General features: G+C 48.9%; 13 protein-coding genes, 6 long non-coding RNA genes and 1 pseudogene across 64 annotated transcripts; 10 read left to right on the top strand and 10 right to left on the bottom strand.

Moving 5' to 3' along the window:
* Window positions 1–2,587: 2,587 nt before the first annotated feature.
* On the bottom strand, window positions 2,588–5,966 carry LOC100156469 (chymase). The gene is given in 6 exon segments (XM_084966986.1): window positions 2,588–2,858; window positions 3,224–3,387; window positions 3,390–3,477; window positions 3,668–3,800; window positions 4,769–4,918; window positions 5,755–5,966. Coding segments are annotated over 6 exon segments (726 nt in total). The 5' UTR covers window positions 5,817–5,966; the 3' UTR covers window positions 2,588–2,729.
* A 374-nt stretch (window positions 5,967–6,340) lies between these two features.
* On the bottom strand, window positions 6,341–39,322 carry LOC146401694 (uncharacterized). Its single transcript, XR_002345898.2, has 3 exons — window positions 39,271–39,322; window positions 13,878–13,933; window positions 6,341–6,478 (listed from the first exon to the last, which is right to left on the bottom strand). It is a non-coding gene; the product is annotated as an uncharacterized LOC146401694 (long non-coding RNA).
* LOC146401695 (small nucleolar RNA SNORA11) lies at window positions 31,025–31,139 on the top strand (annotated as a pseudogene).
* A 23,580-nt stretch (window positions 39,323–62,902) lies between the features above and the next one.
* Window positions 62,903–66,384, bottom strand: LOC146401696 (uncharacterized). The gene is made up of 2 exons (XR_014809248.1): window positions 65,589–66,384; window positions 62,903–64,719 (listed from the first exon to the last, which is right to left on the bottom strand). It is a non-coding gene; the product is annotated as an uncharacterized LOC146401696 (long non-coding RNA).
* A 3,613-nt stretch (window positions 66,385–69,997) lies between these two features.
* On the top strand, window positions 69,998–73,051 carry SDR39U1 (short chain dehydrogenase/reductase family 39U member 1). 7 transcript variants are annotated; one of them, XM_084969072.1, is made up of 6 exons: window positions 69,998–70,148; window positions 70,375–70,481; window positions 70,571–70,717; window positions 71,025–71,146; window positions 71,868–72,011; window positions 72,289–73,051. In XM_084969072.1, the coding sequence occupies exons 3-6, from the start codon at window positions 70,713–70,715 to the stop codon at window positions 72,699–72,701; spliced, it is 684 nt and encodes a 227-aa protein (XP_084825198.1). In that variant the 5' UTR covers window positions 69,998–70,148; window positions 70,375–70,481; window positions 70,571–70,712; the 3' UTR covers window positions 72,702–73,051. The 7 variants fall into 7 exon arrangements, with proteins under 7 accessions (XP_084825198.1, XP_003128589.1, XP_084825200.1 ...); XM_003128541.4 differs by having other exon boundaries at window positions 70,571–70,653; XM_084969074.1 differs by having other exon boundaries at window positions 70,571–70,653; window positions 71,868–72,001.
* Window positions 73,042–91,211, bottom strand: KHNYN (KH and NYN domain containing). Of its 7 annotated transcripts, none has more exons than XR_001297950.3 (8): window positions 90,889–91,211; window positions 82,902–83,122; window positions 81,043–82,142; window positions 80,750–80,880; window positions 80,567–80,663; window positions 76,796–76,977; window positions 76,561–76,662; window positions 73,042–76,027 (listed from the first exon to the last, which is right to left on the bottom strand). XR_001297950.3 is itself a non-coding variant. In XM_021099195.2 (8 exons), exons 1-8 carry the CDS (start codon window positions 90,998–91,000, stop codon window positions 75,775–75,777), a joined length of 2,124 nt encoding a protein of 707 aa, XP_020954854.1. In that variant the 5' UTR covers window positions 91,001–91,211; the 3' UTR covers window positions 73,042–75,774. The 7 variants fall into 7 exon arrangements, 4 of the variants coding, with proteins under 4 accessions (XP_020954854.1, XP_084825196.1, XP_001927174.3 ...); XR_014810767.1 differs by lacking the exon at window positions 90,889–91,211 and adding an exon at window positions 83,774–83,949; XR_014810768.1 differs by lacking the exon at window positions 90,889–91,211 and adding an exon at window positions 83,523–83,578.
* On the top strand, window positions 84,765–87,277 carry CBLN3 (cerebellin 3 precursor). The gene is given in 3 exon segments (NM_001112680.1): window positions 84,765–85,169; window positions 85,466–85,585; window positions 85,940–87,277. Coding segments are annotated over 3 exon segments (618 nt in total). The 5' UTR covers window positions 84,765–84,869; the 3' UTR covers window positions 86,138–87,277.
* Window positions 91,212–94,602: 3,391 nt separating the features above from the next.
* NYNRIN (NYN domain and retroviral integrase containing) lies at window positions 94,603–117,412 on the bottom strand. 7 transcript variants are annotated; one of them, XM_084969068.1, is made up of 9 exons: window positions 117,333–117,412; window positions 116,998–117,212; window positions 108,060–108,715; window positions 106,358–107,944; window positions 105,352–105,482; window positions 105,129–105,225; window positions 103,466–103,567; window positions 103,151–103,252; window positions 94,603–94,797 (listed from the first exon to the last, which is right to left on the bottom strand). In XM_084969068.1, exons 2-9 carry the CDS (start codon window positions 117,193–117,195, stop codon window positions 94,671–94,673), a joined length of 3,000 nt encoding a protein of 999 aa, XP_084825194.1. In that variant the 5' UTR covers window positions 117,196–117,212; window positions 117,333–117,412; the 3' UTR covers window positions 94,603–94,670. The 7 variants fall into 7 exon arrangements, with proteins under 7 accessions (XP_084825194.1, XP_084825190.1, XP_084825195.1 ...); XM_084969064.1 differs by lacking the exon at window positions 94,603–94,797 and adding an exon at window positions 96,752–101,445 and having other exon boundaries at window positions 117,372–117,412; XM_084969069.1 differs by lacking the exon at window positions 94,603–94,797 and adding an exon at window positions 96,752–101,414.
* LOC146401697 (uncharacterized) lies at window positions 116,828–119,030 on the top strand. 2 transcript variants are annotated; one of them, XR_014810769.1, is made up of 2 exons: window positions 116,828–116,903; window positions 118,605–119,030. It is a non-coding gene; the product is annotated as an uncharacterized LOC146401697 (long non-coding RNA). The 2 variants fall into 2 exon arrangements; XR_014810770.1 differs by lacking the exon at window positions 116,828–116,903 and adding an exon at window positions 117,751–117,983.
* LOC146401698 (uncharacterized) lies at window positions 118,579–125,189 on the bottom strand. The gene is made up of 4 exons (XR_014810771.1): window positions 125,125–125,189; window positions 124,210–124,793; window positions 118,862–118,952; window positions 118,579–118,704 (listed from the first exon to the last, which is right to left on the bottom strand). It is a non-coding gene; the product is annotated as an uncharacterized LOC146401698 (long non-coding RNA).
* A 12,632-nt stretch (window positions 125,190–137,821) lies between these two features.
* NFATC4 (nuclear factor of activated T cells 4) lies at window positions 137,822–148,393 on the bottom strand. 4 transcript variants are annotated; one of them, XM_013978172.3, is made up of 11 exons: window positions 148,140–148,393; window positions 145,947–147,042; window positions 142,962–143,124; window positions 142,189–142,388; window positions 141,708–141,880; window positions 141,092–141,232; window positions 140,137–140,192; window positions 139,738–139,864; window positions 138,962–139,546; window positions 138,702–138,775; window positions 137,822–138,236 (listed from the first exon to the last, which is right to left on the bottom strand). In XM_013978172.3, exons 1-11 carry the CDS (start codon window positions 148,237–148,239, stop codon window positions 138,234–138,236), a joined length of 2,718 nt encoding a protein of 905 aa, XP_013833626.1. In that variant the 5' UTR covers window positions 148,240–148,393; the 3' UTR covers window positions 137,822–138,233. The 4 variants fall into 4 exon arrangements, 3 of the variants coding, with proteins under 3 accessions (XP_013833626.1, XP_013833627.1, XP_013833628.1); XR_014810772.1 differs by having other exon boundaries at window positions 138,702–139,546; XM_013978173.3 differs by lacking the exon at window positions 138,702–138,775.
* A 792-nt stretch (window positions 148,394–149,185) lies between these two features.
* LOC110261591 (uncharacterized) lies at window positions 149,186–151,382 on the top strand. Its single transcript, XR_002345915.2, has 2 exons — window positions 149,186–149,415; window positions 149,950–151,382. It is a non-coding gene; the product is annotated as an uncharacterized LOC110261591 (long non-coding RNA).
* Window positions 151,383–170,058: 18,676 nt separating this feature from the next.
* RIPK3 (receptor interacting serine/threonine kinase 3) lies at window positions 170,059–174,119 on the top strand. Of its 9 annotated transcripts, none has more exons than XR_014810778.1 (10): window positions 170,059–170,221; window positions 170,505–170,645; window positions 170,800–171,109; window positions 171,566–171,711; window positions 171,835–171,881; window positions 172,098–172,294; window positions 172,377–172,462; window positions 172,690–173,052; window positions 173,186–173,246; window positions 173,780–174,119. XR_014810778.1 is itself a non-coding variant. In XM_084969090.1 (10 exons), exons 4-10 carry the CDS (start codon window positions 171,692–171,694, stop codon window positions 173,917–173,919), a joined length of 885 nt encoding a protein of 294 aa, XP_084825216.1. In that variant the 5' UTR covers window positions 170,059–170,221; window positions 170,505–170,645; window positions 170,800–171,277; window positions 171,566–171,691; the 3' UTR covers window positions 173,920–174,119. The 9 variants fall into 9 exon arrangements, 7 of the variants coding, with proteins under 7 accessions (XP_084825216.1, XP_001927459.3, XP_084825217.1 ...); XM_084969090.1 differs by having other exon boundaries at window positions 170,800–171,277; window positions 172,098–172,265; XM_001927424.5 differs by having other exon boundaries at window positions 172,098–172,265.
* Window positions 174,120–175,109: 990 nt separating this feature from the next.
* On the top strand, window positions 175,110–191,316 carry ADCY4 (adenylate cyclase 4). 14 transcript variants are annotated; one of them, XM_001927556.8, is made up of 27 exons: window positions 175,110–175,190; window positions 175,490–175,693; window positions 177,232–177,429; window positions 177,549–177,710; window positions 178,335–178,484; window positions 178,859–179,007; window positions 179,085–179,196; window positions 180,200–180,327; window positions 180,477–180,635; window positions 181,186–181,318; window positions 181,514–181,687; window positions 184,347–184,390; window positions 184,514–184,600; window positions 184,753–184,822; window positions 185,134–185,231; window positions 185,979–186,063; window positions 186,170–186,307; window positions 186,917–187,027; window positions 187,287–187,471; window positions 187,672–187,756; window positions 188,205–188,363; window positions 189,590–189,736; window positions 189,998–190,105; window positions 190,217–190,331; window positions 190,652–190,776; window positions 190,852–191,031; window positions 191,132–191,316. In XM_001927556.8, exons 2-26 carry the CDS (start codon window positions 175,535–175,537, stop codon window positions 191,002–191,004), a joined length of 3,234 nt encoding a protein of 1,077 aa, XP_001927591.5. In that variant the 5' UTR covers window positions 175,110–175,190; window positions 175,490–175,534; the 3' UTR covers window positions 191,005–191,031; window positions 191,132–191,316. The 14 variants fall into 14 exon arrangements, 10 of the variants coding, with proteins under 10 accessions (XP_001927591.5, XP_084825209.1, XP_084825207.1 ...); XM_084969083.1 differs by having other exon boundaries at window positions 180,477–180,618; XM_084969081.1 differs by having other exon boundaries at window positions 178,902–179,007.
* Window positions 191,317–191,591: 275 nt separating this feature from the next.
* Window positions 191,592–197,612, bottom strand: LTB4R (leukotriene B4 receptor). 2 transcript variants are annotated; one of them, XM_013978181.3, is made up of 2 exons: window positions 195,060–197,612; window positions 191,592–194,241 (listed from the first exon to the last, which is right to left on the bottom strand). In XM_013978181.3, exon 2 carries the CDS (start codon window positions 194,230–194,232, stop codon window positions 193,177–193,179), a length of 1,056 nt encoding a protein of 351 aa, XP_013833635.1. In that variant the 5' UTR covers window positions 194,233–194,241; window positions 195,060–197,612; the 3' UTR covers window positions 191,592–193,176. The 2 variants fall into 2 exon arrangements, with proteins under 2 accessions (XP_013833635.1, XP_005666307.2); XM_005666250.4 differs by having other exon boundaries at window positions 195,056–197,172.
* Window positions 197,613–197,738: 126 nt separating this feature from the next.
* Window positions 197,739–201,507, bottom strand: LTB4R2 (leukotriene B4 receptor 2). Its single transcript, XM_001927733.7, has 4 exons — window positions 201,367–201,507; window positions 200,782–201,029; window positions 199,688–199,797; window positions 197,739–199,340 (listed from the first exon to the last, which is right to left on the bottom strand). Exon 4 carries the CDS (start codon window positions 199,319–199,321, stop codon window positions 198,245–198,247), a length of 1,077 nt encoding a protein of 358 aa, XP_001927768.3. The 5' UTR covers window positions 199,322–199,340; window positions 199,688–199,797; window positions 200,782–201,029; window positions 201,367–201,507; the 3' UTR covers window positions 197,739–198,244.
* Window positions 201,508–201,809: 302 nt separating this feature from the next.
* On the top strand, window positions 201,810–204,332 carry CIDEB (cell death inducing DFFA like effector b). Its single transcript, NM_001112688.1, is given in 5 exon segments — window positions 201,810–201,908; window positions 202,420–202,564; window positions 203,417–203,566; window positions 203,799–203,989; window positions 204,130–204,332. Coding segments are annotated over 5 exon segments (660 nt in total). The 5' UTR covers window positions 201,810–201,867; the 3' UTR covers window positions 204,263–204,332.
* A 284-nt stretch (window positions 204,333–204,616) lies between these two features.
* Window positions 204,617–210,957, bottom strand: NOP9 (NOP9 nucleolar protein). The gene is made up of 10 exons (XM_001927718.5): window positions 210,614–210,957; window positions 209,943–210,398; window positions 208,532–208,642; window positions 208,147–208,288; window positions 207,014–207,206; window positions 206,403–206,543; window positions 205,880–206,005; window positions 205,499–205,735; window positions 205,229–205,334; window positions 204,617–204,897 (listed from the first exon to the last, which is right to left on the bottom strand). Exons 1-10 carry the CDS (start codon window positions 210,855–210,857, stop codon window positions 204,740–204,742), a joined length of 1,914 nt encoding a protein of 637 aa, XP_001927753.1. The 5' UTR covers window positions 210,858–210,957; the 3' UTR covers window positions 204,617–204,739.
* Window positions 210,958–211,031: 74 nt separating this feature from the next.
* On the top strand, window positions 211,032–221,023 carry DHRS1 (dehydrogenase/reductase 1). Of its 2 annotated transcripts, XM_003128543.5 has the most exons (9): window positions 211,032–211,249; window positions 211,639–211,812; window positions 214,629–214,772; window positions 214,926–215,005; window positions 218,857–218,989; window positions 219,302–219,448; window positions 220,007–220,076; window positions 220,415–220,495; window positions 220,636–221,023. In XM_003128543.5, the coding sequence occupies exons 2-9, from the start codon at window positions 211,663–211,665 to the stop codon at window positions 220,770–220,772; spliced, it is 942 nt and encodes a 313-aa protein (XP_003128591.1). In that variant the 5' UTR covers window positions 211,032–211,249; window positions 211,639–211,662; the 3' UTR covers window positions 220,773–221,023. The 2 variants fall into 2 exon arrangements, with proteins under 2 accessions (XP_003128591.1, XP_084825219.1); XM_084969093.1 differs by lacking the exon at window positions 211,639–211,812.
* Window positions 221,024–221,646: 623 nt separating this feature from the next.
* LOC106504464 (uncharacterized) lies at window positions 221,647–222,805 on the top strand. Its single transcript, XR_001297954.3, has 2 exons — window positions 221,647–222,590; window positions 222,681–222,805. It is a non-coding gene; the product is annotated as an uncharacterized LOC106504464 (long non-coding RNA).
* Window positions 222,806–238,481: the final 15,676 nt, after the last annotated feature.

The raw sequence follows: 238,481 nt of genomic DNA on the forward strand, positions 1-238,481 counted from the left end.
CATTTGGATAAAAGTCGACACTGTCCGTTTCACCTGGATTCAGACGATGCCACCTGCCTTGTGCCCACTGTCCAACCTCAATGCGACCCTTGGTAGGTGCTCCATGGGCTCTTGTGTAGACTGATGCAAAGGCTGTGCTCTTCAGTCCTCCTGGAGAGAGGAGCCCTTTTTAATGCAAAAGGCCCCGGGTGGCCAGCCAGGAGGCTTAGCCTAGAGGCCAGCAGTGACGGAAGGGACAAGCTGAAAGGGCCTCAGGCGACTGAGTGACCAGGTGGTCAGTGGAGCCTGAGCACATGGGGGACCCTGGGCCAGATGGGAGGGGTTGAGCTGCCCCTGCCCAGGTGAGAGATGGGACCAAGGGATCCAGAGAGACAGCCATCCATGGGCCCCCCCCGGTGCCAGCACAGGCCTGGTTCCTCGGATTCCCCTGCTGCCAGGACAAGAGCGGGGCTGGCATCTCGGTGGGGAGTCCCTGTGGGAACCACATGGGGTGGGGGGAGTCCTGGGTGGGGGGATCTGAGGCGGTGGTCAGCTCAGAGTCCTGTGGTCTGGAGGGGGCTGGGGTTGGTGGCCTCTGAGCCGCGCAGCAGTGCGCAGAGATGGAGGAGGAAGGGCAGCCAGGACCCTGGAGGCAGAGCTGAGCTCTGAGTGTGGAGGAGGGCGGGGAAGGACCCTCAGCCTGGGTGAGATATGGGGCTTCTCATCTCAGGAGACCCCCCTGCCCTGTGCCAGCTTCCCAGCTGTGCAAGAGAAAAAGTCGGCTCAGGAAGGCCCTGCCCTGCCCAGCTGCCAGGGGGTGGGACTCTGTCCTGAGCTGCCACCCAGCCTGTGCCTGCTTGGTGTCCAGGTCCCATGTGTGATCCCATCACCGTCATATAGCACGGGGCAAGGAGGGGAGAAGCTCCCCTGAGCCCAGGACCAGAGAGGCACCTGTTTTCTCCCGATGGTGCTCCGCTTCAGGCGTGGGTAACAGGGACGTGGGGAATGGCTCTGCAGGGGGTTTAGGGGACAAGATGGAGGGAGGAGGAAGCAGAAAACAGCAGAAAGGTGTCGTTGGCTGTCCAGGCACAGAGAGGGTGCCTGCCAGTGAGGGTCAATGAATAACAAGAAAGCAACGCTTCGTGCTCAGCTAAGAGACATTTATTCAGCAGCCGGCACCCCAAGCCCCAAGTGACTCTGGATCAGCTCCAGGCAGGACAGCTGGCTCCTGCAGTTAGAGGCTTTTCATGATTTTCTTTATCCAGGGCAGGAAACTTGAGACTTTGGTGCAGGCTCGTGGAGGTGTTCCATCCTTTCTTCCATAGGAGACAATGCCCTGGGCCACATTGTTACACACGAGGGGCCCTGGAGTCCCCCTGAGGACAGAGAAGGGGAAGGACTGAGCCAGCCCCGCTCTTGGTCCTGCCCCACCCTCCCTGCCATCCCCCCCCCCAATGTTGGCCACCCTGCATGGAGTCAGAGGGCAAGGCAGGCCCCCATGGGCCCCTCAGCTACCAAGCCCTGCGCAGATGTTGTCACAGCTTAATTTCATGAAGGTGGCAGCTCCCTCTCCTCCCACATGTCCCAGATCCTCTCCCTGTGAGGGTTCTGTGGGACTGATGGCTTCAGGCTGCTGTGTAGGGACACAGAAGCAGGGGGGTGGGGCTGACGCTCAGCATGAGAATGAGCCCATTAACCAAGACAGATTTCCTGCCACAGCAGCAAGTAACCAGACAGAAGTACCAGGGTGGGCTCCTTCCTGTTCATCAAGAGCTGTTCTATCCCTGGACTCTGGATTTGGAGATAGTGTCTTGCTGCCCTCAGCAGGACTGACCCTCTCTAGTCTGTGCCTCCCCACAAATGCTGGGCATTGTTGATGTCACACAGACTACTGTGGTTTGGGGGCAGCCGTTTGTGGCTGTTGTTCGTGCAAAACGTGTGATGCTCTTTCCTCTAATCAGTCCCCTGTATCTGTTGTGCAGAAGTGAGTGAGGGATGATCTCTACATCTCAGATCAAAGCCCCACAGATGGTAGATCTTCTCTTATCGAGGTCGTCTGGGAGGGGGGCCCAGTGCAATGCCAACTGCCTCTCTAAGGCGGGCGTCTACACCCCTGCTTCCCAACCCAGGGTCATTCCTGCCCAACAACTTCACGCCACATGCTCCCACTCCCCCGAGGGACACTAGCAATGCCTGGGGACGGTTGTGGTTCATCGCTGGTGGTGAGAGGGGGCTGTGGCCCTGGCATCTAGTGGGGGAGGTCAGGGATGCTGTGAACATCCTTCCGTTCACAGTGTTCTCCGTGATTCTGGTCAGTCAGAATTGATGTCCCATGGACGATGAAGGCAGGCAAGGGTCTGGTGTAATTTCTTGTCCAAGTTGGAAATACGGGTCCTGGCTCACCGAGGAACCCCTTTCTCTTCTTTCTTTCCCTATTTTTCTTCATTATGTCCTCTGCATGTCTGTCTCTCTCTTGACACACACACACACCACACAGGCACCCCCGTCAAGGCTTATGGAGTGCCCGATGCTGCGAGGAGAGAGCAGTGGAGAGAGGAGACACACACTCGGTCTGGAAGCCCAGTCTTTCCTGAGAATTACTGGGATTTCTGTGATCTGGAGGAGCCTTCTTGAAGCTTAGGGACCTGGCGGGACGTCAGCAGGACCCGGAGGCAGATCCAGAGTGAGTGGCAGGAGAACCGACTCAAGTCCAGTGGTAGGTCTCCACTCAGGTTGGCCCAGGCTCCAGGCTAATTCTCCTTCAGGACCTTCGCAGTCCAGGGCCCGTCATGGGAGATCCGGGTGAAGACAGCAGGGGGCTTTGCATCCGACGGTCCATAGGAGACACCCCAGAGCACAGAAGAGGCCCCCGAGTCTCCCTGTGGGGCACAGAGGGAGAGGGAGAGAAGTGAGCCAGGGACACCACACACTCCTTCCCACGGCCCCAACTCTGAGCTGATCAGACCCAGCATCCGATCTGGGAGCCCTCATTCCTCATGGGGTCCTGTGTCTCTGTCTGATGCTGCTCCTGCCTCTCCTTCCTGTCATCCCAGGAGCCCCATGCCGCAGCCTGGGTGGGGTGGTCAGAGACTGCATCGGGCCGCAGGAGGCCAGTCTGCAGAGGCACAGACAGTTCCAGCTCCTCAGTCCTCACTGGCTGACACGCTTCTGACTCCGTCTCCTTCCAGGAGACCTCTGAACCCTGAACAGGGATTTGTGGAGGAGACCCTCGTCTGAGGATCACCGTCAATGCAGGTTTGGTCTTCTGGGGATTGCCCACGCACAGCTGGAGACTGTAGTCAAAAGCAGTGAAGTGCCTACAAGCCTGGGGCTCCACAAGTCTCAGCTTCCCCTCCTGCAGAGTGCGGGAGGCCGATTCCTCCCCAGTTGTTCTTTCCCAGCCAGCCCCCGACACAGTCTCCCAGGTGGGACGATGCTGAATTGGGGTGGAAGGGGGAGCATCCCCATGGCCAGGGTCAGGGTGGCTTTCTCCTTCAACTGGGAAGGAAACGAGAGCTGTCAGTGCTACAAGTGGGCTTTGGGGCAGTTGGAAGTACTCAGGGAGGGACAGGGCAAGTGCTTCTCACTAGAGCCACGTCCAGAGGGGTGAGCTGTGGGGGAGGCAGGTTGGGGAAACGTCAGAGCAGTGGGACCTGAAGGCGAAGCCCTGGAGAAGGAGAATGTGTACCCTCAGTACCATACTGTCATGGTCAACAGTGGCATCATGTTTTGGGTGAGGGAACTGTTTTATGACCTCAAGCTTCGGCCATGTGTCTTCTTTCTTTTTTATGGTATGGGCTCCAAGGGTGACTGTCACAGACCTTTGTGAGGGAGAAGGAGGACAGGGAGACACAGTGACCGTTTGGGTTTTTCCTGAGACACACCCATTCTGAGAAAAAGGGATGGAGTCTCTCCCAGGGTCAGTGGTCTCTACCTGCCCCTCCCCACGTTTTGTGGGCGATTGTTTTGGAGGGGCTGAGGTTTTACTCAGGAAAGAGCTTTGAGGGAACAGAGAGAATTTCCAGGGCTCCTGGGACTCGCTGGAGACTGAGCAGGCCATGGAGGACCCAGGGGACAGGGTTGGTACTTCCTAATCAAGGCACCCTGATGAGAGAAAGCCCTGTGGAGGAGTTCCCGTCGTGGCTCCGTGGCTTATGAACCCGACTAGTATCCATGAGGACTAGGGTTTGATCCCTGGCCTCGCTCAGTGGGTTAAGGATCCGGCGTTGCCGTGAGCTGTGGTGTAGGTCACAGGTGCAGCTCAGATCCCACTTGCTGGTGTAGGCTGGCAGCTGTGACTCCGATTCCATCCCTAGCCTGGGAACTTCCATATGCCACTGGTGTGGCCCTAAAAAGAACAAAAAACCGCACAAAGCTCTCTGGAGCCAGAGGTGCCAGAGGAAAGGGGGGAGTGGTGAAGTCTCAAGTAGACCCTGTTCCCGGCCTCTCATGGAGAGGATGGGTTCAGGTCCCTGAGACTTAAAGCTTAATGTCCTTGAAAAGGGTCTAGAGGAAGTGGCCCAGAGAACTGGGGAGGACTCTGAAGAGTGAGGCCACATCCCACGTGTTGCGGTCAGGGAGAGGGGGCTACTTCTAGAAGAGGGGCTCCTTTCCTTTGTAGGGGAGCTGAGTTCACAGTGAGTGAGGGTCAGGCTGTGTTCAGCTGAGTTCTTTTTCCTTGAGGCTTGCCTCTCCTTAAAGAGACCCAGGCCCAGGAGCCTCCCTCAGGCCCTGCTGGGGTGTCCCTGGTGGCTCCCATTTGGAGAGAAACAGGCCCCTGTTGTCTCACCTTCCTGCACAGTGAGCAGCTGTCCGCACAAAGCCCCTTCTTATCAGGAAACCACCACGAGCCGGCAGCTTATCCTGGGGAGTGACAGTTTCCAGGTGGGCCATGCAGGGGCGAGAATGTGGCTTGCTCTTTGGGCCCCCGATGATTCCCCTGGAACAGAGAACCCCAGGGCGTGAACACCGAATGCATAAGCTGGGTTAAAACTGGGGGAGGCTTTTTTTGACTCCACCCTCAGCCTGTGTTCTACCCATCTTCCCTCTCAGGTGGCTCTGGATTCTGCTTTCCCCACCTGCAGCCCCCACAGAAGTTCTCATTCCTTCTCCCAGACAAGGCAGCCAGCTTGGCCTCAGACGCCATGCTGTCACTTTTCACCATGAATTTCCCCCAGTCCATGCTGGGCTTGCTCAGCCCTCCTCTGTCACATGCAGGACAAGCTCTCCAGGTTCCTGTCTCGACCATCTCCATATCCGTGAGCACTCACACATCAGCCAGATTACAAGGACTATAAGCGGAGTGTCACACGTGATTTAAGGAGCAGACACCCTCTTCCTCCCACCTGCTCTGGGCTTTCCCCCATCAATGTGGGGTGCCTCGTTCCTGGGAACTACCATAGGCTGCAGAGAATGGGGGCGGGGGGGCAAAGTCCAAGTGGAAACTGCACTCGGGGCTCTTGGGGAGAGATCCTCAGGTTCTGTTTATGAGTCAGCTGTCCTCAGACTAAGCTTTTTCTTTTCTTTTCTTTTTTGGCCACCCCGCAGCATATGGAGTTCCCTGGCCAAGGATCAGATCTGAGCCTCAGGTTCAACCTACAGCAGCTGCGGCAATGCCAGATCCGTAACCACTGTGCTGGGCCAGGGCTTCAACCAGTGTCCCAGCACTGCCAAGATGCCACCGAACCCACAGCGCCATAGTGGGAACTCAGTCTTCAGACTAAACTTTGTTTTAGGGGCTGATCCTGCATCTTGCAGTGGGAAGGATCCCGAGACTCACCAGCTTTAGCTCTGGAGCATAGAAGGAAGAGCAGCAGAGGGAGAGGAAGACGACACATCTTCTCAGAGAGGCTGCCCAGGGCAGGGGCTGCTTCTCTTTTCCAGGCTTGGGTTTATAACTCCCAACAAGCGAGGGCAGGGCAGGGCTGGTAACCACAGGAACTACGTGGTCACATTTTCTTCCCTCGTGCTGGGCTGGCCATCTTCCTGATCAGAAAATTCCCCCCCAAAGATGCCCTCTGATTGACTTGGGGTGAAGCTGAGTTCTGAATGCCCAAGCCTTGGCTTCAGGGATGAGCTCTCAGCCACGGTGCCTCATCTGTGCTGGGCGATGGAGGATCTGTCTCTCCCAGGTAGAGCAGCTAATTACGGTCCCATGAGGGACATGGGTCGGGGAGAGCCTTTACACTGAGCATTCAGAAGCATATGTGCTTTTATGGCCACAGCCCACAGTAGGAAACACATGTTGCAGAAAGACCCAATGCATATACCTACGGATGTGTGAGTACACGAGCACCCACTTACACACGGGCAAAGGAATCAAAAGTTTCAGGAGACAGTACTTATCCTTGTCATGTGCAGTGCTCTCTGTTAGTTTCCACTCCATTCCATTCCATTTGATTCCACTCCATCATGAGACGGAAGCCACACTCCACTTAAAGGGTGATTGCTGTAACTTGGCGAACATTCTCCTGGATCCCCCTCTTCCCCTGAAGATTCACTGGCCAAAGAGAGTGATCCAAGGAGGGTAGATGGGGAAAGGGATCAAACCCTATACTTGGACTTCACATACATTATCAAAAGAGCAAGTGGCATTGGAATTACCAGTGTTGCGAGCCTGTGCATATCATTTATTGTCACAGTGTTAGATTCAGTATTACTTTCACAACAATCCTGCGAAATAGGTAACTGGTATCTCAGTTTTATGAATCTGGCTATTCAGGCTCACAGCTCAGAATTACACTTTCCTCATTTCTAATCAAGGGCCCTTTCTGCTCTACCACCAGAGACAAGCAGAGAACAGGAATGTAGATGTAGAAGGATGGTTTGCTCTTGGGCTGTTAGGGTTTCCTACTCTCACATTAGGAATCAAGTTTGTTTGACTGAAACAGAATATACAGAGATATCATATCTTTTTTCTCACCACACTCATGGGTATTAATTACTGTCATCTTACAAATTTAGAATTGAGACTCAGACACATTAATGTAATTCAGAGCACACAACTCATAACTATCATAACTGACCTTTCAAGTACATCTGTTTCTTTCTAGACTGAGATTTCTAAAAAAAAAAAAAAAAAGCAAAACCAATGTCTAACTTTGTGGTGGCTTGCACCATGTTTTGAATTGCCTGGCTGGCAAGGTCTCTCATATAAAGTTAAGGCATTATTTGGGACTCTGAAAATTGGTGTGAGAATATACTTGGGCAGATTCTGACGAAGCTGGAACCTTGAACTCCTAACTTCTTCCAGCCCTCCTATGCAGTAACAGCAGTCCATCTTCTCCAGTCTGAGATTAGTCTTTCCTTATAGTGGGATCCCCTAAGGTAGTCACTTTGGAGGTTGTTGATAGCTTGCTTAAGAGACTAATAAATTTGTCAGTAGTGATCATGTTTAAAACCTTGAAATGCTGCCAGTCTATCAGCAATCAGTATCAGTCAGCCAACAACAGACAGTTCTGCACATCTTAGAACCAAATCTGTCAATGGTGATCTTCTCATATATGGTGGACTGTTGGAGGAAGCCTGCATTGTTCTTTTCATGTGCTCCCACAAAGATTGTTTCATTATGGTTCCTGCCAGAAATGGAGTCAGGCAGTTGCTTTGAGCAAGCATGGCAAGAATCAGAGGGCCTAGACTCAGAGTATCTTTTAGGCTCTCCCTTCTGCTGAGTTAATGGAGGGGATGTTATGCGGAACTCTTCATTCAGCCCTTCAGGATGTGAAATCAATGCTTTCTCAGGTGATGATTCTTCCTTTTAGTTGCTCCTGATTCCTGCATTTCCTTACCTCTTAACACAAACAACCAGGAATAGCTTTCTCTTTCTCCTACATACCACATGTGATTGATATAATTGTGGACATCTGGCTGGTCTGTTGATGCCTCCATGGAGAGGGATCTAAGCACCAAGATCTCTCTGAAGGGCTAATGTTTCAGTTCTTGTAAGAGGAATGTTAAAGGGAGAGGAGAGGATTGGATCTCCTAGGACAAATATCTAAAAAGCAAAGATCGCATTGTCAAGGCCTGGCAAAGGGCTATCCTTTTCTTACAGAACCCTTATTCAGACCATGCATTTGGGAGGTAGGTGGATTAAGAGCATAGTTAAGAGCTCAGAATCAAGCTGCATTGGAATCCCAGTAGGATCCCTTACCCGCTTTGTGTTTGGGGCAAATTTCTTCACCTCTCTTAGATCCCCTCTCCCATTCATCTGTCAAATGGGCACAAGAATGGCGAGGCTTAAATAAGAGATGGGGGTGTGAGGTATCAGGTATAGTAAGTATTCAAAGTTACCCATTATTAGTACAGGCATTTTATTAGCCCCCAAGATCATGTACCTCTTCCAACAGTTTGTGAACCAGAATTGTCTTCCCTTAAGTTGTATCAAAACTCTAAAAAGCCAAAAGAAATAAAAAGCCCTTTCTAGCACTTGGAACAGCCTCCAGCCTGTCCCAATCCTCTGACATTATCTGAGGGATTCTGGGACCCTTCACTCTGTTCCCAGAGCAGTGGTAGTTCTGTGCCCTGGGGTTTCCTAGCCCTGTGAGAATGCCATCCTGCCATTTTCATTATGCTCTGGGAGCTGAGGGCCGCAAAGGTCAGTCCCATCTTCATTTTGTATTCCAGGATGTCACGAGCCATCATTTCGGTATATTCTTCCAGTTGTTTAATAATTCCCCATCCTGATTTCAAAGCCTTTTCTATCCAGTCAGAATGAATCCCTTGTTAATCACAAGACACATGATTGTAACTATCTCCTCCAGTTCTGTACCTTTTCTCATATGAGTGCTTTCAGTGACAATGCTTGTTGTCTATCTGGGTATCAAAATTACCTATTCCTCTCAGTCTCCAGGTTTCTGGATAAACTGCCACTCACTCACTTTATCAGTCAAGAGTAGTTTGATGGGTACTTACTAGGTGCCAGACCCTGGTGATAGAAGATCATAGACTGCCAGCTCATAATCACTTTACCAATAGCAAAGTGCTGAAATGGAGAGAGAGATGTGGGTGGTAAGAGAAGCTGTCAAGTCTGTCCTGGGAAGGCAGCGACAGCTTCATTTGAACTGAGATCTCAAGGGCAGGTTATATTCCATCACTGGACAAACTGAGACAGGGCTTTATGAGCATAAGCAGCTATACATCCAAAAAGGGCAGAAGAAAGGATGGTGCTTGGGGAACGCCAAGTCATTCAGCATTACCAAAGCATAAATTCAAGAGACATCTGTTTTCTGTTTCAACAGCCTTTTCTCTTGCCTTCATTATTTCAATCATTCTACTTTGGTTTAATTAGTATACTATTTCTAACATGGTGGATATAGGTAATAAAATTGTATTGACTTTTCAGCTTTTTTTGATAACAAATGAAATATAAAAATGTAAATTTTCCTCTTGGTATGTTAGCTGTTTGGTTTTGAGGTGGTATACTTTTACTACTACTAATTTCAATTTTTTTTTCTAAATTTTTGTTGATTTTCTTTTTGACCCAAAGATTATTTACTGTTTATTTTCAACACATCGGTTATTTTCAGTTATCCTTTTTTATTATTATTTCTAACTGAATTCCACCGTGGTCAGAGCAATAAATACTCTATGAATTTGATACTTTTGAATTTTACAACTTGTCCTTCACTTAGCATATATTTAATGCTGATGAATGTTCCATATACACTTGAAAAGATCATAGATTTTACATTGTTTGGGTGCAATGTTTTATACATGTCAGTCAGGTCAAGGTTGCTGGTTATATTGTACAAGTATTCTATATTCTTAGTGTATTAGTCTCAAAAGCAGAGTCTGAAACAGAGTTTGTGTGCAGATAGTTTATTTTGGAAAGTAATTCCGAAGAACAGGAATTGGGAGCTGGGAGAAATGAAAAGGGAAAGAAAGAATAAATGACAATGCAATGGAATATTATTCAACTATCCACTTCTATGAGCACAGGCTGCTCAGTTTCACTGGAAACCCTCTAGTAATCTGTTTAAGATATATCTTAGAACTGTGCACTTAAAATAGAAATAAAAACACAAATAAACAAATGGCACCTAATCAAACTTACAAGTTTTGCACAGCAAAGGAAACCATAAAAAAAAAAAAACCTATGGAATGGGAGAAAATAGTTGCAAAGGATGCAACCAACAAGGGTTTAACCTCCAAAATATACAAACAACTCATACAACTCAACAATAAACAAACAAACAATCCAGTAAAAAAAAAAATGGACAGAAGACTTAAATAAACATTTCTCCAAAGACACATGGATGGCCAGTAGGCACATGAAAAAATGCTCAACATTGGAGTTCCTGTTGTTGCACAGCAGAAATGAATCCAACTAGCATCCATGAAGATGCAGGTTCAATCCCTGGCCTTGCTCAGTGGGTCAGGGAATCCAGCATTGCTGTGGCTGTGATGTAGGCCAGAAGCTGCAGCTCTGATTCAACCCCTAGCCTGGGAACTTCAATATGCTGCCGGTGCAGCCCTAAAAAGCAAAAAAAAAAAAAAAAAAAAAAAAAAAGAAAGGAAAGAAAAGAAGAGAAAAAGAAAAAAATGCTCAACATCATTAATTATTACAGAAATGCAAATCAAAACTATAATGAGGAACAACCGCACACTGGTCAGAATGGCCATCATTAATTATTACAGAAATGCAAATCAAAACTATAATGAGGAACAACCACACACTGGTCAGAATGGCCATCATTAATAAGTCTACAAATAACAAATGCTGGAGAGGGTGTGGAGAAAAGGGAATCATCCTACACTATTGATGGGAATGTTAATTGGTACAACCACCATGAAGAACAGTATGGAGGTTCCTCAGAAAACTAAATATAGAAATACCATTTAATCCAGCAATCCCATGCCTTGGTATATATATCCAGACAAAACTGTAATTCAAAAAGATACATGCACCTGCAGGTTCAGAACAGTACTTCACAATAGTCAGACATGGAAACAACCTAAACGTCCATCAACAGATGAATGGATTAAGAAGATGTGGTACATATACACAATGGAATACTAATCATCCATAAAAAATAATAAAATAATGCCATTTGCAGCAACATGAATGCAACTAGAAATTCTCATACTAAGTGAAGTAAGTCAGAAAGAGAAAGACAAATACCATGTGATGTCACTTATATGTGGAATCTAAAGTATGGCACAAATTAACTGACCTACAAAACAGAAACAGACTCACAGACATAGAGAACAGAACTGTGGTTGCAGGGGGGGGGGTCGGGGATGGACTGGGAGTTTGGGGTTAATATATGCAAACTATCATATTTAGAATTGATAAGCAATGAAGTCCTACTGTATAGCACAGGGAACTATATCCTGTCTCTTGAGATAAACCATGATGGAAGATAAAATAAGAAAGGGTGTGGGTGTATGTGGGTGTGTCGGGGGGTGGTGTGTGTGAGAGAGAGAGACTGGGTCACTTTGCTGTACAGCAGAAATTGACACAACATTGTAAACCAACTATAATAAAAAAAATTTTTGAAAAAGAATTGTGCACTTGAGATACAGGAGAATAATTATCGACTGGCTCCTGTCTTTATTGGTTGAGGGCTGCCCTGAGTGGCATTAATTCACTTGGCATGTAACAAAATGATTGAGCAAATTCTTGTAAGGGTTCCATGTATAGGTAGCAGTGAAACTCCAGGGAAGAAACAAAGACATGCATGATGCAGTTGTGACAAGGAGTTGTCAAGTTACACCTGTGTAGAGCTGACTGATATGGCAATAACTGCAATAAAAATATGGGCCAAGAGATGGAAGACAGGGTACAAGAGGTGTCCAATAAAGGTACAGATATTTTTGTCTGCCTGTTCTATCAGGCACCCCTAAAAACAGAGATGTATTTAATTGTCCCACCGTGACTGCGGATGTTTCTATTTGTTCAGCTTTGTCAATTTTTTGTTTTATACATTTTGAAGTCACATTATTATGACTTGAGACAAACCATATGTGTATATATGGTTTAGGATTATTAAAACTTCCCAATGAATTGATCTTTTAGCATTATATAATGTCTTTTTTAATCTCTAGTAATACTATTATCTTTAAAGTTTGCTTTGTTTTTTATTAGTACAGTTAGAGCAGCTTTTCTTTTCTATTTTAGTGTTTGCAAGCCACATCTACTTTCAACTTGAAAGAGCTGGAAAGGAAATTTTCAATATTTCTATGTTGTTATATTTAATAAGAGGCTTTCCTTGTAAGCAGTGTATAGTTTTAAAAATCCGTTCTGATAATTCTGTCTTTTAATTACACTAATTTTGGGTACATTTTAGGTAGTAATTGACATGGTTTTTTTTATGGCCGCACCCACAGCATATAGAAGTTCCCAGGCTAGAGATTAAATCGGAGCTGCTGCAGTCTACCCACAACACCAGATCCGAGCCGCATCTGTGACCTATGCCACAGCTTTGTGGCAATGCCAGATCCTTAACCTACTGAGTGAAGCCAAGGATCAAACCTGCATCCTCACAGAGATAATGTCAGAACCTTAACCTGCTGAGCCACAACAGAAACTCCAACTTTAGGTTTATCACCCTACTACACGTTTTCCATTGTTTCACCTGTTTCATGTTATTTTTCTTTCCATTCTTGCCATCTTTTAGATTAATGAAGTATTTTTTAAAAATCCATTAGCTCATCTTTCAGCCGGTTAGTTATACATTATTTTTCTAATCTTCTAATTGTTACTCTAGAGAATAAATAATAAAAGTACCGCTATATTAAATGTAATATAAGTTTTACCCCTTCTGGAAAATTCAAGGACTTTAGAAAATTTAACTCCAGGCCAAAGTGTGTCTGTCTGGGCCAGGAAGGAAGGAGGGCACAGGGTACCGCTGTCCAGTTTTCCCAGCACCACTTACTTGACAGAGACAAGACTATGGCATAGAACGACTGGGGCTCACCTCCTCTCACAAAAAAAGCCAAAATTACAACTAACTTTTGAATAGCCAAAACACACTGGAAGCTACCAAAAAAAGATATCCTTTACCCAAAGACAAAGTTGTCACATCAAGAAGGTAGGAGGGGTGCTTTCATGATATAAGCAATCCCATAACCATTGGGTGGGTGACCCACAGACTGGAAAATAACTATATGGCAGAGGCTCTCCCACATGAGTGAGAGTTTGGGGCTCCACATCAGGTTCCCACGCCTGGGGGTCTGGCACTGGGAGGAGGAGCCCCTGAAGCATTTGGCGTTGAAAGCCAGTGAGGCTTGAGCACAGGAGCTCCACAGGACTGGAGGGAACAGATTCCACCATTGGAGGGCACACAAAGGGTTTCTCGTGCACTGGGTTCCAGGGCAAAGCGGGGACTCCATAAGAATCTGGATCAGGCCTACCTGTGGGTCTTAGAGGGTCTCCAGGGAGAGCAGGGGGTGGCTGTGGCTCACTGAGGGGACAGGACAATGGACACAGAGGTCCCAGGAATAATCATCAATGTGAGCTCCCCTGGAGGTTGCCGTTTTGGAAAAATCTGGCCCCACCCATTAGGGTTGAGAAGCCCCAGGCAAAGCAACAAACAGGGTGGGAACAAAGCTCCACATATCAGCAAACAGACTGCCTAAGGTCCTCCCAGGTACACAGCTGCCTCAAATCACACCCAGAAACAAAGCCCCACCCACCAGAGGGACAAGACTCAGCTCCACCTACCAGTGGGCAGGCACCAGTCCCTTCCATCAGGAAGCCCACCACAAGCCCCTGTGTTAACTTCACTCACAAGGAGACAGACATTAGAAGAAGAGAGGCTACAACCCTTACAGCCTGCAAAAAATGAGACCACACAAAAAGCTATACAAAATGAAAAGTCAGAGAAAGATGAGCAAGATGAAGGAAAAAGACAAAACTCAAGAAGAATAGCTAAGTGAAGTGGAGATAAGAAACCTACCTGAAAAAGACTTCAGAGTAATGCTCGTAAGGATGATCCAAGATCTTGGCAACAAACTAGAAGCAAATATCAACAAATTAGAAAAAACCTTTAAAAAAGGCAGAGAAGATTTTTTTTGATACCATATATTTTAATATATAGAAATATTTAACTGGGTGGCATACAACTGTCTCCTCAATATTCTGTAAACCAAATCAGACAATTAAAAAAAATTAACTTTTTTTTAATCAATTCATATTGAGGCAGGAAAGATAGGGCTGGGCCCAAGAACAGCCTCCTTATCTATAGGCAGTACATAAAAAGGTAAGGCCACCTCCTTGTTTTATACTTAATGAGATTACAAAGCATGCAGGAACAGTTTCAGGAACATAAGTTAGATTTTACTAAACTTTTTGACAACTGAATAGTATGAACAGGAAATTGGCACTTCGTTCTGCCCTTTAAAAGGCAGAGAAGATGAAGAACACAATAACCAAAATTAAAAATTCACCAGAAGGAACCAATAGCATAATACAGAAGGCAGAACAACAAAAAAAGCGAGGTGGAAGAAGGACTGGTGGAAATCACTGACATGGAACAGAATAAAGAAAAAAGAATGAAAAGAATTGAGGACAGTCTAAGAGAATTCTGGAACAACTTTAAACACAAGGACATTTGCATTATAGAGCAATCAACAATCTTCTTGTGATCTGGACTAGATTGTAGGAGGTTGGGAAGTGATAAGCAGGAATCATAATATCATTCCTGAAGTCTTTAGGAAATTAATATGGCTGGTGGGGAGTGTGAACTACATTTTACCAAGCTCAGGAGATAGGAAGAAACTGAAACAATAGGATGGAGGGTATAGAACAAGGGAATAGAGATACAGTAATGCTTTAGAAACCAGACCCCAATGCTCCAAAAGAGTATCCAGAATTGCTAGGGGAAAGAGATAATGACACAGAAATAGACAAGGGTCCTGCCCTTCAGGAACCCTGTGCATATCAGGTCTTAGGAAAAAGAAGGTTTTGTGAAGACTCAAGTAGAGTTGGGTGTTGGGGTAAATCAATTAACTACTATCCTCCTTTTCTTCTTTTTATTTCTGGGCCTCCACCAGATAAATTCAAATACTCTTTAAGCATTTTCTCCCTAGCAGGTGAGGGTGGGTAGTAAGGTCTGGATTTTTTTTTTTAAATCTTTTTAGGTCTGTATCTAAACACCTTGGCCTGGCAGTTGGGAGAGCAGGGTTCCAATTGTGACTCTGGGGCAAACTCTCAGAATGGCCCCATGTGGCCACTTGCCTTTCTTTGCCTCAGTTTCTTCACATTTCAGAGGAAGCTGTTCTAAAGTGGGTTTCAATTTTTTTCCTTTTTTAAGACCAGGTATAATTTTGTTCAAGGGAAACTTTGTAACTACCCCTACCTAAAACGGATAATGTGTTTTTCTAATTGAAGACAGGGACTAGAGACCTGAGAATACTTCATTTATTGCCCTTGTCTCAACTGTTTCCTGCAACCTTATTATAACCGCCTGTTAGTTCCATCAGGGTATTTTTTCTCAGTCTTGTCAGATTTTCTATGTAGATGGTCACATCATTTGCAAATAAAGACAGTTTTTTATTCCTTCCTGATCCATACACACTTTATTTCCCTTTCTTGTCTTATTACATCAGCTAAAACATCAGGTGAAAAGGAGTGGTGAGAGAACATCCTTGCCTTATGCTTGATTTCAATGGGAAAACTTTGTTTCTCACCATCACATATGATATTAGCTCTAGGTTTTTTGTAGATATTCTTTATCAAGGTGAGGCTGTTTCCTTCTATTTCTAGTTTTCTGAGAGTTTTTGTTATAAGTGTTAGATTTGTCAAATGCATTTTCTACATCACTGCTAGGATTATGTAATTATGCTTTTAACCTGATGATGTGATGGATTATTTTAATTGATTTTTTCACGTTGAACCAGCCTTGCTTGCACACTAGAGCTAAATCCACTTAATTGGCATATATAATTTTTAAAGATACACTTTTGGATTCAAATTGATGCTCTGCTGAGTATTTCTGCATCTATGTTCATAGGGGGTAATGTTTGGTGGGTTTTTTTGTTTTTTTGTTTTTTTGGTATTAGGGTAATGCTGGCCTCATAGAATGAGTTAAGAAGTAGTCCCTCTGCTTCTATCCTCTAAAAGATATTTCAGAGAATTGGCATAATTTCTGCCTTAAATGTTTGACAGAACTTATTAGTGAACCTATCTGGTGACGGTGCTTTTCTGTTTTGGAAGGTTATTAATTATTGGTAACTTCCTTAACAGATACAGGCCTATTTAGATTTTCTATTTTGTCTTGCTTGAGTTTTGACAAATTCTGTCTTTCAAGAAATTTATCCAGTATTCTTTAATTATCCTGATTGACTGGATGCCCATGTGTTCATTTCTGATATTAGTAATTTATATCCTTTTTTTCTTGATTAGCTAGAGACTGATTGATGTCATCCATCTTTTCAAAGAACCAGGCTTCGGTTTCATTGATTTTTCTCTACTGATTTTGTTTTCAGTTTCATTGATTTCTGCTCTAATTCTCATTATTTCTTCTCTTCCGCCTTCTTTGGTTTACATTTACTCTTTTTCTAGTTTCATAAGGTGAAAACTTACGATTATTGATTTTAATATTTCTTTTCCAATATATGCATCACTGGCTCTAAATTTCCCTCTAAGCATTGCTTTAATTACATCCCATGGTTTTTATACGTTGAATCTTCATTTCATTCAAAATACTGTAAAAAATTTTGACCCATGCAGCATTTAGAAGTGTGTTGTTTAATCTCCACATATTTTGGACTTCTCCACTTATCTTTCTGTTACTGATTTCTAGTTTATTTGTGGTCTGCGAGCAGACATTGTATAATTTCTATTCTTTTAGATTTGTTGAGGGGATAAAGTAGTCTATCGATGTCTATTATATACAGTTGATTCATGGTGTTACTGAGTTCAGCTATGTACTTATTGATCCTACCTATTGGATGTCTCCATTTTGGAAAGAGCTGTGCTGAAATCTCCAGCTATGATAGTGGAGTCTCTTTGCAATTCTATTAATTTTTTCATCACATAGTTTGATGCTCCTGTGGTTAGGCACATACACATTAAACTTATTACATCTTCATGGAGAAATGGCCCCTTTATCATTATGTAATGCCCTTCTTTATTCCTGATAACTTTCCTTGCTTTGAAGTCTTTCTTAAATTAACATAACTACGTCTGCTTTCTTTTGTTAGTATTTAACACAGTATGTGTTTTCCCATTCACTACCTTTTAATCTACATATTTGTTTGTTTGTTGCTTGTTTTGTCTTTTTCAGGGCTGCACCTGCAGCATATGGAGGTTCCCAAGCAAGGAGTCGAATTGGAGCGGTAGCCGCTGGCCTAAGCCATGGCCACAACAACGCCAGATCCAAGCCATGTCTGCAACCTACACCACAGCTCATGGCAACACCAGATCCTTAACCCAATAAGGAGGGCCAGGGATGGAACCTGCATCCTCATGGATACTAGTCAGATTCATTTCTGCTGAGCAATGATGGGAAGTCTTGTTTTTATATTAAAAGTAGGTTTCTCAGAGAAAACATAAGTTGAGTCTTATTTTTTTAATAGACTGCAATCTCTGTGTTTTATTTGGTGCATTTAGACCACTAACATTTGAAATGAGTATTTATAGTGGGATTACTATCTACCATATTGTTACTGTTTTCTATTTGTTGCTCTTGTTCTTTGTTTCTATTCTGTCTTTAACTTTTCTGCTTTTTGTAGTTTTAATTGAGCATTTTATATGATTCCATTTTCTCTCCTTTCTTAGCATATCAACTACACTTCTTTTTTAACTTTTTTTAGTGGTTGTTCAAGAGTTTGCAGTATATTTACAACTAATCCAAGTCCCCTTTCAAATATAACTATATCACTTCATGGACTGTGTGAATACGTTATGAAAACAGAACGATCCTAATTTCTCCCTTTCATTCCTTGTATCATTGCTGTGATTACTTCACTTTTTTTTTTTCCTTTTTACAGCCACAACTTTGGCATACAGAAGTTACTGGGCTAAGGGTTGAATTGCAGCTGCAGCTGAAGACTATGCCACAACCACACCACCACCAGATCCAAGCCACATCTGCAACATATGCTGCAGCTCACAGCAACATTAGATTCTTAACCCATTCAGTGAGACCAGGGGTGGAACCCATATCCTCATGGAGACCACGCTGGGCCCTTAACTTGAGCCACAATGGGAACTCCCTATTTTATATAATCTTGTATTATATAATGTATATAATACTCAGCTGTCTATGCTTATGTACATATAATATACATATCATGTATATATATGTATATACACAATACATCTATAAATATTGTGTATATACATATATATACATGGGATCCCACTACAGATACCAAAGATATTAAAAGGATAATCAAGGAATACTATGAGCAATTCTACATCCACAAATTTGATAACCTAGATGAAATGAACCAATTATTCAAAAGATACAATTTGCCAGAAATGTGTGTAACTGAATGCATTATATCCATTTTGCCATAATTTGCCAAAAGCGTGTGTGTGTGTAACAGAATGCCCATTTTATTGGGCAAACTGCTTTCTGTTAGTACAATTAAGAATAAGAAAGATAGAAAGGTTTTTGTTTTATTTTTACTATTCCTTCTTCAATGTCTTTTCTTTATTCATGTAGATCTGCATTTCTGATTTACTTTCCTTCTTTCTAAAGAACTTTAACATTCTTCGCAAGGCTGGCCTAGTGGCAACAAGTTCCCTCAATTGTGTTTGTTTTAGAAAGTATTTCTCCTTCACTTTTTTTTTTTTTTTTTTTTTACAATTACATTTTTTCCCCCACCCTTTCTTCTGTTGCAACATGAGTATCTAGACAAAGTTCTCAATGCTATTCAGCAGGATCTCCTTGTAAATCTATTCTAAGTTGTGTCTGATAAGCCCAAGCTCCCGATCCCTCCCACTCCCTCCCTCTCCCATCGGGCAGCCACAAGTCTCTTCTCCAAGTCCATGATTTTCTTTTCTGAGGAGATGTTCATTTGTGCTGGATATTAGATTCCAGTTATAAGTGATATCATATGGTATTTGTCTTTGTCTTTCTGGCTCATTTCACTCAGGATGAGATTCTCTAGTTCCATCCATGTTGCTGCAAATGGCATGATGTCATCATTCTTTTTTATGGCTGAGTAGTATTCCATTGTGTATATATACCACCTCTTCCGAATCCAATCATCTGTCGATGGACATTTGGATTGTTTCCATGTCCTGGCTATTGTGAATAGGGCTGCAATGAACATGCGGGTGCATGTGTCTCTTTTAAGTAGAGTTTTGTCCGGATAGATGCCCAAGAGTGGGATTGCGGGGTCATATGGAAGTTCTATGTATAGATTTCTAAGGTATCTCCAAACTGTTCTCCATAGTGGCTGTACCAGTTTACATTCCCACCAACAGTGCAGGAGGGTTCCCTTTTCTCCACAGCCCCTCCAGCACTTGTTATTTGTGGATTTATTAATGATGGCCATTCTGACTGGTGTGAGGGGATATCTCATGGTAGTTTTGATTTGCATTTCTCTTATAACCAGCGATGTTGAGCATTTTTTCATGTGTTTGTTGGCCATCTGTATATCTTCTTGGAGAAATGTCTTTTCAGGTCTTTTGCCCATTTTTCCATTGATTGATTGGCTTTTTTGCTGTTGGGTTGTATAAGTTGTTTATATATTCTAGACATTAAGCCCTTGTCCGTTGCATCATTTGAAACTGTTTTCTCCCATTCTGTAAGTTGTCTTTTTGTTTTCTTTTGGGTTTCCTTTGCTGTGCAAAAGCTTTTCAGTTTGATTAGGTCCCATGGGTTTATTTTTGCTCTGATTTCTATTGCTTTGGGAGACTGACCTGAGAAAATATTCATGATGTTGATGTCAAGAGAGTGTTTTGCCTATGTTTTCTTCTAGGAGTTTGATGGTGTCCTGTCGTATATTTAAGTCTTTCAGCCATTTGGAGTTTATTTTTGTGCATGGTGTGAGGGTGTGTTCTAGTTTCATTGCTTTGCATGCAGCTGTCCATCTCCTTCACTTTTGAAAGATAATTTCACAGGGTACAGAATTCTAGGATGGTGGCTTTTTTTCTTAATGCTTTAAACATTTCCCTTCATTTTCTCCTTGCTTGCATGGCTTCTGAGGAGAAGTTGGATTTCATTCTCGTCCTTGTTCCTCTATAGGTAAGGCTTTTTTTTTCCCCCTCGGGTTTCTTAAAAATTTTTTCTTTTTCTTTGATTTTCTATAGTCTGAAAAGAATATACTTAGGTGTGGTTGGTGAAGGGCGAGGGTGTGATTTATCCTGCTTGGTGTTCTCTGAACTTCCTGGACCTATGACTTCATGTCTGGCATTAATTTGGATAAATTCTCAGTAATTATTGTTTCAAATATTTTCTTTCTTCAGCCACACCCCCAGCATATGGAAGTTCTCAGGCCAGGGATCAAATCCAAGCCACAGGTGAAGCAATGCCAGATCCTTAACCCACTGTGCCTGGCTGAGGATTGAACCTTCACAGCTGAAGAAACAATGCCAGATCTTTAACCCACTGTGGCACAACAGGAACTCCTCAAACGTTGCTTCTATTCCTTTCTTTCTACTTTTTCTAGTATTTCCGCTTCTCATGTTACACCTATGTAGTTGTGCACCTTTGTTTGTAGCTGTCCCACAGTCCGTGGATATTCTGGTTTTTTTTCAGTCTTGGTTCTCTTTGCTTTTCAGTTTGGGAGGTTTCTACTGAGATATCCCTAAGCACTGAACTTCTTTCCTCTACTGTGTCCAGTCAACTAATGCGCTCATCAAAGGCACTCTTCATTTCTATTGTTTTGATTGGCAGCACATCTTTTTGACTCTTTCTTAGTAGTTCCATTACTCTTCTTAGTAGTTCCATTACTCTTCTTACATTGCCCATTAGTCTTGCACACTACTTTACACATTAAAGCCCACAGCATATTAATTATAATTGTTTTAGATTTGTGGTCTGAAATTTCAATATCTTTGCCATGTCTAGTTTTTTGATGCTCACTCTGTCTCATAATTATGGCCTTTTGCTTTTTAGCATACCTTGCAATTTTTTTTCTTCTTGATAGCTGGACCTAATACACTAGGTAAAAGGAACTGGAACAGGTTTTCAGTAATGTGGTGGTGATGAGGTGTGGGTGGGGGGGGGGGCATTCTCTATGGCCCTGTGATTAGGTCTCAATCTTTGAGTGAGCCTATGCCTCCGTATTGTGAACTTCACATGTGCTTCTCAGGTCCCCCCCTCAACCCCGTCCCCTGGGTGGGACAAGATAGCTAGAGGTGGCTGGAGTTAGGAATTTTTCCCCCTGTTGGTTAGACTCTGATAATACCCCAGCAGGTTAGGTTCTGGTTAACTAGGTTTTTCCTGAGGGCAGGCCTTGTAAAGAACAGTGTTCTATTTCAAAATGGTTCCTTTTCACTTCTTCTGCCAGAGCAGGAGGGGGATGTTCCTATGATATTTACTGTGAAAACCTGTTTGAACTCCTGGCAGAAAATCTCCCAAACACAAGTCAGTGTTTGAGACCACTCCCCATCTCCTGCCTCTGCAAGTACCAGCAATGGCCACCCTTGCCATGTTCAGATACCATGCCAGGGTCCAGCTGGCTCTGTTCCCTACAACTGTGCATTCAGCCACCACAGCCCTGACCCAATGTGGAGCTGCACTGTGAAATACATGGGACTTGCATATACCTTAAGTATGGATTAAAGGAGGTAAGCATATAATTATCTTGAGATGCTGAAAAATAATTTGATAAAATGTAATATTAAGATTTCTAAAAATGTTTGTAAGCCAGGATTATAAGAAAATTTCCTTAATACAATAAACATATAACAAGTATTATCTTAATAAAACATTTCATCTGCTAATAAAAAAAAAGGAATACATGGGACTTGAACAGATACTTCACTCTAGCTGAGATATGGGCTGGGGCAGTTGCAGGAAATGGACCAGAGTCCTGGTAGTTTCGATATGCTTCCTCTGCCTTGTTTTGGGAGTAGGCAAGATCTTTATGAGTGGAGTCTAAGGTTTCTTACAGCCCTGCTGTCACTCCCACTGGCTTTCAAGTCAGATAAGGGACTTATCCTCCTGGTGTCAGATCTCAGGGTTGGGGCATGCCCAGCATGTGGTTTGTACTGCTCACTCACCAGGGAGCATCCCTCTCCTCTCCTGTGTCCTCTCTAGGGGTGCAAGCTCAATCAATTTTCTTCCCTTCCGACCTGATTCTCTGTGGATCTTTCTCACAGCCTTGGCAGAATAAGAGTCTTCCTGTCGGTCTCCCATTTATTTTCAGTGAGAATTTCTCTACATGCAGATGCATTTTTGACGTACTCATGGGGGGAGGTGACCTCTGTATCCTCCTACTCTGCCATCTTGATCTCCATTCATAAATAAGTATCCTTAATTGTACTATATTGTGTAGCTGACATCTTCCTATAAACAAAGCTCCAGATTCAGAAGGCTTCACTGGCAAATTCTACTAAACATTTAAGGATCGAATAATACCACTTCTACCAAACCTTCTTAGAAAACAGAAGAGGAGGACACATTTCCCAACATATTCTTTGAGGCTGGTATCACCCTCAAAGAATATCGAAGAATATCAAAACAAGACAAACACATTACAATCAAAGGAAACCATGGACAAATATCCCCCATGAATACTGTATTATCTATTGCTGCATATCAAATTACCCTAAAACTTAGTAATTTAAAACATAATTTCTGTGAGTTGGGACCCCAAGTGTTACTTAGCTAAGTCTTACTGGTCCACTTTCACCTATGAGGTTAGGTTGCTGAATGGGGCTGCAATCTCATCTGAAGATTCAACTGGAACTAAAGAAGATTCTAAGCTCACTCATGTGGTTGCTGACTGGCTTTGGTTTTACACAGCTAGGGGCCTCAGTTCCTCATAATCTATGGAACTGAGAGCCTCAGTCTATCACCACACTGTGTGGGCAGCCCACAGGGTTATGCACAACATGCCATTTTGCTTCTCCCAGTGCAAAGGAGCAAGGAAGAAGACAAAAAGTCCTCACTAAAGAAGCCACGTTCTTTAGCAACCTAATCTTGAAAGTGGCATCCTATCATTTCTAGGATATTCTATTAATTAACAATGAGTCAGTCAGTCTGAGCCATACTCAAAGAGAACAGATTACACAACTGCATAAGCATCAAGAGGCACGGATCATGGAGGGCCATCTTAGAGACTGCCCATTGCAATAACAGGTGCAAAAATTCTTAACGAAATTTTAGTAAATCAAATATAACACCCATAAAAAGGAACAATGCATCATAATCAAGTGAAGTTTATCTTGAGGTTGTAAAGTTAAACATTCAAAACTCAGTATAATTCACCATGCTAACAGACTAAAAATGAAAAACCGTAAGATCATTGTAATCAATGCAGGAAAGTCTTTTTGTTTATTTTTGACTTCTAAAGCTAGTTTCTTTTTTACTGAAGTATAGTTGATTCATAATATTATATTAGTTTCAGGTGTTCAGCATAGCAATTCTATTTTGGTAGATTATACTCCATTATAAGTTATTATAAAATAATGGATATAAGCCCCTGTACAAACGATATGCCCTTGTTGCTTATCTATTTTATACACAGTAGTTTGTATCTCTTAATTCCATACCCCTAATTTGTCCCTCCCCACGTCCCTCTTCTTTTTGGTAACCACAAGTTTGTTTTCTATGTCTGTGAGCCTGTTTCTGTTTTACATTTACATTCACTTGTATTATCTTTTAGTTTCCACATAAGTGATGTCATACAATATCTGTCTTTCTCTGATGTATTTCACTAGGCATAATATTCTCTAGGTACATCCACATTGCTGCAGAGGTTTCTTTTTTTAATAACTGGGTAATACTGCATATATTTAATGTACCCATATATATATCATGTATTTATCCGTTCACCTGTTGATAGGCACTTGGGTTGCTTCCACAGCTATTGTAAATACTGTTCCTAGAAACACTGGGGCACATTTATCTTTTCAAATTAGTGTTTTTGTTTTTTATGGATATATAGCCAGGAGTGGAACTGCTTAATCACACTGCAGTTTCATTTTTAGTTTGAGAAACTTTCATACTGTTTCCTATAGTGGCTACACCAAATTTATGTTCCCACCAACAGTGTACGAGGACTCCCTTTTATCCATGTCCTTTGCAACATTTGTTATTTGCAGACTTTTTGATAATAAGTCATTCTGACAGGTGTGAGGTCATGCTGCAGTTCTGATTTTCATTTATTCAATAATTAGTTATGTTGAGCATATTTTAATGTGCCATTAGCCATCTGCAGGTCTTTGTTGGAAAAATTCTATTCAGGCCTTCTGCCCATTTTTTGATTGGATTGCTTGGTTTTTTAATATTGATTTGTATGAACTGTTTATATATTTTGGATATTATCCCCTTGTCAGTCACATCCTTTGCAAATATTTTCTCCCACCCTGTAGTTTGTCTTTTTGTTTGTTGATGGTTTCCTTTGCTGTGCAAAAGGTTTTAAGTTCAATTATTTTTGCTTTAATTTATTTTGCCTTACTGCTAACAACCTTAAAGGACAAATCAACAATAACACAATAATAGTGGGGGACTTTAACACCCCACTTACAGCAATGGACAGATCATCCAGACAGAAAAATCAATAAGGAAACACAAGCCCTGAATAAAGCATTAAACCAGATGGACTTAAAAGATATTTATAGGACATTCCATCCAAAAGCAACAGAATACACTTTCTTTTCAAGTGCACATGAAACATTCTCTAAGATTTATCACATCCTGGGCTACAAATCCAACCTCAGTAACTTTAAGAAAATTGAAATCATATCAAGCATCTTTTCCGACCACAACACTATACGACTGGAAATCAACAACAAGAAAAAAACTGCAAAAAACACAAACACGTGGAGACTAAACAACATGCTACTAAACAACCAATGAATCACTGAAGAAATCAAAGAGGAAATTAAAAAATACCTAGTAGCAAATGACAACAAAGATACAACACTCCAAAACCTATGGGATGCAGCAAAAGCCATTGTAAGAGGAAAGTTTATAGCAATACAAGCCTACCTCAGGAAACAAGAAAAAGCTCAAATGAATGAACTAACTTTATAGTTAAAGCAGCTCGAGAGGGAAGAACAGATAAGACCTAAAGTTAGTAGAAGGAAAGAAATCATAAAGATCAGAGCAGAAATCAATGAAATAGAAACAAAGAAAACCATGGAAAAGATCGATGAAACAAAAAGCTGGTTCTTTGAAAAGATCAAGAAAATTGATAAACCCTTAGCCAGACTTATCAAGAAAAAAAGAGAGAGGACTCAAATCAATAAAATTAGAAATGAAAAAGGAGAATTAACAATGGACATCACAGAAATACAAAGTATCATAAGAGACTACTATATGCAACTATATCCAATAAAATGGAAAACCTAGAAGAAATAGCAAATGCTTAGAAAAGTACAATCTTCCAAGACTAAACCAAGATGAAACAGAAAAGATGAATGGACCCATCACAAGAACTGAAATTGAAACTGTGATGAAAAAACTTCCAACAAACAAAAGTCCAGGACCAGATGGCTTCACAGGCAAATTATATCAAACATTTAGTGAAGAGCTAACACCTCTCCTTCTGAAACTATTTCGAAAAACTGCAGAGGAAGGGATACTCCCAAACTCATTCTATGAGGCCATCATCACCCTGATACCAAAACCAGACAAAGATACCACAAAAAAAGAAAATTACAGGCCAATTTCACTGATGAACATCGATGCAAAAATCCTCAACAAAACACTAGAAAACCATATCCAAAAATATATTAAAAGGATTGTACATCATGATCAAGTGGGATTTATCCCAGGGATGCAAGGGTTCTTCAATATCTGCAAATCCATCAGTGTGATACACCACATTAACAAACTGAAGAATAAAAACCCTATGATCCTCTCAATAGATGTGGAAAAAGCCTTTGACAAAATCCAACACCCATTTCCGATAAAAACCCTTCAGAAAGTGGGCATAATGGGAACCTACCTCAACATGATAAAGGCCATATATGACAAACCCACAGCGAACATCATTCTCAATGGTGAAAAGCTGAAAGAGTTCCCACTGAGATCAGGAACAAGACAAGGTTGTCTGCTCTCACCACTACTCTTCAACATAGTTCTGGAAGTCCTAGCCACAGCAATCAGAGAAGTAAAAGAAATAAAAGGAACCCAAATTGGAAAAGAAGAAGTAAAACTATCACTATTTGCAGATGACATGATACTATACCTAGAGAATCCTAAAGATTCTACCAGAAAACTGTTAGAATTCATCCATGAATTTGGCAGTCACAGGATACAAAATTAATACACAGAAATCGACGGCATTTCTATACACTAACAATGAAAGAGCAGAAAGAGAAATTAGGGAAGCAATCCCATTTACCACTGCATCCAAAAGAATAAAATACCTAGGAGTAAACCTACCTAAAGAGACAAAAGACTTCTACTCTGAAAACTATAAGACACTGATGAAAGAAATCAAAGATGACACAAATAGATGGAAAGACATACCATGCTCTTGGATTGGAAGAGTCAATAATTATCAAAATGACTATACTACCTAAGGCAATCTACAGATTCAATGCAATCCCTATCAAATTACCAAGGACATTTTTCACAGAACTGGAACAAAGTATTTTAAAGTTTTTTTGGAAGCACAAAAGACCCAGATTAGCCAAAGACATCCTGAAAAAGAAAAATGGAGCTGGAGGAATCAGGCTCCCAGACTTCAGACTATACTACAGAGCAACAATCATCAAAACCATACAGTACTGGCACAAAGACACAAATATAGATCAGTGGAACAAGATATAAAGCCCAGAATTAAATCCATGCACCTACAGCCAACTAATCTGTGACAAAGGAAGCAAGAATATACCATGGAGAAAGGACAGCTTGTTCAATAAGTGGTGCTGGGAAAACTGGACAACCACATGGAAAAGAAGGAAATTAGAACACTCCCTAACACCATACACAAAAATAAACTCCAAATGGATTAAAGACCTAGATATAAGACCAGACACTATCAAACTCCTAGAGGAAAATATAGGCCAAACACTCTCTGACATAAACGACAGCAACATGTTCTCAGATCCACCTCTCAGAGTAATGACAGTAAAAACAAAAATAAACAAGTGGGACCTAATCAAACTTAAAAGTTTCTGCACAGCAAAGGAAACCCTAAACAACACAAAAAGACAACCCACAGAGTGATTGCAAATGAATCAACTGACAAGGGATTAATCTCCAAAATTTATAAACACCTTCTGCAGCTCAATACCAAAAAAATAAACAACCCCATCAAAAAATGGGCAGAAGATCTAAACTGACAGTTCTCCAAAGAAGACATACAGATGGCCGAGAAACACATGAAAAGATGTTCAATATCACTATTAGAGAAATGCAAATCAAAACCACTAGAAGGTACCACCTTACACCAGCCAGAATGGCCATCATCCAAAAGTCTACAAATAAGAAGTGCTGGAGAGGCTGTAGAGAAAAAGGAACCCTAGTACACTGTTGGTGGGATTGTAAATTGGTGCGACCACTGTGGAGAGCAGTATGGAGATGCCTCAGAAAACTAAACATAGAACTACTATTTGATCCAGCAATCCCACTCCTGGGCATCTATCCAGAGAAAACCATGACTCGCAAAGACACATGTAATCCGATGTTCATTGCAGCACTCTTTTCAATAGCCAAGACATGAAAACAACCTAAATGTCCATCGACAGAGGAGTGGATCAAGAAGACGTGGTGTATATACACAATGGAATATTACTCAGCCATTAAAAGGAATGAAATACCAGCATTTTTAGCAACATGGATGGACCTAGAAATTATCATGCTAAGTGAAGTCAGCCATACAATGAGAAATCAACATCAAATGCTTTCACTGACATGTGGAATCTGAAAAAAGGACAGACTGAACTTTGCAGAACAGATGCTGACTCACAGACTTTGAAAAACTTATGGTCTCCAGAAGACACAGTTTGGGGGGTAGGGGGATGTGCTTGGGTTGTGGGATGGAAATCCTATGAAATCAGATTGTTATGATCATTATACAACTACAGATGTGATAAATTCATTGAGTAATAAAAAAAAAGACAAAAAAATTTCTTTTGCCTTAAGAGACAGGTCCAGAAAAAGAATTGCTACAATTTATGTCACAGGGACTTCTGCCTATGTTCTCTTCTAGGAGTTTTATGGTTTCAGGTCTTACCTTTAGGTCTTTAACCACTTTGAATTTATTTCTGTAATGGTGTGAGGAAGTGTTCCAATCTTATTGCTTTACATGTACCTGTTCAATTTTCCTAGCATCATTTGCTGAAGAGACTTTCTTTTCTTCATTGCATATTCTTTTTTCTGTTTTTTTTTTCTTTTTTCTTTTTTCTTTTTTTTGCTTTCTAGGGCCACACCCACGGCATGTGGAGGTTCCCAGGCTAGGGGTCTAATTGTAGCTACAGCTGCTAGCCTACACCATAGCCACAGCAATGCGGGATCTGAGCTTCGCCTGTGACCTACACGAGAGCTCATGGCAACACCAGATCCTTAACCTACTGAGTGAGGTCAGGAATCAAACCCAAGTCCTCATGGATACTAGTTGGGCCCATGAACCACTGAGCCATGAGAGGAACTCCCACATATTCTGAACTTCTTTGTCACAGATCAATGGACTGTGGGTGCTGTGAGTTTATTTATGAGCTCTCTATTCCTTTCCATTGATCTATGTGTCTGTTTTTGTGCCAGTACCATATTGTTTTGATTACTGTAGTTTTGTAATAGAGCCTGAAGTATGGGAGGTTATACCTCTGGCTTTGTTCTTTTTTCTCAAGATTGTTTTGGCAATTAAGGGTCCTCCAGGATTCTGTATGGATTTTAGGATTATTTGTTCTAGTTCTCTGAAAATTTTCCTGGGTATTTTGATAGGGACTGCATTAAATCCATAGATTGCTTTGGGTAGTATGGCCGTTTTAACAATATGAATTCTTCCAATCCAAGAGCACTAAATATCTTTCCATTTCTTTGTGGCATCTTCAATTTCTCCATCAATATTTTACATTTTTCAGAGTATATATCCTTCACTTCCCTGATTAAATTTATTCTTAGATAGTTTATTCAACTAAGGCTTCAGGAGAACGCCCATATATTTCAGTTCTGCAACACTATGACCAATCAGCCCAAGTCAAAGACCTCTATTTGTCAACCTCTCTTGAGTTCAACCTCAACTCTGATACCCATTACAGTAACCAAAACCCATCTTAACAGTGGTGGCCAGGCTTCTCCCACCCTGGGATCCTATCATCACCTTGGACCTTAGGGATCTCAGTTTAATAGCAGTTCCCAGCATCATTACAGGCCTGCAGCAAATATCCACTACACTGCTCTTCAAGGATGCCAACGCTGCCCCCCAATGTATTTTTCTTTTTTTTTAATCTTTTTTTTTGAAATTTATTATCAAATCATGTTTTTGTTTTTTGTTTTGTCTTTTTGCCATTTCTTGAACTGCTCCTACGGCATATGGAGGTTCCCGGGCTAGGGGTCAAATCGGAGCTGTAGCTGCCAGCCTACGCCAGAGCCACAGCAACGCAGGATCCGAGCTGCGTCTGCGACCTACACCACAGCTCACAGCAACGCCGGAACCTTGACCCACTGAGCAAGGGCAGGGATCGAACCCGCAACCTCATGGTTCCTAGTCGGATTTGTTAACCACTGCGCCACAACGGGAACTCCCCCCAATGTATTTTTCAAAGTTAGTGGAAGTAGTGTTCTCGCACTCTCCTAAGACATACTTATGCCTCACTTAACAAATCAACCCTACTTTTGATTTCCCTAAGCTTCGGATACCTTCCTGTACAAGTATAACAAAGGAGTTCTGGTATCTCAACTTCACTTAGTATAGGCCATTTTTATGTCTATACCTAACAAACTAGGCAAACAGTTGACACCATTTTGATATGCTTGATCTAATATACTGACATTACAATCTCAACTTAATGCATCCTATCAACAAAGAAAGCCTACCCCATATAAGTATATAAGTACTCACTTCTTATATCATACATGGACACCCTTAAGATCCATTCCCGTTCCTGTCTCTGTTGATGTAAATTAGCAATAATCTTGCAGTAGTTTTGGTATATACTGCAATTACTCATAAGTCACAATCACCTCTGAGATCTACAGGGACTTGGGTCTAGTTATAGATCTAGAAGCAATATAAGGCAGTGCGAGGAGGTCAACAGTTCCCTGCAAAGTAACTACCTCAGGGAATCCCATTACAAGGAAAGACTAATCTCCCACTGGAGAAGATTAGTCTTCTGTTACTGCGAAGGAGGACTGGAGGAAGTTAGGAGTTCAAGGTTCCAGCTTCGTCAGACTCTGCCCAAATACATTCCAATTCCAATTTTCAGAATCTCAACTAATACCTTAACTTATTTAAGGGACTCTGCCAGGTTGGAAATTCAGTATGTGCTATAAGTCACCCACAGGATTTACATGTTGACTTGGTTGTTAGAAATCTCAGACATGAGTTTATTAAGTTTCTTTTATGGCGGTCACAGAAGATTTGGCAAATGTAAGCTTGCAAGGTAAAGCTCATCATTGTCTCTTCCTAAGTTCTTTAGTGCACTCAGAAGCAATTGATTAACCTTATTATACTCCTTATTTCCACTAATATATTCTACGGCAGCAAGTACTTGGTCATCTAAAGTCTTACCACTGAGTACAGGTTATCTACTGGGAATAAATTAAGTAACGGATTTGCTGCTGTATGCCATAAATGATCATTTATAACTAATATCTATAATCACTTACAACAGGGCAAGTGTTACCTTTAAGTGTATCAAATTACAGAACAGACAACCCGGGCCAAGTTTCAAACCCTAAGTTTAGGTTCCCCTGGATCCCCTTCAGAGAAAATATCTCTTTTATTTAGAGTTCAGTCATGGAAGCAGAAGCACTATGAGTGATGTACAATAAGTGATTTATTCTAAAAATTGTATCTTAGGGTGTGCTCAGAACAGGAGACCCCTGTTTACAACACACACAACAGAACTTTGGGTTCACTGTGACAAGGGGCACAAAACTCATGGCCTTCTTAGGAATAAATATCCAGCATGTGTCCCTCTGCATCTCCACATGGCTACTGGGAAGGGCCAGGGGGATGGGGCTTTTAAAAGAAAAGCTGCAGCATTTTGTGAGGTAGTTTGCCACCTAGATCCTGTCCAGTCTATGCATGGGTGGGCCAAGAGTGGTCTTACAGACATAAAGGCTTTGAACCTCTCTTTTCAAGGAAAAAAAAGAAAAAGAAAAATAGGTTCCCCCTATATGCCATTCTGGAAAAGGCAAAATTATGGAAACAGTAAAAAGATCAATGGTTGCTAGGAGTCTAGAGAGAGGGGAAATGAATATTCACAGAATTTAGAAGTTTTTTAGAGTGATGAATATACCTTGTATGACATTAAAATTGTTATGTTCAACCTTGGTTTAAAAAAAAGGGGAAAAAGGGGGAGCACTCTGGTGAATGATGCTGATAATGGCCTTGCATGTGTGGGGAGGGGATATATGGGGAATTTCTGTACCTTCCTGGCAATTTTGTTGTAAACCTAAAACTGCTTCCAAAAAAAAAAAAAAAGAATTAGGAGTTCCCGTCGTGGCGCAGTGGTTAACGAATCCGACTAGGAACCATGAGGTTGAGGGTTCGGTCCCTGCCCTTACTCAGTGGGTTAACGATCTGGCGTTGCTGTGAGCTGTGGTGTAGGTTGCAGACGCGGCTCGGATCCCGCATTGCTGTGGCTCTGGCGTAGGCCGGTGGCTACAGCTCCGATTCAACCCCTAGCCTGGGAACCTCCATATGCCGCGGGCGCGGCCCAAGAAACAGCAACAACAACAACAACAAAAAAAAGACAAAAGACAAAAAAAAAAAAAAAAAAAAAAAGAATTAACACTCAGGGGTAGACATTTTTGGGGAAAAAAATGTATCTTATAAAATTATGGTAACCAGTGAAATCCTCTCTAGATCCTTCTTGATAATGTTTTCTTTTGGTTTATTTTTACAGTCCAGGAAAGCCAGATGTTATATGGAAGATTATGTGATTGCAGTCAAACAGATACGGGTTTGACACCTACTTCTAATATTTACTGGCTTTGAAGTCTTGTCAAGTAACTCAAATTCTCTGAGCTTCAGTTTCCCCTTCCATAAAATGAAAACACTATTTCTCAGGGTTGATGTTGGGGTGAACGCATCCATGTGCAATACCACATTTTCTTGATTCCAAGATGCATAATATTTCACCTTTTAACCTCTTTACAACAAGAACAAATCTTGTAATCAATGGCATGTTATTGTCTAATTAAGAACAGTTTGGGGGAGTTCCCGTTATGGCGCAGTAGTTAACAAATCTGACTAGGAACCATGAGGTTGCGGGTTCGATCCCTGGCCTTGCTCAGTGGGTTAAGGATCCAGCGTTGCCGCAAGCTGTAGTGTAGGTTGCAGACACGGCTCGGATCTGGCATTGCTGTGGCTCTGGCATAGGCCGGTAGCTACGGCTCTGACTAGACCCCTAGCCTGGGAATCTCCATATGCTGCGAGAGCGGCCCTAAAAGAGGCAAAAAGACAAAATAAATAAGTAAGAACAGTTTTGGAGTTCCCATCATGGCTCAGTGATTAACGAATCTGACTGGGAACCATGAGGTTGCAGGCTCAATCCCTGGCCTCGCTGAGTTAGTTAAGGATCCATCATTGCCATGAGCTGTGGTAGGTCGCAGACACGACTTGGATCCTGCACTGCTGTGGCTCTGGCGTAGTTGCTGCTACAGCTCCGATTAGACCCCCAGCCTGGGAACCTCCACATGCAGCAAGTATGGCCCTAAAAGGACAAAAGACAAAAGACAAAAAAAAAAAAAAAAAAAACCAACAACAACAACAACAGTTTTTCCCCTTTCTCAGTGGCACATAAAATAATGAAAGTCCAGAGTAACATCTCAAATGATAACAGGTGCAGGAATCATTTTATTATCACACCAAGTGTGACCCTCCGTGCGTAAGTGGAAAACCCCAAGACTCCCTAAAGAACGTAAGTGTTTTCCTCTATACATTGCATTCCTTTCCCCATTCATTGGATTAGCCCTTCATCTCATATTCCTTATTATTCAGATTAGTGGAATTGAAAATGGGAGTTTCAGAATCTGACATATTAAATGTTAGATCTTGCTGCTATGTGACATTCTGAGCTTCAGTTGAGTGCTCTCTAATTATGTATAATAATACTTACGCAATAGGACTGTTACAAAGATTAAATGAGATGATGCATTTAAAGTCCTATCAGTGCCAACTATATTGAGGGTAGTCAATAAATTCTCCCTTATTCCTTCCTTCTCTCACTGCTACCATCTATTCTCCTACTAATTATTCAGACTAAAGGAAAGGTTGATCTTCTATAGATCAGGGGATACAGAACTATGGCCCTCAGGTCAAATCAGCTTACCATCTGTTTTTGTAAGTAAAATTTTATTGAAACACAGTCACACTTATTTGTTTACATATTGTCTATGGCTGTTTTTTGCTATAACAGCAGAGGGGAATAGTTGCTAGAAAGACAGGATGGCTCAAAGATGAAAGTACCGTCTGGCTATATACAGAAAAAGTCTGCTCATCCCTATTCTAGATCTCTACAGCATCTAAAAATTCTACCTCCCCTCCCTCTGCATTACTATTCTGGCTCTAGGGAGCTGTATTAGATGAAAAAGGTGAATGCCTCATTCAAGGAGTCAGGATTCTTAGGCTCTAACTAAAGCTTCAATACTAGCAGAGCAGAATGGAAAGTTGTGAGAACTGCTGATGAGGAAGATAACCAGGCCAGAGTGAAGGGCAAAAATGTGACTATGTCATTTCTGTGGTTTGCAGCCCTCCCCCTTCCTTTTAAGTCTAGAGTTATAAAAGCAGGGCAAGGGAGGGGGTGACAGAAGCAGCTAACAACGGGCAGCATCACTGGGAAAATGCAAGCCCTACACCTTCTATTGGTCGTTCTCTTGCCTCCTTAAGCTAGAGCTGGTGAATCTAGGGTGGAACTCTCTGTCCTCTGGGTCATCAGCTCCTATTCTTAACTTACTGAGCTGAATCAAAAAGGACCCTAAATTGTAATTGCAATGTATACATGTAAGGATAACCTGACCCCCTTGCTGTACAGTGGGAAAATAAAAAAAAAAAAAAGGACCCTAAATTAACACTGCAAGACCCCACTGCAAGTGTTCCAGAGGGAAACCTCTGTCTGGGAGTCACACTCTTTCCCTGCAGTTGATAAAAGTGTCCCAGGGATGGGAAGTCTTGGAAGAATCAGAAAACTGGCTTTGGAAGTTCCTCTTGACCTTGCCACAAAATATTCCCAATTCTGATTCATGGTCCTTCTCTGAGCTTGCTCTAGTGTGGAAGAGGTCAGGGGACATGAAGAGATGTTTCATGGCAACACAGAATCAAGACTAGTCACTGTGTTCTAAAAAGTAAGATGAGGATTGACAGGGTGGATCAGGGAAAGTAAAGCCAACAAAATAACACATGGAGGGGTCTGAGCTACTTTCGAGGTGAAGGTGAGGCTGGAGGGGGTGGTCATTCATCGTTCGCCTCACTTTTCTGATGTAATGCTCTGTCTGAAGGCTCAGTGAAACTGTGTTTGAGCACCTGGGATTCTCTGTTTCAGAGATTATCAGTGGCATTAAGACGAAGCCACACTCCCACCCCTACATGACCCATCTGGAAATCATAACTGACAAGGGGTATGTTGCCAACTGTGGTGGGTTTCTCATAAGTCAAGAATTTGTGCTGACAGCTGCTCACTGCAAAGGAAGGTAAGAAAACTTTGGACTAGTTCTCTTCTCATCTGAGGAGCTATAGGAGCGAGAGTTATACATGACAAAGGAGGGATTCTTCTGCCTGCTCATCTCAGGGTAATGAGTGCTATACATTGGGAGGAATCAGGCCAGTTTCATTTATCATCCCTACCTCTACAGGCTGGGACAGAATTCAGGGCAGCCCAGGCTAAGGCAAGCCAAGCCTGCCCCCTTGTCCTGGTGCTGGCAGAGCCCTATCAGTCTGTGTAGCTGCCCAGAACTGGCCCTTCCTGAAATGGCTATGATCCCTGGGGTTGGGGGCCGGGTGGGGGGAAGGCTTTTGTCCTGAGCAAGATCTGAGTTCCTCAGGTAGCCCTGCACCTTTTCCTGTTTCTCTCCTCCCTCTCAACAGGAACTTTAGTATCACTCAGAGTGAAACAGAAACAAACAGAAAGAATCCACATGGCAGAAGCTGGACGTCAAAGAACAAATCATCCACCCAGAATACAGCTTTTCCACCAGCCTCAATGACATCATGTTACTGAAGTTGCCTTATCTTCCTCATCCTCTACATGCCAACCTAATTCCTTCAGGCCCCCTTCACTCCATTTATTGGGGAGCAGCTCCAGGCTCGGTCCAGGGACCCTCTACCACACCACTTGCTCCACTCTCCCTGGGACTGGCAATCCATCTGCTCTCCCTCCCTCACAGCTACAATATGAGAGCCAAGCTGACCCATGCCATGGGCACAGTCCCCCTGTCTTCGCCCATCCACTTTTATTCTCCCTGGGAGGATGTGCCGTGTGGCTGGCTGCGGGGGGACAACAGTGACAGAGTCAGTGCCGTATACTCTTGAGGGAGGTGAAGCTGAGACTCATGGATGACAAGTCCTGCAACCACTTTCTTTTCTATAGTCGTAACCTCCACATCTGTGTGGACAATCCCAGGAAGAGAAGCTCAGTGTACCTATACTTCCTCCTCACAACTCAGTCCCTGGAAGACAGCATCCTCCTGGAAGGGGCTGGGGTTCAGGAAGTCCCCAAGTACAGTGAGCATGTCTGCGGTCAGGGGTTTCTAGGACCATGGAATGGGACTCCTCCTTTTGGGTGCCGTCCTTGCACAGCCACATCCTGCCTTGAACCTTCCCATCAAGCCTTCCCTAGAGGGCTCCAGGAGAAAAGTAAAGAAAATGGAGGGAACAGGATCTAGACTTGTGGTTCCATGCCAGAGAGAGAAAGACGACAATAAACCTCCGGCTTAGGAATCTATGAGGAGCCAGGATCCCTGGCCAGACTCTGGGGTCTCTTAAGGATAGCTAGGGTGCTAACAAAACCAGGATGAGGTCACAGTAGAGAAAGAAGGATGGTCCCTGCTCAGGATCTGCCTTCTCTAACCCACAGGGCAATTCTGGGGGCCCCCTTCTATGTGCGGGGGTGGCCCAAGGTATTGTGTCTTATGGACATACAGATGCAAAGCCTCCTGGTATCGTCACTCGAATCTTCCCTTACGTGCTCTAGATTCATAAAGTCCTAAACGGCAAGTAGCTGCCGCAGCCTGGCCAGCCTGAGGGAGAATCCCAAAGCCAGAGCCCTCCCTGGGTAGCCCCTGGATTCCACAGGAGCCTGACCCTGCCAGAGCCTAGGAAGGCTCTCAGAGGCACACAAAGCCCTGCTGGTTGTATCCCAGCAAACTTCAATAAAGATGCAACCTCCAGTGTGGGTGTGAGACTCTTCTCTCTCCCCCAGAGCTGGTCTGCTCTGCAGGGAGGGGTCCAGATGCTCCTTTCTAGCTTGAACGAAGACTAGCACTGGGCCCCTTTCTTGCCAGATTAATAAACTTGTCTACCAATTCCCTGTCCATTATGTGGTATTATGAATTATTAGAGAAAATATTTTCACCTGCACAACAGGATTTAACATCGAGAGTAATACTAGCACTGACTTGTTTCTTTCTTTCTCTACTGCCCTCTCTTCCTCCATCTCCTGCCCCTCCTCCTGCTCCTCCCATTCCTCCTCTTCATACAAACCTTGTGCCTCATCCACCACAATTCAGGGCATAGATCTGCCAAGCAACCTCCCCATGACTATGTCTGGAGATGGTCCCAGGCCTGGGCTGTTGATACCTTTCATCCTTACACTCATCTCTGCCCCATCACCACCATTCCCCTCAATAACTTATCTGCAGGTCAAGGGGCATCTGCCAAGCAAGAAAGAGGAAAATTTCCCAAGCGTAAGAGGTCAGGATGGGGAACAGGGGGGAGGGACGAGGCCTGGAAGTCCTCAGGATGGTTTATCAACTGCAGCAGTCACAATGAAGCAGAGCCATTCAAGTGCAGAAGAGAGTATCCCAATCATGTCAGAGTGAGTCTGGCCCCCAAACTTCAAAGCCAACCAGTTCAACTGTCAACTTTCTCCAAAAATGGCATGGTGTCTCTAGGTCTTCCAAAATAGAAGTCTGAGTTAGGTCAAGTTCTCCAAAATTTCCTCCTCCAAGTGATCTGCAAGGCCTGAATTCCATGCCCACCAGCACCTGATGAGTGCACTCACAGCCATACACACCTAAATGCAAAGGAAATGGGGCATAAACTCCAGCTAACTCTCAGGAGCCTGCCATTAAAGGGCCCTCATACAGGTTTACCACAGTCCCTACAAGGCCTAAGAAGATAGGCCTGACCCCATGCAAGAAAGAGCTACTACTGCTGCCCCCAGACCAGAGACCCATAGCTCCATCTTCCCCAGTTTCCGTCAGCCTACAGATATGGGTTCCAGCTCTGCCACTGATCAATGTAGATACAGAAATCATGATAAACACATCTGATTATAAACTCTAATTCTATTTTTTTTTGGGGGGGGGCCACATCCACGGCATATGGAGGTTCCCAGGCTAGGCGTCAAATCAGAGCTGTAGCCACTGGCCTACGCCACAGCCACAGCAACGCCAGATCCTTAAACCACTAAGCAAGGCCAGGGATCAAACCCACGTCCTCATGGATACTAGTCAAGTTCATTAACCACTGAGCCACAACAGGAATTCCTAAAAACTCTAATTTTATGTGAAAAATAAACATATGTACAAAATTAAAAAAAAAAAAACTTGGATCTCAAAAATAAAAGAACTTACGCTGGAATGATAATAAAATGATCTTTTTTTATTTTGCCTTTTCATTTTATATTTGTATAATTAAATAAGAGTTTTAAAATGCAAAATATAAGAAGCAGAGGTTCTATGTATAATGTCTGCTTGGGAGACCAATGTGTACACTGAGCTCAGGCCCCATCCACTCTTGACCCCAGACCCTGAGGAGAGCACCTCCACAAGGCAGCCCTTCTTTCCAGGGAGCTGGACAACTAGAGACACAGAGAAAGCAGTCGGCCTACCCTGCCAGCCTGGCCCCTAAGAAGTGGTGGGGAGTTCCTGTCGTGGCTCAGTGGTTAACAAATCTGACTAGGAACCATGAGGTTGCAGGTTCAATCCCTGGCCTCACTCAGTGGGTTAAGGATCCAGTGTTGCCGTGAGCTGTGGTGTAGGTCACAGATGCGGCTGGGATCCCGTGTTGCTTTGGCTCTGGTGAGGCCGGCAGCTATAGCTCCGATTAGACCCCTAGCCTGGGAACCTCCATATGATGTGGGAGCATCCCCAGAAAAAGCAAAAAGACAAAAAAAAAAAAAAGAAGAAGAAGAAGAAGAAGAAGTGGTGGAGCCAGTGGAGACTGGGGAGCTGGGCTGGGCCCACAGGATGAATTGGACCCCAAGTGGTTAACAGGCACTGACTCCAGCTTGGCCACTACTGCAAATCAAACAAGTACAACATGGACCCCTAATGTGGAAAGAGCATTTGGTGGCCCAGCCTCCCAGAGAGGATAAGCACATCAGCATCACCATTTATTCTGCAATGCAGAGGATAGAGCTCATGGAAGGGCCCACCTGACCAACACTGAGAACAGTAAGAGAGTCTCAATATCACAGGGTCAGAAGGAGCAACAGTCTAGGTAAGACAGCTTTGCCCAAACTCAGGGAAGAGGGCCTCTGGACAGCTGATGGTGGCACACAGGAAAGTGCTAAAGAGCCAGTTCCTCCTGGGGTCAGAGTTGTCAGGGCCCAGGTCATAAAGTCCAACAGGAAAACATCAGCTCATCCCCACCCCAATGTTCACCCCTTCCTTGGGAACCTGGGGATTGTGTCTCCTATACCCACAGTTCCTCTGACAACTTTTACATTCACAAGGTCATGCCCAGTGTGGTGGCTAGGCATGTGGGTACATTGAAAGAGCAGTCACAGTTACACTGTGCCCTTCCAAAAATACAGAGATTGAGGTCCCAAGCCCTAGTTGTACAGAATATGAACTTATATGTAAACAGAGTCATTGTGAATGCAATTAATTAAGATGCAGTCTATTGTGAATGCAATTAATTAAGATGCAGTCTTACCGGAGTAGGATGGGCCCTTAATCCAGTATGGCTGGTGTCCTTCAAAGAAGAGGCGAGAGAAACACACGGGGAGAAGGCCACGTGAAGACAAAGGCAGAGACTAACTGAGGCATCTGTAAGCCTCAGAATACCAAGGACTCGCTGCTATCAACAAAACATAGGGAACAGGCGTGGGACGGATTCTTCCTCATAGCCCTCAGAAGAAACCAACACCTTGATCTCAGACTAGCCTCCAGAACTGTAAAAGGATAAATTTCTGTTGTTTTACATCATCTAGTTTATGGTACTTTGTTATAGTGACTTTTGGAATCTTATATAGGAGTCAAGGCAGGCTTCAAGGAATTTTAAGATTTTTTCCAAAAACTGCCATTTATTTTAATAAATGTTTTATATTAAGAGTAGGCTTTAAATTCATAAAAAGCTTTGCCAGTCAAACATATCAAGTAAAGAATCTGGGATGAGTGGGGTAAAGAGTCATTAAAACTGCATTTATAGGGTGTAACTCTAGCTTGCTTCAGAATAACAGGTCTGGAACTTTACACTTGCCTTGTCCTCACAATCCACTGCTCCCTGCCCCTGAGCCCACCCCATGGGCTGCTCCATCGTCAAGACCTTTCTCTGCAAGAAACCACCTCCCTGCTGGAAAGCTGACTCAGAGTTAGGCAGGAAAGACACCTGCATGTGACCTGAAAATCACAAAGCTGACAAATTACTTGTATCCAGAATATTTCAGTAATACATTAAGTACTGAAAAAAACTCAATTAAAATATGAGCAAAATACATAAACAGACACTTCACCAAAAAAGAATTTACAGGTGGAAAATAAGCACATGAAAATATGTCAACTTTATCGGTCATTAGGAAAATGGAAATTAAAAACACAGTGAAATACCACTATACCTCTATTAGAATGGCTAAAACTAAAAGTACTGAAAATACCAAGGGCTTGCATGTTTGTAAACCAACTAGAACTCTCATACCTTGCTGGGAGAAATGCAAAACAGTACAACTAACTTTAGAAAATAGTTTGGCAGTTTCTTACAAAATTAAACATACATTTATTACATGACCTAGAAACCTATCCCTAGATGTTTACCGTATATAAAGGAAAACTTCAGTTCACACTAAACCTGTACACAAATGTTAATAGCAGCTCTATTCATGATTACAAAAATCTGCAAACAACTCAAACGTCTTTCAACAGGTGAAGGGATAAACAACCTGTGACACATGCATACAATGGAATATTATTCAGCACTAAAAAGAAGCAAACTTCTATTCATGCAACAACTTGGATGTACATTAAAGGCGTTATGCTAAGTTTAAGAAGCCAGCCTCAGTAAGACACACATTGTATGATTCCATTTACATGGCATTGCCAAAAAGACAAAACTATAGTGATGGACAGCAGATCCTGCCTGTGCTATCTGGACTATTCATTTGAATATTCAAGGCATGCAGCAATCAAGAGTGCAAAGAATTTGAATGTTACAATTAAATAAGCCTGTGTTTGAATCTAGACTCTTCAGTTTGTGCCTTTAAGAGCCCAATTTCCTCATCCATAAAATGACAGTGAACTACTGTGAGAAATTTTTTAAATTATTATCATTTTTAGGAGTTCCTGTCATGGCTCAGCAGAAACGAATCTGACTAGCATCCATGAGGATATAGGTTCGATCCCTGGCCTTACTCAGTGGGTTAAGGATCCAGCGTTGCTGTGAGCTGTGGTGTAAGTCGCAGATGCAGCTCAGATCTGGCATTGCGGTGGCTGTGGTGTAGGCTGGCGGCTTCAGCTCTGATTCGACCCCTAGCCTGGGAACCTCCATATGCTGCAAGTGTGGCCCTAAAAAGCAATAAAAGAAAAAAAAAGAAATATCACCATTTTTAAATTATGACTTCTTTTGGTGTACAGTGCTATGAGCTTTAACACATATTCATGTAACCTCCATACTGATATACTCAACAGTCTCATCACCTCCCCCAAACTCCCTTATGCTATTCTTTTATAGTCATATCTCCCCACCCTCAACCCTTGTGTAAAAGAACTTCAGGTTTGAGGATGGAGAAAGGAAGTAATGGAAGGAAGGAGAGGGAGCATAAAAGAGAAAGGAAGCAGGAGAGAGAAGTTCAGAAAGAAGCTTTTCTTAGCAGAAGTTCATGTAACACACAATGAGATACAAGGTTATGTATACATCTCTCCCTGACCACCTGACACATGCTACCTATTCTGGAGCTGCAGTTCCACCCTCCACACCTCTGCCAGATGCCAACCCATTCTCTTTGAACAACTTGGCTTTGGCCCCCAGGAAAAGAAAGGCTTGTCAGGAGTGGGAATGCTGGATCCTGGACATATATTCAGACAAAACATTCACTGAAAAAGATACATGTACCCCTACGTTCACTGCAGCAATATTCACAATAGCCGAGATATGAAAACAACTTAAGTGTCCTTCGACGGATAAATGGATTAAGAAGATGTGGTATATACACAATGGAATACTACTCAGCCATAAAAAAAGAACAAAATAATGCCATTTGCAGCAACATGGATGGAACTACAGACTCTTATACTAAGTGAAGTTAGAAAGAGAAAGACAAATACCATGATATCACTTATATCTGGAATCTACTATGTAGCTCAGATGAAACTACCTACGGAAAAGAAACGAACTCATGGACTTGGAGAACAGACTTACGGTTGCCAAGGGGGAGAAGGAGGGAGTAGGACAGACTGGGAGTTTGAGGTTGGTAGATGCAAAATATTGCATTTGGAGTGAATAGGCAATGAGATCCTGCTGTATAGCACAAGGAATTATATCTAATCACTTGTGATGGAACATGATGGAAAATAATGTGAGAAAAAAATATATATATATATGACTGGGCCACTTTGCTGTATAGCAGAAATTGACAGAACACTGTAAACCAACTATAATAGAAAAAATAATTTTTTTAAATGAAAGGCTTGTCACTATCCAGACTCCTGATTTCCTCCCTATACCCTTCTCCAAATGTGGTTAGACAAAAGTTCTATTTTAAAAAAATCCCTAAACATACAAACAACTTATACAACTCAACAGCAAAAAAGCCAACAACGCAATGGAAAAATGGGCCAAAGACCTGAATAGACATTTCTCTGAAGCAGATATACAGATGGCCAATAAGCAGATGAAAAAATGCTCAACATCCCTGATTAATAATTAGAGAAATGCAAATCAAAACTACTATGAGGTACCACCTCACACCAGTCAGAATGGCCATCATTAATAAGTCCACAAATAACAAATGCTGGAGGAGGTGTGGAGAAAAGGGAACCCTCCTGAACTATTGGTGGGAATGTAAACTGGTACAACCACTATGGAGAACAGTATGGAGGTATCTTAGAAAACTATACATAGAACTACCATATGACCCAGCAATCCCACTCCTGGGCATCTATCCGGACAAAACTTTCCTTGAAAAAGACACATGCACTCGCATGTTCACTGCAGCACTGTTCACAATAGCCAAGACATGGAAACAATCCAAATGTCCACTGACAGATGACTGGATTAGGAAGATGTGGTATATATACACAATGGAATACTACTCAGCCATAAAAAAGAACGACATAATGTCATTTGCAGCAACATGGATGGAACTAGAGACTCTCATACTGAGTGAAATAAGTCAGAAAGACAAAGACAAATACCATACGATATCACTTGTATCTAGAATCTAATATACAGCAGAAATGAACCTTTCGGGAGTTCCTGTTGTGGCGCAGTGGTTAACGAATCCGACTAGGAACCATGAGGTTGCGGGTTCGATCCCTGCCCTTGCTCAGTGGGTTAACGATCCGGCGTTGCCGTGAGCTGTGGTGTAGGTTGCAGACGTGGCTCGGATCCCGCGTTGCTGTGGCTCTGGCGTAGGCCAGTGGCTACAGCTCCGATTCGACCCCTAGCCTGGGAACCTCCATATGCCGCGGGAGCAGCCCAAGAAATAGCAACAACAACAACAACAAAGACAAAAAGACCAAAAAAAAAAAAAAAGAAAGAAATGAACCTTTCCACAGAAAAGAAAATCATGGACATGGAGAACAGACTTGTGGTTGCCAAGAGGGAGGGGGAGGGAGTGGGATCGACTGGGAATGTGGGGTTAAAAGATGCAAGCTATAGCCTTTGGAATGGATAAGCAATGAGATCCTGATGTAAAGCACTGGGAACTATATCTGGTCACTTATCATGGAGCATGATAATGTAAAAAAAAAAGAATTATACATGTATGTGTGACTGGGTCACCTTGCTGTACAGTACAAAATTGACAGAAGACTGTAATGGAAAAAATAAAAATTATACAGGAAAAAATAAATAAAAATCCCTAAATGACACCCAGAGAGTTGGCCTGACCCTCTGATTATTGCAAATGAACACTACCTGACTGATTAGTCTTACCTAAGTTGCCCCAACAGCCCTACCAAAATCGTATCTGCAGTTGAGCAGCATTTGCCATTCTAGAAACAAAAGAAGTTCTTTGCAACCAAAGATGTAGGATGTGGAGAAAAGATTAGACAAAGAAGTCATCCTCATAAGGCCTTAATCCAAGTAGGAGTACAGCAATCCCAGCAGAAGAAAAATAACAGGCCATTCTAGGACCATCAAGAGGACAAGTCTCTCCCAATCCAGGGAAATCCCATGTTCCCTGAGCTTGGCCCATAAGATGCAGGACTATAGACTGTAAGCAGTAGGACTGAGCCTGAAACAACCACTGGCAACAACCACAGATTTTAAAAAGCCATGTGGATCCCTGGAATGGAAATAAGAGTTGACGCCTCACCAGTATCCCCTATAGTCCATACAAGAAAGCTAAGACCATCATAGCTACAGTGTGTATAATTCTGAGGTGCAGAAGACGACAGCCCATGGAGTGGGTCTGCTTGACTGATGGTAAGAACATTAAGGGTAGTGGTAGCATCACACAGTCTATAGGAGGAGCCCGACACTTTCCTTTCCACTAACTGTGAATCTTAAACAAGACTCCATCCAGCTTCTACTTGAATTATCTTCATCAATGGGGAAATCACCTTTCCTGACCACACATTCATGTTGTAACAATTTATTATTAGTAAAGTCTCCCTTCAACAGAGTCAACATCTGCTTCCTAATATGCTACAGAATAGGACCTAGAGACTACCTAGCCAGAAACAACACCCCAACTCCACCATGAGACTATTTGCCAAAGGTCTCACTGCCGGTTGGCTTGACCCAGGCATTGTAGGCAGCACCAGACAGCTGAGTCATAACTAATTCTTCCCCTCAAAGCCAGACTTAAGAATCTGATTGCAGTGGCCTGGGTTGCTGCAGAGGTGCGAGTTTGATCCTAGCCGGGCACAGTGGGTTAAAGGATTCAGCATTGCCACAGCTGCGGCGTAGTACACATATGAGGCTCAGATTTGATCTCTGGCCCAGGAACTTCCATGTGGGCCTAGCCTGGGAACTTCCATGTGCTGCATAAGAGGCCCTTAAAAGAAAAAAAAATTTTTTAAGTGGTAGATAGCGCAGGGCCCGGATTTGAAATGAGGAAAGTGTAATTCTGAGCTGTGAGCCTGAATAGCCAGATTCATAAAACTGAGATACCAGTTACCTATTTCGCAGGATTGTTGTGAAAATAATATTAAACCTAACAGTGTAGCCATAAATGATATATGCACACGCTCTCAACACGGTAATTCCAATGCCATTTGCTCTTTTGATAATGTATGTGAAGTCCAAGTATAGGGTTTGATCCCTTTCCCCATCTACCCTCCTTGGATCACTCTCTTTGGCCAGTGAATCTTCAGGGGAAGAGGGGGATCCAGGAGAATGTTCGCCAAGTTACAGCAATCACCCTTTAAGTGGAGTGTGGCTTCCGTCTCATGATGGAGTGGAATCAAATGGAATGGAATGGAGTGGAAACTAATAGAGAGCACTGCACATGACAAGGATAAATACTGTCTCCTGAAACTTTTGATTCCTTTGCCCGTGTGTAAGTGGGTGCTCGTGTACTCACACATCCGTAGGTATATGCATTGGGTCTTTCTGCAACATGTGTTTCCTACTGTGGGCTGTGGCCATAAAAGCACATATGCTTCTGAATGCTCAGTGTAAAGGCTCTCCCCGACCCATGTCCCTCATGGGACCATAATTAGCTGCTCTACCTGGGAGAGACAGATCCTCCATCGCCCAGCACAGATGAGGCACCGTGGCTGAGAGCTCATCCCTGAAGCCAAGGCTTGGGCATTCAGAACTCAGCTTCACCCCAAGTCAATCAGAGGGCATCTTTGGGGGGGAATTTTCTGATCAGGAAGATGGCCAGCCCAGCACGAGGGAAGAAAATGTGACCACGTAGTTCCTGTGGTTACCAGCCCTGCCCTGCCCTCGCTTGTTGGGAGTTATAAACCCAAGCCTGGAAAAGAGAAGCAGCCCCTGCCCTGGGCAGCCTCTCTGAGAAGATGTGTCGTCTTCCTCTCCCTCTGCTGCTCTTCCTTCTATGCTCCAGAGCTAAAGCTGGTGAGTCTCGGGATCCTTCCCACTGCAAGATGCAGGATCAGCCCCTAAAACAAAGTTTAGTCTGAAGACTGAGTTCCCACTATGGCGCTGTGGGTTCGGTGGCATCTTGGCAGTGCTGGGACACTGGTTGAAGCCCTGGCCCAGCACAGTGGTTACGGATCTGGCATTGCCGCAGCTGCTGTAGGTTGAACCTGAGGCTCAGATCTGATCCTTGGCCGGGGAACTCCATATGCTGCGGGGTGGCCAAAAAAGAAAAGAAAAGAAAAAGCTTAGTCTGAGGACAGCTGACTCATAAACAGAACCTGAGGATCTCTCCCCAAGAGCCCCGAGTGCAGTTTCCACTTGGACTTTGCCCCCCCGCCCCCATTCTCTGCAGCCTATGGTAGTTCCCAGGAACGAGGCACCCCACATTGATGGGGGAAAGCCCAGAGCAGGTGGGAGGAAGAGGGTGTCTGCTCCTTAAATCACGTGTGACACTCCGCTTATAGTCCTTGTAATCTGGCTGATGTGTGAGTGCTCACGGATATGGAGATGGTCGAGACAGGAACCTGGAGAGCTTGTCCTGCATGTGACAGAGGAGGGCTGAGCAAGCCCAGCATGGACTGGGGGAAATTCATGGTGAAAAGTGACAGCATGGCGTCTGAGGCCAAGCTGGCTGCCTTGTCTGGGAGAAGGAATGAGAACTTCTGTGGGGGCTGCAGGTGGGGAAAGCAGAATCCAGAGCCACCTGAGAGGGAAGATGGGTAGAACACAGGCTGAGGGTGGAGTCAAAAAAAGCCTCCCCCAGTTTTAACCCAGCTTATGCATTCGGTGTTCACGCCCTGGGGTTCTCTGTTCCAGGGGAATCATCGGGGGCCCAAAGAGCAAGCCACATTCTCGCCCCTGCATGGCCCACCTGGAAACTGTCACTCCCCAGGATAAGCTGCCGGCTCGTGGTGGTTTCCTGATAAGAAGGGGCTTCGTGCGGACAGCTGCTCACTGTGCAGGAAGGTGAGACAACAGGGGCCTGTTTCTCTCCAAATGGGAGCCACCAGGGACACCCCAGCAGGGCCTGAGGGAGGCTCCTGGGCCTGGGTCTCTTTAAGGAGAGGCAAGCCTCAAGGAAAAAGAACTCAGCTGAACACAGCCTGACCCTCACTCACTGTGAACTCAGCTCCCCTACAAAGGAAAGGAGCCCCTCTTCTAGAAGTAGCCCCCTCTCCCTGACCGCAACACGTGGGATGTGGCCTCACTCTTCAGAGTCCTCCCCAGTTCTCTGGGCCACTTCCTCTAGACCCTTTTCAAGGACATTAAGCTTTAAGTCTCAGGGACCTGAACCCATCCTCTCCATGAGAGGCCGGGAACAGGGTCTACTTGAGACTTCACCACTCCCCCCTTTCCTCTGGCACCTCTGGCTCCAGAGAGCTTTGTGCGGTTTTTTGTTCTTTTTAGGGCCACACCAGTGGCATATGGAAGTTCCCAGGCTAGGGATGGAATCGGAGTCACAGCTGCCAGCCTACACCAGCAAGTGGGATCTGAGCTGCACCTGTGACCTACACCACAGCTCACGGCAACGCCGGATCCTTAACCCACTGAGCGAGGCCAGGGATCAAACCCTAGTCCTCATGGATACTAGTCGGGTTCATAAGCCACGGAGCCACGACGGGAACTCCTCCACAGGGCTTTCTCTCATCAGGGTGCCTTGATTAGGAAGTACCAACCCTGTCCCCTGGGTCCTCCATGGCCTGCTCAGTCTCCAGCGAGTCCCAGGAGCCCTGGAAATTCTCTCTGTTCCCTCAAAGCTCTTTCCTGAGTAAAACCTCAGCCCCTCCAAAACAATCGCCCACAAAACGTGGGGAGGGGCAGGTAGAGACCACTGACCCTGGGAGAGACTCCATCCCTTTTTCTCAGAATGGGTGTGTCTCAGGAAAAACCCAAACGGTCACTGTTTCTCTCCTGTCCTCCTTCTCCCTCACAAAGGTCTGTGACAGTCACCCTTGGAGCCCATACCATAAAAAAGAAAGAAGACACATGGCCGAAGCTTGAGGTCGTAAAACAGTTCCCTCACCCAAAACATGATACCACTGTTGACCATGACAGTATGGTACTGAGGGTACACATTCTCCTTCTCCAGGGCTTCGCCTTCAGGTCCCACTGCCCTGACGTTTCCCAACCTGCCTCCCCCGCAGCTCACCCCTCTGGACGTGGCTCTAGTGAGAAGCACTTGCCCTGTCCCTCCCTGAGTACTTCCAACTGCCCCAAAGCCCACTTGTAGCACTGACAGCTCTCGTTTCCTTCCCAGTTGAAGGAGAAAGCCACCCTGACCCTGGCCATGGGGATGCTCCCCCTTCCACCCCAATTCAGCATCGTCCCACCTGGGAGACTGTGTCGGGGGCTGGCTGGGAAAGAACAACTGGGGAGGAATCGGCCTCCCGCACTCTGCAGGAGGGGAAGCTGAGACTTGTGGAGCCCCAGGCTTGTAGGCACTTCACTGCTTTTGACTACAGTCTCCAGCTGTGCGTGGGCAATCCCCAGAAGGCCAAACCTGCATTGACGGTGATCCTCAGACGAGGGTCTCCTCCACAAATCCCTGTTCAGGGTTCAGAGATCTCCTGGAAGGAGACGGAGTCAGAAGCGTGTCAGCCAGTGACAGAGTTTGAGTTCACAGGACTGAGGAGCTGGAACTGTCTGTGCCTCTGCAGACTGGCCTCCTGCGGCCCGATGCAGTCTCTGACCACCCCACCCAGGCTGCGGCATGGGGCTCCTGGGATGACAGGAAGGAGAGGCAGGAGCAGCATCAGACAGAGACACAGGACCCCATGAGGAATGAGGGCTCCCAGATCGGATGCTGGGTCTGATCAGCTCAGAGTTGGGGCCGTGGGAAGGAGTGTGTGGTGTCCCTGGCTCACTTCTCTCCCTCTCCCTCTGTGCCCCACAGGGAGACTCGGGGGCCTCTTCTGTGCTCTGGGGTGTCTCCTATGGACCGTCGGATGCAAAGCCCCCTGCTGTCTTCACCCGGATCTCCCATGACGGGCCCTGGACTGCGAAGGTCCTGAAGGAGAATTAGCCTGGAGCCTGGGCCAGCCTGAGTGGAGACCTACCACTGGACTTGAGTCGGTTCTCCTGCCACTCACTCTGGATCTGCCTCCGGGTCCTGCTGACGTCCCGCCAGGTCCCTAAGCTTCAAGAAGGCTCCTCCAGATCACAGAAATCCCAGTAATTCTCAGGAAAGACTGGGCTTCCAGACCGAGTGTGTGTCTCCTCTCTCCACTGCTCTCTCCTCGCAGCATCGGGCACTCCATAAGCCTTGACGGGGGTGCCTGTGTGGTGTGTGTGTGTGTCAAGAGAGAGACAGACATGCAGAGGACATAATGAAGAAAAATAGGGAAAGAAAGAAGAGAAAGGGGTTCCTCGGTGAGCCAGGACCCGTATTTCCAACTTGGACAAGAAATTACACCAGACCCTTGCCTGCCTTCATCGTCCATGGGACATCAATTCTGACTGACCAGAATCACGGAGAACACTGTGAACGGAAGGATGTTCACAGCATCCCTGACCTCCCCCACTAGATGCCAGGGCCACAGCCCCCTCTCACCACCAGCGATGAACCACAACCGTCCCCAGGCATTGCTAGTGTCCCTCGGGGGAGTGGGAGCATGTGGCGTGAAGTTGTTGGGCAGGAATGACCCTGGGTTGGGAAGCAGGGGTGTAGACGCCCGCCTTAGAGAGGCAGTTGGCGTTGCACTGGGCCCCCCTCCCAGACGACCTCGATAAGAGAAGATCTACCATCTGTGGGGCTTCGATCTGAGATGTAGAGATCATCCCTCACTCACTTCTGCACAACAGATACAGGGGGCCGATTAGAGGAAAGAGCATCACACGTTTTGCCTGAACAACAGCCACAAACGGCTGCCCCCAAACCAGCAGGAAGTTGAAGGCCTAGAGCCTGCTCGGGGACCCAACTCTTGCTGGTTGAGCGACTGGTTGGAGGAGAGAAAAAGGGCAGCACAGGGACAGACACAACAGGAGCCTGCAGCCAATACACTCCTCACTTCTGAGGTCACAGTGATTCCCTTCAATTAAATGAACGGTTTCTAAAAATCCATCTCTAATGAATAATCAGAAAAATACATAAAAGTTTATGAATAAAGATTCTTTGGAGAGTGGCTTAAACACAGAAATTTATTTCTCACAATTCCTCTTTTTTAATTTTTTTTTTTTTTTTGGCCACCCCAGAATAAAGATTTTTAATCTCAGCATTTTTAATAGCAGAAAAACTGGAATCCCAGCCATGGAACAAAGTTTAAATAGTAAATTCATGTCACTGAACATTTTGAATTCATTAAAAATTTCAAAACACTGAATCATACAGGAGTATTCAATGTAATGGAATGCTTTTCAAAAGCAATATAAAAAAAATCTCCCTACAGTAGAATCTCAATTTTATAATTACGTGTTTCATGTATGCATAGAAAAATACTGGAAGAAATTACATTGAAATAATTATAGTGGCTATGATAGAGGTAAGGATCAATAGCTATATATCTTTATTTCACTTATTTCTGACTCCAAAGCCCAGATAATTTAAATGCTGCTGACTCAGCACCATGTATCTATCTACCAGTGGAAAAGCACATATACCCATTCATTCACCACTGGTCAAGTTCTGTTCAGTGGGGAGTAAACATCCTTGTACTTCCAGATTGTGTCACTCAGGCCATCCAGGAGGCTGCGAAGAAATATAAGGCTTTGTGGGATTCCTTGGATCACTGCACATGCATGGTGGTCTCTCCTTGTTAATTAGCACCTTGCATGGAAGTTCTCTGGTCTTCAGCAAAGGTAGTGGTAGCCAGGGACTTATACTCATGGGAATGGCATGAGCTGGGAAGTAACAGTGACTAAGCTGACCGGAGGTACTGATAAAACGGTCCTGACTAAGCCTTCCCCTTATGTCGCCCAAATCCACTTACACCTCCTGACAGTATCTGGATCTTGCCTGAGAACAAGATGCCCATCCTTCTTTCTTGAAAAGGAAGGTACAAGTTCAAACCTTCAATTTAATAGCCGATCACAGCTGTTAAAGACTTAAACAGCTGAAAAGACTGAAAGACAGTTGGCAAACCAAGTTTCAGTGTCCTCTATCCAGCTGGCCCCAAGGTCTTAATTTATATTTCTCGTCTCACTCCTCCACCACCCATTCTAGATTTCCCTCCCCTTTGGTCAGCCCTTGAGTTGGTCTGGGTTGTGTATCTGGTGCGGTGACCACCCCTGGGAAGACTGAGTCTCTAGTTGCCTTATACTTGTCAGGTCACAGAGCACAAAAGCATGAGGGATGCCCCCAGTAAATGCCCAGGGTTCAAGCCATACTCTTCTCTTTCTGCATCGTACAGCAGCAACCCTAGCTTCTCAAGGAAATCAAGGTCAACTACTCCAGCCTGTATAGTAATTCTTTTCCTTGCCTGATGGTCCACTGATACGAGGAGCCCAAAATGGCTGGGTGATAGTCACAACTTCCAGTTCATGGAGCCCCGACCACCTCCTTCAGTGAAAGCATTTTCTTCCTAGAAATTTGGACCCATTTAACTTTACTTGCCCCATCTAACCCCAGTGAAAGATGCTTCATGTGTGTGCCATCTCTCTTTCTCCTTTTCTAACTCTTCATCCACCTTCTCCTCTCCTTCCACCTCTTCCATCATTCCCGCACCTACCCACACCAGGCCAGGTCACAGATAAACCAATATCAATTCATCAGAAGTGTCCCTAAAGGCGATCCCATGGCTTCTGGAGGTCTCTATCCCCAATACCCACTTATCTATACCAAAACCATGTTTGTGACTAAAAATCAGAGAATTAGGACAAAGTGGGAAGCATCACAGGCCTGCAGCACTCCAGACTGTCAGGTCTAATTAAGTTATCCACAGTAAATGAAACTTATCAGGCCAATGAATGAGAGGTCAGTCCAGGGCAAGATCTCTCAACCCAGAAAAGGGACCCATAGGCCTCAGCCAAACCTTGCCCCAAAACCACCTCTGAGTGCACCTGAAATCTAGCTGTCACTAACATCAGAGTGACCCCAAATATCTAGAGAATTCTAGTCAGAATTTCTTAAATTAAGCCAAGCCTCCCAACAAATACCTTTCTTAAAATTCTTTGCCTCATACTTTATACTCATCACCACCTGCCACTGGAAACAGGATCAGGAAACTAATGCAAATATCCTCCAGTCTCAAAAAGCCTAAGGTGACTACAGGCCACAGTTCTGAGATCATCAGACTTCATTCTAATTTATAGGAGACAAGAAAGACAGGCCTTCCTGCTTGGCTTTTAGTTTGTAAGTAACTCTCCTGCCTCCACAGCCACCCACACCAGGACTCCCCACAGCAAGGACCAACAATAACCCCTCCTACCTCCTGCCTCAGAGCTCCTGAGTCCAGCTCCAAATCTCTTTATTCTCTTTAAAATTACTTTTATATTTTTATAAATTACAAAAAAATGAAAAAATACAAAGAAGCAAAAGTGCTTTCTGAAGCATCTACTTAAATGCTCAGCAAATGATCTTATCCCTGTTATTTCCATACACAGCCCAGTCCCTAGGTAACAGGGAAACCACAGGACATGGTACCATGATGCCCAGGAAAGAAGACGGGGGAGGAAGGACAGCCTCAGGAGTGTTCAGAAGCTGTGCTGAAAGGAAGAACCTATGGGAGAACTTTAAGGATGCCCTAAGGCCAGTGTCTAAGTCTGCCCCAGGCTGTAAGCCTAGAGGAAATAAGCTCTTCCCGGACACAAGGTGTGGAAAGAGCTGCTGATGTCACACAATCTCTTCAACCAACCCACCCGGAAAAGATAAGATCAACCACCAGTGCAGATTTGAGTCAGAGATGCAAAGAATATCCTCCCCCTGGCTGTCGAGTGCTGGGGTCTGATAAGAGGAGAGATGTCACAACATCTGCAGGAGAATTAGCCCAGATATAAGATGATTTCCCCATGCCATGGGAAAGAATAGCCCAGGACCTGCTCTGCACAAACACTAGATCACAGTCCAAAGCAGCCAGATGCCCTGGGTTCTACCAAAAAGTCAAGGACAGAAGTGAGGAGGCTTCACCTCCTATGTCCTCAACACTCAAGAGTGCTTTCCTTTCCTCCTGCTTTTTCCTTCTGCTGTCTGGCCTTTGCATTCACAGAACCCAAATCAAGGTGAAAAACTATGATTCTGACACCAAACTACCCCATGAGTCTCAACAAGGGCACTCAGTCACTCACTCACAGACATATGTGCTACTGACCTATCTCCCAATAAGTACTGATACTATAATATTAAATTATAGTATATTATTATGATTACTATCATCATATTGAGCATCATCAACATTGTTAGTCATCATTATTGTGGTTGTTACTGTTGCTATTATTACTGACTCTTGTTGTTGTTATAAAATATGGACTAAAGTTTCTCTATCCATGACAAAAAAAAAAGTCAGCCTTGAGCCAACAAAGAGTAGGCTTGACGCCAGGCAGAGCTGGGCAGGCAGCCCTCAAGATCCCCAGGTGCATCAGAGTCCCAGGGGAAGCACCAGCACACTCTCCCCCAGACTTCACACCACACCAGTGCTTAGGCCCAATTCTGTGTGACCTTAACAATGCCCAGCACGTGTTGGGTGAGAAAAAAGAAGTCAGTTTTTGTTGAGGTCAGTGGGGCACTAGCGGGCACTATCCCCTGCCCTAGCTGAGAGGAGACCAGATCTCTGATTCAGGTAGAGCCTCTTCTCCAAAGATGCTCAAGCCTTCACATCCAGCCAGCCTTCCTCTGGACTAAAAGCCCCACTGGATGCCCAGTTACTAGGCAGATTTGGCTTCCTTCAGCCTGCCCTGGACTTGGGGCTAGGACTCCCTCAGCTGGCCACCTAGAGCTTGGCACCTTTTGAGCAAAAAGATTCCTCTCTGTGATGGCCCAGCCATCAATCAATAAACAAATCCTACTGTGCACCCAGAATGTCCCAAGCACAAGGAGACAAGAGTGAATAAGACAGGCTCAGTGTCTATCAGAGCTCACAGTCTATGACACTTTGGCCTAATGATAATATCCAGGACGGGCATTCCTGTTGTGGCTCAGCAGGTTATGAACCCGACTAGTATCCATGAGGATGCAGGTTCAATCCCTGGCCTCCCTCAGTGGCTTAAGGATCAGCGTTGCCTGGAGCTGTGGTGTAGGTCGCAGATACGGCTCAGATCTGGTGTTGCTCTGGCTGTGGCGTAGGCCAGCAACTGCAGCTCAAATCTGACCCCTAGCCTGGGAACCTCCACATGCTGTGGATGCAGCCCTAAAGAGACAAAAAAAAAAAAAAAAAAAAATCCAGGAAGAACACAACTTGTCAAAAATCTGTTTGAAAAAAAATGTAATAATTTCATTAAAAAAAAATACAGAGTGACAGGATTAAGATGGGGGAGTAGGACTGGAGCTCACCTTCTCTCATGAAAACACCAAAATTACAACCAACTGCGGAACAGCCATCAACAAAATAGACTGGAAACTACCAAAATAGCCTACACCAAAAAAACAAAGAAGCCACATCGAAACAGTAGGAAGGGCACTTACATGATATAAGCAATCACATACCCACCAGTTGAGCAATCCACAAACTGGAAAATACCTATCGCAGAGGCTCTCCCACAGGAATGAGAGTTTTGAACCCCACATCAGATTCCCATGCCTGGGGGTCTGGCATTAGGAGGAGGAGCCCCTGGAGCATTTTCACTGAAGACCAGCAGGGCTTGTGTGCAGGAGCTCTACAGGACTGAGGAATCAGAGACTCCACTCTTAGAGGGTACACATAGGTTTTCATGTGCACTGGTTCCCAGGACAAAGCAGAGATTCCATAAGAATCTGGGTCAGACTTGCCTGCGAATCTTGGTGGATCTCACGAGAATACAGAGGGCAGCTGTGGCTCCTTGTGGGGGAAGGACATTGGAGGCAGAGGTCTCAGGAATAATCATCAGCACAAACTCCTTTGGAGGTGGCCATTTTGGAAAAATAGGACCCCTAATATAGGATCACCCCAATATACAAGTCAACTGCTAATAGCCTTAGAAGGATAAATTGACAATAACACAATAATAGCTGGGGACTTTAACATCCCACTTACAGCGATGGACAGATCATCCAGACAGAAAATCAATAAGGAAACACAGGCCTTAAATGATGCATTATACCAGATGGACTTAATAGATATTTATAGAATAATCCATCTAAAAGTAGCAGAATAGGAGTTCCTATAGTGGCACAGTGGTTAATCAATCCGACTAGGAACCATGAGATTGCAGGTTCGATTCCTGGCCTCACTCAGTGGGTTAAGGATCCAGTGTGGCTGTGGCTGTGGCGTAGTCTGGTGGCTACAGCTCTAATTCAACCCCTAGCCTGGGAACCTCCATATGCCACAGTGTGGCCCTAAGAAGCAAAAAAAAATAAAATAAAATAAAAATAGCAGAATACACAATCTTCTCAAGTGCACACAGAACATTCTCTAGCATAAAGAACATTCTGGGCCACAAATCAAGCCTCAGTAAATTTTTTTAAATTGAAATCACCTCAAGCATCTTTTCTGACCACGATGCTATAAGACTAGAAATCAACACGAAAAAAACTACAAAACACACCAACACATGGAGGCTAAACAACATGCTACTAAACAACCAATGGATCACTGAAGAAATCAAGGAGAAAATTTAAAAATACCTAGAAGCAAATGACAACAAAGATATAACAGTCCAATACCTACAAAATGCAGCAAAAGTAGTTCTAAGAAGTTTACAGCAATACAAGTCCACCTCAGGAAACAAGAAAAAGCTCAAATAAATAAACTAACTTTGCACCTAAAGCAACTAGAGTAAGAAAAACAAACAAAACCCAAAGTTAGCAGAAGGAAAGATATCATAAAGATCAGAGCAGAAATAAATGAAATAGAAATGAAGAAACTCATAGAAAAGATCAATGAAACTAAAAGCTGGTTCTTTGAAAAGATCAACAAAATGGATAAATCCTTAGCTAGACTCATCAAAAAAAAAAAAAAAGAGAGAGAGAGAGAGAGAGAAGACTCAAATCAATAAAATTAGAAGTGAGGAGTTCCCGTCGTGGCGCAGTGGTTAACGAATCCGACTAGGAACCATGAGGTTGCGGGTTCGGTCCCTGCCCTTGCTCAGTGGGTTAACGATCCGGCATTGCCGTGAGCTGTGGTGTAGGTTGCAGACACGGCTCAGATCCCGCGTTGCTGTGGCTCTGGCGTAAGCCGGTGGCTACAGCTCCGATTCAACCCCTAGCCTGGGAACCTCCATATGCCGCGGGAGCAGCCCAAGAAATAGCAAAAAGACAAAATAAAATAAAATAAAATAAAATAAAATAAAATTAGAAATGAAAAAGAAGTTACAAAGGACATCACAGAAATACAAAGGATCACAAGAGACTATTATAAGCAATAATATGCCAAGGAAATGGAGAACTTCAAAGAAATGGACAAATTTTTAGAAAGGACTAAAGCAAGAAGAAATAGAAAATATAAATGGACCAATCACAAGTACTGAAATTGAAACTGTGCCTAAAAATCTTTCAAGAAGCAAAGGTTCAGGATCAAGAGTTCCCTTTGCGGCACAGCAGAAACAAATATGACTAGTATTCACGAGGATGCAGGTTTGATCCCTGGCCTCACTCGGTGGGTCAGGGATCCTGCACTGCTGTGAGCCGTGGTGTAGGTCACAAACATGGTTCAAATTCTGCATTGCTGTGGCTGTGGTATAGGCTGGCAGCTGTATTTACAATTCAACCCCTAGCCTGGGAAATTTCATATGCCTCAGGTGGGGGCCTAAAAAGGAAAAAAGGAAAAAAAAAAAAAAAAAGTTCAGGATCAGATGGCATCACAGGCAAATTCTACCAAAAATTTAGAGAAGAGTTAACACCTATACTTCTGAAACAATTCCAAAAAAATTCAGAAAAAGGAACACTCCCAAACTCATTCTATGAGGCCACTATCACCTTGATACCAAAAACTGACAAATATACTGCAAAAAAAAAAAAAACTACAATCCAATATCAGTGATGAACACAGATGCAAAAATCCTCAACAAAATACTAACAAACCGAATCCAGCAATATAGTAAAAGGATCATACACCATGATCAAATGGGATTTATCCCAGGGATGCAAGGATTTTTCAATATCCACGAATCAATCAGTGTGATACACCACATTAACAAACTGAAGGATAAAAACCATATGATCCTCTCAACAGATGCAGAAAAAAGCTTTTTGACAAAACCCAACACCTATTTCTGATTTAAAAAAAAAAAAAAACACCAAAAATTGGGCAAAGAGGGAACCTACCTCAACACAATAAAGGCCATATATGACAAACCCACAGCTAACATCATTCTCAATGATGAAAAGCTAAAAGAATCCCAGCTAAGATCAGGAACAAGACAAGGATGTCCACTCTCACCACTTCTATTCAACATAGTTCTGGAAGCCCCAGCCATAGCAATTAGAGAAGAAAAAGAAATAAAAGGAATCCAAATTGGAAAGGAAGAAGTAAAACTATCACTGTTTGCAGATATTTCTGGGACAAGAGACTATTCCCAGAAAATCCTAAAGTTACTACCATAAAACTGTTAGAGCTCATCAATGAATCTGGTAGAGTTGCTGCATACGAAATTAATATACAGAAATCAACTAAATTTCTATATACTAACAATGAAAGATCAGAAAGAAAAATTAGGGAAACAATCCCATTTACTATCACATCAAAAAGAATAAAACACCTAGGAATAAACCTACTTAGACAAAAGACCTGTACTCTAAAAACTATAAGACACTGATGAAAGAAATTGAAGATGACACAAACAGATGGAAAGATATACCATCCTCTTTGACTGGAAGAATCAATACTATCAAAATGACTATTATTATCAAAGGCAATCTCAGATCCAATGCAATCTCTATCAAATTACCAATGACATTTTCACAGAACTAAAACAAAATATTTTAAAATTTGTTTGGAAACACAAAAGATCCCAAACAGCCAAAGCAATCCCAAGAAAGAAAAATGGAGCAGGAGGAATCAGGCTCCCTGAGTTCACACTATACTAAAAACCTACAGTCATCAAAACAGAATGGTACTGGCACAAAAACAGAAATACAGATCAGTGGAACAGGATAGAAAGCCCAGAACTAAACACATGCACCTAAGGTCAACTAATCTATGACAAAGGATGCAAGAAAATACAATGAAGAAAAGACAGTCCTGGGAATTCCCATTGTGGTGCAACAGAAATGAATCTGACTAGTATCCATGAGGATGCGGGTTCAATCCCTGGCCTCGTTCAGTGGGTCAGGGATCCAGCGTTACTGTGAGCTGTGGTGTAGGTCGCAGACATGGCTCAGATCCCAAGTTGCTGTGGCTGTGGCATAGGCTGGCAGTTGCAGCTCCAATTCGACCCCTAGCCTGGGGACTTCCATACGGCAATAAGTGCAGCCCTAAAAAGCAAAAAAAAAAAAAAAAAAAAAAAAGACAGTCCCTTCAACAAGTGGTGCTGGGAAAACTGGACAGCTACATATAAAAGAATCAAATTAGAACACTTCTAACACCATACACAAAAATAAACTCAGAATGGATTAAAAACCTATACGTAAGATACTATAAAACTCTTGGAGAACAACATAAGCTGAACACTCTCTGACATAACCAAAGCAATATCTTCTCAGAGTCACCTCCTAGAGTAATGACATAAAAACAAAAATAAACAAATGAGACCTAATTAAACTTAAAAGTTTTTGCACACCAAAGGAAACCCTAAGCAAAACAAAAAGACAATCCACAGAATGGATTTGCAAATAAAATGACTGACAAGAGATTAATCTCCAAAACATATAAACACCTCCTGCAGCTTAATACCAAAAAAACAAACAATCCCATCAAAAAATGGGCAGAAGATCTAAACAGACAATTCTCCAAAGAAGATACACAGATGGCCAAAAAAACATATGAAAAGATGTTCAGGAGTTCCCGTCGTGGCGCAGCGGTTAACGAATCCGACTAGGAACCATGAGGTTGCGGGTTCGATCCCTGCCCTTGCTCAGTGGGTTAATGATCCAGTGTTGCCGTGAGCTGTGGTGTAAGTTGCAGACGTGGCTCAGATCCCGTGTTGCTGTGGCTCTGGCGTAGGCCAGTGGCTACAGCTCCAATTCGACCCCTAGCCTGGGAACCTCCATATGCCGCGGGAGCGGCCCAAGAAATGGCAAAAAGACGAAAAAAAGAAAAAGAAAAGATGTTCAACATCACTAATTATTAGAGAAATGCATATCAAAACTACTATGAGGTACCACCTATACCAGCCAGAATAGCCATCATCAAAAAGTCTCCAAACAATAAATGCTGGAAAGGGTGTGGAGGAAAGGAAACCCTCTTACACTGCTGTTGGGAATGCAAACTGGTGCAACCACTGTGGAAAACTGTGGATTGCTGGATCAAAAGGTAATTCTATTTTTAGTTTTCTGAGGAATCTCCATATTGTTCTCCACAGTGGTTGCACCAATTTACAATCCCACCAACTGTGTAATAGGGTTCCTTTTCCTCCATACCCTCTCTAGCACCACCTTACACCGGCCAGAATGGCCATCACCAAAAAGTCTACAAACAATAAGGAGACTTTTAATATGCTGTCTCTTTCAGTGCTACCATTCTTCAACTGATGTGATTCATGGAAAGCAGCAGTTTGGTTTCACCCAAATGAGCATTATAGGAAGGGAAGATCCAAAGGTTGGTTTGGCAAGTGAGCTCCAATAAACATTTCCAACAGTGAAAAAAAAACACAAAATATGAAGATGTGTCATTTATATAAAATAATGCAAAAATCACAAATGGTATTTCATCTAATCTCAAAACCACAGTATGATTAGAGCTGGAACACTAAGACTTATCTCTGAAAGGTTGTATGGTTTAGTGGTTAAGCATGCTTGCTCTGGAACTGACTGCCTGGGTTTAAACCCCAGCTCTACCTCTTGGTAGCTGTACGACGACCATAAGCAAAATACTTATTGTCTCCCTGCCTCAGTCTCCTCATGTCTGAAATACAAATATTTATAGTTCCCATCTCATACAATTGTTATTAGCATTAAATGAACTAATGTGCTTCTTAAAACACATAAGAGCTCAATATAAATTAGCTATCACTACTGTAATCTACTCCAAAATCCCACTGTAGGAGTTCCCATTGTAGCTCAGCAGGTTACGAACCCAACTAGTATCCATGAGGATGCTGATCTGATTCCTGGCCTCACTCAGTGGGTTAAGGATCTTGCGTTGCCGGAGCTGCAGTGTAGGTGGGAGACGTGGCTAGGATCTGGCATTGCTGTGGCTGTGGTGTAGGCCAGCAGCTGCAGCTCTGATTCAGCCACTACCCTGGGAACTTCCATATGCCTCAGGTGGGGCCCTAAAAAGAAAAAAAAAAAAATCCTATTGTATAAGGAGGACTCAAAAAGGCAAAAGGATATAAAGTTTCATACATACATAATCATACAAAGTTTCTGACCCTTAACCAAGCTTCTATTCTTGGTGTCACTGATCTTTGGAACTAGAAAATTCACTCAAAGGAACTTAATTAATTTACACTCAGGTTAGAAAGTTCTTGAACTAAAATCTGCTTCTTCGTAATTTCTACCCAGAGATCCTAGATCTTCATGCTGTGTTCATGCAGACTAATACTTCAAACATAAGGCCACCCTCCAAATGGTTGACCATAGCTGTCATAAACTCCCTGGTTTCTTCTCTTTTTCTGCCTAACAGCTTTCCTCCCTCCAACTACACTACTTCTCTCTAGACATACCCCTCCGTGTCAACATCTCCCCAAAACAAATGTTTACCCCACACATCCAGCTATTGTGAGACACCACATGCATGAAGAGTAGGGAAAAGACCCCAGTCTACCTCGACTCCTCACAATAAAGACAAGGACAAGATGAAGTTTGAATGAAGGCCCTGAAGCAGGGGAGCCAAACGTACAAATTAGAACTGGGTCACTCCCCTGACCTGAGATCCATATGTTCAAGTGTAAGAGCCATGGTAGCTGATGAGAGTGCCTGTAGATGTCTGAGATTCGCTTCAAAGTAATGGAGGAGCAGTTCCCACTGTGGCAGAGCGGGTGAAGATGTGGCATTGTCTTTGAGGCGCAGGTTCGATCCCTGGCCTGGAAACTTTCATATGCTGCAGGTGCAGCCAAAAATTTAAAAAAAAATTAAATAATGGGACAGGGAAGGTGAATGAAAGGTGTAAATGAAACAAAATTGGTTAAGTACTGATAATGGCTGAAGCTGAGTAATGAAGACATTGGATGCACAGTACAATCCCCCCTACTTTGTACATTTTGAGAAATTTCATTTAAAAAAATTCTTTAAATGTTTCTGACACAACACCTAATACAAGAAGATGATCCCTTTCTTTATCCTTAAAATAGGATTCTTCCCTTAAATAAGAAAGGGAAAGGCTCAAGCTCTTGAAACCCCTCCTCTCTCCCATATGGAGCCATTGTCTTGCCTCTAGTGGAATGTAATGTTGAGGCCAAGAAAAAAATGTATATGCACCATACCTATAATAATGTGATAATGGTACACTTATTTGTGAGCCTGTAAGTGATTTGGTACTTTTTAATTAATTTTAAAGTTAGTACATTGATTTTTCTTTTTTTTTTTTTTTTTTTTTGTCTTTTTGCCTTTTCTAGGGCCACTCCCGTGTCATATGGAGGTTCCCAGGCTATAGGGGTCTAACTGGAGCTGTAGCTCCAGCAACGCCAGAGCTGCAACGCCAGAGCAGCAACGTCAGAGCAGCAACGCCAGAGCAGCAACGCCAGAGCTCCAGCAACGCCAGAGCTCCAGCAACGCAGGATCCGAGCCATGTCTTCAACCTACACCATAGCTCAGGGCAACACCAGATCCTTAACCCACTGAGCGAGGCCAGGGATCAAACCCACAACCTCACGGTTCCTAGTCGGATTCATTAACTGCTGCTCCACGACGGGAACTCCAGTACATTGATTTTTCAATAGATATGTAAAACATGAAGGAACAGAAGACTTTCCGAAACATCTCCACAGAGGTTCAGTATATAAACTGAGAGAGCTCACATATACCAGAAAAACCTTCCCAGAAGGCTGTGGAGCCAGAATATATAGGACCCAGATCGCAAGACAGAAAGCAGAGCAGAGACCCATGACCTTCCTGACCCACTGTTGAAGGAACCACTTGTGGGAGCAGCCATAAAGGGACCCTAAAGCTGGACACTGTAAATCCTGCCACCCAGGGCCCAATGCCCCGATTCGGTCCATGGCAGTGACCCCATCAAGCAAGTTCCATGTGGGCCCAGAGTCAGGAAAAACAAGAGCACCCAGCAATAGAGACCTGATTCCAAGATGCTGGGGGTGGCTGCCTGCTGTTGCTCCAGCCTGGCTGGTTCTAAGAGTCAAAAGCAGGGAGTTGCCTGAGGTTCATCCCTCAGCACAAGAGGCATCATCCAGTCCATGGAAAGGGACAGAGGCGAACAGGCACCGACCAAGTTGAGCCTCCTATGCCAAGGGAAAGACGCTAACACCACTCAAGTGAAAACACACTGTCTGAGCACTGACTATGTGCCAAAATCCAGCAGCACATGTGTAGTGAAAGGGGAGGGATATATGTCAGTATGGGGGTTTTAAGGCAGGTTTGTTTTTCCTGGGAAGACCCTGAACTTCTCACGTGAATGAATGCCCCATCTCAATCCACCAGAACAGACAGAGATGGAGAAGAAGCTAAAAGATTTCTGGCCAGGTTAGGTGATCTGCAGCATTATTTACTGAGCCTATGTTTTTGGTTAAATGATCAAAGGTTTCTGTCCTTAACCTTTCAGTGGTTTCAACTTTTTTAGAAGGACCTGTTGTTTGAGGGGTTTGTTTTTGTTATATGGCTTTAGGGCTATGCAACACCATGACTCCCCCAGAAGTGTAGGTGGCTGCATTACTTGGGGTTCATTTCCTCATCAATAAATGTATCATTAGGCAGGAGTAGGCAGCAAGACAAGATCTTTGCTAGTTTTTTTTTTCATGACAGTTTTCCTGACGAAAATCTCTGATTTTTCATCTTGCACGAGTTTATCTTTGCTGGGGCTGCTGGCTCTGTAAGATGCACCACAGCCAACAGTACGTTTCTGTCACCAACCCCACCTCTAGGCTGTGGAGCAATCACATCAACCTGTTCTCAAAGGGTGTGTCTGTCAGGTCCCAGCAGTGGCAGATGGCATGATCACACAGGATAATTTAGGAAAAGTTCAAGGGTGGGTCTGTTTGCAAAGAGGCAGGGTTCCAGGAAACCAATAGGGGTGATGACACACCCCAGGGCTGGCAAGAGTGAGAAGCCACCACTGCTCCTTAAGCACGAGGGAACCTGGGGGAGGAGTAGTTCCTGGACCCCTGAAGGTTGAGGCTCTATCTCCACTAGCTCTAGCTGCGACTGCAAGACAGGAAGAAGGACTCACAGCCAACCGGTGGTCTGGCACAAAGCAGCTGAGTGAGAAATTCCACCATCTCACTCTCCCCTTGCCCCCCCACCCCCCACCCCGACTCCTGCCAGTGCCCCCAACTGGCCAATCCAAATGAAAGCCAGAGAAGAAAAAGAGGTTTTGAAGCAGCCCAAAAGGTGGGTCCCAAGAGCAGGGTGGAGAATAGGGCCTTCTTCCTGGGTGCCCCCAATCCATGAGAGAACTTTCCACGGGAGTCTTTGGCCTGTTCTGTCTCTCATGTTTTTGGTTGACAGTCCTAAAGCCACACCCCTTCCAGGAATCCCATCACAAATAACTACTTGCACTCCAATCTTTGTATCAGGGTCTGTGTCTGGGAAAATCCAATCTAAGATACCCCCGAAATCAGGATTTATTATATCTACTATAATTAATACATGATATTGATGCATGATCAATTAGCTCCAAGTCCAAAAAAAGACACATTCATCAATGGACACTTGGTTTATGGCAAAGGAGGAAGTGTAGAGCAGTGGGAAAGGACACTCATTTCAGTGCACACTGCTGAGTCAAGTGATTATCCATGGGGAAAAAGAATTTGACCTCTATCTCACAAACACACAAAAAACAATTTCAAGTGATCCACTCATTAAAGGTAAAACAATAAAACCTCCAGGAGTTCCCTCTGTTGCGCAGTGGGTTAAGAATCCAACTGCGCAAGAATCTCAGGTTGCTGCGGAGACAGAGGTTCGATCCCTGGCCTGGCTGGCACAGTGGGTTAAAGGATCCAGCGTTGCAGCTAGGGCTTGGATTCAATCCCTGGCCCGGGAACTTCCATATGATGCAGGTTCGGCCATTTAAAAAAGAAAAAAAAAAAAAAATAGACAATCCAACAGAAACACTGACAAGAGACCTGAACAGGAAATTCACAAAATAAGATATCCAATAGCCAATCAGCATATGAAAGGCACCCAGCCTCATTAGTAATTAAGAAACCACAAATTAAAACCACAATGCAATACCGTTACACAAACCAAAATGACTTGAAATAATTGATAATACCAATTATGGGCAAGGAGAGCCACAGGAATTCTCCTAGTGCTAGAGGGAGCGTAAACTGAGTCAACCAATTTGACAACGTCATTTGAGACACTGAAAACGTACATGTCCTCTGACCTCTCAATTCCACTCTTAGGAAGGTACCCAAAAGATATATCTCCACCCTAAAGCATGAGCAAGAATGCTCATCACAACACAATATCTGGAAGCAACCCAAAAGTCCATCAATGGTAAGAGTAAGAAATATAACTGTGGTGTAGTAATGTCACATGGGATACCATCCCACAATAAAAATCAACCACCATATAATAACATGGATGAGGAGTTCCTGTCGTGGCACAGTGGTTAACGAATCCGACTAGGAACCATGAGGTTGCAGGTTCGATCCCTGCCCTTGCTCAGTGGGTTAACGATCCGGCATTGCCGTGAGCTGTGGTGTAGGTTGCAGACGTGGCTCAGATCCCGCGTTGCTGTGGCTCTGGCATAGGCCGGCGGCTACAGCTCCAATTCGACCCCTAGCCTGGGAACCTCCATATGCCGCGGGAGCGGCCCAAAGAAATAGCAAAAAAGACAAATAATAATAATAATAATAATAATAATAATAATAATATGGATGAATCCCACAAACATAATGTTGAGGGGAGGAATAGAGGGTCAGTCTATTTGCATAAAGTTCAGAAACTGACAAAACTAACCTCTGGTGTTAAAAGCCAAGATAGCCATTACCTTTGGTGAGGATGGAGGAGGCAGGAACTAGGACAAGGTGTGTAACTGGGAAACGGGGGGGGGGGGGGGGGGGGAAACGGGGGGCTTTTGGGGGCTGGTGATGTTCTGATCCCTACTGGGGTAGCGGTTGTTACATGGATGTGTTCACTCTGTGAGAACTCACTGAGTCATAACTGTGTTAGACTGCAGTTAAAGGCTTGAGGAGGTTTTGTTAACCTAGAGTCCCTCTATGTTTTTTGGTTACCTTATTTCAGTTAACATCTAACATCCAACTCTTGCCATTCAGTAACTTTTCTCTTTTTCCATATGCAGCACCTTTTTTTTTTTTTGCTTTTTAGGGCCACACCCACAGCATATGCAAGTTCCCAGGTCCAGTCAGAGCTACAGCTGCTGGCCTACACCACAGCCACAGCAACGCCAGATCTCTAACCCACTGAGCAAGGCCAGAGATGGAACCCGCAACCTCATGGTTCCTAGTCGGATTCGCTTCCCCTGAGCCACGACGATGGGAACTCCGATTTTACCATATTTTTAAAAAGGCCTATTTTCTACCTGTAGCAGCCTCTTTGACTATGCTGGTTAATTACAACGGAAGATTTTTTTTTTAAGTGCCTGAAAACATTAATTTAGAAATTTATTTCCTTTTTGTTTTGTTTTGCTTTTATCTCATAATTTTTAATTTTTCCATTACAGTTGATTTTAGAAATGTATTTAATTTGTAGGTTCCTGTGCCTTGTTGCCTTCTGATATTCTACCCTTCAATTTTTCATTACCTAATCTTAGTATTTTATCTTAGTTATCTCCGTTCTCTCACAACTTATCTGGCTGTAAACACTACCACTAAACGAACTACAGTTAATACCTGGCATGATTTACATTACAGTCTATTGCCAAAACCGAATCCTACGTAAAAATATCACCTCTAATTTCCATCCTAAAAAGGCATTTTCCGCCTTTTGTCTTCTCAAGCAGTGTAGTTAGCAACAAATTAACAGCTTCTCTAACCTCACTTATCACTCTCCGGACTGGTCAGGCTCCGGACTTGACCCACCGTCGCCGTGGTCCTCGGTGGCGAGGCATCTCTGGCGCGGAGATTTGCCTGAGAAGGCACCTGGGGCGGGAGGCGTGAACGCTGCACCGTCTTTAAATTTAGAAGGGGGAAGCCGGCCGGGGCGCGGGCTTGCGTTGCCTAGCGGGTGGGCACACGCGAAGCGGGGCAGGGAGGCCAGAGGGTTGAAGACAACCTACGCAGAGCAAGCACAGGGGCTGAGGGCGAGGGCAAGGCGAGGCCCGAGGTGCCCCGCGAGCTCACGGCACGCACGCACGTTCGCACGCAGAGGCGGGCCCACTGGGACTTGCGCGCGCTCGGGCTGCGCGGGCGGGGCGGGGGGGGCGGTGCGGGGAGCGCTCGGAGCCCCTGCGGGGCACTGCGTAGGCGCTGTGCGGGCCGCGGGGGCGGGGCTGCCAGGCAGAAGGGGGTGGGGCGTTGCGCTTCTCAGGGGAGAGGGTGGGTCCAGGACGCCAAGAGTTAAGAACTGTCACACCGAAGATTATTTATTTAGGGCCCATGGGGGCCAGCGTTTCTGTTAATAGTAATTGGTAAGAATGAGTTCCCACTTTCCCTTGCTTATGAGTTGCCAGGCACTTAGAGACCTTGAATGATAATGAAAGTGCTATTTATTCTTATTATAAACATGTTTATAAGTGACTAATGTGTGCTAGGCACTGTGACATATGGTAAGCAATAAATGCAAATTTAGGCAGCTGCAAGAAAAAAAAATTAATGACCCAGCGATGAACTAAGAGGACCGTGTCTCTCACCTTGCTTGGCTTTTCCTGCTTTTGTCTGTTTGCTACACTGTTGGTCAGGGGGGAAACAAACCCAGGAAAAGCCTCCAGAGGACCATTTTACAACCCAGAGCCAGAGCAGTGGCGCCAGTCTGCACCCTGCAGCCCTTCCTTTGAGTTTGGTAGCAAATGGAATTTCTGAGCTGGTGAGGCCTCTGGTGGTGCAACAAGAGCTGCTCATGCTAAACATTTCCCTTCAGCCTGACCAAAGATTGGTCAATAAATCTCTTCCCCCTCATCCCCCACCCCCAAACACACACACACACTCCAGTACTCCAGCACACAGGAGGGCAATCCTCAGCTCCTTTCTCACTCATTGCTCTGGAAAGAAAAGGCAGACAGAGCTCAGGGGCACTTGGCCTTCATTGCAGGTCCAGACTAAGAGCAGAAGGACAGGGGGCTGATGCCAGAGGTGAGAAAGTAACAACTCTTGAGGAAGGCCCCATGAGGAACAGATGCCTGGATAGTGGTCTGGCTAGAGAGGGTGGCATCTGGAAGTCTTGGTGGAGGGGAGGGAAGAGGAGGTGTAGCCCTAGTGGGTCTCCATGTTAGGATTTTGGTTGATTGGTTGGTTTCTTGCTTCTACCATATTTTAATGAGAAACTATATGTAAATGCTGTGAAAAGCATTTAGCAAGTTATATCCCTGAGCCTGAGAGAAGTTGCAAAAATATGCCCAAACAAAATGAATCAGAGGGCATTCACAGTTAGAGCTGGCATGGGGAAAGGTGCAGAGTCGCCTGTGGCAAGCAAACCACCTATCCCTCCTTGCCCCAGCCTACAATGAAGGGAGGATCCTTCCCTGAGTCCTGGATTCCCGTCCTGCCCATGGTGATGGCCTGACCACCCCAAGGGACTCCTTTTGCTGTTTCAGGAAGCAGCAATGGGAGAAACAGTCCCGTTTCAAAGTCCTTGTGATTGCTGCAGACTAAGGAGGGGGTCCTTGTCCCTGAAAGGCACCAGTTGCAGTTGCCCCTACACCCATATGTACCGACAGAAATTTCTCATGTCTTGTTGTCTGGCTTGGATTTGAATGTCTTAACTGCCAAAGGGTCAGACAGACTATGATATCTACAGTTTAACTTAACTAGATCAGAAGTCAAAGGAGAAGCTGAGGAGGAAGAAGTTGACCCACTCATCCCCAGAACCCAGAAGAAAAACTTTAGGCATTTGAGGGGAAGCAAGTTCACTTGGGCAGAACCCACTCTTCAGCCTCCAGGAAAAGAGTAGTTGCTGGAATCGCAACACTGTCCCTCTGTCTATCCTCTCTTATAAAGGGCACAAAGCTCTGGAAGGGATGCCTACCTCACCTTCATAAGGATATCGATGGACCTCTGCCCTCCTGCCTCTGTGATCTAAAGGCATCTGATTTAGCAGACTCTCCTCCCCCTCTTCCCACAACTCCCCATCCCCACCCCCACCCTAACCCAGGCATCACCTCCTGTCAGCCAAACCTCTGGGTTACAAAGCCTGACAAACAACCCACAGGTAGCTTAGTCCCAAGGCACACTTTGTTTTTGGTCCCTAGGGATTTCTTGATTTTTCTAGCTAACTCAACAATGCATTTAAATGAAGATGTGTTCAATTTTATCAGCATATCCAAGAACTTTGTAATAGAGGTGTTTAGGATATATATGCCACGTAGTGTTCCTCACATACATCTTGAAAAGGTCATTCAGCTTGCAGTGTGTGGAACAGTATGGAGAGAAGAAACACACAGAAGCAGAGACCTATAAAGACTATTATAGAAATGTAGACAAAAGAGGACAATACCTTGAAGCAGATTGGTGGTGGCACACATAGAAATAGATGGATCTGAGAAATACTTAGTAAGTAAAATCGATAGGGTTTCAGATATCCAAGAAGAGATATATAGTGGGAAGTTTTTATAAGATTCAGGAGCTCTGAGGCTCTCCCATAGTTGCAAAGAAGATTTGGGAAAAAACTGGAAACTGAATTCACAGATGTAGATGCTTGGGAGAAAGTGCAGAATGGCAAGAGAAGATCCTAGGACCCCGATTTGAGGAATATCAACACTTTAAGACCTTAGAGGAGGTGGAACAAGCAACGGAGACTGAATAAAGCTAGGCAAAAGACCCAAGAGAGAGTGTGACTTTCACTGAGGCGGAGAAATGGACATTTCCAAAGGGAGGGAGGAGTCAGCAAGTGTCCGATGATACAGAAGTTAAGAAAAATGACTGAAAGGTAGGCATAAGTTTTGGTGATGCATGAGAAATTGGTAGTCTTGGAGAGAGGGGCAATAAATGATAAAGGAGAAGCTAGATGGATATGAAGTGGGAAGTAGAAAATGGACACCAGTCTTAAGTTTGGCTATGAAGGTGAAGAGTAAAATAGGACATTAGCAGAGAAAGAAGAGAGCTGGAGAAGAGTTAAATCAAGGGGAACTTAAGAACGTTTAAACGCCGGTAGGAATGAGGGAGCTCCCACTGTGGCTCAGCAGGTTAAGAACCTGACTAGTGTCCATGAGGTTGAAGATTCCATCCGTGGCTTTGCTCAGTGGGTTAAGGATCCCGCCTTGCAGCAAGCTGTGGTGTAGGTCTCAGATGCCGCTCAGATCTGCCCCATGCTGTGGCTGTGGCCTAAGGTGCCATTCGACCCCTAGCTTGGGAACTTCCACAGATACTTTAGGTGCTGCCTGAAAAAGAAAAAAATGCCTATGGGAAGGAGCCAGAATGGAGAAGAAAGGTAAAATAATAGGCCAGGTAGAAAGAAATCCATTGTACTGCTGGATGGATTCTCCCGGACTACTGATTCACCTGACTGAATGGACAACCAGAATTCGGCAGCTGGAGCAGCTTCGGGTTTTAAGTCGGTTTTTTTTTCCTACACTAAAACCTCCCCTCCTCAGCCTCCTCCCCATCTTTCCCCGCCCCCTCCATCTATTTCCCTTTCCCCGCCTCCCTTGCTGTGGTCCCTGCCACCCGTTGCAATGAAATGTACAGCCTTCTCCACGAACCCTTCCGGGTCGCCACGCCCAGTCTCAATTCTGCCCGTCCCACTATTGGAGCGCGCTTCCCGAAGAACGCATGCGCAAAAAAGGCTGTCGCGGAGTCCTCGGGGAGGCCAGAGGCTAACTCTTGCGCAGGCGCGTTAGGTCCCGGTCGCTATGCGGGTTCTAGTGGGTAAGGGAGGGCGGGAAGGGGAAGGGGGAGTGGGAGGAGGCAGGTTTGTAAGAGGAAGATGTAGCCAGAGGGTGAGTCTGAGAGAGAGCTCTGTCTCGCATACAGGCAGCCTGACCTTGGCTTCTAAGCCCTAGAAGTCCAATCTCCCTAAGTCCTGTGACCCTTATTACTTCTGCATCATGGGGCGGGGAGGGCGACAAGTAGGGGTTAATCCTGGAGTCAGATGGGAGGGTAGCAGAGGAGGGAGTCACATGCGGGGGGCCTGGGGAGGCTAATCGCTTCGCATTTTCTGATCAGGTGGCGGGTCAGGCTTCATTGGGACTGCCCTAACCCAAATGCTGAAGGCCAAAGGCCACAAAGTGACGTTGGTCTCCCGAAAGCCAGGGCTAGATCGGATCACGTGGGTATGTCCAGCCTCTGGAAGCATGAGGGGAAGGCCTGGTTTGGTGGAGCGAGTCGAGGCCTCGCCGGCAATGTGTGCTTTCTCTAACAGGATGAGCTGGCTTCCTCGGGGCTGCCCCCCTGCGATGCCGCTGTCAACCTGGCAGGAGAAAACATCCTCAACCCCCTCCGAAGGTCAGCCGGGCCCTGAAGCTGACATCCTTGAGAACTGAGAGAGAAGAGGGCCAACTCTGATGAGGTCCTGTGAGCCGTGGAGAAGGGGACTGCCAGACTGAGAACTCCCCCCAGTTCCAGGACTGCGCATTTCCCCACTCCTACCCCTCCACACCCACCTGCCCTTCTTCCCACTCAGCCCGTCCAACTTAGTCCTCACTTGTAACTCAGGATGCCCAAAATAGACGTGCCTTTTCCCTTCATAGGAGAGATTGACCATTTCTCTAAGGGGCAATGCAGGGCTTTGCTAGAAATGGATATGGATGGGAAAGAGAGGGAAGGGTGTGCGCATGTATTAAGAGGCGTTTTATTTCCCCTGTTTTCTCTTGCAGGTGGAATGAAGCTTTCCAAAAAGAGGTTATCAGCAGCCGCTTGGAGACCACGCACATGATGGCTACAGCCATTGCCAAGGCCCCACAACCTCCCCAGGCCTGGGTCTTAGTCACAGGCGTAGGTATGCCCCAAGTTACCAACCCTTTAGACCAGCCAGGGAAAGAGGGGTGCACAGTGAGGAGTGGCTCAGGCCTGAGTGCTGGTCTTTTCCAAGCACAGGAACTACCTGCCCTTGATCCATGCATATTTCTTCTAGCATTTGTGTACTTTCATGAGAAATGGAGACCCTCAAAGAAAGAGGGGGGAGTGGCACTGTTCCCAGTGCCAGGAAAAATCCCACCTACCTCCAAGTCCCTTGTTTCTCACAGCACAGTTCTTTAGAAACAGAATTCTTGATTCTTGTATTTCAACTTTGGGACCAAATAATATATACCAGCCACTAGTCTAAGTATTTTTCACATATTTAATTTATAAAAATTATTATTATGCAGATTAGTATGTAAGATGCCAAAGTTCTGCCCAGAGAGGTTTTGTAATTTGCCCAAAATCAGAGTTAACACATGATGGAGCTCAGATTAAAACTCAGGCAGCCTGGCACCCAGGTCTTTGTTCTTAGCTTCTACACTCTGGCAGCCTCAGCTTAGTCCTAGAAGGAAAGACAAGAGCTCCACAGCAGGTACAGGTCAGCTCATGGAGAAGCTCAAGGGAAAAACATCCATGGCTCTGTCTTCCCATGGGGAGAAGCCAAGGGCCAAAGAGGGTGAAGCCAAGGGGAGCTTGACTGCAAAAGGCCAGGTGGGCCCAAGGACGCCTAGGGCAAACAAGTGCTGTTCCACCGGCAGCTTACTACCAGCCCAGCCTGACTGCGGAGTACGATGAGGACAGCCCAGGAGGGGATTTTGACTTTTTCTCCAACCTCGTCACCAAATGGGAAGCTGCAGCCAGGCTTCCTGGAGATTCAACACGCCAAGTGGTGGTGCGTTCCGGTGAGAACCAGAGGCCTGGGTGTCAAACAGGATTGGAATGTCTTCTCTGGGCTGGGAGGTGGGGGGATGTGGGGATAAGGGAGCTGAGCTTACAGAAGGGGCCCCCACTTCTGGCTAACCTACAGATGGGAGGATGGGACATCCCAAAGAGAACCACACCCCTCACCTGCTACACAGCGAGGTCAACTTGGGGAAGGAGTGAGGAAGGGGAAGTGGAGAGGAAGAATGGGGCTGCCTGGAGGCTGAGGGCCCTCTCTGTCCTTCTTGCCTGCTCTAGGGGTTGTGCTGGGCCGAGGGGGTGGCGCCATCGGTCACATGCTGCTGCCCTTCCGCCTGGGCCTGGGGGGCCCCATTGGCTCAGGCCACCAGTTCTTCCCCTGGATTCACATTGGGGACTTAGCTGGAATCCTGGTCCATGCCCTTGAAGCAAGCCACGTGCAGGGGGTCCTGAACGGAGTGGCTCCAGCCTCTGCCACTACGAATGCTGAGTTTGCCCGGGCCTTGGGTGCAGCCCTGGGCCGCCCAGCCTTCATCCCTTTCCCCAGCACTGTGGTACGAGCTATCTTTGGGCAGGAACGAGCCATCATGCTGCTGGAGGGCCAGAAGGTAGTCCCGCGGCGGACGCTGGCTGCTGGCTACCAGTATTCCTTCCCAGAGCTGGGGGTCGCCTTGAAGGAAATCATAGCCTGAGTGGGGAGGCTCCAGGCAGGGCTCCAGGCCTGCACTCAGCAGAAGCTACCTGGTCAGAGATGGCACAAGCTCAGGTTCTCCTCTACTTGAGACCTGAAACCATCTGCTGCTTAGGGAATCCTCCTTCTTTCTCGTTGTCTTGTTGCCACACCTTATTTAACTGAGAGGCTGCCCACCTTTTCAAGGTTGCACTCTCATCAGGTAAGGACTGTAACCTCTTAAACTCCTTGTAAATTCCAACTTTGGTTTTGCTGTTTGTCCTGTTCCTGCCCCATTTCTCCTTCTTGCTGTATAGAGAATGTTCTGCAGTTTAGGCAATAAAGACACATTATCTCACTACTTTCACCTCACCTCTTTGGCCTAGATTCTCCTGAAATTTATTTCAAGGAATGTCATCCTAAATGACCCTTTCCTTTACATGGGGTTTTGAAAGTTATAATGGATAAACATCTCCCTTCTTGATCCCTCCATTGCCAAAAGAGCTGGCAACAGATTTTTTTTTCATTTTTTAAAGTTATTGAAGTATAGTTGTTTTACAATGTTGTGATCATTTCTGCTGTACAACAAAGTGATTTGTTTATACATATACACACATCCATTCTCTTCGAGATTTTTCTCCCACCCAACAAATTTGAGGCATGAGGTTATGACAAAGGTAGAAATGAAGAGACAAGAGGAATTGTGATCCATTTCCGGTGGGCTGTGGTCACCTAGCATACTTGTTCACACAATGCCCTTAGGGTGCCAGCAGAGGAAAAGATGAGGCCCAAGTCTAAGACAGCCTTCATTCAGTCTGTCACTGGACAGCAGTGAGTTGATAAAGCAGTCACATGCTGGTCCCAGTTCATCAAGCTGCAGCAAGACGAAGCTGTCCAGAGCTTAGGACTATCAGAAGCGAAGGATTGCCTCCTACCTGATCGGGGCCACTTTGGTCAACCATGGTCCCTAGCACAAAAGGGCAGAAAATACCCCGAGCCCATACACCCCCACCAGCACTGAAAGTGAGAGGTACAAGGGACCTATCCAAAACTACAAACTCCACCCTATCAGGGAAAAAAAGGCTTCCTCAAGAACCCTTTCCCTTTTTTCGACCCCGATGTCTGCCACAGTTTAACCAGAAGTAGTTCCCCTAGCCCCCAATTCAGGCCATATTAACCAATCTCTTTTCTTCTGAGGGGACTATGGGTTGTCTTTGAATCATTGTCACCACCTCGACTGGCCTCACTCCAACACACCTGCTCCCAGCCAGGTGAGTGTCGTGTAGCAGTGTTCATGACCAACGGGGAAGACACTGGGACCCAGGGAGCTCTATCACTCAGCTCCACGTGCTAGCTGCTGATAACAAGGATCTGGGGTGATGTCAACTCCCTGTGCTGCTCAGGGAGCAGGAGTCAGAGCCTTAAAAAGGACCATGTCCAGGGATTTGCTGCAGGGCCCAGACTGCACAGAACCTAGGGGCACCTGTCCTACATCTTTATGTGGTCTTGGACTCTTGAGGAAGTTGACTGGCTCAGTACTGTTCCTGAGGGAATGACCGGCCTCAAAGCTAAAAGTCACCAAAAAGCATATCGGGCTGCACCAGAGGAAGGACTGACTAATACTGTCCTCGGATGGATGGGCTGCCTTGGAGGTAGTAGACTCCCTGGCATAGGAGGACTTCAAGCACATACAGGACAATGACTTATAGGAATCAAGGTGGAGAGGGAAAGTCCTGATGTGACAGCAGTTGGTCTGGTAGCCAGTCAAGTACCTTCTGACTGATACTTCAGTTTTCGTTTTTCAGATTGGTTCCTCTAGATACAACCTCTGCAAACCCTCCCATCCACATCCACATCCACACACACACACACACACACACACACACACACACACACACACACACACACGTAGAAGCGGGTGATCGCTTTAGGCAACATTTGTGTACTGTAGAAAAAACAAGGGTCAGGTCTCATGAACACTGTCCTCTCAGAGCATGACTTAATCAGTTTGGTGACTGTTCAATGCTGGAGCTCATGCATTAACCTGGGACTGGGGACTTTCTGACACATTCGTTGAACTGTAAACAAGCACTTGAATGCAACAAGAGAGCTGCCATTGATAGGAACGAACCCTGAGAGTATTCCAGAAATGCAAACAGTCAACCCTAACTAATTGTTTTGTAAATGTGGATTTAGAGGGGTTGCTCAAAAGGAGTGCAGCCATTATAGGGCACATTTTACTGAGGATGCAGTGTTAAAATCTAGGGCACAGGCCCTGGAGACAGAGGACCCTCAGCGCTCTGAAAGTGAGGTTTTGGTTAGGAAGCCTGTGTAACCCACAGACTGACACCTGAGACTTGGTCCAAGTACCTTTCCTCCAAGGAGTTTTCCTCCACATTCTCTTCTCTCCTTCAAACAGGCATTTTTACCCCCGACTTATAGGCAGAAGTAAAGACCAAGATCAGTCAAAGTCACAGACAGGCACAGCTGAGACCAGAAGCCAAAGTCTCCCCCTGCCTTCTCCACCAGCTCCCCCCTGACCCACAGTAACCCAGAACACCAGCCTTTCGAGGGCCCAGCATTCCCTTCGATGTACCCAGGAGCCCAGCCAGGCCTGGGAGGCGTCCTGTCCTCTGGCCATCAGAGCATCAGCCAGGAGGAGGAAAGGCTTAGCTTCCTTGCCACCTGTTCTACATTCCTCTCCGACCCATCCTAGCCTCCATCTCCAGCTCGGCATGGAGGAGGGCCCAGCAGTCCTAATCTCTGGGACATACCCTTTCCAGCAGCCCCCACTCCCTACAGAAACCCTGCATAATGCATGGTTGAGAAGTTAAGGCTGAGCAGAACCTCCTAAGAGCTGGTTGAGGTCCTCACTCAAGATGATATCAGGTCACTTTATGGACCTGTCCCCCAAAGCGCCCCCAGCAAGAGCATTCCCCCAACATGAATGTTCTTCCTCAGTGTTTCCCTGACCCAAAACACTAACTCAGGGTGGGTCTGGGTTAGGCTCTGAGCAGCAGAGGGAGCCTCACAGAATGAGCTGAGCTGGGCGGGGCTGGAGCTGATGGGGTGGCAGTCACTCAGACAGGTAAGGCTCAAAAATTGAGACTGAGCAGGGCCTCGGAGAGCTGGTTGATGTCCCGGCAGTATGGCTCTCGCTGCAGGATGAAGTCCACCTTGTGATCCTGGCCCCAAAATACCTCCAGCAGTTGGCGCCGGAGCCGCTCTGTCTCCCGTGTCTTCCGAAGGCCACCACTGCCTTTTTCTTCTTCTTTTTTCCCCTGCTGCTGATTGCCATGTTCTGCAAAGCCCCTGGCAGAATGCTGAGCCTTAGAAGATCCCTGTGCCCTGGGAAAAAGCAGACAGAACAGGAAGAGTTGATGAGCATCCTGGAGGGAAGTTATGAGCCAGTGGACCTCCCAGCCCTCCACTCCCAGTTAACTACCCTGCCTAGTACTGGCTCCAGCGAGCAACCCTAGAGTTCCAGAAACTGACCACTGAGTGGCACTATCAACCCACTTCTGAAGGGAAGGTGAGCCTGCCACTATCTAGTTCCAGTCTAATACAGTAATCACTTTCTGTCCAGCAGAGGGCGTGCTCAATGCAACTGCCTCTAAGTAAAAGCAACCATCTTCCAAATAACTCCATCCAACACACTGATGAGGGAAAACAGGAAGCAGGGGCTTCCCTCTCAGCCAGGACGTCTGCGTCAGGATTCCTTGGGAAGCAGTTAAAGGGCAAGTCCAAGGCAACCTGCACTATTACAGGAGAAAACTGGCCAAAAGACCGAGGTCATTCTTCCCTCAATTCTCCAGGCCTACAAGGCCCCTGCAGAGCAAGGACCAAGCCTGGGGGCTGCCTGGGAGAGTTTTGGGCATTACCTGACCGGCTTTTTCAGGAACTCATCCAGTGTGGGGCCATTTCGCCCCAGTGGGTCATCAGGCACCATGAAGAGGTTTCCCACGAAGGTGAAGGGCAGCAGACTAGATGGGCACAAAGAAGTGTGGTCACAGAGGGGCTCTTGCCCACCTCCCAGACAGCTAAGACCAACACCACCAGAAGCTGCCGGCTACCATCCTTCACAAAGCAATGGCAGCCCCTTCCCAGAGTCCTCACCCGCTGGCAGAGCAGAGCTGGTTTTAGAGAAAGGTCTGAGTCCGTGCCCTATTCTCAGGGGAGGGCTCCCTCACCGCTCTCTGATGATTGCCATCCACTTCTCTGACTCCTCTGCCAGGTCCCGGAACTGGTCATTGGAGACAATGATCCCATCTGTCTCTTCGGCCAGCTTCACCATGAACCTGTCTCAAAAACCACAGCAGCCATATTGGAATTCTCCAAGGTCCCAACCGCAAAGAGCACTATTGACTCCCATGACCCACTTCTGGTGACGGAGATCCAGCCCCCTCACCTTGACCCCTCACCAGCCACCAGGTGACTGACTGGATACAGGCAACATGAGTTAGAAAGGAAACAAAGATGAATCCATCATGGTCGGCCAATAGCATCCACTCCAGTCACCACAATCCTCCACCCAACACTTCGTGGCTTGTTAGTACCATACAGAAAGACCTGTCTTCTTCTATGCTACCCCACCAATTAGTCACAAACCCATCATGCTCCTCCTCCAAAAAGCCTTCACCTCTGCCCCCTTCCTTACCAGCCCACTACTACCACCTTAGCTATTCGGACTTTGCAACTGAGGTGATACTGCATAGCCTCCTGATAAGAGAGTTCCCTGCCCCCAGCCACTTACCACCCTCTAGTCTCTCCTGTCCTCCCCCAAGAGAACATGCTCTTCCTCTACACAAAAGTCTTCTTCCACACGTGCCCTTTATCTACCGAATACTTCCACAAGCCCAGGCCTGGCAACCAAGGCCTTCTAGATCCCAGCTCCAAGCAACCCTTATGGCCTTCTCTCCCCAAACTCTCAGCTTCTGCCAAAATCAGTAATCAGATTACACTCTGTTCTCCAAACATGCTCTGTGCTGTCTGACTTCCATGTTTCTCAAACTACTCCCTCCATCTGGAAGGTGCTTCCCAAACCTCACTGATGAACAGAATCACCAGGAGAACTTCAAAAAAAAAAAAAAAAAAAAATAGATGCCTGGGCCCCACTTTAGCAATTCTGATTCCACAGAACTGGGGTAGAATTCATGAGGGGAGTCCTTAAAAACAGGTTTAGAAACCAAAAGATCCAACACATCCCACGTTCTTCTCAATGAACAAAAAAACTCTCAAATCCTCCCCTCCCCACAAAACCCCAGCCAGAAGGGGGACCCCTTCCCTCCTAATTCCATACTGTTTGATTTATAGTTGCTTTGGGCTCTTTAAAGTCAAGAATCAGGTCTTCCCTGATTCCCTGCATTCCTGCCTCCCTCAGCAGACCACGCACCTAGTACTGAGCGGGCAGTTGGTATCTGAAAGACGATCTGGTACAAAGGGGACTAGTAACCAGGCTTACATGTAACAGATGTCTGGTTCTGAGTTTCTGTCTGGCAAACAAATCAAGGACATGACATGTAAATGTATATGGTATCATATAATGTACAAAAGGTTTGTTTGTTTTTTTTAATGTAGAATCTTACTATTTATTTATGTATTTGCTTTTTAGGGCCATACCATGGCATATGGAGGTTCCCAGGCTAGGGGTCCAGTCAAAGCTACAGCTGCCGGCCACAGCCACAGCCACAGCAATGCCAGATCCAAGCCACGTCTGTGACCTACACCATAGCTAATGGTAATGCTGGATCCTTAACCCACTGAGCAAGGCCAGGGATCAAACCGGCAACCTCATGGTTCCTAGTTGGATTTGTTTCCGCTGCGCCATAGCGGGAACTACAAAAGGTATTTTCAAATTAAGCATATTTTACTACCACCATCTACATCACATGTTGTTCCCCAGGATTTGGTAGGCCCGTGCTACATGTCACTGTGTTATTTACTGTAACCAGTTAAAATTCCAGATTCATATTGTGCCGTCTGCCTACCAGGACCTATACAACTGTACAGACACGTAACTTCAAAATTTATTACCACTGACTCAACCTTCAGGTTTAATTCTGTGTCAGAGCTATCGTGTAAAAAGGGTTCCACATCTGGGATAACCTGTGGAATCTAGATATAAAACAGAATAGCATCAGGTGAATGTGAACTGTCTTTTTGTAGAGTTACAATTTACCTGTTGGGGAATAAAAGTTAAGTATTTGAAAAGACAAAATATGTAATCACTAGTGTTCACAAACTAGTTTTGTTTGTGGTTTTTTTTTGTTTTTTTTTTTTTTGGTTTGGTTGGTTTTTTGGCCACATCCATGACATGCAGGTCTCAGGCCAGGGATCGAACCCATGCTACAGCAGTGGCCCAAGCCACAGCAATGATAGTGCTGGATCCTTAACCACTAGGCCACCAGGGAACTCCCAGAAACTAGTTTTTAATTTAAAACTGAAAGTCCTGGAGAGTAAAGAACTTCTCATTGTAAAATTTTTGTTTGTTTGTTTGTTTGTTTAGGGCCACACTCAAGGCATATGGAGGTTCTCAGGCTAGGGGTTGAATCGGAGCTACAGCTGCTGGTCTATGCCACCGCCACACCAGATCTGAGCCGGATCCTTAACCCACTGAATGAGGCCAGAGATCGAACCCGCAACCTCATGGTTCCTAGTCAGACTCACTTCCGCTGCGCCACAACAGGAACTCCATCATTGTAAATTTCTTAAAGTGGTTAATTAGCTTTTAAAATCTGCCCATCTCCCCACACCACAGTGTATACTAGGGAAGGAATGTGCCCTGTGTTTTTCATTTAAATCATCTAGCAGCTTAAGTTCTCATTTTCCCTGGCCACTTCGTAGCTTTTTCCAAGAGTTAACCACTCTGACCCTCGGTCTCCATTTCTGTATGATAGAGGTAAGACTCCGCCACACTTGATCAGGTCCATGAAAATCTAAGGAATATCACCATCTTCCTGCCTAGCAACTTGAGTGAGGCAAGCCCATACCTTAGCTTCTTTGGACATTCATGAGGAGAATGAACGAATGGAAGAGGACCCTGAGACAAAGAGGTTAATCCACTGAGAGACTGGTCCACAGTCAGTCAGTGACTGCAACTTAGGACTCAAATTCAGATCTTCAAATTCTAAGTCCAGTGATCTTTCACTGTATCTTTTATTATACCATGTTTTGTACAGTCTTATTACAAAAGATTGTGGATGGATTGTGTTTCTTCATTTGTCATTATTTTGATCATTTACTCTGGGTTTCCCAGAAAGTGGGGAATTTCTCTATGTGTTCAGACATCTAGATTATAAGAGGCATTTTTCAGCTATCCATGTCATCAGTTTTCCCATCTTTCCATTAAACCAGTATTTTCCTTTTTTTTTCTTTTTTTTCTTTCTTTTTTTTTTTTTTTTTTTTTTTTGTCTTTTCTAGGTTCCCAGGCTAGGGGTCTAATTGGAACTGTAGCCGCTGGCCTATGCCAGAGCCATAGCAATGCCAGATCTGAGCCACGTCTGTGACCTACACCACAGCTCACAGCAACGCCGGATCCTTAACCCACTGAGCAAGGCCGGGGATCAAACCCACAACCTCATGGTTCCTAGTCAGATTCGTTAACCACTGAGCCATGACGGGAATTCCTAAACCAGTATTTTCTAAATGGTAAGGCCCTATATAAATACGAGGCACTGTTTAGTTTGATGAGTAAAAAATGAAGGGTGCATGGGCAAATACAGTTGTCCACTGGCCAGCTCATCCTGCCTACAGTCACAGAGGCTGGCCCTTTTCCCACGACTCAGGTCTATGGACAGTGTGAAGGGTCAGGAGCCTCTGTTGTCTCTCATTCAGTCTCCCATTGGGCTCCTTGGATCTGGAGCCTGTGGCCAAGAGAGAAGCGAGTACCTGTCGTCATAGGAGGAGATCCTCTTGCCATCCAAGACCCGGGAGGGAGTGAGGGAGAGCAGGCTGAGGGAATACAGCTTGTGCAGGAAATGACCCTCTAAAGAAAGAGAGGCGCATAATGGGGTTATCTTCAAGGTGGAAGCGGGACCCATCCCCGGACACAAAAGACCAGGCCCAACTCACCTCTGACCTTGGAGTCCTTACTGAAGCGCCACTGAGGCACAAAGACGGTGATGTCTCGGTGGCCTCGGTCCCAGAAGTACTGCACAGCAATGGCAATGCCCCGGCTGGAGAAGTAGTGCTGGAGGCCATGCCTGCAGTGGGAAGAGGTCAGCACTCTGGGGCCCCAGAGTGGGGGCACGGCAATCTGGCTGGATTGCACCCCCTGCTCAGCGCATATCCCCAAGGTGAACAAAACTGCTCGTTTCACCATCCCATCCCCTTCCCCAGGACTCTCAGCCCCACCAGGTACTCACACCATGGCCACGTTGCTGCCGTCGATGACAATATGGCGGAGGTCTGGTTGGCCCGGCACGTTGGCAAGGCACAGGGTGAAGGGGTCCTGGAGGGCCTCCTGGAAACGCTGCGTGCCGGTCACCAAGTTGCCCCCCCGGGTGCCTCGTTTCCATGGAGACCCCCGACCTCGAGCCACAACCTGCTGCTTGTCTGCCCTGTCCCCTCGGTCTCCACAGTGCCACGGGGGTTCAGGCGCAGGTGGGGGGCTGGGCACTCTGGGCGGTGAGGCTTTCCCATTATGGAGCCGCTGGAGGAGGGAGGCTCCCCTGGGCTGAGCTGCCTTCTGACAGGGGCCCTGGGCACCAGGAGGCTCACCCTGGACCCAGAACCTTCCCTTTTCCTGAGGTACCCCCTCCTTCCCCAGGGCCTTCCCCTTCAGGGGCGCTGCCTGCCCTGCCTCTCCTCCTCCTATCTGTGACCCAAAGGCCCCTTGTCTCTCCCAGGTCTCTTCCCTGGGAAGCTCCTTCCACCCCAAGTCCGTCTCCCTGGGAGCACCCTGCTTTTCTCTCTCCTTCTCCAGAGCATGTCTCTCGTCCCTTGACTCTCGCCACCCTGTTGGGCCTGTGTCCAGGGACTCCCTGCCTTCACTCAGGGGAGTCCTGACTTCCTGGTGCAATCCTGGGCTGCCCTGCTCCCAGGATGGGAATGCTTGGGGCCCCTGCCCCCTGGAGGCCTCCTGCACCAGGCTCAGCAGTTCCTCCTGGATGGCCAGGGGCAGCTGCAGCAGGGCCTCTGTGTAGGCATCCACCCGGGACTGCAGCAGGGCAGAGAAGTCTCTCAGAACTCCAGCACACTGAGAAGCTCCAGGGGACGGCCCTGGCAGAAACTCCCAGCTCAACCGCTCCACCAGCTCCTCCACTCGGCTCTGGACCATGACGAAGGCCTCAGTCAGGCCACTGACCATCAGAGAACCGGGTGCCCCAGGCACCAGATGGGCTGATGTGCTCCAGGCCAGGCAATCAAGGAAGAAGCCCTGGGCTCCTAGGAAGATGCAGTGCAGTTTGGGTGGGTAGTGGATTTCATTCTGCAGCTCCGGGTTGCAGAGACCCTTCAAGTACTCCTGGGGGAAGGAGAGAAAGAAGGAGACTGCTGGAATCCTAAGTGGCTCAATGGCCCATTGCTCTCCCCTGAGCTCCAGTTGACAGCCTAGGGCTGAAATTCCATTTAGAACTTGATTCAACTTAAGATACTGTTATAATTAATTGGTAAAAAAAAAAAAAAAAAAAAAAAAAGGCTGTCTCTTCCAAACATTTATGTGTGTGTATATGTGTGTTGTACATTTCCATCATAATGACCATCATTGCTAACTTTTACTGAACTGATGCTTTACATGCTTCATCTCATTCACAATAAATCCAGTGAGGTGGTTACTATTATTATTCACATTTTATAGATAAAGAAACTGAAACTAGGACCACAAGGATGGTATTTGGTGTTGGCGCCTTACAGGAAGCCCGGACTAATTCCAACAGAAGAAATGTGGCCTCCACCCCACAGTGAATTCCTTGGTGGGGCCTGCTGGCCCAACCAGATTATCTCTAACTTTCGAAGAGAACAAACTGATGCGAACTGAATTACTTATCCCCGAGCCCTAGCAGAACCTTTGTAGTAAGAGCAGAAATGAAACCAAAACTCCAGACAAATAGAGTCCGGAAGTCCCTCAGAGCTCAGGGCCAGTGAGACAAACAAGGAGTGGAGATCCTTCCCAGCCCCTCCTCTCTTCTGCCCTCACTGGGGGGCAAGGGGGAGAGGGAGTCCTGGTTCCCCCCTCCCCCCGGGGGGAGGCCTGGGGGGGGGAGGGTCAGGGAGAGGTGTTCACCTTGGCTCTGCTGGCGTTCTCCTTGGGGCCCTCCAGCTGCAGCCAGATGTGAGGGTTCTCGGGACAGTCCTTGGGGAGGACGCTCATCCCCACCCTGAAGATGCGTTCCACATGGGGCTGTTGCTCCCGCACCTTGTCCTCGGCCTCCGCAGACACGGCAAAGCGGTCAGGGGACGAGGAGCCAGCCCCCCAGGTAGGCATGGCTGCTTGGCCGCCCAGCCCTGTAAAGAGGGAAAGCAGCTCAGAGCCAGGATGTCCCTTCAACCCAAATCTTTGTTTCCTGGCCTACACCAGCTATCAACAGGTCCTCAGCCAGTTACCAAACTGGTAAACAACCCAGGCGGCAGCCAGCATTTCAGTCCACCTGGAGGGTAGGAAGGGGATGTCAGATTATCTGGACGCAAGGGCCTTCCTCCCGAAGACGAAGTCATGGATAAACAAGGCTGTCTCTCTGGGAGGGGTGTGTGGCCTCTGGAAAATGATAACCACAGCCGGGAGCAGGGTGGGGGGAATCCCGCTGGATCTGGAGGGCAGGAGTGGGACGGGTGACGAAAGAGCCCCTCTCCTCGGGGTCTCTGCGATCTCCCGGTCCAAGACGGCCTCTTAAAGACGAATCCTCACCAGGGCTTAAACTGGGCTGTCCTCTGGGGTCCCTTGTCAGCCATTTCCAAGGTTCTGGCCACTCCCACCCTTCGCCCTCCCTCCGCCGCCTGGTCCGCTGCACCCATCGGTCTCGCCACACTCCCCACGCGGGGCCCAGGGGCCGGGTTGGGCCCCGCCCCCGCAGCCGCTGGCGGCTGCCGCCCCCCGACTGCGCTCTGCACTGCGGCCTCTGGCTCCCGCGGTCCGGGCGCGGGGGAGAGCGCGCCTACCCGCCTCGCCGCCCTCTGCGGCCTCAGTCCCGCCGGCGCCGCTCGGTGCCCGCTGGCCCCAGCTTCGCCTGCGCCCCCGGCCCAGGGAAGAAGAGCTGGGGGCCCAAATCTGGGCGGGCCTTTCCGATTCCTCACCCAACGGGGACCTCTCTTCCCCACATCACGAACAGTTTTTTGAGTCACTTCCTGGCCCGGGGCGGAGCCAGCTCGGCCCCTCCCAGGGGCTAGGCCAGCCCTGAGCCCCAGCGCGCACCCGCTGGGACCAGCCGCAGGCTGCTCCTCGCCCCCGGGCCTGGCCCCGCCCCCGGCCTACCCGCCCCGCCCCGTCCCGTCCCGGGCCCGCCCACCCTCCCGCTCCAACTCCTAGACTCCCTGGGGGGTCAAGGTCTCCCGTTCCTCTGGGTTTTCAGCCGCTCCGCGCAGTTGTTTCTCAGGAATGAGGAACCACTCTTGGAGAGATGGAAGTGAAGGGGGCCTCGTCCCTTCGGATGAAGATATAGAAGACCAAGGAAAGGAAGAGACTGGCCCAGGGTCACGGAATAGTGCCCCTGTTCGCCTGCGCACTTTCCACCAAAACAGTTGTGGGGAAAACACTAGGATACTCCCTTTTCCAACAGTGGAAAAAATGCTGCTAAGCGGGCTGTTGATTTGTGAAGGATTTTAAAGAGGGGAGGAGTGAGCAGGAGGAAGGGGCTGTAGAATTGGTCTCACACATATGCACAAACACACACTCAGAATCTCACACAGTCACCCGTGTTCTTTGTCGCCCCAGTTCCAGCCTTCAGTGCTCTTGAGGGGGCTGCCCTGGGGATCTGGCTGAAGCCCTCCCATCTGGCTGCCTCATTTCTCCTCTCCCTCCCAGAGCCCAACTGCTGTCATTTTGTGCCCTGCCAAGGAGGAGGGACCTGCAGTGACAGCAGGAGAGGCAGGACAGAGTTGTGGGGCACGAGAGGGATGGAGATGCCAAGACCAGGTGACCATGAGTCCCAGAGAGAAGACTGAGAAGCAGGGTGAGGGGTGCTGAGAGTCTGTGGCAGAGGAGGGCAAAACCAAGGAGCAGAAAGAGGAGGCTTGGGGGTCACAGAGCCACTCAGCCATGCTGGGAGCAAAGCAACACTGGCCACCAGGTCCTCCACTCAGCCCTGGGCTGCCCTTGGCCCTGACTCTTCTGGTTCTCAGGGCCGGGTGGGCCCAAGAGGGGACAGAGCCAGTCCTCCTGGAAGGCGAGTGCCTGGTGGTCTGTGAGCCGGGCCGAGCTGCTGCAGGGGGTCCCGGGGGAGCAGCCCTGGGAGAAGCACCCCCTGGAAGAGTGGCATTTGCTGCAGTCCGAAGCCACCACCATGAGCCAGCAGGGGAAATCAGCAACGGCACGGGTGGAGCCATCTACTTCGACCAGGTAATCCCCCTCCCCTGCAAAGACCTGGAAGCACTGTCCAAGCCCGCTCTGCTGCTAAGGAAACAGCCCCTGCTGTGGCTGGTTGCCCCCAAGCCTGCTGCCCTTCTCCCTTCCCTTCACTCCCCCCATACCCTCCTTGACCTTTCTCACCATTTCTTTTGAACCCAGGCATTCCTCCTGTCCTGTCTGCTTGTCACCCCTTCCTTTCCTTACTCGCTGCCCCTTTCCCCAACCCCGTGGTTTCCCTGAGCCCCAGGCATCCCTGAGCCCTACTCAGCAGGGTCTGCTTCCCACAGGTCCTGGTGAACGAGGGCGGTGGCTTTGACCGAGCCTCAGGCTCCTTCGTGGCCCCTGTCCGAGGTGTCTACAGCTTCCGGTTCCATGTGGTGAAGGTGTACAACCGCCAAACTGTCCAGGTGACCTGAATACTAGGCCCTGTCCTATCTCCAACTCCTGGGGCGGAGGGCGGGGGGGTCAGGGTAAGAGGAGGGGAAATAAGTGGAGCCCAGCTGACCCCCAGGCAGACCTCCATTGACCTGTGTCCTGGGAGGCCAAGAGCAAGGGGGGAACGGACCTACCTAACAGAGCGTGTGATAGAGGTCCAGAGTCCAACATGGGCCACCCCGCAGCCCTCCCAGGTGGGTGCACTGTCCAGGTTCCCAGGTATTAGCGTGTCCCTCTGGGGCTGGAGAGAAGGGAGAAAGCCCTCAAGAGAGTGGGGTCCTGGGGCGAGGGGCAGGGACAGGTGCTAACTGGGCTTCCCTCTGCAGGTAAGCCTGATGCTGAACACATGGCCTGTCGTCTCGGCCTTTGCCAATGACCCAGACGTGACCCGGGAGGCAGCCACCAGTTCTGTGCTACTGCCCCTGGATCCTGGGGACCGGGTGTCTCTGCGCCTGCGTCGAGGGAACCTACTCGGTGGCTGGAAATATTCGAGCTTCTCTGGCTTCCTCATTTTCCCACTCTGAGGGCTGAAGCTTTTCAAAGACAGAAATCTAGCCCCTGACCTCTGCCCTCTACCCTTTCCTGCCCCAGAAGCAGTCTCTTTAGGGCAGGAGAAAGACTCCCTCTGGCTGCCTTTATTCCACTGCCTTGCATGGGACCCTGTGCCAAACATCCAAGGTGAGGAGTAGAGCTGCAGTGTCTTGGGACCTGTCCCTCTTACCCCACCCCCACAGTTGCCTCCCAGCCTCCCACTGCCTTGATTTCTGCCTGCAGCCCTAGAATCAGAGCAAGATTTTCCAGGGAGGGAGGCGTAGACTACTTTGCAGTCTCTGCTTCCTGTCCTCCACCCCCAACCCAGCTTCCCGCTCAGTGCTATTTGGGAACAGGTGGTACAGGTGAGCCTGACAGGCCCCTACAGGGGACCAGATGGACCAGCTTCAGCATATCCGGCAGGCTCCTTCCTGTGAGGAGTGCCAGCATCACAAATCATACTCAGAAGCTGAGCCAGCACTGCGAGGACTAGGGCCAGAGGCTTAGCCACCAGCAGATGCATGGTAAGGGCCACAGAGCAGCCCAGAGCCTGTAGCTGGTAAGGCAGGAAGGGGGCGTGCCCTCAGCCTGAACATGGTACACATTTTTTTGTGTACATTGGAGCCACCAGCAGATAGTGAACCCCAGGCATTTATCTGTGCCAGATCCCAGGTGGACTCTGCCCCTCACCTCCCCATCCAAGACATGGATATATGTTTGCTTTGGCAGAGAGCAGGTAAACAGAGCTTCCTTTGGCAGCTGGAGGTGGAGGCAGGTCACATGTGGGCAAGTATAGATCTCCAGGCCATGGAACACATCAATGCCTGTGGCCGCCTCCTAGAACTGCTCCATCTATGTAGTCGGAACTTTCATCACTCCATGCTCTCCCCATCACCTCCTTCCTCCCAGCTCTCTCAGTGACCTTCACTGTAGCTGTTCTACACTGACCTGCAACGTCTCCTCTTTCTCTTAATTTGTGCCGTCTTAGTCTCCTTCCTAAACTTCCTATTACCTTGGATGCCATGATTCATCCCTTCAGCCACTCTCCTGCCAGTATTAAAAAACTTGTGTCACCTCTCTGTCCCATTGGCCCAGCATGGATGAATCTATCAATAAAGTAATTAGAGAATGATGGTCAATGAGACCCTATAGGATCACTAGAGAGAGAAGATGCCATCACAATTGGGTTCAGGGGTTACAAGAGACCAGCAGGTATATGTTGTAGAGAAAATAAATGTAAATTCATATGTTAGAGTCAAATTTAAAAAAAAGGATTTGGTAGTACTTGAGTTAAAGAGGAAATACCAATGTGAGTTTGTGGTTTCCAAAAGAAATAACTTTTTCAAATTTTGTCACTAAAGTAGTGTAGGAACAACATCAGGAAAAATCTAATATGCATTCTTAGCACCTGGATCTTTGCCTCAACTATTATTCACCTTTAAAAGGACTCACGGTCCCTTGGAGAATAGCTCATCATAAATAACTCTAGGCTTGGAACATACTATTGAAGACAAAAATCAAAGATATTTTTTGAATGTAAGGGGTAGAGCTGAGAAGGCATTTCTTGGGCCACTCCTGCGGCATATGGAGGTTCCCAGGCTAGGGGTCGAATCGGAGCTGTAGCCGTTTGCCTACACCAGAGCCACAGCAACACAGGAACCGAGCCACATCTGCAACCTACACCAACGCCGGATCCTTAACCCACTGAGCAAGGCCACGGATCGAACCTGCAACCTCATGGTTCCTAGTCGGATTCGTTAACCACTGAGCCACGATGGGAACTCCAAAGAAACCATTTTAATAGACTTCCACAAACTGACATTTTATGACAATTGGATAATCAAAAGAAAAATGATATAGTTAATTGGAACAAGGTGATTTTTTTTGGCTGCACCCATGGCATGCAGAAGTTCCTGGGCCAGGGATCAAACCCTTGCCACAGCAATGACCCGAGCCATAGCAGTGACAAAGCTGGATCCTTAACCCACTGAGCTGCCAGGGAATTCCACAAGGTGAATTTTTAAAAGCCATGTCTCTGTTGTGATTTTCAAAAGGAAAAAGTAACTATACAATGTGCAAAAAGGTAGTTAATACACTGAGTGAAGAAGTATGACTATTATAGGATATTTTTTAATTAGTTTTGATAAGTAGAAGAGTATAAATATAGTAGATAATTTATCTATTCATAAAGTGCATTTATTTGTCTTTATCTGCATAAGTAGGAAGGGGTGGATCCAGAGAGCTGTGAGTAATTCCAGAAAAAGTTGGAACTGCACCAAAAATGAAAGAGACTGATTGGCACCATCAGGTCAAATAATACAACTAGGAAGAAAGTCCAACAACTTGTTACATGATGATAAATTAGTCAAACTTCCAGAAGCTAACTGCTCACTCCTTAAACTTGATCCTTCACTTCTTGGAAAAGGGAAACTTTATACTACTACCCTACTAATTACAAAGAGATTACAGTAACAGAAAAACCCAAAATAATAATGGCTTAAACAAGGTGGTAGGTTATTTCCCTCTCACACAGAAGAATCTGCAAACAAAGAGTCCAGGGAAGGATGGCAGTTTGATGATCATCAGCCTGGCTTTCTTTATTGCCACCTCCTGACCCAAGATAGCCCCAGCCATTGCATCAACCTTATAGCCCCAAGGAAGGAGGAGGGACTGGCACACCCATTTCCTTTTAAAGAAGCTTTCTGAAAGGTACACCCAACAGTTCTATTTGCATCTCAATGGCCCGAATTTAGTCCTAGCTGGCCACACCAGACAGTGGAGACAGGCTAGGGAATAAAGTCTTTATTCCAGGCAGCCACGCTCAGCTAAAAGTCAGAAGAAGAAAAGATTGGATATTGGGAAAAACAACAAGATTGAGGATGTTTGTAAAAATGCAAATGAGGTAGATAAATTTGAAAATAATGTCAGTAAAGTTATTGTATTAGCTTTCTATTGTTGCATAACAATTACCACAAAGTTACTGCCTTAACACAACTTTGACCTATTTAATATCTGTTTCTATAGGTCAGAAGTCCAGCAGAGCATGATTTGATTCTCTGCTTAGGGTTTCATTAGGTCAAAAGCAAGATGTAGGTAGTAGCCCTGCCTTCTTTACTGAAGTGGAAGAATGCCATTACATCAACCTTATAGCCCCCAGGAAGGAGGAGGGAAGGGCACACCCATTTCCCTCTTGGGTCAGGAGGTGGCAATCATGAATAAAGAATTCACTCAGCATTCATTTCCTTATGGTTGTAGGACTGAGTTTCCTGGCCTCCAGCCTTTGGGTCAATAGTGTCAGGCCAAGTCCTTCTAACAGTTTGAACCTCTCCAACCTAGCTTTCAGCCACATCTCTGACTTTTAAAATTCTCAAATTTAAGGTAATTAGATTGGGCCCACATGGATAAATCAGGATAATCTCTCTGTTTTGAGACCCATAACTTTAATTGCATATGAAAATGTCTCTTTACCATTAAACACAACATATTCGGTGGCTCCAGGGAGTGGGCATAGACATCTCTGGAACATCTGCATATCATAGTCCTTAGACCTAAAAATGACAGGAGATCCTGTTGTGGCTCACTAGGTTAAGAACCTGACTAGTATCCACGAGGATGTGGGTTCAATCCCTGGCCTCACTCAGTGGGTTAAAGTATTTGGCATTGCCACAAGCTGCCTTATAGTTCGCAGACAGGGCTCAGATCTGGCATTGCTGTGGCTGTGGTGCAGGGCAGCAGCTGCAGCTCCGATTGGTCCCCTGGCCTGGAAACTTCCATATGCCAAAGATTCAGCCAAAAAAAAAAAAAAAAACCCACAAAACTTAAAGACATCATTTTAAAAAAGAGGCATCCAGTTACATTACACTAATTCATGGAAATGAATGGAAAAGGTACTGGAAAATGAAAATTCCGGTGATATATAAGATAAGCACTGGCTCAGATATTCAACATCTTAAAAGGTAAAGCAGGTCCCAACCAAGAACTCATTGAGTAATAATTCAAAACCTCATCTACACTGAGATACTATTCATCTTTTGTCTATCCAGACTCAAAAATTGGTCTGAACTGAGATAGTGTCCTTCTCCTGGGTCTATAAACCCAATTTTATAGTAAGTGTAGGTGTCATATACTTTATAATCCTTGAAAGGCATGTGCTTTACCAAAAGATTTGATGCCTTTAGAGAAGCTGACATACTACCCTGATGACTCTATTGAAATGTGTAGGAGAATTTAAGTTTTCAGTCAATGTTTAAATGATCTGATTTGTAAAATGTGTAGATTTTGGCTCATTGGTTATATAAATGTTTAGACAATTTTTGCTTAAGCAGGTTTATGAAGCAAATGAGTTAAACAATAAATAAAGCACAGATGGTGGCTAGTGTTCCTCTCCAGGCACTAAAATCTCCTAGGACTTTGAGGAGCCTAAGAATAGAATCCAACTGTCGACCTTTCCTACACCCACGCCCTGGCAGCTGCTTTCTACAGAGAGAAGTCCGGCTGAAGCATTTGCTGCAGCTCTCAATCCATGGTCTCCAGCCACCCCTGGTCCTCAATCCTCCAGTCAATTCTTCTTTGCCAGCTTCTTTCCTCATTCTCCCTGGAATCCAACTGAAGCCTTCTGGTCTCTCAAACCTTTTACCCTCCAACTCTGCCCCCACTGCCAGCAGCAGGTACCTCACTTTCTGCTTCACCAAGAAAGCAGAAGCCCCAGGAGGACCCCTTCCCAATGGCACATCCAGAAACTCACCATCCTCCTCATCTCTCCTTCTTCGCATCTGGCTCAGTAGAAGCTGTGCCCTTTCTTCTGTCAAGGCAGCTATCTTCATCCACCAGCTGTGGATTTCATTTCCTGCAAACATATCCTTTTCCTTTCCTCTTCACCCTCCTGAATGTTCAGTGTCTCCCTCCCTCTCACTGCTTCTGTTTAGCAGTTAAATAGACTCAAGTCTCTTAGGTCTAGACGAGAAAAGGATGGTATGGCAATAGCGGTGGGTATATAGTTATCCTCAGCTTTATATGCCCCCGCAGCTAGTAGACATCACCTCTCCTCTCCTTTAGAGCCAAGTATCTATGCTTACCAGTTGCTCACCCCTTAAGTCAACGGTAGCCTCTGCTGCTCCACCTAAACTGCCCTCAACTGGTCACTCATGACTTCTGTGTCAGTCACCAATGTCACTATCATCCAGTCCTCTGTTACTCAGGCTCTCCCTAACATTTGACTCTGTTGTCCACTCCCTCCTTCTAGAAGCAACTCCCTGCCCCACCTGACTGCATGCTCTGGGTGCTCCCTCCATGTCTCTGCTCAGACCACATTCTTTTTTACGCTCCTGTACTGCTAAACATCTCCCAAATGTCAGTTTTCCTCAAGGTTCTGCCTTAGGATTCCTTTCGTCCTGACACAACCTCGAAAGTACGAATCTCCATCTGTGCTCTGACAATGACCACATTTTTGTCTCTATACAGGACCTCCCTCCTAAATCTCAGACTCCTACACTACCTATCCCACCTTAAAGTCAACCTGCTAAAATTAGTCTGTCCTCCCTAAATCCTGTCTTTCTCCCTTTCTCTGTGTTTAAAAAAGGAACATCCCTGTTGCCCAAGCAGAACCCCAGCCATCATCCTCGATTCCTCTCTGTCCAATCACTCACATCCACCAGGTCCATCCATTGTTTCCCATCCATCCTCTCTCAAATTACCCACATCTCAGAGTTCTTTGAATGCTTCCTAACCCGCACATTGACCTCCAGTTTTGCTTCTCTGAGTCCATTCTCCACACTGAGGTTGCCATAGTGACCTATTTGAATGAACTTCACTGCTAAACCCCTTAAGGGGATCCTGGGGGAGGGGGAGGGTCTAACATCAAATCTATCACTCTGAATGTACTTTTTTTGGGCCTTTGCAATCCAGCTGCTGCAATCTCCCCTGATTCATTTTTCACTACCTACAAGAGTGTGGAAACTTATGAAACAGCACCATTTATTAGCTGAGGGAAAATGGCACCCCTCATGTGTTGGGGGACTGTAGCTGGTGCATTAAATTAAGGATATGCAGAGTATGACTTGCTGAATGAGAAGGTACAAGCCACCACATGGGATCAGTGGGTAGCTCCCTCAGCATCTGAGCTCTCCATTTGAGGAAGTGAAAAACCCATGGTTGTTTTGATTGAAGGTGCAGTACACTCACACAAAGGAAGTGATGTCGTAAGACTTATTACTCACAGATCTCAGAAACCAGGAGGGAGGAGGGGAGGCAATGAACCAGGGGAAGGGCAGTCCTCCATCTCAGTTCATATGTACACAGGATAGCAAGAACTTATTACATGCAAGGTGGTTGGGTTGGAGGTCACTAACTTTATATGAACTCAACTCTAACTGATCTTTCTTTTTCCTTTTTTCTTTTTTCTTTTTCTTTTTTTTTTTTTTTTTTTTTTTTGCTGCACCCCATGACATGTGGAATTTCCTGGGCCAGGGATCAAACTTACGCCACAGCAGTGACCCAAGTCATAGCAATGACAACACCAGATCCTTTAACCACTAGGCCACCAGGGAGCCCTCTAAGCGGTCATTTTAAAAGGTGCCCCAGGTAAAGCAAAGCAGGAATTTGGGACAGGAGTCCTAAACTTGGATCCTTATCTAAATGTCCAGACCCTGGGTTCAAGTAGGGTTGTCGTACTGTAAAATACTTAAGTGGCAACTCAAAATAGCTGTCTTCTCATTATAGCTCAGAAATCGAGGGCATGGCATTCAAGTCAAACTCTATCAGGGCCAAGAGAATCATTCTTGGACCCAACTGAATGGGTCCTATCTCCCCTTAAAGTCAACCTGCTAAAATTAGTCTGTCCTCCCTAAATCAGGTTCTGTTTTAGTTTGTAAATCATCTTAGTCTGGACCAAATTGAAAGAGAAATCTTGATATACATTATATTAATGTATATTCATACATTAATAAAAGTTGAAAAGTCCATAGATTAGTGGGAGGAAAGTAACTCTAGCAACAAAATGACTACACTTGCATGAAAGGCAGTGAACGTGGTGGTGAAGAGGTGGACACTGGAGCCTCTGGCTTAACAGCCACCCATGACCTTCAGAGAGTTACACAACCTCTCTGTGCCTAATTTTCTTCCCCTATCAATGCATTATGTTTCTTTTTAGGGCCACACCTGCAGCATAGGGAGGTTCCCAGGTTAGGGGTTCAATTGGAGCTACAGCTGATGGCCTATGTCAGAGCCACAGCAACTCAGGATCTGAGCCTCATCACTCACAGCACTGCCGGATCCTTAACCCACTGAGCGAGGCCAGGGATGGAACCCACAACCTCATGGTTACTAATTGTATTCATTTCTGCTGAGCCACAATGGGAACTCCTCCCCTATAAATGCAAAGAAATACTGTATCTACCCCCACAGGGTTGGAAAGCACAGAGCAAGTACTCAATATAGGTAAGTTACTGTTACCATACAAATTAGGAAACAAAACTGGTGCCTGTCCAAAGGACTCTAGGACAATCTTTAAAAAGTAGGTAGGATTTTTGTTTTGTTTTATTGTGGCCACTTACCTGTTACAATGCTTCTCTCTTTCAGGCATATTCACTTTTACCTAGAAACAAAAGACATCATAAATGGCCAGTAAGAAAACATGGTATAGCAAAGCTTGGGGGGTCCCCATCTCAATAGACAGTTTGTGGGCTTTTATTGGGGGGGACAGTAAAGGAGAAAAGGTTAGCTTTGTTGCTTTGCCAGGCAAAGGGGGCCACAACAGGCTAATTCCCTAAAGACTGTGTCCCTACTTTGTGGGCTTTCTAACATGAGAATGAGATACAGTGTGGGACTTTCTTTTATTTTGCTTATTTCTGGGACTGCCTGCCTACTGGGGACTTTGTTCTTTTCCTTTTCTTTTTTTTTTTTAATTAAAGTATAGTTGATTTACAATGTTGTGCCAATTTCAACTATACAGCAAAGTGACTCAGATGGGTAGATAGATAGAGACAGAGATATACAGAAATATAGATATATATAATATAGACATAGATATAGACATAGACATAGATATAGATATAGATATAGATATAGATATAGATATATTCCCTACTGGGGACTTTCTCTGTTAGAGACTTGGGAAAGTTCAGCCACCAATGTCCCAGATGAGAAGGGAGATTCATGATGGAGGGAAGCTGTGACTAATAGTCTACGGTGCCCACAGTGCTCAACTGTGGACATGTCTTCTTTATTCACTCCTCTAAAAACAGGAGGAATAATCTCAAATCAGACCTTGTAAATTGTTCAACCCTGCAAAAGAAAAATCTCGCTAAGAGGGCTCAGAAGCCATATGGGTAAAGCCTGATTATTGCTTAAAATTCCCTTGAATAGAAAGTAGAGATTTTGCTAAGTACCTTCCTAATCAATCTTCCACTTAGGAATTCTGAACCTTTCACTCATGCACTGCAGTAGCATATGCATTACTTTGGGGGGGCTGGTGGTGACGGAAGATAAACCTCTCTGAGCTGAGGCTTTGAGCCCCTGTGCTGTGGGCTCCTATGCCAGGTTCTTTCCCTTACCACCCTGCACTGTATTTGCTTGTGGAGTTGCCTCACTTACCTGACCGTGGGCAGAGACCACGCCACTCTCATCACCTGCCGTCTGTTCCACACCTGAACAGGGCCTGGCACACAGAAAGTGCTCTATAAATACTGTGTGACCATGTCTACATGAGCGCCAGGTGTCTGCTTCTTGCTGCTTTTGTCACTTGTTCAAGCTTCTGCTCAGCGCTGGCAGGAGGACGGATCTTTCTTGCCACCCTATCCTCCTGCCAGCACTGAGCAGAAGTTTCAGCAAGTGAGAAAAGCAGCAAGAAGCAGTCGTTGGAAGTCTGGAAGCTTGGCCAAGTTTAGGAAGGTCTTGGAGTCTGAGGGGCAGTAACAGCAAGGCTTCCAAGGTCAGGAAGAAACGTTGGATGGCCTGTGATTTGTCTTGGTCCATTGAGGTTGCTATAACCAAAACACTGTAGACTAAGTGGCTTAAACAACAGAAACTTATATCTCATAGTTCTAGAGGCTGGACATTCAAGATCACGGTGCCAGCAAATCAAGTGTCTGGTGAGAGCCGACTTCCTGCCTGCAGATGGCCGTCTTTTCCTTGTATCTTCAAGTGCTTGAGAGCAAGCGAGCTATCGTTTCTTTGTCTTCTTTTCTTTCTTCTTCTTTTTAGGGCCACCAATGCAGCATATGGAAGTTCTCAGGCTAGGGGTTGAATTGGAGCTGCAGCCATGGTCCACAGCACAGTCACAGCAGTACCACATCCAAGCTGCATCCCAAACCTATGCCACAGCTTGTGGCCATGCCAGATTCTTTAACCCACTGAGTGAGGCCAGGGATCGAACCTGCTTCCTCGTGGATACTAGTCCAGTTTTTGACCTACTGAGCCACAACAGGAACTCCTCTTTGCCTTCCTACAAGGACACTAATCTCATCATAGGGGCTGCACCCTCGCAAATTTATCTAAACTTAATTACCTCCAAAAAGCGCCACCTCCTGATACTATCCCACTAGGGGCTAGGGTTTCCACATGTGAACTTGAGGGACGCAAACATGCAGTCCACCTCATTGATGGAGACTTACTCCATACCCAGCACCATGGTAGCCTCTTTGCGCAGATTATTTCATAAGATCCTTGCACTATCCGTAATTTAGGAATTGTTATCCCGCACTTCATAGATGAGGAGACCGAGGCCTCAAGAAAAGTCCACATAGGTAGCAGCCACAGAGTCAGTATTCAAAGCTAGTTCTTTGGTGTTTCCATTACAGCTAACCGGTTCAGCATAGATGTCATTGTTTTACACAAGCTTAATTCATCTTCACCCCCTCCCCCGCCACTCACTTCTAAAACAAAAATAGGAAGGAGCACTAGCATGAAGAAAGCCCATAGCCTGGGCTCTCCTCCCAGCTCTGCCATGAACCGGCCAGCTGGTTCAAGCTATATAAACTGGCTCAAGTGATAGAACTTGAGCTATATCACTATGTGAGCTATATCACTGGTCTTCTCATATGTAAAATAACAGCTTGAGGAGTTTCCATTGTGGCTCAGTGGTAACAAACCCAACTAGTGTCCATGAGGATGTGGGTTCGACCCCTGGTCTTGCTCAGTGGGTGAAGGATCTGGCATTGCCATGAGCTGTGGTCTAAGTCACAGACACAGCTTGGATCCCAAGTTGCTGAGGCTGTGGCGTAGGCCGGCAGCTGCAGCTCCGATTTGACCCTTAGCCTAAGAATTTCCACATGCCGCGGGTGCGGCCCTAAAAAGACAAAAAATCAGACCAGATAAGAAAAATAAATAACAGCTTGGGTCAGATGAGCACTAGAAAAGTAACTATCCAACAGCTACTTGTCAGGAGTTTTCTGGTGGCTTAAGGATCTGGTGCTGTCCCTGCTATGGTTTGAGTCTGATCCCTCGCCTGGGAACTTCCACACATGGTGGATGCAGCCAAAAAAATAAAACTTACTTGTCAAATCTGCAAGTCTGCCTGGGAAACATGAAGCAGCCATGCCCCATGTCTGCCTCCCACCCTCCTCATTCCCATAATTGAGTGTAAAGCTAAAAAAAGACCCCTGGACATTAGCTCCATTTTGATCCGTTTATTGACAAATCAAATGAAGAAAAAAAAAAAAGGTCACATAAAAGGGTATAAGATGATAAATGTGGTCCACAGAGGGAACGGGTACAGCACCGGGGAGGGAGAATGAGGGTGGGCAGATCATCAGAGGGAGGAGGAGGAAGGAGGGGAGCAGGGAGAGGAGGAGGAGGGGACGAGGTATCTGCTAATAATCCCACAGCTCGCCCTTCAACTTCTCAGCTGTCACCCAATCATTCTCTCCTGGGCAGAATTAACAGCTGGATGGGGTTGCAGGGCAACGTCTAAGTAGTTTGTCTACAAGATTTGGGAGCTGGGGAGTTGGAAGGAAGATGGGTATAGGATTAAGGGAGCTTCTCTTGCTTGAACCGAACCCTGTCTATGGTGATCTGAGAATCAGGAAGCTTAATCCTGGCCCCAGCTCAGCCACCAACTATCTGTGTGACTTTGGGCAAGTCACGTCCCCTCTCTGGGCCTCTCTCCATAAGACACGCAAATGGGACTCAATGGCAGGTTCTACCGTGGCTCTAGCAACTTCAAGTGTTTTGGCAACCTGAGCTAGGCCAGGAGACTGGCTCAGCTTTGGAGAAATAAAACTACTTAGAGGCCCAGCCAGAGCGACACAGTGCTGACCTCCAGCTGGAGCCCGCTCTGTGGGCAGCAGCAGCTGGGAGGTGGGTGTAGGCACACACACCTGTGAGAAATGCACACTTGCAGAGGGTGATTTTGGCAGAGGATTTTCTCTACACAGAAGGCAGGGCCAGAGAACTGGGGTGGGGTGGGGGCAGGGATCCAAACAAAGCAGTCATACACTATGTAGGGTCTGGGGGTGCAGGGTACACGGCAGGGGGAGGAGAGGGCTGGGGGGGGGATGGGGAGGTAGAGCCACGCTAGCACCTCGCCATGTGCCAGACCGCTCATTTCAGTCACCCTCCCCCGATACAGAGGCCCAGGCCCCTTGGTCTAGTTGAAGCAGCTCTTCAGATAGAGATGCCACACTTGGCACTGAGATCCTTGATTCCTGTGGGATTGACATCATCGAAGCTGGGATGTGAGTGTGTCTCCACCGGCCGCAGTCAAATGAGGTAGGCTGACTCTGTCTCCTCCTTGCCTTTCCCGTGCTACTGCAGGATGTGCCTACCTGGCTGGCCACACTCCCGCCCCACTTCTGAGCCTTGGCGCCCAGGATCACCGGCCCTCCCTTGACAGCTGGGCAGGCCTAACCTGGCCTGAGAGAGCGGACCGTGAGACTGGGAACAGGCTGCTTCTCCACAGCCTGCATGGATTTGTGTCAGCTGTGACAGCTTCAAGGGCAAAGGGTCCCCAAATGAACAGACTTGGGGGTGGGGGAGCCAACATCTGAGGTTTCTGTTTGAGAGAGGAATATGGTTTTTGATTCTGAGCTCCAGAGCCACAGTGTTTCATGGTTAAGACATCAGGCTCTGGTGTATGCACGTGGGTGGGTGTGTTTGTGTGTGTACACTTTCACTTGGGGAGAGACACTAAACCTGACCTACCTCAGAGAGGGACCTCTCTACCTCCAACCCCAGGTAAAACTGCCAGAGGCCCACATCTCACAGCCTTTAGCAGATTCTCCCAATCCCCTATACTGAGGATGTCTCCATAGAGATATTGGTCCCTAGTTCAAGGCAATTCAGCAAAGCATGATGAAGTAATTTCTCTACAAAAGGCACAACGAAAGGGCCTCCCTCCCTACCCCAGAACACTGCTGGGGGCAGGGGGAGGCCTAGCAGCAGAAGCCCAGGACCCCGGAGTGGGGGCTCCCCCACTACTCCAGCTCACTGCTCCAAGACCTTGAAGGACAGGGGGGTGCCGCTCTTGGCAAAGGTCTTCATCAGACTGCTAGGATAGATGCACCCGAGCTTCTCCGGGGTAGGGAAGCCCCAGACCCTGTAGAGGGACAGGCTCAGCCGGTCCCCAATATAGAAGGGACCGACCCATTTGGCACTGCTGCCATTCCTGGGGAGGGACAGCAAGAGGACCTGGTCACCCACGTTCCACTCCTTCTCCTGGCTCTCCCTCTTGAAACGCCTATTCTCAGCCTTTTCGCTTGCCTTCTCAGCCACCCGCCAGTGGAGCTCCAGCAGCTCCCCCATCAGCTGTAGCAAGAAGACATCCATCTTGAGCCCCTCAATGTTTGCGCTGCTCATCTCCCACCACAGGGGCTCGGTCAGCCTCTCCTCGCCCCCGGTCAGGATCTGGAACGGCGTGGCCAGGCCAGAGGAGGCCCTGAAGGCCAGGTGCAACAGGGGCAGGGACGCTGCCCACTTCTTGCCGTGCAGGAAGATGAATTCCTTGAGGGCCCTCTTGAATTCCCAGTAGGCCCCGGAGCTTGTCAGGCAGGGGAACTGCAAGTCCCTACTCGGGGATGCCACCTGGGCCCCCAGAGCTAGCCCACAGCTCACCAGGACATGGCGGGCAAAGTGGGGGCCCTGGGCAGCCTCCAGCCTCACAGGAACGCCCCACCTGGCGAACACGTGCTGAAGCAGCACCTGGGCCACAGCCATGTGCGTGTAGGGCTTCAGCGGGAAGGCCTCCACCCACCTGGTGTTGGGGTCGGCCACGATCAACACGTGCTTGTGGCCCTCCTCGCTGACGGTGACCGGGCCCACCACCTCGATCTGCAGGTTTGACCAGGGGGCCGTGGACCTGAGGGGCCACAGGGACTCAATGACCTTCAACTCACTGCCTGTGAGATTCCGGGGGATGCAGTACAGGCAGCTCCTGCAGTATTCTCTCACGTGCTCCTGCATCCCCGGCCACCACCCCAGCAGCCGCAGCTTCTTGAAGGTCTCCTCCGGCCTCTGGTGGCCCCCCATGGGGAGGTCGTGTACCGCGAAAATCAGATCCCTCCGGAGCTGCCTCGGGACCACCCAGACCCTGGGCTTCTTGTCTCCCTTGAACATAAGCAGCCCGCTTTCCCTGTCGAGGCTGAGGGAGTTAAAGGCAGAACTGAACGGTGAGGAGTTAGGTAATTTCTGCCCGGCCTGCAGCTTGGCAATGATGTCGGCCAGGGTGCTGTCGCTCCGCTGTAACGCCAGCAAGTCGGGCTTCTTGCCTGCGGTGCGGCGAGTCACCACAGGGACCGGCACATCGTTTGGCAAATGCCACCACTGGCCGCTCCCCTGGGCACCCTGCTTGGCCAGAGTGTCCACCGTCACAGCAAACAGGGAACCCCGGTAGGAGGTTCGGTAGATAAACGGAAGGGATGAGAGGCCGGAGACCAGGGCTATGATGTAGGAGAGCAGGCCTGGATGAGGCAGCGGAGCCCCATCGGAGGAGAGGAAGCCCCGTGCCCTCCACAGCGGCAGGAGCTCCCAGAGGAGGCTGAAGATCCAGTTGCAGTGCGTGAGGAAAACCACAGGCAGGTGGGACCGGCCAAAGCGCTCCAGGCCACAGGCCACGGCCGCCAGGTGGGCGTAGGTGGGTGTGTAAGGGGAGCAAGAGAAGGAAAGGGAGACCGGGGGGCTGGTGGGAGACAGGACATAGAGACCAAAGCCAGCACACCACTCGTCCTCTCGGTAAAAGCAGTAGCCCGACATGTGGATGCAGACAAAAGTGGACAGGTCGGAAAAAGGAGGCAGAACCTGGAAAAAACGAGGCATGGAGGCCGCGGGAGTCAGCAGCCGGTTTTCCCCCAGCAGACCCTGGAGAAGGGCCAGTTCCAGTGCCCTCTTGCCCTTGTCCTGCACCAGGAGGGACCACCGGATCAACCACGCCTTGGCGAGCCGGCGGCCGTCCCACGCCTCAGGGTCCGCAGTGGTCCGGGAGGCGTAGGAAAGGCCCAGGACCACTGGGGTGTCTCCAATGCAGCGGGAAAAATACTTGAGGGCCCAGGCCACGGCGTAGGGGCTGTCTCCCCCCGACTGGGGGCCCGCGCTCTCCTCGTCTGGGAGGAGGGGTTTCGAGGTATAGGCTACAGGGTGCTTTCTTCCTGAGTGCTCTTGGTACACTACGGCCATCAGGGCCACTTGGCTCACTGTCACCTCCAGGCGGAAGGGCAGCTGGGAGTTGGGGGCCGACAGGCAGAGGGCAGACACCAGGGCTCGCTTCAGGGCCAGGAAAGCCTTCTCGTGCTCCAGGGCCCACTGCCAGTCCGGCTTCTGCTTGAGGAGGCTGTGCAGGGGGCCCACGAGGGCTTCATAGTCGGGGATGACGTCCCGGTGGGAGTCCATGAACCCCACAAAGAAGGAGAGTGCGGTGAAGTTGCTAGGGATGGTCAGCTGGGCCAGGTGGGCCAGAACCTGCTGGCAGGGGGCCTTCCCGTCCCAAGGGATGTCCAGGGAGGGAGAAGCCACCACTGGCAGGAGATCAATGTCAAGGGCCTCGTCCATAGGGTCGTGGAGGCTGAGGCACCGGAGTATTTCCTCTGAGAGGGAAGGACACTCAGCCCTGAACACAGACACCAGCAAAGAGTCCTGATCGTCATCTTCCTCCTTTTCCTCCTCCTCCTCCTCCTCCTCCTCGGCCAGCTTCTGCGTCTCTTGCTCCTCTCTCTGCTCCTCGTCCTGCCTCTCCTCCTTCTCCTCCCTGACTTCTTTCACACTCTGCAGACTCTCTGGGGGCCAAGGGTCAGCCTCATCCACTGGCTCAGAGAGGCTGGCCGAGCTGGGAGGAAGGGTCTTCCACACCTTCAGGAAGTTGCCAATGTCAGTGTCCAACCTACACCAGAACAGCGGGGCAGAGGGGCCTGATGGAAGAGGTAGGGGACAGCCCACTCCTAGAGGTCATCGTCCAAGGGGGAACCCCATCTGTGGAAGCCCCACAGAGCCTGACCCCATTGCTAAGTGTCCCTGAGGCTGGGCTGGGGGCCAGCCTCCAACATGGTGCAGACTCAGATAGGACCTGTCCATAGACACTCTATCCCAGCATGCGCCCAGCCGCAATGTCAGAAGCCTCATCCAATCAAAACCTCACTGACCAAGTGACATTTCCAACCAGTTTGAAGCCAATTGTTTGATAAGAGTTCGATGACTGGTACGTGCAACCAGACTCCAGGATGAGCAAGCCAGGGGGAGGTCAAGAGAAGGAAGGAGGCCTGACAAGGGACTTGGGAGGGCCCAGCACACAAACCTCAGCCACAGCACTTTTCTTCAAATCAGTACCCTGCCCAGAAGATCCTGACCCACAGCCCCCTGCTGGGCCTAGGGACCTGGGAGGTGGGTGGCAAGGTGGCTCGGAAGGGGCAGAGGCTGGAAGATCTGAGTTACTGCAAACGAGTTCTGCCAACAGCAGCACAGTGGCCTTGGGAAAGTACTTGGGTCTCAGATTCCTCATCTATAAAATGAGGATAGTGGCCACGTATGTCTAACTCAAGTTGGGAGGACCAGGAGTTCCCATTATGGCTCAGCAGTAACGAACCTGACTGGTATCCATGAGGACATGGGTTTTGTTTTTTTGGTTTTTGGTTTTTGGTTTTTTTTTTTTTTGCTTTTTAGGGCCACATTCACGGCATATGGAGGTTCCCAGGCTAGGCGGCCAATCAGAGTTACAGCTGCCAGCCTACACCACAGCCACAGCAACATCAGATCCAAGCTGCATCTGTGACCTATACCACAGCTCACGGCAACACCACATCCTTAACCCGCTGAGCGAGGCCAGGGATGGAATCCTCATCCTCACGGATACGAGTCAGGTTCCGTTTCCGCTGTGCCACGATGGGAACTCTGAGGACTCGAGTTTGATCCCTGGCCTCACTCAGTGGGTTATGGATCCAGCATTGCCTTGAGCTGTGGTGTAGGTTGCAGACTCAGCTCAGATCCCGCGTGGCCGTGGCTATGGTATAGTCTGGCAGCTGTAGCTCCGATTCGACCCCTAGCCTGGGAACTTCCATATGCCATGGATGCAGTCCTAAAAAGACATTAAAAAAAAAAAAAAAGTTGTGAAGACCAAAGGGAATAATACATGTGGAAAAAATTCTACTTGGTATATAAGCCAGACAGAGCTCCCTTCGCACACAACGAAACAAGAACAAGGCTGTTCACTGCAGCACTGGTACCAACAGCATAGCATGGAAACTGTCAAATGACCCTACACAAGAGACCCCATAAGCCTGCTGGGTACACGTGTAATAGAATACCACACAGACATTAAAGCCAGCCACATGAACTCACATGGCATAAATCTGGGGAAAACAATAAAATGCTGGGTACATGCACCAGTTGTAGAAGGGTACATACAGTATTAAAACAAGATTGTGAAACTGCAAAACCATACTGTAAGTGGTTTATGGATGTACAGATGTGGGTGGAAGTACAAAGACCTGAATAAGTCAAGTCACCCTGCTCATCACTAAGCACTAGGCACATGTTAGCTAGCACCAAGGGGAAGATTCTGGTCAGTCCCAAGAGGGGCTGGAAGGCATTACCTGTTTGGCTTCTTCAGAAACTCATCCAGGGTGGGGCCATCACGGCCCAGGGGGTCGTCAGGCACCATGAAGAGATTCCCCGCAAAGGTGAAGGGCAGCAGGCTGGACCCGGGATGGAGGAGGAGAGGTCACAGAGGAGCCCATGACCCATCCATGCCCAGTTGCCCCCTGGTGTCTCCACCGTGGCTGAGAGTCAAATCTCCTCCAGGCAGGTGCTGATAAGTACCACTCCAGGGGCCCCCCCAAACCCCCCTACAAGGGGTGGCCTGACACCTGTGGAGAAGGAACAGCCCAACTGCTTGGGAGCCACCTCACCGATCTTTGACCATCAGTTTCTTAGAATTATTCATCAGGACATGAAGCTGCTCATTGGTGACAATGATGCCATCTGTCTCTTCTGCCAGCTTTACCATGAACCTGCAGGGAGAGAGAGAGTCACCAACAACCCAGTACTTGGCCCCTCACCTCCCCAGTGCTCTGAGAAAATGAATTTGCAGCTTCCCGTTGAGGTGCGTTGGACAAAAACGCTGCCCTCGGGAGTCAGGGAGCCAGGGCACGAGAGCCCATCCTCGTCTATGCAGCCATCTGGGATGATCACGCGCCCCTGGGAGGGTGAACTGGGATGCACGTTCCCCAACTGTATATGCAGACACAGACCCCTATTTCACACCTAGGCATTCACACACCCATGCTCAGACACACACACAGAAACCCATGTACTCGTCCACACCCACCCATGCATTTTTACTATTTCAGTTTCCACATGTTTAAAACAAACATAAAATATCTACCCTATATTGCTGTGAGGATTAAACTGGATGGGCAATACACTTAAGTGCCTGGCTCACTGCCTGCCACCCAGCATACACATAACACTCCAGTATCTTCACCAAGGCACAACATTCATGTACATGCCAAGACACACATACATACACATGTATGTCTGTATACACATATAAAAACACATACCTGAATAAACAAATCCACTTTTCCAAGGATCACGTCTCCTCGAAAGAGGGCTGTGATCAGGAAAGAAAGCAAAGGCCACCTACTTCTCGGCCTTCCCTGCACGGTGCCATTCCCAGGGCCCCAAGCATGCAGTTCCACAAGTGGCCAGCAGAGGAGCCTTCTGCAGAAAAGCCATCTTCCCTCTAACCCAGACCTGAATTTAGAGGCTAAGTCCTGACCCAGGGGGTGGGCTCTTGAAGGAGGGAAACCTGAGCTGCCTTGCACAGCCCTCTCCAGGCCTGAAGGCTGAGTGGGCACCAAATCTTGGAGAAAGTGGGAGGGTCAGAATTTCTCCCTTCCTGGCATGGGGGGGGCCCAAATGAAGCATCGAATTAGCCCAGGCACGGTGACCTCAGCAGGGCCTTGCCTGCCCAGCATCACAGGCTCCCCTGTGCACACTGGTCCTGCAGCCGCACTGGGGAGTGGGTGCTGAGGATTAACAAGTAGCAAGGCATCTGGGCTTTAGCTAGGAGACAGGTCCAATCTGATTCCCTTTTCAGAGCCCAGCCAGGGCCCCAACCACACACATACCTCCTCCCAGGGCCAGGGCTGGGGATGAGGGGGAGGAAAATACTTCAACAGTTGCTTGAGACTTGAGCTTCAACCCAGACTAGCCCCCAAATCTGCTGCCTGGGGAAGCAGCTCACTTGAAGCACCAGGAGTCACCTGTACTGGTCCCATCCAGAGAAAACAGCTGGTCTCAACCCAGAGTTCATGGAGGAAGAAAGCTGTTAACTCAGAGAAATGGGGCTGCAGAGTCCCAAATTCAAGAACATCCCTTGGACTTGGACAGAGCTGACCTTGGAGCCCTCTCCTCTCCGTGTCCTTCCCTCTGTCTACAGAGGGCCAGTGCCCCATGCCACCCTCTCTGACATTGACCCCCCGGACCTGCTTGCCTCCATCTTCCCTGACATGGCAGCCCAGCCCGAGCCCCAGAGCCCCACAAGAGAACACCTGCAGGCTGGCGCACCTATAATCGTAGGTGGTGATCTTCTTGCCGTTCTCGAGCTGGGAAGGTGTGATTGAAAGCATCTTGAGGGAGTGGAGCTTTGTCAGAAAGTGGCTCTCTGGAGGTGAAAGGCAGGGGAGAGCGAGGGTCAGAGGAAGGACTGAGGGTCAAGGTGGGGACAGAAAGGCAGGGTAAAGTAAGGCACGGTGACACTGGAGGAGCTGGGTGACAGTGGATAGCTCACCTCTCACCCTCCGGTTCTTCTTCAGCTGCCAGGTGGGAACAAACACAGTGACTTCTCGGTGTCCCCGGTTCCAGAAATACTGCACAGCCATGGCAATGCCCCGGCAGGAGAAGAAGTGCTGGAGGCCATGCCTAGGGGTGGAGGTGAGGGCAGGAAGTAGTGAGAGAGGAACTTTCTGCCCTAGAAATGGCCCTGCCTCTCCGCCTCCGCCTCAGAGCCAGCCCAGGGTAGCACAGCCAGCGATGCCAGGGCACCAGCATCAGCACCACAGGCACCACTAATGCCTTTCCCTCTATCATCAAGCACTGAGCACATACGGGGTGCATCACCTACTTATGTGTGTGTGTGCATGCGTGCAGGGACCTCCAGGGCCAAATGAAGAAGGCAACCTGTTCATGCAAAGAGCACAATTTAGGGCTGGAAGCAAACAGTCACAGACCACCAGCTGTGTGCTGGAAGTGCACTTGGCACAGTCATCTTGCCAGCCTTTCTGCTAACACATATACAGCAGTAAGTGCTAGGCAGAGATCCCCAGCAGCTGGTGTGGTTGGGAAAAGCTTCATAAAGGAGATCTATGCTGAGCCTGAAGGTTCAGACTAAACATTTAAAAAACTGGTCTGGGATTCCCAGACCCCATGCTATGTGAGGCAGACTGAAACAGGGAAACCACAGTCCTGGGCAGTGGGCAGATCTGAACTCAAAGGCCAGCTGGGTCCCTTACTGGCTCTGAGATCTTGGGCAATATTCATCACTTTTCTGAGCCTGTTTCTGCCTCTATCAAGGAGCAAGAACAGAAACCTACCTTTGAAAGCTGCTGTGATGATTTCATGAACACCACCCAGCATGCAGAGCCACTTCCCTCCCATCCCACCCCCACTTGAGCCACATGTCACCCACACACAGAGGTCAAGAAAGGACACCCACACTCTATCCCCCAGGGATGTCCTGTCCCAGCTCCCCAGCATCCCCAGCATCCCCAGCCAACCCCAGGCCCGTGACTACTCACACCATGGCTACGCTGCTACCGTCAATGACCACTCGTCGCAACCCCTGGTTCCCGGGTTCTCCTGAAAGGTTCAGCTCGAAGGGTGTGTTCAGGGCCTCGTGGTACCTCTGGAAGCTAGTCACTGTGCTGTTTGCCTGGGGGTGGCGAGGTGGCTGCCTCGGGGCTCCCTCCCAAGCTCCCAGGAACCCCTCTACCTGAGGTTGGCCCTTACTACTGGGAGCTAAGGTGCCACTGGATGGGGGCCCCTGCCTTCCGGGTTCCCCCTGGCTCTTCAGAAAGGAAGCCCTGCCCTTTGAAGAAGGCTGGCCCTCACTTAGGAGTTTGGCTACATCCAGGGTTGGCCCTGGATCTGTGGGTGCCTTCTGAGCTGTAGGCGTTTTCGGAGCTCTGGAAGTCTTAGGAGCTGCAGGTGCTTTGGGAGTTGCAGGGGCTTTGGGGGCTGTGGGGGTTTTGGGAGCTGTAGACCCTGGTTTAGCTACAGGTCCAGTCTGGGCTCTTGGTGTTTGGGGACCTGCAGGTGATGTTTTTGCCGCAGGCCTTTTCTGAACTGTGGAAGTTTTTGGCGCTGCAGGTACCATTTGAGCTGCTGGTGCCAGTCTACCCACAACTGCCTTTTGAGCTGTGGGCAGCACTTGAGCTGCTGGCTTCATGGGAGCCAAAGGCACTTTAGGGGCTGCAGGTTCTTCATGGACCACCGGCATCATCTGGGTTGCAGGCACTTTGGGGGGTGCAGGCAGCGCCGGATTGGCAGGTGGGGTCTGAGCTGTGGGCATTGCTGCAGCCATGGGCACTTTGCAAGTTTCAGGCACTGTTTTAGGGTCAGGTCCTACTGGAGCTGCCAGCCCCCCTTGAGCCTTTGGCCTCCCCTGAGCAGTGGGCACCCCTTGCCCTGTGGGCATCACTGGAAAGGGCCCCTCTTCTGGCCTCTTATTATCCCACTGCATACTTCCTTGATCACCTGGTTCACTTCTAGCTTGGAGCTGGGGTGCAGAGGTCAAAGGTGGCCCTATCTGTGGAAGTGCTGGGTTAGCCTTGTCCTTCACCCCTGAGCCTCCTGAGACCACCAATAAACTCATGACGTTGTTAGGAGTCTCTGGTCTTGGACAGTTCTGCAGGGCTGTCTCTCCCCCGGGGCCCCCATCCGGTCTACAGTCTGGACCTTCCACACTGGGCAAGGGAACCAGCTCCTTCTGTTTCCATTCCAGATTTAAGGGCAAAGGGTTCTGCCCTGGCAGCTTGAACTGAATGGGGCCCAGCGGCCTCTGCCAGAAGGGGAAACTGAAGCAGGCCTGGGACAGGAGCCACGCCAGGTGGAGAGAATGCAGTTCATTGATCCTCCAGAAGGTTGCAGCAATAGCCCCCGGCCACAGGGGCCCAAAGGCTGGCCCCGGAGTCCAGGCTTTCCAGGGAGAGCACACACCCAGGGCTGACACCGGAGGCTGGAGGGGGAGCTTGTCTTCCCCCCTCCGGACCTGCCTTTGCTGCGACAAGGCTTGTGTGTGGTCCACAGGGTCCTGGCTGCTGCTGGCTTGTACTGGTCCGGCCTCATGAGCACTGTCCATACCACCTTGGTTGTTGGAACTGGCCCTGGAGGAAATCCACATTTGTTGGAAAGGTGGGACATCCAGTTAGGTCCCAAACTATTTCCTTGGGGTTGCAGAAGTAGGGGCAGAGAAGCCAAACCGATTTCTCTCGAACTTACCGTACCAGCTGGTTTCCTGCCTCCGGCTGGGTGTTCCGGCCTGGGAGGCCCGAGGTTAGGGCCCCCATGGCTCCCAGGCTGGTTAATTTCTTTGAATTTTCTGGACTCCCCATCTCCAGAAAGGGCCCAGTACCATCTCCAACAGACACCATGGCTGGGCCTTCCTTCTGCTGGGGGGTCGGGCAGATCAGGAGCTGCTCAGGGTCAGAGCGGGAATCCGAGGCGCCGATGCGGCCGAGCCACTGGATGATGTCCTCCTTGCCAGCAGCATCCCGCACCAGGCTCAGCAGCAGTTCCTGGACCGCTGGGGGCAGCTTCAGCAGGTCCCCCGCATACTGGTCACCACGGATCCAGACCAGGGCCCCAAAGGCCCGGGTCACCTCGGCCTCCCAGATGCCACGGGGAGTGAGCAGAGGGGCAGGGCCCCAGCGCAGCCGCCCCACCAGCTCCTCCAGCCAGTTCTGGGTCATGATGAAAGACTCGGTCAGCCCGCCCACCATCAGGGAGCCCGGGGGGCCAGGCACCAGGTAGGCCAGGGTGCTCCAGCACAGGCAGTCCAGGAAGAGGCCCTGGGCCCCGAGGAAGGCGCAGTGCAGGGCTGCCGGGTAGCGAACCTCCTTCCACAGCTCCGGGCTGCACAGGCCCTTCAGATACTCCTGGAGTCAGGGGGGAGAGCACAAAGGAAGTCAGCTGTCATGGGTCTGCGTGGGCGCTCGCTCCCCTCGCTGAACAGATGCCTTCCCCCTGCCCACCACAAGCCAAAGGCCTCTCCATGGCCCATCATGCTCTCCCTGGTCCTGCCTCCTCACACACTCATCTCTTTCCAAGGAGCTTTGACAGAAAGCAGTGAGCCCCCAGAGGAAGGAGAGCACCGGGGCTTGGAGTCAAGGGCCCTGGTTCTAGTTCCCACTTGACCGCAATAAGTTATGGTCATTGTGGGAAACTTATGGTCTTCCTAGGGCCTCAGTCTCCGCACCTACAAAATGATGGGTGAGATGAGATATTCCTTAGGTCCAGTCCGAGCCTGGCTTTCTAGAATTGTGAAATAACTAGAGGGAGGAAGACTGCACATCCCTGAGTTCCCTCCGTGTGCCAGGAGCTTATGTGACCTGGGGCCAATTTTTTACCCTCCCTGTGCCTACAGTTCCTTATCTGTAAAATGGGGACAATAGTTCCCACCTCAGTTGGCTATTAGGAAGCTTCAGTGAGTAAATACAGAGAAAAGTGCTTAGCTTGTGCCTGCCACAGCCTATTCCCATTTTGCAGGCTCAGAAGGTTATAGAGCTGACTCAAGGACACACAGCTAGAGGGTGACTGGGCCAAGACCACAACCCATGTCTATCTGACTTCAAAACCAGAGCTCTTTCTACCTCTTTGGACTGACTACACAGTGACTACAGGGTAATTCTGTGGGATTCTGGTTAATCCCCCTCCAGAAGGCACAACTTTTGCCTATAATCACAGTGCCCATAACCAGGGGACAGAGAAGGAGAAAAGTCACCGGGCCAGTGTCCAGGGGATCCCCACAGAGACGCACAATGGCTGAACCAGGAGGAAGGCCTCTGGCTGACTGAGTAAACCAGTGTCTCCAGGGCTCACACACTCAGTCTTTAGCAGTTGCTGGGATGGAAGAGGTTGGGTTTCTCCACTATATGGCTGAGTTCCCCCAGCATGACCCCAGGATCTCTAAGGAACCATGAGCACTCCCTCTTAATCAGCCACCCCTGATGACTGCATTTGCCTTCAAGTCCCTCCACATCCCTGTGTCAATGGCAGTATCCCTCCTCCTGCTTTCCCCTGACGGCTCCATCATGGAACAAACACACCACTTGGGATATCCAGCAGCCAACCCAAAGACCCTCGGCTCAGTACTCAGACCACGCTCCCTGCTCAGGCCTGAGCTTACCTCTTGCACTGGACCAGGCTTGGACCTCCATCACCTTCCCCAAAGGGCCTGAAATAAACCTCGGTGCTGAGGGCCACATCTAGTCCCTTTTCAATCAGTCCAAAATCAGCTCAAAACCTGACGGACCTCCCAGAGTTCCTGTCGTGGCTCAGTGGTTAACGAATCCGACTAGGAACCATGAGGTTGTGGGTTCGATCCCTGGCCTTGCTCAGTGGGTTAAGGATCCGGCGTTGCCGTGAACTGTGGTGTAGGTCGCAGACATGGCTCGGATCTGGCATTGCTGTGGCTGTGGTGTAGGCTGGCAGCTACAGCCCCAATTCAACCCCTAGCCTGGGAACCTCCATATGCCACGGGAGCGGCCCAAGAAATGGCAAAAAGACAAAAAAGACAAAAAAAAACAAAACAAAACCTGATGGATATCCCATCCAGAACCTCGGCTGGTACCTGGCAAGGGAGAATCTGACAAGGTGGAATAACCCTCATAGACCTGAACAAACTCCCCACATTCTAACTGCATGAAAACAACATGTAAAAATGAAGAGACGTGCTGGAGAAGATTGGGGGTGGTTTTTTCTCTTTGTGCAAAGAGCTTAAAAAATTTATTATTGCCATGAGCTGTGGTGTAGGTTGCAGACGTGGCTCAAATGGTGTTGCTGTGGCTGCGGTGTAGGCCAGCAGCTATAGCTCCCATTCGACCCCTAGCCTGGGAACCTCCAGATGTCTTTTTTGCTCCTAAAAAGCAAAATATATATATATGTATATTTGTCTCCATTAACTAGTCAATATTTTTAAACTACAGGATATATTGGAACTGAGATAATTTTCAAAATAATAAATCTGAACTGATAGATATCCCCACAGAATATTCACTATGTGCCAGGCTCTTTACCTACATTATCTCATTGATTCCTCTCTCAGCCCTATACAGAAATTACTATCATGCCCATTTTAGGTGGGTAAGGAAGGGTACAGGCCCAAAGTCACACAGAGAGTAGGCTGGGACACTCAGGCAGTCTGACTCCAAAAACTGGGGTCTTAACCATGATGCTGTCTACAGCTCAGATCGAAAAAGGAAACAACAGGCATCTACATCCTGAAAATACCTAGAGTAATTTTCCTGCTCCAAGACCACCCAGATTTTTTTTTTCTCCAAGGGGAGAAAAGGTAAAGAGGCAAGAACAAAAATAAGCACAGAAAAAGTGATGTATTTGTAAAAATATATCGCCCAGTGTCCCACACATTGTTTGTCAACTTGTAAGGGAAATAAAAACAATACCACCAAAGAGTTTACTACTGTGCTATATACTTGATCGAGGTGCTCGATCAAGCCATCTGTAGATATGCAGATCTGCAACCCCAAGAGTTTACCTCCTATGAAACCTTTCTCAAGAAGCCACTGAAGGCATTTCTGGCAGTGACTCCTTTTGGATCTCTAGTACCTGCCAGATGGGCCTGCCACTATTCCCCTGGACCAGGGAATACTGCCTCTCCTTCCTCATCCCTCTAGCCTTGGCGGTGAGAGTTGCTTTCAGCTGCTCAGGGCTGCCTCATCCCCTGGCAGATTTACCAGCTCACTCATGTGACCAGTTCCCTGCATTAAATTCCCTTGTTGTGAAAAAAAAAAAAAAAAAAGAAGCCACTGAAGGAGTTCCTGTCGTGGCTCAGTGGTTAACGGAAAACCTGACTTAGGATTCTCCTTTCTCATAAGTAAGTTACCATTGACTGTCTGCTTCCCAGTACCACCCCCAAATTACACTGCAAAATACTTAAAAACTCAAAAAATGGCCACACCAAGAAACTCTGGAATTGGGAGTGAAGGATAACATTTTTTAAAAGGTAGACTAAAATAAAGTTGTTAGGAAGCAGTTAGATCTGGGAACCCACACACCTCTCTGCATAAAGGCTGGGCAGGTACCTCGCCACCCACGGGAGTTTATTCTGCAGAGAGAAAGACAAGGTCCTAAAATCAGCATACTTGAGGGTGTAGGTACCATACAAAATCATGGTGGAAGAAAGGAAGGTCAAGAGCGATGCCTACAGTGAACCTGAAGACAAAGAAACTTCTTCTCCCTATTCAGAGATTCTGCAATAGTAACCAGCAATAATAAAGAAACCCCATATGAAGGGGTCTCACTGGGACACCTCAGAATGGGAGAAACTACAAACTTCCAGAGAGAAAACACTTCACAGCAAAGGACCAAGGGAAGTTCCCACTGTGGCGCAGCAGGTTAAGGATCCAGTGTTGCCGCAGCAGTGAACCAGGTAGCAGCTGTGGCTCAAATTTGATCCCTAGCCCAGCAACTCATACGCCGAAAATACAGCTGAAAAAAGAAAAAAAAAAAAAAAAAAGACCAAGGACCAGAAGAGCTTCAGTGGCCCCAAAGCAAGAAGTCCATGGATTAAAGCCTTCACATTTCTCAAGGAAAATGGTTTTCCATCTATTTTTCAACACCAGCCAAACTGACAATCCAGCGACCTTCAGCTATGCAATGTAGATATGCAGATCTGCAACCCCAAGAGTTTACCTCCTATGAAACCTTTCCCAAGAAGCCACTGGAGGAGTTCCCGTCGTGGCTCAGTGGTTAACGAATCCAACTAGGAATGATGAGGTTGCGGGTTCCATCCCTGGCCTTGCTCAGTGGGTCAAGGATCCGGCATTGCCGTGAGCTGTAGTGTAGGTCGCAGACACAGCTCAGATCCCGTGTTGCTGTGGCTGTGGTATAGGCCGGCGGTTACGGCTCCAATTTGACCCCTAGCCTAGGAACCTCCAAGTGCCACAGGAGTGGCCCAAGAAATGATTAAAAAAAAAAAGCCACTGGAGAGCATTTTCCAGCAAATCAAGAAAGGAAACCAAGAAAAGGTGACCCAACATAAAAAAGCAGAGACAGTCTCCAGGATGACTATGGAGAGAAATCTCAGAATGTATTCATCCATTCAATAAATCATCTGTGAGCATTCACTATGTGTCACAGGCATCATTCTAGGAGGCTTAGAGGATGACTAGGTTAGATTGGAGAGTGGGACTCAAGAAACAAGCATGTTGATCCTTCCTAGTTATCAGCATGCTCTAGCTTGATGGCGCTACTGATGGACATGCTCCAGCAACTCAAGAGAGAGACACGGTGTTCAGGAAATGAGGCATTTAACATAGAAAAAAGGCAAAAAGATGCCAAAAGGGACAGCAATGGGAGTCTCAGGATGGTAGCGGTGCAGGCCTGACCAGACAGAAGGAACGATGTACCCAAGAAAAAAATTGGAACTGACAGACCACCCTGAACCCACAGAATGACCTCATAGAAAACTGCAGTGAGAAGCTACTGAATGTTGTTAAGAATTAGCAAAGGGGGAATTCCCGTCATGGCGCAGTGGTTAACAAATCCAAGTAGGAACCATGAGGTTTCGGGTTCCATCCCTGGCCTTGCTCAGTGGGTTAAGGATCCAGCGTTGCCTGGAGCTGTGGTATAGGTTGCAGACGCAGATCGGATCCCACGTTGCTATGGCCGTGGTGTAGGCCAGCAGCTGCAGCTCCAATTAGACCCCTAGCCTGGGAACCTCCATATGCCGCAGGAGCAGCTCTAGAAAAGGCAAAAAAAAAAAAAAAAAAAAAAAAATTAGCAAAGGGTACAAAGGAAAACAGGCAAATTGGAAAGAGTTGAGGAGTTCTTGATCTCAGGGCAATCAAAAATTAAGAAAGAAAACCTAATTATAGTATGCTTCAATGCTTAGATGTGAATAATATTTGCATGGGTATCATGTTGCAAATACCATATTATATTGTAAATTTAATGGAAAAAATGAAATATAAGCATAATGGAAAGAAAAAAAGGTATGTCAATATAAAGGACCTAAATCCTTACCTGTAATAATAGGAAGTAAAAAGATACCTAACATTGATATTGTCTATGATTACAAAAGATACAGTATCTACACATGTTTTTAGGAACATGGAGATGTGTCAATGCCAGAGCAGATCTCTTCTACAAGGAAGAGCACCGAAGAGAGAGTTGGAAGGAACAAGGCAGGGAATCACTGTGTTCTGCCATGAACTATTGGCCTTTTAAATTACGCACTACTTTGATAAAGAGAAATTAAGTTTAAAACAAAGAACAACTCAGTGCCCACAACACAACTGGGTGTACTGATAAGTGCTTAGCGATCAGCCAGTCATAGGAGAATAGCCTTGATTTGTAGCATTTGCCAATTTCTGTGGTGTAAATATTCCCACCACGGCTGATTTCAAACTACCAATGGGACTCTACTGGCTCACAAACTTTCTGAAGTTTCAACAATAGGTCAGCAGGAGCTCCCTTCCTTTCGGTAGGTTCCAGCCCAGCCCTGGCCACCACCAGCTTCTGTGGCACGGTCAGTGTGAGGCAGGGACAGCCCAGCCCTAATCAACAAATCACACCGTGTCCCACAGTTCCCTGAGCCCAATCTCTGGCTCCCTATCACCTCCTCCCATCATCTCCAAAAAGGGGAGAGGCAAACATGTCACCTGTCCTCTTGATGTCCTTCCTCACACCATGCCAAGGAGGACAGAAGGGCTGAGCTGGGCTTGTCCCTGGGTGACTCTGGTCATTAGTAAAACCCTCCTGTGCACTTGCAGATTTCCCCTCAGAGAGGCCAGGCCTCCCCAGTGTTTGTTTTTGCTGCCTAAGAACATGATTTCCAGCAATGTCTTCATTATTTTTAAAATCCCATCACAAGAAAACTCCCTAAAGGCACTCTTAGTTCTACAGAGATTTTCCTGGAAAACTAGTGAACAGAATGTAGAAACACATCCGGGCTCTTCTCCAAAGAAGCCTGTATCCTTCCTGACCCCTCCGCCCCTCACAAACAAGACACCCCCATCCACCACCCATTCCCCATCCTGCAATTTCCAGCCTCACTGAGCCCTCTCTGCCTGCTGGCCTTTGTATAGTAGGTCATTATCAAGGTGCATGATTCTGTGTCCCTATAGCTGGGGTTGGGATCAACCACAGCACCTCCATATGGAAACCACAAGACACCCTTGAACATGGGAAATTTTCCTGTATCAGATCGCTGGACTTTAGAAAGCATTTAATCCAAGCCTCTCTTTACAAACAAGGAGATGGAGACTCAGAGAAGAAAAGGGACTCATTCAAAGTTATACAGCTGGTTACCAACAGTAAGAACTGACCACTCTAACTCCCTGACAAATATTTGCAAAAGTCCAAAAACATGCATTATTTCAATTGACTCTGACAAGTCCTCCATGAAGTGGGTATTATTATATAGGTTCATAGGCTCAAGAGAAGGTAACTGATTTGACCCAGGTCGGCCAGTTAAGAAGCAGCAAACCCCAATCTCAAATTCTCTCCACCACACCCCCTCTGATCCAGCAGTGACTCAGTGACAGCAAATTGAGCCCACATCTCCTAACTCCTGGAACAAACCTTATCCTCCTCCCTTCCCTGCCCTCCTGCTCCAAACCTCCTGCTCATCCTGTGCAATAAGGGAGAGAGTTACCTAGAACCCCCTCATGTTTCCATCTTAAACAGTGCCCTTCCCCAGGGGCGAACAAAAGGGAAAGAAGTGACAGGATGAGAGGAAGAGAGAAAGCCACTGGCAACATTAGTAAGGCCGGGGGTGTGAGGGAGAAGCAGCAGCCCCAGGAACCCTTAGGCAGCAGTGGGAGCAGGAGTAGACAAGTCTCGGGAAGCCCATGGAGGATTTAAGCAGGGGGCAGGGGAGCAAGACACCTCAGAAAGCACCAGTCCCATAAAAAGGAGAGTGAGTGTATTTCAAATTAACAAAAAAGGTTAAGAAGCCAAAACAACCACAAGGCTCCTGTGGTTAACCCATTCTACCCCAGCCACTGAAAAGTCTTCACCTCAGGGGCGTCTACACATCTGCTCTCCAGACAGGCACCCCTCCCCCCATACCTCTGTCAGAACTGGAAAAACTGCTGACAAAGCAGCTCAATGGAGGGGCTGAGGGAGGAACTTTCCAGCCTGCCTGCCCACTGGCCAGCGTTTTCTGGGCCTCCCCCACCCATAGCCTTGACCAATTAGGATACTGGTATAGAATCCAGCTGGGGAAGGGGTGTGTGTTGGGGCGAGAGGGGGTGCACAGAGGAGCGGGGTGGTCTGGAGCTGAGGGCGGCTGCAGCATTCCTACCAGGAAATGATAAGATAAGGGAATCTGGGGGAAGAGGGAGACATTGACCATGACTAGGGGTCAGAGGGAACCTGGGAGGCCCAAGTGGAGAGAAGCTTGTGAGAGAAGCCAGGGAAAATGCAAGAGGCACACTGTGACCTGGCCTGTCCAGCGTCCAGCCCCACACAGCAGGCCCTTTCATCTGAAAGCCCACAGCCCTCCTCCCAGATTCCCACCCATCCCCAAGGGCTGCTGCCTTCCAGAGCTGCTGCCCCTCCGCCTCCCAGTCCCTGCAAGAGTCTGCCTAGGGCATTAAGAGTGTGGCATGCAGAGCCCAGAGCTGGGTTCTGGTCCCAGGCCCTGCCAGCACCTACCTGACCCTCAGTGCTCAGGGAGGCCCCTTACCCAGTCCAGACTCCAATACCTCATCTTCAAAAGGCCAACGTTGCTCTAGAAGCATCTCTATGGGCCCCTCCAGTCCCATCACTCAGAGACTCCAAGGGGTACCCCAGGATTTAAGGAGACTTAAAATGAGGCAGAAAGACAGGGACCTTCCAGAATCTTAGTAAAGAACAAAGAGGTGAATTGCAAAGACAACAGAAACAGAAACCTTAAGCTGCTCCCCAGATGAAGGAGCAGGCTGTGGATTCCAGGCCCTGGCCAGGGAAGGCTCATGGGAGGGGACACACGACACGGAGCCTCTCTCAGTGCACTTGAGGGGCAGGAGTGACACGCAAGAGAGGGGTGGGGCAGAAAAGAGGCTGCAGATCTGGAAAGGCGGATGACCCAGTACCTGCCCGCCATACTGGCGAATCCAGGTCGGGGGACCTCTGGGGACCCCTGACTCTCCAGGCACCGAGGAGGAGGAGAGGGGGTCTGGCTGGAGGGGATTAGTGGGGAGAAGCTGTTTACCTTGGCTTTGCCCATGTTCTCCCTGGGCCCTTCGAGCTGCAGCCAGAAGTAGGGGGTGTCCGGGCGGCTCTGGAAAGCGTTCAGCTTGACCCTGAAGATGCGCTGCACTTGCAGCCTCTGCCGCTGCACCCGGGGCTTCGACTTGGTCTGCACCATGAACCATTCCTGCGCCGGAGGGTCGCCCCCGGACAGGAGCATGACTGCCCCGCCCGCCCCTGGATGGAGGGAGCCGACAGTGTCACCGGGGTCCCCCGGCCGCGGCGCCTAAACCACGCCCCCTCCCCCCGGCGGCGCGCCCCCGCCTGGGCCTGGGTCCACCCGGCTTGCGGACCCACCCTCCGCGGCTCGGGCGCCCTTCCCCCTGAGCTCCGTGCCTTTCGGCGGCGGCGGCGGCGGCTCCCGAGACAATCTCTTCCTGCCAGGGGTTGCAGCTGGGGGTGGGACCGGTCGGGCTCCCGCCGCCCTTCCCTCCGCCCCCAGCCTTCCCCCTCCACCACAGCGCCGGCCCCTCCAGGATGAACTTTAGCTGTGTCTGCTGGGTCGCTTAAAGGGGCGCGGAAGGCGGAGGGAGGCAGCGGGGTGGAGAGAAGGGGGGCCGCGGCGGCGGGGTTGGGGGCGCTGGGGGAGGGGGCGGGGAGAGGGGCAGAGAGAGTCCTGGAAACCTCTGCCTTCCACCCAAGTTTTGGGCCCGGAGCCAGAATCTGGGGGTCAAAGTTAATTTCCTTCCACATTCCCCTTCCCCCAGGGGAAGGAAGAGGAAGAGGAAGGAGAGGCACTCGGATGGAGGAGAAGGGGCCTGGCGTCGGGGACCCGGCCTTTCTCTCCGTTCCTTCTGCCCACCCTGCCACCTCTTAGGCCTCCCTGGAAAACGGGGACCTGCGCCCCCTCCTTCCCTTGGAGGAAAGGGTTAAGGGAGAGCAGGGTGGGGAGCCTGGGAGACTGGGGCCTGAGGAAACTCCGAGCTGGAGACCCGCCAGAAGAAGAGGGTAACAGCACCGCCTCCCCACTCCCCACCCCCCAAGTCTGGGGACTGCCTGGAGCTGGCAGGCCGCCCAGACCCTCCAGAAGCCCCCAGGGCTGGAGGGGTGGGGAGAGCGCCCGAGTTTTCAGGAGGTCTCAGAGTTGCTGCATTGTTTACAAAAGCCCTTTTTAGCAAGTTTGGACTAGGCCAGAAGGGCAGGCTGGGAGTAAGGGTAGGTTGGTGACAACCTCTGAGGGGTCCCTCAATCCTTGACCCACAGCCAGCCAGCTGCTGGGCAGCAGTGGTCAGGGGCCAGCCCTGGACTGGGGGGCTGCCTCCAACACCCTGTCCTGGAGGCATCCCCAGCACCAAGAACACCTAAGGCAGCCCTGTGGCCTAAACTGAACCTGACCCCAGGGAGGGCAGAGTCTGCATCCTGGGCCTCTGTGACCTTTATCTCCAAACCCAAACCCAGAGTCTGACAGGCCCAAGTGTACCTGTGGGGACAAAGGACAGCAGACTTTCCACTGCCCTGGAACATCTGAGCTGCAGGGGCTGTGGCATGGGGCGGGGGGTGCCCTAGTCTGGTCTGGACTTCCCACTCCTGAGCATGCCACCCACCTCCACTCCTGCTGCTTCTCCCTAGATTGGAATCCAGAAAAAGAAGAGATCTCCGTCACTTCTGGCTCCAAGACCTTCTGCTCAGCCCCGACTGCTGTCCTTGGTCCCCTCCATGGTCCGTAGCACTTCGAAGCAGGAGACCTTCAGGATGAGCTTCCGCCTCTCTCTCCACCCTTCCCACCACCCTTTATCAGAAGCACGTGCCTTATTTGCTTCCATTTCTCCTCTGAAGCAAGTAAGAGCCTCGTTCCCATGCTCCCCACTCCTTCCCTGAATACTTACTTCTTGTTGCTCTCTCCCAACTGACTGTGGACTCCACACACAGTGGCATCTTGAAGGAAAGCTCTCAGGTTGAATCCTGTGTTCAAAGAGGCTGTGCGGAGGGTGGGAAGAGGTCAAACTTTGGCATCAGGTACTTGATAAATAGGTAAACAAAGGTAATGTATTTCCACTCTTGTGCCTCCATTTTCTTAGCACATAAACATGGAGATGATTCACAGGCTGTGAATCAGATCACACAGGTACCATACCTGGCACATCACTTAGCACAGAACAAACACCCAATTCATTTTCCCTTCCTTGAGCTTGTCTCTTCCCCACCTCACCTCTGGCCAGTACATCACCATACTCTCCCAGAGACCTCCCTGCCTTGCCATCCTTTTACCTGTCACAGCACCAGCCCAACTCCTAGATCAGGCTCTCCTCACCCTTCGTTGCTAACCCATTCCCCCACTGCTGGCTCTCCCACCAGATTTAGCAGATTTAGATAGCCTGGTTCTAGTCCTACCTTTGTCAGTGATGAGCTGTATGCTCTTAGACAGGTAACTAAGCCCCTTGACCTCTCCAGGCTTCCTCATCTAAATTCATCCACTAGGCCAAATTCATTTACTCATTCAACCAACTCAACACATATTTACTGTCTGTCTACTATGAGCCAGGCCCTGGGAGTATAGCATTGACAGAAGACAATATCTCCATGCCCTCATGGAATGGGCCAAATCAGAAAACAGCTCTGATTTTGAGGAATAAGAAGCACTCTGCTGGAAATAAAACATCATGTGGTGATGGAGGGTTCCCTGAGGCGGTGTCTCTGGCCAGAGGATATTTCAACCCGAGGGAAAGCAAAAACATGGGCACTGAGATGGCAATACACTAGACTCTTTGCATTTTTTCTCCTAAGCTCAGACACATTTAGTGATGTCTTGCCTAGAATATTGGGTTAGGACTTGTTGGATTGTGTTGGTGGCCCTCCTCTCAAGGGCCCGAATCTACCTTCTCAACCTTGCACAGAAGGATCCACACTCAATTCTAAATGGAATTAGATCTGTCTAGGCATGTCTGGCAACAGAGTAGCGCACTCTGCCGGGAGCCTGTTTGCTTAAGGAATGAGAGGCCTCCTAGGAGAAAGTTTGTCTTGGTTAAAGGAGGGTCTTGTCCTGTGAGCCTGACAGAATAATAGATTATTATTCCTCCAAGGCTCCAGTGGGAGAGGCAGTTTTGTCTCTCAAATACCTGCCTAGCCCAGATCCACACCTAGCCCACTTCCTGGGGATGTGGAGTGGGGAGCCCTGGGACCCAGGCAGCCTGCTTTGGACTTTTGTGTGGGACGGACCCCGAGGGGAGATAGGTTTCTCCCTGACTTTGCCAGAGTCCCCAGACAGGTTGCATTTCTGGAGGGCTAGCGTCCCAGCAGAAATGGTTTCCCAAAGGCATATAGAATGGTCAGGACTTAAGGTGGTTCCAGATGAGCAGGTGGAGATAGGAAACTGGAATTGGGGGAGGGGGGCTCCCCATGTTGGTCAGGATCTAGGTAGGAAACACATAATCCTCTCTAAAAAGGTGGCTGGGGAGTTCCCATCATGGCTCAGTGGTAATGACTAGTATCCATGAGGACACATGTTCGATCCATGGCCTCGCTCAGTGATTAAGGATTCAGTGTTACTGTGAGCTGTGGTGTAGGTTGCAGATGGGCCTCAGATCTGGCATTGCTGTGGCTGTGGTGTAGGCTGGCAGCTGTAGCTCTGATTGGACCCCTAGCCTGGGAAATTCCATATGCTGCAGGTTCAGTCCTAAAAAGAAAAAAATAAAATAAAATAAAAATGTGGCTGAAGGAAGTTTAAAGAATAGATCTGTTATGTGGGCAGGCTTAAGGAAAAGCAATAAAAAGATTGGTGGAGTACTCTAGGACTAGGAGAGGGGAAGCTGTTAACATCTGTAAGCCTGAAAGGGCAAAGGAGGGGAAGTGGTTATTGGAGCTGACCAACAAGCCAGAGCAGGAGCTGGAGAGGCCACAAGACACGAGCTGTGGCTTCAGGGAAAGATGCACAGCCACTGACAAGCTGGGTCAGCCAGAGGGAGCTGCCTTCCAACTTCCTACCAGTGCCTAGCATTAGCCAAACCCCATCAGAAGCCAAAGGGCAGTGGGGTCACGGCCAACCACCGGAGGTCAGCCTCCAGGACACCAGGCAGGGTGAAGAGCCAAGAGGGAGATCAGAGGAGACACAGAATAGTCAGAATACCCCTTCACCCCTTAGCACCCACAGGCTGACGAGGCCCAGGGAGATGGGAATTATACTCATCTCTCTGAGGCTTCCCCTCACAAACACTCTCAGGAAAGGGGGTGAATATCCTTGCGCTCCTACTCAGAACACAGGACTTGCAAAGACCTGTGTTCAGTCCCCAGCTCTGTCACAGTATCAGTTTCCCAGGCACTGCCGTTACCAGTTACCAGAGCCAGGTGGCTGAAACAGCAGAAATGGATTCTCTCAAAATTCTGGAAACTAGAAGTCCGAAATCAAAACTACAAAGCTGCTCTAAGCAACTGGTGCATGAATGGGGAACTAACGGAACAGACTAAAAATCTAGAAAGGTGAGTTCCCACTATGGCTCAGCGGAAATGAACCCTACTAGTATCTATGAGGATACAGGTTCAATCCCTAGCCTCGCTCAGTAGGTTAAGGATCTGGCATTCCCGTGAACTGTGGTGTAGGTGGCAGACGTGGCTCGGATCTAGTGTTGCTGTGGCTGTGGTGTAGGCCAGCAGCTACAGCTCCGATTGGACCCCTAGCCTGGGAATTTCTATGTGCCATTGGTGCGACCCTAAAAAAAAAAAAAAATTTAGAAAGGAAAAGCAACTACATGCTAGTATTTAGTATATAACAAAGATGGCATCTCAGTAAGTGGAGAAAATACGATGTATTTTTCAACGAATAATCTAGGGACAATGAGAAAGCCTTCTGAGATAAAATATCCACACTTCAACCCATACACTAAACAAATCCCTGAAGAGTCAAATATTTAAATATTAAAAATGACATCACAAAATAGCAAAAAAAAATGACATCACAGAACTACTACAACAAGCCATGGGAAAAATTTTTTTATCATTATATTTGGAAGAGGCAGGACTTTCTAAGAATGTTATCATAGCAGAAGTCATTAAAAACTTGTTTCATACATGTAGTTCCATAAATATAGATTTTTTTCCCATGGGAAAATAAAAACCATAAGCAGATTCAACAGACAAATGGAAAGCTGGGGAAAATATATTTGCCAATTATATCATAGACAAAGAGCTAATTTCCTTAATATTTTTTGGCCACGGCCATAGCATGCAGAAGTTCCCGGGCCAAAGATCAAACCCATGCCACAGCAGTAACTAGAGCCACAGCAGTGACAACACCTGATCCTTAACCCCCTGAGCCACCAGTCAGTGACATCATAGCAGAAATCATTAAAAACCTGTTTAATACATGTATTAGTATTATACAGAGCTAATATTTAAAGAGCTATTACAAATCAATAAGAAAAAGACTCAGTAGAAAAATGGACAATGTCTATAAACAGTCAAGAGAGGGAATAGAAACAGTTCTGGAACATATAAAAAGATGTCCTCATCACTCTTAATAAGAGAAATGCAAATTAAAACAATAGCAAGACAGTATTTTTCACCTACAGAGTGGCAAGGATCAGCAGTATTAGCTACCTTCATACCCTGCCGGCATGTCCTCACAACCTCCAAAGACAGTCGGTGGCAATATCCATTCATATTTTAACTGGATATCCTCTGTGAGCAGCAATCACTCTCTAAGATCCTGTTTTACAAATATGTGCACACATGGGCTTAAAAAACACTTATGAGCATAGATATTCTTTGCAGCATTGTTTGTCATGGCAAACTGGAAATAATCTAAATGCAAACACACACATGCAATACTATCATTTGAAAAAAAGTAGGGGGTAGAATTAGCCTCCTCTGTTTGTCCTAATATGGAACAATGTCCAAGACATCGAAAGGCAAACTTGACAAAGCCAAGTATAAGGGAAGGAGGGCTGGGGACACGTCGGCTGCTGGCTGCCCCAGTCCACCAGCCGGCACCCCCACCCACAGGCTCATTTTCTATGTCACTAAGGAAGCTGAGGCTTCTAAGCTCTTCCTTCACACAGGCCCCTGCCAAGGCCCTGGGAGGGGCCCTGGCCATGTGCTCACACGGTCCTGTGTTTTTGTAAAGTCTCCAAAATGTATTTTAACCCCAACTGGTAAGACCACTGGATCCTTCCTTTCACACTTCCTCTTGTGTCAGGTGGCATCAGTGCAGCCAAGGCCATTTGGGGGACCTGGCTAAGGATTGGAGACACTTTAATTGCAGGCAGATGGGATGGATTTATGTGACTTTCAGGAGCGTCCCCACAGAGTCGAGTTATTGCTTGCTATCCCTGTGTTGAAACCGCTTCTAGAAACATTTCTACTGTCCACTCTGTTGTCTCATCTGAGATGGTCACACTAGGCGTAGGTCACACAAACCACACATCAAGTGGCTAGTAAGAATGTTAAAATACCATGTTATCTTACGAGTTCCCGTCGTGGCTCAGTGGTTAACGAATCCAACTAGGAACCATGAGGTTGCGGGTTCTATCCCTGGCCTTGCTGAGTGGGTTAAAGATCCAGTGTTGTCGTGAGCTGTGGTGTAGGTTGCAGATGCGGCTCGGATCCCACATTGCTGTGGCTCTGGCATAGGCCGGTGGCTACAGCTGTGATTAGACCCCTAGCCTGGGAACTCCATATGCCGTGAGAGCGGCCCAATAAATGGCAAAAAAGACCAAAAAAAAAAGCAAAAACCAAAAAAAACATGTTATTTTAGAGTGTGGTATTTGTTTTTTTATTAGTATGTAATTTTGTTTGATCTTTCTGTTTTGTACCAAAAATTAAAAGCAAAATGTTGAATCCCTTGTTAACTTCTATCTTTAGGGGGAAAAAAGTCTACTGTCAGGAGTGTCCCTCCTATTAACTTAGACCTCAGGAGGCCCAGGAGCCTGATACCATCTGTTAGGACGCCCCACCCCCAAAGGAAACTTTTATTAGTAGGAAACACATGTCCTCTATTTGATAATGGCCCTTTGTCTCCTCTCCTGAGTCCTCAAAGCCAAGTTTCTCATACCTAAAGTTTGTTTCCTGTCTCTCCTCAATTATATTACAAATTAACAGGCTATCTTCCTGGGTTGCCCTGTTGGCAAACCTTCAGGTAACACAGCCTTTCAGTTGGAGCTGACTTAGATTCCTAGAAACAGGATTGCTTCACTAAAGGCTGTGTATGCTTAGATTGTTCTCCAGAATTATGGTACATGCTTACCATGGGAAATTGTGTGGCCGGTAAAACTAATGAGGTAAATGATCAATTCCTCAAAGAGTCAGGGGCAGGGCACAGACTGCAAAACAAGACATTGAATATGATTTTAAAATGAAGGGACAGAGTTCCTGTCTTTGACTCAGTGGTTAAATGAATCCGACTATGAACCATGAAGTTATGGGTTTGATCCTTGGCTCCACTCAGTGGGTTAAGCATCCAGCGTTGCCCTGAGCTGTGGTGTAGGTCGCAAACATGGCTCGGATCTGGCGTTGCTGTAGCTGTGGTGTAGGCTGGCAGTTGCAGCTCCGATTCAACCCCTAGCCTGGGAACCTCCAGATGCCTCGGGAGTGACCCTAGAAAACAATAAATAAATAAATAAATAAAAATTGGAGTTCCCGTTGTGGCGCAGTGGTTAACGAATCCGACTAGGAACCATGAGGTTGCGGGTTCAATCCCTGCCCTTGCTCAGTGGGTTAAGGATCCGGCGTTGCCATGAGCTGTGGTGTAGGTTGCAGACGCGGCTCGGATCCCGCGTTGCTGTGGCTCTGGCGTAGGCCAGTGGCTACAGCTCCGATTCGACCCCTAACCTGGGAACCTCCATATGCCGCGGGAGCGGCCCAAAGAAATAGCAAAAAGACAAAAAAAAATTAAAAAATAAAAAAAAATAAAAATTGAAGATGCTGGGTCACTTTGCCATAGAGCAGAAATTGACAGAATAGGAAGTTCCCGTCCTGGCTCAGTGGTTAACAGATCCAACTAGGAACCATGAGGTTGCGGGTTCAGTCCCTGCCCTTGCTCAGTGGGTTAACGATCTGGCGTTGCCGCAAGCTGTGGTGTAGGTCGCAGAAGCGGCTCGGATCCTGCGTTGCTGTGGCTCTGGCGTAGGCCGGCAGCTATAGCTATGATTAGACCCCTAGCCTGGGAACCTCCATATGCCACGGAAGCGGCCCAAGAAACGGCAAAAAAAAAAAAAAAAAAAAAAAGACCCAAAAAAAAAATTGACAGAATATTGCAAATCAACCACACTTTAATAAAAAAGAAATTAAAATGAGGATAGGTGAGAATGGGTAGGGAATATAGGAGGAAACTTCCACTTTACATTTTTAAAGTAGTTTAAAATACTTTTAATAAGTAGGTACTGCCTTTATAATTTTTAAATATTAACAAGAGAAAGGTATACCTGTTGTACAAATATATCACCACCTGAGGAGAAGATTCTTCCTTCTTCTCTTAAGAATGTTCTGACACCTCTCTCTCAAACTCATTTGTGAAACAGAAACCATCTCTGGGATTTTAGGATTACTGTTTATCAAGGTTTGAGCTAGCAAAGAGGGTCTCTGTCCCTGACAACATTCCAGATACAGTGAGTTCTGCCTGCCTCAGTCCTGGCATATTTCCAGCCCTTCAGAGAATGAGCATCAGTGGGGCTCAAGAGGATCCTGGTTTCCCATGGGCACACAGGGGCTCCCACATTTATACCATATTTACCGCCATGAGCCACTGGTGCACTTTGGGTAATTGTTGCCAAAAGTCAAGAGCAACAATGTTTCAGAGCTCTTTTGGGCTAGGCTTTGAGACTGGGTGAAGGAACTTTTAGGGTTAGTAGCTATGAAGAGCCTGGAGGTCTGGTGGGGCAACAGTGAGCACAATATGTGCTGGGGTGAATGCAGAGACTTGCTGGGAAGCCAAAAATAGTGGGGGGCAAAGCTAGCCAAGTGGGGCTCCAGAGGTCAGAGGCCATCACAAGTCAAGCAAAGCAAGGTAGGCTGTGGGGAGCTTTGGGGCGAGTCTCTAACAAGGCTATGACTAATTAAAGCCACTCTGAGGCTATGTCCACCTCCTGCTCCTCTTCCATCTGATCAGTCATCAAGTTTTGTAGGTTGATTTCTCTTTTCTTCAACCAGTAAGTACTGAGTGCCTACCACGTGCCAAACTCGGTTCTAGGTACTGGAGGTACATCAGTGATCATAGCCCCCGCCCTTATGGAGCCTATTTCTAGAACTGAACAAAAAATAGCAGAAGTATTTCACTGTAATTTTATTAAGTGCAATGAAAGGAAAGGAGTGCTATAAGTCCTGAAGTTAAAAAAAATAGCTTTAGGAGTTCCCGTCGTGGCACAGTGGTTAACGAATCCGACTAGGAACCATGAGGTTGCGGGTTCGGTCCCTGCCCTTGCTCAGTGGGTTAACGATCCGGCATTGCCGTGAGCTGTGGTGTAGGTTGCAGACGCAGCTCGGATCCCGCGTTGCTGTGGCTCTGGCGTAGGCCGGTGGCTACAGCTCCGATTCAACCCCTAGCCTGGGAACCTCCATATGCCGCAGGAGCGGCCCAAGAAATAGCAACAACAACCACAACAAAAGACAAAAAGACCAAAAAAAAAAAAAAAATAGCTTTAAACATGATGGAAGATAATGTGAGAAGAAGCGTGTGTATATATGTTTAACTGTGTATATATGTCACTTTGCTGTACAGCAGAAATTGATAGAACGTCGTGAATCAGCTATAATAAAAAGAAATTTTTAATAGATTTATTTGCCTATGTTTCCTAGATTGACCTCAGGGACTACCTCCTCCTCTTATTTTATATACAGAGCCTTTATTTTTAGAGCAGTTTTAGGTTCCTAGCAAAGTCACGTGGAAAGTACAGAGTTCCCTATGTCTGGTCACTTGTGATGGAGCGTGATAATGTGAGAAAGAGTGTATACATGTGTATGTGGCTGGGTCACCTCGCTGTGCAGTAGAAAACTGATGGAACACTATACGTCAGCTAGAATGGAAAAAATAAAAAATCATTATTTAAAAAAAAAAAGCAAATACAGAGTTACCTGCACCTCCTCCCTCCACACAAGCATCATTGTCTCCCTCACTACCAACATCTCACATCAGCGTGGCACTTTTGTAATAACAGATGCATCAACATTAACACAACATTGCCAACCAAAGTCCACAGTTTATATTAGGGCCCTATTTTTTAAATGTATATTGCAATGTAATAACACTAAGATTGGTAGCTGCAGGCAGTAAAGAGTGTACGTGTTTCCTAAGAAGGAAGTGGCATGCTTAGATGAGTGTTTTACACAAATGATTCATTCCCTGCTTCTCCGTATCTGTCCTATGACTGAGTCCTTATCTTCTGAGATTTATTTGGTTTCGATGCCACAGACACCACTTGCCCAGGCTACTGAAATGACCTTTAAATGGTACCCGCTACCGTTCCTCAACCCTCAACCCTGATTTGACTCTGAATCCAGATGCCCAGATAATTGAAGAACACCACTTTCTCTGTGGCATGAGTTTGCTCAGACATTTTCAGCAACTCCCTACCAATGGTTTCCCTATATTGGTATCCATGGAACCCTTTTGGCTACGGCAGTGGAATATAGTGAGTAAAGGCACAGGCTCTAGGGTGGCCTAGTGGCTAAGGATTTGGTGCTGTGGTTCAGGTTCAAAAAAAAAAAGCATAGGCCCTGATATCTGTAGCCCAGAGATGACATCCTAGTTCTAAAAACCCCAACTTCCTCATCTTTAAAGAGGCAATGATAATACTACCAAGTCAAGGAGATGGGAGATTGGGGGACATTCAATGAGATTAAACACATAAAATGCTTACTAGCATGTATAATAAACACTTGATAATCACTTACCTCTTAGTGTTGTTGTTGTTTCTACCCCTCATTGGAAATCTTAAAAGACTAAAATATGAGATGTAAAAATCAGTGGAGGAGTTCCCGTTGTGGCTCAATGGAAGCAAATTTTACTAGTATCCATGAGGATACAGGTTTGATCCCTGGCCTCAACTCACTGGGTTAAGGATCTGGGGTTGCCGTGAGTTGTGGTTCATGTCACAGATGTGGCTTGGATCCCAAGTTGCTGTGGCTGTGATGTAGGATGGCAGCTACAGCTCCAATTTGACCTCTAGCCTGGGAACCTCCATATGCTGCAGGTGCAGCCCTAAATATACAAAAAAAAAAAAAAAAATCAGTGGATATGATTTGAACACAGTTGTTCTACCAGCTTATAGGACTAACCTCTCATCCCAGCCTGATGCCCCCCCCAATGAACTCACTGTTCATCTTTACAGCATTCAGAACACATTGATAATCTACTTTGCACAAATATGTCACAGACTCTGAAATTTTATCCATGCTGCTCCTTTTTTTTTTTTTTTTTTTTTTTTTTGTCTTTTTGCCTTTTCTAGGCCCCCTCCCATGGCATATGGAGATTCCCAGGCTAGGGGTTGAATCAGAGCTGTAGCCACCAGCCTACACCACAGCCACAGCAACACGGGATCCGAGCCGCGTCTGTGACCTACACCACAGCTCACGGCAACGCTGGATCCTCAACCTACTGAGCAAGGCCAGGAATCGAACCTGCAACCTCATGGTTCCTAGTCGGATTCGTTAACCACTGCGCCATGACAGGAACTCCTATCCATGCTGTTCTTTCACTTCCTCTCTACCAATCTAAACCCTATCTGCCATCCAAGGTCTCAATCAAATACTATGTTCCACTTCATTTTGACGCCTTTCTTGGCCATTCCAACCTTTTCTTTATCCAAGAAGGACTCCCTATGTTTACCAGCTGTCCCCAACCTTTCCTTTCTTGTCCTTCTTCTTCCCACCCTGGAGAATTCACACGCCAGATACACACTCTGTGAAGGACCACAGTTGTGCAAAATTCCTAGTTGCAGTGTTACCAGTCTCTCACTCAACAAGGGGTATTAGAGTACAAGGGAGTATGAGTGGCAATTATTAGAGGCATAAATATAAAGATGCTATGTTTCATCAAGAAGAATCGTTCACTAGTGTAGTGAGTTGAAGAGTGTCCCACCAAAATTCATGACCACCTGTTACCTAAGAATGTGACATTATTAGGCAGTAGGGTCTTAGTCGTCAACTAAGATGAGGTCATACTAGGGAAGTGAGTTCCCGTTGTGGCTCAGTGGGTTAAGAATCTGACTAGTATCCATGAGGATGCGGATTCGATTCCTGGCCTTACTCAATGGGTTAAGGATTCAGTGTTGGTGAAGCTATGGTGTAGGTCACAGATACTGAGTTGCTGTGGCTGTGGTGTAGGCTGGCAGTTGTAGCTCCAATTCCATCCCTAGCCTGGGAACTTCTATATGCCGCGGGTGCAGCCCTAAAAAGAAAAAAAGGAAGAAAGAAAAAGATGAGGTCATCCTGGATTCAAGTGGGCTCTGAATCCAATGACTGGTGTCTTTGTAAGAAGAGGAGAAGCATGTCTGAAGCTGGTGACAGAGAGGGTGGAGGAATGCAGGTGAGGAACAAGCCAAGGATCCCCGGGAGCCACCAGCAGCTGGGAGAGGCAAGGAAAGAGCCTTCCCTTGAGCCTTCAGAGAACCATGGCCCTGCTGACACCCCAGTTTTGGACTTTGTACTTCCAGAACATCAGAGAATAAATTTCTGTTGTTTTAAGTTACCTGGTTTGTGATAATTTATCAAAGCAGCCATAGGGAACTAATACAACCAGCTTCAACACAAACTATTTTTATTAAAAAATAACTTATATGCCACTTTCTAATGCCCCAGGTTACCCCACTGTGGCAAGTGGTTGAGTGACCTATAGGACCCGTGTGACCTCATCACAGAGTGTCTTCTGGGGTAATCGCCTAAAATTCTAGGGAACAGCAGTCACAGACAGTGGTACAATGTGAGCCAAGATCTCAATGGGCCTTCAGACTCTAGTTTTCACCCCCTTGGAATGCTCTGCCCTCACATACAAGAGCTCAGAATCATCTGAAGGGGGATGAGACCCCCACATGTAGTCAGAAGGAAGCAAAGTCACCCTGGCCACTCAGGGCCTCCTAGCTGAGGCCTCAGACGTGCGAGTGAGGCCATCTAGGACCAACTAGCTGAACCACCACCCGAATACAGCTGTGTAAGTGTGCCCAGTGAGACCAGCAGAAGAACCACTGGGGTAAACCACAGCATCACAAGGAAAAGTAAACCTCATTTTTTTTCTTTTTATGGCCGCATTTGTGGCATATGGAAGCTCCCAGGCTAGGGGTAGAATCAGAGCTGCAGCTGCTGGCCTACGCCACACCCACAGCAAGGCCAGATCCAAGCCAGGTCTGAGACCTACACCACAGCTTGCAGCATGCTGGAGCCTTAACCTATTGAGAGGGGTCAGGGATCGAACCCACTTCCTCATGGATATTAGTTGGGTTCTTACTGTTGAGCCACAATGAGAACTCCAGCATCATTGTTTTAAGCCACTAAGTTGGGCTGATTTGTTACACAATAGATAACAGGCAGAATTATTAAAGCACATGTCAACCAACCAAACACCTCATTCACTAGTGATCTCTTAAATGTGAAGCCCTGGAGGACAAGAATCACATCTTATTCAAATTGGTATCTAGACCACCTGATACTTAGTATTTAATCATTCATTGCTTTGTGAACAGATGGCTATAAGGCAAACTCCTGGACAGCTGCAACTTCCGTGAGGATAGGTCTTTGCTGTACTTGCCTTTAAAATCGAGGCAGAGACCAACATTTTCCCCTGCAGTACTATATTCCTTATAAAAAGAATGTTAGATGATGAATCAGTAATGCAAATGCAAATTACATAATGGAATGGAATTTGGGATGGCTCATGAACGATGGAGCCAGAGCAAATTTTGGGGACAGTGTTACATTTGGGAGAACAAAAGGTCCCTCCTGACCAATTGCAACCTCAGAGAAACAATGAGGAGTCCTGAGGGAGACAGGAAATGCAACATGCCCAGATCCACCCAAAACTTGGAGACTTCAAAGCCGGGTGAGACGATGGACAGACTATGGTGCTGAGATTTTCAGGATGGAGAAAATAATACAAAAACAACCCAAAGTGGAATTGAAACAATCTCCTCTGCCTTAGAAAAACATTTCATGCTCTCTATCTTCACACAAGGTGGGGGTAATAAAATGTTTCTGCACCTGGTTGAATCTAAATGCCATGGCTTCATCTGCACAGGCTGGGATGGGGTGCTGGCCAAGTACCGGGGCAGGCCAAGGCCTCGGCCTGTTTGTTCCCTCTGCCTGTTGCCACTGTGAAGGACAGAGGACAAAGACGATTTCTCTGAGACTGAGCAACATCCTAAAATGACCTAAGAATGGACGGGGAGGGGGCACAGTGGGGGCTCCAAACAAGTTCTGGCCCTTCTCTCTGTAGACACCCAGCCAGTAGACCCCTTCCCCATTCCACCCTTTCTGGGAGCCGCTGGGAGTTTGGAGGCGGGGCACGGACGGCCTGTATTTTATCCAGCAACCTTGAGAAGGAAGGTCACCTCCTGCAGTCGCCTCTGCCCACAGCCATCTGTGGCATAAACCCCCGGCGTGTTAGAATTGGAAGCGATCTCAGACACTGGACCAACCCCTGCATTTTGCTATGTCAAGAAGTGACCAATTTTCAGACCAGGAGCATGAATCCCAGGGCCTTTGATCACAAGTCTGAAGTTCAGTCTCTGGACTGTCTGGCTGGTTGCCTCATTTGAAGGCAACCCTGCATGTTTACTTTTCATCTGATTTCACCCGTGTGATAAGGAATCAGCTGCAGAACTGTGGAAAAGATCACTGGGCCTGGAGTTAGGTGATAGTCTCTGAATCTCAACTCCATTCCTGGGGAGCTGTGTGAGTATTGACATTATTTGAGCCACCTCTGCCTCAGTTTCCTCATCTATGAAATAGTAAAAGACACAACTTCACAGGATTATTGGGAGTGGCTTAAATGAGATGGTCTTTGTAAAGGGCTTTTGATAAGGTCCTTGGAGTAGTGAGCACCCCCCCTCAAATGTTATTTACTTCTGTTGCTATTCTGTTCTTTTTTTTTTTTTTTTTTTTCTTTTTAGGGCCATACCCATGGCAGGTGGAGGTTCCCAGACTAGGGGTCTAATCAGATCTATAGCTGCTGGCCTACGCCACAACCACAGCAACCACAGCAACGGAGGATCCAAGCTGCATCTTCGACCTACACCACAGCTCACAGCAATGCTGGACCCTTAACCCACTGTGCAAGGCCAGGGATTGAACCTGCAACCTCATCATTCCTAGTCAGATTCGTTTCCACTGCACCACAATGGGAACTCCCCCTGCTACTGTTCTTACTGCATATTTCTGAGACTTAGTTTGGGATTGCAGCAAACCTGGAGTTCAGACACTTTAAGCCCGCCCCTAATAAGCATCTCAAAATTGGTGACTGTCACTATTCACTACACAAGGAGATACAAAGAGTTATAAATGTTGACTTTGCTCTTTAGGACCTTACAATCTAGTAGAGGAGACAGGAAAGCTCCCTAAAAACACAATTAACAGCCAATCTGTGATCACTGAGGGTCACGTAACTGATGATCCTGAGAGGCAAGAACAAGTCTTCAAGGAGTGGTCGGAGAAACTGCAGAAGAAGATATGACATGTGACCTTTGCAGGAACAGAAACAAAGTTTTGCTTTTTCTAACCTTCCTCCGCTCACCTGCCCACCCCACCCGCCACCTTGTTACTGCTGCCCCCTGGTGTCCATTGTCTTCCTAACACTCTTAGGGAAAGCTCAGGCACTGTTCACCCCTGGGGCACTCTTGCCAGGTGGCCACCCCACCACCTACGCCACGGCACCGCCAAAGGTGACTTGAAGTTCGGCTAAGTTCTCCCCAGGAAGGAGGGGGTGGGGGTCTCTTTTTTTCAGATTCTTCAGCCTGGACAAGGACACAAAGAGCAACTGCGTGGATAGAGGGGAGGGAAGAGACTAAGAATTTATCATCCAGTGGAAAGTGCACCCAAAGTGTAGGATGTAGGACCTAAGAGCTGAAGTTACAGGGGTTACAAAATCACAAAAGTTTAAAATGGATTTTCCGGAGTTCCCATCGTGGCGCAGTGGTTAACGAATCCGACTAGGAACCATGAGGTTGCGGGTTCGGTCCCTGCCCTTGCTCAGTGGGTTAACGATCCGGCATTGCCGTGAGCTGTGGTGTAGGTTGCAGACGCGGCTCAGATCCTGCGTTGCTGTGGCTCTGGCGTAGGCCGGTGGCTACAGCTCCGATTCGACCCCTAGCCTGGGAACCTCCATATGCCGCAGGAGCGGCCCAAAGACATAGCAAAGATAAAAAAAAATAAAATAAAATAAAAAAATAAATAAAATGGATTTTCTCTCCTTCTACTAGAGCTTCAGCTTCTCTCCCTCACTGGCCTCAACCTATAATATGCTTGTGTATTTCCTCAGGACAAAGCTAAACAACTCAACACTTTGCAAGATTCATGGTTACGTATTTTGTAGAATGTCTGCCAACATGGGTTTGTTTGGTGCTTTCTTATGACTAGACTGAGGTTATGGACTTGGGGGGAAAGAATATCACAGAGCTTATGTGAGATTCCTACTGCATTATATCAGCAGTCACCTGATGTCAAGGGGCTTATTTTTTCCTTTTTTCTTTTTCTTTTTTTTTTTTTTTAGGTCTGCACCCACGGCATATGGAAGTTCCCAGGCTCGGGATGGAATCGGAGCTACAGCGGCCCGCCTACACCACAGCCACAGCAACGCGGGACCACCAACCCACTGAGCAAGGCCAGGAATCGAACCCACATCCTCATGGATACTAGTCAGATTAATTTCCGCTGCACCACAATGGGGACTCTTCAAGGGGCTTATTGCTGGTGACGTTAACCTTGATCTCCTGATTAAGGTGGTGTTTGCCTGGTTTCTCTACTGTAAAGTTGCTATTTTTCCCTTTCCATACTCTATTTGTTAGACCACATTCAAGGCAAGAGGAATTAAGCTCCATCTCCTAGAGTGAGGGGTATCAAAGGATGTGGGACAGTATTTTAAAACCCTCACAGTAATTAATAGAGCTAAATTTGGAGCAGATACTTTGAGGCTTTGCAAATATCCTGTACTTCCTTAAAAGTTTTACCTACTGATTTTAGCATTCATCTGTGGATCTTGCCTGTAGCAATTATTACTGTGATGGTCTAATGGTGATTTTTTTTCTTGCCTTCATTCCTCTACTTTCATTAATAGGAATTCTGGGAGTTCCTGTCATGGCCCAGCAGAAATGAATCCGACTAGGAACCATGAGGTTGTGGGTTCGATCCCTGGCCTCGATCAGTGGATTAAGGATCCGGCGTTGCCATGAACTATGGTGTAGGTCACAGACACGGCTCCAATCCTGCATTGCTATGGCTGTGGCATAGGCTGGCAGCTGCAGCTCTGATTCAACCCCTAGCCTGGGACCCTCCATATGCCAGGGGTGCAGCCCTAAAATGACAAAAAAGACAAAAATAATAATAGTAATAACATGTAGGAACCAGTTTTTATGAGGAAGTATTTTTTTATGCACCAGGGTCAGTATGTAGGAGTGAGATTTCCAGTGGTGTCACATGTGAGTCTCTGCTCAATGTTCTAAGGAATGGCCAAACTGATGACATGTCTCTTAAGTCTCACACCATCTATAGGTTCCTTCTCCATCTCTTTTTTTTCCCTCCTTTTCTTTTCTTGAGATGCTTTGTGGGAGCAGAAAGATGCTGAGGCCACTAAAACCAGCTCCCAAAGAAGCAACGAAACCCCTGTGCACTTCCCGCACCTAGAGTTTCCAGGAGGTGCGTGACGTGCCGCTCCTCGGCAGCCTCCTTCATAACACTTACTAAATCTGGCAGCAGGCTCCAAGGCATCAAGAACCACTCCAGGCAGAGCCCAAACCACCCCCACCAAAGTCTACCCAGTGTGCCCTCCCCAGGTGTTTTAGGGGCCCAGAGATCCAGCCAGAGGAGACTTGAACTTTCTGGGGCAGCTGCCCTGAGACCAGCTCAGATTGTCCACGGAGCAAGGCAGAGCCAGGCAAGGAGAGAGTTGAGCTGCAATGTCAGGAATGTGTGTGCCCTTCCCCTCCTCTAAGTACACTTTTCCAGGTGACCTTCCACCCAGAGCTGTCCTGACAAGATCAGTGAGAAGGGGGCAGGGAGCCGTTTGAGAGTCTGGAGTGGGAAGGAGTGACACTTAACTGACAGGTGGCTCTAGCTCTCAAACCTTCCTGAGCTGAAGAGTCACCTAGCATGTTGTTTAGAATGCAGAAGCCCAGGCCAGCCCCCCCAGAGAGTAGGTCTGGGGTTGCTTAGGAATCTGTATTTAAAACAAAAAATAAACAAAACCAAAAAATTTCCCTAATGATTCAAATGCAAGCAATCCTCAGACCACACTTTGAGAAATTCTGGCCAAAGAAGATTTCCCGGCACCAACAAAAGATCCAGCCTCCTTCTCCTCCCTCTCCCAACACCAACCTCAGGGAGCTAGATGTCTGTAGGGACCTGGGAAAAGACAATGACCCTGAAGCTGACCCGTGTTAGGATTCTAATGGCCTGTAAAGTGTGGGTCGGGAGGGCAGAACAAGGCCCCTTCAAAGCAGTCACAGGGAAGCCGATGGAAGCTCTACCCCAGGAAGAACTGTATGGCAAATATACTGTATCACCCCCAGCTTACGATCTACCATCTAGTGGGAAAGCGCCCATTACCCTTGGATAATTAAGTTTCCTGGCATGGCTACAAGGCCTCTCAGAATCCAGCCCCCGCTTCCCCCTCCGGGCCCCACTCACAGCCCCCCACTTCCGGAACTTAACCCATTCCGTGAGCACACCCAGCCCTGGATCTGTCGGCCCACCCTGTTTGCCTCTCTCCTCCAGGATGTGGTCCATCTGGGGGTGCTGCCTGGCCTGCCCTTCCCCTACTCTCAACCCAGTCAATTCCCAGTCACACTTCAAGTCCCAGTCTAGAAGTCATCTCCCCAGCCGCAAGGTCCCTCTAACCCCCACAGCTGGATGGAGAGCCCCTGCTCTCTGTACCCATCTTAATATTGTTTACTCTTTGCTCAAGACCTGACAGACCAGCTGCAGGATTCAACAGAGTTCAATTGTTGAGTTGTAATGCGGCTATTTACTAACTGTCACCTCCTAAGGCTCCAGGGTCCTCTGGGACTCACCAGCTGGCACTTAGTAGCTGCTCAACAAGTGCTTGGCAATGAATGAATGGCAGTGCCCTGGCAGAGAGTGAAACAGTCTGCCTTGGGAGGCAGCGAGCCCCATCACTACAGCCTTTCATTCTGGAGGCCAATGCACTCTCGTCAGAGATCTTAGAGCGGGGGCTGAAGAGTGCGGGCTAGGACAGGACAAGGGGACAACTCTGGCCCTGCTGGAAGGTACCTTTGAGAAGCAGCCAAGGCCCAGTAAGCTGATCACCTGATGTCAGTCTCATTCACAGCAGTTTGTGTTCAGGAAGATAAAAGAAATTCATTGCGGAGTTCCCGTCGTGGCGCAGTGGTTAACGAATCCGACTAGGAACCATGAGGTTGCAGGTTCGGTCCCTGCCCTTGCTCAGTGGGTTAACGATCCGGCGTTGCCGTGAGCTGTGGGGTAGGTTGCAGACACGGCTCGGATCCCGCGTTGCTGTGGCTCTGGTGTAGGCCGGTGGCTACAGCTCCGATTCAACCCCTAGCCTGGGAACCTCCATATGCCGCGGGAGCGGCCCAAGAAATAGCAACAACAACAACAACAACAAAAAAGACAAAAGACCAAAAAAAAAAAAAAAAGAAATTCATTGCAAAGCACCAATGACCAGACTGGGGTTGGGCAGGGGTTCGTCCTGGTTCTTCTGGCCTCCATCCCAGAGCCAGCTCCTGGCACACCTACCCCTGAACGCATAGGTACTTTCGGGCCTGTCTGGACACAACGGACATAGAGAGGCCCCACCAGCCTTGAGGTGAGGCAAGTTTCCTCACTACTAACACCCTGAATATCTTTTGGGTATGCCTGCTCCTGCAGTGGTGCTCAGTGTCTGCTGTGTGCCAGGATCCCCATGATTAGGGCAGACAAGGTCTGACTTTCCCCAACCCACCAGGGACTTGGTCCCCTAGGCTGTCCAGATCAGGGGACCAAACAGGTTTCTAGGCTGGGCCTGTCAGTGGTGATATGGGGGTATTATCTCTGGGATGGGCTGGACTCAGGCAATGCCAGAGCTTCTGGCAAGCTGCTTGACTTCCTAAAGTCTGCCTCTAAAGCGCAGGTCTTTCCAGAATGTCTTCACAGTCCCCAGAGATGGGGAATTCAGAGTGTGGACGAACCCATGCCAGGCCTCCCTCACCCCCTACCCTGCCCCAGGGGGATAAGCCTCCGGGGCCTGATTCCCCATGGGTTAGGATATCTGGGGGCAGAAGCCCAGGATGCAGTGTTCCACCTGCTCTTGATTAGCTGTGTGATACAGGGCAATCCTTTCCCTCTCTGAGCCTTAGCACACTCCTCTGTAAATGAGGGAGAGGGACTAGACTGGTGTTTCCTAACCCTGGCTATGAATCAGAATCATCTGGGTGGTGGCAAGAGGAAGGAACTTGCAAATACACAGATCTTCCCAAAGGTCCTAAAGGAATCTGAATCCCAAGGAGGAGAGGCCTACAAGCCCCGGCCCCCAACCTTACCCCATTAAGGGAGCCTCTGGGGTCTTTCAAACACTCCCCAGCCCCCTGCACTAAGACTCTGTAATGTGCCCAGCCACATCCCATCTCTTGCCAGGTTCCAAGCCTCCCGAGGCCAGGGTGAGAGTAAGCACCCCATCTCTCTCCAAAGAGTTCTGGAGCCTGAAGCACTAGTCAGTGAGCAGTTTATTACCCATCAACCTGTCCCCAGCCTCCCAGCACTGTGGCCCATACCGAGTCTAGGCATGGCCTTTGCTCCCATCAGTCCTCCAGTCCTTGTGTCCGGCCCCCACCCAGTGTCCGCCCCCTCCCAGTCCTCCACACTCTCCCACCCCCAGCCCTCCAAGGCCCAGGGGCCACACCTCAGCTAGGGGAGGGCAGGGAGGGGAGAGGAGAGGAGGTAAGAACTGGGGAAAGAGGAACAAGATTGGTCCCCCAGCATCCAGAACCACCACCCCAGGATGGAGGCAAGTGGACAGGGCTTGGGGGTGGGGACGGGGGTGCCAGGCGAAGGTTCAGGCAGGAGGCTCTTCTCCAGGAGGTGCAGGGAAGCCACTCAGGTCTCGGCCAATGATCTCACTCACTGTAAAGGAGGAGCAGTTGAGAGACCGGGCTAGGGCCAGGGCGCCTCCTTTTCCAGACTCCCAATCCATTCCAGGCAGGCCTCTGTCTAGGATGCCTCTGGGCTCCTCCTGCTCTAGCTTCTCTTCCCCTGAGCCTCAGTTTCCCCCATGTGTCCTGACATCTGCTCTTAATCCACGTGGGCTCCCAGGCCCTCATGCCAGCCCCTTCCCGCTGGCTCCCCCTGCAATGTCAGGGCAGTTGCCTGTCAGCAGGGCCGGAGATGGGCGTAGCCAGTGGGAGGAAGGAGAGGGGAGATTGGAAAGCCTCCTCATGGGCAATCCAGACCACAGTCACCATGTTTAGGGGGGAAGCTGAGGCAAGGGATACCGCACTTGACTGAGACCTCAGCAAGCCACTGCCACTCTCTGAAATTCAGTGCCTGAATCTGCGAACAGGGAGCTAGATTAAACGATCTGGAAAGTACCTCTAGCCCTGAGATTCTGTGATCTGGGGCAGAGGGTCGAGGCAGGAAAAGGGCTGGCAGGTACTCCACGCTCCCTTCAGAATCAAGTTAACTGGATTCAGGTGGCCACACGCAGCAAGCACTTGCCTCCTGAAGCCCTCCAACCGGCCCTAAGGGACCACGGATGCCCAACCTCTGGAAAGCCAAGCTCCAGCCCTCAGCAAACATGCAGAGCAATCTCTTGCACACACGCACACTCACAGCCCCCGTCCCACACCCACCTTCCTCCAGCGTGATACCCTGGATAGGGACACTGTCTCGGAAGCCGCTGCCGTAGCCACCCCTGGATTTCTCCTGCTCCGGAGCCCCCTCCCCAGGGCCATAGCTCGGCCCTACCTCATTGTATCCCTCAGCAGGGGGGGCATGAACACCACTCTGGGGAGGGAAGGGGCCTTCCAGTGGTGGGGATGAAGGCAGTGGAGGTCGGAAGGGGGCAGGAGGAGGAAACGGCAGCCCCAGGGGAAAGGGGGAGCCCCGTCCTCCATAGGGGTCACTAGGGAAGGGCCGGGGAAGGAAGGAGCCTGGAGGTGGGCGGGCACAACCTGTGGTACCCCCGGTCTCCGGGAACATCCGCAGGCCATGTCTGTAGGAGGGTGGGGGTCCTGTCTGGGGGTACAGAGGGGGCGTGCCATAGCTGAAGCCTTCTGACACATAGGGAGTTTCATAAGCAGGGTCTTCATGGGGATAGGAGGTGGGGTAGGGGGGTCTGGGTGGTGAGAAGTCCATTTCAGAGCCAAAGGGGGGGCCCGAGGCTGAAGGGAAGCCCCGGAGAGATGCATCTGGTAGAGGCTCCTCCTTGAAGATCACTGGGCAGATGGGAAGCAGGAGGTCGCGCTGGTGAGAGGGCTGGCAGTCTCCCCACTGCACACCCTCCCACCGCCTCTCCATCCCCAGGTTTCATCGGTTCCTTGGCCCCCCAGCATGGGGCACGGCATCCCTCTGCCCCTGCCTCAGCCCCCTCTCCCCACATCCCCACCAGGGGTGTCTCGGGGCGCACCAGGCAGGAACTTGAAACTCTGGGTAGGACTGCGCTTCCTCCGCCCATTGGAGACATAAAAGTAGACCTGGACTGGCCGGGACACTCGCTTATTGCTGTATTCAGGGACGGTCAGGGTCAGGGTCACCTAGGGAAGAGCAGAGGATGAGGCGGCAAGCCCTCAAGGGATCTAGGGTCAGCCCAGCCCTTCCAAGTACCCAAACTCTACCTCCTGGCTTTTTCTATTTGCAAAGGAGCAAAGTTCATTCCCTAGAGATGTCCCTGCTTCCAGAGTGGCCAGGTTGCCTCCTCCAGAAAAGAGCAGGTAGCCTCTGGAGTCCACTCCCAAGGGCAAGGGAGCTGGTTGAGAATTTCCTAACCTCTCCCACCCCCAGGGTGGGGGCCCTATAACACAGGTACCTCATTGCTCTGCAACCGATTCACTGTGGCCTCCTCCTCCCATTGCAGCTTTCCATCTGTGCGGGAAGAACAGAGAGCTCCAGCCCAGCCCTGCGGCCCTGCCCCCTGGCATTTCCCCTCCCGCTGGAGCCAAGGCCAGATTTAGAAGGTCCTGACAAGGCCTGACTCACAGAGGAGCCCCCCGCATGCTTATTCAATCAAATGGAACAGGCAGGGTTTAAAACTGTCCCCACAACGTAGAGCTGCAAACAGAGGCCAAGGGAAATGGCAGGACCAGTCCAGGGACCAGAAGCCACTCTTGAACCCTCCCACCCAACTCCAAACATCCCCTCCCATGACAGAGCTAGAAGGAAGTTCAAGGGTAGAAAAGGGGCCCAGCTTGAAGGGAGGCAATGAGACCCCAAGTCTCATGATCCAGAACCTCTGACTCTGTTATGATTTGGTCCTAGGGTGTTAAAATTGAGGGTAGGGATGAGGCTCTCAGTCAGGTGTAGGCAGAGGCCCCGGGCTGGTAAGAATACCTGGACCCCTCAGTTTTCCCTTCTCCACACCTGCAGCTCCATCCTGGGGCACCTCACATGCTCTTGTAATCATAGCTGTGCTGCTAGACCCGAAACTGAGGAGAGGCTCAGGCGTAGGCTATGAGGGTAGAGATCCCCTCTTCCCTTCTCACATTCCCTACCCTCATGGTGGGAAATTAACTCAAAGCTGCTTCCTCTTTAATAACAAGAATGTATATTCCTTCCATTTATTCCCCACCCTGAGCGTTTCAGACCGCTGGACAGCATGCCTGGGAAACAGACAGAACAAGAGGAAGGGCAGTCTATCTGTCCCATTTTACAGATCAGGAAATCGAGGCTCATCTTGCTAGTTTAGAGACAGTGTCAGAGCTCATCAACCCTCTCATTCCAAGCTCTTCCTGCCTGCCTTCCCCCACCCCACACTGGGTACTCACCAGGGCCCCTCTCGATGAACACGACCTTGGAGTCTGGCAGGAAGTTAGAGCCGGTCAGCACTAGCTCCTCCCCTCCTCTCACAGAGCAGGCACTGGGGCTGTAGGCCTCCACCTGGGGCAGCTCCTGGGCTGAGCGCTGGGCTGCAGAGCAGTGCAGGAGAGGCCTGGCTGGGCTGGGTATGGAGAGGACAGCCTCCTGTGCCCCCACCCTCCTTGGAATGACTGCCACAGGGCCCGGGAGGAGCCCTCCTCAGTGGCAGACACACAAGAAAAACAAAAGTCTCCCTGGGGTCACACAGACCATGTAAGGAGCCGCTCCTGGGCAAAGGGAGAGATGAAAGACTAGGCCAGCGAGTTATGCAAACAAGTGCATAGGGGCCACCCAGGGGCAGATGGAGGCCAGGGTTGCTCTAGTCCAGCCCAGAGACAGAATCTGAAGCAGGGATAAAGGGGAACACTCCCTGCCAGCCCATCCATGATAGAAATAGGGTGGGGTCCTTTACAGGTGTTCCCTGGTCCAGCAGGGCACAGCACACTCTGCAGAGGAGATGGGCAGGCAGACACACAGACAAGAAGTTAGCCAGAGACAGAGATGGCACAGGGCCTCTTTGCTCACAGCACTCGATGGGCACCGATGCTGTCTGCACCGAGACGACCTTCCCACTGCCTTGAGGCACGTGTACCCGGAATACCAGCCGCACGCGTGTGTTCTTGCGCCCGATGTCCGTCTCACCCTTCCGCAGCTCAATGTCTGAATTCCGAAGCTTCAGGATTCCAGCACAGTCAATGCTGAAGGCAAAGAATCAAAGGTGCTAAGCCCTCCCAGCTGATGTCAGAATGCTGAAGCCCCTCTAGAGGGAGACCTCCACCCTCCATCCAAAGCCCTAAATGATCTTCTCTGGGAGACTGGGGTGGGGGGCAGGCGGAGGTGGCCTTTCCAGAGTGCTCCCCAGCCCCAAAGTCCTCAGATCCTACACCAGCTCCTAGAGATGATGCCTAGCTCTTCTGGAGTGAGGAAGAGGGGGCCTAGTTTAGGCCCCCTGGAAAAGGCTGGTCCTAAAGCCTGAACACTCAAGGGAAGTGGAGAGGGAACTTACTTGGCTGCCATGTTGTTCTCAGGAAGCAGTGTCATCTCCAACACCTTGGTACCACTGACTACGGCTTCATAGCTGGCTGTGGCCACCATCTTGCCCGTGATGCGGTGCACCTGGTAAAAGGCATGGGGCCGCAGGTTCCTCTCATCTGCAGTGCCGATGAACATCTGTAAGGTCAGTGGCTTCTCACTGTAGCCTAGGAGCTGGCAGAGGGAGACAGAGGCCCCTCAACTGAAATCCCCACTGTCACATCCTCCATCCATCCCTAGGTTTTCAGTCCACCCCTGGTGAGGAGTGAAAGATAATGGATATCCTGGAAGGGGTTCCCAGGGGGGATTGGGCACCGGTTGTGGAGAAAACGTGGCCTGGAGTTCACAGTGTTATTCTTGGAAAAAGGCCCAAAGTGGGCTGGGCAAAGGGGAAAATCTTCCAAGAGAGACTGGACCAACTCAACAGAGACAACCTAACTCCCAGTGAACTTTGGCCTCAGCCTAACCCCTCCCCCACATCTGGCAGGCCATCATTTTCCAGAGTAGACATGAGGCTGGTGTCCCATGGGATGAGTGGAGCGGGGGTGGAGGGATGAAGGAGTAGAAAGTATATCCGGGTCCTTGAAGTGCACCCTTCCTCCCCCAAGGCCAGTCCCTCCCTCAGGCCGCCTGCAGGGTCATTGCTGAGAGGGAGTGTGGGAAAGGGCAGTGCCATGGGTCTGCACAGCTGGAACCCATCTGCAGGGATCTGGGACTGGAGAGGAAAGAGGCAATCAGGCTCCTTACCTTGACCACAGGATGACCACCAGGGGCAGCTTTGACAGCTCCCCGGCTGCCCTCTGTCTCATAGTGGGCCCGGTGGTGGGCTCTGGGCTGCACCTCGATCCTCAGCTCCAGCTGCTCATACTGGCTGGGCAGAGGCCAGTCCAGGGGCGGGAGGGCAGAGGTCCTGGGTAGAGACAGAGAAAAGAGCACTGATCACCTGCAGCCTCAGCTCCCAGTCAGGGCAGCCCTGGGTCCCAGCTCCCAGGAATGTGAGGGAGGAGAGGGTGCAGATGTGTGAGAAAGGGATTCGCAACAGTGAATCACACTGTGAACCGTCCAAAAGCCTAGAAGCAGGAGAGATAGGGGACAGGCCCCTCCCAGCCCCTCAAGATGAGTGGAGAAGATGGCACCAGGACTAAGTCTCTCTTCTTCCCAGCTCTGAACACAGGGTCTGGGGTAGCAAGATACCCCTGGATACAGATGAACCCCAAGCCTATTCCAAACCCCAGGTCTGGATGGGAAGAGTCAAGTAAGGAAGCACCACCTCGGGTCAGAAAAGGTCTCCGAAATTAACCCCTTTTTTTTCCAAATAAAGAAACTGAGACCCAGAGGGGAGACCATAGTCTAAACAAGCCAGAAATGGACAATGCCCAGAATGGGCACAGCCCTTCCCAGGCCAGCGCCCTTTCCACTAGCTGGGGCTAGACAGGTGGGTTCTGGAGAGCTAGGAGTCACAGAGGTGCAACTTTCCTGTAGTGAGCATCCAGATACTCCAGGCCAGGGGCTCTCCATTGGTAATTGCCCCCAGATGAGACTTGGCAATGTCTGGAGGCATTTTTATTTTATTTTATTTTATTTTATTTTATTTTATTTTATTTTATTTTATTATTTGTTTTTTCTTTCTCTCTTTTCTAGGGCCGCACCCGGGGCATGGGGAAGTTCCCAGGCTAGGGGTCTAATCGGAGCTGTAGCCACAGGCCTACGCCAGAGTCACAGCAACGCAGGATCCAAGCTGCATCTGCAACCTACACCACAGCTCACAGCAACGCCGGATCCTTAACCCACTGAGCAAGACCAGAGACCAAACCTGCAACCTCATGGTTCCTACCTGGATTCATTAACCACTGAGCCATGACAGGAACTCCTTAAGGCATTTTTAGTTGTCACAACTAGGAGAAGAAGCACTCCTAGCATCTAATGGATTGAGACCAGGATACTGCTAAATATCCTACAATGTCCAGCACAGCCACACACAACAAAGAATTATCCTGCTCAAAACAAATCAGTAGTACTGAGGATGAAAAACCCTGCCCTATAGGAACCCAGGGGAACAAGTGTTAACATTTCTTTCCCTAAGGAAACTTTTCAAGATGGAGACAGCTGGATCTGACACCCAAGGTTTAGGATTATGGACAAGGACAGGGTTCTTTGAGGGTGAAAAGAGTAGGAGAAGAGCAAGAACTGCTTTTTTTTTTTTTTTTTTTTTTTTTTTTTGTCTTTTTGCCTTTTCTAGGGCCGATCCCGCGGCATGTGGAGGTTCCCAGGCTAGGGGTCGAATCGGAGATGTAGCCACAGGCCTATGCCAGAGCCACAGCAACTCGGGATCCAAGCTGCATCTGCAGCCTACACCACAGCTCACAGCAACGCCGGATGCTTAACCCACTGAGCAAGACCAGGGACTGAACCTGCAACCTCATGGTTCCTACCTGGATTCATTAACCACTGAGCCACGACAGAAACTCCAAGAACTGCTTTTTTTAATACAAGTTATCTGATTTGAAAATACATGCTATTTTATTCAAATTTAGAAGGTATACTTTTTTTTTTTTTTGGTTTTTTGCCATTTCTTGGGCCTCTCCCGCGGCATATGGAGGTTCCTAGGCTAAGGGTCGAATCAGAGCTGTAGCCGCCGACCTACACCACAGCCACAGCAACATGGGATCCGAGCCACGTCTTCGACCTACACCACAGCTCACGGCAACGCCTGATCCTTACCCCACTGAGCAAGGCCAGGGATCGAACCTGCAACCTCATGGTTCCTAGTCAGATTCGTTAACCACTGAGCCACGACGGGATCTCCCAGAAGGTATACTTTTAAGCCACATGTCAGACCCTAGAAATTAAGAGTTAGAGAAGGGCTGGGAGTTCCTGTCATGGCGCAGCGGAAACGAATCCAACTACTACTCATGAGGATGTGGGTTCGGTTCCTGGCCTCGTTCAGTGGGTCAAGGATCCAGCGTTACTGTGGCCGTGGTGTAGACCAACAGCTGCAGCTCCAATTCAACCCCTAGCCTAGGAACTTCCATATGCCTCACCTGTGGCCCTTAAAAAAAAAAAAAAAAAAGGTTAGTGAAGGGCTGAAATCCGGCCCTATATGTTTCACCACAGAGCTGGGGGTGGGAGACACCCTAGAGAAATTCTTCCTTTACCTACGTGGTCCTCCGAGGGTTGGAAGGGCTTTTTCTAATTGGTCCAAAGGGAGTAACTGTCCTTTTGCAAATCATCTGTCCAAAGGGGCTGCTTTTGAAAAAAAATTCTCCTTAAAACTGAGTAGATGGAGTTCCTGTCGTGGCGCAGTGTTTAACGAAATCCGACTAGGAACCTTGAGGTTGCGCGTTCGATCCCTGCCCTTGCTCAGTGGGTTAAGGATCCAGCGTTGCGGTGAGCTGTGATGTAGGTTGCAGACATGGCTCAGATCCCGCATTCCTGTGGCTCTGTCATAGGCTGGCAGCTACAGCTCCGATTAGACCCCTAGCCTGGGAACCTCCATATGCCGTGGGAGTGGCCCAAAAAAATGGCAAAAAGACAAAAAGACAAAAAAAAAAAAAAAGAAAGAAAGAAAGAAAACTGAGTAGATGACAACAGCTATAAGCTGGTAGCAGATTCTCTTCTGAAATGCCCAGGGAACACAACCAAGACCTTTTTTCAAACCTATCCCTTCCTTGACCCTCCTGCCCCCAGAGTGGGGTGGCTGGACACAGCAGTGGTGCAAGTCACAACCCTCACCTGAAGATTGGGCTGTGTCCCCCAATCCGGGCCTTAGACCAAGCCAGTGGGGAGGGCACTGCCAGGTAGTCCATGCCTGCCACCTCCTTCCGAGGACCCCCGGGAGGAGCCCCGGCCTCCTCTACTCCTGAAGGCAGCTTCCCGTTGCATGGGGCAGGTTCCTCAGCCCGAGGCAGGGCCACCGCCTGCTCGCTGGAAGTCCTCCGGGTCTTCTGGGGGATGCTCTCTGCTGGTGGGGCTCCCACGTAGTCAAAAGGGCCGGGGGAGCCAGGGTCCCGGACCAGAGGCAATGGGGGTGGTGGAGGTGGCTCAGGCCCCTCCTCCCCTAGGCTGCCTCGGCGGGACAGAGCTGGGGAGGCCGAAGATGGGGTTCCTGAGCTGGAATAGCGCCGCTTGCCACAGGGAGAGGCAGGTCTTGGGGAGGCGGGGGTGGGCCCAGGAGCGCTGAGGAGTAGCCAGCTATCCTCTGGCCCCCGGCCTCCAGGGCTCGGACCATACAGGCTCCAGGGGTCATCTGGGGTCCACGGCCTAGGGGAAGCCCGGGGCGAGGGCAGTGGAGAGCCCAGACCAAAGCGGGAGGCTGCCTCATTTAGCTCAGACTCCACCTCATCACAGGCTGCATACAAGGCTGCCTCGTCGGAGGCGTCTGAGAAGAAGCTCCAGGAGGACAGGCTGCTGCTGCCTGGGCTTGGGCTGAAGAAGGGGCCTCCGCCCTGGCCCCCTGCCTCTCGGTAGCCTCCAAAGCCTTCTGGTGGGGGGTAATCCCTGGGGGAGCCTTCCCCCCAGGCATCTGGATTGTCCTCCAGCGTGGCTGGTGGGTCAGGAGTGGGAGAGATGGAAGTGATGCGGATGCTGGGGCACTCAAGAACGCGGCCTCCCCCAGCCCCACCGGAGCTCCCTCCCGGCCCCCCCAGCCTCACTGACCGGGCTGGCTGGCTCTCCCAAGTGCCAGGAGAGGGGGCTGGGCGGGGTGGTGGGGAGTGCATGCCAGGCCGAGGGGGTGGAGGCCGGGGAATGCCAATAGGGGTGGCGCCATAGGGAGGGGGCTCCCCCAGGGCCAGACGGCAGCATGGTGGGGTGTCCTCTGAGTCCAGTTCTGTCAAAATAGAAAGGGAAGGGGACAGAGAGAGGGATGACACAGGAGAGGGGGAGAGAGAGAAGCAGGTGAGATGTCTAGGTTCTTTGAGTGCACAGCCTCCCAAATCCTGTATGCTACCCCCTCCTCAGCAAAGAGGAGTCTCTGAGATGCCCTTCAGAGCCACAAGACAAAGCAAAGTTGGACGTGGGAAGGTGGATACAGATCCACGCACGCCAGGCTCAGGGAACCTCACGGTCTGAGCTCCTGGCCCTGGGACCTGGGGTACCAGACGGGGCGGGTCTTAAGGTGAGGGAGGCGGGTTGAGAGCGGCTGGAGCTGGGCCTGGAGGCGTGTTTAAGGGAAGCGTTGGGCTGGGCTGGGGGCGACTCACACATGAACCCAATTAGCAGCGGTTCCCAAACCCCCAAACGGCGCTGGCAGGAGCCCCAGTTGCCATCGCAACGGTGGCCGGGGGAAGGGGGGCGCCAGGGCCGTGATGACGAGTGGTGGTGGCTCCTCCCTCGCTCCCCCCAATCTGGGGGCGGGGGTGCAACCGAGGGGGTGCAGTGCGCCGGCCGGGCGAGGGCGGGGTTGGAGGGGGGGGCGCAGGCTGTGCGGATTCGTGCGAGCGGCCGGCCGCCGCCCCCGGCTCGATCCCCGCCATCTGCCTCTCATTGCGGCCAGACAGGGGAGGGGGAGGGGAGCCCTGGCGGGGCCTGAGAGCGCCCCCAGCCCCCGGCGTCTAGGCTGCGGGCCTAGGGATCGGTCCCCAAAGGGCAACCTCTAGAGCCCAACCTCCCTTTCCCTGGCGGCGCCTCGGGCTCTCGGGACCGCTGTTCCCGCCCGCCCCCCATCCAGTGACAGTCGGCGGAGCCGAGCGAGAGGCGGCGCGCAGCCAACAGCACCCCCACCCCCACCCCAGTCACGACCTAAAAAGGAGAAAGTGGTGCCCGGCCCCCAGCCTCACCTCCACAGATCCTCGAGCCCTGGGACTCCCCTCAACCTCTGGCCCCCTCATCTCTCACCCCAGGCTCTCTACCTTAAAGTCCCCAGCTTCGGGATCCCCTCGCCCGTCCCTCACGAACCCCAAGACCCCTTCCCAGCCCCGCACTAACCTTCCCCCGAACCGCCCGCACCCAGCGGGGGGGCCTCCTTTTCCTCCCCGAACACCAGCTTAAATTCCAGCTCCTCATCCTCGCAGCTCGCTGCCCCCATGGATCCGGCCAAAGCCCCCAGGTCCCGGGCTGGGTGGGAGGGGGGGAGTCTCAGGAGGCTGCAGTCTCTAGACCGGTGGCTCCCTCCCTCCCTTCTCCGAGACGCCCCCTCCTTCGCCGCTGCCGCCTCCCTCTGGACGCCCCCTCGTTATTATAGAAACTTTTCCAAACTTTTTTCCCCAAACTTCTTCAAAGTGCCCCCCCCAGCCTGTCCCTGATTGGCTGCCCGGGATGCTCCAGCCCCGCCTCCAGGGATGAGATGGGAAAACCACGCGCGCCTTGTCCTCCCCCACCCTCCTTCCCTCTGTCCTCTCTCCAGTCCCTCCCCCTCAAAAAAAAAAAAAGAACAAAACTGAATTGGAAAACGGTCCCTCAAGCGTGGTACGACCATAATGATGCCTATTGGCTCGCAGTTATGACAATCATTTCCCGCAGGGAGCGCTACCACCACAATCCCCAACTTAGCCTAAGTTCAGAGGCTCTGGGTCCGAGCGTCTTAAAGGGGCCACATAGTGGGCCCACAATATAGAGGACCCACGGAAGACCTTTTTTAAAGTTCTGGAGAATTGTGCAGCCAGCAACTAACAAGGGAGGACCACCTCTCTCCCCCATTTCCCTCTAAACCTAAGGCCAGGCCGGTTCTGGAGTGCAGCATGGCTCCAGGCTTCTCTGAAGAGGAGCAGGCCATTCCTCTGAAGCTCCCAGCCCTAGGCCCCCCTGACTAGGCCTTCTGGAAGCCTTTGCTCTGCCAAATCAGCCCCTCCACAGGTCATCTCTCCCCGTCTTCCAAAAGTGAAGAATATTTAGCTGTCTCCGGGCACTGTTCAAAGGTCCACGGGCCCATGGGCGATGATCCAGGCCGGGCTTTACCTCTACCCTAGTCTCAGCCACCCAGAGGGAACATTAATTAGCCTCCACGGGAAGTCGGCTCCCTCCTCCCTAGAACTGTAGTCTGGAAAGAATCTCGGATCCGATGGCATCCTGCTCCGGCAATCCTGATAACCCCGGCCAGGTTTACCAGAGCCCCGGAGCCCAGCGACCTGGGGGGCCCCAGGGTTGGACACCTGTCACCTGGGCTGGAGGTGGAAGAAAGACAGAACTGGAGTTTCTAGGAAGGGCAGGCATGGTGGGGCCCTGCTGTATGAGAAGGGGTTCGACTGAGATTCGTGGGGGAGAGGTAACCCTTTCCCCCTAGGCAGACTGTGTGCTTCAAACCTCTCTAACAGGCCTCAGAGATTTTTACTCCAAATCCCTCTGGTTCAGGACCGCGCCACCACCGGTGCCCCAGGCCTGCACCTAAAGGGTTAAGCGACTGGCCCTTGGGTCAGACGTTTACAAACACTCAGGAGCCGGTCGGGGACCGCGCCCCGTACTCTAATGAGAAACAGGCTCGTCGGGGCGGGGGAAGAGGGGAGGGCTGGCCCGGCGGGCCCGAGCTCTGCCGCGGCCGAGGCGGCTCCCCTCCCTTCTCTCCCGTCCTCCCTCTGGCCCGCCCTGGGGACCCCTCCAGCCCCGGGGGACCCCAGTGACGTGCGGAGCTGCCCAGGCGGCGAGCCCAGGGCCACGACGCCGGAGGGGCGGGGAGAAGAAGCGAGGCCGGCGGGGAGAGAAGAATGTTCCGAGGCTGAGCGGGGAGGCGGCCTGGTTTGATTTTTCTTTCTCCCCCCCGCCCTCCTTTGGTTGGCCTCCTCAGGTTACATTTCCCTTCCAGCTTCATCTCGGAAATAAAGGAAGGAGAGACCCACGGAGGGGGAGAGCGAGGAACATCCTGAGACCGACGGGAAGCCTCCACCTAAGAGGGGGGCAGAAGGAGGTGGGAAGCCCAGGCGAGAAGGGCAGGGGAAGAGACCCCGACGTGGCCCCAGGTCCACCACACGCCGCCCCTACCGCCCCCCACCTCTGCCCCACCTCCGCAGCACAAGCAGACGTGCACATTCTTTTCAAATGTCATATTTCCTTTGATCCTGGGCAGCGTTTCTCCATGTGTCTGGCTCAGCTCCTGCCCAGCCAGCCGCCTCCCCCTCTCACCCCACTTTGTGTATTTTCCTGGAGGTCCCACCCCCTCCTCCCAGCATCTGGAAGGCCCTGAGGGCTGGCGTTGGCGCACATTCCCCTGACGACTCTGGCTTTGCCTTCCAGTGACTCAATTTCCCCTCTGCGGGTGGGGGCCCCGGGGGTGCGGGCAGAGGAAAGAGTTGTTGAGCTTAAATGTGGTGAACAAGCTGGCCTAGAGCGCCAAGCTTCCCTCGGGGGGAGTGGAGGGGGGGGCATCTCCTCATCTCTGAAAACCCTCGGATCTGCCTAGGCTGCAACAGAGTGATGGTTTTCTGACTTGCAACGTCCTGCTAGGGGTAGAGAGGGTAGTTTTAGGTTCAGGTTGTTCTACACGTCTGCCCCCTGGCGGCCACAAAGACCCAGCCAACCTCCTACCCGCAGTCCGGTTTCTCGCCGGCCGGGCCTTTGTCCTTGCTCGGCTGCCCCCTAGCGCGCACACCTAAACACAGCTCTGCTTTCTCACCTTGTGTTTGTGGAAGCGCACTGACTTCTGCTCTGCGCTTTCACAAGCATGATTCAACGGCCTTGGAGGTTGCCTTTTTTCCTTTTTGGACTTTTAAAAATTTAATTGTCGTGTAGTTGACTTACAATTCTGTCTTCTTTTCAAGTGTACAGCAAAATAATTCCGCTATACATGTATATGCAGATACCTATATTCTTTTTTTCTATTCTTTTCCATATAGTTTAGGAACTGAACCCATTAGGGAACTGAATATAGTTCCCTGTGCTACATGTTAAGTTCTTCTTGTTTATCTATTTTATATATAGTAGTGTGCATTCGTTAATCCCATACTCCCGATTTATCCCTCCCCTACTTCCCCTTAGGTAACCATAAGTTTGTTTTCTTGGTCTGTGACCCTTTCTTTTGTAAACAAGTTCATTTGTACTGTTTTTTTAAATTTCACATATAGGTGATATCATGTAGTATTTGTCTTTATCTGACCTATTTCACTTAGTATGATATTCTCGAGGTCCATCCATGTTGCAGGTTGGGTTTTTTTGTGTGTGTGTTTTGGTTTTGATTACACAAGATACATTCTCCTTGTAAACAATTCAAGTCATATATATAGTAAATGGGATATTCCACCATTTTGTATAGATTTATTAACATATCCGTACACACGTCTGGTTTTTTTTTGTTTGTTTTTTTTTTTTTGCTATTTCTTTGGGCCGCTCCCGCGGCATATGAAGGTTCCCAGGCTAGGGGTCGAATCGGAGCTGTAGCCACCAGCCTACGCCAGGGCCACAGCAACGCAGGGTCTGAGCCGCGTCTGCAACCTACACCACAGCTCACGGCAACGCCAGATCGTTAACCCACTGAGCAAGGGCAGGGACCGAACCTGCAACCTCATGGTTCCTAGTCAGATTCGTTAACCACTGCGCCACGACGGGAACTCCCATCTGCTCTTTTTATGTGTATCAGACCATGCTACAAGGATTTTTCTTGACTAGCTTTTTTTTTTTTTTTTTTTTTTTTTTTTTCTTAAATGGCTTAGAGACCTTTCCCTGTCAGTACATGTGCATCTGAAAATGGTGAAAAGAATGCCCATCTCTTCATTTGAAGTGACTGGCAGAGCGAGGTCTGGAACTCAAGCTTCCCGGGTCCTTGTCCAGTGCTAATTCCACTACACCACATTGTACATAGGGATCTATCTTTAGGTGGGCTCCCCCCCAAACATCAGAACCTGAGAAAGGAACCGGATGCAGGTAGTGTATTGTGCAGAGCAGTGACGAGGGACAAAAGTGAGGCACTGGGAAGAGTGAAACTGGGAGAGGGAAAGCCATCCAAGATGTGATATGGAGCTGGCTGTGACCTTGAGCAAGGTCATTGTCCCATGGAGCACCTACTGTGGAGCCATATAGAATGTGATTCAAGAGACAGGGGATACTTATCTACTCGCCCTCACCCTCAGTGTCAAAAGTTGCCCCTTGAGTGTAAATTCCCTCCCTCTTGCTGTTTCACACGTGTCAGAAAATGGTAGGTGTCCCACAAGGCTGCAGAAAAGACACCCCTGGGCAAGAGGCAAAAGATAGGCGCTGTAGCTGTGAGCCAGTACTGTTAGGTGACATGGGCAAGCAGTCAGTTGCCACAGAATTCACTGGAGTAAAAGGACAGATGGAGAACAGGTGAGGCAGATAAGATGTGTCTTGGAAGAGATCATCCATTCATTCAAACAAAAATATGTATTGAGGAACCTCTATGTTCAGAGGCAGTTCTAGGCATTGGGTACCTATATTTATAAACCATGTCCCCAAGAATTGCCAGTTACCATCAGACTGGAAATGTATTTCATATTTAATATTTCCCTTTTCCTTGCTCCCTAAATGTATAGACTATTCATTTTATTCATGCATTTCTATCTCTCTATTTATCTATCTCCTTCCTTTGCATCCCCTTCTTTGCCATTCCAGTTTAGATCTTGATGTTTTTCAGTAATACCTAACACCAAGGGTATAACTTACATATTTGACAACTGAAGCATATCTTGTTTAAAGCCCTTCTCTATAACAAAAAAAATTGATTTCAGTATTAATCATGATATGAAACATAATGGCCAGAAAAAGTGTAGAGTAATAATTTTTATTGACTTCATATGCTCATATGTATAATAAGGCCAATAAATATTTGTGTGTGTGTGTGTGTATAAGAAAGTACAAGAGGAGTTCCCGTCGTGGCTCAGTGGTTAACGAATCCGACTGGGAACCATGAGGTTGCGGGTTCGGTCCCTGCCCTTGCTCAGTGGGTTAACGATCTGGCGTTGCCGTGAGCTGTGGTGTAGGTTGCAGACGCGGCTCGGATCCCGCGTTGCTGTGGCTCTGGCGTAGGCCGGTGGCTACAGCTCCGATTCAACCCATAGCCTGGGAACCTCCATATGCCGCGGGAGCGGCCCAAGAAATAGCAACAACAACAAAAGACAAAAAAATAAAATAAAATAAAAAATTAAAAAAAAAAAAGAAAGTACAAGAAAGGATAAAAGCAATGGATTAATAATTGCATTATATTCATATACTTTTTATTTTAAATATTTTATTTTAAATAAAATATATGTATATTGGTCTGCCATAGGAATGAATTAGAATATTACAATTTCTGTTCCAGGTCTTAATTTTTGCAAATTTCTCAATGACTTAATTAAAATTGAGCTTCACATATAAACAGTATAGCCAGGTTTGTTCATCCATCTCACTTATGGTTATCAAATGAAACTTTTTAATAAATTTAATTTGTTGTTGAGATATAATCCACATACCATAAAATTCACTGTTGTAAAGTGTACAACTGAGTGGGTTTTAGTATATTCAAAAGGTCGTACAATCATCAATTTATCTAATCCCAAGATATTTTCAACACCCCAGAAAAAAATGCCATCACTCTTAGTTGTTATTCTCCACTCTCCCTTTCCTCCAACACTTAGAAACCAATAATTCACTTTCTGTCTCTACAGATTTGCCTATCCTAGACATTTCATATAAATGGAATCATTTCACCTTTTTTTTTTTTCCTGGCTTCTTCCATTTGGCATAAAAGTTTTCCAAGTTCATCCATTTGTCATCTGCATCAGTGCTTCATTCCTTTTTGTGACTAAATATTGATTTAATTTCAAAATATTTGCATAAATCTATATATATATTTAGTTAGAAAAATAGCTTACATCTAAGGAAAAAAAAACTGGCACAATTCATTAAAAATCCCATTTCACAATAAATTCTAAAAATTGCAATATGTCTTTGTTTCTCCAGGGTTGAAGCTAACAGCTTTCAGATGTCTCCTTCATTGAAAAAAAATTTTTTTTTAATTTTTTAAAAAATTTTAACTTCCTGCAGCATATGGAAGTTCCCAGGCCAGGGGTTGAATGGGAGCCGCAGCTGCCAGCCAAAGCCACAGCCACAGCAACACAGGATGCAAGCCACGTCTTCGACCTACACCACAGCTAAGAGCAACACCAGATCCTTAACCCACTGAGTGAGGCCAGGGATCAAACTCAAATCCACATGGATACTAGTTGGTTTCGTTTCCATTGAGCCACAACAGGAACTCCCTCACTGAAAATTTTTAAACACAAACACTTCAGGTTTTTATGTAATGTAAAGTAATAGCTCCTATTACAGCATAACAAATCACTTCCAAAACTTTGTGGCTTCAAACCACAATAATCATTTATTATCTCTCATGGCTTCTGTAAGAAATTCAGACAGGGTGTGGTAAGGAAAGGTCCTATCTGCTTCACAACGTCTGGTGAGGGACTTGAAGGCTAGGAGCTGGAACTGTCGCATGTCTAGCTGTTGACATTAACTGTTGGCTGAGACCTCAGCTGGAGCAACTGGCTGTACCACATACAGGTAATTGCTCATGTGACCTGGGCTTCCTTACAGCATTGAGAGAGAGCTCTGGGCAGCAGCTACATCCTTTTCATGACCTGGTCTTGAAAGTCATTGCATGCTACTTGTCAAGGCTGTCACAAGCCCCTGACCAGAATCAAGGGGTGTGAACATAGATTCCCCCCACACACACACCTCTGAGTGGAAGGAGTATCAGTTACACTGTAAGAAGAACATGTAGAATGAGATAAACCCATCACATGGCTATCTTTAGAAAATAAAATCTATCACAGTCTGGTCATAACAATCCATATCCCTCCCACTCTCCTCCCCATAAGACCTTCAAGTCTTATCCCATCGCGACACCAAGCTCAGGCACAAGAGCCCAGATGGCATCACTTAGATCCTGGACCTCGAGCCTGAGCAAATGTGTAATGAATCACCCCAAAATGTAGTGGTTCCTTCCAAGTACATATTACCTAATTGGGAAATAAGTTGTAAAGGTGGAAAGTTACATATTAAGAAAAGAGTTTAACAATAAGCAATAATTCAGGAGATGTAACAAAGCAAGTCCATCAATAAGAGATGACTGGTTGGAAGCAACAGAAAGTGACTCCAAATAACTTAAGCAAAAGAGAAATGCATTGAAAGGAGAGGTCACAGAACTGAAATAAAAGGAGAATCAGGCTTCAGGAGGGATGAGGACCAGTGGGCTCTAGGGTATTAGTCACGAGGACCTGAGGCACAGACTCTTCAAGGCATTGGACATTTTCAGTTCTGTTATGTACCAAGCCCTTCCCACTTCCAGGACTCCCTCATCTCTAGGTCTCAGCTATAATCTCTTAACATTCTCATAGCATTCATAACAGATCTCAACTGTAATAAGATAACATGTAAATACTTTTTTGATGTCTATGTGCCCGCACTAGGGTGTAAATACTCTTGAGCAGAAATTTGGCTGTCTCATTTACCCACCAAGGTCTCTCATTTTTTTTTTTACATTTCATATATTTAACAAACACTAGTGGAAGTAAAGAAAACCAATCAAATGTGGACAAGCAAAAGCTATTTATTTAGAGCTTGCTCTAGCAAGGGAGTCAGGTGCCCTCACTTGGATTTTGGCAGAGACTAAGTCGGGTAAAGGAGGAGGGAAATGCAGATGGGCTAAGTGGAGGCAGGGCATCTGGCGTAATTGGTGAAAGGTGCATTATTTGGCTTCCTCTGGTTGGTCCTAAGTTGGAAGCAGGAAAAAAATTTAAGGAAGCTGTCACCTTTTTAAAATTTTATTTATTGGAGTTCCCATCATGGTGCAGTGGTTAATGAATCCGACTAGGAACCATGAGGTTGCAGGTTCGATCCCTGGCCTTGCTCAGTGGGTTAAGGATCTGGCGTTGCCTTGGGCTATGGTGTAGTTTGCAGACACAGCTTGGATCTGGCGTTGCTGTGGCTCTGGCGTAGGCCGGTGGCTACAGCTCCGATTAGACCCCTAGCCTGGGAACCTCCATATGCTGCAGGAAGCGGCCCTAGAAAAGGCAAAAAGACAAAAAAAAATTTGTTTATTTATTTATGTATTTATTTTAGGGCTGCACCTGAGGCGTATGGAAGTTCCTCAGGCTAGGGGTCGAATTGGAGCTGCAGTTGCCGGCCACAGCCACAGCAATGCAGGATCCTTAACCCACTGAGCAAGACCAGGGATCAAACCTGCATCATCATGGATACTAGTCAGGATTGTCACCCCTGAGCCACAGTGGGAACTCCTGAGAAGCTGTCACTTATTAATCAAGATCTGGCTGTTTGGGGAAGATTGTTACAGGACTTTTTTTTTTTAGGACCATGTCTGCAGCATATGGAAGTTCCCAGGCAGGGGGTCAAATCAGAGCTGCAGCTGCTGGCCTATGCCACAGCCACAGCAATGGCAGATCCGAGCTGCATCTGTGACCTACACTGCAGCTGGCAGCAATGCTGGATCCTTAACCCACTGAGCAGGGCCAGGCAGGGATCAAACCAGCATCCTCATGGATGCTAGTTGGGTTCCTTACTGCTGAGCCACAACAAGAACTCCACAGGACTTATTATTTGCCTCCCTAGACTGGTTACTAGAAATAGTGGTCTGACTACCTGCAAGTCTGATTTATAGGCTGGCTTCCTGGGCTGGTTACTGTAGATAATGATCTAGGTGCCTTGCTGCAAATTATAGGTCAGTATTCTTCTTTTTATATGTGGTCTGGTCATTGTCCATTTGTATATTCAATCATGTTTACTGAAAATCTTTTATGTGCTCACCATGCTGAGCTCTGGGATACAGAGACTGAGAGACTATAGCTGTTGACTAATTGAAGAATTGGTAAGACACAGTGTATATAACTAGGTGCACCTGTTAAAATCGTTTGGCTGAGTATGACATGAAAACCTGAAATATCAGTGGCTTAAATGAGATAGAAGTTTATGTCTCTCTCACATAAAGGCTTTGCAGGTCTGGATTCAAGGCCTCTTATGACAGCACCACAACTATCAGACTCCCAACTCCTCCTTTTATCTTGCTGCTCCATCACCCTTGCATTCCACTTCATGAAACATGGCTGCTCAAGTTCCAGCCATCGCATCGGTATTTAAACTAACAGGAAGGAGTTCCCATCACGGCTCAGCAGCTTAAGAATCTGACATAGTGTCCATGAGGATGCAGGCTCGATCCCTGGCCTTGTTCAGTGGGTTAAGAATCTGGCATTTACACAAGCTGCAGCATAGGTCAAAGATGTGGCTTCAATCCCATGTCGCTGTGGCTGTGGTGTAGGCCAGCAGTTGCAGCTCCAGTTTGACCCCAGCCCAGGAACTTCCATATGCTGCAGGTGTGGCCTTAAAAAAAAAAAAAAAAAAAAAAAAGATAATCCAACAGGAAAATGAAGAGCAGAAGAGTGCACACCTCTTGCTCCCCACACCATTTACACCTAATTGGCCAGAATTTAGTCATATGGCCACATATATCTATAAGGGAGGCTGGGAAATATATTTATTCCAAGTGGACATATGTCTAGCTAAAAATGTCAGGTTCTATTACTAAAGAAGGTGGAGAGAAAGACTACTGGGGTCAATTAACAGCCTCTGTAAGCTACAGAAATAGGATTTGGGGATTATCCACAAAATTCAGTTACGCACATTTCCTCTAATGTAGGATATTCTTGACTTAATACTAATTATTCTAATTCTATATTGCACAGAGCAAATCACGTTCTTATCATAGTTAAGAAGCAGCAGCTTTACAAAACGCATGGTTATCCTGTTTGGGGGACGTTGTTCACAATATCTACAGCAACTAGTCTTCACTCTGTACCCAGGGGCGCTTTTTTTCTCAGGTCTCACCAGAATTATGCTTCTCCCAAATCATTAGACAAAGGGTAAAATTACAGAGACTTTTTTTTTCCTTTTTAGGCTTGCACTTGTGGCATATGGAGGTTCCCAGGGTAGGGGTCCAATTGGAGCTGTACCCGCCGACCTACGCCAGAGCCACAGCAATGCGGCATCCGAGCCGCGTCTGCGACCTACACCACAGCTCACAGCAACGCCAGATCCTTAACCCGCTGAGCAAGGCCAGGGATCGAACCTGCAACCTTATGGTTCCTAGTGGGATTCGTTAACCACTGAGCTACAACGGGAACGCCTCACATAGGAATTTGAACCAGGAAAGTTTAATATAAGAAAGTATTAACTATAGTAGGGTATTGGAATACTGAGATTGGCTAGTAAGAAGAAAAGAGAATTTGAAGAATACAGGAATAGAAGATATGAGAAAGAGCTACTAGGGTTAAAATGAAATCTCCAAGGAAGACCACTTACCTGCCCCAAACTCCATCCCAGAGCTGAGATCCAAACCTAGTTTAAGAGGATCTAGCCGTGGCTAACTGCCTGGTGGAGGAGTCTCTGCGATGCTGCACTTCAGAACTCGCTATAAAGTTCCAAGGTGAGAGGGGAAATCATTCGTGGAGAGGAGCCATCTCATTTGCAATTCACTAAGAAGCCACCCAAGAGGATACCAGAGGAAGCTGTTGGCGGCTGGGCACTGCTAATGTCTTATACTGCAGGAGCCAGCAATGAAAAAGGAGTACACACCACAGGAGCCTGGCCAAAGGAACACCAGACCTTGAAAGAGACCTCTTTCTCTCCCAGAATTCCTCCAGCACCCACTATTGACAATGCTCAACATTGTATCTGCTGGCAAAAGAGAAATATTTACAGAATCCGGCTCAAGTATTCTAAAGCAGGAAGTCATGGATGGGTTTGGAGCTAGGAGTTAATTTTACAACTGGCACAAAGGACAGTATGGAAATAGATCAGCCCACACTAAGACTGAAACTCAGCTTCAAATCAACTCAATTCCATACTGGATTAAAGTGATTTTCCCCTATTCTAATTGTTTGCAAGAAATAAAAATGAATTATTTCTAAAGAAACCCAATATTGGAGTTCCCTGGTGGCTCAGTGGGTTAAGGATCCCTCATTGTGCCATTGCTGTGGCACGGGTTCAATCCCTGGCCTTGGAACTTCTGCATGCTACTAGAGAAGCCAGAAAGAAAGAGAAAGAAAGAAAGAAATCTAATATTACCCAGAGACGGAAATTTTCTCTATAATTTTTCATACAAAAAATTCAGGGAGTTCCTGTTGTGGCTCAGCAGTAATGAACCCACTACAATCCATGAGGACTTGCGTTCGATCCCTGACCTCACTCAGTGGGTTAAGGATCTGGCATTGCTGTGGTTGTGGTGTAGGCTGGTGGCTACAGCTCCAATTTGACCCCTAGCCTGGGAACTTCCATACGCCCAGGGTGCAGCCCCAAAAAGACAAAAAAAAAAAAAAAAATGCTTGAACATACCTAGTGTTGGAAAGGATATAGAAGAATATACATTGCTGGTGGGAATATAAAGTGACACAACCACTCTGGGAAAATGTTTGGCAGTTTCTTCAAAAGTTAAATATATACCTATCATATGATTTAGAATTCCACTGCTAGATATTTACCCAAGAGAACTCGAAACACACATCCTTAGGGAGTTCCCATCGTGGCTCAGCAGTTAACAAACCTGACTAGCATCCATGAAGACGCAGCTTCAATCCCTGGCCTCGCTCAGTGAGTTAAGGATCCAGCGTTGCCATGAGCTGTGGTATAGGTCACAGACACAGCTCAGATCCTGCATTGCTGTGGCTGTGGTGTAGGCTGGCGTCTACAGCTCTAATTCAAACCCTAGCCCGGGAACCTCCATATGACATGGGTGTGGCCCTAAGAAGACAAAAAGACAAAAAAAAAAACAACAACAACCCTACACTTGTACATAACATGTACATTTGTAATAGCCAAAAATTATTGTCCATGAACAAGTGACCAGAGGAAGAAATTGAAATACAATGGAGTACCGCTCAGAAGTAAAAAGGAATGAAACACACAACAATCTTGGTGAACCTCAAAATAATCACATCAACTGAAAGAAGTCAAACAAAAAAGAATACGTACTATGCGATTCCATTTCTATAAAATAGAAAATGCAAATCAATCTAAAGTGACAGAAGGCAGATTAGTAGTTGCAGGAGAAGGGGAAAGCATAGAAGGCAGAGAGAAGGGCTGAAAAGGGGCACAGGCAAGTTTCAGGTGTGATAAAGATGTTTGCTACCTTAATTTGTGGTGAAGGGTCCACCAGCATGTACATATGTCAAAGCTCATTATACATCTTAAATATGTGAGGTTTACTGAATGTCAACTCTACTTCAATAATGCTCTTAAAATATTTAACTGAGAAAAAGCTGATTGTCTTGATTGATTCAAAGTCCTGCTTCCAAACTCTTTCAAAGGACCTCACCCATAAAGGGAAGCAGCTGAAGGAGCATAGATCTGGGTTTAAAACCCTGCTTTAGGAGTTCCCGTTGTGGCTCAGTGGTTAATGAATCCGACTAGGAACCATGAGGTTTCGGGTTCAATCCCTGCCCTTGCTCAGTGGGTTAAGGATCCGGCGTTGCCGTGACCTGTGGTGTAGGTCACAGACGCGGCTTGGATCCCGCATTGCTGTGGCTCTGGTGTAGGCCAGTGGCTACAGCTCCAATTGGACCCCTACCCTGGGAACCTCCATGTGCCACGGAAGTGGCCCTAGAAAAGGCAAAAAGAAAAAATAAATAAATAAAACCCTGCTTTAACCATTGCATTTGGAGGGGATAAACAATGAGATCCTGCTGTATAGCACAGGGAACTATGTCCAATCACTTGTGATGGAACATGATGAAGGGTAAAATGAGGAAAAAGAGTGTGTATACGTATATATGTAAATAACTGGGTCACTTTGCTGTACAGCAGAAATTGACAGAACACTGTAAATCAGCTATAATTTAAAAAAAAAATTTTTTTAAACCCTGCTTTGCCACAAGACCCTACTTTGCTGCAAGACCTTGAGCTGGTTACTTAACCTCTCACAGCCTCTCAGGCTTTTTTTTTTTTTTTTTTTTTTTTTTGGTCTTTTTAAGGCTGCTCCCCTGGCATATGGAGGTTCCCAGGCTAGGGGTCTAATCAGAGCTACAGCTGCTGGCCTACACCAGAACCATAGCAACACGGGATCCAAGCTGGGGGTCTGCGACCTACACCAAAACTCACGGCAACACCAGATATTTAACCCACTAAGCGAGGCTAGGGATCGAACCTGTAACTTCATGGTTCCTAGTGGGATTCATTAACCACTGAACCACAAAGGGAACTCCCAAGCTCTTCATCCATAAAATGGATCTAAGAAGGATCCGCCTCACAGGTTTGTTGCTAAAAGTTGAGATAATAGGCGAGGGAGCACCTGAATACATGAGGCCCCGTCTCTGAGGGAGTTCGATTCATTTCTATTCATTTCTATTCCCTTCCTTTCCTTTTCCTTCCAGACAGGGAGCCAGCCTAGTCACAAAGACAATCAGAGGATCAACAATGAGGAGGAAACAGGGCAGAGGGCTTGGATTGTGTTCCCCTGAAAACAGTGCCTGAGACCAGAACCTGAGACTTCCTGGAGGGTGGGCCTAGGGATCAGGAGGAGCAGAAAATGTGAGAAATGCTCCCCAAGTACCTATTGAGCTAGCTGCTGATGTGGAGCTTGGTGCAGCCAGAGGCCTCCGAAGAGCCGTGGAACACACCTCAGACTTGACCCCTGGAAAGGCTGGGGCACTGACCCCTGTCCTCCACCAAGAGGACTGCCCCCAAGGAATTAACATTCCTCTGCTCCCACTGCAATTCTGTCACCTGAGGGAGAAAAACAGAGACAGGCCTCTTGCACGGGCCCCTGGCAAGGTCGTGGGGCCATCTACCACAGGTGCAGCTCAAATCAAAGGCAGCCTGGAGTTGGTGGTGCAGCGGAAACGAATCTGACTAGGGACCATGAGGTTGTGGGTTCGATCCCTGGCCTTGCTCAGTGGGTTAAGGATCCAGCGTTGACGTGAGCTGTGGTGGCTCACTGACGTGGGCTGAGGCGGCCCGGATCTGGCGTTCCTGTGGCTGTGGCATAGGCCGGCAGCTACAGTTCTTATTAGACCCCCAGCCTGGGAACCTCCTTATGCTGTGGGCATGGCCCTAAAAAGACAAAAGACCAAAAAAAAAAAAATGTGGCCTGAGGACGTGTGGCAGGAGATACCAAAAGCAGCCCAAAGCCCATCCTTGAGTTGACCGTCCCTGTGACCCTCTCAACCTCAGACAACCTTCCAGCAGAGAAGCTAGAGAGCCAGGATTAAAGTCCTCTCTCCTCTAGACCACAGGAAGGGACACAACTGACTTCCTCAATGAGTCCCTCAGGACACTTGGCTGAGAGAGAGGAGAGAGAATACCTGAGGGGTGAGTCATTAAAGGAGCCCTGGGAGGAAAGGGTGGGGCTGGGAATTTACCAGAAGGAAAAGCTAGCGCTTTCATTGAGCAGCAGTGAAATCATTTTTCTCTGTTCCACAAATAAACTATGAATTAGAAATGGGAGAGGGGCAGGGAGAGGGTTGTTTCGAAGACTGAAAACGCAATAATATTAATGGTAGTAATGTGTGCGGCCCTAAAAAAAAAAAAGAAGAAGAAGAAGAAGAGGCGGTCTATCCCCCCTCCTCCACTTTCCTTGAGTTATAAAAATGAAGCCCATCTAATACTTGGGACAGAGCCTCATTGCCGGCCCGCTTGTATCCCTCACAAGTGTTCTGTCTTAATAAATCTATTTCTTGCCTATCACTTTGCCTCTCACTGAATTCCTTCAGTGCTGAGACACAAAGAACCTGAGCCTCAGTCCATCCAGACACCAGGTGAATGATGCTAATTTAAAAAACCGTGGGTTCAGAGTTCCCATCGTGTCTCAGCAGTTAACGAATCTGGCTAGCATCCATGAGAACGCAGGTTCGATCACTGGCCTTGCTCAGTGGGTTAAGGATCCGGCGTTGCCGTGAGCTGTGGTATAGGTCACAGACACAGCTAGGATCCTGTGTGGCTGTGGCTGTGGCATAGGTCAGCAGCTACAGCTCCGATTCGACCCCCTAGCCTGGGAACCTCCATATGCTGTGGGTGTGGCCCTTAAAAAAAAAAAAAAAAAAAAAAACCATGGGTTCAAGTAATCTGTGTTTAGGCTGGGTTCGGGTCAGAGGTGTTTTGATTTCAACAACTCTAAGTTATCACCTGGGTTTCTAGCCAACAGGCCGTTCCAATAAATCTTGTCTTGAATTCAATTAATTTCCTAGAGCAACTCACTGAACTCAGAGAAACATGTGCTTACTAGATCAGCAGTTTATTATGAAAGGATATAACTCAGGAACAGCCAGATGGATGAGGTGCACAGAGAGAGGTGTGTGGGAAGGGACACAGAGCTTCCAGGCCCTCTCTAGACACCACTGCCCCCCAAGATCCATGTGTTTACCAACCCAGAAGCTCTCCCAACCAGTCCTTTTGGGGTTTTATGGCGGCTTCATGACAGAGGCACGATTGTTAACTCATTGCCATTGGCATCTGATTCAATGCCCAGACCCTCTCTCCCCACCATAGTTTGTTTGGGGTGGTAGGGTAGATACTGAAAGTTCCAACCCTCTAATCACAAAGTTGGTTCCCCTGGCAACAAGCCCCATCCCTAAGTTACCTAAGGGCTTTCCAAAATCACTTCAATAATATAGCAAAAGACATTTCTTTTTTTTCTGCTCTCTGCCCTGGCAATTTCAAGTGTTTTAGGACCTCTGTGCCAAGGAGAGAGTCTAAGACCACCTAGCCATTTCTTGTTGTAAATCAGAATATCACAGAACCCTTTCCAAATAGAACATTTTCTCCATTACTATTCTCTGCTCAAACCATGGGGTTTTGTGACTTTTTTCTTTTCTTTCTTTCTTTCTTTCTTTTTTTTTTTTTTTTTTTTTTTTTTTTAAGGGTTGCATATGCAGCATACGGTAATTTCCAGGCAGGTGCCGGCCTACACCACAGCCACGGCCATGGCAACACCAGAGCCGAGCTGCATCTGTGACCTATGCCACAGCTTGCAGCACCACTGGATCCTTAACCCACTGAGTGAGGCCAGGAATCGAACTCCTATCCTCATGGCTACTAGTTGGGTTCTTAACCGGCTGAGCCACAATAGGAATTCCTGTTTTGTGACTTTTCTAAGTTGAGTGCAGCCCAATCTCCAAAAGAGACAGTTAATTTGCCCATAGTTGCACCCTTTCCCCTTCTGGGGAGGGTTTGTTTTTCAGCAGCTGGGAACAGAGATAAAGGTTACCCTGATAAGCGGGAGCAGGCTTGCATCAGTGGGAGGGACCTGCACTGCCACAGTGGGAAAAAAAAAGTTTCTTCCCTTAAGTTTGTTTTTTACATCCATACCTAAAGAAAAAAAAAAAAAAGGCCTTTGTATTTCTTCATCTGCAAAATTTGACAATAGGTCTGACCTCAAAGAATTGTGACAACTTTCTGTGAAAGTGCTTAATGAACCATCAAGCGTAAAAGACTAATTAGCTCTTTATCATCGTTGATGATAACCATGGTGATAACGAGGCCTGTGGTGGGAGGGGGAGTGACTCAGCCCATCTGGACTCCTTGTTTTTTCCAAAGTTCACACTGTAAAGTTCGCACTTTTGCTCATGACATCCTCTGATGGATCACTTCTCTCAGGTTTATGTCTGCCAAAACCCTACTTGTCATTGGAACACCAAGGGCTAACTACAATCAGGTATTAAATGTGATGCCAAAAAAGTGGAAAATGCACCAAAAAAGAAAACAAAACAAAGAAATGTGATGCCAGCAGACCGTATAGCTGCAAGAAATCAAGAGGGAGCATCGGGAGTCAAGTTCTAGGTTAGGGTGGTGGCAGGCGGGAGAGGGAAGCTGTTGCTGCATCTCTGGTCCATGTCTTGGGGGAAAAGAGGAGGCTGAAATGCACAATTACTGTACACTTTCATGAATTCATTTTAGGAAAATTGGAAAATACAGAAAAAAATATAAATATAGGAGTTCCCATCAGGGCTCATCAGAAACAAGTCTGACTAGCATCCATGAGGATGCAGGTTCAATCCCTGGCCTGGCTCAGTGGGTTAAGGATTTGGCATTGCCGTGAGCTGTAGTGTAGGTTGCAGACTCAGCTCGGATCTGGCGTTGCTGTGGCTGTGGTGTAGGCCCGCGGCTACAGCTCCAATTGGACCCCTAGCCTGGAAACCTCCATATGCTGCTGGTGTGGCCCTAAAAAGCCAAAAAAAAAAAAAAAAAAAAAAAAAAAGTAAGAAAATAAAAAATAAAAATCACCTGAAAACTAACCACCAGTACTTTAAACATTTTTCTATTTGTCCATTTAGATTTTTTTCTAAGCATATATATATATATATATATATATATATATATATATATTCTTTTTTCCCAATAAAATTTAATGTTCAAGTCAAATAACTAAATGTTTATTGATAAATCATCCCATCTCCCTATCTAATACATGAAATCATATTTTTAGAAGGTCATTTTTGTGGTAGAATATACATTACATAAAACCTACCATTATCTATTTTTTTATTTTTTAAAGTTCTATTGAAGTATAGTTGACTCACAAGGTTGTGATAATTTCTGCTGCACAGCAAAGTGATTCAGTTATACATGTACACACATCCATTCTCTTTCATATTCTTTTCTCACATAGATTATCACAGAATATTGGGTAGAGTTCTCTGTGCAATACAGCAGGTCCCCACATTAATCATTAATCTACTATTTAATCATTAAGTCCACAGTTCAGTGGCATTAGGTATTCACATTGTTGTGCAACCATCACCAGTGTCCATCTCCAGAAATTTTCATTTTTCTCAAACCAAAACTCTGTGCCCATTAAACAGTAATTTCTCATGCCCTCCTCCCCTTAGCCCCTGGCAACCACCATTCTCCTTTGGGTCTCTATGAATTGATTATTCTAGGTACTTCGTATTAAGTGGGATTATCCAATATTTGTCTTTTCGTGACTGGCTCATTTCACTTAGCATAAAAGCTTTTAGGGACTTCCCGTCGTGGCGCAGTGGTTAACGAATCCGACTAGGAACCATGAGGTTGCGGGTTCAATCCCTGCCCTTGCTCAGTGGGTTAAGGATCCGGCGTTGCCGTGAGCTGTGGTGTAGGTTGCAGACGTGGCTCGGATCCCGCGTTGCTGTGGCCCTGGCGTAGGCTGGTGGCTACAGCTCTGATTCAACCCCTAGCCTGGGAATCTCCATATGCCGCGGGAGCGGCCCAAGAAATAGCAACAACAACAAAAGACAAAAGACAAAAAGACAAAAGACAAAAAAAAAAAAAAAAAAAAAAAGCTTTTAGGTTCATCCACATTGTAGCATGCGTCAGAATTTTATTCCCAGAGTTTCCTTGTGGTGCAGTGGGTTAAGGATCTGGCATTGTCACTGCAGTGGCAGTGGCTTGGGTTGCTGTCATGGCACAAATTCAGTCCCTGTCCTGGGAATTTCCACATGCCACAGGCATGGCCAAAAAGGCTGAGTAATACTCCATTGTACCTATTTACATTCCCAACTATACTTCAATACAAATTTAAAAAATGGAAAAAAATATGAGTTCCCATTGTGGCGCATGGGAAACAATCCAACTAGGAACCATGAGATTGTGGGTTTGATCTCTGGCCTCGCTCAGTGGGTTAAGGATCCAGCACTGCCGTGAGCTGCGGTGTAGGTTGCAGACGCGGCTCGGATCCCACGTTGCTGTGGCTCTGGCATAGGCCGGTGGCTACAGCTCCGATTCAACCCCTAGCCTGGGAACCTCCATACGCTGTGGGAGTGGCCCAAGAAATAGCAAAAAGACAATAAATCAATCAATCAATCAATCAATCAATCAGTGCACTCACTGATTCAGCTGTGTTCTTTTTGTAGATGGATGATCTATGTGTTTTCTCTCTAGCCTTTAGATTGTCTTAATTGTTCTGTTTTTTTTTTTCATCTTTCTCAGCATAACTGTTCTTCCTATATTTGCAAATTCTTGTCTTTCCTCAATTCTTGAAATTTTTCAGCCATTTGCTTCTCAAATATTGCCTTGCCTCCATTTTTTTCTCTTCTCCTCATGAGGTAGGCAATTTGATGATTGTTATTTGCCTCTAGATTTTTTATCTCTGTGTCTCTGCTGATGTGTTCTGATGTTTTTTTGTTTTTGTTTTGTCTTTTTAGGGCCGCACCCGCGGCATTACGGAGGTTCCCAGGCTAGGGGTCCAATTGGAGCTACAGCTGCCAGCCTATACCACAGCCACAGCAACACAGGATCCAAGCTGCTTCTGCAACCTACCCTGCAGCTCATGGCAATGCCGGATCCTTAACCCACTGAGAGAGGCCAGGGATCGAACCCACAACCTCATGGTTTCTAATCAGATTTGTTTCTGCTGCACCACAATGGAAGCTCCTGATGAATTTTTTTTTTCAGATCCATCTTTTAGTACACTTTCTTCAGCTATATCTTCTGCATTGCAGTTTTAATTTTAACGGATGGGCACATATAATTTTTTTTATTTCTTGATATTCTGTTTTTTCCCTAAGTCTAGTTGGACATTTTTATAATCTCTTATTTCATGCTAATTTTTTTTCTATTCCATCTTTTATTTCTTTAAACATTTCGCAATAACTTCTTTAGAGTCTTCATCTGATTGTCCCAAACTCTGAAATCCTTAAAGATTTAAACCCGTTGATGGGAGTTCCCATCGTGGCTCAGTGGTTAACGAATCTGACTAGGAACCATGAGGTTGCAGGTTCGATCCCTGGCCTCGCTCAGTGGGTTATGGACCCAGCCTTGCTGTGGCTCTGGCAAAGGCTGGTGGCTACAGCTCCGATTAGACTCCTAGCCTGGAAACCTCCACATGCCACCAGTGCAGCCCTAGAAAAGACGACCAAAAAAAAAAAAAAAAATGCCAAGAGAGTTCAAAATTTACGGGGCCCTGAGGTCCAAGCTAAGGAGCAAGTGGAGGCCTGGAAGATTGTAGCTATGCCCAAGGCAGGCAGATAAACACAATAACACCTTTATGGCTTGAAGGTGTATGAACAGCACCTCAGCCTGTACACCTACCTGCACCTGCAGCTCAGAATGGACCCCTAGCCTGGAAACTTCCATATGCTGCAAGTGCAGCCCTAAAAAGAAAAAAAAAAAAATCCTAAATAGTTTGCAAATAGCATGGACTGACGTCACTAGAATTCATGATGTAGATCCCGGAGTTCCAGTTGCTCTAGAAACCTCAGTTAAACGCTGGCCACTTTTGCTCCAACTAACAGAGCCCATGAACCACTGGACAGAATGGAAAGTTCATACCAAGGTGAGCACCGTCCTGTGAGAGCTGGCCCATGACCCACAGGGTTGGGTCTCCTGTAAAGGAATGAAAGCCCAAGACTAGCCATATCTAGCTCTACAACCTCCAGCTATTGTCAGGCTTTGGGCAGGTAATCTATGGACACCTTTTATCTACTCTAAATCCTTAAGGTTCCCCCAAGCTCCTGAGTTCTCCAAGGCCCTTGTCCAGAGCACATGCTTGTCAGGAATATTTATTAACCAGAGAATTTTCCCTGAGGAATTGCTGCAGGAGGAGAGGGCAGGCAGGCTCTGAGGTGTTCCACTGCAGTGTACACCGCCAAGTCAGCAATTCTTTTTGCTGGGTCAATTCCTCTCGCTGACCACAATGCCCTAGGAGTGGGTCTTGGTCTTGCCAGCAGACAAATCACCACCAGTGGCAGGAATACATACAGGGACTCCCACTACACTGCTGGATGCTTCATACCTTCCTCAGACACCTTCACGACCAGCTGAAGCTTATATGAATATAGCAAAGTTTGATGGTTCAGAGAACCCTCCTGCACTGCTGGTGAGAAATTAAGCTGGTACAGCCACTACGGAGAACAGTATGGAGGTACCTTAGAAATCTATACATAGAACTTCCATATGACCCAGCAGTCCCACTCTTGGGCATATATCTGGACAAAACTTTCCTTAAAAAAGGCACAGGCACCCATATGTTCATTATAGCACTATTCACAATAGCCAAGACATGGAAACAACCCAAATGTCCACTGACAGACAATTGGATTAGGAAGATGTGGTATATATACACAATGGAATACTACTCAGCCATAAAAAAGAACAACATAATGCCATTTGCAGCAACATGGATGGAACTAGAGACTCTCATACTGAGTGAAATAAGTCAGAAAGAGAAAGACAAATACCACATGATATCACTTATAACTGGAATCTAATATACAGCACAAATGAATCTTTCCACAGAAAAGAAAATCATAGAATTGGAGAATAGACTTGTGGCTGCCAGGGGGAGGGATGGGAGGAGGAGGAGGGATCAAGAGCTTGGGGTTAATCTATGCAAACTATTGCTCTTGGAATGGATTTACAATGAGATCCTGCTGTGTAGCATTGAGAACTATATCTAGATACATCACAACACAACAATGGGAGGGAAAAGTATGTATACATGTATGTTAACTTGTACCCCACGCTGTACAGTGGAAAATAAATAAATAAATAAATAAGTACTTATCCCCTTAGAGTTGACATGCGAATTAAATAGCTAATATATGTACATGGCGTGTGGTGCGCTTTAGAAATGTGTTAGCTCTGACCTTAGGGCAGCTGTAGGAGAGCTGAGTCCTAGGCCCCTAACATGCTCCTCAGCACTGAATCCTCAGCACCAGCAGGCTTGGTGGTTGAGCTAGGAATCCTGCGGAAGAAGGAAACGACACCATTTGTAGGAGGCTGTTGATTATATGTTCCTGGAAAGTGAGGACGCCTTCTGTGGCGATCTAAAAAGGGGCAACTAACCCGGAAGCAGCACGTTCTGAAAACCACTTGCTTCCTTTCTGCACCCCGCCCGCATCCCCGTCCCGGTCTCCCCGCCCCCGTCCGTCCCCCCCCCCCCGCCCCCCCGCCCCCAAGGGCAGGACTGCAGAGGCCTCCGTCAAAGAGGAAGTCGGTCTGGCTGAGTAGAGAGAACAACCTGGGGAGCCGGGAAGCGGATTCCGGGAAGCGGAGTCTGTGACGGGGCTTGGAGATTGATTCCTCTCCCAGCGCCGCCCCCCTTTCCGTGTGGGCTCTCAACTTCCAGAACCCTCTGCACCTACCAACTTGATGTCCGGCGTTAAGTTATGGTGAGTAAAGAGTGAGATATGGATCTGGAGCCACCCCCCCACCACACACACACACACACACACACACACACACACACACACACAATAGGCACCCCGCGGGCTCACTCAGGGGATGCCACCCACCCATGTGCCAAGGCCCCGGGGCATAGTGGGTTTCACGGGGGAGGCTGGGGATTGAACTGACCATATGCAGTCATGGGGGTCACGGGGATGGGGTGGCATGGGGAACAGCAGTGCTGACTTGGGGGTCATGGCCAGCTGATGACCAGGCCTCCTCTCACAGGCACGTTGGTGCTTCAGCGCCCCTGGTGCCCATCGAGGACTTGGAGAACCCGAAGTTCATCGGCAAAGGAGGATTTGGCACGGTCTTCCGGGCGCAGCACAAGACTTGGGGTTTAGACGTGGCGGTCAAGATCGTTAACTCGTGAGTGACCCAAGCTGCTGGCAGCTGGTGCCAGCCAGGTGTTTGGTGGAGAAGGCAGGCCGCTGTAACTCAGGGCCAGGGTGGGAAAGGGAAGGGTCTACCCAGAAGCTGAGCAACTTCTCAGAAGCAGACTCCAACTCTCTTCTGATTGCAGGCAGGCGATATCCAGGGAGGTGAAGGCCATGGCAGGTCTGCATAACAGCTATGTGCTGCTCCTGCTGGGGATCACAGAGAAGCTGGAGTGGGACTATGTATCTGGGCCGGCTCTGGTGACTCAGTTCATGGAGAATGGTTCCCTGGCGGAGCTGCTACAGCCCCAGTGCCCTCGTCCCTGGCCGCTTCTCTGCCGCCTGCTCCAGGAGTTGGTGCTCGGGATGTGCTACCTGCACAGCCAGGACCCTGTGCTCCTCCATCGGGACCTCAAACCCTCCAACGTCCTGCTAGACTCAGAGCTCCATGCCAAGGTCAGCGCATCCCCGCCCCAGCCCAACCTCTGGACAAAATCCTGCTCCAGAGCTGCTCCAGCTCCACTCACTGGACATGAGACCTATCTGCTGCAGCCCAGGATACCCTCAGCAACTCCCTCTGGATATAGGGCTGCCATCCAGGAGCTTTAGCTGCTGCCATACCAGGTGATAGAGGCCTTGACCAACATGGTCAGTTCCACTGTGTTAGAACCCACTAGGACCTCCAAACACCCATGGCTAACCTAGCTTAGGAGGCTCAAATCTTGACCCAGCCCCATGGAGAGAGGACCCAGACCTCCAACCAAGGGCCCCACTTGTCCTACCACTTCTCTAACCCTCCACACCCCCTTTCCAGGGCTGGACCTAAACATTCTATGGGGTAGTGGGAAGAAAGTTCTGGAGGCTGCCTGGCCCTATCCATCCGTATCTCTTCCTTCTTATCTCCCTTTGCAGCTAGCAGACTTTGGCCTGTCCACATTTCAGGGAGGTTCACAGTCAAGGGCAGAATCTGGGGAATCAGGTTGCACCCCAGCCTACTTGGCCCCAGAACTGCTGGCTGATATAAACCGAAAGGCCTCCATGGCCAGTGATGTCTACAGGTAAGGTACCCACTCCACATACACATCCCAATTTCTACACCTCTCTGGGTCCTTCTGAGGGACAATATATGGAAGGGAGTCTTGCCAGCAGTTGGGTCAGGCCTCAGCTTTTGTCTCCTGCAGCTTTGGGATCCTGATGTGGGCGGTGCTAGCCGGAAGAGAAGCTGAGGGTAAGACTCCAGGCAGACTCTGGGATCCCGAATCTCAGGTGTCCCCCTCCTCCAAGCCCCCACCCCCCCAAGCTCTCCTCTTCCTATTGACCTGCTCACACTGCCCTACTCCCTCCTCACCTCTCCTTGGACTGTACTCCCTGCCCCTTTCCATGATGGGCAGGTGGCCCTCACTCTCTGAATGCCTTCTCTCCACGTCCCCCACCCCCTCCCCAGTGGCGACCCAGATATCACTGGTGCGGGAAGCAGTGTGTGAAAGGCACGTCCGACCCCCATTGGATGAACTGCCCCAGTCTGGCCCTGAGAATCCTGGTTTGGAAGGACTGAAGGATTTAATGCAGCGCTGCTGGAGCCATGACCCCCGGAATAGGCCCTCCTTCCAAGGTGCGCTGGCCATTTAGTTGGCAGCTGAGGTAGGCCTGGGTCTGTCCGCAGGGGGCTCTTCCCTGATAATGAAGCTATGCTCACCCACCACCCATTCTGCCTTCTCTCCAGACTGCCGACCCAACACCCAGGGAGCCCTCGATCTGGTAATGAAACAAGATGTAACTTGTAAGAAGATGAATGCCGCGGTCTCCACAGTGAGTGTCTAGCACCCCTAGGAGCTGGGCAGGGAAGGCACAGCATGGCTTGCTTGGCCACCCAATGACTCCCCGCTGACTGTTGTTCTCTAAGCCTTGACTCTCATGCCCACTCCCCCCAACCCATCCCTGAGTTCCCAGGCAATGGACATGGGCCAAGAGGCTCCTCCCTTGGGTTAACCCTGGCTCTCCCACCTCCATGCCCAACCAGCTCTCCATCCTTACAGGTGAAGGAGTTCTTGTCTGAGCACAAGAGCAGCAGCAGCTTGTTGTCTGTCCGTGAGCCAGGCCTGGAAAGTCCAGAAATGGATGGCCTTAGGGGGAGCACAGGAAGCCATGATTCTGTGGTCTCTGAAATGATGAACAGCCTGAACCTGGAGGAGTACCCCAGCTCTGTTCCTGAAAAATGTACAAACCCTCCTGAGAGGATCAGGGCCCAGAAAGAGCAGGTTCAGCCTACCTGGACAGCAGAGATACCTTCAGATTCAACAGCCCAACCTCCTCAAACCCCAGAGACCTTACCTTTCATGAGCCAGAAGCCCAGCCACACCTCAGCTTGGCCCCCAGGCCCTGGACCCCAAGAGAATCAGGTGAGACCTTGGCAGGACTCAAGGATGCACTAGGACTCCTGTGAATCCTGTCCCCTTGCCAGGGAAAACTTGGGGCTGCAGTAGGGGAACAGGCCCAGGGACAGGGAGCCTGATGGCACTGTGTTGTCTGTAGGGGCCTGAAAGACGTGGCACCAACTGGTCTCCCATGGCACCAGGGCCAAATCCAATATCAGGTACCCATTCCCCATTCCCTCCTTTCCTCTGCTCAATTCTTCCACCAGCTTCTTCCTCAAGATCAAATATAGATCCAGGGTACTTGGGGAGGGGGATGAGAAAGGGCTAGAGGTCACCTACCCCAACTTTCTCATCTTATAAATGAAGAAACTGGGATTGGGTCCCACTTAGGTCACACAGCAAAGCCTGGATTTGCCCCTGAGCCTTCTGACTTTCCAGCTCTGTGAACCTCTAAATTCCATTGCTGCTATGTAGGCCCAGAGGGCCACCCAGCAGAAAAGACCCAAATGTCAGCGTCTCAGATGTTCGTTGCCACTCCTCTTGAGCTTCTGCAAACCCAATTCTGAAACCCGAAAGGGAAGACCCAAGGCACTCCTTGACACAGTCGTGGGCAGGCCCAGAGACTGCCTACTTGCATTTCCCCAGGGTGAACACAAGGTGCCGCTGCCCCCCACCCTGCCGCTCCTCCTCGCTTAGACTCTCAGATCTGTACCCTTTAACCCTCCCTCGAGCATCACTGTTTCTCTTAAAGGGCCATGGTCTTCTCAGTTACTTTACAACCAAGGGGTGCAGATTGGAAACAGCAACTACATGGTTATAAAAGGAAGAACTGCCTCATCCACGCGGGGCCCGGTACCTTGGGGCATGAAGAAGGGCCCCCAGCACAAGTAGCTTTCAAACAACTAGAAAGAAGGACTGCAAGAAACGGAAGCCTGGAGTGGGCCACAGGGCTGGTATCATGATAGCAAGTATCAAAGCAGCTTCTGAACTGCCTTCTGGAAAACCCAGCATTCTCTGAGGGTCATTAGGCCTGTACCCGAACTGTCTTTGTTCCCCCAGGACTCAATAAACTTGGTGGAATTTTAGCCCAAGCACTGTACAGGAGGCTAAAGCTTCAGCCAGGGGAGGGAAAGGGACATGGATGAGAGACCGGGGAGCTGACATCGAGGGAGTGGGAGGTACTGCCCTTCAACCACAACCACGGACCACAACCAACCGGAAGCAGGATGCTGGGAATGGGCAATGTTGTGGCACACAAGGTCAAGGCCCAGCCGGTGGCAGGAAGGAATCCTGGAGGCCTATCTCCTGGGGCTGCTCTAATCTCAGGGCAAAGCATTTCCTGTAGGGCAGGTCAAGACCCCACCCCAAACCAAACCCTGGATGTAGAGGCTGTGGCCCAGCCACCCACCTTTTCTTGTGGGCTATGGAGGCTTGGCAGTGGGGTCCTGGGGAGGGGGTTCTCCATGGGAACTCGCAGTCCCCAGCACATCTTTGCCCTGCACGATGCCCCTAGTCTCTCACAGGTCAGCCTCCATATTACCACTCCCTCCCCCAGGTACACCCACGCACACATTGCTGTAACACGGAGGCCTCAGAACCCTTTGATTCCCTGCTGGTGTCTAGGAGTGGAGAGCAATGGCTCCACAAAGCTACACACACACCCCTCCCTTGGAGTTGGACATCACTGGAGCATGGACCGGTCAGATGGGGCCACAGCACTGCCACCCAGTCTGGAGGGGCAGGGAATGAGCAGCCCTCTCATCTTGACCTAGACTTTAGCTCCCATACAGCACCATGTGCTTCTTCCCTGCATTTTTGCCAGTCTTCCTTCCAGCCCTCCCTCAGTCTCCCCACATCCAAGGTTCTGAGTCCATTTTGATACTGGCCCAGCACCCCCATGGTCTGCATTCTCATTCCTTGAAGGGGTTGATGGGAGGAGGCCCTGGTGCTGGGAGAGACAATCAGACTGGGGGAGGAGGCCTGTGGAGTCTGGCTAGGGCACAGGAAGGGCCGGGCTGTCCCATCAGGGAAGTGGGAGGGGGCTGAGGCGCCGGGAGGGAAGCGCCTGTGGCCCAGGGCTCAGAGCTACCAGCCCAGAGACAGGCGTGACTCCAGAACCTGCCCTGGGGTTAGTCCGTTCAGCTGCGGCAGCATCGTGGGCAGTGAGTTGAGGGAAAGAGGGAACCTGGGGCTCCTTTGCTTCCACCCCAACTCCCCTGCCCCTGGTGCTGAGGCTTTTGCTAGGGCACCTCTGCGGTCTGGGTTTGAGGGAGGAGGGGTGAAGGATTGGGCACTCCCCTCCCCTCGGACTGGGAGACGGGCAGGGAGGCCACGGGGAGTGCCTGGAAGATGGGATTGCTGCGAGGCCATGCGGTCTGGGTGGAAGTGGCTTGGACCCGGTGAGAAGGGCACAGTTGAGGCTGGCAGGGGCCAGACAATAACCCACTTTGGCCCTCCCCAGCCCGGGGTCCACCCCCAGGCCGTGCAGCACTGAGCTGGGGAGACCATGGCCCGCCTCTTCAGTCCCCGGCCGCCCCCCAGCGAAGACCTCTTCTACGAGACCTACTACAGCCTGAGCCAGCAGTACCCGCTGCTGCTACTGCTGCTGGTGATCGTGCTCTTCGGGCTCCTGGCACTGCTCGCTGTTGCCTGGGCCAGTGGCAGGGTGAGCAGAGGGGGACGAGGATTTTGGTGTGGGGTGCCTCCCCTGGGGCGGCTGGAGGGTTACTGCTTAGAGGACATTTTTGGGGATGAGACTTGTGGCATCTTCTTTTTGATGTGCTCTCTTTGCTGGGACCCAGGAAACAAATGCTGGACCTTGCTAGGAACTGTGCAGTGACCCTGCGCAAGTCACTCTCTGGGCCACAGTCTCTGGGTTTACACAGGGAGGTAGCTGAATCCTCGATGCTTCTGATTTCTCTCTGGGTACTGACAGACCTCAGACCTTACAAGCTTCTCTGGTCTACTGGTTCTAGAATAAATCCAACACCGGATTTTCCAATTTTCCAGGGGGGAAATTACACTGGGCCCCCTGGGAATCTGCTTCCTGGTTTTCTTTCCCTCTTAGGGACTGTGGGGCAGTTGTGCCCACAGACTCCCCAGAAAGCACCCTCCATCCCACTCTCATTTAGTTCCCAAAGAAACCCATTTCTAGTTTCTTCGGCGGGGTGCAAGGGGGAGGGAGCTTAAATTCCGTTTCTGGAAATACCCTGCTCCAAGTTTTATTTTCTTACTTTGGGGGCAAGGTGGAAAAGCTTTGGATGCGACTGATCCTTGACTGTCCTCCATAAAGTCCAGGAAGAGGTGGGGACCAAAGGCAGAGACAAGGGAGGGCAGACTTCTATGCCTTGAGGCGGTGGGGTCTGTAGCTCCCAGGCAGGCAGGGGAGGTTCTGGGCGCCCTCTGCTGCCCAAGCCCTGCGGGGTGGGTATGGGGTGGGGCCTGAAACTCAGAGCCTTGGCCTCAGGCAGGGAATCTCCCAAGCAAATTGGCCAGATTTAGAAGGCTAAATGCCTTCTGTGAGTTAGGATTTTTCACTTGCTTTATAATCTCACGTGCTGGGTAGGGTGGGGGTGGGAGGTACTTTAATTCCTATTTGACAGGTGAGAAAACTGAGGCCCAGAAAGGTCACGGATTCACAAATGGCCAATATGAGGTTAGAGCCTGGTCTTCTGGGCAGATGGCCCAAGGCTTAGTCTTCCTGCAGCATGCAAGTGAGCTATTAGGTTGAATTCTATGATACTGCTGGTCCTGTACATTAATAACAGACTACCGCCCATTGCATGTGATTCAACCTAATATGAATGGCAAATGGAGGTGCCCTGTCTGCTTTTTGTACTTGGATTTGAGACATTTTTCAGAATGGGTCTGGAGTTCCCATCATGGGGCAGTGGAGACAGTGGAACCTTGAGGTTGCTGGTGTGATCCCTGGCCTCACTCAGTGAGTTAAGGATCCGGCGTTCCCATGAGCTGTGGTGTAGGTCACAGATGCGGCTGGGATCTGGTGTTGCTGTGGCTGTGGTGTAATGTCAGCTACAGCTCTGATTTGATTCGACCCCTAGCCTGGGAACTTCCCTATGCACTGAGTGCAGCCCTAAAAAGACAAAAAAAAAAAAAAAAAAAGCACTGCCGGCTCCACCTGTCCTTGGAGGAGCTCCCCAAACTCTACACCCCTATCTTTCCTCATATGCTCCCTCCTCCCAGGAGCTGGCCTCAGACCCAGGGTTCCTGACCACTGTGCTGTGCGCTCTGGGCGGCTTCTCGCTGCTGCTGGGCCTGGCTTCCCGCGAGCAGCGACTGCAGCGTTGGACTCGTCCCCTGTCCGGCCTCGTGTGGGCAGCGCTGCTTGCGCTAGGCCACGGCTTCCTGTTCACGGGGGGCTTGGTGAGCGCCTGGGACCAGGTGAGGCAGATGGAGCAAGGGGGAGGGGCCTACCGGGCCTTGAACTCTCACCCAGGCTCCAAGGAGCAGCGCCACAGCAGCAGCGTAAGCTTGCAGCTTCCCCTGCCTCTCTCCCCCAGGTGTCCTTTTTCCTCTTTGTCATCTTCACCGTGTATGCCATGTTGCCCTTGGGCATGCGGGACGCCGCCGCTGCGGGCCTTGTCTCCTCGACCTCACACCTGCTGGCCCTCGGGCTGTATCTTGGGCCTCAGCCAGGCTCACGGCCTGCGCTGCTGCCTCAGGTGAGCACGAAACGAACCCAAGCTGCGTCCAGGGCCGGCTCCGCTAGGTGCTACTTGGTTCCCCTGGGCATTCACCAACCGTCCATGAGCTGTGACTCCAAGGCAGGGCGCAACGCTGGGCGCGGGGTACAAACACAGACCCCGACCGTGCCCTTGGGGAACTGGTACACAGTGCAGTGTGACGCCTGCAAACGCCAGAAGAGGGCTCTGGGCCTAAGGGGAAGGGAGTGCGCCTGGGGACTAGGGTTATGGGGACAGATGTGGATGGGGGAATCTTTAGAGAGAATGTAAAAATTGCAACTTAAGTAGTTTTGTGCTGTGGCGGGGGTGGGAGGTGGGGATGGTGAAGTGTATTGCCGGCAGAGGAGACGTTTGTGCAAAGGTTTCTAGACCTAAGACGCCGTATTGGTGCAGCAGCCAAGTCTGGAGCAGGAGGAATGGTGTAGGGAAAGCGCCCCTGACGGATTCCACAGTGTGGCTGGCACCTCTTGCCTCGAACTACTTCGGTCTCCTAACTATAGAGTCGTCCCCTGTCCTCTTATTAGAGACCAATCCAGCTACACACAATAGCCACCCCACCCCCACCCGAGTCCAGCACCCTCTAAAGCTGAGCCTCCCCGGCAGCTGGCAGCAAATGCAGTGGTGTTCCTGTGCGGGAACGTGGCTGGAGCCTACCACAAGGCGCTGATGGAGCGCGCCCTACGCGCCACATTCCGGGAAGCGCTTAGTTCCCTGCACTCGCGCCGGCGGCTGGATACGGAGAAGAAGCACCAGGTCGGCAGGGCCTGGGAGTTGTTTAGACCACACAACCTGGCTCTGGAAGCTGAAAGACTTTGGGCGGGTCGCTTCGTTTTCTGTTTCCTCCTTTGTAAAATGTAGCCATTGCTCACTTTGGAAGGCTGCTGTGAAAGCACTTGAGAACGTTATGACACTAAACGAAGGGTTCTAATTCCAGTTTGGGTGCTGGGTTGGGTCCCTAAAGGTGATCATTGCAGGGTAGGGCTAGAGCCCAGCTATATGGGGCAGGGGTGGGGACGGACTTGGGCCAACACCCTAGGGAACACGTCAGGAGGCTGGGGAAGTCTGTAGGCTCTTAGGGGTTTGGGGGAACTTGGGGGGGGGTTAGTGCTCATAGTGACCTCCCCCAGGAACACCTTCTCTTGTCCATCCTTCCTGCCTACCTGGCCCAAGAGATGAAGGCAGAGATCATGGCACGGCTGCAGGCTGGACAGGGGTCACGGCCAGAGAGCACCAACAACTTCCACAGCCTCTATGTCAAGAGGCACCAGGGAGTCAGGTAGGAGGAAGAATGGCGGGAGGGGGGGGGATGTGGGCTGAGACCCCGGCCTCACTGACTCCATCTGTCCTGCCCAGTGTGCTGTATGCTGACATCGTGGGCTTCACGCGGCTGGCCAGTGAATGCTCCCCCAAGGAGTTGGTGCTCATGCTCAACGAGCTCTTTGGCAAGTTCGACCAGATCGCCAAGGTCAGAGGGGGCTTCCTTCCCTGCCTTTAATCTCCCCACCCTCGAGAGCCCCTTCTGAGGGAATGTCCTGCCTTGTAAGAGGCAAGTCCCACTTCCAAGCCCAAGGGGACTCCTTGTATGGGGATAGAAAACCCTCTCACATAGCCCAGGTTAGGAAGCTGCTCACTGCACACCTTAAACCTGAGAAACCTGTCAACATCCTCACAGATGTCCCAACCACAACACCCCGAAATACACTCTGAGCCCCAGCATAGGTAGTTTCTGGATACCATGGACCCTACAACCAAACCTAGATAGATTTTCTAATGCACTGACCTTAAGAGGCCCTTCTCAGGGAAATCTCTGCCCTCTGCACCCTTAACCCAGCTGCCTGCTCAGTCCCAGCGATGTCCCCAAACAACTTAATCTTGCGTAAGACAAAAACAAAAACAAACAAACAAACAAACAAAAAAACCCCATAAAAACCTCAATCCAGAGGTGATTTTTGTATGCTCAGATCTGAATACATCTTACACATGCCCCAGCTGGAGAGAACCACAGACATCCCAACCCTTGGGACGCCCTCCTGGGAAAGATGGCTGCCTAGGAGAGCTCAGCCAGCCCCATTTCAAGTTAAGGGAGTCCCTAGATCTGACCTAGACATTGCTAACCTCAGAAGTTCTTCATGAGAGTTCTCCATATGGCTCAGTGATAACGAACCCGACTAGTATCCATGAGGACACAGGTTCAATCCCTGGCTCCACTCAGTGGGTTAAGGATCTGGTGCTGCCGTGAGCTGTGGTGTAGGTCAGTCACAGACGAGGCTCGGATCTGGCATTGCTGTGGTTGTGGCACGAGCTGGCACCTGCAGCTCCAATTCGACCCCTAGCCTGGAAAGTTCCATATGCTGCAGGAATACCTTCAAGAATACATTTGCTCCCACTTTTCCCAACTCCCTCCTGCCTCCTCTGGCCCCTAACCAGGTGCCCCCCTCCCCCCTGCACAACCCCACCCCCACCCCCAGGAGCATGAATGTATGCGGATCAAGATCTTGGGAGACTGTTATTACTGTGTCTCCGGGCTACCACTCTCGCTGCCAGACCACGCCATCAACTGCGTGCGCATGGGGCTGGACATGTGCCGTGCCATCAGGTCAGCTGAGGTGGGCGGGCAGGAGTAGGAGGGATGCCTATGAGGGAGGAACAGGCAGGGTGGTGGAAGTTCTCCTGGAGAGAGGGAAGTGTGAGGCTGAGGTCGGGCTGAAGGCAGCACTCAGACTGTTCTCCACGTGCTCTGCTTAGGAAACTTCGAGCAGCCACCGGTGTGGATATCAACATGCGTGTGGGCGTGCACTCGGGCAGCGTGCTCTGCGGAGTTATTGGGCTGCAGAAATGGCAGTATGATGTCTGGTCCCATGACGTCACTCTGGCCAACCACATGGAGGCGAGTGGAGTGCCAGGGTGAGAGCTGGGGCTCCAGGAGGCTACAGGAGTCAGGCCTCCCACATGACTGGTTTTCATAATTTCCCCCCAACCCTCCCACCCTGGGTGTACCCATGACATAGGAAAGTTCCCAGGCAAGGGATAAAATCTGAGCCAAAACTGTGACCTATACCACAGCTAAGGACCGCAGCAAACCTGGGTGCTTAACCCATGGTGGCACAGTGGGAACTCCCCATAGTTCTTTAGAATGAGCAGATTCCCAGAGTTCCCTGGTGGTGCAGCAGGTTAAGGATCTGGTGTTGTCACTGCAGTGGCTTGGGTCACTGCTGTGGCATAAGTTCAATCCCTGGCCCAGCAACTTTCACATACTGCAGTGGCCAAAAAATAGTAATAAAATAAAATGAGCAAGTGGGGCTCAGGGAGATCCTAGGGTGCAGGGAGGGGAGCTGGGAGATACTCTCCATAGCACAGGACCTTGCTTGAAGTCAGACATCCAGGAATGATCCCTGAAAGAAGTGGGAGGATTCGGAGGCCCTCCCTTCTGACTCCCACTGCACCCTCCCTCTAGACGGGTACATATCACAGGGGCTACGCTGGCCCTGCTGGCAGGAGCCTATGCTGTGGAGGATGCAGTCTTGGAACACCGGGACCCATACCTTCGGGAGCTAGGGGAACCTACCTACCTGGTCATCGATCCCCGGGTAAGAACCCAGCCTGAACCACATGGGTCAGCCCACCCTAAACACCCACAGCCATTGGGCCTGATCGCTTCCATGCCAGAGATTGAGTTCCTGGGTCCTTATGTATGTTGCGGAGGAGGAGACACAGGCTTTAAGGGGTGTTGGGAGAATGGGGAAGGGTCTGTGATCTTGACTCTCAGGCCTCATGTGACCCAGGCTGAGGAGGAGGACGAGAAGGGCACTGCAGGAGGATTGCTGTCCTCCCTCGAGGGCCCCAAGATGCGTCCATCGCTGCTGATGACCCGATACCTGGAGTCCTGGGGTGCAGCCAAGCCTTTCGCCCACCTGAGCCACGTAGAGAGCCCTGTGTCCACCTCCACCCCCCTCCCGGTGCGTGCATGTCCTTCTTGAGCCCAGCACTTATACACACTCCTCCCACTGCCCACGCCCAGCCCTTCCTGCTCTCACCACCAGTGAGTCACTTGATGACGTCCCAAGGTCCTGAACTTTCTAGTCACTGCTTCAGGACCTTCCTTGCCCTTCTTTCCAGAGAAAGGGCAAGAAAGATGCCTGTCCTCTGAGCTCAGCTCAGAGAAGACTCAAGACCCCACAGTCACCATGTCCATTGCCCCCTAGCCTCCACTCAACAAGCCCCTTGCCCTGGTACCATATTGCCTCCTGACCCTGAGGCCAGCGCTCTACACCCATTCCCACCAGGAACTTTCTCTGTTTAGCTCAACTCCCACCACGGCACACTGTCTTCTCCAGTCCCCCACTGGAAATGGGGGGGCAGGGGGGATGCAATCACTTGCTGCCCCTACTCTCTAGCACTTGTACACAGATAAAATGAGGTGAGAGTGAAAATCTCACAGGGCCTTGAAGAAGGAAGTCACCATGAGCAGGCGGAAGTGGGGGAGGGGGGAGAGGAGCCAGTCTACCCCTTGTCTGCGGGAAGCTAGGGCAGGGCCAGTTATTGGCAGACCTATGCCTCGTGCCAAAGGGTAATCAGTGATTCACCAGCTGCTGGAGGAGCCTGGATCTCCCCCACTGGCTGGCTCTTGGGATTGGTACTTGATGATGAGCGGCCAGAATCCCCACATGCAGGGACCCAGGCTCTATCCCTCTGAGCCCAGGGTTAGATTTCTTAGACCGTTCTCTTCCATTTTACTGGATTTTCCCCAAACCTATTCAGCATTGCAGGCTACCTATCCACAGATCTTCCCAGAATCTTCTCTACTAGATAGACCTGCTTGGATTTACAGGTGGTCCCAGAATACCTTTCTTGTGATCCACCCCCCTGCCCCCAGCTCCCATCCAGCAGGAAAGGTGTGAAGTAATGGAGAGGTTGCTAGGAGCCAGGGATTTCAAGACAATGTTGGGTTCAATCCTCGTGGTGGGAAGCCCCCACCCCAGAACTGGTGCCAGACCTCCCAGACCCCCCAGTGGTGTGCAGGCTAAGTGTCAGGGCAGAGGAGTGGGCACCCCTCATTCTAAGGTGTCTCTGGAGGCAGGACCTCACCCTCTCAGAGACTCCCCTCTCAGTCCCTGGCGTTCCGGCACCTCAGTCAAATGTTAGGAATCCTTAAGAATCCCACTCGGCTTACTATTAAACAGTGCGGAACTTTGGGGTGACAAGGTGGTGTTTGTGTGGTGGCTACCATCCATGCATTCACTTCTTCCACAGTCTTTGAGTACCTACTAAATGGCAGGCATTAGGTTAGTTCTTGAGAAGACAGAAATGAATAGGTTTTCCCTGCCTTTGAATAACTTATAGGCATGGGGCAGGGGCACGTAAGTAGTTTGATAAAAGTTAGGACCAGGTGTAGATGCAGGGATGGCCTCGTGCCTAGAACACACATGTCAATCACTCTCAGTCTCTCCCTCTCCATCCCCTCACATACACAAGGTTTTGGGTTGGGGGGGTGATGTGGCTCCTTGTGACACTGCTTCCTTCACATGAGCCAGGGGACCAGGGAAGGATGGTTGCTGTACAGCTTGCCCTGGGCAGTGGCCACTTTGCCCCTTTCCTTGACGCTTGTCCACACCTGCTTGCGTGCTCATTCTCACATCTCTGCATACATTGTGTATTCCTTGTAGTGCAGAAGAGAGCTACTGTACGGAGGCTTGTTTCTCTTCCTCTTTCCCTCTCTTCTCCACTTGTGTTTCCCACCCCCATCACCCCCCAGCTCAGCCTGACCATCACGAAACGGCAGAGGGGATTCAGTGTTTTGCATCACCCTTCCAGCTTCAACCAACAGGGGATTTTTTTGGCATGGGGTGGTGGGCAAGTTTCTGCCTTTGGAATCTGTGCTGTCCTTAGGGAAGATAAAACACAAAGAATCAATAGCCACTCACGCCTACAGAAGATCCAGGGTTTCCTCCTAAGTGATAATTCTGGAGAAGTCAGAGAGTATAGAGACTCTGGGAGTCTCAAGAGTCAGGAGGAAACTTTAACAAGTAAATATGGATTGAACTTTCCCTTATGGGCAGGTCAGATTTATTTATTTATTTATTTATTTATTTATTTTGTCTTTTTGCCATTTTTTGGGCCGCTCCTGCAGCATATGGAGGTTCCCAGGCTAGGGGTCTAATCAGAGCTGTAGCCGCCGGCCTACGCCAGAGCCACAGCAACCCAGGATCAGAGCCGCATCCAAAACCTACACCACAGCTCACGGCAACGCCAGATCGTTAACCCACTGAGCAAGGGCCGGGATCGAACCCGCAACCTCATGGTTCCTAGTTGGATTCGTCAACCACTGCGCCACATGGGAACTCCGCAGGTCAGATTTAGAAAGATACAGATGGAGATAGAGATACATCTAGAGATAGAGATGGATAGAGACACAAAGAGAGATAGAGGGCGATAGATCGAGATAGAGATAGAGAGATAGAGATAGAGAAAGAGTTCATTAGAGGCAAGAGGAACAGCCAGATCAGATGCTCAAGTCAAGGCCATGTGTAGAAATGGAATGTCTCACTGTAGAGGCTCCATCGTGGTGGAGGACACTCACCATTTCCCCATCTTCCCCCATCCCTGTTTGCCCTGCAGGAGAAGGCCCTGTCTTCCTTCAGCCCCCAGTGGAGCCTGGACCGGTGAGGAGGCCAAGCAACCTTGACAATGGGGCTGTCTGGGTGACCTACCTCCATCCTCCCCAGGGGTGGGGGAGTGGGCTGCTCATGATTTGCCCAGATGCTTTGGAGGGTCTCACTGTGCAGGAGCCGTACCCCCCGGGGATTCGATGACGAACTGGACACCGGGGATGCCAAGTTCTTCCAGGTCATCGAACAGCTCAACTCTCAGAAGTATGGAGAACGGAAGAGGGCTGGGAGGGCTGGAGGCCTGGGCTCAGGTGGTAGAGGAGGGGTGGTGCTCCTGGACCTGGAGGGAACTCACCTGACCATGCTCCCCCCTTGCCCTTTCCTCTTCCGGGCTCACTGCCCCCACCTCCCACCAGACAGTGGAAACAGTCAAAGGACTTCAACCCACTGACACTGTACTTCAGAGAAAAGGAGATGGAGAAAGAGGTGGGCTGAGGTGGTGACACCAGAGGATTTCCCAACCTCAGTTCCTGGGCCCTGGGGAGGGAGCAGGCCTTGTGGTCCCACCTACCCCACCCAGCTCTGCTGTGTTTGTGCCTCTGGCGGGTGAAGGTCTCTTACCTATCCATTGATGGGAGGGAGGAGGGCAGCTCCTCAAAGAACCAGTAGATGTTACCTGGGGCAGAACTGGAGGGTGGGATGGTGACACTGGGGACCCACTCCTTGCCTGGGATTGGCACTTTCAAGGTCATGGGCAGCACCGGTGCCCTGGCTCCACCTGACCCCCTCCCTTGCAGTATCGGCTCTCCGCACTCCCCGCCTTCAAATACTATGCAGCCTGCACCTTCCTGGTTTTTCTGTCCAACTTCATCATCCAGATGCTGGTGACAAACAGGTGAGAGAGCCCCTAGGCAGGGGAGACCCTAATTCTCAAAAAGAGCTCCCCCCCCCACCCCGCCGGCTCTTCTAGACCCCTGACCCACTCTTTCTTCCTTTGCTACTTCCCCTTGGTCCAGGGCACTGAGCCGCAGAGGAAGTGGAAATGTGTGCTCTGGGGAACCAGGGATCCTAGCCCTCATCTTACTGTCTTGCATCCTGTGAACTTTCTACACACCCCAAGTATTTTCACACGCCTGTCTCTCAATTTTAACAACAATCCCACCAAGGAGGTTTTGTTCTCACTGAGAGCCCAACTCTCACAGCAAATGAGTTTAGAAAGTAGGTCTAAACCTACTAGTGAACTAGGAGGGGTGTGCACTTGTTCAAAACTCAGCCAAGTGAAAGAGCTTTGGCCTGAAGGCCCAGAGACCAGTCTGATGCAGCCTTGGCCACTCTTGGGAGCCCCCTGCCCCCCAGGATCGAACCCAAGCCACAGCAGTGACATTGCTGAGTCCTTAACCGCTAGGCCACTAGGGAACTCCCTGCCCCTTCCAATATGGTCCCAGTACTGCCCTAGACCCTCAGTCTTCCCAGATCATCAACCTGTATTGTCTGTCTTCCATCAGCCCAGATCCCATCAGCAGCCGATTCAGATCCGCAGGACCACTTCTCTCCATGTCTCCTAGCCAGAGTGCCTGGCACCCTCCCAGCACACAGAAAGCCTGTTCTGGCTGGTCAAGGCTTTGCTCTTGTCTCCCTTTAGGCCTCCAGCTCTGGCCATCACCTATGGCATCGCCTTCCTCCTCTTCTTCCTCCTCCTCTTCATCTGCTTCTCAGAGTACCTGACGGTGAGGTGGGCTTGGGAGCAGGGTGGCGAGCTGGGGCCCTGACCACGACCCGGCCTGCAGTGGGTGCCCCAGCCCCACAGCTGAGATTCCCATATTCCTTCCACAGAAGTGTGTCTTGAAAGGCCCCAAGATGCTACACTGGCTGCCCACACTGTCTGTCCTGGTGGCCACACGGCCTGGACTGCGAGTTGCCCTGGGTACCGCCACCATCCTGCTCATCTTTGCCATGGCCATTGCCAGCCTGGTGAGAGAGAAGGGGCCCTCTGCACCCCCACCAGGGCATGCTGGGCCTGCCACAGGCTCAAGGGGGGATCCCTGGATTTGGGAGGACAGCTGGCCTAAGGCCAGGGGATGCTAGAAATGTTGGACAAATCTGAAAAAATTTACAGTCACCCATAATCTACCACACGGGCATAATCACCGTGGATAAGACATCCTGCTATCTTTTTTTCTATGTGCGCAGATCCTCATTTCTTAGCTTACTCACTGTGATTTTGTAAGCTGAGTTTGGGTGATTTTTCAGAACTTTGAATCATTCCTACCATTCTATTCCCGAAAGGCATCTTAGAACTCATCCCCCAGCCAAGTGACAGAACAGGAAGCTGAAGCCCAGAGAGGTTAGGTGTCTGGCAAGAGATCACACAATGGATCCTTGACTGATTCTATGGACCCATGACACTGACTCCCCCAATCCCTTTTCCTGCCAGTGAGGACCGGGTGCTGAGGCTCCCTCACCAACCAGAAATAGCAGGATCCACCCCTTTGAAGAAGAGAGTCGGTTAAAATGCAGCACAGGCCACCAATGTGCCAAAGGAGCTGCTTGCAGGCCTTAGCTCCTCATCTCCTTCTGTAGGTCTTCCTACCGGTGGCATCACACTGCCCTTTCCAGGCTCCCAATGTGTCCTCCATGGCTTTCAACCTCTCCTGGGAGCTCCCTGGATCCCTGCCTCTCATCAGTGTCCCTGTGAGTGTCCTTCACAGCCCTGAATCCCCTTCTCCAGAGCCTTCCTAGGCGCCTCTCCCCCGTCTCCAATGGAAGAATATTCCATCCAGTGGACCGGGAGAGACATGAGTCACACTTGATGTATGTTTGAGTGGATGACACCCCCTGCCCCCTTGATGGGACTGAGCCCTGGGAGGTGCAGTGCAGGAGCCCTGGGGTGTTCCCCACCCCCACCCATGGGACACGCCCCACCTCCTGACTACCCTGCCCGGCCCCACAGTACTCCATGCACTGCTGCATGCTGGGCTTCCTCTCCTGCTCCCTCTTCCTACACATGAGCTTCGAGCTGAAGCTGCTGCTGCTCCTGCTGTGGCTGGCGGCCTCCTGCTCCCTCTTCCTGCACTCCCACGCCTGGCTGTCCGACTGCCTCGTCGCCCGCCTCTACCAGGGCACCTTGGACTCCAGGTGAGCACCAGCCACTGCTCAGGGGGCCCAGGCTGGGATGGGACAGAGCAGGACTGTCTTCATCTCGCTGCCTGAACCACCCACAGGGCAAAGGGAGAGGGAAGCCGAGAGCTACATGGGCACTGGTGTGGGGGGAGGGGTGGGGGAGGCCATTGGGAAGGGGCAGGGCAAGGGGCAGCCCTGATCCGTGGCCTCCTCAGGCCAGGGGTGCTGAAGGATCCCAAGTTGATGGGAGCAGTCTCCTTCTTTGTCTTCTTCTTCACCCTCCTGGTCCTGGCTCGGCAGGTAAGTCACCCAGTTCAGCCCTCCAAGCGCCACCCGCCCCCAGCCCCACTAAGGGTGAGGTAGAGTCCCCATGTTTGTGACTTAGTCTTTCTGTTTCCCTTAATCTTACATCTCCAGGGTGGGGCCCAAACAGTATATGCCCACTGGAAGCTTCTAAAATTCCACTGTGAAAGGTTTACTTCCTGCTCCCTTTCTTTCTTTTTCACTTCCTCAACTCTCCCCTCCCCTCCTCCCTCCCACCCCTAATCTAGGAATATCTTGCTTAAGAAAAACTGCTGCCGATGCAGCCTTCCCCAGTTAGAATCTAGATTCAAGGCAGTCTCCCCAGGAATAGTTGCACCTTAAGCCTTTAAACTAGGTGCATGGTGTGGTTTCAAGTCTTGCGGGTAAGGAGCTGGGGCCTCCCCTACACACCGTCTCCCCATGGCCCCCTGGTGACCCTCCCCAGAATGAGTATTACTGCCGCCTGGACTTCCTGTGGAAGAAGAAGCTGAGGCAGGAGCGGGAGGAGACAGAGACAATGGAGAACCTGACTCGCTTGCTCTTGGAGAACGTGCTCCCCGCGCACGTGGCCCCCCAGTTCATTGGCCAGAATCGGCGCAACGAGGTGACTCCCCACACCCATCTCCTGAGCCCCAGATGCCACAGGGACTCATTTTGGAGGAACATCTTGGCTTGGTCCACCCTCTCTGGACTCCCACACAGGGAGTGGCCACCCACCCCCTAACACGTGCCTCCACTTTCATGAGATCTTAGGCTCTGTCTTTGATGAGCACAGATTCCCTGCATCCCAAATTCTTACTTGGAAGGAGTGTCCTCTCCAATGGCTACTCTCTATCCTTCAGAAGAGTGTTGACGGGAATTGTGTGAAGGACACAGTCCGCCCATCTCTCTAGCCCTGTGCCATCCAGTATGGTAGCCATTAGCCTGGTGTGGCCATTTAAATTTAAATTAATTAAAATGGAAAATTCAGTTCCTTGATCCCACTGGCCACGTTTCAAGTGTTCAACAGCTGCTCATGGCCAGTGGCCACCATATTGGACAGCATATGTAATTGAACCTTTCCATCGCCACAGAAACTTCTATTGGATGAGGTTGTTCTAGATCCTCAAATATCTTGGTACAGTCAGACCAGCAGAAGATCACTCACATATCAGTACCATCTTACCTGAACCACCACCATCTGCTATTGGAAATGCTCTCAGCCTGTATCAAGGGGGTGTCAAAAGAAATGGTTCAGGGTCTATTCACAGCCTTATTCCCCACCCCTTCTTTCTGCTCTCACGATCAGGAGTAGCTCTACTTCTCCTGGTTTCTTCTTTCATAGACACTGGAAATCTGATGCTATTTTTATCTTCTCATTGGCTCCTAGAAAGCCCAGAGCCAGAATCTAGGACTAATAGGGACGTGATGGCCTCATTGTGTGAGCCAGCCTCAAACAAATGACTCCATCTTTCCCATCTTTCTCTTCTTTCCTTTTGCCCCCTTTCCCTGTTATTGCTTTACGTTGCTTTATTATTGTAGCTACATCTGTAAGCTGACTTAACTGGCCGTACTTTTTAGCAATAAGATAGGATATGAAGATAATTCCCACAGGTGTGATCCCAGTTCCAAAAGTGACTCCCTTCCCGTTGCTGTGAGGTGATCTTGACCCCCAACCTCTGTCTCTCCTGGAATCACAATGAGCCCCAGTCTTTAACTCCCCAGTCACATCCCTGGGGTAACCTGGCCCTACCCCTCTCCCTCCCTCCCAATCCTTCATAAACTTAGGGGGAGGAGTGTGGACCAAGGGAGGCAGGCACAGTCCCTCACCCCAGCCTCCCACCCTCCCAGGACCTCTACCACCAGTCCTACGAGTGTGTCTGTGTCCTCTTCGCCTCAGTCCCAGACTTTAAGGAGTTTTACTCTGAATCCAACATCAACCATGAGGGGCTAGAGTGTCTGCGGCTGCTCAATGAGATCATTGCTGATTTTGATGAGGTGACAACTCCAAGGGATCCTATGTCCTGGATTCTAGAATTCCCCCCACCAGCCCCTCCTTCCACTTTGCTCTCCCAGCCATGAGGCCCATCCCCCTCCCCAGCCCTCCTGCTCCTCCTCTGATCCCCCAGCTCTGCCCACCCCAGCAACTCTGCCCATTACCACCTCTCCTTCTGCCACCATCCCTGCCCCCACAACTGGTTCTTTAGCTTCTGGGAGAGAAGAGGGAGAGACTGGGGACCCAACCTCCTTTCTGTACAGCTACTCTCCAAGCCCAAGTTCAGTGGGGTGGAGAAGATCAAAACCATCGGCAGCACCTACATGGCAGCTACAGGCTTGAATGCCACCTCTGGACAGGACACCCAGCAGGTACAGCATCCCTTCTTTGCCAACCAACCCTCGCCTCTCATTGGTGGGCCCATAATTGGGCCTTATCCCGATGTCCTCATTGATCCTGCTGGTGGGCTGGCCCATTGCCAGGATGCTGAGCGAAGTTGCAGCCACCTTGGCACCATGGTGGAATTTGCCGTGGCCCTTGGGTCTAAGCTGGACGTCATCAACAAGCACTCATTCAACAACTTCCGCTTGCGTGTGGGTGAGGACCCTCCCTTGCTGGGGCAGTCTGGGACCTCCTCCCCACCTTCCCAGGCTCTCCCCCCTCCCAGGTCCTTTGTTAGCTACTCCCCAGTTCACCCCTGGAGCCCCCTCCAGACTCACCCCTGAGATGGAGCTTGAAACTGCTGGGCCAGGAGCTCTGAGGCCCACCCACTTCTTTCCCTAAGCCGCCCTCCTCCAGCCCCACCTTCTTTCCTCCAAGGCCCCCAGGCCCTTCACTCTAGTTCCTTGAGCCTCCTCTTCCCCCTCCTTTCTCAGGTTGCCCTATTCAGGGCCCTTTTTTACCACACCTCTTGTCAGGGTTAAACCATGGACCTGTAGTGGCCGGAGTGATTGGGGCACAGAAGCCACAGTATGACATCTGGGGCAACACGGTGAACGTGGCCAGCCGCATGGAGAGTACAGGCGTCCTGGGCAAGATCCAAGTGAGGGAGCCACATTGGAGGCATGGAGGCAGGGGGGGTAGGGGTAGGGCAGCCCTCACACCCCTCCAATTGCAGGTGACTGAAGAGACAGCCTGGGCCCTGCAGTCCTTAGGCTACACCTGCTACAGCCGGGGTATCATCAAGGTCAAAGGCAAAGGACAGCTCTGCACCTACTTCCTGAACACAGATTTAACACGAACTGGACCTCCTTCAGCCACCCTAGGCTGAGACCCCCCCACCCCCTCCTCTCCACCTGTAAGATCCTCAATAAAGAGACTGTGGTATGACTAGGTTAGAACTGATGTCAGAAGCTGCTAGTATAGCTGGGGATTATCTTCTCTTTGCCCCTCCGCAGGATGACTTCTTCCCAAGCTGAGTGTGTGTGTGCACAAGTGTGAGCAGGAGTATGTTCAAAAGGAATGATTCTTTTTCACAAGCGCAGGAGAAGAAGAAGACTGCCTCAGCCTCCCTGCCAACCCGATCCCAGTATTTTGTACCCTTGGAAGTATAAAGAATTTTAGCCATGTGACTGAGAACAAAGATTAGTCCCTTCCTTGCTCCCCATCCCCAAATATTGGAAAGACTGTCCAGGAAAAAGTCATTTGAGGTTTATGCATTCAAACACTAAATAAGCACCTATTATGTGCTTACTATGCAGCATGGACAGGAGGCCTGGGAAATACTCTATTAGGTCCCTCCCCATTTCAGCTGCTGTTCTCAGATTGACTCATCATGCTTTCTAGCAAGGACCTGTAAACAGTTTGGGGGTCTCCTGTTCTCAGGTCCCTCAGATGTCCCCTTACTTCCTTTTTTGTTTTTTTTTATTTTTTTTAACTTTATTGAAGTATAGTAGATTTGCAATATCATATTTCTGCTGAACAGCAAAGTGACTCAATTTTACATATATTTATATTCTTTTCCATTTTGGTTTATCACAGGACATCGAATATAGTGCTATACAATAGGGTCTTGTTGTTTATCCATCCTTTATATACTAGTTTGCATCCACTAATCCCAAACTCCCAATACTTCTCTCCCCTGTCCCCCTCCCCCTCAGAACCACAAGTCTCTTCTCTATATCCGTGAGTCTTTTTGTTTCGTAGATATGTTGACTTTCATAGATTCATTGCTATGTTGATTTATCCACATATAAGTAATATCATATGGTATTTGTCTTTCCCTTTCTGACTTACTTTGCTTAGTACGATAATGTCTAGGTCCATCCAAGTTGCTACAAAGTCCCTTGCTTCCTTCTGCATCCTTCTGTACTGATGCTGATGTTACATAGGTCTTGAAGCGTCCATGGCTTATTCTCACTTGCTCATATTTTGGGGTCCACAGGAGATATCTTGACACCCTAGGTTTGTTGCAGGTGTTGCACATGGACCTTTGGCTTTTCTCCTAGTTGTTCTTTCTTTTTTATGGGAGAGATACTACTGCTCTGTCTTCCTAAAATGCTGTCAGAACAGAGCCAAGGTTTTTGTAAGACAACAGTCATCCCTCAGGAAGAATGATTCATCTGTCTCATTTTTGCAAATCTTCATTTCCTAGAGGGTGACCACATCACAGAGGGCCCTCAACTCTTGAACCTACACCAGAGAATGTTTTAGGGGCTGGCAGAATGCTGATGCACAGAATTCTAGGGAATGAGACCTGATGACTTGGTTCTCAAGGGAGGCCTCCTTGGCAGAAAGAAAAAAGGAAGGCCAGCCCTAGGACATCTCCCACTGAGGGGACAAAGATTACTCAGGAAGGTGGAGTCCTGCTAATAAGGATACCTATCAGAGTCTTCAAGGTAGACACCTCCCAACAGTGCTAAGTGTTCTCAGAAGGCCGGATGAGTCAGGGAGACTGGAATGATGAGACCACATGGGGGTGGGGGTGGGGGGGTGTCTTCCTTGGCCAGCCCCTTCAAGGGTCTGCAGACTTGTGTTGTTCTAAGTAGGAGCTGCAGACCACCTGCCTCAGAACGGGAGAGGGAAGACAGTCTGATGTCTTTGTCTTTGTGTCTCTTCCCAAATTGAAAATCACGAGAAACTAAAGGATGTGCCTCTCAACTACTGAGAAGGACCCCCATAAGGGCAACCAGAAGCACCCCAACCCCCCATAATACACATAACCCACGCACAAGGTTGACCCAATTTCAGACCTGAGTTTTAACTGTAAAGCTGCCCGCGCGGGGGCGGGGTGGGGGGAGTGCAGCTTCTCATTCTGCCCTGACTTGCTCCTCCCCTCCCTCTCTTCCGCTCCACCCCCCACCCGCATCCTAGGGTAAGGGGAGTTTAAAGAATTGGGTCAGGCCCGCCAGGCGGGGAGGCATTCCCCCAGAAGGAAAGGGAGCGTCCTTCCTCGGCCACCACCCTCGCCACCACCCCGCAGTCTTTGTTGATTGAGTCCGTTTCACTCGAGAGGGTTGGTAGAGACAGTGAGGCTCTCGGTGGGGCCAGGCTCCGGAGAGGCGACGTCGCCCCTCACCGTCTGGCCCAGGGTGCCGCCGCGGCGGGTGCTGGATGCCTCGGAGCCGGTGCCCTCCAACAGCTTGGCGACGAAGCCCACACCAGCCGAGCGCAGCAGGCCGCCGCCAGCGCACGCGTACAGCACGGGGTTCACGCTGCTGCTCAGGAAGGCCAACGTAATGAACACTTGGCGGGCCAGCCACAGCCCCTTCCCCACCGCCCCGGCCCCCGAGGCCTTGCCAGTCAGCGCGCGGACCGCCTCGGCCAGGTTCACCACGTGATAGGGCAGCCAAAAGGCTGCGAAGGCCAGAATGATGAGCACCACCAGGCGGCCCATGCGGCGGCTGCGGCGGAAGCGCCGGGTCCGCAGCCTGCGCCCAATGTCGGAGTAACTGGCCACCACGGCCAGGAAGGGCAGCAGGAAGCCGGTGATGACCTCGAAGAAGAGATGGAAGGCCCTATGTCCTTCGCTGGGGTACATAGGGAGGCAGACCAGGCTCCTGTTGTTCTGTTTCAAGATCACCTTGCGGTATACGATGACCGGCGTGGCCAGGAGAACAGACGCCACCCAGATGCCTGCCAGCACCCGCCAGGCCACTGCTTTGGTGCGCAGCTTCTGGGATACAAAGGGGCGTGCCACTGCCAGCGAGCGGTCCAGACTCATGGCTGTGATGAGCAGGACGCTGGCATACATGCTGACTCCACAGATATAGTGGAACAGGCGGCAGCCAGCCAGTCCAAAAGTCCAGTTGCCTTGGGCCACAGAGTGAAGGAAGAAGGGGGCAGTGAGCAATACGGCCAAGTCTGCCAGGGCCAAATGCAGCACCAACAGGGCAGTGACAGAGCGCTTTCGCATCTTTGCCAGGATGCTCCATACCACAAAGCTGTTGCCAGGAAGCCCCACAGCCAGTGCCACTGACAGTGGAATGATAGCCAGCAGAGAGATGAACATGACAGGTGGTGAGGAGGATGCCGCAGGAGATGTAGTGTTCATGGCCATTGCAAGGACCTGGAGAGTGAGGGCGGACACATACTTGAAGGAAGGGACCAAGGGCTTCCTGACACCCTGGACACGCCTAGCCTGGGTACTTTAGTCTGTTTCCAAGATCAGCAGCATCAGATGCATCTCTGCAGTATACTGCTTTCATCACTGCCAACTGACCTGTCTTAAGTGAATCTGGCTGAGTAGAAAGACTAATTTCCTAACAGGGCCCCTTCCTGCCCACAGACCCAATTGCAAAATATACTCAATAGCAGAAGCAGTATTTCCAGACCCTTCAGCCTCCCTCCCTTTGGAGACCCTGAAGTCCAGCTCCGAACTTTGGGCTTTCCTTACCAATGCTGCACCCCTCAAAAGGCTAGCTCCTTTCCCCCTCAAAAGGCCCTTTGCCCCCTCAGTCCCTCTGACTTCTTCCATTCACCTACCCACTCGCTCCAGATATGCCCAGGGTCCACCAAGAATAACAAGGATGGGGAGGACTCAGTCTTTTTTACCAGTGATCAGACTTTCTTTGCTTTTTTTTTTTTTTTTTTTTTTTTTTTTTTTTTTTTTTAGGGCTGCATCTGTAGCATATGGAAGTTCCCAGGTAGGGGTTGAATCAGAGCTGCAGCTGCCGGCCTACGCCACAGCCACAGCAATGCCAGATCCTTAATCCACGGAGCAAGGCCAGGGATCAAACACACATCCTCATGGATACTAGTCAGTTTCACTGCCACTGAGCCACAACAGGAACTCCTGGTCAGACTTTCTTTGGATATTCCTTTAGATGTTTTCTGATGGTTGCCCACCCCCTGGCCATCCGCCCTCCTCCCAGGATACTTACTTACAGGCTTTGCCAGGCACTGGTTGGAAGCTGGTGTCAATCCTAGGGTGAGGGCCGAGTGGTGTAGCTTATTCCCAGATAAGCACTGTCCCAGTGCTGGGGTTCTGGCCCAGGGTCTGGGTTTTGTCAGCTAAGTCAGCCAGAGAGGAAGTACCACGGAGCAGGGGAGGGAGACGACACATCTTCCTGAGGGTGGGGCTGAAACTCCTACCTCCTCCTTTCATGGGAGGGGGGTGACAGTGTTCCAGAAGAGCCCAACAAGAAGGAGGACTCCTCAGGGGTTGGGCCAAGAGAAAAGAGCCCAGGAAGGGGCAGGGAGAGAGGAAAGAGGGGTGAGGGAGGGGTTAGGCTGGGTGTGGCCTCAGATGCAGGTCTGGACTGGAGAAATGAACAGAATAGTAAATTGTGTCACACAGGAAAAAGAGGAAAGGAAGCCAGAGAGGGGAAATGGGCTTAGATTGATAGGTCAGAATGTCAGGTATCTGTACATTTTCTGTTTACGATGTTGATTTTTAGATTAATAGGAAGAGTAGGTTGGTGGTATGGCTAGATTCTGGGTTTGGGTCAGGTGACATCATGACTTGTCCTTGAAGAGGACAGCAATCTGTCTTTGGCTTGGGTTCAAGCCATGACTGGGGTTTCTAGGCCTGCACCCTCTGATCCCTCCCCTCATTTAAAAGGACTAGTTCCATTCAAGGTCAATCTCCCTTCTCCTCGGTAGAAGCAAAAGTCCAAAGGGTCTTTCCAGTATCACACAGAATGGCAGTTCCCTCCCTTCCCAAACCATGCATGTGCCTTGTGCTTGACCATATGGCTACTCTGCCACATGAATTTTGACTTCAGGTCTCAGCGCTGGGCAGGGAAGTCAGCACCACCTCCTTCCTATCTTTCCACAGCTGACTGTTCAGTCCACCTTAAACATACAGAGGAAGCAGGGGCTCAGCACAGGGAGCAGGCACGAGGGAGTCAGGGGAGTGATGCCTTATGCCCGCCCTGCCAAGAGGGGAAACCAGGAATGTGGAAAGGGAAACAGGCCCCCAGACTCTTCCGCCTCCCTGGAAGGAAGGCAGTCTTCTCTTCTTGAACTCTCCTGCAGAAGCTAAGGACCCAAAATCTTTCCTTCACTCTGGCCAGGAGCCTTCCTGCTTCCCTTCGAACTCTGCCACGTCTCAGGAAAGATACTGAAGGTCATGGTGGTCGTGGAGGTCCCTTACCCTTTGCAGTGCCCCCACCTTTCCTGATTTGACAAAAGCCATAGCAGAGTTGGCCCGGCAGCTATCAGGGAGAGGATATGATGAAAAGAAATGGGCTGAAACCGCAGCAAGAACTGAAGGCAGAGTTGAGGAAGGGCTTTCTGACCACAGAGGGTGTGTGGGATGGGGAATGCATAGCAGAAGCTAGGGAGACTCTGCCTCGGTGCGTGAGGACAGGAAGAGCCCCTGAAGTCGGTGTTTGGGGATAGAAGCTTCCTGCTCATAGCCAGTGTCAACCAGAGGTTGCTTCTGACAGGAACTGGGTTGTCTTTGCTTTATCTGCCAAGCTGCTCCCCACCTCCATCCCCCTCAGTGGCCATTCCTCTTCCACCTGACTAGAGACCCTAAGCATACTCTCTGCCCCCCCAAATCCAGAGCTCCACCCTAACCCCAGCTTTGTGGCCTGAGGACTAGATTTCCTTCACGTGAGTGCACTCTCTCTCTCTCTCTCTCTGTCTTTGCATGGGTGGTGGTGTGAACAGTCACTAAAGCAGAAGCTGGGGGATGGTCAGAGTGACACTCAGGTAACCAAACATCTACGTTTGCCAAGGACTGAGGGGGTGGGACAAGAGAGTTTCCGTGATAAAACTAGGACATCCTGGGCAATAAGGATGAGCTGAAAGGGGGATGAGTCACCCCAGTGGAAAGGACCCCATCCTACATCCCCAAACCCCAAAGTATCAGGATCCAGAACAATTTTGAGACCTAAAGATAGAGAGATTCCTGGAGTTCCCGTCGTGGCGCAGTGGTTAACGAATCCGACTAGGAACCATGAGGTTGCGGGTTCGGTCCCTGCCCTTGTTCAGTGGGTTAACGATCCGGCGTTGCCGTGAGCTGTGGTGTAGGTTGCAGACGCGGCTCGGATCCCGCGTTGCTGTGGCTCTGGCGTAGGCCGGTGGCTACAGCTCCGATTCACCCCCTAGCCTGGGAATCTCCATATGCCGCGGGAGCGGCCCAAGAAATGGCAACAACAACAACAACAACAAAGTAAAAAAAATAATAAAGATAGAGAGATTCCAAAAGACAGGGGCTGAGAAGCACTGGGAGAGGTGAGGAACAGCTAGTGGTCTTGGGAGGAGTTAAGACTTGGCAGAAAAGGAAAAGAGAGAAAGGAGAAGTGGCACCTCCCTGAAAAATTCTCCCTGTCCTCCAGATATCCACACCATTCCCCATGCCCCTGGGTGAGTGAGTGTCTGCTCCTGGGCCCCTTTTTGAGCCAGGTGACCATTGCAGGGAGCATTGGATTTAGAGAAGAGGGTAAAGTCTCAGACTCCCATGGCCCCTGTATCAACCACATGACCAACAGGAAAACCTTCCTTTTAGACTCCACAGATTGACTTTCTCCTTCCAGAGCCAGTGTCCCCTCGGCCGGTCTCTTACAGACCCCAGAGAATCAAGCCCATCACCACCCCTTATACAATTGCCATTCATTAACTTTCCTTCCTCTTTCTCCCTTTATTTCCAGAGTGGTTATATGGGTTAGCTTGGGGGTACCAGGCCACCTGGGCTGGGGAGGACACGTCAAGATGCCACTGAAGGCTGGCCTTGCCCATCCCTGGCCTGACCCAGCAGGGAATGAGGTGGCTTCACTCAGGTATCACTCAGGTATGATGAACCACTAGGGGGAGCATGCTTAAGCCATCACATTATGGCCACCCAGTGTATTTCACAGTAGCTTTTGGCAACAAGTAAGCAGTCCTGGCACCTGGGCACATGCCAGCCTGCAGGTGCGTGACATTCTTTTACATGGACCATCACCATTCGCAGTGCCTCAATTTGGAGGAAGCTGAGCCTGCCCCGGATATATAATACTTCTGCCCAGACAGATCCCAAACTGTGGTCGGAGAAGGACCCCAAACCCACCAGTGTGGTTCCCTGGGTTCTAGGAGGCAGATGCAAGGGGATAGGAAGAGCAGGTCCGGTTGTAGGGTCGACGTCAAGGGTCCCATCCCTGACTGTCCTTCTCCGCCCCGCCCCCTGGGTCTCCATTGCCATGACCCTGCCCCACCACTTTGAGCCGAGGGGTAGCTCGGAGCTCCAGAGTCCCTTCCCGAGAGCGGCCGCCCCCTCGGGCCTCTCCGGAGCCTTCAAAGAGCCGCGTGAGGAAGCGGGGACCTGCCCTGGGCAGCAGATCCCCAGCAGTGAAGAGGTAGAGCAACGGGTTGACGCTGGAGCTGAAGAAGGCCAGGGCCGTAGTTCCTGCTCGTGCCGCCTGGCCCGCCCCGCCGAGCTTCGCAAAGGTGCCTCCGGGTGGAGCCAGCGCGGCGACAGCCTGCAGCACATTGACGGCGTGGTAGGGTGCCCAGAGCAAGCCAAAGGCCAGCACGATGGCGCCCACCAGGCGGCCCACCCGTGCCCCGTGCCGTCCGGCGCCCCAGCGGGCGCCCCACAGCCGCGCCAGCGTCACACCGTAGCAGCAGAGCACCAGCCCGAAGGGCAGCACGAAGGCGGTCAGGGTCTCCAGGCTCAGGTGGGCGGCGGCGTGGGCAGGCGACGGGTGGCACAGCTGGCACACGCGGTCCGCCCAGAGGTGGCGGTAGACGGCGGCCGGGATGGCGAGAACCAGGGCGGCCAGCCAGACGGCCAGCAGCAGGCGGCGGGCCAGGACCGGGCTGCGCAGCCGGGGTGCCAGGAAGGGGCGGGTGACGGCAAGGCAGCGCTGCAGGCTGAGCAGGGAGGTGAGCAGCACGCTGGCGTACATGCTGAGCGTGCACACGTAGTACACGGCCTTGCAGCCCGCCTGGCCCAGCGGCCAGGCCTGCCCGGTAAGGAAGGCCACGAAGAACGGCGTGAGCAGCAGCACCGCGCCGTCTGCCAGTGCCAGGTGCAGCACGAGCGTGGCCGCCAGTGGTCGCCCCCCTGCCGGCCGCCAGCCCGCCAAGCTCCACACCACGAAGCCATTGCCAGGCAGCCCCAGCAGCGCCGCTAGCAGCAGGAAGGCGGTGCCTGTGGTCCGCGAGGTCTTCCAGCTCAGCAGCGTCTCATTTCCCGGGGGACGGTAGCAGAGCGGCATCCTTCTGCGCCCACGGGGTCTGGAAAGAGCCATAGGGCGCATTCAGGTGGTGGGGCCAAAGCCCACGTGAGGCCTGAAGCCGGGTGAGAAGGGACTGTGCCTCCCTCACTTCTCTTCCACCGCCCTCTCCTCTGGCTGGGACCTTCTGTCTCTTCCTTGAGGACCCCAGCCCAGACTGCAACACAGCTTCTTGGAACCCAGATCCCCTGCTCTCAGTCAGCCAACCTCCCCAGTCCTGACTTGCAGGCTGTCACTACCTCCACCTTCACCCTTCTAGTCTGGCCTCTCTTTTGACTGAGCTGTTCTTTATACCTCAGGGCAAAAGTGAGTAGAGGAGCATAAAGTCCTGTGAGCTGATCTACTTACCCAGAAGGGAGCTAGAAGAGTGGGGGGCCCTCAAGCGGTCTGGGGGAGCTGAGTGGCAAAGTGGCAGTGGGAGAGGTGCCTGCTCCTGTTCTGGCCCGTCAGGTTGGCTGCTGTGAGGTGAGAATAGGGAGGGACGAGGTGGGGCTCCTCTTGGGCCTTTCCTCCCTCACCCAGCTCCTTCCCATCACCAACACGTCCAGGCGTGTGAGAGCCCGCCTCCCCAGGAAACAGGATAAGCTGAAGGGGTGCAGATAAATTTCCCTGGTCTTGTGGGTGAGTAGGGACACTGCAGATCTTGCCCTTGAGTCCTGCTTCTACACTTACCCCCCCTCCCTCCCCACCCCCAGCTGTGGTCCCCTTCCTCCCACCCTGTAGCCTTTAGGCTCTCTGGCCTCCCTGGCCTGCACTCAGCAGAGAAGGTGACCCAACTACTCACTTCCCCAGCTGCTCTATCTTTGCCTGTTTTCAGACTCCTGAGCCTGCTTACCCCCCTTTATCCTCAGCTTTCTACGCACTCCTCTTGTCTTGGGCCCTGCCCCAGTCATTCTGCCCTCACAACTCTCAGGGGGCTGTCAGTGAAAGCCTTCAGTGTAAAGCATGGGGTTAAATCCAGGGGAGAGGGAATGGTGGATGCATGGGGGTATGAGGGGTTTATAACCTGGTTGAGGGGTCCTAACACACAACCATGAAGAGGCCACACTGCTGGGCTGCACCAGGATACAAAGCAAGGAAAAAGGAAAGGGTGAAGTGTTGAGATATACTGAAAAGAAGACTTCTCCGGGTAGAGAGGCCTGGCAAAACTTGGAAATAAATAAATTTGGTAGATTGATAAAATTGAGGGAAGGGGAAAAAAGGCTCCAGCCTTTTTGTCAAAAGCCAAACGGGGCCTCTTTGGGAGTCTTGTCTCAGTTTGAGTTTCCTCCAAAGCAGAGCCTGAGTTGAGGGCGTGGGTACAGGTAATCCTATTTTTGGAAGGTCAGCTCTCGGGAAGCAGAAGTGAGGGAACAGGGGAAGAGAAGGAAGAGGAAAGCCAATGAGAGCATGTTATTGAGTTCCTTTAGTGGGCATCAGGAACCTCTGAGTGCACAGCATACCTTCTAGAAAGACGGAAGATGGAGGCATTCATGCCCAGCTTGCATTCCCCACTGTTTGAGGTTTATCCTAGAGGCATTAATGCCCTTATACACTTGTATACTTGCAGCCTGTACTTGTCAGGGGACTTGAGCTGCCATGGCTTCAGACAAGGCTCCTCGGCAGGAAAGCAGAGAGACTTATGCTCATGGGAGCTGTTCACTGACAGTGAGAGTATGAGCTTCCACACAACTGTTCATCACAACTGCAGCTGAAATCAGAGATGGGGCATGGGATACCGAAAGCTGAAGTCCTGACGCCATCAAAGGATGCAACCCCTCTCCCCGCCCCCCCCCATCCACACTTCCTTCATGCCTATTAAGGGGCCAAAGGAAAAAGGTGGGAGAACGACTAATCCAGCATGGCTGAAGCAGGCAGTTCTGGAGAATGAAGCCAGAGAAATGTTGAAAGCCAGCCCCTCCCCTAGACCACAGCGGGAAGAGCAGGAAAGTAGGAAGGCCAGGGTCCCAGATAGGATCCTAGTAATTCTGGATCCATGGATCAGGACTCATCTTCCCCTCACACCCCACCCAGGTGCACTGCCTCACCTATTTTCTCCAAGCCCCGCCCATCCTCTGCTGGGACTCCCTTTTCCTGATGTTGCAGTTCATGGCTTTTTCAGTAGGTGGCAGCACGTACAGAGCAAATCTCCAGTGCAGCTTTCACAGGTTGGGAACTAGAAACTGTCCCTAGAAATTCCCTCCATATAAAGAAAAACACCAGAGATCACAATCCATCCTCTCGAATAGTTCCCATTTAACCCTCACATCACACACTACCACTAGTGACACACACAAACTTCCATGGCTTTTCCCAGGCCCCTCTGGGCCAGATCTCGGCCCTTCCCCTCCTCCCTCCCCTTGGACTTTGCCCTTCTTACTGGCCAGGTGTGGGGGCAGAGTCCGGGCTTGACTGACTCATCCCCCACCTCACCGGGGCTGAAATCCCGGGTCTGTAACAGAAAACGCCAGCGCTCAGCTCCAACCAGTGCAGAACCACCCAGCCCAGAACTCCCAGGACGGGCCACTCTTAGGCTCCTTCCCTCCACCATGGAGTACCTCTCTGCCCTGAACCCCAGCGGCCTGCTCAGGTGATTTATAACCCTCCTCTCACTCTCCATCTCTAGGGATACGGGCAGGGCCACAACACTCCACTCAGCCCCCAGGAAGCTCTGGAATTTGTACCCCTTCCCCTTCCTGCCCCCACTTGCAGCAAAAGGTCTGTCCAGCTCCTGAACCAACCCCTACCCCAACTCCAAGTTCTCTCCCTGGGATACTTTTTTTTTTTTTTTTTTTTGGCCACCCTGGAGCGTCCAGACTAGGGATTAGATCTGAGTCAAGGTTGAGACCCAAACCGCAGCTGTGGCAACTGAGGGATCCTTAACCCACTGTGCCAGGGAAGGATGAAACTGCATCCCAGCTCCCAAGAGGCTGATCATCGATCCCATTGTGCCATAGTGGGGACTCCCCTAGGCTACTTTAATCTGCAAATCTAGATCCCTCCCTCCCAACCTTCCTAACTCTCCAGTTACCCCACCCCCATCAACCCACCACACTCACTGAACCCCTCACTCCTCCTTGATCGTTCTTCTCACCTACCAGGTCAGTATCCAACATGAGCTCCGACTTAGGCCGTAAGGTCTGGACCTCCACTCCACCACCCCAGCGACCTTTCCGTATCTGTGATCACAAGCGGACCACCCGGAAAGGCCTGACAGCCGCCACCCGCCAGGAACTGCTAGACAAGGCAAGTGAGCCAAGTCCCTGGGTTCCAAATGCAGGGACAGCCAAGGGGCTGATGAAGAACGAGAGCCTGAGATAAAGAACAAAAAGGAACAGAAAGGGCTGACAGGGCTGCCCCTCCCTCTGAGGGCTAAAAGCAGGGGTGTGAACCCAATGGTTTCTGCTGTTTGGGTCACTTCGCCTTTTTTTTGTTTTGTTTTTTTTTTTTTTTGGAACAGGCTTTTCTTTGGGGATGGGGAAGGAGTAGGGAGAGTTGGAGGGATGGATTTTAGAACTCGGTATGGAATGGCAATTTGTATCAAATTCAAAACCCTGAATCTGTGGCTTCCTTGAGTCAAACCCTGGGAAGTTTTTCAACATATCAAAACTTCAGTTTCTTCATCTGTAAAAAGGGAACAATAATACAACTACCCCCCTAGGGCTGTTGATACACAGATATTTGACACTAGTGGAGATTCAAAAAGATCTTTCCAGAAAGAGTTCTGGAGAACTCTGTGAGGGTTAGGGAGAGGAAGGTGGGACACTAGAGATAAGACTCCATTGTGACAAGCCCCTTCAGCATAATGCCTATAACCATTCAAGAGAAACTGGCTGGCTTTTCAATTCCAAACCAGTAGGCATGGCGTGGAGGGAAGCTGGGAGAGATGACAGTGACGTGGTAGGAGCAAAGCAGGAACTAACAGGAAAAGGACAGCCCTGGGTGAGCAACCCCCAACAACTAAAGAACACCATGAGCTGGAACCATTTGAAGGGATGGCAAAGCACCAGGAAGGAGAGTTGGGTGCTGGGCAGCTGGACAGGGGAGGGGCGTGGGAAAAGCTCTGCCCCTTCCTTCCTCCTTCTGGCCTCCGGGTAGGCGCTGGGGACTCTGATGCTGAATGGAGTGTTAACACTGGTGCTTGAGGAGGACGGGACCATGGTGGAGAGCGAGGACTTCTTCCAGCTGTTGGAGGATGACACATGCCTGATGGTGCTGGAGTTGGGACAGAAATGGAGGCCCAGGAAGGTGAGAGACCCTCACTGGGGCTGCTCCAGGCCACTGACCCTTTATATCTCTTCCAAGGCTCTTCTCTCGCCTAACCCTGATCTTGGGGGCAGGGGCATGGGAGAGGTGAGGAGTTGTCAAGGACTCTGTCTAGTAGATGAACAGTCCAGGCAAGGGTGGGTCTGTCCCAGTGCTGATGGGATTAGTGGTGGGTGTCAGTATGTGAGGGTCCGTTGCCCTGCTTTGGCAACAGAGTGGGGTGCTGTCATATGGCCTGGGCCGGGAGAAGCCCAAGCACAGCCAGGACATCGCCTGCATCACCTTTGACGTATACAAGCAAAACCCCCGAGACCTCTTTGGCAGCCTGAACATCAAAGCCACATTCTACGGGCTCTACTCCATGAGTTGTGACATCCAAGGACTCGGCCCAAAGAAAATACTCAGGTCAGAGACCAACATGTCACATCTCCCCATCCCTATCCAGTCCCTGTGATTCCCTCCCCTGCACTCCCTTACCCAGATAGCTCTCCACGGGCCCCCAGGTTTCCCCACCCATCTGATTTCCTCCGGTCTCTGCCCTTCAGGGAGCTCCTCCGATGGGCCTCCGCACTGCTGCAAGGCCTGGGCCACGTCTTGCTGGGAATTTCCTCCACCATTCGTCATGCAGTGGAAGGGGCTGAGCAGTGGCAGCAAAAGGGTCACCTTCACCCCTACTGAGCAGGAGCTCTGACCTTCTGCCTCTAGACTCATTCCAAGAGACAGATTGTGACAACACCAAGTTTGGGGGCCTTCAGACAGTGCAGGCTCAGTAACTCACCTGATTTCCCCACTGTCCCTCAATCCTATGGGACAGGCCCCATCAGCATAATGTCCTATACCCCCACCTTATGCCTCCTGGCCACCTTTCCAGTCTCCTGCTCCCTGAAAGACCACAGCCTGTCCCCGGACACCTGGATCCCACCCTGACTGCTGCTATACCTAGAGGTCCTTATGACTCCTCCTGTCCCTAAGCTCCTCTACCTTGAGATCGCTATTTCTCTGTATCCTTCCTCCCCAAAATAACAAAGGTGCTTTCAATAAAAATATAAAAGTGTTTATCAGTAAGACTTTTGACTCCGGTTTAAACTAGGAATGAGACAGGATAGGTACTCCTTTCCCCCCTCCCCCATCAACACCCAGTTCGATCCAGAGGCTTCAGTCTTCAAGAATGGAGCTCAAGGCCCGCCTCCGCTTGGCCACTGCTCCCTGCTGCTGTTCCCAAGCCTCTCGACGCTTCAGGAAGGTAGTCAGGGCCACATTTCGAGCCACATGGTGGCCAAAAGGGTCTCTTATCAGCTCCTGGTTCCGCTCCCCTGCAAAGGGAACCATTCATGTTTAGTTTTGCCATGCAGTCAGTCACCCATGCTTGGAGAAATTCTACTTGGGCTGAGGGTCCCTCCATTTTTCTGGGACCCTGGGCCTGTCTTAGGATAGAGTTAACACCTCCCCGTGCAAAGAGCAGAAGTCAGGAGGTGGGTGGGAGCACAGGGCTGCACACTCAGCAGAGGGGAAGGGGAGAGCAGACCACTGAGAATCTACAGCCAAGACCACCCTCTGCTGAATTTAGGTCCACCCTCAGCCACATAGCTCTTGGGAGTGAGGAACAGGAGTGTGAAAACATCAAAAAGAGGTGCTGGTACTCACCCAGTTCAGCAGCAATTTCCTTCCGGGCCCCCAAGGCTGCTCCATTCCAGATGGCATCTAGCACACGGCTACCATGGCGACTACAGGCCAGAGCCACATATTGTCCCTGCATTGAGACAAGCAAGGTGGGTTCCTCTAGGACAGTCCACAGCAGTCTAGCAACTACCTATCCTCCCTGTGACTCTGAAGGACAGTGCAAGGGGAAGCTCACATTCTCTAAAAGGAGGATGGCAGAGTGATCAAAGTTTTTAGAAGCCAGGAAACTCTAACCTTTAGGGTCTTCAGCACACGGCGGCGCTGCTTACGCGTCACGGCAGGACTGGCCAAGACCGCATCAAGCACATGGGAACCAGCAGGGCTCTGGGCCAGAGTCAGAAGCTGTGGTCCTGTCAAGGCACCCAGACTCCGAAGCACAAGACTAGGACTGGAGAAGTGCAGCAAATGCTGGAGCAGTAGAGACCCTATGACTGTCACTTCCCCCAGGTCCCTGGCTGTGGCCATTTCTACCTGGAAGGACAGAGACAGAGCATTAGGAGCCAGCCACCAAACTTCCACCTCCACTTGGATGAAACTAGAGTGGTGAAGGGCTTCCAAAGCCCTGGGAGGCCTGGTCCCCAATCGGTCACACCCTTGGCCTCTCCTCTGCCTCACCTGATGCTCCGCAGGCACGGCCCCTTCCTCCTCCACCAGTCCATAGTACACCTCATAAGCCATCAAAGCAGCAAAGAGAGGCACACAGGCCACTTGCCGGGAAGCGGGCTCTGCACAGTGGAAGGCCTAGAAGGGAAGACGAAACATGATGAATCTGAGAACTACCTCATCCTTAGCCCCGGCCTTGCAGACGGGGGACAGCATTCAGGAGAGCTGAGAATGCCTAACTCCACAGGATATGCTGCATGTGGACAGGATCCCATCCACCTTGCTGTATCCCCAGCCTCTCTAAATATAATTTTTAAACATTTATCTCTTAGAAATGCTTCTCTCTTTATTCTGAGAGAGAATTTTCATTCCAGAGCTATGAGATGGCTTTTGCCTCACTTACCCCTGTATCTATGAACTCCCCAGGGCATTAGACCTGTTGGGTTCACGAATACAACCACTTAAGATTAGAAAAGTCCTAACAGGTAGAATTTGAACCCAGGCCATAAATGGGTTGTGGGTAACCCCCACTCACCTCCAACAACAGCTGCAGGACCTGGGCTTGGTGGGTCCCAACTCTGCGGCAGGCGCCCACCAGGGCAATGACCACCCCTGGGTGACCCTGGGCCAGCACGGCTTCCAGGGCAGGGCTCAGCTCCTCAAACACAGGGGACAGCTGAGGGGAGACATAGAATAAAGAATCTAGCACTCTAGAGAGTTCCTGTTGTGGCTCAGCGGTACTGAACTCTGACTAGTATCCATGAGGATTTGAGTTCAATCCCTGGCCTCACTCTGTGGGTTAAGGATCTGGTGTGGCTGTGGCTGTGGCACAGGCCAGCAGCTGCAGCTCCAATTCCACCTCTAGCCTGGAAACTTCCACATACCACAGGTGTGGCCCTGAAAAGCAAAATTATAATAATATCCTGCTGGCATTGGCACCTGAGAGAAGCGAAAGCAAATCCTTTCTGGGAAGAAGGTACCTTCGCCCTAAGTTCTGGGAAAGCTCCAGGAAAAACTTCTCAAGGGGAATGGCCGGCACACTGTTGCAAATACAGAGGCAGGCACACGGTAAAACAAGTCTCAGTGAACAAGAACCAACAGAAACAATGAAGTACACAAAGAGACTCAGCCAAGTTCCCAACTCACCAACTCAGTGGTGGTGATAGCATCCAGAAAACGCTGCAAAGGGAAGTTGGCTATAGGATGTGCAGCCAGGGTCTGCAAGTGTCCTTGAAAGTGATCTTCAAAGAGACTCTGAAGCCTCGCAGGCTCTGACACCAACAGCACCTGCTCCAGGAGTCTGGAGCTTGTCTGATCACGCAGAAATAGCAGTAGGGGGCTGGGAACAAGGAGAAAGTGATCAGGTAGTCTTAACTTCATTTCATCCAAAATATCCACATCACTGGATTTATCTCAATGATCGTTTTGAAGTGTACAGAAATATCTAATCACTATGTTGTGTAACTAACATAGTGTTGGAGGGCAATTATACTTCAAAAACAAACAAAACAAACAAACTCATAGCAAAAGAGATCAGATTTGTGGTAACCAGAGGTGGGAGGGTGTGTGGGGGGGAAGGGAATTGGCTGAAGGCAGTCAAAAGGTACAAATTTCTAATTATAAGATAAATACTAGGGATGACATGTGAAAAATATAGCTAACACTACTGTATATCACATATGAAGTTGTTAAGAGAGTAAATCCTAAGAATTCTCATCACAAGAAAAAGAAATTTGTTTTCTATTTCTTTAAATTTTGTATCTATATGTGATGATGGAGGTTCACTAAACTTCCTGTGGTAACTGTCTCATGAGGTAAGTGAAATCATTATGCTGCACACCTTAAACTTATACAGTGCTGGATGTCAGTTATAACTCAGTAAAACCAGACTTCCAAAAAAGTGGCAAAAAAAAAAAAAAAAAAAAAAACCTTCATCCTTTAAAACAGACAGAAGTTCCCTTTGTGGCTCAGTGGTTAATGAACCAACAAGGAACCATGAGGATGAGGGTTTGATCCCTGGCCTCTCTCAGTGGGTTAAGGATCTGGCATTGCTGTGAGCTGTGGTGTAGGTTACAGACGCAGTTTGGATCCCATGTTGCTGTGGCTGTGGCTCTGACTGGACCTCTAGCCTGGGAACCTCCATATGCCTCAGGTGCGGCCCTAAAAAGCAAAAGAAAAAAATAAAAATAAAAAATAAAAAGACAAACAAAATACCCACATCATGTCATTCATTTCTCATAGCCCACGAACCCTGGTCAATCCTGAGGCCCTGTCCATACCTGCCATCTGCTGATGAATTGCGGCTACTCAGGTAGCCAATCACAGCACTACAGAGGTGGGCACAAAACTGAGGCAGCTTGCGGTGTAAAATCTGTAAGGCCATTTGAAGGCAGAAGCTGGAGATCTTGTCAGTGATAAACACTGTGGGGAGAGGGCAGAAATAATAAGAGCAGCTTTCTCCAAATCCAGATGATGTCTACAACCTCAAACCCCAAGCAATAGGCAGAAGGAACTATGGACACAAATGGTCTATATAGAGTTTTCACATCAAACCAGATCAGATTTGAAAAAGAGTATTAAGACTGATCAAAATAAGAGACTTGTTTGATGGTAATCACCTCCAGAAAAAAAGATCCTAGATCTTCCCCCTATTTCCCTCCTTACCAGCAATGTCCTTCACAAAGCAGGAGCTCAGGTCCTGAAGGCAATTCAAGAAGGTTTCAGGGACCTCGAAATCAGTTGGCTTACATTCCCGAGATGGGGCCCTTTGGGCCTCTGAAGGAAGATCAAGAATGTGCGCAGTGATGAGATCACAAACAGCCATCCAGGAAAGAGACGAATGCCACAGGTGAACTAGCATTCGGCTTGGAGATACAGAACACGTACGCCTCAACTCAACGTCTTTTCATCTGGGTGACTAAACTGAGACTACATTTCCATTTTAATTTTTCTAAGAAACTTAAACCAGCCCCCCATGGTCCATAGGAGATAGTTCAAACTTTTCAGCCAGGAATTCAAGGGGTTCCAAAATTAGGCCTCACCTAAACTCACCTTATTTCTCAGTGTTTTCCAAAATGTAAATCATTGCCTATGAGTATATCATGAAATCAATTAAGTGGGTCTCCACAAGGATTATTGTTATTATTACTTTTTTTTTTTTTTTTGGCTGAACCTTTCACATATGAAAGTTCTCCAGGAGTTCCCGTCGTGGCGCAGTGGTTAACGAATCCGACTAGGAACCATGAGGTTGCGGGTTCGGTCCCTGCCCTTGCTCAGTGGGTTAACGATCCGGCGTTGCCGTGAGCTGTGGTATAGGTTGCAGACGCGGCTTGGATCTCGTGTTGCTGTGGCTCTGGCGTAGGCCGGTGGCTACAGCTCCGATTCAACCCCTAGCCTGGGAACCTCCATATGCCGCGGGAGCGGCCCAAGAAATAGCAAAAAAAAAGACAAAAAAAAGAAAGTTCTCCAGTCAGGGACTGAATCTGAGCTACTGCAACCTATGCCTCAGATGCAGTAAGGCTGGATCCTTAACCCACTGCATGCTGGTAAGGGATCAAACCCAAGCCTCAGCAGAGACCCAAGCCACTGCATACAACGCTGGATACTTAACCACAGTGAGAACTCCCACAACAAGCATTTTTAATGGAACACAAAAGAATTAAATAAGAAAAGAAAGAAAATACCAAAGTGGGTTGCATGTAGTAAGGGCATGGTTTCCTGAACTTTTGCTTGAATCCAATATGTGCATATAAACGCACAAGAATGTTGAGTTATATTTAAAAATTTTTTTTCTTACTGTGAATTTTGGTTTAAAAAAAAAAAAAAAAGGAAATCCAATGTTTGAATGAATCACCTCTTCCACTTCCTCCCATTCTTCTAACAGCTCTGTCCCCTAAACACACCTATGCATCTTACCTCTGGGCCTCTATGCACACTAATCTTTCACCTGCTATCCCTGTCCTAATTTCTCTGATAATTCCTCAAGGTCATGAAGAAATATTCTGCTTATTCTCTACTTCTGAACTTCCAAACTCTCCTTCCCTCTAGGTCCACATCCCTCTCCTGTAATACTTACCAGGTGACTGGGAACCTCGATGCCTGGCTCTCTCAGAATCCAGAAGAGTGCCTCCCAATACCTGCAGCAAAGTTCTGACCACGAAGCTGCCATGTGTGTCTCCACAGTAGAAAAGAAAATCATCACACACCTCAGCAGCTAGTCCCAGGACCAACTCCTCCACGGTCTCCAAAGAATCATCCTTCCCATTCTCCTCCTCTTCCTCCTCCTCCTCCTCCTCTGCAGGGCTCCCTAGCAATCGAGGCAGCTGCAGCAAAGCACTTTGCAGTACATGGACCCCACATCGATGGCAGGCCACAAAGCGCAAGTTGGGGCGCAGAACAGCCCATACTCGACACAGCGGTTTCAGGGGACTGAACCCTAAGAGTTCCTGCAGCATCTCACTACCAGTCCTGTTTGTAGCCAGGGCCAGGGCCTGAGCCTCCACTTCTTTCAAAACATTGTGCACCATCAGCTCTGGAAAAACAAAAAAAAGAAATATATCGAAGAGACCGAAAGGAGAATAAGGTTATGTTCCATCACCTATCCAAGGGGCGGGGAGTAAGAAAGGGGATACAGGAGATAGAAACTAAGTCCCTACACCCCGGGGACCCACGAAAATGTCCTTGCCTGTCCTGAATTTTATGCCCAACGAGCCCCTTCCTTGATCTCACCCCGAAGTTGCTTCCTACCTCGTTCTTCTCCTGCCTCGGGGGCCTCTTTCAGCGCGGAGAGCGCCCGACGGAAATATCCTAGAGCTTCGGAGCTCAGGTGAGGGTGGGCATCTGTAGCTGGCTCCGAGCGCCCCTCCGGAGGCGGGCAAGGTTGCTGGCGGCTTGATGCGGGGCGCCCCGAACCCTTGGCTCCGCGTCCTCGTTTGCCGCCAGCTGGGAACCCTCGCCCCGCCGGGTGGCAGGAGCGCGGGCCCAGCCCCATGGCTGCTCCGTGCCCGCTCCGCCAGCAAAACCTTCCTTAGCGGCCAAGGAACACTCACGCAGCAGGTGAGGGCTGGGGCAGGGTAGAGTTTAGACACGCCGGCACGCTCAGGGCGCAGCGTTACACGTCAGAGCCGCGCGACGGCCCCTTCCGGGGTGGGCGTGGCTGGGCCACGGGATCGCCCCGCCCCTGTTTGTGGGGTCCCCTCGCACATCTGAAGTCGTGCTTCCCTCCGCGTCCACGGCGGAAACCCGGCCAGAGCGCGGACTTCCACCCCAGCGTCGTATTCTGACCCGGTTGACGTCGCCTTGTCCCGCCCCTGAAAACGGAATTAAAGTCCTCCGAGAACGAGCGAGACGGTGTGACGAGTCCAGAGGCAGCACAGGTGGCAGGTAAGAGGCACGAGCCCCCTCCACTTAAGGCTTACGGTCCCTGGGCCCCCCGCCCACTCCACTGCCTCCGGACCAGTGGCCAGAGCTCTAGATAGTACAGGACTCTGCGTGGACGCGCCAGAACTGTCCTGCCACAGTCTCCCACCCAGTCAGCCCCACTCATAGTCCCAGTAGGTGGCCGGCCTGGACAGCCTCACACAGTCCCCTTCTAAACTCCTTGGCTTCCCAGAAAGGACAGCCAGCCTTGTCCGGGAGCCTGCACTAGTTGGCCCCCTCTGAAACTTCTCTCCCTTCAAAGGATCTCAACCTTGGCTCTCCCTCTTACCTTTGTCAGAGGCCGCCCCCGACATACACAGTCTTTTCCTCAGAGCAGGTCTTTGCTTCCACAGATTTAACCCCTTCTCTTGTGAGTCATGGTAGCACCCATGCAGGGCCAAGTGTGCGTGGTGACAGGTGCTTCCAGGGGTATTGGCCGTGGCATCGCTTTACAGCTCTGCGAAGCAGGTGCCACAGTTTACATCACTGGCCGCCATCTTGACACGCTGCAGGTCACTGCCCAGGAGGTGAGTGCGTCCTCTGGGACCCCAGGGGCAGAAACCACCTGAGGGAGCTCTTCCCATTAACTTCCCTCTAATTCCTTACCTGAAACCATGATATTCCTCAACAAAGCATGAATATGTACCGAACGTGGGATAAATAAACGCCCTAGCTTCAGGTCACATTTTGCCACTGAGTGAATTTTATGAAAAAAACTTTCTGTTGAGTGTTTCAGAGATTTTGAAATTGCAGCTAAAAGTTGTGGACCTATGCCTTTTCTCTAATTTAGTCAAGACTTTATTGAATCGTATATTTTTGCTTGACTTTTCTACTGGATTTCATTTCAACATTGGGATGATTTTGATTTGCTAGGCACTGGGTGAAGCACTGGAATTAACAAGATTAGTAAGACATAACTTCTGCTCTTAAAAGAGTCCAAGAGTTCTCTAGTGACTCAGTGGGTTAAGGATTTAGCATTGTCACTGTTATGGCTCTGGTTACAGTTGTGGCATGGGTTCAGCCCCTGGCCCTGGAACTTCCATGTCTCAGGCATGGCCAAAAAAAGAAAGAGTCCAACAGGAAGTCCAAGGCAGAAACGGATCATTTCAATGTAATATTAATGCAGTAAGTGATAAGATAAAAGTAATTGATGTGATTATGGAAAGTGATATGTGTGCACAGAATGTTCTGGAAATGTGGGTGAGAAGTTAGGCAGGAAGGTCTGACAGTGGGACCCAGTGCACAGATCTGGAAAATGTGAGGATAGTTCTTTTAAATATAATGATTATTATTTTTTTCCATTATAGCTGGTTTACAGTGTTCTGTTGATTTTCTACTGTACAGCATGGTGACCCAGTTACACCTACATGTATACATTCTTTTTTCTCACATTATCATGCTCCATCGTAAGTGACCAGACATAGTTCCCAGTGCTACACAGCAGGATCTCATGGCTAACCCATTCCAAAGGCAATAGTCTGCATCTGTTAACCCCAAGCTCCCAATCCATTCCACTCCCTCCCCCTCCCCCTTGGCAACCCCAAGTCTATTCTCCAAGTCCATGATTTTCTTTTCTGTGGAAAGGTTCATTTGTGCCATATATTAGATTCCCGATATAAGTGATATCATATGGTATTTGTCTTTCTCTTTTTGACTTATTTCACTCAGGATGAGAGTCTCTAGTTCCATCCATGTTGCTACAAATGGCATTATTTTGTTCTTTTTAATGGCTGATCAGTATTCCATTGTGTATATATACACCACATCTTCCTAATCCAATGGTCTGTCAATGGACATTTGGGTTGTTTCCATGTCTTGGCTATTGTGAATAATGCTGCAATGAACATGCGGGTGTATGTGTCTTTTTTAAGGAAAGTTTTGTCTGGATATATGCCCAAGAGTGGGATTGCTGGGTCGTATGGTAGTTCTGTGTATAGTTTTCTAAGGTACCTCCATACTCTTCTCCATAGTGGTTGTACCAGTTTATATTCCCACCAACAGTTCAGGAGGGTTCCCTTTTCTCCACACCCTCTCCAGCATTTGTTATTTGTGGACTTGTTAATGATGGCCATTCTGACTGGTGTGAGGTGGTATCTCAGGGTAGTTTTGATTTGCATTTCTCTAATAATCAGTGATGTTGAGCATTTTTTCATGTCCCTATTGGCCAGCTGTATAGAGGATAGTTCTTGAATAAGGTATTCTTTTTCTGAAGTTAGAGGATGGGGACACATTTGTAGAGGGTGAGGTAGATCAGGAAGTAGAACTAGTTTATGTCTGAGAGTATTGATTTCTCACTTACCAGGCAAGTGAATTGATGGATTGAGGGTAAGAGGGCTGCGACAGAGTTGAGATTCCATGTGAGATGTGAAGGATGGGAGCTAAGGGTATGCCAGATGGAAATGATCTAGAACGAATAAAAAGATACTCATTTCTTTCTTTTCTTTCTTTCTTTCTTTTTTTTTTTTTTTCATCTTGTCTTTTGTCTTTTTAGGGCCACACCCGTGGCATATGAAGGTTCCCAGGCTAGGGGTCTAATCAGAGCTGTAGCTGCCAGCCTACGCCAGAGCCACAGCAACACCTAATCCAAACCACATCTGACCTATACCACAGCTCATGGCAACACCAGATCCTTAACCCACTGAGCAAGGCCAAGGTTCAAATCTGAAACCTAATGGTTCCTAGTCAGATTCGTTTCTACTACACCAAGATGGAAACTCCATACACTCATTTCTTTTTTTTTCTTTTTTTTTTTTTTTTTTAATAATGCCATTTCTTGGGCTGCTCCCATGGCATATGGAGGTTCCCAGGCTGGGGGTCAAATTGGAGCTGTAGCCGCCAGCCTACGCCAGAGCCACAGCAACACCAGATCTGAGCCACGTCTGCGACCTACACCACAGCTCACAGCAATGCCGGATCCTTAACCCACTAAGCAAGGCCAGGGGTCGAACCCGCCACCTCATGGTTCTTAGTCGGATTTGTTAACCACTGCACCACGACAGGAACTCCTATACACTCATTTTTTAAGAGCAGCCACCAAGCCTTGTTTCTCCCTCACCCTCCGCACACAGACTACAGTGCCTTGCACATGGTAGGCCCCAGTAAATGTCTGTAGATTTTAAACCTGGGATCCCCATCCATCTGGCTACACGATGGGAGGGCTTAGCCTTCCTGAAACTCCTAAAACAGCCACCAGAGGGCAGTATTGCCCACAATGTTTCCTCAGCTGCTAGCTCTGAGCCCTGTGCCAGGCCTTCTCAGCTGCCACCCTGGGAGCAGTGGGGAGCTGTTTTGTGTCTCACACAGTGTATGACTGGGAGTTCCTTTCCCCTCTGTCCCTCTCTAGGCGCAATCCCGAGGGGGCCGGTGTGTGCCTGTGGTGTGTGATTCAAGCCAGGAGAGTGAAGTGCAAAGCCTATTTCAGCAGGTGGCTCGAGAACAGCAGGGGCGTCTAGATGTGCTGGTCAACAATGCCTATGCTGGTGTCCAGGTGCTCTTTGAACTTCAACTCTGCTCCGAACTCCTGACCTCCCCCTCTGACCTCTGAGTCCTCCTCTCCACTCATTATCCCTTCCATTATCCAGCCTCATATACCTTCCTGCTTTCTGATCAACCTATTCTTCACTGTCCCTATGCTTTCCAGGCGATCATAAACAATAGGAAGAAGGCATTCTGGGAAAGCCCTGCCTCCGTTTGGGATGATGTCAACAACGTGGGACTCAGGTGGGTGTTCCCCTCCCCAGCCCACCCCTATACCCACAAAGGCCTTCCCCCCACACTCTCAGCCCAGCTAGGAGCCCAGACCTTTCCCCATGTGCCCGCTCCTTTTCCTTCTGACTTCTTTGTCTCTTTCTTCTCCTTTCTGTCCCATTTGTCCACTAACTTCTGAAGAAGTTTCATTCAGGTGAATCTGTACCTAGGAACATCACCTTCTGCCTTGTTTCTGTCAGTAATGTTCACCTGAAGTTGCCCTTGCCCTCTTCCTTACCTCAGTTTCTGCCCATTCAAATGCACGGCTCAAAAGGGAGCCTCTTTCCCTCAATAAAGCACACCATCCATAGTCAGTGTTTCCAGAGATGGTTAGAGGAAGGAATTGGTTTGTTTTAGATCGGGGAAGGTCGTTAAGGAAGATTCAGTGCCAGCCGTCTTAGCCTCTAGCTCCTCACTCCAGACCCACAGGCAAGGGCACCCCCAGGTCTGAGTTGATAGGGCAGGGGTGTCATGGATTTACACCTACGTGTGACACAGGGGTGAGATGAAACACAGCATTTAGAGTTCACCCAGCATGATATGTACTAGTTGGGTCTGTGTTTATTGTTGGAAAGAGGGCACCCTCTCAGAAACTACGCTGTGTGGGTCATGGGTGTGCACGGCCACCTGTGGGAGTCACCAAGCAATTATATGCAAATCTCTCTCTAAAGCATCTAAGAACACCCACAGCTTCTAGTGGCACTCCCAGGGAAGCAGGATAGAATCCAGGAGTTCCCATTGTGGCCTAGCAGGTTAAAACCCAACTAGTATCCATGAGGACGTGGGTTTGATCCCTGGCCTTGTTCAGTGGGTTAAGGATCTGGTGTTGCCACAAGCTGCAGTGTAGGTCACAGATGTGGCTCACATCTATCATTGATGTGGCTGTGGTGTAGGCTGATAGCTGTAGCTCCAATTTGATCCCTAGCCTCAGAACTTCCATGTGCCACTGGTGTGGCCCTAAAAATAAAAAAAAAATACAAAAAAAGGATTAGGATCCAGTTGTGATTTCCAAAGTGGAATAAAGGTTGTGGGGACAGAGGTGGATGGTCAGTTAAGAGTCAAGAGAAGAATACCCAGGGAGCTGGAAATTGACAGCACCCATATCCTTAGCCCTCCAGAACCTTCCTCACTCTCATCTCTTGCTGGTCAGGGTTTTGAGCCTACAAGGCAAAGGCCCAGACCTTGGCCCCTGAGCCCTGGTGAATTCCTCAAGGTGAAGGTCACTTTGTGAGCCTCTAAGAAGCACACAAACATCTCCCTTGCACGCATGCACACACGCATTTATTGTGTCTTTCTTCTGCACTACCTTAGGCTGGGTCTCCTTTTGAAACCGTAGCTCTCTACTTGTTTTCATTTGAAGCATCTTATTTCCCATGTGAAAGAAATTTTTTCTGGTTACCGGGCATTTATATATCACATACTGTGAAGGACAGGATGATCTTACTCCCTCATCCCCACCCCTTTCTCCCTTGCCTGAGATAGAGCTCCTGTTAATAGCCTAATATATATTCACCATTCTTTTAAATAGTCCACTGGGAAGAGATACCATAATTTATTTATCCCCTTATCTAGTGCAGTAGTGGAATTCTTATGTCAAAAAATATGTACTTCTTGGAGTTCTCGTCGTGGCACAGTGGTTAACGAATCCAACTAGGAACCATGAGGTTGCAGGTTCGATCCCTGGCCTTGCTCAGTGGATTAAGGATCCGTGAGCTGTGGTATGGGCTGCAGACTCGGCTCGGATCCCAAGTTGCTATGGCTCTGGTGTAGGCCAGTGGCTGCAGCTCTGATTAGACTGGAGCTGGAGAAAAAGTAGGGCCACACCCACAGCATGTGGAAGTTGCCAGGATAGGGGTCGATGGAGCTACAGCTGCCAGCCTACACCACAGCCTCGGCAACGCAGGATCCAAGCCACATCTACAACCTACTGAGCGAGGCCAGGGTTCGAACCCACATCCTCATGGATACTAGTTGGGTTCATTACCACTGAGCTGCAATGGGAACTCCGATATGTACTTCTTAAAGACTTAATAAATATTATCAAACTGTCTTCCAAAAAAGACCCTGCCAATTTATAATCTCTCAGTGATGAAGGAGAACATCTGTTTCCCCATGTCCTCAATCATACAAGACAGTATCAGGCCCTGAGATCAGGCAAGTTTTGCACCTCTGATTGGCCAAAGATGCCCAAATCTGTTTTTTATTGTTTGGTTGGGTTGGGTTGGGTTGGGTTGGTTTTTTTTTTTTTTTTTTTTTTGTCTTTTGTCTTTTGTCTTTTTAGGACCGCACCCAAGGCATATGGAAGTTCCCAGGCTAGGAGTCTAATCAGAGCTGTTGCTGCCGGCCTACACCACAGCTCACAGCAATGCCGGATCCTTAACCCACTGAGCAAAGCCAGGGATTGAACCCACAACTTCATGGTTCCTAGTTGGATTCATTTGTGCTGCACCACAACAGGAACTCCAGTTTTGTTTTGTTTTATTATTATTTTTTTTTAAGGGCTGTACCCGTGGCACATGGAAGTTCCCAGAATAGGAGTCACATTGGATCTGCACCTGCTGGCCTACACCACAGCTACAGTAATGGCAGATCTGAGCCACATCTGCAGCTCATGGCAATACCAGCTCCTTAACCCACTGAGCAAGGCCAGGGATCGAACCCACAACCTCATGGTTCCTAGTCATTTTCGTTTCCACTGCACCATGACGGGAACTTCATGCATTCATTTTTTTACCTTCAAAATATATTTGGACTTCGTTTTAAAATAATAAATGGGTAGAGAGCCAATCCCACCCACTAAATACCTGACTAGTTGTCCCAAATCCATTTACTGAGTGGTCCATCTCTCCTCATTAGTTTGAAATGCTCCATTTATAATCTGCTGAATTCTCTTTTACATTTGGATTCATCATTGACTGCTTTGTTTGTTTGTACCAGCACAGCATTTTTTAACTCTTATGTCATTGCACGTTTTAATGAAGGCTGGCAGAACAAGGGCCGCATATCCCCCTCAGCCACGAGATACCACTCTTTCCTTCTCAGAATTTTCCTGGCTTTTCTCACGCATTTATTCTCATTGAGCTTTAGATTATATGATCAATTTCTCCAAAAGTTTTATTGAGATATAACTCGGAGTTCCTGTCCTGGCGCAGCAGAAACAAATCCGACTAGGAACCATGAGGTTGCAGGTTCGATCCCTGGCCTCACTCAGTGGATTGAAGATCTGGCGTTGCCATGAGCTGTCCTCTAGGTCACAGATGTGGCTTGGATCCCGAGTTGCTGTGGCTGTGGCATAAGCCAGTGGCTACAGCTCCCATTCGACCCCTAGCCTGGGAACCTCCATATGCCGTGGGTGTGGCCCTAAAAAGCAAAAAAAAAAAAAAAAAAGAGAGAGAGAGAGATAAGGTAAATTGACTGACTCTATGGATTAATTTAAGTAGAACTGATGTTTTTACACATTGATTCTTCTCAATAAATTATGTCTGTACTTGCTCTTTGATATTAAACCGAACTTTATAGTTTTTCCTTGTAGAAACTATGTATTTATTATGTTGTATCCCCCAAAGTTTTGTAGGTTTGTTATTGCTGTCATGACAGAGTGCTTTTCTTCCATTATAGTCTTCTAAAGATTGCCGTTTCTCATCCTTTGGTGGTTAATTTTACCAATGTCCCTCTCAGAATGTGGCCTCAAGCCCTTGATTCACCAGGCTCACAGCAGCCCCTATGTGGCTTTCTCCCAGCTCAGAAGCCAGCAGGGGGCAGAGGAAGCTTCCCTGGGCAGCCCTGACCATGTTTCATTCCTTCTTCTTTGCCTCACATTCTAGAGGCCACTACTTGTGCTCGGTGTATGCAGCACGGCTGATGGTACCAGCTGGCCGGGGGCTCATTGTGATCATCTCCTCCATTGGGGGGCTGCAGTATCTCTTCAGTGTCCCCTATGGTGTGGGCAAAGCTGCGGTGAGAACCCAAGAGCACGGGTTGGGGAGGTATAGGACAATGACAGTACCCATAGCTCAGGAGACACCCCAGTGATCAGTGATGAGGCCGACCGGCCCTTGCCTCTCCCTCTGCCCTTGCATGGATGGTGCCTTCGCCCAGGTTCCTCTCAGCTGGCTAGAGTTGGCAGCTCACTGGGGCAGGTGGACAGCTGAGGCAGGGCTCCTGGGCAGGCCAGGGGCCTGGGACGTCTTCATCAGAAGCAGGGAAGACAGGAGGAAGGTGACACAGCCCGGTGTCCTGGCTTTCTCTCAGCCTTCTGTCCCTCTGCAGTGCGACAGGCTGGCTGCCGACTGTGCCCAGGAGCTGCGGCGCCACGGGGTCAGCTACGTGTCTCTGTGGCCAGGGTTGGTGCAGACAGAAACGCTGAAGGAGTACATGATAAAGGCTGACACTGCTGATGACCACATGATTGAGCAGGTTGGTGAGGGGAGGGCAAGAGCGGCAGAGAAGGCCTCTCCATCCTCAAAGACAAGGCAATAAGAACAGCAAAGAGTAAATCCCTAGCTGCTTGGGGCTGAGCACTGGCACACATTATGTTCTTTGCTCCTGTAAAGGACTTGGTATCTCCAATCTACCGATGGGGAAACCAAAACTCAGGGAGGTTAAAAAACTTGGTCAGCAGAGCTTCCATACCTGCCTGCCTGCATCTCTCACAAGCGTCCTATCCTCATAAATCTATTTCTTGCCCTTAAAAAAAAAAAAAAGAAAAAAAAAAAAAACTTGGTCAAAGTCACAGTGGAAAGATTGTCCTGCTCCAAAGCCCATGCTCTTGACCTCGACACTGAACTAGTCTAGAAGGTCCAGACATAGTTGGCATCCCCACATCCTTCCACTTAGGAAAGGCAGAAAGGCAGTGGGTCCTGGCGCCAGGCTGACAAGGACCTCTCCCTCCTGGGACAGAAGCTGAAAGTGGGAAAGGAACTTGGGCAGCACTCTTGGAAATTAACCCTCCATTGTCTCTGCCCTGTGTTTCAGATCAAATTGCCATTCTCATCCGCGGAGACCACAGAAATGAGTGGCAAATGTGTGGTGGCACTGGCAACAGGTGAAGAGGTTGGGGCAGCTGGTAACAAGAAAGGGCATGGAAGATCTGTAGGGTTGTGGCAGCCGGTTCTGGGTCCTGGCTCAGGGTGTGGTTGAGGAATATACCTTCTTTCTCTGGCTTCTCAAGGCCCAAAGGATCCGATGCCCAGTTTGAGGGGCGGGGGCCTCAGGAACTGGCTCCTGGGAGGTGCAGCCAGGAGCCAGAGGCCTGAACCTTTCTAGGAACAGAGAAACAAATCTGGGCTCCTAAGCCTGTCTCAATAGTGTCCTGTGCCATTGGGCCCAAGCCTGTCACAGTGCACCCCTCCCATGTCAGCTCAGCTGTCTATGTGCCCACAGACCCCAATATCCTGAGCCTGAGCGGGAAGGTGCTGCCATCCTGTGACCTGGCGCGGCGCTATGGCCTACGGGACGTGGATGGTAAGAACTCTGGCCCAGCAGCTGGCCTGGACCTCCCTCCCTCTTCCTTCCTCCCTCACATCCCACCCAGTCTTTCAGCCAAGGGGAGGACGTCTGAGGTGTGGGAAATGTGGCCCTCATCCTCTTCCTGTGCTCCACAGGCCGCCCCGTCCAGGACTACTTGTCTGTGAGCTCTGTTCTCTCCCACATCCCCAGCCTGAGCTGGATGGCCTCCTTCTTGCCCAGCTTCCTCCGAATGCCCAAGTGGCTTATGACCCTGTACACCAGCAAGTTCTAACTGTCCTGGTTGGACACCACTCTGCTTCCCTTCAGACTGAGTGGTCAGCCTGTCTCCGTGGAGTCGGGCAACCTTTCCCCCCTGTCTGCTGATACCCCTGATCTGAAGAGAAGGCCTCCGCCATGCGTCCTGGCTGAGCCCTAGGGACCTCTTGAGGTCCTTCTTCAGGTTTTCCTTGCCCCTGCCTTTTACTTTTTGCCTTGGTATAGAAAAATGCTCTAGGGGCTAATAAAGGGTTGTCCTCCAGCACATTTCTGAGTGCTGATTCTGTGCTCAGGGTGGTAAGTACTTGAGAGAAAGACGAAATGATATGCAAAATGCTTAAGTTCTCAAGGAGCTGCATCCCCAGGACAAGGCCCCTTTCCTGCACATCTGCTCCTGCTCTTGCCTGGAGAGTTGCCTGCCTCAGGGGCACTGGTCCTTTGGCTGAGAGGCCCGTTTCCCATGCCCTAGCCGGGGAGCAGGGGCCCTCCACAGCCAAAAGCAGGCACACCCCAGCCTTGAATTTCTTTCCCACCCCCTCATTCCACCATCTCCCCAGGGAGAGAGGCCTTTTGCCTCATGTCGGGCCTGACCTCCAGCTGAGGCCTGAGCCAAGGAGGGCCCATTCCTTGGTGCTTACAATTTCCAGGAATTAGAGAGGAAAGTACTACCCAATTCCAAGTGAGAGGTGGAGAAATAGCTGGGGGCACTGACACACTCGTGTCTTCCCTTGGATGGCACCACCTGAACTGCCTTTTTTTTTTTTTTTTTTTTTTTTTTTAATTTCTTTCGTGGGTTTTTTTTTTTTTTTTTTTTTTTTTTTTTTTTTTTTTTTGTCTTTTTGTCTTTTTGCTATTTCTTGGGCCGCTCCCACGGCATATGGAGGTTCCCAGGCTAGGGGTCGAATCGGAGCTGTAGCTGCCAGCCTACGCCAGAGCCACAGCAACGCAGGATCCAAGCCGCGTCTGCAACCTACACCACAGCTCACGGCAACGCCGGATCGTTAACCCACTGAGCAAGGGCAGGGACCGAACCCGCAACCTCATGGTTCCTAGTCAGATTCGTTAACCACTGCGCCACGACGGGAACTCCTCTTTCGTGTTTTATTTCAGGGCTTCACTGGCAGCATATGAAAGTTCCCAGGCTAGGGGTCAAGTCAGAGCTACAGCTGCTGGCCTACACCATAGCCACAGCCATGCCAGATCTGAGCTGCACCTGCAACCTACACCACAGCTCACAGCAATGCCGGATACTTAACTCACTGAGCGAGGCCAGGGATTGAACCCACATCTTCATGGTTGCTAGTCAGGTTTGTTACTGCTGAGCCACAGCAGGAACTCCTGAACTGCTTCCTGAGGAGCTAACTGCAAGAGCCCTTTAGGGCTGCCTTTCCTGCTTGGGGGTAGTGGATCCTGATCCAGCTTGAAGCAAGGCAACAGGGGGTGTGTTCCAAAGAGAAGCCAGGGGTACACTGAAGGAGCCTTTCCGCCAACAGCCTCGAGCACCAAGGTAATGGGATGGTTGCTGTAAATCAGAGCAGCAGAGACCATTTCTAATCTTTGTGTGTATGTGTGTAGTTATTCTTTTTTATGCATTTTTATCATGAAATAATGCAAATTAATTCAAATGTATACACAAGAAGGAACATAATATAATGATGACTTTATACCCACCACCCAGCTTTATCAAACATTAACTTTTGGCAGTTGTTACAGATTGAAGGCGCCGGATCCTTGACCTGATGGGCAGGGCTGGGGGGGTCGAGCCTGAATCCTTATGGATGCTGGTCAGGTTGTTGCTGCTGAGCCACAAGGGAACTCTAATAACTGGATTTAGGTGAGGTTGTGAGGGTGGGGCCCCCTGATGGGATTGGCACCCTTATAAGAAGACACAGCAGGGAGCTCACTGGCTCCCCATCACTTGAAGGTCCAAAGAAGACAGCCATGTACAAATCAGGAGGAGAGACCACAACCCCACCACACCACCACCCTGATCTTAGACCTCCCAGCCTCCAGAACCAAGCAATAAATTTCTGTCATTTAAGCCTCCAATCTGTGGTACCTTGTTATGACAGCTCTCACAAACTCGTAGTTAATTTCCTTATCCTTAGTGCAACAGATTTCAAACGTGATTACTATTCCTTCTTCCAGGAAAAACAGGCCACAGAGAATGGTATATTTCAGATTTACAAACATGGAGAGAGTGGTCAGAGCACACTGCAGATGGTGTGGCTCGGTGAGGAACGTCACTGTGCCCACCCAAGGCCAGGGAGTGTCCCTTCCCGGTGACATGCTTGGTTTTCTGCTTCCCCATCTGCCTAGTCTGCCTAAGGCCTCCTCCTGGGTTCTTCCTATCCCAGACAAAATATATGTTAAACCCTAATGCCCAGTGTGATGGTATTTAGAATCAGCATCTTTGGGAAGTAATTTGGTCAGGAGGGTGGAGCCCTAATTGATGGGACTAGTGGCCTTATACCACTTGAGGATATTACAAGTGTTTGGCAGTCAGCCACCTGGAAGAAGGTCCTCACCGGAACTCAACTGTACTGGATTCCTGAACTCAGACTTCCAGCGTCCAGAACTGTGAGAAAGAAATTTCTGTTGTTCATACGCCACCTAGTCAATGGCATTCTCTTCTAGCAGCCTGAACTAAGACTAATATTCACTTAAGATCTTTTTTGGAGGAAGAGCAGAGCACGGCCACTGGAATTGGCATTTCTAATCTTCAAAAAAGGTGGACTGAGAGCTGAGGCTCCCCAAGGCTGCCCATAGAATCTGCAGAAGCTGTGGTCTTCCTGCAGTCAGTGACTTCATGTTGGCTGCTTGAATTCAGCCACTGTGAGAGTATGCCACAGAAACCAACAAATGCTATCAATCAGGGCCTTTTTTATTTCGAGAGCACATGACTAGAACTGTGTACCTAAGCTTTGCTGTTTGTGCAGGCACCCGCTTTAGATCATGGTGATCAGATTTCCTCACCACCCTCTCATCCCTATCCACTCACCACCCCAAATTCTTCTCATCCCCTAAGGCTGGTGAGGGGCAGCAGCAGTTACCTGTATGCCTGAAGAAGAAGAACAAGGGCCTCAGGATCTCCAGCCTTCCACAGCCATCATTAAAAGCCATCACTCACTCAACAACGACAAAAAATAACCCAATCAAAAAATGGGCAGAGACGTAAATAGACATTTCTCCAAAGAAGACATACAGATGGCCAACAGGCACATGAAAAAATGCTCAACGTCATTAATTATTAGAGAAATGCAAATCAAAACCACAGTGAGGTACCACCTCACACTAGTCAGAATGGACATCATTAATAAGTCTACAACAAATGCTGGAGAGGGTGTGACGAAAAGGGAACCCTCCTACACTAGTGGGAAGGTAAATTGGTAAAACCACTATGGAAAACAGTGTGGAGTTACCTCAGAAAACTAAAATAGAGAACTACTATATTACCCAGCAATCCCACTCCTGGGCATATATCTGGACAAAACTTTCATTCAAAAAGATACAGGCGGAGTTCCCATCGTGGCTCAGTTGTTAACGAATCCGACTAGGAACCGTGAGGCTGCTGGTTCGATCCCTGGCCTTGCTCAGTGGGTTAAGGATCCATCGTTGCCGTGAGCTGTGGTGTAGGTCGCAGACGGGGCTCAGATCCCACGTTGCTGTGACTCTGGTGTGGGCAGGCGGCTACAGCTCCGATTCGACCCCTAGCCTGGGAACCTCCATATGCCGAGGGAGCGGCCCTAGAAAAGACAAAAAAAAAAAAAAAGATACAGGCACTCTATGTTCATTGCAGCACTATTCACAATAGGCAAGACATGGAAACAACCTAAATGTCCATTGACAGATGAATGGATTAAGAAGATGTGATATATATACAAGAAGATATATGTATATATATGTATATACATGTATATATGTATATACATGTACATATGTGTGTATATGTATGTGTGTATATATATACACATATTATGTGTGTGTGTGTATATATATATACATATATATATATGTATATATATGTATATGTATATATATGTATTCCACACACAATGGAATACTACTCAGCCATAAAAAAGAACAAAATAATGCCATTTGCAGCAAAATAGATGGAACTAGAGACTCTCATACTAAGTGAAGTAAGAAAAAGAAAAATACCATATGATTTCATTTATATCTGGAATCTAATATATGGCACAAATGAACCTTTCCATAGAAAAGAAAATCATGGACTTGGAGAACAGACTTGCGGTTACCAGGAGGGAGTGGGAGGGACTGGGAACTTGGGGTTAATAGATGCATACTATTGCCTTTGGAATGGCTAAGCAATGGGATCCTGCTGTATAGCACTGGGAACTATACCTGGTCACTTGTGATGGAGCATGATAATATGAGAAAAAAGACCCCTAAAAAGCAAAAAAAAAAAAAAAAGTTTTAAATCATAGGCAGCAGGCTTCCATGCAGGGGACTCATCTTAGAGAGTGAGTGACTATTGAGGCAGTGCTCCCAGGGATGGTCAGTTGACAGGGGAGAGACCAAGCAAGAGCTCCAATTCAGCTGTGGAGAGTGGCATCCCTCAATCTCAGGGGACCCCTGCCTGGGGCAAGGGAGCCAGGCTTTCATTCCCCACCACCACGGCCCTAGCAGTCGCCAGTCACACTTTGGCCCAGGTGGGGCCAGGCAGGGCAAAGCAGCTGCAGGAGATTGAGGGCAGCCCTCCAAGAGGCACTGCAGGTGTCAGCCTTGAAAGCACATTGAAGGAAGTGTTATGCACAGAAATGGAAAAGGGCATCTGAGGGGATCGGGGACAGGAGGATTTAAGCAGGAGTAATATGAACAGATTTGTTTTTGAGGAAGCTCACTGGGGCTGAGATGTGAGGAGGATGGACCAGAGGGAGGAGAGGCAGGCATCAAAAGAGCCACCTGGAGGCTGGCAAGCACCCCAAGATGTGATGGCAGCAGAGGTGCAGGCTGAAGAGAGACTGTGGGAGGCAATCAACAGACAGCCCTGTATGGAGGGAGGTGAGGCTGGTGCAGGGCTACTGTGCTGTTCCCACCAGCATGAAGGACCGTGAAACCAGAAACTGGTACAGAGAAAGAGAATGAGCAGGAGCCATGAAAGAGATGCCCTGAGGTCAGCCCTGATGGGGCACAGAGGGTGACTGAGATGCAACATCTACCCATCAGAGCAAATCAAGGGGCCCAGCCAGTCCCCAGAAGATGCTTAATCCCCAGGAGAAACCCAGGGAGGGAAGAGATTTTTGATTAGCATTCTTTTTTTTTTGGAGGGGGGGGCACCGCACCCACAACATACAGAAGTTCCCAGGCTAGTGGTCAAATCGGAGCTGCAGCTGCCAGCCACAGCCATAGCCACAGTCACACCAGATCCAAGCCGCATCTATGACCTACACCCCAGCTCATGGCAATGCTGGATCCTTAACCTACTGAGAGGCCAGGGATCAAACCAGCATCCTCATGGATACTAGTCGTGTTCGTTTCCAATGAGCCACAATGGAAACTCCTAATCACATGGGTCAGAATCCAAAAGGTATATAAAGGTGTACAGTGAGAAGTCCCCCCACCCCCCAGTCCCTGCTCACTAGTGCCCAGTCCCCGACCAGAGGCAGCCAATGCTACCATATTCTTGGGTAGCCACAGAGAGAGCCCATGCTGGGACAAGCAAAGAGCTAAGTGTATTCAGAGAAGAGATTTGACTGTGGGCAAATCTGGGCTTTTCTTTCTCTGGCTAAAAGGTCGTATTTTTCAGTCCTGAGGCCTTTTCTGGCCCTTGTGTCCTTACACTTCTAAGCAAAAAGCAGCCCTGGGCCTAGAGGCCCCACTCCTTCCAAGTCCTTAGGCACAGGCACTCATCACCAAGAACTTCCCTACTCCACTAGCAGGGAGGGTAAGAGGAAGAGCAACTAATGGCCTAAGGAATGGAGAAAAATGGCTGCAGAGAAGCAGTGGCAGTACCAAGGAGCCCAGCCTAGCAGCCTGGCAGCCCTGGCCTCCTCACAGAAGTGGACCCATGCGGTACCTGGGAGATTCACCCCCCCCCCTCTAAAGTGGATTCCTTTTTCTAGAGCAACCACCCAAGGGTTAGGGGGACAAAATGAGACCGACCGTGGAGCCTCTGTCCCCAGGGTATCCTCAAGGATGTAGTTCTGACCAACTGGCTGACACAGAACAAGAAGATGATGGAAGCAGGGCTGGACCACTCGGTCTCTGATTCCAGCTTTCAGGACAAGTCACCAAGGCCTTCCCATCAGCTCCTGAAGGACCCTCCGGGTGATATAAGTGACAGTGGTGGTGGGGATTCAAGCACGGGGAATGAAGAGCCCACACAAGGCCCCACGGGAAACCCAGCCCCATAGACAAGTCAAAGTGAGGTGGTCGGGCCCAGACCTGCCCTTTTCCCCTCCTCCTCCTGGCAGCTACCCACCCATGGCCCCCATGACACCATATTGGATGTTGTAGAAGGTTTCTTCAGCTCCTGCCTCCTTGCCCCTGGGGAGGGCCCCCACTGAGACCTCAGAAGTGGCTTTGTTGCAGCCTGCCCCCATCCTGTCTGGCCCCTAGTCCTCACCCTGTAAGTTGATCTATGCCTCCATGACTCCCCTCCTCCCTGGACCATTCTGCCTCCACCATCCTCTCTGACTTCCCATCCTTCCATGGATCCTCCTGGCCCTTCAGCACCCCCTCACCTGCCCTTCACAGTATCTTCTCCCCTTCCAGCTCTCAGTAGTCTGACCTTTGTTGCAGCCTCCTCAGTTGCCCAGCCCTTGTCAGGGAGGGGCGGATGGCCACAGGCAAGCTTTGTAAGACAAAAGGCTCATTCTCAAAGTGCTTTCAGTTACTATCCTGAAACAATTAAACAACCACGTTGAGACCCTGGGTGGGGACTCATTGGAGCAGGAGGGTTCAGGCAGCCAGGCTACTCCCCAGGCCACACACAAGTCTTGTTCTTTTTTTTTTTTTTTTTTTTTTTTGCTTTTTAGGGCACACCTGAGGCCTATGGAAGTCCCAGGCTAGGGGTCAAATCAGAGCTACAGTTGCCAGCCACAGCCACAGCAACGCAGGATCCGAGCTGCGACTGTGACCTGCATACACCACAGCTCATGGCAATGCTGGATCCTTAACCCACTGAGCGAGGCCAGAGATCGAATCAGAAACCTCATGGTTTCTAGTCGGATTTGTTTCCACTGTGCCACGACGGGAAATCCACAAGTCTTGTTCTTTTCAGGTTTCTCCTTCCTTGGCTCAGGGGTTGGGGCGGTTGGGGAGTAAAAATCCTTATCCTTGCCTTTCTCTGCAAAACCTCCAATCTGCCACTGTTCCGGCCTCTGGCAACCAAGGGCATCCTTGCCCAGGTTGATCAGTCCTGATTCCCTCTAGGATGCCCACCTCAGCCAGGCCCCCTACATATATCTGCCCATGGGTGTGTCCACCCAGGGACCGTCTGCTGAACCTCATTATTCCCGGTTTGACCAGGATGACCTGGCCCATGTTGAGCGGCAGAGGAAGGACTGAGTAGGGGCTAGGGACAGGAAGACTGGGTCCTCTCTGGAGGGATGCCACTGCCCTCTGCACAGAGGCACCTGTGGAGCTTGGAGCTCAGAAGTGGGCCGACTCCAGCCACGACCCAGTGCAGGCTCACTGGGAGCAAGGTCAAGGGATCACAGGGTCTGCATGGGTGTGTGTGCCAGAAGAGGAGAGGACCTGGAAGCCCACCTGAGCTTAACTTGATAATGGGAGAACCTAGGAGAGAAAAGAACCTTGAAATGGAAGAGGATTCAAGGAATGCAGAGGGAAGAAGTGGGGTCAGCTTTGTGCCATTTCTGTTCCAAGTATGAGCACATATGCTCCTATCCTTGATGAGCAGATCTTGGTTACCCTTCTAGAGGTGGTTCTAGAAGAAACAGGCAAAGCTGGGCATCCACAAACAGATAAGGTCCCAGCAGTTCTGGAAGGGCTGGTACAAGCAGAGAAAAGGTGACAAGGCTTCGGGCTTTCACTGTCTATGTAGCACAGCTGAGCCGGCCAGAGACTAGAGATGTTATAAGGGCCAAGGGAATTCGTGTTTAGTGAGTGCAGCAATGACCTAAACCCTCTGCCTCGGTCTGACTTAATCTATATCATCTGCCATCTGGGGTACATAATGTCTTAGAGCTGAGGAAACTGAGGCTCAAAAAAGCTGAGGTACTTGTCCAGAGTTGCAAGTCTTTAAGGCAAAAGAGTCTAGATTCAACCAAAGACATATATGACTCCAGAGTGCGAACTCTTTCCCCTGCACCGTGCTGTCTCTGCTGCTTATTTTAGTTTATTGTTGTTGTTTGGTTTTGGAGGTGCCTTTCTTTTTATCTGAGAGAGTTGGGAATTGGGCAGAATGGTGAAAGCCTTCCCAAGTTCATTCAGCCCAAGGGCCCTTCTGTCAAAGATAGAGTTGCCCTTCTCTCATTTGACCATATTTTCTATCCTCTGCATTTTCTTTTTTTTTTTTTTTTTTTGCATTCTTTTTTTTTTTTTTTAATTTTATTTTTATTTGTCTTTTTTTTTTGCTATTTCTTTGGGCCGCTCCCGCGGCATATGGAGGTTCCCAGGCTAGGGGTCTAATCGGAGCTGTAGCCACCGGCCTACGCCAGAGCCACAGCAACGTGGGATCCGAGCCGTGTCTGCAACCTACACCACAGCTCACGGCAATGCCGGATCGTTAACCCACTGAGCAAGGGCAGGGACCGAACCCGCAACCTCATGGTTCCTAGTCGGATTCGTTAACCACTGCGCCACGACGGGAACTCCTATCCTCTGCATTTTCACTTGAGTTGTTCTAGTCCCTGGCATGCTACCCACTCCGTTCAACCACCCCAGCCCTGTTTCCACCTACCAGAATTCTTCCCACATGACCCATCTCAACCTTCTAGAAACTTCTTGCTTCTTCTGCCATTGCTCTTGTCTCTATGGCATTCGCTTGGCTCTTGATTGTTATTAGAGACATGAATGTCCTCATCAGGTCCCCTAGATAAGGTTGACAACACCCCACCCCCATGCCCAGTCAGGAGCTGTGTCTGGGCCCTCCCCCCTCCCTACCCAGCATGCACATAGAAACTTTGAACCCTGCACACAGAATGGAATGGTTCCTGCAGTGTCCAAGCTACACAGAACATGGCTGAGCTCACAGGGCTGGTGGGACCCAACGGAGAGGGCCTCACCCTCCCTCCCTGAGGCAGGTGGGCCGGGCCAGCTAATGGCAGTGTCTGTGCCCCAGGACCAACCCTCCCAGAATGCCTGTCCTCAAGTATTCCTCAGTCCTCGTGCTCAGCCCCACAAGTTACACCTCAGCTGTCTGCCCCCTGCTCAGGGGCCTGGGGTCTGGGAGAGGACTGCCGGCAGGCCATCTCTGGGGGCTTGGCCTCTTGGGAACAGGCCCCAGGGAGGATGGCCAACCCTGCCAGCTCCCTGAACCTCAGCTTCAGGTCCTCTCGGCCCCACCCCTCCCCTCAGAACTCAAGTCTGAGTCACTTAGGCACAAAGGGGACACAGACACAGAACCATGTGTTGCTTCTGTCAGCACTTCCAGGCGTTCTCCTTTCTTACACAGAATTCTGAGGCTCCACACCACTCCCCATCCACATCCTCCCCACCTTGCCCTGACCGAGCGCCTGGGGTGCAGCCACCCCTGACAACCCCTCCCCACCTCACCCCAAGCTTTCCCGCTCCAGGACCTAAGAGTCTCAGCTCACCCTCCTAATCCCACACCAGCCCCATGGAGTGCAGCGTGACTTGCTCTGACTGCCATGGCTCAGCATTCATTCATTCATTCTCTAGTTCGTTCTTTCCCAGGACCCCTACCGCCAACAACAACTCTATCTCAATACCCAATTTCACTTTATCCAAAGTGTGTGTGACTTGACTAAATCATCTTTTGTGTATATTTGCTTCTATAGGGCCTGTCTCCCCACCTTGAGTGTAAGTTCTGTGAGAGCAGGGAACCTTGATAGGTTTGTTTGGTTTGGTTTGGGTTTAGGTTTTTTGTGGGCCCCTGGGCAGCATATGGAGTTCCTGGGCCAGGGATCAGATCTGAGCCACAGTTGCAACCTAGACCAAGGATCAAAATCCTTTAACCCACTGTGCTGGGCCGGGAATCAAACCTGTGATCTGATGCTATGGAGACACCACAGATCCCATTGTGCCACAAAAGAACTCCAACCTTGGCGGTCTTGATCACTGTTGTGGAGGTGAACTGTATTGGTTCTCAGTGATTTTTTTTCTTTTCAGGGCCACACCTGCAGCATATGGAAGTTCCCAGGCTAGGGGTCAAATCGGAGCTGCAGCTGCCGGCCTACACCATAGCCACAGCAATGCAGGATCCGAGCCACATCTGTGACCTACACCGCAGCTCACGGCAACGCCAGATCCTTAACCCACTGAGCGAGGTCAGGGATCGAACCTGCATCCTCATGGATAATAGTCAGATTCGTTACCACTGAGCCACAAAGGGAACTCTCTGGTTCTCAGTGATTATTGCTTGAGGATTGATTGGCTGAATTATAACAATATTTGTTGAGCAACCACCATGGTGCCGACCCTGGGCTAGGGGAGGAGAGGGGAGGTCAAACCAGCCTTCTTGGAGTGGAAGAAGGGTCAAGCTCCAAGCCAGGGTTCCTTCCCTGCACCTGCAGCTGCAACTCCAAGCTCACTTCCCTGGGAAACTGCACCTACCCCCATAAGAGCTCACCCAGCACCACACACCTCACCATAGGGTCAGGGTTGTAATTTTACATTTGCTTATATGATTACTTGTCTACCTCTCTACACTACTGCCAACATCCAGAAATTCTGATTGGACAGCCCTGCTCTGGACCATAAGCTCCATGTGTCTGTGCCTAGCATGGTGTCCAGCACAGAGGCACTCAGTCACTGCTGTTTGGGGTTTTGTTTTTTTTTTTTTTGGTTTTGTTTTTATTTTATTTTTATGGCCACACCTGTAGCCTATGGAAGTTCCCAGCCTAAACCACAGCCAGATCCTTAACCCACTGAGTGAGGCCAGGAATCAAACCTACATCCTCATGGATACTAGTCAGGTTTGTTACCGCTCACTCACAACAGGAACTCGCAGTCACTGTCTGTTGAATGAATGAATGGGACAGGGAAGGAGTAGCACCTGGGTCCTCCCCTAAGCAAGCAGCTCCTCCTTCCCGGCCCCCCACAGTCTCACCTTTTCCCAAGGCTTCTGTTTCTCATGCAGGCATAGGACCTCAGGGCTGCTCCCTGCTGGCACCACTCACACTGTAAACACCCCAAACTCAAGCCCTCCCCTGAGGTTGTGCAGCAAGGTTGCCACCCAGGCCCTGCCAGACAGTGAGATTCTTGGCCACTTTCCCAGCCACATCAGTGCTCTGGGCAACTTTAGGGCAACATTTTCGACATCACCAACCCCTGTGCAGTGCCTGGATGCTGTAACAGAGACTTAGTTCTGACTCAAGAAGTTTTTCCAGCTTTTCAGCCCCATTTCCTGGTTGATTTTCCTACATCTCTTCCCCTAGAAAGACTAGCCTGAGTCAGCACTCACCACGCCCTGGAGGTGATAGGATGCTCTAGTGTAGGGACTCTCCCTCCTGGGCCCTTCTGTCTTTTGGGCTCAGCCTTGGGGCCCTGCCCTTCCCTCTCACTGGCCAGTCTTTTCCTCCTCTTCCTCTGGCTGTGGGTACACGGTGGCACCGCCGGCCATTGAGGAATTTCCCCAGCCTAGTAGAAGGGACTAGGTTAGCAGGAGAAGAGAGAGAAAAAATCCATCACTCAGACGAAGTACCAAGAACCCCAGGATCCTGGGGAGGTGGCGAATGTAAACGATCTTCTTGGCTTTGAGTCATTCTTGTCCCCTGATCCATCCTGGGGGTCAGATTCCTTCATAACTTGGGGCGCATGGTGGTCCTTGAAGTTTCTCTACCCCATTCTCACAAAGTTATTCACCAACATCACGCCTGATTACCTCCCATGATGCTGGGCTCACTCGCACTCATTTAGGCCCATTTCACATTTGGACAGCTTTGATTATAAGAAGATCTTCCGAGTTCCCTGGTGGTGGAGTGGGTTAAGGATCTGGCATAGTCTCTGCTGTGGTGCAGCTTCAATCCCTGGCCTGGGAACTTCCACATGCATGGGTTTGGCTAAAAAAAGAAAAAGAAAGTCTTCCCTCATAACAAGTCTATATCTACTCACGGACCCCTTCAAGAGTTTGAAGACCACTATCATATGCCCTTGATCTTGAGTCCCTTCCTGCAGTTTGACATTTCCATGTCCTCTCTCTGGTCATGGACTCTCATCACCATCTTGATCTCTCCCTCTGGACCTCTCAGTTCGTCCCTGTCCTTTTTTTTTTTTTTTTTTTTTTTTTGCTTTTTAGGGCTGTACCCTCCACATATGGAGGTTCCCAGGCTAGGAGTCAAATCAGAGCTGCAGCCAGTGGTCTACACTAGAGCCACAGCAACGCGGGATCCAGGCCACGTCTGCCACCTACACCACAGCTCACGGCAATGCTGGATCCTTGACCCACTGAGCAAGGCCAGGGATCAAACCAGTATCCTCATGGATACTGCACCACAACTGGAACTCCCTGTCCCTGTCCCTTTTAAAGTGGACCATACACTCCCAGCAGTCTGACTATCACAGATCTGGGACCTCTGCACCCTGTCATTCTGTGTCCTAAAACACTCTTTTTCACATTATTTTTATTCGAATATAGTTGATTTACAATGTTGTGCCTAACGATCTCTTCAGGCAGCAAGAAGTCAGGTCAGGGCTTTTGGCAAGCAAATCTCTGGGTGGACTCTTACCCACCCTGTGCCAATGAGAATCTCCCTGTCTGCACACACTGGTGTTATTCCATCTCCCACACATCTTGCTCTTGGCAGAGTATGATTTGGGGACCAAAGAACCAGACTGTACCTCTGTCCCTATTCAATACCATTTGATCAAATCTGGGCCCTCAAATTATGTGTAGGTCCAGATCCCATTGACCAGCACTCCTCTCAACTAGGTGTTAGCTACTGTCAATTAGGAGAATGGCACTATGTGCTCATTTAACATGTCACTGAAAAGTTCCACCACTAGGGACTTCCCTCTAAGATGACAAACACATTAATTACCATTAGTTGGAGTTTGTGCTTAAATCTACTGTCCTATCACGGCACCTACAGTTAACCATTTTGTCTCTAAACATATTCTGAGATGAAGCCGATAGGTGCAAAAACCCTGTGATAATCACTGGGAAACCTGATTTCCAGCCCTGGCTCTGCCACCCAACATATATGCAATTTCATGTCACAGACTATCTCTGGGCAGCTGGGAAATGAGTGGGGCCAGATAACGTGTGGAGCCCTCTCCAGCTCTGATGTCGTGTTCTGTGGTGGTCAGGGTTACAGAAGTCAGGAAGCTGGGGGAGAGGAGGGTCCATGTTGCAAGAGATAGGAAGAAGTGGGCACTTCTAATCACTCGTGGGGAAGCTTCAACCCTGCCCTTCATGCTGGGCAGCAGGTGCCAGGCTCAGCTCTTCCTCTTGCAACTCCTTTATCACAACTTAAGCTGACCCTCAGACTCCCCAGCAATTGACTTCCCCTCAAGTGCCCAGGGTGCACCTATCCAAATGTCCAACCACTGCTCGCTTGATACACTGCGGACCTAGGGCCCCAAGAAGAGCCAGATTGTCAAGCCTGCGTTCCCCTTAGTATCACTGCCCCCCCCCAATCCGGCCCTCCTCCAGCACGCCCACCTCAGCTTCGGAAGTCTCGCGATATTTCCATACTTCTCCCACCCGCCCCCCTTTGCCAGCGGCTGGCTGCTGCAGAACACACTGGGCAAGCCAGGAGGAGGGGGGGAATAAGTAAAGTGTCTCCTAGAATCTGACAGCCTGTACCGAGATGGGGCTCTAGCGCTTCGGAGCCATGTGACCTCAGGCAGAGTGTCAGTTTCTTGTCATCACGGCTGTAAAGCATTTTGTCATTATTAATATTAGCTTCAAGGTCATAGAACCTTTCTTCAAAGTGTTCTTTCCTTTGCTCCCCCTCTCAGGCTTCTTCACCCCACATCTGCCGTCCTGCCCTCACCATGTCTCTCCCAGAGCTTGTTTGTGGGTGCCTCACCTCCCCCTCCTGGGTCCCCACTCCCTTCTGGGTGGAATCACTACCCATGCTAACATCTTCTGCCTTGATCTCTCAACCCCTCTCCGGGCAAGTATTTCTTGATGCCTTCAGGACATCTCCACATCAGACCAAATATATTAGAAATAGCCCTTTCTGGGAGTTTCTGTCATGGCTCAGCGAAAACAAATCTGACCAGAATCCATGAGGTAGAAGTTTTGATTCCTGGCCTCACTCGGTGGGTTAAGAATCCAGCGTTGCGGTGAGCTGTGGTGTAGGTTGCAGACATGGCTCAGATCTGGCATCGCTGTGGCTGTGGAGGGGCCTTCGGCTATAGTTCCAGTTCAACCCCTAACCTGGGAATTTCCATTTGCCGCGGGTGTGGCCCTAAAAAGACAAAAAAAAAAGTAGTCCTTTTTCTTCTCACATAAAACTTTTCCCCCTACCCATGATCTGAGACCTCTGTGAACACCACAAATTCTCAGGTCCCTCAGCTTTACAATCTGCAGGTCTACCTCAAGGTCACCTTTTGTCCCTGCATCTCAGTCCCAACTGCTACCAGGCCCTGCTACTGTTTCTTTTTTCTTTCTTTTCTTTCTTTCTTTCTTTTTTTTTTTGGTCTTTTTGCCTTTTCTAGGGCCGCTCCTGTGGCATATGGAGGTTCCCAGGCTAGGGGTCGAATCGGAGCCATAGCCACTGGCCTACAGCACAGCCACAGCAATGCGGGATCTGAGCCATGTCTGTGACCTACACCACAGCTCATGGCAACGCTGGATCCTTAACCCGCTGAGCAAGGCCAGGGATCAAACCCGCAACCTCCTGGTTCCTAGTCAGATTCGTTAACCACTACGATGACGGGAACTCCCCTGCTACTGTTTCTTAAAAATAGCCCTCCTTCCACCACTCACTCCTCACCCTCAGCCTCGCATCTAGCAAGACCGTGGATCTGAATTTCAGGTTCTGCGTAAATATCCCTGAGGAGGGGGTTTCTGAACCCCTTTTCCATGTTTACCTCCACTCCCCAGATTTCTGGGAACCAATAACCTCTTCACACACCTGTGGCCACAGAGTTGAAAATAGGAGGATCAAAGTTGTACACTCATGATTTATGTACTTCTAGTGTATATGTTGTGCTTCACTGACAAGATTTACAGGAAGAAAAAAAGGAAGCATCAGGAGTTTAAGGGGAAATTGCGAATCATTACAAATCATTTGATCTGGTACAAATTCCTCGGGACCTTAATCTGAGTTAGGTGCCCCTTCATGGCCCGACTCTAGTTTACATGCCAACATGTCTGTCTCACCCATGAGACCTGTCCTGTCCAATATAGCTACTAGCACTAGGTGACGATGTAAATATAATCTTATTTTATTTTATTTAAATTTTGTTCCCTCAATTGCGCTAACCACATTTCAAGTGCACAATAGCCACATGGGTGCAGATATTGAATATTTCCACATCGCACAAAGTCTGTCTAGCACAGGCTGCACTAGACCTTAAGCTCCCCAAAGGCAGGGATCAAGTCTTTCTGGTCTCTCACTATATCCCTGGCACCCAGCATACTCTCAGGCCCAGCCCTTACACTAAATAAATATCAAAAGATTAAATGAATGCACATACTGCCCACTGCACAAGCCCAGCACCGCTCCAGTACCTGCCTCTTCCTCACTCTCGCTGATTCTAGACCACAGCTTCTAGCTGTGCTTTGACTGGGGCCCTGACCCAGGGCTCATGGTTTCTTCCCTCCCTCTAATCTGTCTCTGGTGGCTCAGAGTCCTAGAGGCAGGGTGTGTGTGTGTGTGTGTGTGTGTGTGTGTGTGTGTGTGTGTGTTGGGGAGCAGAAGAAGAGAAAGGCTGGCAGGGGAAGGCAATCAAGGTTCCAAATCTCAAAAAGCTCAAATTCAAGCCTCTGGCAATGGCCACTTCACCTATTGCAGTGGTCAGACACCCAGGCTTTGGTCTAACTCTGGTGAAACTGAGTGCAGGGTTCATGTGCCAGCCCTTGCAGGAAACCAAACTCTGACAGTGGGTGTTTGCAGCAAAGGGTTTATTGCAGGTCATCAAAGAAGGGAGTGGGAGACAAGTCTCAAATCAACCCCAATTTGGCCTTTGAGTTAGGCTTTTTTTTTTTTTTTTTTTTTTTTTTTAAGGGGAAGAACAAAAAAGCTAGGATTAGTCATCATCTTGTGACATCTGTGGTATTTCTTTTTCTTTCTTTCTTTCTTTCTTTTTTCTTTTCTTTTTTTTTTTTTTTTTTTTTGTCTTTTTAGGGCTGCACCCAAGGCATATGGAGACTCCCAGGCTAGAGGTCGAATCAGGAGCTGTAGCTGCCAGCCTATGCCACAGCCACTGCAACATCAAATCCAAGCCGCATCTGCAGCCTACACCACAGCTCACGGAAATGCTGGATCCTTTAACCCACTGAGTGAGGCCAGGGATCAAACCTGCATCTTCATGGATGCTAGTCAGATTCATTTCTGATGAGCCATGATGAGAACTCCATATCTCTGGTATTTCTTAAGCGTTGTTTCAACTGTAGTTAGAATATCTCCCGTATACGATTCTCTGGCCAGGTGGTTTATGGCTTAGGGGTCTGTTAGATCATCTTGCCCTGGAGAAACAACCTGAGTTTGTATGTTAGTGATGATATCTGTAATAGCAATTTTAGTACATTAACGAAGTTGTTGATAACAGCAGTTTTAATCATCTGACTCTGGTTGATTAGTGTTCAATTAGCACAGGATTGAGGTCAGAGGGGACAAGAAAGGAAATAAAGTTTTAGACAGATGAATCACCAACTTGGTAAGGGAACTCTTTTTTTGTTTTTTTTTCTTTTGTCTTTTTAGGGCCGCACCCATGGCATATGGAGGTTCCCAGGCTAGGGGTCAAATCAGAGCTGTAGCCAATGGCCTACACCACAGCCACAGCAATGCCAGATCCGAGCTGCATCTGCGACCTACACCACAGCTCACAGCAACACTGGATCCTTACTGAGCGAGGCCAGGTTTTGAACCTGCATCCTCATGGATGCTCATTAATCACTGAGCCATGACGGGAACTCTTTGTTTTTGTTTTTCTTTTTATGGCCAAATCCTGGAAGTTCCCAGGCTAGCAATCAAATCAGAGCTGCAGCTGAGGCCTGCACCACAGCCATTGCAACACTGGATCCGAGCCATATCTGTGACCTATGCCACAGCTTGCGGCAATGCCCACTTAACTTAACCCACTCAATCCACTTAACCTGTTTAACTTAACCCCCTGAGCAAGGCCAGAGGTCAAACCCGCATCCTCACGGACACTATGTTCTTAACCCTCTGAGCCACAATGGAAACTCTGAGAACTTGTTTTAGAGGAACTCAGTTTCACTGGCTGTACTCCCTGCCAGCTGTATGACCTTGGGCAAGCAACTTAGCCTCTGTGAACTGTATGCATTGTTTCCTCATTGTAAAATAACACCTACTTCACATAGAGAGTGAGTGCATCAAAAAAGATGTCTGGAGCTCGGTCAGCACTCAGTTATTGCTTGTTCTTATCTCTATATAGAAGGCGGCAAAATCCCTTCCTCAAGCGTCATTTAGATTGTGGC

Source organism: Sus scrofa, chromosome 7 (assembly GCF_054392235.1).
Source record: "Sus scrofa isolate SSC_HxYL_T2T_F1_AM1 chromosome 7, Sscrofa_HxYL_maternal_Yorkshire_Landrace_v2.0, whole genome shotgun sequence".
In the NCBI taxonomy this organism is placed as follows: Eukaryota; Metazoa; Chordata; class Mammalia; order Artiodactyla; family Suidae; genus Sus; species Sus scrofa.

Coding starts and splice junctions, on each gene's coding strand:
- SDR39U1 (XM_001926728.5), top strand. Junction 70,654..71,024: donor ATCCTCAACCCCCTCCGAAG/GTCAGCCGGGCC, acceptor TTTCTCTTGCAG/GTGGAATGAAGCTTTCCAAA. Junction 72,012..72,288: donor CCAAGTGGTGGTGCGTTCCG/GTGAGAACCAGA, acceptor TGCCTGCTCTAG/GGGTTGTGCTGGGCCGAGGG.
- KHNYN (XM_021099195.2), bottom strand. CDS start 91,000: ATGTTTGCAGGAAATGAAATCCACAGCTGGTGGATGAAGATAGCTGCC. Junction 76,978..80,566: donor ATCTCCTCCTATGACGACAG/GTACTCGCTTCT, acceptor TTTTTGAGACAG/GTTCATGGTGAAGCTGGCCG. Junction 76,663..76,869: donor ATGGCAATCATCAGAGAGCG/GTGAGGGAGCCC, acceptor GTGCCCATCTAG/TCTGCTGCCCTTCACCTTCG.
- NYNRIN (XM_084969064.1), bottom strand. CDS start 117,195: ATGCTCCTGTCCGGGGGCGACCCTCCGGCGCAGGAATGGTTCATGGTG. Junction 107,945..108,059: donor GCAGGAAACCAGCTGGTACG/GTAAGTTCGAGA, acceptor GATTTCCTCCAG/GGCCAGTTCCAACAACCAAG. Junction 105,226..105,351: donor GAAGAACCGGAGGGTGAGAG/GTGAGCTATCCA, acceptor TTTCACCTCCAG/AGAGCCACTTTCTGACAAAG.
- NFATC4 (XM_013978172.3), bottom strand. CDS start 148,239: ATGGGGGCAGCGAGCTGCGAGGATGAGGAGCTGGAATTTAAGCTGGTG. Junction 141,233..141,707: donor ATCGGTGCCCATCGAGTGCT/GTGAGCAAAGAG, acceptor ACTGCTCTGCAG/CCCAGCGCTCAGCCCAGGAG. Junction 140,193..141,091: donor GTTCATCGAGAGGGGCCCTG/GTGAGTACCCAG, acceptor CTTCCCGCACAG/ATGGAAAGCTGCAATGGGAG.
- RIPK3 (XM_084969086.1), top strand. CDS start 170,202: ATGTCCGGCGTTAAGTTATG. Junction 170,222..170,504: donor ATGTCCGGCGTTAAGTTATG/GTGAGTAAAGAG, acceptor CTCCTCTCACAG/GCACGTTGGTGCTTCAGCGC. Junction 172,463..172,689: donor TGAATGCCGCGGTCTCCACA/GTGAGTGTCTAG, acceptor CCATCCTTACAG/GTGAAGGAGTTCTTGTCTGA.
- ADCY4 (XM_001927556.8), top strand. CDS start 175,535: ATGGCCCGCCTCTTCAGTCCCCGGCCGCCCCCCAGCGAAGACCTCTTC. Junction 187,757..188,204: donor TCCTGGTCCTGGCTCGGCAG/GTAAGTCACCCA, acceptor GACCCTCCCCAG/AATGAGTATTACTGCCGCCT. Junction 190,777..190,851: donor GCGTCCTGGGCAAGATCCAA/GTGAGGGAGCCA, acceptor CTCCAATTGCAG/GTGACTGAAGAGACAGCCTG.
- LTB4R (XM_013978181.3), bottom strand. CDS start 194,232: ATGGCCATGAACACTACATCTCCTGCGGCATCCTCCTCACCACCTGTC.
- LTB4R2 (XM_001927733.7), bottom strand. CDS start 199,321: ATGCCGCTCTGCTACCGTCCCCCGGGAAATGAGACGCTGCTGAGCTGG.
- NOP9 (XM_001927718.5), bottom strand. CDS start 210,857: ATGGGGCTGGGCCCGCGCTCCTGCCACCCGGCGGGGCGAGGGTTCCCA. Junction 207,207..208,146: donor AATTCATCAGCAGATGGCAG/GTATGGACAGGG, acceptor CCTTGTTCCCAG/CCCCCTACTGCTATTTCTGC. Junction 205,335..205,498: donor GTGTGCTGAAGACCCTAAAG/GTTAGAGTTTCC, acceptor GTCTCAATGCAG/GGACAATATGTGGCTCTGGC.
- DHRS1 (XM_003128543.5), top strand. CDS start 211,663: ATGGTAGCACCCATGCAGGGCCAAGTGTGCGTGGTGACAGGTGCTTCC. Junction 218,990..219,301: donor ATGGTGTGGGCAAAGCTGCG/GTGAGAACCCAA, acceptor GTCCCTCTGCAG/TGCGACAGGCTGGCTGCCGA. Junction 220,077..220,414: donor TGTGGTGGCACTGGCAACAG/GTGAAGAGGTTG, acceptor ATGTGCCCACAG/ACCCCAATATCCTGAGCCTG.